Consider the following 288,358-nt stretch of genomic DNA (forward strand, 5'->3'; position numbering starts at 1 on the left):
GGCATACAGAGAGAGGAGAGAACAGAAAAACATCCAGAGAGAGGAGAGAACAGAGGGGCATCCAGAGAGAGGAGAGGACAGAAGGGCATCCAGAGAGAGGAAAGTAAGGAAGGGAATCCAGAAAGAGGAGAGGACACAAGGGTATTAGGAGAGAGTAGAGAACAGTATGGCATCCGGAGAGAGGAGAGAAGAGAAGAGCATCCAGAGAGAGAGGAGAAGACAGAAGAGCATCCTGAAAGAGGAAAAAACAGAAGGGCATCCAGAGGGAGGAGAAAACAGAAGGGCATCAAACTAGAGGAGGGAACATAGGGGCATCTAGAGAGAAGAGAAGACAGAAGGGCATCTGAGCTGAGGGGAAGACCGAAGAGCATCCAGAGAGAGGAGAGATCAGTAGAGAATCCAGGGAAAGGAGAGAACAGAAGGGCACCCAGAGAGACGAGAAGACAGATGGGCATCTGGAGAGGTGAGAGAACAAAATGGCATCCGGAGAGAGGAGAAGACTGAAAGGCATCCAGAGAGAGGAGAAGACAGATGAGCATCTGGAGAGAGGAAAGAACTGAAGGGCATCCAGAGAGAGGAAAGAACAGAAGGGCATCCAGGGAGAGGAGAGAACCGAAGCACATCCAGAGAGAGGAGAAGAGAGAAGGGCATCCAGAGAGAGGAGAGAATAAAAGGGCATAAAGATAGGGGAGATGACAGAAGGGCATACAGAGAGAGGAGAAGAGAGAAGGGCATCCAGAGAGAGGAGAGAATAAAAGGGCATAAAGATAGGGGAGAGGACAGAAGGGCATACAGAGAGAGGAGAGAACAGAAAAACATCCGGAGAGATGAGAGAACAAAAGGGCATCCAGAGATAGGAGAAGACAGAAGGGCATCCGGAGAGATGAGAGAACAAAAGGGCATCCAGAGGGATGAGAAGACAGAAGGGCATCAAGAGAAAGGATAGAACAGAAAAGCATCCAGAGAGAGGAGAGAACAGAAGGTCATCCAGAGAGAGGAGAGAACAGAAGGGCATCCAGAGAGAGGAGAGGACAGAATGTCATCCGGAGAGAGGAGAGAACAGAAGGGCACCCAGAGACAGGAGAGAACAGAAGGGCATCCAGAGAGAGAAGAAGACAGAAGGTCATACAGAGAGAGAGGAATGGACATAAGGGCATTCAGAGAGTGGAGAAGACAGATGAGCATCTGGAGAAAGGAGAGAACTGAAGGGCATCCAGAGAGAGGAGAGGACAGAAGGGCATCCAGAGAGAGGAAAGAACACAAGGGCATCCAGGGAGAGGAGAGAACCAAAGGGCATCCAGAGAGCGGAGAAGAGAGAAGGGCATCCAGAGAGAGGAGAGAACAAAAGGGCATCAAGATAGGGGAGAGGACAGAAGGGCATAGAGAGAGAAGACAGTACAGAATAGCATCTAGAGAGAGGAAAATACAGAATGGCATCCAGATAGAGGAAAGAACAAAAGGTAATTTGAAGAGGGAATAAGACTGAAGGGAAACCCTTCATTATTAAGAGAGTGGAGAGGATACAAGGGCATCCGGAATGAGGAGTGAACAGAAGAGCATCCAGAGAGAGGAGAGGACAGAAAGGCTACCAGAAGGGAATCCAGAGAGAGGAGATTATAGAAGAGCATCTAGAGAGAGGAGAGAACAGAAGGTCATCCAGATAGAGGAAAGAACAGAAGGTAATTCACAGAGGGAAGAAGACTGAAGGGCAACCAGAGAGAGGAGAGGACAGAAGGGCATTTGGAACGAGGAGAGAACAGAAGAGCATCTGGAGAGAGGAGAAGACAGAAGGGCATTCATAGAGAGGAGAGAACAGAAGAGCATCCAGGAAGAGGAGAGAAAAGAAGGGCATCCAGATAGAGGAGAAGACAGAAGGTCATACAGAGAAAGGACAATACAGAAGGTCATCCAGAGAGAGGAGAGGACAGAAGGGTATCAGGAGAGAGTAGAGAACAGTAGGGCATCCGAAGAAGGAGAGAACAGAAGGGCATCAAGAGAGAGAGGAGAGGATAGAAGGGCATCCTGAGAGAGGAGAAAACAGAAGGGCATCCGGAGAGAGAAGAAAACAGAAAGGCATCAAGATAAAGGAGAAGACAGAAGGGCATCCAGAAAGTGGAGAGGATAGAAGGGCATCCGGAGATAGGAGAGTACAGAAAGGCATCCGGAGAGAGGAGAAAACAGAAAGGCATCCAGAGAGAAGAGGAGAGAGAAGGACATACAGAAAGAGGAGGGAACAGTAGGCATTCATAGGGAAGAGAGGACAGAAAGGCATCCAGAGAGAGGAGAGTACAGAAGGGCATCCAGAGAAAAAAGAGAACAGAAGGGCATGCAGAGAGATGAGAGAACAGAAAAGTATCGAGAGAAAGGAGAGGACTGAAGAGCATCCAGTGAGAGGAGAGAACAGAAGGGCATTCAGAGAGAGTAGAAGACAGATTGGCATCCAGAGAGAGGAGAGAACTGAAGGGCATCCAGAGCAAAACAGAAAGGCATCCAGAGAGAGGAGAAGATAGAAGGAGATATGGAGAGAGGAGGGAACAGTAGGGCATTTATAGGGAAGAGAGGACAGAAGGCCATCCAGGGAGAGGAGAGAACAGAAGGGCATCCAGAGAGAGGAGAAGACCGAATAACATCAAGAGAGAGGAGAGAACAGAAGGTCATCCAAAGAAAGGAGAGGAAAGAAGGGAATCCATAGAAGGAGAGAACAGAAAAGCATCCAGAGAGACGAAAGAACAGATGAGTATCCAGAGAAAAGAGAGGACAGAAGAGCATCTAGTGAGAGGAGAGAACAGAAGAGCATCCAGTGAGAGGAGAGAACAGAAGGGCATCCAGGGAGAGGAGAGAAAAAAAGGGCATCCAAATAGAGGAGAAGACAGAAGGTAATACAGAGAAAGGACAATACAGAAGGTCATCCAGAAAGAGGAGAGGACAGAAGGGTATCCAGAGAGAGTAGAGAACAGTAGGGCATCCGGAGGAGAGAACAGAAGGGCATCAAGAGTAGAAAGAAGGACATCCAGAAATAGGAGAGAACAGAAGGGCATCCAGAGAGTGGAGAAGGCAGAAGGCATCCAGGTGGAGAAGAGGACAGAAGGGCATCCAGTGAAAGGAGAGGACAGATGGGAATACATAGAGAGAAAAGAACAGAAGGGCATCCAAACAGAGTAGTGGACAGAAGGGAATCTAGAGAGAGGAGAGAACAAAATGGCATCCAGAGAGAGAAGAAAACAGAAGGGCATCAAGAGCAAGGAGAGAATCAGTAGGGCATCATGAGAGAGAAGAAGACAGAAGGGCATCCAGAGTGAAGAGAGGACAGAAGGGCATCCAAAGAAAGGAGAGGACAGAAGGGCATCCAGAGAGACGAAAGAACAGAAGGGCATATATAGAGAGAAAAGGACAGAAGGACATCTAGAGAGAGTAGAGGACAGAAGGGCATCCAGGGATAGGAGAGAACAGAACGAAATCCAGAGAGAGGAGAGAACAGAAGGACATCCTGAGAGAGGAGAAGCCAGAAGGGCATCCAGAGAGAAGAGAGAACAGAAGGGCATCCAGAGAGAGAAGAAGACAGAAGGCATCCAGATGGACACCAGGACAGAAGGGCATCGAGAGAGAGGATAAAACAGAAACGCATTCAGATAGATTAGAGAACAGAGGGGCATCTAGAGAGAGAACAGAATGCCATTTAGAGAGAGTAGAGAACAGAAGGGCATCGAGAGAGAGGAGAGAACAAAAGGGAATCCAGAGAGAGGAGAAGCCAGAAGGGCATCCAGAGAGAAGAGAGAACAGAAGGGCATCTGGAGAGAGAAGAAGACAGAAGGCAACAAGATAGAGAAGAGGAGAGAAAAGCATTCAGAGAAAGGAGAGGACGGAAGGGCATCCAGAGATATAAGAGAACAGAACGGCATCCAGAAAAAGGAGAAGATAGAAGGGCATCCAGAGAGATGAGAGGATAGAAGGGCATCCAGATAGAGGAGAGAACAGAAGGGCATCCAGAGATGAGAGAGAACAGGACATCCAGAGAGAGGAGAGTAGAGAAGGGCATTTAGAGAGAAGAGAAACCAGAAGGGCTTCCAGAGAAAGGAGAGAACAGAAGGGCATCCAGAAAGAGTAAAGAACAGAAGGGCAATCAGCCAGAGGAGAGTACAGAAGGGCACACAGAGAGAGAAGAGGAAAAAGGGCATCTATAGAGAGGAAAGTACAGAAGTGCCTCCGGAGAGAGGAGAAGACAGAAGGGCATCCAGAGACAGGAGAGGACAGATTGGCATCCAGAGAGAGGAAAGAACAGTAGGGCATCCAGAGAGAAGAGAGAACAGAAGGGCATCCTTAGAGAGGAGAAGACAGAAGGGCATCCAGAGAAAGGAGAGCACAGAAGGCCATCCAAAGAGAGTACAGAACAGAAGGGCATCCAGAGAGAGGACAAGAAGGAAGGGCAATCAGATAGAGGAGATATCAGAAGGGTATCCATATCCAGGAGAGAACAGAAGGGAATCCAAAGAGGAGAGAGAACAAAAGGACATCCAGAGAGAGGAGAGAACAGAAGGGCATCCAGAGAGAAAAGAATACAGAAAGGAATCCAGAGAGAGGATAGAACAGAAGGGCATCCATAGAGAAGAGAATACAGAAGAGAATCCAGAGAGAGGAGAGAACTGAAGGCCACCCAGAGAGAGGAGAAGCCAGAAGGGCATCCAGAGAGAGGATAGAACATAAGGGCATCCAGAGAGAGGAGAGAACAGAAGGGCATCCGGAGAGAGGAGAGGACAGAAGGGCATCCCGAGAGAGGAGAGGACAGAAGGGCATAGGGAGAGATGAGAGAACAGAAGGGCATATATACAGACAAGAGGACACAAGGGCATCTAGGGATAGGAGAGAACAGAAGTCCATCAAGAGAGAGGAGAGGACAGAAGGACATCCAGTGAGAGGAGAGAACAGAAGGGCATCCAGAGGGAGGAGAGAACAGAAGGGCATCCAGGGAGAAGAGAAAATAGAAGGGCATAAAGAAAGAGGAAAAGACAGAAGGTTATCCAGAGTGAAGAGAGAATTGAAGGGCATCCAGAGAGAGGAGAAAACAGAAGGGCATCCAGAGAGAGGAGAGAACAGAAGGGCATCTGGAGAGAGGAGAAGACAGAAGGCATCCAGATGGAGGAGAAGACAGAAGGGCATCCAGAGGGAGGAGAGGACAGAAGGGCATCCAGAGAGAGGAGAGGACAGAAGTTCATCTAGATAGGGGAGAGAACAGAAGGGCATCCAGAGAGAGAAGACAGAAGGGAATCCAGAGAGAGCAGAGAACAGAAGGGCATCCAGTGAGATGAGAGAACAGAAGAGAATCCAGAAAGAGAAGAGAACAGAAGGGAATCCAGAGAGAGCAGAAGACTGAATGGAATCCATAGAGAGAAGAGGACAGAAGGGTTTAAAAGAGAGAAGAAGACAGAAGGGCATTCGGAGAGAGGAGAGGAGAAAAGGGCATCTAGTGAGAGGAGGAAGCATAAGGGAATCCAGAGAGAGGAGAACACAGAAGGGTATCCATAGTGGGGAGAGAATTGAAGGGAAACCAGAGAGAGGAGAAAACAAAAGGGCATCCATATAGAGGAGAGAACAGAAGGGTATCTGGAGAGAGGAGAAGACCGAAGACACCCAGATGGAGCAGAGGACAGAAGGGCATTCAGAGAGAGGAGAGAATAGAAGGGCATCCAGAGAGAGAAGAGAACAGAAGGGCATCCAGAGAGAGGAGAGGACAGAAATTCATCTAGAGAGGGGAGAGAACAGATGGGATTCCAGAGTGAGGGAAGACAGAAGTAAATATAGAGAGAGGAGAGAAAAGAAGGGCATTCGGAGAGAGCTAAGACAGAAGGATATCCAGAGAGAGGAGAGAACAGAAGAGCATACAGAGAGAGAAGACAGAAGGGAATCCGGAGGGAGGAGAGAACAGAAGGGCATCCAGAGGAAGCAGAAGACAGAAGGGCATCCAGAGAGAGGAGAGAACAAAGGGGCATCCAAAAAAAGGAGACAAGAGAAGGGCATCTAGAGATATGCGATGACAGAAGTGTATCCATAGAGAGGAAAGGACAGAAGGGAATCCAGAGAGAGGAGAGAAAAGAAGGGCATTTGAAGAGAATAGAAGACATAAGGATATCCAGAGAGAATAGACAACAGAAGAGGATACAGAGAGAGAAGACAGAAGGGCACCCGGAGGGAGGAGAGAACAGAAGGTCATGCAGAGAGAGGAAAAGACAGAGTGCATACAAAGAGAGGAGATAACAGAGGGGCATCCAGAGAGAGAAGACGACAGAAGGTCATCCGGAGAGAGGAGAAGACAGAAGGGCATCCAGAGAGAGGAGAGGACAGAAGGGCATCCAGTGAGAGGAGAGGACAGAAGGGCATCCAGTGAGAGGAAAGAACAGAAGGGCATCTAGAGAGAGGAGAAGACAGAAGGGCATCCAGAGAGAGAAGTGAACAGAAGAGCATTCAGAGAGAGGAGAAAACAGAAGGGCATCCAGAGAGAGGAGAAGACAGAAGGGTATCCAGAGTGAGGAGAGAATTGAAGGGCATCCAGAGAGAGAAGACAGAAGGGCATCCAGACAGTGTAGAGAATAGAAGGGCATAAGAAAAGAAGAGAATAGAGAAGGCATCAAGTTGGAGAAGAGGACAGAAGGGCATCCAGAGAGAGGAGAGGACAGACGGGCATCCAGAGAGAGAAGTGAACAGAAGAGCATTCAGAGAGAGGAGAGGACAGAAGGGTATCAAGAGAAAGGAGAGAATAGAAGGGCATTCAGAGAGAGGAGAAGGCAGAAGGGCATCCAGCGAGAGGAGAGGACAAAAGGAAATCCAGAATAAAGAGAACAGAAGGCAATCCAGAGAGACGAGAAGACAAAAGGGCATCTAGAGAGAGGAGAGATCTGAAGGGCATTTAGAGAGAGGAGCGAACAGAAAGGAATCCAGAGAGAGGAGAAGACAGAAGAAAATCCAGAGAGAGGAGAGAATAGAAGGGCGTTCGGAGAGAGGAGAAGACAGAAGGGTATCCAGAGAGAGGAGAGGACAGAAGGGCATCCAGTGAGAGGAGAGGACAGAAGGGCATCCAGTGAGAGGAGAGAACAGAAGGGCATCTAGAGAGAGGAGAAGACAGAAGGGCATCCAGAGAGAGAAGTGAACAGAAGAGCATTCAGAGAGAGGAGAAAACAGAAGGGCATCCAGAGAGAGGAGAAGACAGAAGGGTATCCAGAGTGAGGAGAGAATTGAAGGGCATCCAGAGAGAGAAGAAGACAGAAGGGCATCCAGACAGTGTAGAGAATAGAAGGGCATAAGAAAAGAAGAGAATAGAGAAGGCATCAAGTTGGAGAAGAGGAGAGAACTGAAGGGCATCCAGAGAGAAAAGAAGACAGAAGGGCATCAACAGAGAGGATAGAACAGAAGGGCATCCTGTAAAAGAAAAAAATAGACAGACATCCAGAGAAAATAGAGAACAGAAGGGCATCCAGAGTGCAGAGAAGATAGAAGGGCTTCCAGAAAGAGTAGAGAATAGAAGGGTATCCAGAGAGCAAAGAAGACAGAAGAACATCCAGAGAGAGGAGAGAACAGAAGGACATCCAGAGAAAATAGAGGATAGAAGGGAATGTAGAGAGAGGATTGAACATAAGGGCATCCAGAGAGAGGAGAAGATAGAAGGGCATCCAGAGAGAGGAGAGAAGAGAAGGGCATCCAGAAAGAGGAGAGAACAGAAAAGCATACAGAGAGGAGAGAACAGAGGGGCATTGGGAGAGAGGAGAGAACAGAAGGGCATCCAGAAAGTGGAGAGAACAGAAGAGCATCCAAAGAGAGGAGAAGACAGAAGGGAATCCAGAGAGAGGATAGAATAGAAGGGCTTTCGGAGAGAGGATAAGACAGAAGGGCATCCAGAGAGAGGAGAGGACACGAGGGCATCCGGAAAGAGAAGTGAACAAAAGGGCATCCAAAGAGAGGAGAGAACAGAAGGGTATCTAGAGATATGACAAACAGAAGGGCATCCAGAGAAAGGAGAAGACAGAACTGCATCCAGAGAGAAGAGAAGACAGAAGGGCATCCAGAGAGAGAAGAGAAAAGAAGGGCATCCTGAGAGATGAGAGAACAGAAGAGAATCCAGAAAGAGAAGGGAACAGATGGGCATCCAGAGAGAGCAGAACACTGAATGGCATCCAGAGAGAGAAGAGGACAGAAGGGCTTTTCGAGAGAGGAGAAGACAGAAGGGCATCCATAGAGAGGAGAGGAGAGAAGGGTATCCTGTGAGAGGAGGGAACATAAGGGCATCCAGAGAGAGGATAAGTCAGAAGTGTATCCATAGTGAGGAGAGAATTGAAGTGCATCCATAGAGAGGAGAATACAGAAGGGCATCCAGAGAAAGGAGAGGACAGAAGGGCATCTGGAGAGAGGAGAAGACCGAAGGCATCCAGATGGAGAAGAGGACAGAAGGGCATCCTGAGTGAGGAGAGGACAGAAGGGCATCCAGAGAGAGAAGAGAACAGAAGGGCATCCAGAAAGAGCAGAGGACAGAAGTTCATCTAGAGAGGGGAGAGAACAGAAGGGCTTCCAGAGCAAGGAGAATACAGAAGGGAATCTAGAGAGAGGAGAGAAAAGAAGGGTATTCGGCAAGAGGAGAAGACAGAAGGATATCCAGAGAGAGGAGAGAACAGCAGAGCATAGAGAGAGAGAAGACAGAAGGGCATCCAGAGAGAGGAGAGTACAAAGGGGCACCCAGAGACAGAAGAGGACAGAAGGGCATCCAGTGAGAGGAGAGAACAGGATGGCATCCAGAGAGAGGAGAAGACAGAAGGGTATTTAGAGTGAGGAAAGAATGGAAGGGCATCCAGAGAGAGGAGAAGACAGAAGGAAATCCAGAGTGAGGAGACAACAGAAGTGCATTCGTAGAGAGGAGAAGACAGAAGGGCATCTAGTGAGAGGAGAGATCATAAGGGCATCCAGAGAGAGGAGAGAACTGAAGGATATCCCAAGAAAGGAGAGAACAGAATGGCATCAACAGAGATGAGAGAACAGAAGAGAATCCAAAAAGAGAAGAGAACAGATGGGCATCCAGAGAGAGCACATCACTGAATGGCATCCAGAGAGAGAAGAGGACAGAAGGGCATACGGGGAGAGGAGCAGACAGAAGTGCATCCTGAGAGAGGAGAGGAGAGAAGGGCATTCAGTGAGAGGAGTGATCAGTAGGGAATCCAGAGAGAGAAGAAAACAGAAGGGTTTCCAGAGAGAGGAGAGAATTGAAGGTCATCCAGAGAGAGGAAAAAACAGAAGGGCATCCAGAGAAAGGAGATGACAGAAGGGCATCTGGAGAGAGGAGAAGACCGAAGGCATCCAGATGGAGAAGAGGACAGAAGGGCATCCTGAGTGAGGAGAGGACAGAAGGGCATCCAGAGAGAGAAGAGAACAGAAGGGCATCCAGAGAGAGCAGAGGACAGAAGTTCATCTAGAGAGGGGAGAGAACAGAAGGGCTTCCAGAGAGAGGAAAAGACAGAAGTGAATCTAGAGAGAGGAGGGAAGCGAAAGGCATTCGGAGAGAGGAGAAGACAGAAGGATATCCAGAGAGAGGAGAGAACAGCAGAGCATAGAGAGAGAGAAGACAGAAGGGCATCCAGAGAGAGGAAAAGACAGAAGTGCATCCAGAAAGAGGAGAGAGCAGAGGGGCATCCAGAGACAGAAGAGGACAGAAGGGCATCTAGAGAGAGGAGAGTACAGAAGGTCATCCAGAGAGAGGAAAAGACAGAAGTGCATCCAGAAAGAGGAGAGAGCAGAGGGGCATCCAGAGACAGAAGAGGACAGAAGGGCATCTAGAGAGAGGAGAGTACAGAAGGTCATCCAGAGAGAGGAGACAACAGATGCGCATCAAGAGAGATGCGATAACAGAAGGTTATCCAGAGAGAGGAAAGTACAGAAGTCCAGAGAGAGGAGAGAACAGAAGGGCATCCAGAGAAAGGAGAAGACAGAAGGGCATCCAGAGAGAGGAGAGGACATAAGGGCATCCCGAGAGATGAGATAACAGAAGAGAATCCAGAAAGAGGAGAGAAGAGTAGGGCATCCATAGAGAGCAGAAGACTAAAGAACATCGAGAGAGAGAAGAGGACAGAAGGGCCTCCGGAGAGAGGAAAAGACAAAAGGGTATCCAGAATGAGGAGAGAATTGAAGGACATCCAGAAAGAGGAGAATAGAGAAGGCATCAAGATGAAGAAGAGGACAGAAAGGCATCCAGAGAGAGAAGGGAAGAGAAGAGCATCCAGAGAGAGGAGAGGACAGAAGGGCATCAAGAGAAAAGATAACAGAAGGCAATCCAGAGAGAGGAGAAGACAGAAGGGCATCTAGAGAGTGGAGAGCTCAGAAGGGCATCCAGAGAGAGGAGAGAACAGAAGAACATCACGAGAGAGGAGAGGACAGAAAAGCATCCAGATAGAGAAGAGAAAAGAAGGGCATCTAGAGAGAGTAGAAGATAGATGGGCATTGGGAGAGATGAGAGAACAGAAGGGCATCAGGAGAGAGGAGAAGACAAAAGGGCATCCAAAGAGAAGAGAGGACAGAAGGGCATCCAGAAAGAGGAGAGAACAGAAAGGCATCCCAAGAAAGGAGATGACAGAAGGAAATCCAGAGAGAGGAGAGAACAGAAGGGCATTTGTAGAGAGGAGAAGACAGAAAGGTATCCAGAGAGAGGAGAGGACAGAAGGGCATCCAGAGAGACAAGAGAACAGAAGGGCATCTAGAAAGAGCAGAAGCCAGATGGGCATTGGGAAAGGGGAGAGAACAGAAGGGCGTCAGGAGAGAGGAGAGAACAGAAGTGCATCAAGAGAGAGGAGAGGACAGAAGGGCATCCAGAGAGAGGAGAGAACAGAAGGGTATCTTGAGAGAGGAGAGAACAAAATGACATCCAGAGAGATGAGAGAACAGAAGAGAATCCAAAAACAGAAGAGAACAGATGGGCATCCAGAGAGAGCAGAATACTGAATGGCATCCAGAGAGAGAAGAGGACAGAAGGGCATCCAGAGGGAGGAGCAGACAGAAGTGCATCCTGAGAGAGGAGGGGAGAGAAGGGCATCCAGAGAGAGGAGAGAACAGAAGAACATCCAGAGAGAGGAGAGGACAGAAGGGCATCCCGATAGAGGAGAGAAAAGAAGGGCATCCAGAGAGAGGAGAGAATTGAAGGACATCCAGAGAGAGGACAAAACAGAAGGGCATCCAGAGAGAGGAGAGAACAGAGGGGCATCAGGAGACAGGAGAAGATATTACGCATCCAGATGAAGAAGCAGACAGAAGGGCATCCAGAGAGAGGAGTTGACAGAAGGGCATCCAGAGAGAGAAGAGAACAGAATGGCATTCAGGGAGAGGAGAGGAAAGAAGTTCACCTAGAGAGGTTAGAGAACAGAAGGGCATCCAGAAAGAGAAGAAGACAGAAGGGAATCCAGAGAGAGGAAAGAACAGAAGGGCATTCAAAGGGGAGAAGACAGAAGGGAATCCAGAGAGAGGAGAGGACAGAAGGGTATATGAAGTGAGAAGGAAACAGAAGGGCATCCAGAGGGAAGAGAGAAAAGAAGGGCATCTGAAGAGAGGAGATAACAGAAGGGCACCCAGTGAGAAGAGTGAACAGAAGAGCATCCAGAGAGAGAAGACTGAAGGGCATCAGGAGAGAGGAGAGAACAGAAAGGCATCCAAAGTGAGGAGAAGACAGAAGGGCATCCAGAGAAAGAAGAGAACAGAAGAGCATCCAGAAAGAGGAGAGAACAGAAGGGCATCAAGAGAGAGAAGACAGAAGGGAATCCATAGAGATTAGAGAACAGAAATGCATTCGGAGAGAGGAGAAGGCAGAAGGGCATCCAGAGAGAGGAGAGGAAATAAGGGAATCCAGAGAGAGGAGAGAACAGAAGGGCATCCAGAGAGAGGAGAGAACAGAAAGACATCCAGAGAGAAGCAATAACAGAAGGGTATCCAGAAAGAGGAAAGGACAGAAGGGCATCCAGGGAGAGGAGAGAACAGAAGGGCATCTAGAGAAATGAGAGAAAAGAAGAGAATCCAGAAAGAGGAGAGAACAGTAGGGCATCCAGAGAGAGCAGAAGACAGAAGGACATTAAGAGACAGAAGAGGACAGAAAGGCATCTGGAGAAAGGAGAAGAAAGAAGGACATCCAGAGAGAGGAGAAGACAGAAGGGTATTCAGAGTGAAGAGAGAATTGAAGGGCATCCAAGAGAGGAGAAGACAGAAAGGCATCCAGAGAGAGGAGAGGATAGAAGGGCATCCAGAAAGAGAAGTAAACAGAAGGGCATCCAGAGAGATGAGAGTACAGAAGGGTATGAAGAGTGAGGAGAGGACAGAATGGCATCCAGAGAGAGTAGAGAACAGAAGGGCATCCAGAGAGATGAGAGAACAGAACGGCATCCATAGTGAGGAGAGGACAGAAGGGCATACAGAGGGAGGAGAGAACAGAAGACCATCCAGAGAGAGAAGAGAACAGAAGGGCATCCAGAGAGAGTAGGAGACAGAATGGAATCCAGAGAGAGGAGAGAAAATAAGGGCATTTGGATTGAGTAGAAGACAGAAGGATATCCAGAGGCAGGAGAGAACAGGATAGCATACAAAGAGAGAAGCAGAAGGGCATCCAGAGGGAGGAGAGAACAGAAGGGCATTCAGAAAGAGGAGAGAACAGAAGGGCATCCAGAGAGTGGAGAAGAGAGTAGGGAATCCAGAGAGAGGAGAGAATAGAGGGCATTTGGAGAGAGGAGAAGACAGAAGGGCATCCAAATAGAGGAGAGGACAGAAGGGCATCCAGAAAGAGAAGAGAACAAAAGGGCATCAAGATAGAGGAGAGACCAGAAGGGCATCCAGAGAGAGGAGAGTACAGAAGGGCATCCAGTTAGAGGAGAATACAGAAAGGCATCAAGAGAGAGGCGATAACAGAGAGAGAAAAGTACAGAAGGGAGTCCAGAGAGAGGAGAGTACAGAAGGGCATCCAGAGAAAGGAGAAGACAGAAGGGCATCCAGAGAGAGGAGAGGACAGAAGGGCATCTGAGAGATGAGATAACAGAAGAGAATCCAGAAAGAGGAGAGAATAGTAGGGCATCCAGAGACAGCAGAAGACTGAAGAACATACAGAGAGAGAAGAGGACAGAAGGGCCCCCGAAGAGAGGAGAAGACAGAAAGACATCCAGAGAGAGGAGAGGACAGAAGGGCATCCAGTGATAACAGAGAACGAAAGGGCATCTAGAAAGAGCAGAAGCCAGATGGGCATTGGGAGAGAGGAGAGAACAGAGGGGCGTCAGGAGAGAAGAGAGGACAGAAGGGCATCCAAAAAGAGGAGAGAGCAGAAGGGCATCCAGAGAGAGGAGTGTACAGAAGTGCATCCAGAAAGAGGAGAAGACAGAAGGGCATTGGGAGAGAGAAGACAGAAGGAAATCCAGAGAGAGGAGAGAACAGAAGGGCATTCATAAAGAGGAGAAGGCAGAATTGCATCCAGAGATAGGAGAGGACAGAAGGGTATCTGGAAAGAGAAGAGAACAGAAGGGCATTCAGAGAGAGGAGAGAACAGAAGGGCATCCAGAGAAAGGAGAAGACAAAAGGGTATCCAGAGTCAGGAAAGAATTGAAGGGCATCTAGAGAGAGGAGAAAACAGAAGAACATCGAGAGAGATGAGAGAAGAGAAGGGCATCCGGAAAGAGAAGAGAGAAGGCATCCAGATGGAGAAGAGGACAGAAGGGCATCCAGAAAGAGGAAAGGACAGAAGGGCATCCGGAGAGTGAAGAGAACAGAAGGGAATCCAGAAAGTGGAGAAGACAGAAGGACATCATCACAGAAGAGAGAGGAGAGGAGATAAGGGCATCCAGTGAGAGGATAGATCAGAAGGGAATCCAAAGAGAGGAGAATGGCATCAGAAGGGAGGAATGAAGAGAAGGGCATCGGGAGAGAGGAGAAGACAGAAGGGCATACAGAGAGAGGACAGGACAGAAGGGCATCCAGAGAGAGGAGAGTGCAAATGGACATCAAGAGCCTGGAGAAGACAGAAGGGCATCCAGAGAAAATACAACAGAAGGCATCCAGTTGGAGAATAGGACCGAAGGGCATCCAGGGAGAGGAGAGAAAAGAAATCCATCCAGAAATAGGAGAAGACAGAAGGGCATCTAGATAGAGTAGAGAACAGAATGGTATCCAGAGAGATGAGAGGACAGAAGGTCATCCAGAGAGAGGTGAGAAGAGAATGCTATCCAGAGAAAGGAGAAGACAGAAGGGAATCCAGAGAGAGGATAAGACAGAAGGGCATCACGAGAGAAGAGAGAACAGAAAGGCATCCAGAGAGATAAGAGAACACTAGAAAATCCAAAAAGAGAAGAGAACAGATGGGCATCCATAGAGAGCAGAAGACTGAATGGCATCCAGAGAGAGAAGAGGACAGAAGGGCATCCAGAGAGAGGAGAAGAGAGAAGGACAAACTGAGAGGAGAGAGGAGAGAAGGGCATCCAGCGAGAGGAGAGATCAGAAGGGCATCCAGAGAGAGGAGAAGGCAGAAGGGTATCCAGAGAGAGGAGAATTGAAGGGCATCCAGAGAGAGGAGAAGACAGAAGGACATCCCGAGAGAGGAGAGGAGATAGGGGCATCCAGTGAGAGGATAGATCAGAAGGGAATCCAAAGAGAGGAGAAAACAGAAGTGCATCCAGAGAGAGGAGAGAACAGAGGGGCACTCGGAAAGAAGAGAATATATTAGGCATCCATATGTAGAAGAGGACAGAGGACATCAAGAAAGAGGAGAGGACAGAAGGGCATCCAGAGAGAAGAGAACAGAAGGTCAACCAGAGATAGGAGAAGAAAGAAGGCATCCAGATGGAGAAGAGGACAGAAGGGCATCCAAAGAGAGGAGAGGACAGAAGGTCTACCAGAGAGAGAAGACAACAGAAGGGCATCCAGAGAGAGGAGAGGACAGAAGGGAATCTAGAGAGAGCCAAAAGCAGAAGGGCATCCAGAAAGGGAAGAAAGACAGAATGGCATCAGGAGCGAGGAGAGAAGAGAAAGGCATCGTGTGAGAGGAGAAGAAATTAGGGCATCCAGAGAGAAGAGAGCACAGAACGACATCCAGAGATAGGAGAGTGCACAAGGGCATCAAGAGAAAGGAAAGGACAGAAGGGCATCCAGAGAGAGAAGAGAACAGGACATCCAGAGAGAGGAGAAGACAGAAGGGCATCCAAAAAGAGGAAAGAGCAGAAGGGCATACAAAGAGAGGAGTGTACAGAAGGGCATCCAGAGAAACGAGAAGACAAAAGGGCATCTGAAGAGAGGAGAAAACAGAAAGAAATCCAGAGAGAGGAGTGAACAGAAGGGCATTCGTAGAGAGGAGAAGACAGAAGGGCATCCAGAGATAGGCAAGGATAGAAGGGCATCTGGAAACAGAAGAGAACAGAAGGGCATTCAGAGAGAGGAGAGAACAGAAGGGCATCCAGAAAAAGGAGAAGACAAAATTGAATCCAGAGAGAGAAGAGAACTGAAGGGTATCCAGAGAGAGGAGAGAACAGAAGGGCATCTAGAGAGAGCAGAGAACAGAAGGGCATCAAGAAAATGGAGAAGCCAGAATGGCATCAGAAGGGAGGAATGAAGAGAAGGGCATTGGGAGAGAGGAGAAGACAGAAGGGCATACAGAGAGAGGACAGTACAGAAGGGCATCCAGAGTGCAAAAGGGCATCAAGAGCCTGGAGAGGACAGAAGGGCATCCAGAGATTAGAGAACAGAAGGCCATCCAGAGAGAGGAGAATACAGAAGGGAATCCAGAGAGAGGAGAGAGCATAAGGGCATCCAGAGAGAGGAGAGGACAGAAGGCCATCCATAGAGAGGAGAAGAAAGAAGGGCATCCCGAGAGAGGAGAGAACAGAAAGGCATCCAAAGAGATAAGAGAACACTAGAGAATCCAAAATGTAAGAGAACAGATGGGCATCCAGAGATAGCAGAAGACTGAATGGCATCCAGAGAGAGAAGAGGACAGAAGGGCATCCAGAGAGAGGAGAAGACAGGAGGGCATCCTGAGAGAGGAGAGGAGAGAAGGCATCCAGATGGAGAAGAGGAAAGAAGGGCATCCAAAGAGAGGAGAGGACAGAGGTCATCCAGAGAGAGAAGAGAACAGAAGGGCATCCAGAGAGAGGAGAGGACAGAAGGGCATCCTGAGATAGGAGAGGAGAGAAGGGCATCCAGTGAGAAGAGAGATCAGAAGGGCCTCCAGAGGGAGGAGAAAACAGAAGAGTATCCATAGAGAAGAGGGAATTTAAGGGCATCCAGAAAGTGGAGAAAAGAGAAGGGCATCCAGAGATAGTAGAGAACAAAGGGGCATCCAGAGAAAGGAGAAGACATTAGGCATGCAGGTGGATAAGTGGACAGAAGGGCATCCAGAGAGAGGAGAGTACAGAAGGGCATCCAGAGAGTGAAGAGAACAGAAGGGCATCCAGAGAGATGAGAGGACAGAAGGGCATCCAAAAAGAGGAGAGAGCAGAAGGGCATCCAGAGAGAGGAGTGTACAGAAGGGCATCCAGAGAGAGGAGAGAACAGAAGGGCCACCGGAAAGAAGAGAAGAGAGAAGGCATCCAGATGGAGAACAGGACAGAAGGGCACCCAGTGAGAACAGAAGACTGAAGGACATACAGAGAGAGGAGAGAACAGAAGGCATCCAGAGAGAGGAGAGGACAGAAGGGGATCCAGAGTGAGGAGAGGACAGAAGGGCATCTAGAGAGAGCACAGTACAGAAAGGCATAAAGAAAAAGGAGAAGATAGAATGTCATCAGGAGAGAGGAGAGAAGAGAAGGGCATCACGAGAGAAAAGAAGACAGAAGGGCATCCAGAGAGAGGTGAGAGCAAAAGGGCATACAGAGAGGAAAGAAGGGAATCTAGAGAGAGCCAAGAATAGAAGGGAATCCAGAAAGAGGAGAAGACAGAAGGGCATCGGGAGAGAGGAGAGAACAGCAGGGAATCCAGGGAGAGGTGAGGACAGAAGGGCATCCAGAGAGAGTAGAGAACAGAAGGGCAATCAGCTAGAGGAGAGGACAGAAGAGAATCGAAAAAGGGAAGAGAACAGATGGGCATCCAGAGAGAGCAGAAGACTTAGTGGAATCCAGAGATAAAAGAGTATAGAAGGGCATCCGATAGAGAAGACAGAAGGGCATCCTGAGAGAGGAGAGGAGAGAAGTGCATCCAGTGAGAGGAGAGATCAGAAGGGCATCCAGAGAGAGGAGAAGACAGAAGGGTATCCAGAGAGAGGAGAGAATTGAAGGGCATCCAGAGAGTGGATAAAAAGGAATAGCATCCAGAGAGAGGAGAGAAATGAGGGGCATCTGGAGAGAAAAGAAGACATTAGGCATCCAGATGTAGAAGAGGACAGAAGGGCATCCAGAGAGAGGAGAGGACAGTAGGGCATTCAGAGAGAGAAGAGAACAAAAGGCATCCAGAGAGAAGAGAGGACAGAAGTGCACCTAGAGAGGGGAGAGAACAGAAGGGCATCCAGAGAGGGGAGAGAACAGAAGGGCATCCAGAGAGAGGAGAAGACAGAAGGGATTCCAGAGAGAGGAGAGAACAGAAGGGCATTTAAGAGAGGAGAGGACAGAAGGGCATCCAAAGAGAGGATAGGACCGAATGGCATCCCGAAGGAGGAGAGTACAGAAGGGCATCCAGAGAGAGGAGAGGACAGTAGGGCATTCAGAGAGAGAAGAGAACAAAAGGCATACAGAGGAAAGAGAGGACAGAAGTGCACCTAGAGAGGGGAGAGAACAGAAGGGCATCCAGAGAGAGGAGAGGACAGAAGGGAATCCAGAGAGATTAGAGGACAGAAGGCCATCCAGAGAGAGGAGAAAATAAAAGAGCATCTAGAGAGAGGAGAGAACGGAAGGACATCCAGAGAGCGGTGAGAACAGAATGGTATCCAGAGAGATGAGATGATAGCAGGGCATCCGGAGAAAGAAGAGAACAGAAGGGAATCCAGAGGGATGAGAGAACAGAAAGGCATCTGAAGAGAGGAGAGAACAGAAGGGCATCCAGTGAGAGGAGAGAAAAGAAGGGCATCCAGAGAGAGGAGAGAACAGAAGGGCATCCAGAGAAAGGAGAGACCAGAAGGACATCCAGAAAGAGGAGAGAATAGAAGGGCATCAAGAGAGTGGAGAAGACAGAAGGGAATCCATAGATATGAGAGAACAGAAAGGCATTTGTAGAGAGGAGAAGACAGAAGGTCATCCAGAGAGAGGAGAGGACAGAAGTTTATCCAGCGAGGGGAGAGGAAAAAAGTTCATCCAGAGAGAGGAGAGACCAGAAGGGCATCCAGAGTGATGAGAGAACAGAATGTTATCCAGAGAGGGGAGAGGACAGAAGGGCATCCAGAGAAAGGAGAAGACAGAAGGACATCCAGAGAGAGGAGAGGACAGAAGGACATCCCGAGGGAGGAGAGAACAGAAGGGCATTCAGAGAGATAAGAGAACAGAAGAGAATCCAGAAAGAGGAGAGAACAAAAGGGCATCCAGAAAAAGCTGAAGACTTAAGGACATCCAGAGAGAGAAGAGGACAGAAGGGTATGGGGAGAATTGAAAAGACAGAAGGGCATCCCAAGAGCAAGAGGACAGAAGGGCATCCAGTGAGAACAGAAGACTGAAGGACATACAGAGAGAGAAGAAGACAGAAGGGCATCCAGTGAGAGGAGAAAACAGAAGGGCATCCATAGAAAGGAGAAAACAGAAGGGTATCCAAAGTGAGGAGAGAATTGAAGGGAATCCAGAGAGAGAAGAATATATAAGGGAATCCAGAGAGAGGAGAAGAAAGAAGGGCATCCCGAGAGAGGAGAGAACAGAAAGGCATCCAGAGAGATGACAGAACACTAGAGAATACAGAAAGTAAGAGAACAGATGGGCATCCATACAGAGCAGAAGACTGAATGGCATCCAGAGAGAGAAGAGGACAGAAGGGCATCCAGAGAGAGGAGAAGACAGACGGGCCTTGAGAGACAGGAGAGGACAGAAGGGCATCCAGAGAGAGAATGGAACAGACAGGCATACAGAGAGAGGATAGGACAGAAGGGCATCTAGAGAGAGTAGCAAACAGAAAGGCATCCAGAGAATAAAGAAGACAGAAAAACATCCAGAGAGAGGAGATAACAGAAGGGCCTCCAGAGAGAGGAGAGGACAGAAGGGTATCAAGAGGGAGGAGAGGACAGAAGGGCATCCTGAGAGAGAAGAGAACAGAAGGGAATCCCGAGAGAGGACCGAACTGAAGGGCATCCATAGAGAGGTGAGATCACAAGGGCATCCAGAGAAAGGAGAGAACAGAAAGGCAACCAGAGAGAAGAGAGGACAGAAGGACATCTAGAAAGAGCAGAGAACATAAGGGCTTCCAGAAAGAGGAGAAGAAAGAAGGGCATTGGTAGAAAGGAGAGAACAGAAGGGCATTGGGAGAGAGTAGTAGACAGAAGGACATCCAGAGGAGAGGACAGAAGGGCATCCAGAGAGAATAGAGAACAGAAAGGCATCCAAAGAATAAAGAAGACAGAAAAACATCCAGAGAGAGGAGATAACAGAAGGGCCTCCAGAGAGAGGAGAAGACAGAAGGGCATCCGGAGAGGGAAGAGAACAAAAGGAAATCCTGAGAGAAGAGCGAACTGAATGGCATCCATAGAGAGGATAGAACAGAAGGGCATCCAGTGAGAGAAGAATACAGGGTATCAAGAGTGAGGAGAGAATTGAAGGGCATTCAGATTGAGGAGAAGACAGAATGGCATTCAGAGAGAAGAGAGAATGGAAGGCCATCCTGATAGAGGAGAAGACAGAAGGCATCCAGATGGAGAAGAGGAGAGAAGGGCATCCAGAGAGAGGAGAGAACAGAAGGGCATCCAGAGAGAGGAGAAGACAGAAGCGCATCCAGAGAAAGGAGAGAACAGAAAAGCATCGTGATAGAGGGAAGACAGAAAAGCATCCAATGCTAGGAGAAAACAGAAGGGCATTGAAAGAGAGGAGAAGACAGAAGGGCATCCAAAAAGAGGAGAGGACACTAGGGCATCCAGAGAGAGGAGAAGACAGAAGGGTTTCCAGAGAGGGTAGAGAACAGAAAGGCAACCAGAGATAGGAGAAAACAGATGAGTATCCAGACAGAGGAGAAAAGTGAAGTGCATCCAGAGAGAGGAGAAGAAAGAATGGCATTCATAGAGAGGAGAGAACAGAAGGGCATTCTGAGAGAGGAGAAGACAGAGGCATCCAGATGAAGAAGATGACAGAAGGGCATCCAGAAAGAGGAGAGGATAGAAGTGCATCCAGAGAGAGAAGAGAACAGAAGGGCATCCAGAAAGAGGAGAGGACAGAAGTACATCTAGAGAGAGGAGAGAACAGAAGGGCATCCAGAGAGAGTAGAATACAGAAGGGCATCGAGAGAGGAGAGAACAGAAGGGCATTAAGAGAAAGGAGAAGACAGAAGGGCATCTAGAAAGAGGAGAGGACAGAAGGGAATCCAGAGAGAGGAGAGTACAGAAGGGCATCCAGAGAGAGTAGAGAACAGAATGGCATCCAGAGAGAGGAGAAGACAGAAGGGCATCCAGAGAGAGGAGAGGACAGAAGGTCATCTAGAGAGAAGAGAGGACATAAGTCCTCTAGAGAGAGGAGAGGTCAGAAGGGCATCCAGAGAAAGGAAAGAATACCAGGGCATCCAGAGAGAGGAGAAGACAGAAGGGCATCCAGAGAAAGGAGAGGACCAAAGGGCATGCAGAGAGATAAGAGGACAGAAGGACATCCAGAGAGAGGAGAGGATAGAAGGGCATCCAGAGAGATGAGAGTACAAAAGGGCATCTAGAGAGTGGAGAGGACTGAAGGGCATCCAGAGAGACAATGAAACAGATGGGCATACAGAAAGAGGAGAGGACAGAAGGGCATCCAGAGAGAGAAGAGAACAGAAGGGCATCCATAGAGAGGAGAACACAGAAGTACATACAGTGAGAGAACAGAAGGGCCTCCAGAGAGAGGAGAAGACAGAAGGACATCCAGAGAGAGGAGAGAACAGAAGGTCATCTAGAGAGAAGAGAGGACAGAAGGGCATCTAGAGAAAGGAGAGGACAGAAGGCCATCTGGAGAGAGAAGAGAACAGAAGGGCATCCAAAGGAATGAGGGAACAAAAATGCATCCAGAGAGAGCAGAGAAATGAAGGGCATCCAGAGAGAGGAGAAGAAAGAATGGCATTCAGAGAGAGGGGAAAACAGAAAAGCATCCTGAGAGAGGAGAAGACACAAGGCATCCAGATGAAGAGAACTGAAGGGCATCCAGAGAGAGGAGAGGACAGAAGTACATCCAGAGAGAGAAGAGAACAGAAGGGCATCCAGAGAGAGGAGAGGATAGAAGTGCATCTAGAGAGAGAAGAGAACAGAAGAACATCCAGAAAGAGGAGAGGACAGAAGGACAGCTAGAGAGAGGAGAGAATAGAAGGGCATCCAGAGAGAGGAGAAGACAGAAGGGCATCCAGAGATAGGAGAGAACAGAAAGGCATCCAGAGAGAGGAGAGGACAGAATGGAATATAGAGAGAGGAGAGAACAGAAGGGCATCCAGAGAGAGGACTGAACAGAAGGGCCTCCAGAAAGAGGAGAAGACAGAAGGGCATCCAGATAGAGGAGAGGACAGATGGGCATCTGGAGAGAGAATAGAACAGAAGGGCATACAGAGAAAGGAGAGAACAGAAATGCATTGTGATAGAGGGAAGAGAGAAGGGAAACCAGAGAGAGGAGAGAACAGAAGGGCATTTAGAGAGAGGAGAAGACAGAAGGGCATCAAGAGACAGGAGAGTACAGGAGGGAATCCAGCGAGAGGAGAAGACAGAAGCACATCCAGAGAGAGGAGAGGATAGAAGTGCATCCAGAGAGAGGAGAACACAGAAGGGCATCCAGAGAGACAATGGAACAGACGGGCATCCAGAGAGAAGAGAGGACAGAAGGGCATCCAGAGAGACAATGGAACAGATGGGCATCCAGAGTGAAGAGAGAATTGAAGGGCATCCAGAGAGAGGAGAAAACAGAAGGGCATCGAGAGAGAGGAGAGAACAGAAGGGCATCCAGAGAGGGGAGAATACAGAAGGACATCCAGAGAGAGGACTTAACAGACGGGCATCTGGAGAGAGAATAGAACAGAAGGGCATACAGAGAAAGGAGAGAACAGAAATGCATTGTGATAGAGGGAAGACAGAAGGGCATCCAGAGAGAGGAGAGAACAGAAGGGCATCCAGAGAGAGGAGACTACAGAAGGGCATACAGAGATAAGAGAGTATAGAAGGGCATTTGTAGAGCGAAGAGAACAGATGGGCATCCAGAGAAAGGAGAGAACAGAAGGACATCCAGAGAGAGGAGAGAACAGAAGGGCATCCAGAGAGAGGAGAGGACGGAAGGGCATCCAGAGAGAGAAGAGGACAGAAGGATATCCGGGGAGAGGAGAGGACAGGAAGGCATCCACAGAGAGGAGAGGACAGAAGAGCAGCCCGAGATAGGAGAATACAGAAGGGCATCAAGAGAGAGGAGAGTTCAGAAGGGCATCCAGAGAGAGGAGAAGACAAAAGGGCATACACAGAGAGGAGAGAATAGAAGGGCATCTGGAGAGAGGATAAGACAGAAGGGCATCCAGAGAGAGGAGAAGACAAAAGGACATTCAGAGAGAATAGAGAAGAGAAGAGCATCGAGAGAGAGGAGAAGACAGAAGGGCATCCAGAGAGATAAGAGAACAGAAGGACATCCGGAAAGAGGAGACGACAGAGGGGCATCAAGAAAGAGGAGAGAATAGAAGGGCATTTAGAGAGAGGAGAAGAAAGAAGGGCATCAAGAGAGAGGAGAGTGCAGAAGGACATCCAGCGAGAGGAGAAGACAGAAGTGCATCCAGAGAGAGGAGAGGACAGATGGCCATCCAGAGAGAGGAGAGAACAGAAGGGCATCCAGAGAGACAATGGAACAGATGGGCATCCAGAGAGAGGAGAGCACAGAAGGCCATCTAGAGAGAGGAGAGAACAGAAGGGCATCCAGAGAGAGGAGAAGACAGAAGAACATCCAGAGAGAGGCAAGAACAGACAGGCCTCTTGAGAGAGGAGAAGACAGCGGGCATCCAGAGAGAGGAGAGAACAGAAGGGCATCCAGAGAGAGGAGAAGACAGAATGGATCCAGAGAGAGGATAGAACAGAAAGCCATTAAGAGAGAGGAGAAGACAGAAGGGCCTCCAGAGAGAAGACAAGACAGAAGGGCATCCAGAGAGAGGAGAAGACAGAAGGGCATCCAGAAAGAGGATAGGACAGAAGGGCATTCAGAGAGATATGAGGACAGAAGGACATCCGGAGACAGGAGAGGACACAAAGGGCATCCACAGAAGAGAGGACAGAAGGGCATCCAGATAGAGGAGAAGACAGAAGGGCATAAAGTGAGAGGAGAATACAGAAGGGCTTGCAGAGAGAAGAGAAGACAGAAGGGCATGCAGAGAGAGGAGAGAATAGAAGGGCATCCGGAGAGAGGATAAGACAGAAGGGTATCCAGAGAGAGGAGAGGACAGAAGGGCATCCAGAGAGAGGAGAGGACAGAAGGGCATCCAGAGAGAGGAGAGGACAGAATGGCATAAAGTGAGAGACAATGGAACAGACAGGCATACAGAGAGAGGAGAGGACAGAAAGGCATCTAGAGACCGGAGAGGACAGAAAGGCAAACAGAGAATAAAGAAGACAGAAAAACATCCAGAGAGAGGAGAGAACAGAAGGGCCTCCAGACAGAGGAGAAGACAGAAGGGTTTCCAGAGAGAGGGGATGACAGAAGGGCATCCAGAGAGAGAAGAAAACAGAAGGGTGTCCAGAAAGAGGAGCGAACTGCAGGGCATCCATAGAGAGGATAGAACAGATGGGCATCCAGTGAGAGGAAAGAAAAAAGGGCATCTGGAGAGAGGAGAAGACAGAAGGGCATCCAAAGAGAAGAGAGGACAGAAGGGCAACCAGAGAGAAGAGAAGACAGAAGGGCATCCAGAGAGAGTAGAGAACAGAAGGGCATCCAGAGATAGGAGAATACAGAAGGGTATACAAAGAGAGGAGAGAAGTGAAGGGCATCCAGAGAAAGGAGAAAAAAGAATGGCATTAAGAGAGAGGAGAGAACAGAAGGGCATCCAGAGAGAGGAGAAGACAGAAGGGCATCCAGAGAGAGGAGAAGACAGAAGGGCATCCAGAGATAGGAGAGAACAGAAGGGCATCCAGAGGTAGGAGAAGACAGAAGAAAATCCAGAGAGAGGAGAGAACAGAAGGGCCTCCAGAGAGAGGAGAAGACAGAGGGCATCCAGAGAGAGGAGTGGACAGAAGGGCATCTGTAGAGAGAAGAGAACAGAAGGGCATACAGATGGAGAAGAGAACAGAAGGGCATCCGGAGAGAGGAGAGAATAGAAGGCCATCCAGAGAGATAAGAAGACAAAAGGACATCCACAGAGAGGAGAGAACAGAAGGGCATCCAGAGATAAATGAATACAGAAGGTAATCGAGAGATAGGAGAAAACAGCAGGGCATCCAAAGAGAGGAGAGAATAGAAGGGCATCCAGAGAGAAAAGAAGACACAAGGGCATCCAGAGAAAGGAGAGGACAGAAGGAGATTCAGAGAAATAAAAGGACAGAAGGACATCTGGAGAGAGGAGAGGACAGAAGGGCATCCGGAGAGAGAAGAGGACACAATAGCATCCAGAGAAAGGAGAAGACAGAAGGCATCCAGATGGAGAAGAGGAGAGAAGGGCATCCAGAGAGAGGAGAAAACAGAAGGGCATCCAGAGAGAGGAGAGGACAAAAGGGCATCCAGAGAGAGGAGAGAACAGAAGGGCATCCAGAGAGAGGAGAAGACAGACGGGCCTCGAGAGACAGGAGAGGACAGAAGGGCATCCAGAGAGAGGAGAGTACAGATATGCATCTTGAGAGAGAAGACAGAAGGACATCCAGAAAGAGGAGAGAACAGAAGGGCATCCAGAGAGAGGAGAATACAGGAGGGCATCCAGAGAGAAGAGAGGACAGAAGGGCTTCCAGAGAGAGAATGGAATAGACGGGCATTTAGAGAGAGGAAAGGACAGAAGGCATCTAGAGAGAGGGGAGAACAGAAGGGCATCCAGAGAGAGGAGATGACAGAAGGACATCCAGAGAGAGGAGACAACAGAAGCTCCTCCAGAGAGAGGAGAAGACAGAAGAACATCAAGAGAGAGGAGAGGACAGAAGTGCATCCGGAGTGAGGTGAGAACAGAAGGGCATCCAGACAGAGGAGAAAACAGAAGGGCATACAGAGAGAGGAGAGAACAGAAAGGCATGCAGAAAGAGAAGAAGACAGAAGGGTATCAATAGAGAGCAGAATACAGAAGGGCAACCAGAGAGAGGAGAGTATAGAAGGGCATCCATAGAGAGGAGAAGACAGAAGAGCATCCAGAGAGAGGAGAGGACAGAAGGGCATCTGGAAAGAGAAGAGAACAGAAGCACATCCAGAGAGAGGAGAGGACAGAAGGGCATCCAGAGAGAGGAGAGGACAGGACATCCAGAGAGAGGAGAGAACAGAAGGGTATCCAGAAAGAGGAGAAGACAGAATGGCATTCAGAGAGAGGAGACAACAGAAGGGCCTCCAGAGAGAGGAGAATACAGAAAGGCAACCAGAGATAAGAGAGGACAGAAGGACATCCAGAGAGAGGAGAGGACAGAAAGGCATCCAGAGAGAGGAGAGGACAGAAAGGCATCAAGAGAGAGGAGAGTACAGAAGGGCATCCAGAGAGGGGAGAAAACAGAAGGGCATCCAGTGAGAGGAGAGGATAGAAGGGCATACAGAGAGAGGAGAGGACGTTACTTGTGCAGTATGGGTGAAGATGTGTTATTTTGATTTGGATATCAACGGGATATTAGCTGGCTATACACTGTGCTTTGTTTTGGAAACTATGTACAAATACGTAGCTGTATTGCAGCTAAAAGGCATGATACTATGTAAGGCAGTTCCCGTCTGTAAGACTACATAAGGTCAAAAGCCTGTGTACTCCCTGAGTTATAGGCAACTCTTAGATTGCTGAAAACACTAAATGTACATTACTTGTGCAGTTTTGGTAAGACGTGTTATTTTGATTTTGGTATCAACAGGGTATTAGCCGGCCATGCACTGTGCTTTGTTTTGGAAACTATGTACAAATAAGTAGCTGTATTGCACATAAAAAGCATGATAAAATATAAAGCAGTTCCCATTTGTAAGACTACCCAAGGGGAAAAGCCTGTGTACTCCCTGATTTATAGGCAATGCTTAGAGAGCTGAAAACACTATATGCATGTAACTTGTGCAGTATGGGTGAAGACGTATTATTTTGTTTTGGGTATCAACAGGGTATTAGCTGGCCATACACTGTGCTTTGTTTTGGAAACTATGGACAAATAAGTAGCTGTATTGCAGCTAAAATTTATGATACAATGTAAGGCAGTTCCCGTCTGTAAGACTCCACTAGGTGAAAAGCCTGTGTACTCCCAGAGGTAAAGGCAACTCTTTGAGAGCTGAAAACACTAAATGCACCTTCCTTGTGCAGTTTGGGTTAAGACATGTTATTTTGATTTGGGTATCAATAGGGTATTAGCCGGCCATGCACTGTGCTTTCTTTTGGAAACTATGTAAAAATAAGTAGCTGTATTGCAGATAAAATGCATGATACAATGTAAGACAGTGCCCGTCTGTAAGTCTACCCAAGGGGAAAAGCCTGTGTACTCCCTGATTTATAGGTAACAATTAGGGAGCTGAAAACACTAAATGTACGTTACTTGTGCAGTATGGGTGAAGATGTGGTATTTTGATTTGGGTATCAACAGGGTATTAGCAGGCCATGCACTGTGCCTTGTTTTGTAAACTATGTACAAATAAGTTGCTGTATTGCAGCTAAAATTTATGATACAATGTAAGGCAGTTCCCGTCTGTAAGACTACCCAAGGGGAAAAGCCTGTGTACTCTGTGATTTATAGGCTACTCTTAGAGAGCTGAAAACACTAAATGCACGTTACTTGTGCAGTTTGGGTGAAGACGTGGTATTTTGATTTGGGTATCAACAGGGTATTATTCGGCCATGCACTGTGCTTTGTTTTGGAAACTATGTACAAATAAGTAGCTGTATTGCAGCTAAAACACATGATAGTATGTAAGGCAGGTCCCGTTAATAAGACTACCCAAGGTGAAAAGCCTGTGTACTCCCTGAGTTATAGGCAACTCTTTGAGAGCTGAAAACACTAAATGCATGTTAGTTGTGTAGTTTGGGTTAAGTCGTGTTATTTTGATTTGGGTATCAAAAGGGTATTAGCGGGCCATGCACTGTGCTTTGTTTTAGAAACTATGTACAAATAAGTAGCTGTATTGCAGCTAAAATGCATGATACAATGTAAGGCAGTTCCCATCTGTAAGACTACCAAACCGGAAAAACATGTGTATTCCCTGACTTATGGAAACTCTTACAGAGCTGAAAACACTAAATGCACCTTACTTGTGCAGTTTGGGTTAAGACATGTTATTTTGATTTGGGTATAAACGGGGTATTAGCCAGCCATGCCCTGTAGTATGATTTCAAAAGAATCTTAGTGCCAGCAAATTTGTATACATCTTGAATTCCAGTCCTTGGGAGGCAGAGACAGGTAGAGGTCTGTGAATTCGAGGTCAGTCTCGTCGACATAGTAAGTTCTAGGACAGCCAGAAGTACATAGCACTGGTGTACTGACTCCTGATGAGCATGAGCAGTGGTGAAGGGAGCCTGGCAGGGCCGTTTCCCTTGTAGATAGCTGACTAACACCATCACTATAAAAACTTAATTGTATTATACTAAGTCAATTGATTCTATGTATATTTCTAATGAGAAGTTACTTAAATCCATTCTTATGTATGCTGTTATTTTATTCTGTTGTTTGTGACTACATTTACATTTTTAAATGTAGTTTAAAGAGTTAACACACATCTAATGGGAAGTTATTATTTCCATTTTGGTTTTAACTTAGTTATGCTATGAGAATTTCATAAATATTGATAAGGTATTTCATCATATCCATGCACTCTCCCCCTTGCAGAATACATCCTAACCCTCCAGCCCTTACTAATTCATTTTCTTTTCTTTTTCCTTTTATAACACGCTCATTCATCTAAGAGCTGTTCTTATGTGCATGAGTGTAGGGATATCCACTGCATTGTGGGTGACCCACAAGAGGTTTGGGGTTTTTGTTTGGGTGTGATCTTTTCTTAACATTTTAAATGTTTTTAATTGAAACGGAACTACATCACTTCCCCCCTCCTCTAACCATCCCCAACCGTTTACTCTCTATCAAACCCCTCCAATACCCATTGCTAGAGTGAAGCTTCAGTGGTGGAGAACACTGGCTGCTCTTCCAAATGATGCAGGTTCAGTTCCCAGCACTCAGTGGCTCAACCTTTCTGTAATTCCAGTCTCAGCCCGATTGCCTCTTCTAGCCTATGCAGGAACTGCACACATGTAGTGCCCAAGCATACATGCAAGCAGACATTTATACACATGAAATATAAATAAATCTTTTAAAAAGGGAAATTAACAAAAAAAATGATTTAATCCTATCCCAAAGGATAGGACATATTAATCATATTAATCACAGGACTACTTTAGTAGTAGAAGAACTACGTCAGACTTGTCTAATGCAGCCCTGTTTGTTTATTGCTACAGGTCTGATTCCTGGCAGCTTGTGCAGACCCAGTGCCTACCTTCCTCTTTCAATAGCATTGACTGCTCTCCCTTCCAGTTCCATGAAGCCACATCGTTTATAATGCTGTCAACAGCTCAAGCTGGAAGAGGATCACCATCCAGCTGCCGGACCATGTCTCCTCAAGGTAGGTTGTCTACAAAGGTAAGCCTAGTGGGACTGACAGACAGCATCCACAGCAGTGGGTCTCAGCCTCCCTAGGCTTCAATACAGTTCCTCATGTTGTGGTGACCCCAATCATAAAATTATTCTTGTTGCTACTTCATAACTGTAATTTTGCTACTGTTACAAATTGTAAATATCTATGTTTTCTGAGTCAACCCACGCGTTGAAAACCTCTGTTCTATATAGTCATGCAGAAAGATGATTAACAGAATTTTAGCTGCAGCCTGAGGACCCTTTCTTCTTCTTGCCATCCCATGTCCCAAGAAAAAGATGGAAACATACTTGTAAATTACTCACAGAGTCCAGATTTCCTTGTAACTACATATCATACCTGTGTAACATTTACTCAAACATCCTGAATGTTAAATTCTACAGAGACAGAAGTCAGGGTCCCATTCTGCCCTAGCACTTCATCCTGCCAAAGGCTGTGTTGCTTGTGTGGACATGCAGACCTCCTGGGTTACCAGGTACAGGAAGCTGAGGATAAATAAGATGCTTTGTGATTTTTACCAGGAGCAGCATTCATTTCACTGAAAGATTTAGAAAATTATATGCTTCTTTAATTTTATACATATATATGTATATATGTATATATGTGTGTGTATGCGCACCCCACACACACACACACACAACACACAGACATGGAATTACTGTAGAATGGAATAGGAAATTCTCATAAAAGTTGAATCGAAGGAATTGTACTTTGTCTTCCACACACATTGCATACAAACATACATGTACATGGGCACATAGGCAAAGGAAGAGAAAACCTTAGAGAAGATACAGCTTTCAGAAAGGCATGTGAGAACTCATACCCAATGTCTGGAAAATGAGTCAACTCCTGGCTTTTGGGGTGCTTTGAGTAGAAATTTGAGATTTTTCCTCAGATTCCCAATCCCACAGGCAGAAGCTAGACACAGGAAGGCTGTTGACTCTGTGTTTCTCCTTGGGTCTCTCAGTGCCACACAGTTCCGTTGGATCCAGAAGGGAGAAGAAACTGAGAAGCAAAGCTGGGTCATCGACCATGTATACATTGGAGAAGCTTGTCCCAAGCTCTGCAGCGGGCGTGGCTACTGCACCACGGGGGCTGTCTGCATCTGTGATGAAAGCTTCCAAGGTCTAAACCAGGGCTGTTTGTGAAGCAGGACACTGTGGGCTCCTCATATTACATACAGGACACTAGGAAATGGATGGGAAGGCCAAGCTGAGGGCAGAAGTGGCTGACACAATCTTTGACCTCTACTTGATTATCTTTGGGATGAATTCTCAGCCTTGGGTTATATTCCTGAAAGCATTTTTAACCATTTTTTAGTTGGCCTACAAAACACTGGCTATCATTATGATATTTACATATATGGTCCCTTTCACCTGTTCCCCTCCTGCTTCCTGAAACTCATTTTTAAAAGAAGACTGGAGAGTTGGGAGGATGACTCAGGCAGTAAAGCACTTGGCTTACAAGCTCAAGGACCTGAGTTCAATCCCAGAACTCACTAGACCTGATGTAACACATGTATACTGTAAGCACCGGGGACACAGAGACAGGAGGTTCCTTATAGGGCTCACTTGGCTGCTAGTCTAGACTAGTTGATGAGCCCCAATCAGTTAGAAAATAACTCAAAGGAGGTAGATGACATTCGTGAAAATGACATCTGAGGTTGTCCCCTGCCCACTGTATACACGCATATAAGTATGTGCCCATGTATACTCAAAGACACATCACATCTATGCATTTAAAAAAAGGCTAACATCAACTTAATAGATTCTGAGCATGATGATTTACATTTGTAAATAGACAGTCAGGATAAATCCACACAGGAGACCCTGTAGTGCCTATGTCCCCTGCCTTTCACATGAGCTTTCTGTCCCAGCCACACCCCACTCTCCGGTCCCTCCTCTGGGCCTTGTCTTCATCAGCATCTGACTCCACCTACCTGCATCCAGCTTTCATCCCCCCATGGTTGTAGCTGGTGACCTAAGTGCCACTGGGGGGGGGGTGCAGGGAGAACAAACTCCATCATACAACCAAGTAAATTTCTACTTCTTGGGCTTCTAAAGGCCAAATGTTTGGGGCAGAGTCTGGTCAGATCTTCACATGGTTGAAAAGCCTGGCAGACCTGCTCTGCTTTCAGCCATACTCCTCATCAGGCTCTAAACTCTACCATCTACCATTTTTGTATAAAAAATTATACAGCGTCCCCCAAGAACACAATGTTAGAATATATATGTTGGAATTCAACAGGGATTTCTTGCTTGGTGCTGTCTTTGCCTCCAGATGAAATGAATATGATTAATGTAGATGCCTACACATCTCTGTTGTTGAAATTACTTACCTGACTCCTGTTCCCCTGTTATCACTACTGCCAAGACCAGCTGAGTTGGACTCAATATTAGCTGAAGAACTTTAACTTAGGGCAAATTAATGAATCAAATGTCTCATGAGAAGGCCTGGCTGTCTGGAATTTTCCCTCTTCCCTGATCCAACAAAAGTAGGGCCTTTTTATTTTGAATTATTGAGGGCATTTAGTAAACATCTATAGTTCAAATCAAGAAGAAATGTAAGGATGCACACATTCACTAGCTTAGTGTCTGACACACCAGTCTCACCTTAGTGGCTCCTGAGAGACATTTCCAGTGTATTTATTATTCATTTATTTATCCCAGCATACTTCATGATTATTGAAAAGGTACCAAGAGTTGTGTTAGGTGCTGGAATCCATCAACGAATTAGGAGATAGACTCTGCTCTCAGGACTCATTAAGTAGAGAGTAGGGTGTAGAACAAGAACACAGCATACCTAGTTTCTGCAAAATTGTACTGGGAAAAAAAGAAATTAGATAGGCCTCCTATACCAGGAAGAAAGCTTCCTGCTGAGACCCATCACTGGTAAACACACAAGCCTGACCAGATGCTGTAGCATTTAAACAATAGATTGGCACAACAGTGAATACGTTTACATGCACGTATTTAAGCATTGACTCAAAAGTAATAGAATTTGTCTCAACATAAGCCAATTATTACCTAAACACAAGAGGAATGATTGCTTCTGGGAATAAGCCTGCCTGGTACTTCACTGTTCTTGCCTAAGACTGGCTCAAACCTGCAATTGAATATTGTTCTTATTCTTGGAGGATTGTGTTTACTCCAGCTGATTCCAATCTCTGTGATTATTCCTTTCCCTCAGGTGATGACTGCTCTGTCTTCAGTCACGAGCTTCCTAGTTACATTAAAGATAATTTTGAATCAGCAAGAGTCACTGAAGCCAACTGGGAAACAATTCAGGGTGGTGTCATCGAAAGTGGCTGTGGGCAGCTGGCATCCTATGCCCACGGAGGCTCGCTTTACTTTAATGGTCGTCAGATAAGGCAAGCTGCCACCAAGCCACTAGATCTCACTCGAGCAAGGTAAGCAAACCCTGTGCCATAGACACGGACCTGATCACAACCCCAGATCTGATCATGGACTTCATGCAACAATGTCTACTAAGCAAAGGAGCCTGAATATCAAAGAATCATTGTGTGTTTTAACAACTCAGAGCTATCATTGTGTAAAATTACCATAGATGGCTTTGTTATTTCTTCCCACACATACTAGCTACATAGATAAAACATAATGTCAACAACAGTAGTGGTGTAAATAAATATAATATGAAAAAGTTTATAAATGCAAATATCTATGTTTAGTCCCTGTAAGTTTATCAAATAGAAATAAAGGATGATGAGATCTTTATTATTAATGCAGAAGAAGATGAGCAGAAGCTATATACTATATATTATGTATATTATATAAGTGACACAGGACAAGACCTTGCAGGGTTGACTTTCTTTCCCATTCCCCATCCTCAGCCATTCTTCCAGAGCCAGTGTATGGGGAACCATGTGAAGGTTTAAAGGGAACACAAAGCCCTGGACCAAAGTACCCACTGAATGGTGGAAAGAGCTCAGAAACCACATGGGTGTCTGAGGGCTAGATGTGCAGTAACAGAATGTAGTGATTAACCTGAAGAGTCAGGCTTCCTTGACCCCCATGTACTGATGAAAATAGTCAGTGAACAGTTGCACACCATGTTATATAAATAATATATATTCCTTATTTACTCTAAATGTAACCACTCTGTTAGGCGCTAGTAAGTAACCTTATGGCGAGATGTTTCTATGTTAAAATCCATGTCTTCAGGGCTGAGGAGTTGGCTCAGTGGGTAAAGAGTCTGCCTTGTAAGCATGGCAACCTGAGTATAGATACTCAGAATGCACATAAATGTCAACTGTAGAGGTGCACCTATAATCCTTGCACTAAAGGGTAGAGACAGAAGGACACCAGCCATTGCTAGATAGCTAGTCAATCTCAGGTTCAGTGAGAGACCCTGTCTCAAAACAGTGTGGTAGAAAAGCTCTCGAAGACAGCTGACTGACCTCTGGCCTACACACACACACACACACACACACACACACACACCCTTATAAATGCATAGAAACACACATTGCACAGGCATATGCACACATGCACACACAAAGAGCTGTGTCTTCTAAGCATGCAGATGTCTGTGGAATTCAAAGAGGCATCTGTCCGAAAGATGGGCATGAGCCTGACCCGGCATGCTCCAGCTTTCCCTGATCTAATCTCCAGAGAACCTTTCCTGAAATACACATAATGATTTATCCTTATCCAGATGCTGTTCAGCTTGGAGCCATTTATAAAGAAGCATACAGTACAAATGTTGTGTTTATGTTCTGTGTTCTCAGCTGCTTGTCCTGGATTACTGTTTAGAGAACAAAGGGTATTTGGGGAAAATATTCTAAATAAATTTCCAGCATCATAAAAAGAGACACATATTTGAAAGTTAGAGCTGTTTATTCTTACTGGTTTGTATTATACAGTCAGCCCTTAGTAAACATGGCGGATTAGTTCCAGGGTCCCCATGGATGCTCAGCTCTCTCTGATGTTGGACTTGTGTTTAGCCTATGCTAATGCTTCTGTGTGACTTAGATTGTGGTTTACAGTGTCCAGTACAATGTATAGACTATACACATGGGTGATACACTAAGTTGCTTGAGGAATAGCAAAGTAGGTAAAGTCTGTACTCATTCAGTAACAGGTTTTTCTGGAATATCTTCAGTGTGTAATTGACTGAATCTTCAGATGTGGGAAGACCCAACTGTATTACGGCCCCAGGGATTATGGGCTTTAGGAAAAACAAAGATTGAAAGCTTCCTCCTCCTCAAACGTTCCCAACTTTCATCTAAAGTTCATTCCCCTGTATTTTTTTTTTAGCAAAATTATGTTTGTCTTGCAAATTGGGAGCACAGCACAGACAGCCAGTTGCAACAGTGACCTCAGCGGCCCCCACACTGTAGACAAGGCAGTGCTGCTGCAATACAGCCTGAGCAATGGCATAACCTGGCATGTCATCGCGCAGCACCAGCCGAAGGACTTTGCACAAGCTCAGCGGGTGTCTTACAATGTCCCCCTGTAACCAACATTAAGAGAAGTACATGTCCTCCTGCCTGCTCAGTAACTCACTGAGCATGACATGGAAGCTGGGTGGTTATTGGGTCAATGCCGTGAACCTAGGCAGTAGGAGAGCCAAGACATCCTAGACCACCAACACTGTGTTGCTGTTTTCTATTGGCCCAGAGGCAGATAACTAAGTAAGGCAGAAGGACAAGGGGGAATGGATGCAAAGCAAAGACACTGTACACGTCTCTCTTCCTTTAAACAGTCTTTCCGATCTGTTAGAGAACAGCAGCAGTGAGTTTCTGTTGGAGCAACTGTTTGGGAATCTGGAGACCATGCATTCATATCACCATTGCTTACTTTGTTCACCCAGCTTCTAGCACAGTGTCTGTCACAGGAAGCATTTCATGCTTGTTTATAAACACATTGTTCTTCCAGATACTCTTAGAACAAAGGGAAGGCACGAAGATAGACCACTATTGCCTGCCTTTTAAGTCACTGATTTCATACTGCTTAAAAGAGTACTAGGCACTAGGCAGATGTGGATCCTATGTGCAACATTTTCTTGTCTTGAGTTAGCCTGCTAAAGCATCTGAAATCTGGAGCTCACCTACCAGAAGAAAGGTCCTCCTTAACATAAAGGGTTTCCTAAACATTCAATCTCTGTGTCCTTCTGTCTGTAACCCACGGAAGCACGGATGAAAGGGGTTTTACTGCACTGGTGGCAACCATGCCACAAGGGAACAGTTCATGATCAATAGGCTCTGAACCATGTGGAGGTCATCATGTGAGTATCTGCTACTTAACATCCTGCATCCATTTTAGAAAGGTTTGAAGTTCCTTTTACCTGGCATGCTCCCTAATTCAGTAAGAAGTAGACTTGATGAGAAGGTCACCACAGGGCCACTGTGGCTAACACTCTTTCAGCAACTGCAAGCTATGGTTCAAGTCAACAGTCAAGTATGACAAAGTCCTGAATGTAGTTTGGTGAGCTTTAGAAAGCTTTGATAAGTAAAATGTTTATTTAAGGGTTGGCAGGATTGATCAAATTCAAGAAAACAGAAGTCTGGGGAAATGGGAAATGACATCTTAAGCTTGATCTGGGTTGCCTTACAAAATAAAATGGCCTCCTACAATAATCATCTGTGCTGGTCTATATACAGAGAGCCCATAGTGAAGACCTGTATCAGCCCTCGAGGCATTTTTCAGCTAAGGATTTGGTCATAACCAAAACAGAGACTCTGGTTTCACACCACTCCTGACCAGTCTCATCACCCAACAAGTTTAGGGTGTCCCCTTGTTTGCTTGTCCCCTATAAAAGTGAGGTCACCACTCTCCTCTGTCTGGATTGACTGTTCCCTTGCAAAGAGATGACTTGCTTTTCCTCTAACAATCTAGTTTCTGTAAAACTAGAATGCTTATGTCTCAGCAGGTTCGAACTGGTGGCTCCAAGTGGTTGTCAAGGAGAGGTGAATCTTCTCGGTAGATAGGTTCAAATGTTTATTCTGTTTACCAGATCTGAAATGAAATCAGTTTCATGGCTGATTTCAGTCATTGGGAAAGCAAATTTCAATCATTAATTGGTAGAAGAACTACCAGATTTTGTTTTCTTTCTATCATGGCCATGAGCTGAATTCTGCAGTCTTGAGCTAGCCTTTGTCACAGCTGTCACTGAGGCATCTGCTTGCATGGCATCCATACCAATCCCAATTACAAGAGCAACCCAGTTCCTACAAAAGTCCCTACTGTGTGTTCTGATACCTTTGGACCACTTGCTGGGCTCTACCTCCACAGGACAGAAATCTAAGTTTAAAGGAACAGTCAGACCCTTGAATCTAAACATGAGGCTGGTGATTTACTTAGATATTAGTTTCTTCCAACTACATTATTCTAGGAGGGTAGAGTAACTTGGGCTCTTAAAGACTGTAGACATACACATGTGTGTATGTGAAGAGTGTGGACATAGAGAATATCCGAGTAGACCAGAGTCCAGTCTTAGAGCCATTGTGCCTGTATGTCTCTCAAAGCAGAGAGACCCCATCTGACTGAAGCCCAGAATCCCTGGGGAAGCTGGCCTTCCTCTGAAGGATTAGCTTTGTCTGCACTAGGAACTGTGCGGACTTTATAGGCACCTCGTATGATTCTTGAGAATTAATCCAGAATCAGCAATCACATCTTTCAAGCCTTCTGCCAAGAAAACTTGTATAAATAGCAATACCAACTCCCCTGGAAACTTCAAAAGTTGCCCATTCTCAACAGAAAGCAGGACACTAATTCTTTTGTTAGTGAATGCAAGACTCCTCAGCATAGCATACATTTGAGTAGATACTTTCCACTCCCACCCAGACAAGCCATTGCCATCATCTAGAGTATTCTATGTTGGTATGACATAACCCCTTCACAACTTGGAAACAAAACTCAGTTCCCTATTGACCTGCTGCCTCAGGGGCTCTTAGAGTTTTATCAGGAAGCCTTCTTGCCTGCCCCCAAGAGACCCTTCTGGAATAGCTGGTGTTGGTATTAATTTTTGTAAGAAACTACCAGCATCATGATACTGTCATAAGACTCAAAACTTACTACATTCTGAAACTGTAACCTGTATTATAAGACTTCATTTTTATTCAATCTCCAGAGTTTTAAGACTTTGAAGAATTTATCACTTGCCAGGCATCTCCTGCTCTGACCCTGTATCATAGTCTCAAAACTTCAGGACACTAAGTTTTTTGAACAGAGACAGTACCAGTGCTCATGAGTAACATGAGAAACATGATAGCTTGTTTCTCTCCACATCATTTTTCACTGAATTCTTAAGATCTTAAGTACACATAATTTTAGAAACAAATTATATCCTTTTAGTGATATCTTAAAATATGTTAAAATTATAAGAGTACTTTATTTCCCTTGTTTTAGAAAAATTATATATTTCACAGAGCTCAATTCAATAAATGAATTTTAATATATATATAAAAGAATTCTATTTTAGACTTTCATATTTGGTATTTTTGTTATATTATTAAGATATAATGTTTTTATGCCACTATAACATTCCAAGTATTTCCTTTTTGTAAGAATCATAAAAGTTTTAAAACAGTCATTATTATGTACTTGGTAGCTTTGCAATACAGTTTATCCATTAGATGAATATAATAATATAATAGAAAGTTCCAGATAATTCAGGAGAAATAATAACCCAGTTGTCCTTCAACTGTGTGAGATACACAGAACCTAGCCGAGGTTCATTTTAGCTCATAAACACTACAAATTTTGCTATGGAAAATACGTATATTTAAGAAATAGAATAGAGTGCATTCATAAAGCCCCACTAATGGAAAGTATTTTCTTACTTAGCTAGACTTCCCTATCAGAGCCTTTACTGTGGGAGCTAGTGATGGTCAACCTCTCCACTATGGAGGAGTCACCTGAGACACACATCAGGGTACAAATCCAACCTGATCTAACAAGCAGACAGCACTATTAGCATGTTTTTTGCTATCATTTCAGTGACATAACTTTTGCAATGTATTTTCCTTTCCAAGTGACAGTTGCTTTGACCTAGCCTTGATTTCATAATTTTACTTTTGTATATATGTACCAAGGACACATACTAAAAACCCCTAGAAAGACAAGCTGTGATCATGCATGGTATCTCACATTGAGTAAACAATACTGCCCATAGTAAACAAGGACATATGAGTTTGGTGAGAACAAATTCAACACCTTTGGAAATGGTATAGGAGACTTCTAAATTAATAAGACATATAACATATTCTTAATGTTTTAATTCTAAAAGATTATCTATGAAAAAATTGAGCATCATAAACATAAAAAAAAATGAACATCCTCCAACTATAAAGATAGCAACATCCCTTTTAGCATTTAACAAGTGAAGTCCTTGTGCTTATTTGAGACTGTGATATTCTCTTGTTTGTCAGTGAAACCTGCACATGGAAGCCTCTGTCATGGCTACCCTCTGCTAATCTGTCTGCATTGAACTGGCAGATTAGGGTTTTTTCCAGCCTTACCAGTTCACAAAAAGCCTTTATTCCATAAAGTCCAAATGGTATAGCATAACAGTCATTACCAACCAGGAGAATCCTAATTTCTCTGAGCTCCCTTGATAGCATAGGCTGTTTTTCAATAAATGTTTGTGAAAACACTTGGGCAGAACCTTCACAAGATCCATGCTGATGGTAGGGTGCTTCTTAGGGTGCAAGAGTATCTGTTGTCTCAGCCCCTTTTGTTGGGCACTCAAAGCTTCTCACCTAAGAATCTCCCTCACCCAACCGTACATTCCATTCACACATCACATTCGTGTGCATGTCTCAGTCACAGCCTGTCATGTGGATAATAAATTGAGCCAATTTTTGCATGTGTACCTTGAAAGCAAATCACTCAGTAAAAAGTTAGCCTTTGTGAACTGATTTAGTAACAAGCACATTGTTGCCACATTTATTGAAAACTGAAAACTAATATGTTGCTAACTTTGTCTTTAAACACATTTACCAGATTTTAATATAAGTTCCATCATGACCATCCCCTCTTGCTATTCATCATCAAGATACTGTCACGCTTTTGGCACAAATGATTTATGAAAATGAGCATTTTACATTTCTCCCAAAGCATTTTTTCCTTTATTAAATTTGACTATATTATCTGATGTAGAAGGCTTCTCCATTTTTAAAGCCCATTCCTTAATCTCATCGGGTGTTAATAGTACCTAAAATGTAAATAATTGATAGCTCAGATAAAATTTACAATAGAAATTGAACAATTAATATTTATACTGTATATGTTACATTTATGCCAAATGTAGTTACATGTACCTTGACATATGGTTATGAGCAACTATTGCATGCTTCATTACATTAAAAAGTTAAGCATATCTCTACATTGGGGATAGAAGGATAAGGAATAACATGTTGAATTTTTATTTTCAAAAGAGATGAAAAATCCTATATTGCACCTAAGCCCGATCAGACTTTTATGAGTAATCACAGTGCTGCATGCGTTGAGAAGCATTTTTTAACTTGTATTATATTTCATTATTTGCTGTCATTGGTTTTCTACTAGAGAAGGTAAGTCATTGTCACTACATTGGGAAAACTTATCTGTTCAGTTTTGCAGTTTTACCAAAGCTAGCAGAGAATTTCTGTAGAGGACCTTTCTCAAGTAAAAATTTCCTAGAAAAGCAGTTATGGATGATACTGAGATACACTGACAGAATGTTCAACATCCAGTAAATTTAGCCAAATTAGCCAAAGTCTGGGATCTTGGATACAGCAGCATAGGCTGGAGGGTGTGGTAATCAGTATTCCCTTGTTGGCCAAGCATGCCTGGCTCCATATTAAACACCACTGAAGCTCTCTTTAGCTAATAAACTCTTTATGAGGAACTGTAATTCAAATGTATGCAAAAGACCTCAAGTCTGTAGCTAATGTCTTTCAAAAGATTTGTTGGGCAGGGGAAATGCAGGAAGGTACCTTCACTTACCAATTTTAATTTAATAACTGACAGAGAGGTGCTTTGCTCTTGATGTTGTTGTTTTAAGAAGTAGTCCGACCGCAGCTCAGAACAGACCACTCCAGACCACGCGGTTCTAAGTGGGAAAAGGTTTATTCAGGGGAAAGGGCAAAGGTGGGGAGAGAAGAGAAGTAGAGGCCGGCCATGACCACGTGGAGAGAGAGAAAGATGGGGGAGGGGACAGAGAGGCAAGAGGGTAAGAGAGGAAGAGAGCAAGAGAAGAAGAGAGGGAGTAAGAGAGAGAGGAGGGGGCAAGCAGCCCCTTTTATAGTGGATCAGGCTACCTGGCGGTTGCCAGGTAACTGTAGGGAGGAGCATACCTGGCTGTTGCCAGGTAACTGGGGAGGTGGAGTTTAGACGAAATACTAACACTTGACACTTATAAATTCTGGATCCAGCCTATTGATAAGATGGGCCACCTTCTATTTGTCATCTGATTCATCAGATACAAGACTTGAGAGTAAAATGGTCCAAGTAAACATGCATTTGGTGTTAAGGTTTTTCATTTAATCCTGACAGTTTTCTGAGGTGTGTGGTCAAATACCATCCTCATTTCCAGTTAGCAGAAGAGAAATCTGAAAGTCTCAGGGTCTGAGGCATTTTCAACTCCACTTACTGATGTGGACCATCCTCAAAAGTGCATGACCTTCATCTGTACTCTGGGGTCAGTTTGAATTGTGGCATCTTGTTGCCGCCTGCAGCAACAGCTGAACGGGTTCACCTAAAAGAGAAGCTGAAAATAGGGGAACGGCGGGAAGATATGAGGCCAAGACAAAGTTCTCTGATCAAGGCCCGAAATGTAATAATTTGCTTTCACATATAAAGAGTCCCTTCTCTGTTCAGCCCAGAGGCTGGGCAAGGAGATAGCAGTCTGGGAGGTGTCAAGGATAGCTTAGCAGCATGGGTGAGGGGTGTGCATCCTTAATCACAGGCCTGGAGTTGTAGGCAGCAAGCTCAGCAGGCAATCCATTCAGCTCAACTCCTGTGGCAGACTGCAGGTCTCCAGCTTCCCAGGTCCTTTGTTATCTCTAGTGGTAAACAGCACGTTCTGGCCTGTTCAACCTGGACAGGTTGGCAGCGTTGGGGAAGGGCACAGCATCTATCCTAAAGTCACCTGAATTTCTCTGAAAGATACAGCTATAGTCACTGGATTCTTATTTCTGCCTTCAGATAAATTATTGTTTGTTGTATCACATGTTGAAAAATATTGAATTTCTGACCAATAAGGTGCCCAAATTTCTATGAGCTCAAATTCTTCTAATCTTAACTTTTTCCATATCCTTTAGAATCTGTTTTTCAAAATCAGATTAAATTTACTTTCATAATAATAAATGAGCTAATACTGTAACTCCAGTGTGGGGAAAAAAATCTCGGGGGGGGGAAGGGAGTCTGGCGGTGGGGTCTCAGAGGGCTTCCCACACCACCACGGAGGGTCCCACATTCACGCAGCTGTTGGTGCGAGGGCCAGCGGCTGTATTGACAAGGTTCCAGGATTCCAAAAGCTGGGAATCTGGTGGCGAGACCAGGCAACACGTGGAGTCCGGTTTTCCAAAGCTTTATTGTTCATGGCATGTTGAGTGAGTATAGATGGTATGTGCTTCCCCCCCAAAAGCCAGGGGAGCCTGACTTTTATAGGGAGAGGAAAGGGGAAGGGAATAACTTAATTAGCTACGCCCCTGGCCTTTAGATAACTCACTAATGTTTAAATCTCTGGAGGTGGAGACCTCTACCTGTGCTACGTGATTGAAGGTTGCAGGTTAAATGGAGTTACCTCGTCCAAGGCCCAACATCACTCCAGTAAAAAGTAGTGGTTCAAAAGAAGACAGAATCACAAATTCCTTAAAGATCTCACAATCCTGATATTTTCTGTGTCAAATCAGGGATGTATCTTCTAATTCCATATGTCATCTTGTAAGGCTCGGGAAGCCCCCAAAGGGGACCCCACTCGAGCCACAGGATGGCGCTCACCCAAAGGACACACAGAAGACCAACTTGCTGCAAGAATACCAGGTAGTTTAATGGCGGAACGTTCCGGGCCGACACGTGTCTCAATGTAGGAGACAGGGGCATCGACCTCGTGGCTCCAGGGTTTAGGGTTAATATAAGCTCAGGGTGGGGAAAAGGAGAAACTTTCAAGCGGGTGCACAGGATTGGTTGTTTTCCAATTTTTTAATATCTGGCCAAACCAGTCCATGGGGGTGGGGAGCAGTTCCTGCAGGCCGATGTTTATCTCTTATCTTCATTCCTGGGATGACTCGGTAGCCCATTGTCCTGTAACTCTGCATTCTTTGTTTACGGATTAACTGGCCTCTGGTTGGCAAACCAGAGGGGCAACTTTAGCTACTCAGGCTAGGGAGAAAGAATCTATAAGGCCCTTTTATATCTGTTTTTCATGGGACCCATAAAATTTTCTTTTAATCTAAGTCTCAGAAATCCCAGCATTTATTAGAAACCGTCTTTCAATGAATTACATTTGAAGAGTTTCTTAAATTACTGTCTGTGATCATAGTGGCTTGGTATGCCCAGTGTTAGAACATGCCTCCAGATGAGCCTCGCTGCTTATACTGAACTTATACTAAAAATCACTTTCCCCAGCAGTTGCAGTGAAAAATGAATCTTAAGAACTTAGTTGCACCTACTGTGACACTTGTCTATAGCATGCCTCTGCATGCATCAAAAGCAAAAATACACTTCCCACAAAATAGACTAATACAACATTTTTAGATGTGTTCAAAACTCCTAAGATTAAAACTCCTCAAATACACAGTTTTGTAAACTGGTTGCTTTAGCAGACAGAGCAGCTGCTTACTATTTACATGAGTGAGCCTAGAGTCAAACATCATTCTGTCCTGACCTTCCCATTCGACTTGAACAGGCTGAGAAGCTATAAAATTCCACTTCATTAAACTCCCATGCAAAGGACTCAGAACCAAGTTCCTAGTTAGCTATAAGCATGCTTTGAAAGTGTGGCTGCTTCACTACAAGTATATAAACATTAGAGAGCTGAAGCAGACAAACTTCTGTGTGCATATGAAGATCCATGGGAATCCACACCTACGTAACACAGACTGAATCAAATTCAGTGGGCCCAGTGAGTCAAAACATCCCCAAAATTGTGTTTAAGTCTCTTTAAAAATCTACAGCATAAAGATGGAAATTTTAAAGCAGTGCCATAATAAAGTAACTTCAGTAGACTTTGCTTTGAGACTGTTAATAACTTCAGTTAAAGTTAAGCATGTCTATTCTCATATCTACAGGATCACCGTCACACCATTCTAAGTTGCAATGAGATAACTAAGTATCTTGCTTGTTTGGGTTTTTATGTACAATATTTAACCATTTTACATTTGAGTACTTTGAACATATGTTGACAGAATAATTTCATTGTTTTAACTCTGCAATTATTCCTTCTACTTAAAGAGTAATAATTTACAGCAGGAGTTCAATCAGTAATTCTACAAAGATTTAATATAATAGCATGCCTTGACCACCCACAGGTCAACCAGGAGGTGCAAAGCTGTGGCTGAGGGTGGAGAGAGCTGGACCACAGGCCCCTATATTATCAGAAGCTTACATGTGGGGAGCCACACTCAGCAGGAAATGAGTGCTATAGGGGTTCAAAACAGAAAAAGGAAAGTAAAGAAAAGAAATCCCTGCTGGGGGGGGGGGGTGTGCTGTGAGCACAAAAGCAAATGTGATCCTGGACCCACAAATAGAAACTGAGGGTAAAAGAAAATTTTATGGGTCCCATGAATTATAGATTCTTTTTCCCTAGCCTGAGTAGCTAAAGTTGCCCCTCTGGTTTGCCAACCAGAGGCCAGTTAATCCGTAAACAAAGAATGCAGAGTTACAGGACAATGGGCATCCCAGGAATGCATCCCAGGAATGAAGATCCTGATAAGGAACTGCTCCCCGCCCCCATGGACCGGTTTGGCCAGATGTTCAAAAATTGGAAAACAACCAATCATATGCACCCGCGCGAAAGTTTCTCCTCTTCCCCATCCCGAGCTTATATAAACCCTAAACCCTGGAGCCACGAGGTCGATGCCCCTGTCTCCCACATTGAGACACGTGTTGGCCCGGAACGTTCCGCCATTAAACTACCTCGTGTTCTTGCATCAAGTTGGTCTTCCGTGTGTCCTTTGGGTGCGCGCCATCCCGTGACTCGAGTGGGGTCCCCTTTGGGGGCTTCCCGAGCCTTTCATCTTGGTGCATGGGCCGGGAAGCTCGTCCGGGGTTTGCGTGATCACCTAGGACCTCTGAAGACCTCTTGGAGGTGGGTTTAAGTCTGTGTGTCTGTGTGTCTGTGTGTCTGTGAGTGAGGTGTATTTGAGTGCGGTGTTTGGGTGTGGATTCTGGTTTCTGGCTCTGATTTAGGTTCTGACAGCTGCCGTTGTGAGACCGTGAGGTCCAATGGCCTGAGGCTGAAAAATCTGGGAGACGTCCCAAGTGGTAGGGAGTCAGGATAGCCTGACTGCTCATTTTTTGAATGAAGGAGACGAAGCACTCCTCCTATAGGGGAAGGTAAGAGGACCTGCCCCATTGGAACTTGCATTTGGCTGACTATATAAGACTAAACGTGGGCGAGTGTGTTTGGCGGTGATAGGGGTTTGTGTTCTTATCCAGTTTTTGTGATAGGGTTTTGCGTTCTTATTTGTTTTTGTGCTAGGGTCTTGTGTTCTTATCCTGTTTTTGTGATAGGGTTTTGCGTTCTTATTTGTTTTTGTGCTAGGGTCTTGTGTTCTTATCCAGTTTTTGTGATAGGGTTTTGCGTTCTTATTTGTTTTTGTGCTAGGGTCTTGTGTTCTTATCCTGTTTTTGTGATAGGGTTTTGCGTTCTTATTTGTTTTTGTGCTAGGGTCTTGTGTTCTTATCCTGTTTTTGTGATAGGGTTTTGTGTTCTTACCCTGTTTTTGTGCTAGGGTCTTGTGTTCCTATCCGGATTTTGCGTTTTCTGGTGGACGAGATGGGACAGGCTGTGACAACCCCCTTGTCTTTGTCTATGGACCATTGGTCGGATGTTAGGGACAGAGGACGCTTATTGTCAGTAGTTGTAAAAAGGGGGCCTTGGCGGACCCTTTGCACCTCTGAGTGGCCAACTTTCAATGTGGGATGGCCACCTCGAGGGACTTTTGATTTACCCACCATTAGAGCCGTTAGGGCAGTTGTTTTTCAGGAAGGATCAGGGTCGCATCCAGACCATCAACCATACATCACCGTGTGGGAAAACTTGGCTCGCTATCCACCCCCATGGGTCGAGCCTTTCCTCCCACCTCGCCAACCAAGCTCCCGGGTCTTGGCTGTGCGAGAGGGCTCCACAGAAGGAAGACCGAAACCACGTCAGAATGAAGGCGAGCCCAGCACCCCGCCGGTGTCCATTTCAAAGATATACCCTGATATAGAAGAACCCCCTGAATGGCCCACTCCCCTGCCCCCACCTTACCCCTCAGCTCCCCAACCTGCACCCCTGCCCTCAGCCCCCGAACTGGCCCCAGCCTCCGGGGCCACAGGGGGGCCCTCAGCAGGTACTAGGAGCCGACGTAGAGCCACTCCTGTAGGACCTGACTCCACCATGGCGCTGCCCCTTAGGGCCATTGGGCCGCCCCCAACTGGCGAGAAGGAGCTGCAGCTCCTGCAGTATTGGCCTTTTTCCTCCTCTGATCTCTATAATTGGAAAGTTAACCATCCCCCTTTTTCAGAAAATCCTGCAGGACTCACAGGCCTGATAGAGTCCCTGATGTTTTCCCACCAACCCACGTGGGATGACTGTCAGCAGCTCCTACAGACACTGTTCACTACCGAAGAGAGGGAGAGGATTCTCCTTGAGGCTCGGAAAAATATCCGAGATAGTCAAGGACGCCCCGCCACTCAGGCTGCTATAGACGAGGGGTTTCCCTTGACCCGTCCTCCGTGGGATTACCACACGGCAACAGGTAGGGAACGGCTGTCCATTTACCGCCGGGCTCTCGTGGCTGGTCTCAGGGGTGCAGCGAGAAAACCCACCAATTTGGCAAAGGTAAGAGAGGTTATGCAAGGAGCGACTGAACCCCCCTCTGTGTTCCTAGAGAGGCTCATGGAGGCTTACCGTAGGTACACTCCTTTTGACCCTATGTCAGAGGGGCAGCGAGCTTCTGTAATCATGGCTTACATTGGGCAGTCCGCCCCGGACATTAGAAGGAGGTTACAGCGTATTGAGGGATTGCAAGATTATACTATCAGAGATGTGGTGAAGGAGGCTGAGAAAGTGTATCATAAGAGAGAGACAGAGGAAGAGAAACAGGAGAGAGAAAAGAAAGAAAGGGCTGAGGATGAAGATAGAAGGGAAAAGAGACAAGAAGAGAACCTAACTAGGATACTGGCCGCAGTGGTAGGAGAAGGAAGGCGTCAGGGAACTGGTAGGGCTAGACAGACAGGGAACCTGGGTGACGGCAGAAGGCAGGGGCCAAGGAGACCCAAAAGAGACCAGCTGTTACTAGAGAGAGATCAGTGTGCATACTGCAAAGAGAAGGGCCATTGGGCCCGAGAGTGTCCTAAAAAGAAAGAGACCAAAGTGCTGTCCTTAGATAATGAAGATTAGGGAAGTCGGGGTTCGGTTCCCCTCTCCGAGCCTAGGGTAACTCTGAAAATAGAGGGGACCCCTATAGATTTCTTGGTGGACACGGGAGCAGAATATTCTGTGCTTAAAAAACCTCTGGGAAAGATACAAGATAAAAAGACGCTGGTGATTGGGGCTACAGGACAAAAACCGTATCCGTGGACTACTTCTCGTACAGTGGATCTTGGAAGAAACCAGGTATCCCACTCATTTTTAGTAATACCAGAGTGCCCTACGCCCTTACTGGGCAGAGACTTGTTAACCAAATAAAGGCCCAGATAAAATTTGCCCCCTCTGGACCGGAACTGTCATGGGGAACTGAGACACCCCAAACGTTAATATTGTCCCTTCAGCTAGAAGAAGAATACTGGCTATACCAAGAGAGAAAGAAGCCCCCCGAGGAGCTTCAGGAATGGTTACTTCGATTTCCTCAGGCGTGGGCTGAGACAGGGGGCACGGGAATGGCTAGACAGGCCCCCCCTGTGGTGATTGAGCTCAAGTCTGGAGCCACCCCCATTGGGGTCCGACAGTACCCCATGAGCAAGGAAGCCAGAGAGGGCATACGCCCCCACATTAAGAGACTGTTAGAACAGGGGATTTTAGTCCCTTGCAGGTCCCCTTGGAACACCCCCTTATTGCCAGTAAAAAAAACCGGGGACAAACGACTATCGTCCGGTACAGGATCTTAGGGAAGTCAACAAGAGGGTACAAGATGTCCACCCTACAGTGCCCAACCCCTACAACTTGCTCAGTACATTGCCACCCACTCGAACCTGGTATACCGTCTTAGATTTAAAAGATGCCTTCTTCTGTCTGAGGTTACATCCAAACAGCCAGCCCCTGTTTGCTTTCGAGTGGCGGGACCCTGAGAGTGAGAGAACCGGACAACTCACGTGGACAAGGTTACCCCAAGGATTCAAAAACTCCCCAACACTGTTCGATGAAGCTCTACACCGGGACCTTGCCCCCTTCCGCGCTAATAACCCGCAGGTGACTCTTATCATTTATATTGATGACATTTTGCTGGCCACAGAGACCCGAGAAGATTGCGAACTGGGGACTCAGAAGATCCTGGCTGAGTTAGGTGAGTTGGGGTATCGGGTCTCTGCTAAGAAAGCACAGCTATGTCGAACTGAGGTGACATACTTGGGATATACCCTAAAAAATGGACAGCGGTGGCTCACAGAAGCCAGAAAACGAACAGTCACACAAATCCCAACCCCAACCACCCCTCGCCAGGTAAGGGAATTCCTGGGGACCGCGGGATTTTGTAGGCTTTGGATTCCAGGATTCGCCACTTTGGCAGCCCCATTATATCCCTTGACAAAAGAAAAAGGGAAGTTCATCTGATCAAAAGAACACCAGGTGGCTTTCGAAACTCTTAAAAAGACACTGCTACAGGCCCCTGCCCTAGCACTGCCAGATTTAAGCAAGCCTTTTACCCTATATATTGATGAGAGAAAGGGGGTTGCCAGAGGGGTCCTCACCCAAGCTCTAGGACCTTGGAAGCGTCCGGTGGCTTATCTGTCAAAAAAACTAGATCCTGTGGCTAGCGGATGGCCCTCTTGCCTTCGAGCGATAGCTGCAACAGCCACACTGATAAAAGATGCTGATAAGCTAACTCTGGGCCAGAAAGTGACAGTAGTGGCCCCCCATGCTCTCGAAAACATCATCAGACAACCGCCAGACCGCTGGATAACCAACGCTAGAATCACCCATTACCAGAGCTTGTTACTAACAGAGCGAGTGACTTTTGCTCCACCTGCCATCCTCAACCCCGCTACCCTGCTACCTGAAGCCGATGAGACCCCAGTACATCAGTGTGAGGAGATACTGGCTGAAGAAGCAGGGACCCGGTCAGATTTGACCGACCAGCCGTGGCCTGGGGCGGAGACCTGGTTCACTGACGGAAGTAGCTTCGTGAAAGAAGGTAAGCGAAGGGCTGGGGCAGCGGTAGTAGATGGAAGGACTGTTATTTGGGCTAGCAGCCTGCCGGAAGGAACTTCGGCGCAAAAAGCAGAACTTATTGCTCTGATCCAAGCCCTAAAACTGGCAGAAGGGAAGTCTGTAAACATTTATACTGATAGCCGATACGCTTTTGCAACAGCCCATGTTCATGGGGCAATTTACAGACAGCGTGGGTTGCTGACGTCTGCTGGCAGAGACATTAAAAATAAAAAGGAGATTCTTGATTTACTAGAGGCTATCCACTTGCCACGAAAGGTGGCAATCATCCACTGCCCAGGACACCAGAAGGGGACTGGCCCTATTGAAAAGGGAAACCAGATGGCAGATCAGATGGCTAAAGAGGCGGCACACGGACCAATGACTCTTATAGCCAAAGTGGGGTCCCGCCAGGATGAGAGGGCCCTGGAAAAGAGAGCCCTCACAGAAGAAGAGGGGCTAGAATACCTGACCAGTATGCACCTCCTCACCCACCTGGGGGCCAGAAAAATGATAGAACTATCCAACAAATCCCCTTACCACATTCCTAGGCTCCAAAAGACAGCCGAAGATCTGGTAAGAAACTGCAGGGCGTGTGCCCTCACTAATGCCGGATCCAGCAGGCATAGTGGGGGAAAGCGCCTACGGGGAGATCGACCTGGAACTTATTGGGAGGTCGATTTCACAGAAGTAAAACCTGCCCGATACGGCAACAAATATCTTCTAGTTTTCATAGATGTTTTCTCAGGGTGGGTCGAAGCATTTCCCACTAAGAAAGAAACAGCAAATGTAGTGGCCAAGAAGATACTGGAAGACATCCTTCCCCGATTTGGAGTACCTAAGGTAATTGGGTCAGACAATGGGCCTGCCTTCGTCTCCCAGGTAAGTCAGGGACTGGCCAGACAACTGGGGATAAATTGGAAGTTACATTGTGCTTACCGACCCCAGAGCTCAGGACAGGTAGAAAGAATGAATAGAACTATTAAAGAGACCCTTACGAAATTATCGATTGAGGCCGGCGGGATTGACTGGACAGCCCTTCTCTCCCTAGCCCTGTTCCGGGTCCGGAACACACCCGGACCTTTGGGACTAACACCCTTTGAGATACTGTTTGGTGCACCTCCGCCTCTGTTTGAAACCCTAAATAGTGTGACACGCCCTGATGACAATAATTTTATACCTTCCACCCACCTTTTAGCCTGTTTAAAGGCCCTTGAGACGATCAGGAGAGATATTTGGGAACAGCTGAAAGACACTTACACCGCCGGAGATCCTGCAGTTCCCCATCAGTTTGAGATTGGAGACGCCGTCCTGGTGCGGAGACACCGGGCGGGAAATCTCGAGCTGTGCTGGAAAGGACCCTACCTGGTACTGTTGACAACTCCAACCGCCATTAAGGTGGAAGGGATCCCCACCTGGGTTCATGCTTCACATGTCAAAAGGGCCCCTCCTGAAACTAGTCCAGATGAGTGGATTTTGGAAAAGACTAATAATCCTCTTAAGTTGCGTTTATGTCGTAAACGCAACCCTGAGTCAGGACAGCAACCCCCATGCCCCGATTCGACAAACCTGGGAGGTGATTAATGAAGAAGAAAACACTGTGTGGTCAATTTCTGCTATACATCCTCCATGGACTTGGTGGCCAGATCTTATGCCTGATATTTGTAAGTTAGCAGCCGGATTGCTTACCTGGGATCTTCCAGACCACACAGACCTAACTAAACCACCTGCTGAAAGACAGTGTGTTCCTAATGGGATAGGAGGCACACTTGGGTGCTCAGGACAATTCTACCGGGCTAATCTCCGGTCCTCAGGATTTTATGTTTGCCCTGGTCAGGGCCACAATCGGAAGCTCCGACACAAGTGTGGGGGGACCTCTGATTTTTATTGTGCTACATGGGGATGTGAAACTACCAGTGAGGCCTACTGGAATCCTACTTCCACATGGGACTTGATTACGGTAAAGAGGAATAGCAGCTATGATAAGTCCAACCAAGGAGAGAGAGATAGTTCTAAATATCCTGAGAATGGGTGTGGATTTGAAAATAGTCCCAATGGAGCCTGTAAAAACAGCTACTGCAACCCCATAGTTATAAGATTCACTGATGCAGGGAAACGAGACCATCGGAGTTGGCTTAAGGGAAACAACTGGGGATTGCGTACAGATGCTGCTGGAAAAGACCCTGGGTTAATTTTTAAAATTAAGTTGACCCTAGAAACCCCCTCTCCAACACCTATGGGACCTAACAAAGTCCTTCTTGCTCAGGGGCCCCCTCCAAAGTCCCTTACTCAAACACCAGTGCAACCTGCACCAGTGACTGCTGGTCCTTATTATTTTACCCCCTCACAAGGCCCCAAGATCTTGACCACACCACCCGATCCTTCGACAGGACAGAGACTATTTAATTTGGTCATTGGAGCCTTCCACGCTCTAAATAATACAAGCCCAGACTCTACTGAATCTTGCTGGCTATGTTTAGCAATAACACCCCCATACTATGAGGGAATCGCCATGAACGGTGCCTTTAATAACACCACTTCCCATCACTCCTGCACTTGGGGAACTGAGAGAAAACTAACTCTAACTGAAGTATCGGGGTCAGGTTCAGGACTCTGCCTAGGTACCCCACCTGCCTCCCACAGACATCTGTGTAATCAGACAGTCTCTCGTCCTAAAACATCTATCACCTATTATTTGGTACCAGGGCCCAACCGTTGGTGGGCTTGCAGTACAGGGCTCACCCCTTGTGTGTCTACAAGTGTATTCGAACCAACTACAGACTTTTGTGTGCTTGTGCAGCTGGTACCCAGAATTTATTATCATGCTGTGGGTAGTTTCGAAGATAAATTCGATATTAGGCCAAAGATATACAAGAGAGAGCCAGTTTCCCTCACTTTAGCCATCTTACTGGGTGCAGGCATTACTGCTGGCATAGGAACAGGAGCTGCCGCACTGGCCACCGGCCAGCAAGGCCTTAATGCTCTCAGTACTGCTATTGATGAAGACCTAAAAATACTAGAAAAATCTGTTTCCAACTTAGAAAAATCTTTATCATCGCTATCAGAAGTAGTACTCCAAAACAGACGAGGGCTCGATTTGTTGTTTTTAAAAGATAGTGGACTGTGTGCAGCCCTTAAAGAAGAGTGTTGCTTTTATGCTGACCATACTGGAGTAGTCAGAGACTCGATGCAGAGGCTTAGAGAAAGACTAGATAAGAGACAAAAAGATCGAGATGCCCAACAGGGCTGGTTCGAGTCCTGGTTCTCACGATCTCCCTGGATGACTACCTTATTTTCTGCCTTAGCTGGACCGGTGATGATAATTTGCTTAATTTTGATTTTCGGCCCATGTGTGATAAATAGAGTTATGACCATCGTCAAAAATAGAGTTGATGCTGTCCAATTAATGGTGTTGAGACTACAGTGCCAACCACAGGAAGATCCTGATAAGGTAGAAAATGATTTTTAGAGTCTAGGCTAGATATTTTAAGGTTAAAATTATTCAGGAGAGGGAGAGGGAAAATAAAAGAAAATTTTATGGGTCCCATGAATTATAGATTCTTTTTCCCTAGCCTGAGTAGCTAAAGTTGCCCCTCTGGTTTGCCAACCAGAGGCCAGTTAATCTGTAAACAAAGAATGCAGAGTTACAGGACAATGGGCTACCGAGGCATCCCAGGAATGCATCCCAGGAATGAAGATCCTGATAAGGAACTGCTCCCCGCCCCCATGGACCGGTTTGGCCAGATGTTCAAAAATTGGAAAACAACCAATCATATGCACCCGCGCGAAAGTTTCTTCTCTTCCCCATCCCGAGCTTATATAAACCCTAAACCCTGGAGCCACGAGGTCGATGCCCCTGTCTCCCACATTGAGACACGTGTCGGCCCGGAACGTTCCGCCATTAAACTACCTCGTGTTCTTGTGTAGAGTGAAAAATTATAAAGGCCATTTTATGAAATATGTGTAGATTTTTTGCCTTACAGAACTGAAAATAAGATTTCAGGCCTTCACATTCCAGGTGAAGGACACTTGCTGGATTACATTCCTCAAGCCTCGCCCAAGGCAGGAAGGCATTCCTGATTACAGATAAAGATGCTACCACCTAGGTGGGGCCCTAGCCCTATAGCCGGAAAAAGTAAAGATAGCAATCTGAAATGGCCGGATAGGGCACAATGGCATGGTAAAAACCACATTTTTGAGAAGAATGCAGGGCGATTTCCACATGACACTAATCATTTAGAGTGAATACCTCTGAATTGTTCCACTGTTTTCATGTTTTGTATCTTTAACAACCCCATCCCACTCCCCTGGTTTGTGGTTTTTCCCTTTAAAACCCTCCAAGGACTGGCCGAGGGGGTCGGACCTTGACTCCAGCGCGAGTACCTGGTCAGACCACTGGCTGCCAGCTCTTTCCCTAATAAACCTCTGCTGATTGCATCCAGGTATGGTTTCTTGTGATCTTTGGGTGGTCGCGATTCCGGAGGCTTGAGGAAGGGTCTCCCGAGTATGGGGGTCTTCATTTGGGGGCTCGTCCGGGATATGCGACCACCTTAATCCAAGAACCACGCTGGGAGGTAAAGGGACACCGCGGTTTTTTCTGTCTGGTTGTTGTGTGACCTTTTGTATAAATTGCCTGGTTTTTCATGTACTGATTTCTGGTTTTTCATGTGCGGGTTTGCCTAAATCGTCTGATTTCTCGTGTGCTAGGGTTGCCTAAATCGTGTGCTGTTTTGTCTAGGTTTGTTTAAGTTATTTGGTTTCTAAGTTGTTTGTGCCCGTCTGTCTGAATTATTTGGTTTCTGAAAAGTGCACTTCGGTTTAGACTGGCAGCTGTTTCTGTCTCGTGAGGGGCAGTAAACATTTGTTTCGAGAGGGGACAAATGAGTGATTAGCAGACGTGCTGGAGAGTCACTAGCTGCTGCACCCCCAGAGACGTTTGGGGGTTCATCTAGGTGCCGGGGAGGACGTGGAATCCCTCTAGGCTGGCACAGGTTTGCATCTAGGTGCCGGAGAGGATGTGGAATCCCTCTTGGCTGGCACTGGCGATTGAGACGGGTTTTTTGTTAGTCTTTTTGTGTGTTAACAATGAAAACTGGAGAGAAAAGGTCAGAAATGGCCACCGTGGTAGTTGTGCTCTCATGGCAGTGTGTCTATTTTTGGGTTGTTCATTGCTGGTATGTTAGAAATCTGTTAGACTTGGTCCAGCATAGGCTGACCAAGTTGTCTGAATCTGTTAAATCTGAATCTGTGAAGACTGACCGCGTTGTCTGGTTATTGGAGTCTTACTTGGAAGGCGAGAGGACTTCCAGAAGGTCAGGGGATCTGACTGTCAGGTTTCAAGAGACTGAGCGCTCCTACTTGGGAGAAGACGTGGAATCCTTCTCCATCTGGGGTCGTGACCAAATGTAGTTAAGTGTTATTTGTGCCACCCGTGGCAGGGGTGAGCTATCTGTGTTTTATGTACTACACGTGAGAGGGGTGAGTTATTTGTGTTGTTTTTTTATATGTGTGTGTCTTTTCTTGGCAAATCATCTGTGTGTTAGCTGTTAATCTACTGTGTTAAACATCTTGAGTTAAAAATAGGTAACATGATTGCCGGCAGAGAGAAATGAAGCCGCCGGTACAAGAATACAACTGCAGAAAGGCGGGCAGGTCCTTTAATAAGGGGCAGCTACCTCGGTTCGTGCTCGCGGTTCGTGTTCCTACAGCCCGCCTACCGCATGTAGGGTATGCTTCAGGTAACAGCACATGGAGGGTGCCCTCACCCAGCCCGCTCACCCAGCCCCCACTTGGCGGGCTACAACTCGTGGTTCCCCAGCACAGCAACAGCGTGCAACAGCTACCTAGTTTGGTATTCCTGGCTGTACTGGGTACCTTGAGGTCACTAGTGCAACAAATGGCGGTTTTCCACCTGCCGCCTATGAAGATAGATGAGAACCCAGGTGATAAAAGAAAAAAGAAAAAAACCTGGCAGTGGAGCCAGGACAGCTAGACAAACAGCCGCAGCAAGATTGTTCACCTGAGAGTTAATTATTTATTTATTTATTTATTTTTTAAAAAGAGAGACAAGAACTGGTTAAAACTGCTTACTTAATTTAGTTTAAAACTTACTTGTGAGGCAGTCTTGATTTACACAAGAAAAACTGATAATTCGCCCTGCTCTGTGGCTAGGAGAAGGACACCAGCAGAAAGCAGAAAAAAAAAGGGGGCCAGCAGTTTTTTAGCTTCTGTATGTAATAAGGAAGTTGATAATGATTTTTCCCAGTTTTATAAGTAAAGGAGTGCTTTTTTCTAAAATTACAGCTTAAAAGTTATAGGCTGCCCTGAGTCAGAAATATATATATATGAGTCAGGAATATATATATATATATATATATATATATATATATATATATATCCTTCAGTTTTGATAAATTTTTTAGCCATTACTGTTTGAGACAATTTCATTATTTGTATGAGATTTTCATTAAGATTTGGTTCAAAGATGAGAGTTCTGACAAGATAAAATTAAAGAAGTGGTGAAGACTTGTGCTCTTACGTTAGACATAAAAATGTTTACTTTATTGTTCTTGTTGTAATCAGAAATAACTCTTTAAAAGGTTTTTATAGAACTATGACCAAAGTTTCTATTTTGTTAAAAGTTAAATTCAAATAAGTGTCAAATGTAACTCAAGTTGCCTTTTAAAAATTGTTAATAACTGTATGAACCTTCAACATCTTAATAATCCTTGCTGTGAAATGCTACAGATAAGGTAAAAGCCTTGCTTTCACAAGACCTTTGCAGGTTCTGGTCTTCAGATTGGGGACCCCGTCAATTGATCAGGCCGTGGTCAGCAGCAGGTCAATTTGGAGCAGATTTGACTGAGACCTCCATGTGACAGAAGGTAAGGGACACCCAGAGGCCCACGCCAGATTCCGCTGATAGGTCTTGAGAGAGAAGATTATATGAGACCCCACTAAGTTTGATCAGGACACATGAGGTTAAGCAGAGATCAGATAAGTTACCCACAGCCTTTCTAGACTAGCTCATAGAGACATTCTGTCAGTGTAGACAAGGCTCCAGAGGCTACAGAGACTACAAGATAAGTCATTGAAAGATTTAGGAAGTATACTACATATTAAAATGATTGATGGTAATAGCAAGTGAGAGAAGATTTAAAAGAAAGGAATAGAGAAGAGGAATAGAGAAGGTTTAGTGTAAGTCTAGAAGAAAAGAGTAGAGAAGAAGAATAGAGATCAGTTGCTGTGAGTCCACAGGAATAGAGAGGAATAGAGGAGACTAGAGAGAGGTGAAGAAAGAGAAAGGTGACAGGAAAGAATTTACAGAAAGCAGAAAAAAGGGATTCCAATCAAAGAGAGATAAAACTCTTTGAAAAAGACCAATGTGCGCATTGCAAGTAAAGGAGCCACCCAACCTTTGATAGACACAGGGGCTTCCTCCAGGCCAAGGGGTCAAAAGGTATTCATGGACTACCCGAAAATGGTGGACTAAGAGATGGGCTGGGTATCCCATTCATTTATGGTCATCCTAGACTGTTCCTACCCTCTGTCGGGTTGAGACTTACTCCCCAGGATTGGGGCCCAGACAGGCTGCAACTAACTGACAAGAACTCACGGGTAGAGGAAAGGCTCCTCCTACTGACTCCAGCCGGGAGCCGAGGTAACGTGCTTTACAGACGGGAGCAGTTTTCTCCATGCTGGTCAGAGACAAGCCAGCGCTACTGTGGTGGACACATGCCATCTGGACTGACTCCCCACCCCTGAGATCATCGGTGCAGAGAACAACCTTGGAACTTGGGGCTGACAAGAAGACCAACATCTGCATGGACAACAGGTATGCTTTTGCCACAGTCCATGCCTGCAAGGCTATATGCCAAGAGAGGAAACCCTGATGAAGCCAGCAACTGTGAGTACTCGTTGCCCAGGACACCAAAAGGGAGGAGACTCAGTGGCCTGAGGCAATAACCGGACAGATCAAGTGTCTTGATACGGCAGCCTGTTCCAGTTGTGGGCCTAAGAGATGGCCTCACTTAAAGCACAGAGTAAGAAAAAGAACTCAGATTGCTAGCCATCCTGCCAGATACTACCTAGAGAAAAATAGACAATGGCGCACACAAGAAGGGAGAACTATACTCCCCAGAAAGCAAAGGATTTACCAGGTTAAATACACAGATGGACTCTTAAGATATGAGTGCAACCAAGCAGCTAAGAGACTTAAAGCGTATAAGGGACCTTAGGTTCTAAGCCAGAGAAATAATAAGACTTAGAGTAGATAAGAAATACCTAGGAGAAAACAGCCTAGAATAGGGACCTTCCCGAGGTTTCAAGTGTCCTAGGTAATTAGATCAGAGAGCAGTTTTAAGGTAAGTCAGGAATTGAAGATCCACTGTTTATATTGTCTCCGAAGCTCAGGACAGGTAGAGAGAATATACAGGACCCTAAAATTAAACTACCCTTGGGAACTGGCGCTGGCTAGAGTGTCCCTTGTTCTTGCTCCATACCCAGAATGCCCATTTTGTGTGAGAAATGATTTTTCAGGCTACTAAAAGACTGTTCCTGGTGCTGTGGACCATCCGACCTCCTTGAAGTTCACCATCACCACCTGTGACTGATGCCAACTGGAGAAGATCCAGATGCCTGAACAACCCCCTACTCTTTGGCTCCAGGTCTTCTGCTATTCTACAAGGCTAAAGAAGCAGCAGGCCTTGACTCCTGAGACCACCCCAGAGGCACAGGGAAAATGCTGCCTTGGAGGGTGGGACTTAGTGTGTGTACACCCAAGGTTAAATGACAGCTTGTGATTACAAGATTGAAGTTGAAATGTGAATCTAGAGTTATATAGATTTGTTCCTTTTGCAATTTCTCTTTATTATATATGTGATTTTATGTATATGTAGACAGCTATGTGCCACAAAATGTGGAAAAGTCAGAAGACAACTTTGAAAGTGTGCTACAAAGAAAAGGAAATGTTTTGAAACCCCTAGTCAATAGAATAGAGCCCAAGAACCCCTGCTAACAGATACCTATTGCCTAAAATTGATAAATGGTAGACTTACAGCTCCGGGTTAACACCATGTGTTTCCACTGCTATCTTTGATGAAAACAAAGATTATTGTGTACTTGTCCAGCTAGATCCCGCAGGTACTCTTGAACTGAGTTTGAGATACACCCTAGATGATTCTGCAGAGAGCCTATTTTCCTTGACTCTAGCTGTTACATTGTGACTAGGAGTGGCCATAGGTATAGAGACAGGTGTAACTACATTGATACAGACACCTCATTATTTTCATCAGCTGAGAGCTGCCACTGATGTGGATTTGAGAGCCCTAGAACAGTCAGTAACAAAGTTAAGTTGTTACTAGACTTGCTGTTTCTTAAAGGAGAAAGTCTGTGTGCTGCTCTAAGAAAAAATGTTACTATTATGTAGACCATTCAAGAGTGACCAGAGAGTAAATTCAGAAAAAAAAGTTAGACCAGAGACAAGATAGAGATGCACCGCAACTTTGATTCGAGAGTTGGTTCAATCCTCCCTTGCTGGACCCCTTGTGATTTTACTTTTGCTCTTAACCATAGGCCCCTACATTTAAAATAGATTAGTAACTTTTGTTAGAGAAAGGATAAATGCTGTTCAGCTTTTTGTGTTGCGCCACCAATATAAGACTTTGGGTCAAGAAAATGGTAATTATGATGACACTGGAGTTTAAACTTTTCTAAAGATCCTAATCGGAAAAAGTGGGGTGAGAATAGACTTATTAATAATTGAGTTTTTATGATTAAAAACATAGCCAAATCGGAAAAAGTGAGGAATGTAGAGTGAAAAATTATAAAGGCCATTTTATGAAATATGTGTAGATTTTTTGCCTTACAGAACTGAAAATAAGATTTCAGGCCTTCACATTCCAGGTGAAGGACACTTGCTGGATTACATTCCTCAAGCCTCGCCCAAGGCAGGAAGGCATTCCTGATTACAGATAAAGATGCTACCACCTAGGTGGGGCCCTAGCCCTATAGCCGGAAAAAGTAAAGATAGCAATCTGAAATGGCCGGATAGGGCACAATGGCATGGTAAAAACCACATTTTTGAGAAGAATGCAGGGCGATTTCCACATGACACTAATCATTTAGAGTGAATACCTCTGAATTGTTCCACTGTTTTCATGTTTTGTATCTTTAACAACCCCATCCCACTCCCCTGGTTTGTGGTTTTTCCCTTTAAAACCCTCCAAGGACTGGCCGAGGGGGTCGGACCTTGACTCCAGCGCGAGTACCTGGTCAGACCGCTGGCTGCCAGCTCTTTCCCTAATAAACCTCTGCTGATTGCATCCAGGTATGGTTTCTTGTGATCTTTGGGTGGTCGCGATTCCGGAGGCTTGAGGAAGGGTCTCCCGAGTATGGGGGTCTTCATTTGCATCAAGTTGGTCTTCCGTGTGTCCTTTGGGTGCGCGCCATCCCGTGACTCGAGTGGGGTCCCCTTTGGGGGCTTCCCGAGCCTTTCAAGGGCATGGTGCCAAAAGATGCCAGTGGGGCTGGTATAGACTAAGAGGCTTTGTGTAGAGCAGCCTGCATAGTGGTGGATCAGAAGAAAGGATCTGAAAAACAATAGGATTAATCAGGAGGAGGACATGAGATGCCTGTTGTCACTAGTTAGATGCTGTTATGAAATGTAAGAGTTATGGATACATTTTTAATAAGCAAAGTCAACCTCTGAAGAAAAGTTTCCTGAGAGTTGGGTATAACTATTTTGTGTATGTGTTCATGAGGCCTGGTACACATGCATACAATCTTAGCATGAGGCCCGGTATACATGTATGTAATTTTACAATTATCGTAAGTATAAATTGTATGCTTCACAGCATGTCATAGTGGAGAATAGAGACAAAGAAATTGGTTTAAGGACCATTTTGTTAGTGCCGAGGACTCAGGGAGACTTCATATGCTGGCAAAAAGACACTGAGGGCCAGTCCCAAGATGTAGCAAATAAAAACAGTAACAGTAGTTTCTCTAATACTTAACTAGCTCAGGGCACTAGGTCACTGTCCACTTACAAGACTGCTCACAGCAGCTAATGAGTGTGGGTGTGTTTCCTTCACCCTTTCACTTTGGCACTGATGCTGATTGACATAAAGTAATAAAATTATCACCATCACATGCAAGCAGAAGGTGGCTGTGAAGGCTACCAGAAATCAAAATCTTACCTTTTCCTCTCTTTTTCCATATATATATACATATATATATATGTATATATATATACATATATATATATGTATATATATATATATATATGTATATATATATACATATATATATATATGTATGTATATATATGTGTGTGTATACATATGTATATATAAGTATATATACATATATATGTATATATACATATATATGTATATATATGTATACACACACATATATATACATACATATATATATACATATATATACATACATATATATATACATATATATATATACACACACATATATGTATATATATGTATACACACACACACATTCTGTTTCTCCAAAATATCCTTTGTGGGTATTCATTTTGGCTTTGTATTTACTAATATCTTGATAATATGGAAATCTTAAGTGGAAAAACATTAGCACTTTGTTTTTTATAAAATATGTTTGTTTTGTGTATGCCTTTTTATCGGGGTCTCAAGACAGATATTGCTGCTTCAAAGCTATGTCTGTGTTTTCCTTGAGAGTCTTAGTATAAATCTATTCAAATGATTAACTGTCGCTACATAAAATCCTCTTAGTTTAAAGTTTTCTACATTTTTATAGCTAAGTAGAGTGCCTAGACTATGCTGTTTAAAAAGCATTATTTTATACGTTGTGAGAATCGGATTATTGATGAGATTATCCTTTCCCTTTATCCTAACTCATTGATCTTATGCTGCCCTTGATGGCAGAATCATATACTGGTATCACCTCTCTCTCCATCTATTTGAGACCATATATTAAAGAGACTTAATACATTTGGAAGATATTGCTAGCTTTCTATTCAAATCACATATTGATGCCACATATAAATACATTACCCATCAGATCAGTGTATGAAAGTACAGTCTTATCTCAGTGATGTTACAGATCATGAACCCTAAAAAGAGAGTGAGAGTTGAAGTGCTTTCCTCTAACCCCAACACTCTTGAAGCAGAGGAAGGGGAATCATAAGTCTGAGGCCAACCTTGGCAAAATAGCAAAACCCTGTCTGAATTTTTTTTAAATCTATTTTTCATGCTAAAATGTTAGCAGCTGTCACTAAAACTATTATTTAATTTCCTAAGGATCCTAATATCCATTTTCAGCATATTTATCAGCTTCACATACAGTACATGTAGGGGGTGTGTGTGTGTGTGTGTGTGTGTGTGTCTGTGTGTGTGTGTGTGTGTGTGTGTGTGTGTGTGTGTGTGTGTGTGTAGGGAAGTATATATATACACACATATATGGTTATATGTTCTCCTGCATTTCCTAAGTATTTTATGACCTCCTTTTTAGCATAGAGCCTCTTTCAGTAAGACATGATTATCAAATACAACCCCAGTTGCTGATTGAAACAGTGGAAGGCAACATCTAAATTGTGCACCCTGAGAGTGAACAATCTTGGAAAGTCTAGCTTGGTCTGCTAACAAAGCTTTTGTTTTTATTTTAGCCCTTTAAGCTTGAAATAAAAATGTTAACTAATGTAACCGAAACACTTTTGCTATGTTTGTATGTAAATAAGGTAATGAATATAGTATGCAAGGCCTCTGGAGTGGAGTCACTGGCGAGGTGTGTTCCGGTCCTGAAAAGAAAAGAACTTCAGGGCCAAAGGTGCCCATCTAATTATTCTGTCCCTAGGCAATGAAATCTGCATGACTTCTGAACTCTGAAAATGTTCAGATATATAGCAGGCTACCATGGGACCTTAGAATAGACAATATGTTCATTGATGGGACTGCCATGCTCTTTCTCCTTTCCCTCCCTGTCTGTACCCTTCTTGTGTTTTTTCTAACAGCACTTGCAAACAAAAATTACATGATGAATTTTTCACAACAACATGGGCTCAGGCACTTCTACAACAGAAGATGAAGGTCACTTAGGCGATGCCTGTGGGGAGCCGACAGAAGGCAGCTATCATCCTTGCAGCCATCTTGAACCATATACCCTGACAAGAGACTTGTTTTCAACAGCTTACAACAGCTGAGCACACTCTGATAACATCTTGTTTTATATACCCAGGATTTTCCCTTGGGTGTGTGTGACTTAAAGGCGTGACTTAAGAAGTGAGACTTAGAAAAGGCTAGAGGCAGACAGAAGAGGGGACTGGAAACTTGGAACTTGGAGGCACTAGGGACTAGGAACTCAAGACTTGGGACTTGGACTAAGAAGACAGACTTGAGAATAAACAGGACTGAATCACACTCTGTCTGGTCTCCATTCTTCGCATCTGTCCTCACTCTCTCTCTTGCTGAACCCTGACCCGTGGACCAGAGCAGCAATACGAGCTGGGACAATTTAGCCCCCAAAGCTTGGGGCAGTGTGGGCTCTACTCCCAAGCTTTTGACAGTGCAGGTTCCAACATTTGGCAGAGCAGTCCCCAACAGATGCCCATAAAGAATCCAAGTTTATTTTCCTTTCCAGCTTACAATGTGTCCCTTCCTGGTTTTTTTAAACACCTCTCAGTGCATCCAATATCAGGAAACAAAGATGAAGGACTTGGCTAACAGAAAGCCCTTCAAGACTGAGTGTACCCCACCTTCCCATATTGTGAGCTAATGATGTGCAGCTTCTCTGCACATAAGTAAATGTCTTCACGTCAGTGCGTCCGTGGAAATTGTGGTCTGTTGTAATATCAGTTACAGTGGCAGTATTGAGAATAAGAAAAAGCTTAACACAAAAAAACTTTAAGCACAAAAATTTTTAAAGATTTTATGTTTTAAATGGCATTTTAGCACAGTATTTAACATTCTGGGTCACTGAGCTGTTTAAGAAGACTGTATTTCATCTTTGTCTCTTGTTTTATATGATTAAGTTATCATTTGTCCTTCATGTATTCTCCTCTACAGTATAACACACTAAAACTGTATCTACTTGCTGTGTTGCAATATCTTGCTGCTGGACTTTGACCTACCTGTATTATGCAGAAAGTTAATTCAGATACCTATTCAATATAACTGTAAAGACACTGTTAACTCCTTTAATAAGCATGGATGTTGATGTGGCATCATTTTGTGGATAGGAAAAACATGTTTGACCATCAGATATTTTCTACTTAAAAAAATTGTGGATGAACACCCTATCTCCCTCCCACAATTAAGTTCCCATTACCTTGTCTAAAACAATTTTTTAAAGTGTTCTGTGGCTGGTTTACTAACAGTAACTGCCATGTCGTGTATGTGGTAACTAAGTGACTTATAAGATGGTGGATGTTTTCCTCACTGTGTTCTCTCCATGGGTTGTTTCCCTGTGGGTCATAGTCATACCTTCTAATGAAGTTGAACCAATACCAGCAAAGTCTAATGGTCCTGCAGCCTCTGACTATTACTGAAACAGAAGGCTGCACTCTAGGCTAAAGTGTGCTAAAAGCCCATGCTTAAATAAAAAGTATGTCCAAAATCTATTTGAAGCTTGTTTGCGTTTATTCCATTTTTATAGTGTGTGTGTGACTGAAAGTGTGCATGTGGAGGTCAGGGAACAACTTGGGGTGCTGGTCTTCAGCTTCCACATTGTTTGAGACAGTCTCTTGTTGCTCATTGTCACACACGCCTGTCTAGCTGGCCCATGAGCTTCTGGGGATTCTCCTGTCACACAAGGGGATCACAGGTCCCTGATACCTCCTCTGGCTTCTATGTTGGTACTCAGGGTCCAAGAGTACCTCCTCATGCCTGCATAGCAAGCTCTTAATCCATGAGCCATCCCCATTCCCCTTCACTTGTTTCTAAATAAGTCTCACACAGAACTTACCAGCCAAATCACACAAAAAGGTGTCAGATGTTGCTAAGAGGTTTTTTGTTCCATCGTTGGTAACATCAGTACGAGGCCGTGCTTTCAACTTAGCCATTTCTCTTGAGTGTGTGTCTGGTGATGACTGTGTGTGTGTGTCCATGTGTGCAAGTGAGAGGCCACATGTCACTCATCAAGTGTCTTACTCTATCTCTCTCCATCTTCTATTTTGAGATTCTCAATGAACCTAGAGCTCGCCATTTTGATTAGACTAACTGGTCAGTGAGCTGCAGAGGTCTGCCTGTCTCTGTAACCCTACCCATCATTGAAGCCACACATGGGCCCCTGAGCTGGGAAGATGAACTGTTTCTCACACTTTTGCAACAGTCAGCTTATCACAGGCTTCTTGCTTCCATTCCCCCTGGAAACCACCATCCTGTTCTGAGTTTTACTCATCCTAATTCCACATTAGCTGATTTTTTAACTCACAAATAGGAATGCTAAAATTTTATGTGTCAAGAGCTACATACTCCCAGCACTCAGGAGGCAGAAGCAGGTGGGTCTCTCTGAGTTTGAGGCCATTCTGGTCTGCAGAACTAGTTCCAGGACAGTCAGAGCTACACAGAAAAATCTTTGTCTGATTAAAAAAAAAAAGCCAACAAAAATGAAAAAAGAAGAACCCTTTACACTGAAAAAAAATTTAAAAATAGGCCCAAACTAATAAAAATAGCAGGGCCCTGTGATTCCTTTTCCCTAACCTAAATAGTTAAAAATGCCTGTCAGCAGTTTTGGGCCCAGTTAATTAGTTACAGAAAATATAAAGTTATAAGACAAGGACAAAGGCCTATAGAGCCTTCCAGAAACTGACTGACCATGAAAGATAAAAGGTATACAAGGACATCCTTAGAAGAACAGAGATATGTCCAAATGAGTAATGGATCATCTGGTGTTCCTCCAAACCCTTTCCTCCCCTTTGAGGTCTTCTCAAGGTCCAAGAAACTGCAATTTAAGTTTAACTCGATACTATGCTAACTAAGCTTCTGCCTGCAAGAACTGCCCTCTGCCCCCTCGACCGGAACAGCCTGCTGATGTAAAACAACCAATCATGTATACCCATGTAAAAATCTCCCATTTCCCCCACCCCTTGCCTATAAAAAGTCCTAATCCTGTGAGCTGGGGGTCAGTCCCTCTATCCCCTATGTGAGATATGAGATATGGACTGGCCCAGAGCTCTGATATTACACTGAATCATGTGTTTGCAGCAAGCTGATCTCTCATGAGTTTTTGGGTGGGCACTGTCCTGAGACTTGAGTGAGAATCCCCCTTTGAGTTTTTTCAGTACATCTCTGCAGGGGATTTAATCCAATACAGTCACCAAAGAAGTTTGTTTGTAGATTCCTAAAAAACAAAACAAAACAAACAAACAAACAAAAAAAGGTAAAAATGTGGGCTAGAGAAATGACAAATGACTCAATTTTTATTAATTTCCAATAACTACAAACAATTTGAGTATGCATCGACAATAAAAAGGATTTGTATAATAAAGTACAATATAACACATAGTGTGCCTATTAACAAAATAAGTGGCACAATTACAATGTAGTACAAAGTCATTCATCAGATTTTAAAAATTGCAAGTACAATATATTGCTTATGAACACTTTTATGACAAAAGTATAAAACCATATGAATAAGTGCAGATACAGGAAGCATATCAGGTGGGATAAGATTTAAAAAAAAAAAAAAAAAAGAGCTAGTTAGCAGATAGCTCAGTGTATAAGAGTGACTGCTGCTTTTTCAGAGGACCCTGCATCTACATTACACATCTCATAACTGCCTGTAATTCTAACTCCAGGGCATCCAAGGCCCTGCTCTGGCCTCTGTGGGCACCTGCATACACATGTGAACACACACACAAATGCACATATACATAAATAAAAATATTTTTCAAACATTAGAAAGGACTTACCAAAGGCATTGACTCTACCTAAAACACTTGATCTTTACATTTTCAGAAAGTTAATGAGTTATGTGCATTCAAAAGCTTCGTCTTATTATTGTTGGTATCAGGCTCCAAACCCAGTGACATCACATCTAGGCGACCCCCACATCGTTGCCAAGGCAACTGCCATACACTCCCAGAATCCACCTGGCTACCTCACCTTTACCTGAGAGATACTATGTCACCACCCATATAAAACAGGCAGGACCCCCTGACCTCACTCTCTTCTTCTTCCATCTTCTTCCCCCACCTTTGCCCTATCTCCTGAATAAACCTCTCCCCCCTTGCAACTGTGTGTTCTGAGGTCAGACATCTGAAATAACAACTAACAATTATCTTTTCTTATGTGAAGATAAAATATTATAGCCAAAATCAAAAGACAATTTGATGTACAGCTTTTATGATCTCCTGAGCTGCTTAGGATTAGGGTAGGTTTTGTGACTCTATAATCATATAGTTTGATATACTCCCTTTAAAAAAAAAGAAAGAAAGAAAATTAAGGACAGAAGTATTTGTTTTAAATAAGAAATAAAATCATAACCTATTTAATTTAATTAATTAACTAATAAATTAAAAGCAAGGAATGTCAAGCAACACAAACACAGAAAACTACCCCAGACACATAATTAAAATCTCAGAAAACTTGTCACTGAGAGCAGAGATCTTACACTATCCTTCGAACTAACAAGCGAGTCTGTCCCCTACCCTACCCTATCTATATATCCTGGGTCAGAGACAAGCAACTAAATTCCCAGCACAGAAGACAGCATAAGTTTTGTATCTAAGTTGGTCACAAGGCTCCTCTTGTGGGTGCAAAAGGCTGCCACAAAGGGAGGGGGCACAGCAAATAAACAAGTGGGTTTGCATCAGGGCTGAAGATCCTTGAGCTTAAGAAACATGTCTTTTAAAGTTAGCACACCTACCTGGTCTGTGCTCTAGAATACTACAGTATCTTTTTCATTTGCAGTGAAAAACACTCTGTTCTGAAGAGAGACACCATCTCTTTTTTCTCAAGTTCTTATATCTCAAAAGCCCCTGACAAAATAGTCCAGACACAGCTGTCATATTGTGTACAGGGATGTGTAGGGTCCATGGAGAACATGGAGAATAGCCTCCCAAAACTTCGGTGTAATCACCTTTCTATGCACAGTCCCTAGCACATCTGCAAACCTGTTCCAGCAACTGAAGAACTGTTTGTCAGCACCACACAAAACCAGGGCTGTGGCAAGATTTCATCCCTCAAGTTAGTGCTGTCCCCCTGCACTAACTTCTCAGTACACTCCCTTCTGTCTCACCCCCTGCCTATCAAAACACCGTTCCTATATCAACTAAACATTGGTCTTGTGGCTTGGATTTGACACTGTGGGCTAGAGTTCCCCTGTGATAATTTCCCCCACTTCCTGTTGTGCAGTTTGTGGGGTGATGCTTCTGCTCTGACAGGAGTTTAGGTAGCCCACAGCTTGACTGACCAACACCATGGAGCAGGGCTGAATGTTGCCAGAGAAACAGGATGCCTACTTCTTCCTGCAAACCCATTGTCTTCTGTCCGATTTCTTCATCCAGGGGAGTGAACTGAGCCAGGGTTTGTAAAACCTGGCTCTGGTAGAGAAACACTGCTTCAAGTTGTCATTAAGCCTGGTAGCCTCGCTACCTTGCCCTAACTTGCACTGGCTTGTCATCTACATCCGGTCAGTCTGCTCACTTCCAACCCATTTTCCAAAAGCTTCTCAAAACGCAAACATGGCTCTGCTGTCTCCTGCATAGACTTCTCCAGAGTTCACACCACTCTTAGACTAGAACACATCATTCTCAGCAATGATTTGCCAGGCTGACCTGACCCGGCTCTGCCAACCTCTCCTCCACCAGGGCCTTCCTCCTGTTCTTTGTCCCTCCAGCCTGCATCCTAATGCTGACTTCTCACGTAGCATCTTGATGAACTCTGGCTTTCCCTACCACCCCACATCACTGATGATTGACACCTCTTCCATGTTGGGCCTTGGATGAGGTAACTTCATTTAACCTGCCACCTTTAGTCACGTAGGACACAGGTAAAGGGCTTGATTAACAAGTCTCCACCTCCAGAGATTTAAATATTAATGAATTATCAAAAGGCCAGGGGGTAGTTAATTAAGTTATTTCCTCCCCTTTCTCCCTTCTTTCTCCCTTTCTCCTTGCAGAAGGGAGAAAGGGGAGGGAATAACTTAATTAAAAGGGGGGGGGGGGGGGGGAGCGCGTACCACCTGCATCCATTTACCATGCCGTGAACAATAAAAGCTTTGGAAAACCGGACTCCACGTGTCGCATGGTTTCTCCGCCAGATTCCCAGCTTTTGGAACCCTGGATCCTTGCCAATGCAACTGCCGGCCCGCCCACTGACAGCTGCGTGAATGTGGGACCTTCCGGACAGGGTGGGAAGCCCACCGCCGAGACCCCCGCCGCCGGAATCCCTCCCCCCGCCCGCGAGATTTCTTCCCCACACTTCCAGGCCTGGAATAGAGTTTTATTTGCATATGTTCATATAGATTAGTTTCTTTTAGTTCACTTAACCTAAGTATACAGTTGTATTTTTTACAAATGAGTTTATCTAACCAAATACTGTTTTTTGTTAGACTACAAAGGCAACTTACCATTGTAGCCTCCATGACCTCCACAGGGTATTTGAAACAGTGACAGTTGATAGAACAACAGATGAATATATTAGTATATCCAATAAAATTAACTATTCACAAACCTTATGTACTTAGAAAAATAATTTAATATTAGTCTATTTGTAATATGGGAGAAATAGCATCTACTCACAAAACGGTGAAGATCAAATCCCCCACCTCCGGACTATAGGTACCACAAGGCCCTGCCTGGCTCCTTGCATGGATGCTGGTAACCTAGACTTGTCTTCATATTTGTGCAGTACTCTTTCTCATCAAGCCATCTCTCCAGCTCCAAAGTAAATATTTCTATTTAAAACAAAACAAAACTCTTTAAATTCAAAACACAAATGATTATTTGGAAAATATTTTTGGTATACTTACCACAGAGAAAATATTAACAATCGTCACATGTTAAAATGTTTTAAAATAGGTATTGGCGGGAATGTTAGAGGAGTAACACTTTTGGATTTAAGGCCAACTCCGTTAGATGGAATTTATGCCTGACAGTTAATTAGAGGAACACCTCTGAGTACAGAGGTCACGAGCCTTAGGAGAAAACATGTTACTTATATTCTGCTAAGTGAATATAGCAATAAAATGACTGTTAATGACAAATTGCTATACCCATAGATCGGCATCTCACCCAACCCTCATGGCGAAGCTTCTCACAGTAATTAACAGAGACCCATAACTGAGCATCATGCAGAGTGAGGCTTTGAAGTGCTCAGCCCTGAATAGCATCACTCATTCCCTCAAGGGTCTATAAGAGATTCATACAGACCCCTCAGGGATCTATAGGGAACAGAGGGTGGAAAGATTTGTAAGAGTCATGAGCTGACTTCAAGAAAACTGTTCTCCCAACACAGCAGGCTGATGCAGATGTGAACTCAGAAAGTTTGACAGCAGCAGGAGACCTTCAGAAGCCTAAGCCAGGCAAAGGCTCAGTGTGGAGAAGGGGAGCAAGCTCAAAGCCTCACCTCCTGACCAGGAAGCTGTTTGCAATCCATAGCTGCAGGGAAAGAAACATCTGTTTTCTTCAAGGAAGGGACACTGGTTGTATCAACCCCACTCCAGGGCAGGCCCACACTCAGGAATAGTTGGCCAATACAAAGCAGACTGTGTGGCTTTGATTATTTGGTTTTGTCTTTCCTTTTACATTTACTTTGGGTTTTAAAAGAGAGAATCAATATGAACTTGATGGGGGAGAGAAATGGAAGGAGTTAGGAGAGGGGAAAGAGTATGATCAAAATATAGTGTGCTCACTTTTCAAAAACAAATAAAAATAAGTAATTAAAGACAGAACAATAAATGAAAAAAATGAGAAATAAACAAAAGATGTGAATGGATAATTAATGAAAACCTTTGAAGTGGCTCTTAAATATATGGAAATCTTTCCAAATTCCCTCATAATAGGAATGCAAATTAAACCTCACTGAGATATTCTTCATACCTGTCAGGATGCATATTCAAAAACAGAGCACTATGAACTTGGAGGGACTCGTATACATAAACCCCTTAATTCATGGTTGGTGAAAGAGCAAAATGACAGAAGTCTAACTTGCAGGCATGTCCAACTTTCTGACATTACCACAGGGCATCTACAAACTCACTGCTCTCTAGAACTGTTCAACTAAGCTACAAAAATAATCACACACACTGGTGCATGCACATACACACACACACACACAACTCAACATGGTTTAAGTTTATAATTTTGTGTTGGACCACTCATAGTTGTGTTTAGGCACCTGCAGCAGCATGCTGCCCACAGGCCAGGCCACAATAGACACACCTACATGGTGAAGACTATGGCAGTAGTTTTTAAAAATTGCATATGGATTTGATTTGGTAATTCAGTAAGTAAAAACACTTCCAAATACAGGAAATTCTACATGGGCAGATTACTGATTGTAGCATCACTTATAACTACAAAATACTAGCAACCATTTAAATGCCTAAACATAGGTGATTATTTAAACCCCTCATGGTACATATAAACAATAAGTCATTTGGCTATAAAAGAAAATGAGGAAGATCTCTGTGAGGTGATGCAAGGTGACTTCCCTAAGATATGGGCAAGTGAAAGATGCATAAGAGCATAGAGAATACCTCATATCCATATATTTTAGTTGTGCAAAAAGAAACACAGGGAGAACAAAGCAGAAAGTCCCAAGGAGGTTTACTCAAGCATAGGTAGAATAAATAGGAATAAAATAAATAGAATAAATAGGAAAGGGGAAACACTTCTGAAGCTGTGTGCTGTTTTTACTACGTGATCATATTAACGTTCTACAAATTCAAAGAATAAAACTAAAGGACTGGAGGATGGCTCAGAGTCCTGAGTTCAGTTCTCAGCACCCAAGTCAAGAAGTTCCCAACTACCTGTAATTCAGCTCCAGGGCATCAGCGCCCTCTTCTGACCTCTGTAGGCATTTGCACACACATGGCATGCAGACATGCAGACACACATGCAAACACTTAAATAAAAATAAAAAATAAATCTCCTATTTAAAAAAGCAAGCCCTACTAGGCAGTGGTGGCACATTCATCTCAAGACTAAGGTGGCAGAGGCAGACCCGTCTTTATTAGTACAAGGCCAGCCTTGGTCTACAGAGCAAGTTCCAGGACAGCCAACACTACACAAGAAACCCTGTCTCAAAACAAACAATAAAGAATTAAAATATAAATACATACATAAATAAATAAAGATGGGTGGGCACAGCACCTGAAACTAGAACTATAAACATCTCTGAGCCAAATAAACACCCATTTTAGGGTGAAAGAGGTTACTTGATAATGATTTTAAGGTTTTGGGTGCCCCAGCAGTAATGTCTAATCTATCTGTATGCAAGGGTGGCTCTCAAGCAGCCTGGATACTTCTGGGGTGAGGGTGGGAATGCTCAGCTGGGGGCTCCACTTCAGACCTGCTGAATACAACTCAGCATCATTAACTAGGTCCATGGGTGCTGTGGGTGCACTTATAGCTTCCGAAGCATTAAGCTACGGGGCAAATCTGTGACGAGGCAAACTTAAAATGATATGGCTGGGTTCCAAAAGACTGACAGCAAGACTTTCCCACAAGGACTTGTTCTGAGGTGGCCAAAAGCCTAAGGGAAAAAACCTGTTTTTACATCATGCCCAGATTCCAGTACTCCTCCTGTGAAACAGGAATCTGCAACCCTGCTTCATACACAGGATCCCAGACAATGTCACCCCAGGCCTTGGCTGGTCAGGCTGCTTTCTCTGTGAGCAGCAACAGCAACAGGTTATCTTTTCAGCTTTAAGAGGGCTGCCACTGTTGGTCATACGCCAGTACAGCGTGCGACTGCAGAATGCACAAATCAGAAAAGAAGCATTTCCCGATGAACCAATAGTAAGCCTTGCTAAACCATAGTAGCAGAGCTGGTTGTACGTAGAAATCGTACCACCCCTCACTTCCACCCACACTTGGCACTCTCCAGGGCTCGCAAATCCTAGCTGTTGGAAGTTAAACAGACCATTTCTTTCTCCCTCCTTTCTCTTTTATTCCTCCTTTCTCTTCACCCTCTTTCTTTGTACCAAGTAGCATGGTAATCTACTTCAAACAGCTGCTTTTTAAATTCTAACTCCAATGACTGCAAAAGAACCACCTGCTGCTAAGTGCACAAAAGTCACTATTCAAGTAAAGTACTCATCAAAGGCAGCTCATCAAAGCTTAAAGACAAACACCTTCAATTGTCATCCAGTGTTTCCTAAAATTTATAATTGCCTGATGCCCGAGTCAGCTAATGATTATTCTTTTTTTCATTTACATAATACCAAACCACGCTTTCTATTGAATGTTACTGCAGCCTCCTCAAAGAAAGCTATTCAAATTCTACACTGACGAACTCGCCAGCCTTGTCAGTCCAGTCACCCATGTCCTAGCAGATAATTTTACCCAGGTCTAAGCTGCCCAGCGCATCTTAGAAAGTTCTAGGTATTTGAGAGGAGACCTGTGGAGATCAGGGAAGCCCGAATCCCGGGCTCCGAGGCGGGGCGGTCTCCAGTTACAGCTCCACCACCCGCTGGGCCACCCGGGCCTCCTCCGAGAGCTCACACTTGGACGGTGAAGCGGAGTTCACTGCAGTGGCGGCTCCGCCCAGTGCAGCCACAGGCATCGCTGGTGGCCGGTGAGTACGCGGGCGGCCAGGGTCCTGGGTGCTCTGGAGGGGACCTCCGGCCCACCAGACCCTGGGCTCCGACTGTCACCGCCTCTCCTATCCCTCTACTGGCTCTTGCTCTTTTCTCCCAGTAATAACCTGCTGGGTACGATATCAAGAAGTGCTTTCATACAACAAACTTCCCCAGACCCTTTCCCTTCTCAGCTCCTTGGGGATGCTTTGATTGGAGAGACCTCTTGAGGTGTCTTTGGTGTTTGACTTCATCATTTCTAGAATGCCCAGTGCTGCCCTTGTCCAGGGACCCTCTTAGCTCTAGCTTGTTTGTATCCACTCACCCAGCTACCGCCAGTTTAGTCAGGTGGACTCTGCTAGCACCTGCCTATTCTGGGTTTCTGGGTTCCAGGAATAGGCCCCCTGCTAACCACTCAATAAAGCATGAGCCTCCGTTTTCCACTTTCCAATTAGTGAAGTGGATGGCTGTGAACTTTCCTGCCCTGAAATGTGGTGTTGGTCTCCTCCCCCAAAATCCTGTGTTCACCAAATTCCTTAGATGGCAGGTGCTCTAGCGTAGTGTCTTGGTGGTATTTGTAGTTGATAGAAGCCCTTAATGTTCAACCAACTTTACTGGTGCTAACTCTACCTCCTTTAGCTTGCCCATAGGCCAGTCTCTGCCCAGAACACAAGCTTGACATTCTTGGTGAACTTAGCATGCAAAGACAGAAAAACTGCCAGGATCCGCTGGCCCTGGTCCTACATGAAGAGGGATGAGGGAGATGCATTCCCACCTGTGAGGAGGCTTGTGATACCACTGGAACTAACAGTAATAACAGTAGCAACAATGTAAAGTCAACAGCAACAGAAAGTGAAAATTTGGGGGAAGATTCGGCTATCCTATCTGAAAAGGAGGATTGTATGCATTGAATACAATCTATTATCTATCAGAAGGGTCCAACGTTTGACATTATGATTTGACATTAACATCTACAAATGTGTTGGTCCTTGTTCGTTGCTATCCTGGGATGCACAAGTCCCATGGCCCTAGGTATTGTAGATTAAATGCACAGGAAGGCATGAAAATGGAGGCAAATCTGAAATATGCAATATGAAATCCAAACATTAAAAAATGTGAATTCTTGGGGGATGGGAAGGGCTGGGAACCAAAACTCAGGATCTAGCACAAGCAAGCCCCACACTGAGCTACAGCCCTGGCTAAAATATACTTCTACCAGCCCAGTCTTCTAAGTATGGGAGCAGAGAATTGCCTTGTATCAGAATACCTTAACAGGGAGAGGAAATGAGAGTCAAACCAATTTGCAACAGAAAGAAACTTAAAGAATTCCTTGGTAAGGCTGATACCTTAAGTGCACTGCTGGACAGCTTTCTGGTCTGTTAGGTAACACCGGGAGTCCCATTCTCATTCTGTCCCACAGAACTGCCTTCTTCTCTCCTTAACTACTCTGAAACTAGACAGAATTACATGGTCCTCATTAATTTATGAGTGATACCAAAAGAATCAGCTCAATCCAAGTACTTCAGTGTCTTCTGTGAATAGACGCTTTGCTAAGAGCCGAAGGATGAAGACTGGGACCTCCCTCTTAGCTGAATGGAAGATGCAAGTTTGCCCAGCCAATTTGATTGACAGTCCGAGTCAATTTTCAGCTCATTTGCAATGCCTTAGGGATATTCTAATGCATCTTGTAATAACTGTTTTGCCCTTGCACATGTCAATGGTTCAGAAGAAAACAGTTTTCTAGGACATACCCTGGTATTTGCATTGCCATCAAAATTGTTAAAATCCATAGGAGACGTGAGGAAATTATGCTCTTCCTTTGCTTTGGTTTGCTTTCTTTCTAACTAGTGAACTCTTGAAACAAAGTCAGAAGGATAGTTAATCTTCCAGGGTCTCTACACCATATTTTTGTCTAAGTCCCTATTTCATGAAATATTTTCTTTAATTTTTTTTTTTGAGACAGTTTCATGTAGCCTAGATTGGTTTTCAACTACATAGCCAAGTATCACATGCTTATATTTTTCAAATACTAGGATTATGGGGGTATGCCACCATGATCAACGTGTGCAGCTGTGGAGATCAAACCCAGAGATTCCTGTATGCTGAGCAAGCACTCTATTGAGCCATGTTCTCAACCTTCTGGATATAAAATCTTCCACTGTAGACACCAGAGTCACCCTTGAAAGCCAGTGGTGACAAACCTTTCTCAAAGCCTAGCAATGCTCAGGATTTTATCTCTAAGAATCTGTGTGTGCATTCAAAGTATAGCATACCTTCCAGAAACCTCCTGGTGTGCAAGTTATGGAACATCAAACAGAGAGCAAATAGAGGGAAATAGACGTGAAGCCAGGATACAGATAAGCAAACTGAATGGATGTGAGTACTACCAAATAGAACAATCTGGCCTCATGAAGATGTCTTTTACAAATGAGGTGTACCAACTGTGTCATCAACTGAGAGACTTAAAAGACTCATACATTTTGTAATTAAGCAAGATCACTTTTTAGGTTAAAAGCATCCCACCTTCACCAAAATCTCATGTATCTGAGGCCAGAGGCAGGTCTTGGATTCATTATCCTGCCACCTGCAGTCCCCATGCACTGCAAGTGTGCACCACCACAACCAACTCTCTCATTTTTCTATTTTTCTTGCTCTCCTTAAGTATTAAAAAAAAAATGCTCACTAAAATATTTGTTCCCATTTGAGAGACGGGAACAAGTGATGCTCTATTTGAGGGAACCATTTCTCACACACAGTTCTACCCTGATAAATATCAGAATGGCTGAGCAGCCTGCTAGTTGAAGCTGGTAATCCCAGCAACTCTGGAAGCTGAGACACAACTATCACAAGTTTTAGGCTAACCTGGACAATTTAGGAGACCATGACTTAAAATAACTAAAGGGACCTAGAAACATACTTTTCTAACAAGAATAAAGCTCTGGATTTGATACACAATAACACACACATAAGCACACACTGAACCTTGTCTCTCACACACCCTCACAGTTTCTTTTCAAGAAAAATATTCATTTTGGGTTTTTTATATATCATGTAAGTGTCATATTCCATATATGGCTACAGACCACTGTGATAACAGTAACTATGTCTTGGAAGGGAATGGGTTAACTATGAATGTCAAGGGCTGACAAGATGGTACACTGGGTAAAGGTGCTTGCCCCCAAGCCTGCTAATCAAATTTGATCCCTGGAACTCATATGGTAGAAACATAGAATCAACTTTCTGAAGTTGTCTCTGACTTCCAGGTGTGTACTATGGTATACATGCCCACACATACACAAATAAATGTTTTAAGAAAGGCATGGGGGAAAAAAGAATACAAAACATTCTGGGTATAATTTTCTTCATAGAACAAACTAGAAAATACTAGTTTAATGTTCTTTTCATCTTGTGTAGGGAAGGGCATACTGCCCCTTTTCCAGCCCTCAGAAGTTTACTGCCCTGTGCCTGGAGCTCCCGGCTAGGTGGTCATCCCCTGACCTTGTGTTATACGTTGGATCTAGGTAAATAAAAGTCCTCCTGGGAATACCTATGAGCAGGTCAGATAGGTAGCAATGGATCATGCCTGAACCAAAGAAATCCTTACATTTTCTGTAGGCCAGGACCACACGATGCCATTTGGAAGGAAGGTTTTTAACCTAGATTGGGATCAGGCTAACTAGTTTTAGAGATCGATCAGCTTTGACTTAAGACTATTCCTAATGAAGTGACTATTGATCAATGCTGGCATATCATGGGTAGAAGTCACTGGATGAGTGAATCACAGAGGCCATGGCTTTAATCCACTAAGTAGACATGTGCACTTGGTAAGTCACAGTTCTGTGTGTAACAATAAGACAGTACAGGACCAGTGACTCTCAACCACGTATGGAGAATTCCATTGTGCTTTTATTGCCTAGGAGTTTACCTTTAAATAAAAACATTATTTTTCAAAGCAAATATTTTTAGTTCATTGGTTTGGTAACTCCAGTATCTAGTTTTGAAACGTTCTGAGAAAAAGACTAATGTTCTTTCAAAACAGAAATTCACCAAGAACTGACTTGAGACCCTGTCCTTGTGGACAGAAAGTCCTCAAAACCTCCATCATACACAGCCTGCAGCAGCCCCATGCTCACCAAATGCTCACATGCACACAAATGCATCTCTCAGCAGTGGTCCAGCCCCTGCTTCAGTGTCTCCAGGCATAGGGCTGTGCCTTGCCTTCTTTCTACTCCCACAATGCTTTGCTGTGTTCTCAGCTTCTCATATCTCTTGATGGGTGAAACTCTCACCTATCTGTGTTGATCAGCTGTTCTGAAAGGCCCTGGGGGATGATAGCATCTCTTCTCTGGGTATCCATGCCAGTGTTTAATAGCCTCTTGAAACTGCCTAGAAGTGATCAGCAATTGTGTGGTGGGGAAGGAAGGTGTCAGCAAGGAATAAAGATGATCACCTCGACAGTAGCTGAAATGTGAGTTTCTGTGTCCAGGCTGAGATAAAAAGTGATCCTCACACCTTTCTCAAGTAGCCAGAGACTATTAAATTTCCGGACCAGGGCAGGAAAACAAGAGCCTGTTGCTAACCTTACTTACTGCTTGGGACCTGATCTTTTTGCCATTACATTGTCATTTCTGTCATTTTCATTCTTGAAGAATAATCATTCGATTTAGAGATAACTTATGACAATGTGACTCATTATCTTTATTCTCTATATTCTAAATTACCTAGAATACAAAAACAAAGTGTAGGTAGTAGACAGTCAGGTTAGTACAAGAACAAAAGTCTTGAGCTGAGGAGCTATAGAATAGGAAAGAGGCAGTGAGTGAGTGGCAAGGAGCCATACTTAATTTTTTCCTCCATCCGACTCCTCTTGGCTCATTCTACAGCTTCCCATCCCACCTGTGTTGGTGAATGTGGCCTATGACTCAGGATCCTTTCTGTTCCTTGTGGGCTTCCATACACAGTATATGGAGCAGCAGCTTCATGGGTAACCTGGTGGCCTAGATATACCTGATCTGACCCAGATGGCCAACCCTGGGTTTTAGTTAATTCTTAAGAATGTCTTGGGCTAGAGGATTTTTTTTTCTGGAGTGGGAATTGACTTACAGTAAAGTTCCTTAACTGAAACCTAAGACCTACAGGACCTGCTCTCCTCCACCCTTCCAGCCAGCATTAAAGACATCTCCAGGACTGGATTCATTTGATAAGCTTATTGTTAATCATAAGATGTCATACCTTTGAGCATAAGTTGTGCCACCATTTCATAATTGATTCTTTACCAACTGCTTACAGTGAATCATGGGATGAACAAAGACACTAGGGAATGATGGATTTATCACCATAACTGTATTGGAAACTCTATGATTATTAAACTCAAAGGCACAATCATATGGTTCTGTACAAGCATTTGTCCTCTCGTATACTGAATGTGTTTAAGATTATACAAAGTTTGTCTTGGTACTTAAGATTATCTTTACTTTACTTTTTAATTTTTCATTCAAGATAATGAAGTGCTATGAAACAACTAGAAATGATAAATTTTTCTCAACCAGTTCCTGTTTAATTGTCACTAATGACAAGATCTCCTTTCTTTTGAAGACTAATATTCCATTGTGTGTAGACACTGTATTTCCTTTGTCCATTCATCTGTTCATGGATGTAAGGTTGTTTCCATGTTGATTTGGGAAAGTGTGTCAGTAGAATTATTAGACTATATGATAATTCTTACCTATAGTTTTTGGAGGGCTCTATTCTGCTTCCTAAAATGGCCCAACTTACTTTCCCACCAACAATATACAAGATTTCCTTGGTCTTCACACCCTCACCAATACCTGTTTCCTTTGCCCCTGCTTTCCTCTGAAACTCATCTAACAGGTGCAAGGTGACTGACTCAGTTGGGTGGCTCACCTAGATCCCCACTGTCATTTTGCTGTATCATGAAATCTTGGCATCCTTGGTAGTCTTTGTATGTTATTCCGGAATTTAATGTCAAATACCAGAAGACTCCTGTACTTGCAGAATTCTATAAAAGGAAAACAGAAAGCATCTGTTGTTCCTGTCCTGACCCTTAACACCTGTTATTCTGTAACTAGACAGCAGTTCCTATGATGGAAAAGCTAGAAGACAAAGGTAAACAAATAGAAGAGCATAGAACCTCACCCCTGCCATTTAATAGAAACACTTTCCAATCTTCCATATATGTGCACATATTCCATGATAAAAAGTACATTTGATAAATTTTAGCATACATCTGCTCAGATTGCAAAATAGACAGTTATAAATCAAAGGCTAATTGTAAGAGAGTAAACACAGGCATTTGTCTTTCTCTCCCCCAGGACTCCTTTTAAATGGCTGTAAAATTATGCACAAAGTCTTTGAAGAGAATGACATAGAGAAATGCTTGGAAGCAAGTTAGTGACCAAACAGAACCAATAATTAGTGTCAGAGGTTGGGGAGGACTGGAGCAGTCCTCTGGACATGACTGGACCTTATAAACTCACAGCAGCTGGTCTTGGCTGGACAAGATCAGCCAGTCAACATTCCAGCATGAGTCAGGAGAGAGGTCATGATACCCTATCACTAGCTAAAGGAAGGCCTGGGCTTCTGGAGGGTCAAGCACATGCCACTTGGTGGTCCCACACATAATGTGAATAATAAGCATAAATTGGGCACAGTGGGTTATAAAAGAGATAGATGATAGATAGATAGATAGATAGATAGATAGATAGATAGATAGATAGACAAATAGATTTGCTAGAGCATACAAGAGGAAAAGAACACAATATCAGAAGGAGGGTTGGGTGTCAGGTGCTTCCAACAGGATTAAGGGGACAGGATTAAGGGGACAAAGATTAAGGGATGAATATGGTCAAAATATATTGTACGCATGTACAAAAATCTCAAAGACTAAAGATATTATATTTTTAAAAAGAATTAAAGGACAACCACAAAGAAGCCAGTGATTCTCAATTCTCAAGGAAAACAAGTATACACACGTACACACACAAATGCAAGCACTGACCCTTCAGAAATGAAAAACATGCATGAATAAGGTGTCTGGAAGCAAAGAGATGTACCAAAGTGAGTTAGTTGTAGTGTACTCCAGTTTCTCATAAGGGTGTGAAACCTACAGGGTACAGTTGGCCCTCAGTATTCATAGAGATTGCGTCTAGTACCCTCCTTAGTTGCCAAAATCCACAGATACCCAACTTGCTTGTGTAAGTATCTATGTATAATCGACAGACATCTTCCCGTGTACCTTAAGTAGTCATCTATAAATTATTTATAATATTTAATATAATGTTAATGCTATTTTAAAAGTCATTTGAGGAAGATGATAAAGAAGAGGTCAGCCTGTTCAGGACACAGTTGCTGTCCACATCTGTTCTTTCTGGGGTTGGTTGGATCTGTTGAGCATAGAATACAGGAATACAGGGAGCCAGTCACGCTTTACTTCTGTGTCTGACACTCAAAAAGAGGGTGACCCTGCCCTGAAGGCTGGCTCTTGCCTCCTTAGTCTACATGAAACTAGCTATCCACAAGGTGCAAAGACTTCTCTTCTCCATTTTTGGGAGTGAAAGCCTAATTCTAGAATATGTATAGACCAGACAGTGAAGGAAGACAGCACGAGTTAGGTAAAAAAGTTTATGACGTTCTTAACATGTAAAGAAGATGTAGAAACAAGAAGAACCTGGCGTATAATGAAGCAAGAAAATGAAACATCAAAAGAAATCATGTTACTGCCAGAGAGAAGAGAATTCAAGGGAAAGAAAATAATTTTTGAAAAAAAATCTGGGTCATTAGAATAGTTAAAAATATACTCCTTACAAACAACAAAAACAGAATACTATTAAACAGAAACTAAAAATAAAACAAAAATATTACAACAAATTTGTACATATTAATAAAATAACATTTTATTACCTCTGCTCAACATAGCAAGCTCCATCTAGCAGTGTAGGAGTAGTAGTAATATTGATGATGATGATGATGATGATGATGATGATGATGATGATGATGATAATAATAATAATAATAATAATAAATATTTCTTAGCCTTAAAAGTAGTTTTTAAAAGTTCTTACATTGCTATTTATTTTGTATGTGTATGTGTGTGCACATAACATACAGGTCATGGGTCCTGAGGAGGTTTAATCTGCAGGAGCCGACTCCCTCTTTTTACCATGTGGGCTGAGCCCTGGTCCTTGGGCTTAGCAGCAAACACCTTTACCATCTGCACCATCTCTCCAGACAAATAAAAAAAAAATCAAAATCTCTCAAGTTACTTATCAAAGAGAACATGCTGAGAATATTCAAGAATGAGGCAAAACTCAGTCAGTCTACCAGAACTTCAGAAGGAGAGAACAAATCAAGGGGAAAAGCTAAGAAATTATAGAAAAAATTCTATAGTAAAATGGACTCAGAAGATTGTATGTAGATAGACAGGTGGACATATAGGTACATACATAGACACATAGACTGATTGCCTCTTTTCCTTTATTGTAATTATCAGTTTCAGAGGGAGTAGAAACTATTTTTTTTAAGTTTTAATGTAAATAGGGGTCTATCAAATGACTGGATATCCAGAGGTAAAACGTTTCAAAGTCAGAGGCATAGACTCCTGGAACTTTCTCACAGGAAAGCCAAACTTGTCTACTGAGGATTGGCAGAAAGCTTCTCGGGAATGGATCAGATCCTTTGGGGCTGATTCTTTCAGTTCTGTTGGGGAGCGTGATTTCATATGTAGAAACTTATTGCCAGTAAAATCATCACTTATATGTAAAGGCGAAGTGAAGATACTTCAGGCATTCAAAGGCACAGAACATCCACTTCCGATGGCACTTCCTGAAACAGTTGCCCGAGGATGTGCTCTGTCAAAATGAAGGCGAAAGTGCAGAGAAAAATGTGGAGTGAAAAATGGTGGAACTAATCCCCAAATACAGTGAACGTGTCCTCTGATGACACTATTTCACAGGCTCAGGTGTTGGGCACCATGGCACCATGGCACATACCAAGAATCCCACGATTGAGGCTGAAATAAAAGGATTTAATTGAAACTCAGCTTACCCTACCTCTGAATCAAAACAATAAATACCTGGCTTAGAAAAAGTACAGCAGCCGGGCAGTGGTGGCACATGCCTTTAATCCCAAGCACTTGGGAGGCAGAGGCAGGCGGATTTCTGAGTTCGAGGCCAGCCTGGTCTACAGAGTGAGTTCCAGGACAGCCAGGGCTACACAGAGAAACCCTGTCTCAAAAAACCAAAAAAAGAAAAAGAAAAGGTACAGCAGGTAGCTTATAAACTGCAAGATGAACGACTAAGAATTAAATAAATCCCATTTACTAGATAGAACTAGTAACAGACTGTAATCGCAGTCATAGTAACTGAAAGATAGGAACATCAAAGGCTAAGCTGACTCCCTTAGCTTCCCCATTCATACAAACTCACACACACAAATGATGACATATAGCAAAGTGTTTAAATGAATAATCTTGGAATATTCTTGGAAATAATAAATAAATAAATAATAAATAAATAATAAATAAATAATAAATAATCTTGGAAACTCCGCCTGAGTGTCATGGGGAAAAAGAGAGAGAGAGAGAGAGAGAGAGAGAGAGAGAGAATATTTAAAAACAAAGTCACTCTTGGTCAAGCAAAGCCCAGGCCTGTGCTACACATAAAATTGACTTCAAAATGACACTCTTGCCATGGCTCAAAAACCTCAAGTAATTGTTAAATACCAACAGAAGTGTAAAGGCCTAGTACGAACTGTCTTAGTCTGTATCCACTCTGGTTAATACTTAAGAGGAACCATTTAAAGAAAGATGGATTCCTACTGGCTCACTGTTTCCAAGAATTGGTTCATGGTCACTTGGTACTTTTGCTTCTAACCATGGTGTGATGAGGCAGAACCTATACAGAACCTATGCAGCTCACCCACAGTGGAAAGAAAGCAGGTAAATAAATCAAACATAGAGATGTAACTTAATGAAAATATACGTTCATAAACACATTTGAAAATTCATTTTTATGGTGAGCATTCATAGATAAAGTCTAAATTTGATGAACTTTAAATATATACAATTTTACTGCAATGGTTATTAATTCTACAGTTGGTTTTCTGAAATAAAGTCTCACTGTATTGCCTGGACTAGTCTCCAATTCCCAGGCTCAAAAGATCTCCTGCTGACCCTCCCAACTAATTGGAAATATTAGTACACATCACCATATCTAGCTATAGAGATGTGGAAATTAGTCATAGTGGTTGGGTGGATACTAAGATGTAATATCAACAACGGAGAGCTTGGGAAGTGTTGTATCTCAGCTGAAGTGTGCTTGCCTAGCGGGCATGAAGCCCTGAATTTGGTTATCCACCAACACATAAGCCAGGCATCTCCTGGGGGTGGGGTGAGGCAGAGACATAAGGATACAAAATTTCAGGTCATCTTTGTTATAGAGTGAGGTTGAGGCTAACCTGGGCTATAATCTATTATGCAGAAGAAGAAAAAAGAGAAAAACATAAACATACAGCACAACCTCACCAAATCCCACCCTATATTACCAAGTACACACCTGCCAGAGACTGCTCTGGAATATGGGCTGGTGAAGTCAGTTGCTTGGGAAGCTGAGGTAGGAAGATTACCAGTTCAAGGCCTGCCTGGTCGATATAGCTAGACCTGGCCTCAAAATAAAAGGCAAAATAAAAATCATGTACAAAGCCTAAGATTCAAGCCCCAATGCCACAAATAACAATAAAAATAAACTGATCAATAATAATAATAGTAAAAATAATGGTTACTTAAGGGACCAGAACAGCAGCTGAGGAGGGTGTGGTAGCCTGCCGTTTTCATCCTTCACTCCTTCATGGGGCATCCAGCTTTATTCAGTCTATGCTATGTTGACCAAATGGTATTATTTTAGTGGAGAAATGCCTGGGCTAGCCTCTTTCCATTGTCACTTGGAGAATGTTTTCTTTTTTATTAGAGTATCTGACATTTAAATTCAGCCCCGATTTGAATCACCAGGCCCTTCTTGCAGAGATTCTAAAGGCTGTCTTGTTAAGATTAATGGTATTTCAAGTGCTCTCGTTTGGAGGATGTCTTGCTTTATGTGGCTATCACTGATCTGTGCTTAAAGGGATTTGATTTCATGGAGACAAAGCCGAGTCTGTCTCCATGGCAGAGTGGTTTTGATCAGGAGTCACCACTGGGACTGAGGAGGAGAAGGAAACATGGAGTGTGGGTAAGCAGCAAGAGCCTCTGACTTCAGAGCAGAGCCTGCATTCTGCCTCTCAGGCCCTCTAAGGTCTGACCCTTCTCACCTGGTCTCTTTGTCTGAAACCACCAGAGTGGAATTCCAACAATGTCTTCAGTGTCTCATATCCCAGTGTTTCCAGTCTCGGCATCCTGGGTCTCACCCACCCACCTCTCTGCGTTATGTTATTCTAGAGTTCCTTAGAAATCCAATCCTTTCTGAGATTTTCCTTGAGCCCAGATTCTCTTTTGGCTTTAACCACATTTCTTTATAAACAATAAATCATGACAAGTGGGAACATATACCCATAATCAATATGATGTAAAAAAAAAAAAAGCTAGATAAACATTGTCATAATCAGTCTAAGGCACACTGGGTGAGGCAACTAGGATAAGAGCATAGGAGTCTGTGAGCTGGGACAAACCTAACTCAATCCCAGCTGTGCTGATGCTATCAGAGCCTGAGGCACTTTATCTGAATGTTGGGCAATTCTGCTGAAGTGGATGTTGTGACTCTTTACCTGCAGTTTCCTAGTGGTTGTAACTGGTTTTGACTATTGTGTTTCATAAGGCCCCCAGCAACACAAACTGTCCATATTTTTTAATTCTGTCTGTTTTATGCGCTTATATAAAGTATGGCTTATAATTAGTATCAACATTGTTTAAATATTATATATATATATATATATATATATATATATATATATATATATTTCCATTTGTAATATCAAAATAGAGAAGGAAGCCCAAAGAAGTATCAATAAGGGAGTAATTAACTAAATTATTGTCAATATATTAGGAAATATCATATATCCATCAGAATCTATGTTTATAAAAACCTTAATGACTTAGCAAAATAACTTTAATACAATGCTAAGATAGTAATCAAAGCTGCCAAAGTGGTTTCTCAGCCAGTTAAGTAGACCACATTACAGGTATGTTGTGCATATGTGTCCATTTATAATATACACTTAATATGTGTAATTTATGGTTTCTAACTTTTTACAGTGGGCATAATAAAAAAGGAACACATTTTATATATCCCAAAAAAATCAGTCTTATTTCCTGAACCTTGATTTTTCCTCTTGGTCCCATTCCCAAACCTCCCACTCTTCCCCATGTGCTTTTTCGCTTCCCATGGGCCTGCCTACCTGTAAATTAGTATCTCAGCCCTTGTGAAAAGAGCAGGTCAAAAAAAAAAAAAAAGTAACGAGGCACTTAAATGTTAATATAAAGAGCTGTACAGTGGTGCAGCTATACAGGTATAATTCTATAGTAGCAGCTGTATGGCAGACAAAGACAGGAGAATTTCTTGAGTCCAAGAGATCAAGACCACCCAAGGCAACACAGAAAGCCTCCACCTAAAATACAGATTTTTTTATCTACTGAGATAACAGTTGCTGAATTATGCAGACTATATTCTAAGCCCTTCGACTTTTATATTTACCCTTGATGCAGCACTGTAAGGATAAATTAAGCACACCATGGGATGTATTGCACTGAATGCTCTGCAGCTGTTTGCAATGGTTATCAATCTCAGAAGAGCGCCAGGATCTACTGTTGTTTAACAAAGCCCCACAGACTTGCCCACCAGCCAATCTGATAGAAACAATGCTTCAGTGGAGGCTCCCTTTCCCAGGTGACTTGTTTGTGTCAAAACACTAACCAGCACAGATCCCCTAAGACTACTCTCCTCTGATACCTGTAATTCAAAGAAAACTACTCAGCTTCAAAACCTCAAGATGGTGTTCCCTGCTTGTGCATGTTCCTAACTTCACACGAAGAATCTATTCATACCTGTCTAAGTGCTAAATGATTGGCATTTTGAACAAAGGTCAGATTCTCTCCTTAGAATGTTCTCTCTGGAAACACTGATTTAAGGTAAGGGAGCAGAAAGAATGGCTAAATGGTTATTGCCAGGATGAGGGGCTACTGAGGAGGCTTTAGTCAAAGGAAGCACAGTATCATCTTTGCCGAAGAGCTGCAGCACACAGTTCCCACAGCTAGCAGGGACACATTCACAATGGTAAGAAGGATGCAGATCTAATTAAATGTTCTTGTCACAAAATAACAAAGATGGTGAGAGAAAGCTCCCAGAAGTCATGGATGTGTGTATGGCACTGATTGTGCGGAGGGTTTCTTGGGTATATACTTAACCCTAAATGCAAGCTTTTTAACTATGAACAGTTTGCATACCAAACACACCTCAACAACATGATTTAAAAGTCAACATAAAGATGGAGAACGAGACCCACAGAAGTGAGTAATCTCCATGTGGATCCGACAAGCATTTTTGAGCCTGCATACCAGTCACCAAACACAAACCACCGGAGTGGATTCTGTTTTATTTGTTGTCTGTTGTGATAAACAAACATCAGACCCAAAAGCAACTTGAGGGGTCAGGCTAACTTCAGCTTAAAGTTTAGAGTCTATCATCAAGAAAAGTCAGGCAGGAGCTGGAAGCAAGAACCAGGAGAAGGGAACTGAATCGAGAACTGAACCAGACACCCTGGAGGACTGCTGCTTGTTGGCTTGCTTCCAGTCCTACACTCAGCAACCATGTTTACACAGCCCAGGCCTACCTACATCAAGTTGTAGTCAAGAAAATGCTTGATAGACATGTTCCCTGGGTCACTTTGATGGAGGCAATTCTTCAGTTGAGGCTGCCTCTCCCTGGTTGTCAAGTGGACAAGCAAGATCATCATGACACTACAACAAGCCATCATCATAAGTTGTCCTACCATGAAGCCAACAGGTTGTGCATGGCTCTCACTCCATGAACTTGAAAAAATAACAAATTCCAAGGCTTGAGGAGGTTTATGGGTTTTTTTTTTCATTTATTTTTTTCTTACTATATCTGTAAGTGCCTATTCTACACAACAATATGGGATGTATTCTGTGGTTCCTGAGAAATCCTCAGAGCCTAGAATATCCTGAGGAAGAGATGGCTTTTACCATTTTTTAAAAAATTTTCTCCCTTAGTGACCATCCAGAAATGCTTGTCTCCTGCCATTGGTGAATAACTGCAGACCATGGATCATGCTGAAGAAAATGAAATCCCTGCAGAGACTCAGAAGTACTACGTGGAAAGGCCGATCTTCAGTCATCCTGTCCTCCAGGAGAGGCTGCACGTCAAGGACAAAGTCACAGAGTCTATCGGGGATAAGCTGAAACAGGCATTCACGTACGTTTGACTATTTCCTCCTCCGTGGTGTTTTGTTCAAGAGTTTCAAGGTCATGTGTGTAAAGGAGGGTTTTCTAGTGAACTGGGGGAAGAATGAATGGTGAGCCCTCCCATTTTACAGAGCTACCCATGGTGGTTCAGTTGATGTCAGGGTTTTGGTTGGTCACTGTGGTCCCTAGTTTCAGTTCTGTTTGCTGTAATAAAACACCCTGACAGAAAAACAACGTAAGGGAGAAAAGGGTTTCTTTAGCTTACAGTTCCATGATTGCAGGCTGTCAAGGTAGCAACCGCAAGCATCAGATTCACAACCAAGAGCAGAGGGTGGATATATATACAGGTGGGTCCTTCCGGCTTAGTGAATGATGCCACAAATGTCATGCTACAATTAACAGTCAAGGTATTTCCCCACAGACATGCCTATAGACCAATCTGATCTAGACAGTGTTTAGTTTAATTAAACTAACCAGCCTACCATGTATATTGGTTTTCTATTGTGCCTTACATCTATGTAAAGGTTTAATATCTGTTCTCAAATTCTCCACATAGCTCTAAAATGTCTACCCCCTAATTGTCACCAAGGGATGGCTCAGCCTCTCTGTCGTTGTTCCCATCTGTGGCTCCCACCCCGTTTAGTAGCGTCTTAATCACTAATTGTGGATTGTTCCATATGACTCCTGGAACTGAAGGATAGAAAACCCCTTAGCGTGAGGTCCACAGAGATGTTCCTCACTGACAACTGGATCTGTGTCTTTGTCTTCTTAGGTGTACTCCTAAAAAAATAAGAAACATCATTTACATGTTCTTGCCCATCACTAAGTGGTTGCCAGCGTATAAATTCAAGGAGTATGTGTTGGGTGACTTGGTCTCAGGCATAAGCACTGGGGTGCTTCAGCTCCCTCAAGGTTAGTATAATTCATTGCTCTTTCTTGTTTGTTTGTGTTTATGTATGTGTATCTGTCTGTCTGTCTGTCCATCTCTTACTCTGTATGTCTCTGTCTCTCTGTGTCTATCTCTCACTTTCTCGCTCTGTCTCTCTGTATGTCTCTCTCACTCTGTTTCTCTCTGTATCTGTGTTTCTGTCTCTCACTGTCTCTCTGTCTATCTCTGTCTCTCTGTGTCTCTGTGTGTGTTTGTATATATGTGTGTTATGTGTATGTGTATGTGTGAGGGGTAGGGGTGGATGTGCGTGTGTTTCATTGTTTATCTTTCTCCCATCTCCTCAAATAACCCGTTAGCCCTTGTTCATCAAAGTTTCAGATTCATGGTTTGTTCTGTTTGGGTTCGTGTGGGGCTGTTAGCTAGCACATGGGCGTGGGTCCTGTTGGGCTATGTTGTGGATCCTGCAGCTCTGGGGAGCAGAAGTGAAGGAATTTGACTGATTTCACTCCACATGGCTGAGAAGCCTCGGGGCTCTGCCCGGGTGTGGAGAGGTCTCAGCCTGAAGTCCTGTGAGGGCAGGGCTCCTGAGTGGGGGTCTCCGGGCAGATGCAGCTGACTGACAGGAAGACCAGATACCGCTGGGAGCTGTGGAATAACTGAGACTCGGCATACAGGCTGGACCGGCCCACAGCCGAGGAACGAGGGGGAGAGAAGCCCTGACAGTGCCCCGCAGGTTACAGGGACTCACTTGGCTGGCTCGACTAGCTTGATTGAGTTGGCAGGCCTCCACAGCAGGAACATAGAGAAGTCTTCTAGCAGGAGATTAGGCTGCAACTGAGACGCAGTGGCTCATTAGTCAAAGTCTATGGTTCCCCATGGCGGGGCCCCAAAGACACGAGGAAGTTCATGGTTTTAAAAGGTTTATTGTTATGGCAGAAAGTGGATGAGCTGTACACCCCACCACCACCCCTTAACCCACCCCACCCTGTTTCTCAGGGCAGACCTGAGAGGAGGGTCTGAGAGGAGGGTCTGGGAAGAAATGCTTAATTGACTATGCCCTCTGGCCCTTAGGTAGCTCATTAATATGGAGATCTCTCAAGGCCCTGAGACCTATAGTCAGGCCCTTTACCTGTGGAGGGGCTGGTAGGGGCATTGCCCTACATGACTGAAAGGCACTGATCAATGGAGGTCTTTGACCCTGTGTGTGAAGCCTAGAGTCTGGGAGTGTGGTGAAATGTATGCCGTCCCTTGCAGGGTCTCCAGCCATCTCTAGCCAGTGCTCCACCAGAAACCAAGTTATCCTTTCACAGTCCCACAAGTTTGGTTTTTGTCATATTGTTCTAGTAACTTTTACCTCTCTAAACTAATTTTTTTTTGAAACTTAATCTTTAAGGAGCCTTGGAATCACCATGGTAAAAAGTGATGATACTGATTTGAGGATCAGTCAGTTGCCCAGTCAACATTTTCTGTAGTTGTAGTAGAGTTCTTGCTTCTAAGCCTATGACATAGCTGAAAGGAATTATGGCATGCTGAATTTCCCCTACAACTCTCTGGTTTTATCTGTTAGAAAATATCAATTTGTGAGCCAGGCAAGGTGGCACATGTCCTTAATCCTAACACAGATGAATCACTGTTATTTCAAAGCCAACTTGGTCTGAATATCAAGTTCTGGGCCAGCCAATAATGCTACACAGTGAAGCCCTGTCTCAAACAAACAAACAAACAAAACACGGTATATACACATTTTTAAAGTATACACATCATAAAGGAAAACACAGGACACTAGACCACTACAGAGGAGCTTGTCTAAGTAAAGAAGCGTTGAAAAGTTGTTGCTTTAATACAAGCAACTGTAATTAAATGACTTAGTGTATTACACACACAAAAAAAGGTATCAAAATAGGAAGGGGTTGGGGTAAAGAAGAATTGAAAAGAGAAAAGGAAGGGATGAGAATGTAAGAGAGTGATAAAATGATCAAAAATTAGTATAATGAAATTGTAAAAACAAATAACAAATTTTTAAAAGCCAATGTGAGCTGACCTCAAGTAGATGAGAACAAGGGGACAAATATTTCAGAAGGGACATTGTTAGTCAGGGTATGATTGGGAAAAGAGCTAGGTGTAGTCAAAGGGCATGAGGAAGGCACTATACTAGGATTGCAGGGGCATATAGTGACAATCGGAAGTGTTCTAACAAAGATGCTGGCTAGACACTGAGTTGCCCCAGAAGAAAACCCAGCAACAAACAAAAGAATATTTTTATGAAGCTTTAAGAAAGACAGAGGGAGCTGGAAAGATGGCTCAAAGATTAAGAACACTGGGTGCTCTTCCAGAGGACCTGAGTTCAATTCCCAGCAACCACATGATGGTTCACAAACATCTATAATGAGATCTTGTGCCCTCTTCTGGCCTGTAGGCATACATGCAAGCAGAATGCTGTATATATAATAAATCAATCTTTTTCAAAGAAAGAAAGAAGGAAGGAAGGAAGGAAGGAAGGAAGGAAGGAAGGAAGGAAGGAAGGACAAAAGGAAGGAAAGAAGGAAGAAAAAAAGGAAGGGAGAGGCTAGCCTGGTCTAGTGGTATAAGCCTGTAACCCCTACTGTTCATCGGTAGAGGCAAGAAGATTATACATTAATGGCCTCCGTAGTCTACAGAGAGGAATTCTGTAAGGAATCAGACTAAACGTAAAACAATTTAAAGTCAGGTACACGTAGTAATCTATCTGAATACAAGGGATGGATGGAAGAAAACAAACCTTAGTGGCAAAGAAAAAAAGGCATATTGTTGTATAATGAGAAGCTGAAATACCAGAAAGCCAATGGTTTCTATTCAAAATTGTCAAAGTAGCAAATGAATACCACAGTGGACAACTGGAATTTGTGAACCCACCTTGCAGAACACTGGGCACTAACACATTATCTACTGAGTCCCTCAGTCCCATGTCATTTCCATCATTTGTTGCAGGGACTGCTATGTATTATAGAATGCTAGTAGCTTGCTGGCCTCTGACCCCATGCTGTCATGTTAACAATGTCTCTAGAGTGTGTCAGAGAAGCCCTGGTTTAGGAAAATGGGCAGGAAAGCAGAAAGACAGGTAGCAGTACTAGGGTGATTGCTCCTGAAGATGACACCAGGAGGGGGGCATCAGAGAGCAGGGGCTGCCCTTCCCCAGCCAGAGCCTTGGCATGCCACTGCAATCTCTAAATGGTGCACATGCTTTTCTTTGCTAGAAATGACTTTTTAAAGGGCCAGATCTAGAGTGACTGCATCATTGCATATGAAATAGGGATGCCTTCTGATTGTTTATTTGCTGTTTGGCTTCCTTCAGAGCATTAAAATGCAAAGATGCATTTTCCAGGTGTCTTAGAAAACTCTCTGAGATCTCAAGGCTGAGGACAAAGAGTGGAGGGATGCCAAAACCAATGCAGGGCTATAAGTGATGGCACCAGCCCTCCCTGCCATGCTGGGAGGAATGTGGGAGTTTGGAATGCCCATTTTCTAGAAAGAAGCGACACCTTGTGCATTTTCTTTCTATTTAAAACAATTGAAAACAAACAAAGAAAAAAAACAATTGAGCAGCTACAAGAGCTACTGTTCAGAGCACAGATCATCTCTCCTGGGTTTTATAAAAATCACCCCCTAATTCTTGCATAAAAAAAAATAGCCTAACAACTTAAAAAAAAAAAAGAAGGAAGAAAGGAAGGAAGGGAGGGAGGGAGGGAGGGAGGGAGGGAGGGAGGAAGGAAGAAAAGAGAAAAACCTCAAGTAAGTCCACACATCCACACAGCCTTTTTCATAATGGCCAAACCTTGAAAGCAAGATGTCTCTAAATAGGTTAATAGTTAAAAACCAAAACAAAACAAAACCAACAACAACAACAAAAACCACTACAGTATATCCAGAAGATGGAATACTACTCACTATTAAAAACAAATGAGCTCACCATGCATAGAGAAACATAGAAGAAAAACATAAATGCTCTAACTGAAAGACATGGATCTAAAAAGGCAGGTAGTATGTAATCCCAACCATGTAATGCTCTGAAAAATGTACTGGAGGCAGTAAAACGATCAGTGGTGACTAGGAATTTGTGAGGAGGAAGGAACACGAAGGTAGAATATAGAGGATTGGAGGCCATGGGGAACTATTCAGAATCATTCTTTAATGGTAGGTACGTACAGGACACATATCAGAGGGAGCCCAAACCTAAACTTTGGGGGATAAGGATGTCTCATTGTGGGTTCATCTTTTGTACTGTGACATGTGAGCATTGACAGTGGGGACAGCATGTGAGGGGACAGGAAGGTCACAGGAACTCTCTGTATGGTCCAGTTAATCTACTGTGAGCCTAAAAATGCTATAAAAATGTCCATTTTTAAAAAGTAGAAGTTGACAGGTAAAGGCAGGTGCAAACTGTCTGGGGCCCTAAAAGGAAGAGACGGCCCCTGCTGTTCAAGACTATCCTCTGGCCAAACTGCAGCCATCTTCAAGAGTCTAGCTGGACCTGCATACCAAAGACCATCACAGCTGGGCTTGGCCTCTGTTGCTCACAGTTGATGTTCCCTCTAAGAAGGAGGGGGCAGGGAGGGTCTTGAGACCTTCACCTGCATATCAGGCCACCTCTCCCACCCAGCTTATGCAAGTCTGCCCCACTTGCACATGCTCCAGAGTCCCTGGGAGAAGCTAGAGTATTGGTTCTCAATTTGTGGGTCTTGATCCCTTTGGGGTTTGCATATCAGATATCCTGCATGTCAGATGTTTACATTATGATTCATAGCAATAGCAAAATGACAGTTATGAAGTATTAACAAAGTAATGTTATAGATGGGGCTCACCACAACATTAGGAAGGTTGACAGAGATGGGGAAGCCATTGGCCATGCTGAGTGCTTATGGTGTGGCTGCTTCAAGGTCACCCATGTGGCACCTGTAACCCTCACCCATTGCTCTGTAAGTGAGCCTAATAAGCTCATTGCTTTTTTAAGTGTGCTTTGGTTGAATCACGTCGTTGGGAACCTAGGAGAAAGTAGATTTTATTCATGTCTCTCCCCAAGGGGAGGAATTTTAGCCACAGCCCTCTAAAGGGTGTGACCTGCACTTTTAAAGACTCTTGGAATAAAGTGTCAACATTCTGTTTGGAAAACTGCAAACCTGGAAGTGAACCAGGCTTGGCTCACTTGGAAGATCCCTGTTCAAGACTACATACAAAATGAACATATGGCAACAGAGGAGTCAGGGAGACCATAACTTCTGATGAGAGACAAGTGAAGGAGCCTAGGCCAGGAAATGTTACTGTGGTGGATGCTGATACCAAAGGGGCCTTTAGAGAATCCTCAAACATGCATTAGAGACAGCACCGTCCGGGTGCATCAGTACCAGACTGTACCTCACAAGAGACATTTTTCTACTCTTACCTTTCTTACAGAAGGCAAAAAACTCCACCCATGCAAATGGAAGTTGACAAGGCAAACCACCTGATTTAGTTACTTGCCTCAGTGTTGTGACAAATACTGGATAAAAGTACCTCGAGGGGGTTTCATTTTGGCTCACTTCCAGGGTACAGACAGTCATGGTGGGAAAAGCGCGGCAGCAACAGCAGCAGGAGCTTGAGGCAACGGTCACATTCCATCTGCAGTCAGGAAGCAGAGAGAGATGAACGCTGCTCAGCTGGCTCTCTTTTAAATCAGTCCAGGACTTAACCCTGGGGAATGGTATAACCCACCTTTAGAATGGTTTTCCCACCTCAACTAACATCATCCATACAATTAATCCCTCACAGGCTAGCCCAGAGGTTTCTCTTCAGTGAGTCTAGATCCCGCCAAGTTTATAATCAGTGTTAGCCAACATACTGCTGCAGCCTGGACTATGTAGACACCAGATTGTTCATGGGGTTGAGACAGAAGGGAAGGCAGGCCAGACCCATACACTTACAATAAGGCAGGTACCACCCGTTCATCAGAAACCAAGAGGTAGAAAGGGACGCACCCCTGTTTGCACACCGTGACGGCAACTCTGCTCTCTGATCCTGCAGGCTTAGCCTTCGCGATGCTGGCAGCTGTGCCTCCGGTGTTTGGCCTGTACTCTTCGTTTTATCCCGTTATCATGTACTGTTTCTTCGGAACCTCCAGGCACATATCTATAGGTAAAAACATATATTGGATAACCTAGCCTAAAACTCTTCTTCCAAGCTTTGCAATATGCTTGTTACCATTGCTCAATAAGCCTTTTCTGACTGTGTACCCATTAATTGTTTCAAAAATGCTTCTATACTCTGCTGAGGCTGTGTGTCGGTAGTTGAGCACTTGCCCAGACTGGGTTCATTCTCCTGCAATGAAAAAGCACATGTATGTTCCCTCTTCTTCCTCCTCTTCTTATTCCCCTTCCCACTTCTCTAAGATTTCTAAAATTAATAGCATTCTTATAATCTTGGGTTGGTTAAATGGGCAATTTTCTTGCATAAAAGAGCAATAGTTGAAATCTGTAAAATGAAATTAATGCTTTATTTTATAATACACTTGGCTTGTGTCTGCTTTTCCTTCTTATTTGTTTTAATAGTGATACTCAAGGTTTCTAATCACATTGTGTGTACCTGCATCTTCATCAGACTTTAAGCTCCAAATTCTACATGTTCTCTCTGCGGTGCATTTAGGAACAGATGCATGTGAATTTACTTATAATATCAGAGCTTTATGAGGCTACCAGCTGCAAACAAACTCATACAGTATTTCAAATATCTATTGTCCGGTAACAAGTGCCACCCAACTTTAGAAGCTTATATTGTATATCACTTTTTAAAATATAAATTTAAATTTTTTATGTAAATAGTATTCATGAAAAACAGTCACATTACTATCTCTTCTAGACCCAAGAGATCAGCATTTCAGAAGGACTTACCCTGACAACTGCTTCTCTCTCCTCACTCATCCCTTTCTTCTCCCTCTCCTCCCCTTCATCTCTTGCCCGTGTGATCCACGTGGCCTCGCTAGAGCTTTCTCACACATGGTGAGCTGGTAAGATGGCTCAGCTGGTAAAAGAGCCATGAACTTTTCCACCTTCATCCCAGGTCCTGAATAGTGAGTCAGAGGCTTATTTATGTTCAATATTTAGGCCATAAGCGTGGGCTTGTTCCCTAACTAGCCTGTAACTTATATAACATATTTAAACTATTCTATGTCTGCCACATGACTGATTACTTCTCAGTTTCATGCACCCAACTTTCTCCAAGGTGGGGAGGGGGAATCTTTCTCCTCTGACTATCTCCCAGAGTTCCTATCTTTCTACCAGAACTCCCACCTTCTACTTCCTGCCTTTTGCTAATAGGCCATCAGCTATTTATTGACAGATGATGCTTCCACACAGTGCTCAAGAGATTATTCCTACATCCGTCTCTATGACTGATGACCTGAGTTCAATCCCTGTGACCCACTAGAAGGAAAGTAGTCCTGGAATTGACGTACATGAGCTATGAGGCAAAATGCTTACTTCTTTCTCTCATATTGGTGTAATGAGTGTGTGTGTGTGTGTGTGTGTGTGTGTGTGTGTGTGTGTGTGCGCGCGCGCGCGCGCGCGCTCACACACATGTGAATGAATACACATACATGCATCCAGAGGTGACTATCAGGTGTCTCTCTGACTTATATCTTGAGGCAAAGTCCCTCACTGAACCCAGTGTATACTGCCTTCTGGAGTAGTTGACAAGTGAGCTGTAAAGATCCATTTATCTTTACCATCCCCTCCCCCAGCACTAGGGTTTAAGCAAGATTCCATGTGGCTACTATAGATCCTAACTCAGGTCCTCAAACTGGCAGTGCAGACACATTACTAACTGAGCCATTCCAAAACCCTGAAGCATCACTGTGGAGCTCCCTGCAAATGCTACAGCCAGCCTGCAGAGAAATGGTCCACATGAGGCAAGAAGGAAATTCGGTTCAGCATGACTTAGTTACCAAAGCTGGTTCAAATTTCTAGAGTCTAACACTAGGAAGTTTATTTTAGACATATTTAAGTACAGTACAATTTGGTAACAATTATTAATTAATTAACCACCCCATATGTACAATAAAGATTAAAGTATGACTACATCAAAACTCTTTTGCAAAGTACGTGCGACCTCTACCATGAAGATGGGTTCTATTAAGTGCCTAGGATCCGGTATGTTCTCAGTCATATAGATATCATAGAGGTCACCAGGCTACACAGTACATGTGACATCTCTCCTAACTATTAACTAAGAAGCAAACATTCAAGATAAAAGTCTAGGAGGGAAGACTTCTGGGTAAGTGTAATGTTTCAGGAGGATTCGGATGTGGTCCAGCCCTACAGATAGTACACATTACCAGGCTATTAACAACATCCACTCACAGCCTTCTGGGTGGAAAACAGGTATATTCATCCCTTCTGTTGAAGAGACAAGCCAGCATGCCTCTCATTCCTGTTTTCTCTGGTGCTTATCTGAGAGCATGCAGATCTCAGGAGTCACTCAGGGTCCCCTGCTGCTTCATTCTTTTGGTTAAAATTAAGTTATAGGCCCCTGAGCAGAGATCATTCCTGATGGCCACATTGGGGCTAGTGGCTTCATTCCTAGAACTTCTAAACAGGGTTCATGCCTGCGTCTTTTTTTTTTAGGTCCTTTTGCTGTTATTAGCTTGATGATTGGCGGTGTGGCTGTCCGGTTAGTACCAGATGATATTGTCATCCCAGGAGGAGTAAATGCAACCAACGGGACAGAAGCCAGAGATGCATTAAGAGTGAAAGTGGCCATGTCTGTTACCTTACTTTCAGGAATCATTCAGGTGAGACTCCATTGTGGGGAGATGAACTCTGTGTGTTCATCTATGAAATGCCCATTGAATTCTCTTGGCTGGTCTCATTATGTGTGGGCAGAGGCAGCCAGCAAAATTCCAGACCTGGGGACTCAAGATGTTTGAAATACCTGCTCACTGGATGCCTTAGCTACCACTAAGAAAGCCTAGTGAGTTTCTCTTGAGTGTTCTGAAAGCAAAACAAGTTTGAAGGAGTGGGTGGTAGTTTGAGGACAAGGCCTCCCCTTAGGGGCTTGGAGGCAAAGGCATGTATATGAAGCATGGTATGCAAGAGTGAGACCCTCCTAGCAGGGTGTAAGCATGGGCAAGGTTTTGAGGGACGCAGGCCATTACAGATTTAGCATCATGTTCTTTATAGCCAGTGGTCTGTTAGCTGCCAGTGGCACAAGTCTACAGGATCAGGAAATGACCTAGAGAGAAATGTACATGTATTCTGTTGCTTGTCATTTCCTAACTCATCATGCCATTTGTTTGTTTCTCTGTCATTTTTTAAAAACCTAGTTTTGCCTAGGTGTCTGTAGGTTTGGATTTGTGGCCATATACCTCACAGAGCCGTTGGTGCGAGGCTTTACCACTGCGGCTGCTGTACACGTCTTCACCTCCATGTTAAAATACCTGTTTGGGGTCAAAACAAAGCGGTACAGTGGGATCTTTTCAGTGGTGTATGTAAGTAAGCGATGGCACTTGCTCCCCACCCCCAACCCCTATTTGCTTCTATGTATCTTTCACCTTCCAAACTTCAAAAAAGAAGACTTAGTTATTCTAAGGCTTTCTGGGAAGACCACTGCAACTCTAGTTAAACCTGACATCATATTGTAGCTATGTGACTCTAACTGATTCAGAAGGAATTTGTTCTTAGGTTCCTATCAGTGGTTGCACCAGTCACTCTAATTAGGTGCAGAGAGCTTTTAAGAGTAAATTATGTTCTTTTGGGGGAGGTGGATACTAATAAATAACTTACAGATATAATAAGTTGGGTGTGGCGCTGTACGCCTTTAATCTCAGCACTTGGAAAGCAGAAGCAGGCAGATTTCTGTGAGTTTGAGGCCAGCCTATTCTACATAGTGACTTCCTGGTCAGTCACAGCTACATAGTGAGACTGTCTCAAAAAACAAGCAAATAAAAGACATAATTAGAAAATACATCTCCTTTAAAGGCTGCTTATTTAAGCAGGCAAAAATAAGTAAGGCTGTAAATGGTTTAAGTAACTTAAGTAATTAGTTTAATAAAACATGTATAGACTATAAACTACAGAGAAAACAAAATGATTTGCAGGTGCATAGTAAAAATATAAAGCTGATTATATGAAGTTGATAACAAATTCTTAAAATTTAACATTTTTTTCACACAATGTACTATAGCTAAAAATTATTAACAATATAGTTCTCCAACTCCTGAATGGGGAATGGAGAGATGTCTTAGCTTTTAAGAGTACTTGCTACTGTTGCAGAGTACCAGGGTTCAACACCTAGCACCCACCACATCAGGAAGCATAACTGCCTGTATCTCCAGCTCCAGGAGATCCAACACCCTCTTGTGGTTTCACTGGGCACACACATACATGAACACACACACAGACAGAGACGGGGCAGGGAGAGAAAGAGTATCTAAAAACAAAACAGCTACTACCACTACTACGAAACCTGTATATTTAGAATCCAAGAAAAAATGCGTTTCTAAATGGCCACTGACATGATTATAGCCAGTTGAATACTACAAAGGACATTTTCAGACCCTCAGCTGTAGCCTCTGCAGGCCTTTATATGCCAGGCCCTTCTCTAGGCCTGATGATGAGCTGAGCAGACACAGCCTTGACCTTGCTGGAGCTAGCAGTCCAATGGGAAAATAGTTGTTGTGACCCATGAGTTGTACACACATTCAGTTTGTTACAAGTATGTTGAGTGCTATAAGAAGAGGAACAAACAGACACCTTTAGATTGGGGTTCTGGGACAGTCATTTTGAGGTGGTGACATTTCAATTTGAATCCTCAGTTGATAATACTGGAATCAAACTGTAAAGATATCCCATAAGTTATTAATTTCTTGTGACAGGTGCAAATACACCTCAGACTCTGACACTTCTCAAAATGACTTGTCCCAGAGAATGTGCAGCCTGCACTTGCAGGAGCTCTAGGTTGTGCAGCCCAGGTGTGCTAGCCTCTCTGCTTTGTTGGGTGTCAGATGAAATGCTTATATTTGGGGTATCCAGACCATAGCTCTAAGATATAACTAAGTGCCTTTCTTCCTTCCTCTCCTGGGCTTCCTTCTAAACATCATTACCCAGCTCCAAATCCTGCCTGGCTTCACTATCATCTTCTTGTGACAGTTTCTAAGTCAAATTTCTAAAGCTTTGCTGTCTTTTTACTTCTGAAGTATTCTGCAATGTTTCCCCTATTTCTTTCGTGATGCTCACAAGTCAGCCCCAGTGCTCCTTTTTCTGAATTTTATATGAGCTCCATTCAGATATCGACATATCAAAACCACCATAAGCCTTGCATGGTGGAGCGTGCCTACCCTGCCACTCTAGATGACCGAGTTCATGGTCACTGTAGACTCCATAGTGAGCACCTGTCTCAAACAAAACAACAATAAATCTATAATGTTGTTGGATAAGAATTATGAGTATAAAATTGTATGATTAGGTAAAAATAAATACCTCCTAGCCTGTAGAAGATATAAGGAGAAATGCTTCACCCTAAAACCTTTCAGTTAGTGTGCTAAGAGTTGAATCCAGGGCCTGGAGCATGCCAAATATATAGTCTACCACTGAATTTTACTTGTTACATAGTACTTTTAAAATATTTACTGAATACTCCAGCTCACATCACTTTTAAATTGAGGCTCATTGGAATTTTTTGGATTTTTTTCCCTGTGGTAAACTGTACGTAACAAGAAGCTAGGCTGAAGAGATGCCTCAGCAGTTAAGAGCGTTTTTTTTACCCTTGCAGAAGACCTGGGTTTGATTTCTAGCACTCAAATAATGCCTTATAATTGCCTGTCACTCCAGTGCCAGGAGACCCAATGGCTACTTCTGACCTTCACGGGCTACCGAATGCACATTGTTCAAATACATACACTCAGACATACACACAGACTCATCAAAAATAAGTATTTTAGAAGCACATAACAAAACATATCTCCTGGTTCACTTGATTTTTAAATACACAGTGTGGTAGGATTAGGTGCATTCTTTTGGCCACACAGTTGTGATGACCCTCCATTCTGGAACCTTCTCACTCATAAAGTTCCCACTCCTTTCTCTCCACCCAGCTCCACTAGCTTCTCTCACCCTTGTCTCTGTGGACTTCCTGCCTGGGGACCTCACGTGTGTTGATTCCTGCAGTCCAGGAGCTTGATGTAAACCTGCAGTGTTCACTGTGTTACAGAGTACAGTTGCTGTGTTGCAGAATGTTAAAAACCTCAACGTGTGTTCCCTAGGCGTCGGCCTGATGGTTTTTGGTTTGCTGTTGGGTGGCAAGGAGTTTAATGAGCGATTTAAAGAGAAACTGCCAGCACCCATTCCTCTAGAGTTCTTTGCTGTAAGTACGTGCGAGGCAGCAGCCTGCTCAGCCGTGGGACTGCGTGCACCTGATCCCACAGGGGAGTCTCAAGAGAGTGATGGAGAGACAAAGAGATGAAGGGTCCTCATTCCTGTTCTGTAAAACAACTAAGAAAAATTGTCAGAAGAAAAATGTAGTAAAATGTAGATGTAGGTGACTTTTAAAACCTAAGGGTAGATATACATAAATGCATATTTTAACATTGGTTACCTATGAAAGGTGGGATTTGGAAGAATTTGTGTTTTTTTTCATTATCTGTTTATTTCTTTTAGATATCACACATTATTTTAATTAACCATAACAATTTCAATACTTTTACTTACTTTAATAAAGTGACTTCCACTTTGAAAAGTCAAAAATTTCCCCAATCGTCTTTGTTTTCTGGTACTTCTAAGCTGAAAGAAAATAACTAATGGCCTCACCTAAGTCAAGTCCAAATATCTTACAACATATTCATGACTGAAAAATTAGTTTCATTTTATTAAAAAACAAGTTTGTATAAATTGAAATAAACAATATCAGGTTCTTAAGTGACAGCAATGGTTTATTCATGGATGTGTGCACATGTGAGCCTTGCACAACCACAGCCGTGGAGTCAGAGTGAACACTATTCCTGTACTCCTCTTCACAGAGAGCAACCACAGAGTACCCAGGTTGTGTGAGATGTCACATTAGCAGAAGGAATGTGGTCTGAACTGATGTTCAAACTGTCAGCTGCCTCCAACTAGAAGTCTACACAGTTGTTTCTCTGCAGCCTTTAAATTCCTCAGTGGTTTGCTCAGGGGATTCCTGAGTTGAAGTTTGAAACCCACAAAATTTTTTTTTCAAAAACTAACAGGTGTCAACCTGTACATGCCTATAAACCCAGCACTTCGGGAGCTGCCTCAGGAGGATCATGATTTCAAGGCTATCCTGGGATACATAGGGAAAATTTGTTTTCTTAAAAGAAAAAAAGAGCAACAAAAGTAACATATATTTGATACAAATTTAGAAACAGAAAAGCTCTGTCTGCAAAAACAACTTTCTAATGTCGCTCACAATCAGTATCTTTTTTTTTTTCTTTTATTCTGTGCTTGGAATCTCATTGGGGCTTTCTGTGCTAGGAATGTGTCTGCCCTGAGCTACATTCTGGCCCTTTCTTCCCCATGGAGTGGTTCTCCACAACTATCATTGAAATTGCAGTCTTTCAATAATACCTTCATGGAGCATTTTAAACCTTTTTCCTAGGGGTTGAGATGGCCTGACATCTTGAGTTTTATCCCCAAGGCCTACATGCTAGGATGAGAAAAGTGACTCCCCAAAATTGTCCAAATCAAGTTCTTATCCATGCATTCCACAGGAAAATAGAAAATAAAACATTCTGGAAAGTTTGAAGACAGGGTCTTCATGGTTCTTTTTAAGCATGCCATTTATTTTTTTAATTATAAATTTGTTTTGAGGTTTGCATTCTGTGATACATCTCTTCATGTCAATAGGAAAACGATGGTTTAGTAATGAGTTACTACCAGCAAGCAAGACTCAAACCGTATTTGTTCTGTGACTTTAAATATTCTAGGCATTACTCCAGTTTTAAGATGTACAACAGATTCCATTCAAGTTGACAGCTATAACTGCCCCCACCAATACAGTGTCATTTCACTGGAGGGAGCCAAAGATACTGACTGGTTCCTCTGAGTCTGCTGTGTCTGACAGAGAGCAAGTTGACCTTACCAGGAGTTATACAGAGGCCATCCCTGGAGGAGCTGCCTATCCCTGGAGCCCTCCCTCTTTCTCTTCTGGATAGCCCATCCCAAAAGTTATAGAAGCTATAGTTACTGAGGATAAAGCAAGTAGCTATCACACCTTCTGCCATATTTGTCTGGTTGAAGGCTGTGCTTTGTAATTCACATAAATCTAGGTTCTGACCATGCAGTCTGGCCTCACGAACACCACTCTAAGTGACATACTGTGTGTGTACTATGAACCTGAAGAAAACAGCTATGTGTCACTCTGGGAGGCTTCTGGCCATGCCCTCACTGCTGTCCTAGAGGCGGGGATAGCAGCAGAAGGATTCTAAAGCAAATGTGGGTTTCATGGTGACAGGTGACATTACCAACCTCACCTCACAGATAGTATGGCCACAAACTCAAGGCCAGTACTAGTGATAGCCTCCTCCAGCTGCTGTCAACTAACCAATTGTTTCAACTGGGAACAGAGTGTAAATAAAATAAATGGATTCTGGCTTTTAGCTCTAGAGCCCATTGTGGGGCAAAGTCACCAAGAGAAGTTAAACTAGCAGCTGAAGATCCTTCTCGTAACACTGAGAAGTGAGAATAGATTTCCTGTTTGACCAATTTGTTGAGCTTTTGTGGTGTGTTAGCATTTGGCTCTAAGCTGTGCTTGGTTTTTTGTCTGTCGTAGGTGGTGATGGGGACTGGCATTTCTGCAGGGTTTAACTTGCATGAGTCCTACAGCGTGGATGTCGTTGGAACACTTCCTCTGGGGTAAGAAAACAGCTAAAGAAGAGTGAGCAAACAAGGCAAACAACTCTAATGTTGCATGAAAAATCATCTTTTCTACATATATCAGACAGCTGGAGATTTTATAGGCTTGAGTGTGTGTGTGTGTGTGTGTGTGTGTGTGTGTGTGTGTGTGTGTGCATGTGTGTGCATGTGTGTGCATGTTAGTTAAAACTTGAGGCAGCTGGAAGAAATAGCACAGATCTTTAATCCCAACACTCAGGAGGCAGAGAAAGGCAGATCTCTGTGAGTTCAAAGCCATCTAGGTCTACATAACAGGTACCAGGACAGCCAGGGCTACATTGTGAGACCCTGTCTGGTGGGGGTGGGATATGGGATAACACCAGAAAAAAATTAAATATTTATTTTTAACCATTTTAAAAAAAGATTGTGTGTGAGTGTGTGTGAGTGTGTGTGTGTGTGTGTGTGTGTGTGTGTGTGTGTGTGTGTGTGTGTGCGTGTGTGTTCATGTAGGCCAGAAGAGGGTTTTGGGTTCTCTGGAATTAGTGTTGTAAGAGATGGTGAGACATTTAAAGTGGGTGCTGGGAACCAAACTCCTAACCTTTGCAGGAACATTAAGCACTCTCAACCCTGAGCCATCTATCCAGCCCCACTGACCTCTTGTAAGTACACAGGCCAATAGCATTGACCATGCTCACACTGTAAAACAGATGTCTGTGCACGTTAATCTTGCAGATCTGAGTTATTAGACACCCTCACCTTTGTTCTCCATCTCTCAGCCCCTGGTAACTGCAAGTCAGTTTTTTTTGTTCCATAAATTAGACTGTTCTAAATATCTTTTTTATCAATGATCATACAGTATTCGTGTTTGGGGGGATTGGCTTATTTCAGTTGGCTTAGAGCCCTCAAGGTTTATCCATAACAGGACACAGGACAGCGTGTTCTTCCCTTTTCTTTTCTTTTTTTATTAATGTATTTATTCACTTTACATCCCTATCACAGCCCCCACCTCCCAGTCCCACTCTTACAAGCCCCTTCCCCAACTATCCCCTCCCCTTCTCATCTAAGAATGGGTACCAACCTGCCCTGACATCTCAAGTTGCAACAGGACTAAGCACATCCTTTCCCACTGAGGCCGGGCCAGGCAATCCAGTTACAGGAAAGGGATCCAATGGCAGGCAACAGAGTCAGAGACAGCCCCTGATCCAACTGTTAGGGGACCACATGAAGAACAGGCTACACAGCTGCTAGAAACCTGTAGAGAACCTAGGTCCAGCCTTTTATGCTCTTTGGTTGGTAGGTCAGTCTCTGTAAGCCCCCATGGACCCAGGTTAGTTGACTCTGTAAGTCTTCTTGTGTTGTCCTTGACTCCTTCAGCTCCTTCAAAATTTTCCCTGATTCTTCCACAAGACTCCTTGAGCTCTTCCTAATGTTTGGCTGTGGTCTCTGCATCTGTTTCCACCTGCTGCTGGATGAAGCCTCTCAGGAGACAGTTATGTTACACTCCTATCTGCAAGCACAGCAGAGTACCATTAATAATGTCAGGGGTTAGCTGTCTCTCTCTCTCTCTCTCTCTCTCTCTCTCTCTCTCTCTCTCTCTCTCTTTCTCTCTCTCTCTCTCGGGGTGGATCTCAAGTTGGGCCAGTCATTGGTTGGCCAATCCCTCAATCTCTGCTCCAATTTTATTCCTGCATACCTTATAGGCAGAACAAACTTTGGGTCGAAGGTTTTATTGATGGGTTGGTGTCCCTCTCCCACCACTGGAAGCCCTGCCTGGTGACAGGAGGTGGCCACTTCTGTTCTTCCCTTTTCAAAGACTTGAATGATATATTCCACTGTTTGTATCCCCTATACTGTGTTTTTCCATTCACTTGTCAATGGATAATCATTTGTATCCACTGCTTAGCTATTGTGAATAGCTCTACCAAGGGCACAGACTTGTAGATCAATCTTTCAGTAGTTCTCTTTGGATTACCAATGTGATGATTAATCTCAATTACCAACAGGATGGAATCTAGAATCACCTGGGAGATAGGCCTTTGGGCATGGAGATTTTCTGGATTAAATTGAGGTGGGAAGACCTGCCCACTATGGGAGGCACCATCCCCTTTGCTGCAATCCTAGACTGTGTACAAAGTGGAAAGTGGGCTACACACATCACTCATCATCTTTGCCTCCTGACTGCACCAGCAATGGGATTAGCTACCTCAATTTCCCACTGTCTTGAATGCCCCACCATAGTGCCCTGTATACATGAGCTACAATCAAAATAAACCCTTCCTTAAGTTGTTTTTTATTAGACTATCTTATCACAGCAACACAACAGAAAAAGTAACTGAGACATTGGATGGTATTTTGAGTTGTTTTTAAGGTCCTCCATACTGTTTTCTAGAAAAGATTTTTCAATCCTACCAACAGCAGAGAGTAAGGTTTTTCTTGTCTTTAAACGATTCTTTAAAATCTCTCCTTGAGTGACACAGGGATTTAAAGCAAAAGGACCTGAATTCTAGCCTGAGCCTTTTAGCTGTGTATCCTTGTTTAGCTGTGTATCCTTGGGCTGTCATGTTCCATCATGCTGTGTCCAACCAGGAGTCTTCAGAAAGGCAGAGAGGCAAAGCATTTCACAGACAGACCTCCTCCTGAGCCAGGACTTCAGGCAAAGCTTCTAATTATGAACATCGAAACAGAGTGGGTTTCATGAGCATGTTTTTATTTTGTTTTGTTTTGTAATGACTCAGGGTAAAAGCATAATAAGGTAATAACTTGGTTTTCAATTTAGACTGAGAACTTATAAGAATACTTTTATATAAACCATTCCATTTGAGACTTGAAGTAAGCCTATTGACAATACGTCACTGCCCCTGTTTTGTATTTTGTTTTTTGTTTTTTGGTTTTTTTTTTGTGAAAGGTCATTTATCCTCATTTATTTGGCAACTGATCACTTAATGCCTGCCATGTGCCAGGGACATGGCAATTACAAACACTCAAACAAAAAGTTTTCCTTACCTGCTGAGAGCTCCATGAACACAACAGTCAATCAGCAAAAGCAAGCAGTGAGAGAGACAGTTGAGAAGACAGGTGAGGGAGAAGGCGGGCTCTGCTTTCAGGTGGATTTCAGGGAAGCTGACATTTGAGAGTCCTAGAGATGCCTCAGTGGCTCGAAGCTGAGTCACAGTCTGGTCCAGAGCCAGCTTCTCTGATGCCTATTTTGTGTTCTTTCCATTACCTCATATGGATTCTCTAACCGTGAGTTCTGTGATAAACATTCATCTTTGATTGGATCCAGCAGATAATCCTATTCAGTTACTAGTTACAAATAATTTAATTAAACAAGAAAGCCTTACAGTTAAATTTCTCCTTTAAAGAAACAATCAAACAGACACTGATAAGTTAACATCGACTCTTCCTGATGCCTGTTCTCCCCTATGGCCCCCATACCAGGATGCACTGCAATTTCTTTCATCGGTGGGAGTTAAGCTTTAAAAAGAAGAGCAGTTTTACCTTCTAAAGCTTGGGTGCCCGATGTATTCTCCTGAAACTTATGAAGAGCCAGGGAGGTGTCCAAATGTGGTAGAGTGCACCTATACACCAGCACTTGAGAGACTGTGGTGAAAGGAAAGCAACTGTGGGGCTAGCCTAGCCTACACAGTGAGTCAGGAGCCAGCCCGAACAGCTAGCTGGCTGGCATCTTTCCTCATGGCTTCTCCAGCTGAACAGCCAAATCTCATTTACATTATTCCTCAGAGAGAAAAGCAGAGGAACCCCCTCCCCCCCAAGCCTTATAAGGCTTCAAGTGACATCACTTCCTCTATTCTGTCAATCAAGTGTGTTACCGCTACATTTTTTTTTTATCACTATACTTTTGAATCACTATGACCAAAACACCTAACAAAAAAATAGGAAAGGAAACAAAAAGAAAGCAGCACAGGACCACATTGACTCAGAGTTTAGGTCATCGATGCATGTAAAGTAGGGTGGAGGAGCAGCGGGAGCACCCATTGACTCCACAAGTGGCAACAAGCTAAGCCAGAGCACAGGAGAGAACCAAGGGGTGCAGATGACCTTTAAGGCCCTTCCCCTGCTGACCTGCTTCTTCTCTCCAGGCCTTACTTCCTAAAGACACATGGCCTTCAAAGAAATGCCAGAAGCTATGGGGTGAGGGTTCAAAACATGAGTTATAAGGGGACATTTCAAAGTCAAACCATCACAACTTCTTGCATGATCAGTTTAGAGGCCCCTGCAGGGAAACTGACCAGCCTGCACATTACTTGTCACAAGTTTTCCCATCTAGAACTTTGGTGGAAGCTGCATTTTGGGTGTCTGCAAAAACCGGCACATAACACCAAGTTGTGCTGCCTGCCTTAAGAAATACCTGGGGCTGCCTGCAGCTTGGCCACAAGTAGCCTGGGCAGTACTTGCACAGCTTTTTCTCAGTAGCCTCATTGAAATGAAGGCACCTCTTCATCTTTCTCTCTTTTGAAAGGGAATCTTCAAATTTGCATTCTAATACCCTGGAGCCTTCAGGGAGAGGGGTCTGGCTTTCCTTTTGTCCCATCCCTTGGCCCCTGGCTTCTTTCTCTTAAACTGCAAAATTCTCTTCACCATCTGTAACCAAGTCATTTGCACCTGCTTTATCTGTAGCTGCTCTAAATGCACTCTCTGTCCTTCCCTGGGCAATCTGCTTGTGGGTTTATCTAAATTCTCATTAACTGGCTAAAAGCAGTAAGCAATAGTTTTGCCTCAGCTGAAATGTTCCACTCTTTCCAAACTTCCTCCCTTATGTCAATTAGCCCATTACCTTCGCATTCAGCCTCGTTCTAGTTGCAGGACATGGACCCAAATGTCCAGATTCTTGGCCAAATGTAACCCAAAGCACCTGTAGCCCGGTTCTCTTTAGAGACCTTCTTCCCAATTGAAGCCGCATGAGCTCTTCCTTCATGCTCGAATTTCTATACAGGTTATGGACTTGCAAACTCCCAGCAGAACCAACCAGGAAGCTCTTCTAGGACTTATCAAGGCCAACTCTTCCGTATTTCTCCCCTAAGTCGGTTTTAAAAACCTAAGTAGCACAGGGTCAGGTCTGTCATGGTGACATCTGTTTCTTTCATACTTTGTTTGTTTGGTGGGTTGGTTGGTTGGTTTGGCTTTTGGGTTTTGGTGTTTTATGACAGGGTTTCTCTGTGTAACAAACCCTGGCTGTCCTGTATTCACTTTGTAGACTAGGCTGGCCTTGATCTGAAAGAGATCTCCCTGTCTCTGCTTGGCCAGGGCTAAGATCAAAGGCATGAGCCACCATGCCTGGCTCTTGCATACTTTGTAATTGGGATCACGTTACTTGGCAGATACAACATAAGGAAGGGGAGAACTGTTTTGTCCCTCTCACTTCCATTATATTGGGACAGGCATGGCAGAGAGGTTCCATCTACAGCAGCAAGAGCATGAGACAGTGACTTCTCACAATGGACCAAGAAGCAGAGAAGCCGAGGCCAGAACCAGGGGTAGAGAGGGCTTTTCAAAGGCCTAGTAGGGATACTGACCTGCTTCTGCTGGCCAGATGTGGAATAGATGCAGTCCCCATATACTCATGTGTATGAATGCTTGGCCCTTAAGGAGTGGAACTATTAGGAGGGGTAGCCTTCTTGGAGTAGGTGTGGTCTTACTGGAGGAAGTACCGTGGGGACAGGCTTTGAGGTCTCCTATGCTCTAGCTACATCCAGTGCAGATCACAGTCTCATTCTGTTGCCTATGGTTTCAGATATAGATAGAACTCCCAAGTTCCATACCATGTCTGCCTGCATGCCATGTCTCACCACGGTGATAGTGGACTAAATCTCTGAACCTGTAAGCCAGCCCCCAATTCAATGGTGTCCTGTGTAAGAGTTGCCTTGGTCATGGTGTCTCTTCACAGAAATGGAACCCTGAGACACCAGGCCTCACCTTTAAAGGCACTGGAGCTTTCAAACTGGTGCCACAAATGGCAAATGACTATTTAGAACATGGCCTGTGGGAGGCATGGCATATACAAGCCATAGCAGCAGATCTGAAGGCCAGCTGAGAGTCAGTAGAAAGCCACATCTAGATGGAGAAGTAGTTACACCACAAGCGTGAGAGGAATGGGCCTGAAGCTAATGTACTTATGTGTGCTTAGCAGCGAGGCCTATTTTCCTTCCCTTCCTTTTCTCCTTTCCTTATGCCAAGGTTTGAACTTGTACTATGACACAGTGTGAAAACATTGGTGTGAAAAAGACAAGTTAGTCATGGTTTTGTGTTCTTAATGGAAGAACTGATTGGGCTCACACAGTTGTTTAACTTTGTGCATCATGTCCTCATCCATAAAGTCTGGATGATGAGACGATGCCTCATTCACAGATCATGAGAAATAGTTAAATAAGCTAGCAGCCAGCTCAGAGGACTTCCCACACAAGAGTGTGATAATTGGCTTACCTAGCAGTTAGGTGAGTGTTAACAGTTATTTAACCCAATGCCTTGAACTAAGCACGATTCAATCCCCACTGTTACTTATAACACTGAGGGGACTCCCTACAGTGGTACTTTAGGATAGATGTTCCAAACTACAATATTGAAAAATGCTGAGCTCCCCTTTGCATGGTTTCAGAAGCCACACTTTGGGGTTGTCCTCCAGTTTCCGTGCGAGACCTGAGGGGGAGAAGGAATATCTTTTCTGTGTTAGAGCTCAGATGAAGGGACAATGAATGACACAGAGAGAGCAGAAGAAGACTCAAGTATGTTACCAGGGCCCAAATTCTCCCCTGAAGCAGCACTTGTCCAAAAAACTCCCCATCAAAAGCCTGGTTCAGGTGTATCTGAGTACTCCACCGACTCTTTCTTCCTAGCTTGGAGTCTTACCTTCACCTGTCATCAGGTATAAGGTTACTCTGCTATAAATAACTGGGCACCCAATCTATAGAGATAACTCATCCCACAGAAAGCTGCTCTGCAGCCTGGATCAGGAAGAGATTGGGCAGCAGGAGGGCCCTTCTTATTGCCACTTAAGAACCAACGGGGTCATCTCATGAGCAGATAAAACACTCTCCCTGCTCTGCTCCCCTCTGTGTGCTTGCTTACCCCCTAGTGGTCACAGTGCTTGAGTTAAAGTCACCTTGGCTTTTCAGGCTACTCCCTCCTGCCAACCCAGACACCAGCCTGTTCCACCTGGTATATGTGGATGCCATTGCCATAGCCATCGTTGGATTTTCAGTGACGATCTCCATGGCCAAAACCTTGGCAAATAAGCATGGGTACCAGGTTGATGGCAATCAGGTAAAAATGATCACTTTTCCATGGATGCTTCACTGGGGTGCGACCACCAAGCTCTGCTTCAGACAGAAAAGAGGCTAGCTTGGTAGAAAAGCCTTTACTCTGATGATGGATATATTTGAAGCATGTATTTGATACTGCAGTGTATTCCTCGCTTCCATTCTCTCTATCTCTCCTCCCCTTCCTCCCTTCCTCTGTCCCTCCTCCCCCCCCCCCCTCTCAGCCTCTCTCCTTCTCTTTCTCCTCTCTCCGTTGTTGCACACAAGGTCTCACATTATAGAGAATGACCTGATGGAGTTCATTATGAGGCCAAGTTGGCCTCAAACTTACACAGATCTTCCTACTTTAGTGTTCTGAGTAGGAATTTGTATTCTTTTTGCTGCCTTCTTTTATAACATAGCTGTAAGTGGATATTTAGCCCAGACACACAATCTATAATCTTGTTGTATTATCTATTTTAGCTCATACCTTTTTTCCATTTTTGTGGCAGATTCTTTTCATATGCAAAAGCTTAGCATAGAATGAGAATCCTTTCTTTCTAAGAAAGGTCAAACAAATATATCTCTTTGTTTGAGACAGGGTTTTACTATGTCATTATGTGGCTCTGGCTGTCCTGAAACTCACTATATAAACAAGGCTGGCCTCAAACTCACAGAGATCTGCCTGCCTCTGGCTCCCAAGTGCTGGGATTAAAGGTCTAGCAGATACTTTTTGATGTTATGAAATACTGATTTTTTTTTTTTTTTTAGAGTCAGGGTCTCACTCACAATGTAATTATATAACTCAGGTTGGTCTCAAACTTGTAGTAATCCTGCCTCAGCCTCCAGAGTGCTGGGATTAGAGGGCATGGACCCTGTGCCCATATTTGTCTAGAGGAACCAGATGTTCCACATTTATATAAAATCAACCTAGAAATCCCAAAGTAGCCCTAAAGCAGGACTTACAGGTCCTGAGAAGGCATTGGCATGCACTTCTTCATGAGCAATAGGCCGGCAGACATTTAAAAGATGCCAATCGCCATGCATCTAGAACTTTCTCTTTTGAAAAGTATTTTTCAGTTATATGCAGTTTTTTTTTAATGGTGTTTGTATAGAAAGTGGGTTTGGGAAACTGGGAGCAGGTAGGAATCACAGCATTTATCTCCCACACAATGAAAATTTAAACAGTTTTTCTCCCATTATACAACATACCCGAATTCCAATCGTTAACTCATAGTAAAGAAACGTAGCATGGCACAGTGAGGGGATAGGACAACCTGTGTTGCTGAAGGTGTATCCAGAGTACTTCTGCAGTCTTCTCTAAGAGGGACTGACCTATTGTCTGTTGTCTGCTTTGTTCCGACATGGAAAAGGAGCTCATTGCCCTGGGGATATGCAACTCCATCGGATCTCTCTTCCAAACCTTCTCAATTTCTTGCTCCTTGTCGAGAAGCCTTGTTCAGGAAGGAACTGGAGGGAAAACACAGGTGAGTATATAACAGTCCTCCAAGAACCAGTGATCTTCATGGTGATTGACAGTCCCTTGACTCTATTCTGAATCCAAACAAATAGAAAAGAACTACATTCTCCAGTTAAATTAGAAGTTATATGAGACTCTACTTGCTACAGTTAACTTTAAATAGTCAGAAATGGGCTTTTTCTGCAAACCTAAAACTGACTGTGGCCATGAGGCTAGCTCCATCCAATGGAACATTCACACAATGATAGGAGTGGTTATCTTTTGCACCATCCAACATGGCAGCCACCAGCAGTGTGCAGTTCCTAAGTGCCTGAAATGTAGCTATGCAACCAAGACCTTTAATATTAATTTCTAGAAACTGAAATCATGACCCACGATGGGTGGCCACTATATTGGGAAGCAAATACTGTTTTGAACCTCTGTTACTGGGCTCAGATTGGCACCTAGTATCTCTTTCCACTTCTGACAAGAACATTTAACCAGGATGGTTAAGCAATTCAGATCCTGTTTAAAATCTGTAAGAGGAACTCGCTGTCAAAGAGGTATAGGTTAGAGGTTATAAGCTAAAGGTGTCAGTTTATGCAATGCTTTGGAAGACATACTTGTTTGTTTGGAAAGCAGTGTTTGGGAAAGAATGTTCTTTAAACTGATATGTTCTTGATTTTCCCACAGCGAATATGGTGAAAATAAGGTCAGCTTGTGCAAGCTCTAGTCTAAAAGCCCTTCCCTGTCTTCTCTATCCAGCTTGCAGGTTGCTTGGCCTCGCTGATGATTCTGCTCGTCATATTAGCCACCGGATTTCTCTTTGAGTCGTTACCCCAGGCGAGTACTGTGGGCTTGATGGAAGGATGTCATGCTACTCTCTCTGTTTATGTTTTTGTGGCTATCTTGAAGGATTAGTTTTTTTCTATCTACTGTATCATTAGCAGGGTACCATGGAAAAATGGCCGTGGCTAGGACTAAATCCTGCTTCATAACCTATTGACAACTGCATGTCCTTGAAATTTCCTTATCAGCAAATTAATATTTGGGTTGGCTGACTCCAGGATATTCTATCTTTGACATTCATGACCCTCAAGATACTTCTCTCTTTGACCTCCGTGACCTTCCATTTTTGTTAAAACTCTGATGACCTACAAGACATTTATTTGCTGGTTGTATTTAATCTAAGAGAAATCAGAAAAAGAAATAAAGGCATCGGGAGAAGAACCATAGCTGGAAAAATAATGCCTGTAGTCACAAATTTGATTCTGGACTTCTTAGCTGCCATGCAGATTTCCTGTTAGGACATACACCTGGTGGTCCAAGGCCAATTTTAAATAACCAAATGCTGGGAGTCCCGGTGTCCAGGTCTTCAAAGGTTCCCTGAGAGCCCCATGAGGATCAGGTGGGGCAAAGGGTTGGGAAAGGCACAAAGAAGACAATGAGAAGTCAGCAAAGGGGGCCCGTGAACATGACTTAAAGGCATGGATGGATGCACTGTGTTGCAGGCTGTGCTTTCTGCCATTGTGATTGTCAACCTGAAAGGAATGTTCATGCAGTTCTCAGACCTTCCCTTCTTCTGGAGAACCAGCAAAATAGAGCTGGTAAGTAAAGGCGGCTGTTGGTTACAGGTTACTGCAGCAGCTAAAAGCAGTATGAATGAAATTGTGATCAGTTGTGTTAATCAGGCAAGGTGTGTGTGTGTGTGTGTGGGTGTGTTTGCATGCATATGGGTATGTTATTCAAGCAAAGTGTGTATGTGCATTTGTGTACCTGTGTCTGTGTGTGCGTGTGGGTGCATGTATTTCTTATGGAATTATTAACATGTTCTCTAGAATTTTTTTTTACTTTTCTTTAGACCATCTGGCTCACCACCTTTGTATCCTCCCTGTTCCTGGGCTTGGACTATGGACTGATTACTGCCGTGATCATTGCTCTGCTCACTGTGATTTATAGAACACAGAGGTGAGTGCCCTGCTGAAATCGTTGCAGCTGAAGTTACAATGTGACCTTAAGCATAGACTCAGTGGGAATGGAGCCAAATAATGTTCTATCAGGGCTGGAAGAAGAGTCTCATGGTAGGACTCGTGCCTGCCATTTTCAAAGCCCTGAATTCAGGTCCCAACATCTGAAAAATGGCGATTGATTGTTGCATTCTTCTTCCTCCAAAGCAGAAAAGCTCCTTTCCTTCTCTGTGGCTGCTTTTTTCCTCCTGGGACCCAGAAGTGCCACCTGTACCTTCCACCCAGCAATTGCTCCCTCCCCCACCGCCTTCTTTACTGACAAATCAAGAACCAATTGGGGAACAGGACATTTGCATCAGAACTGAATGCTTGAAATTGAACCTGGGTCCTCTGGAAGAGAAGCAAGTGCTCTTAACCACTGAGCCATCTCTCTGCAGCTCCCTGTCATCCATTTTCCTCCTAAGGAAACTTTCCCCATTGTTGCCTGTAATATAGGCTCTTATTAGAATCTAAAGGAGTTCTCTGTCTCGGAGCTCTGGTAAACAAGATACCTGGGGAGGTGAGGTGTAGCATAAGGTTACCGAGGCAACTCAACTGTGCACTCTAAAACAAACCAGCAAACATCCATGTTCTTTGACAAACTACAGGATAGAATTTCAGATGTAAGCTGATTGTTTTCTGTTTTCTTAGCAAGGTTTTAGATTTCTTAGCACTGGGTGGGCAAGTATTGTTCTTTGGGTTTTATTTTGTTTGTAATGATATACTTCTCTATCTCCCATAAATAATTAAACTTGAGTTTTAGGTCCTGTTTTTTGTGATTTCCCTGGGATTTTGGAGGTCGGCATTTGGGAAGCCATTGCTCAGAATGCCTGTTTATTCTCAGTTGCTTCTTATTCTATAATTAGGGCACACTTGCAGGAGTCTGATACTTGCACATTGGCTTCTACATTGTCTTAGCTAGGGTCTCTATTACTGAAATTAAACACCATGATCCAAAAGCAAGTTGGAAAGGAAAGGGCTTATTTGACTCACTTGTGCATTGTAGTCTATCACTGAAAAAAGCCTGAACAGGAGCTCACACAGGGTGGAACCTGGGAGCAGGACTTGACGCAGAGGCCGTGGAGGGTGCTGCTTACTGGCTTAGTCAGCCTGCCTTCCTGCAGAACCCAGGACCACCAGCTCAGGGATTGTACCACCCACAATGGGCTGGGCCTTCCCTCATCAATCAATAATTAAGACAATGCCTTATGGCTGAATCTTATGGAAGCATCTTCTCAGTTGGTGTTCCCTCCTTTCAGATGACTCTACTTTGTGTCAAGTCAACATAAAGCTGTCCAGCAGAGGCATGTTTCAAACACTCAGGTTCCCTCAGAACACAAAGCTCTGAAGAGAAATCACTGCATTCAACAACCATTCCTAAGCCTCTTCTCCATGAACAGTGGGTGTAATTGATGTGTTGGAGTCTTCTCTTCACCCACAAGCTCATAGTTTACTCAGCTTTATAAAGCACAATAAAGTAATTATAAATCTTCCTTGAGTTGATATTTGTGGAGGTTCTGCTATGCTTCCACAGAAAGATTCTCAACCTATTGTAATCAGAAGACATTGTCTTTCCCTTCAACCAGTTGGTCTTCCCCTGAGGATGACAGACAGATAATAATGATACCATTGATGTAGACACGATAATGAAGTAAGAGTGGGAATAAGTGACTATGACCACTAATGTGCCTAGCTCATAAAGACCAATGCTTTATGCTATTCCATTCCCACAACCCAATGGGTTGCACCTCCATTTCCACAACTGTCAAAACACAGTCCAAGGGTGTTTGGGGAACTTACCCCAGTCATAGCATGTGGTGAGAGAATGATTTAAATATAGCATTTCATGGACCTAGAGTTTTTCATAGAAATAGTATCTCATAGAAATAGGGTTTTTCAGTCACCAGACTGATTTGGTTTTGTTTTTTGTTTGTTTGATTTGGGTTTTGGATTTCTGTGAGACAATATTGCTCTGTAGATCCCTGGCTATTCTAGGACTCACACTGTAGACCAGGCTGGCCTTGAACTCAGAGATCTACCTGCCTCTGCCTCCTAATTAAAGGCATGTACTACTACCACCTGGCTTTAGAAACTGATTTTTTAAACCTATTTATATCATCTTCATAAGATAGAACATATAGCTAGCTACACATGCCACATTAGGGGTAGGTATGACAGACTATAATAATAAGCAATAAAACCCCATGGATATTTTTGGAAAGAGGCCTCTTTGCTCTAGGCATCCACTGGACAGTAAACAGGGCCAACCTCTCTGGGATCAGTAGGACCTAGATCTGCACAGATACGGTGCCTGGGCACTCCAAGGGGTCAGGATACCCATTTCCTTGTTTGCCTATTGAACAGATCCTTCCTTCTTTCTACAGTCCGAGCTACAAAGTCCTGGGACAGCTCCCCGACACTGATGTGTACATTGACATAGATGCATATGAGGAGGTAGGACCTTTGTCTAATGTCTTAAATGATTGTAAGCATGTGAGAAATGTATCTACCCATGGCAAAAGAGGAAAGAAGAGAGAACTAAGGTTTATGAAAAGATGCAATCTCAGTCACTGTCTAGACTCAGATTTGTGCTCTCTACTGTCTATTAACTACCTTACTTCCTAATGCTCATCTTAATGAGAACGGGTACATAAAGTACACATTTAAAACACTGAAGCTGAGAAGATGGTTTGTATAGATATGGTTTTCTTTTGATGAGTTTAAGCAAATAGAGAAACACCAGTCTCAACCATGTTAGAATTGAAGTGGTGGGACCACGGCATTGTCTAGCTTCCTCTTTAGTTCCTTGATTCTGAATGCTCTTGTCTTATATATATTTACAAAAACTTCATAGAGTCTCAGAAAACTAATTTGCCTGTTTTCTCCTTGGGGGAAATAAAATCTCAGATTCACTATAACTTTATAGTTATATATATTGGGAAATAGCCTGATGTCAGAATAGGTAATTTTTTTCTAATAAATTACTAAACTCTGGCATTTTTGGGTTCCACAAGGATTCTCAAGACAATATTCACTTTGCTTTGTTAGAGTTGAATTATGGATCAAAACCAAGTAAATCTGCTTTTACATTCACCTCATCGGTGTGTTGTCCTTGGCTGGAGTTCACCTCATGGGTCTGTGGTCCTGGCTAGCATTCACCTCACTGGTTTTCAGTCCCCGACTGGCAGCAGCCTCACTTCTTGTCACATTTTTTCCTCCTTTGAGAGTTTTATCCCAGCATTTTCTTGTGTTTACTATTAAAAAAAAAATGAAGCAAAGCTTATCTTGTAAAATAAATAGGAAGATGTATGTTTTCTAAGCTTTGAAGTGAGGTGCGGCGGTCTGTCCTGAGGTCTCGGCTCCTGGTGAGGTAGAGGTGGGAGGGTTGCTCAGCCCAGGAGTTGAGTTGGCCTGGGCAACCATCTCATGAGAATAAACCCACTGGGCAGTGGTAATGCACACCTTTAATCCCAGCACTTGGGAGGCAGAGGCAGGCAGGCGGATTTCTGAGTTTGAGGCCAGCCTGGTCTACAGGGTGAGTTCCAGGACAGCCAGGGCTATACAGAAAAACCCTGGAGAGAGAGAGAGAGAGAGAGAGAGAGAGAGAGAGAGAGAGAGAGAGAGAGAGAGAGAGAGAGAGACCCATTTTTGTACCATTCTTCCTCCCAGAGTTTGAATAAAGTGACATAATTTTGTGTAAACATGGGAAGAGGGCTCTTCACATCATCTATCTGTGTTCATCTTCTTGTTAGAGGAGGAAGCAGATTGCAACTTTGATTAGAAATATACCAGGTGTTAAAATCGTCATGTTTTGCTTCTCAGGTGAAAGAAATTCCTGGAATAAAAATATTCCAAATAAATGCCCCAATTTACTATGCAAATAGTGACTTGTATAGCAGCGCATTAAAAAGAAAGGTGAGCCACCTTTTGTTTATTCATTAAGAGTAATAAATAAAAATAAGGACAAAATTTAAATTTTTTGTTAGAAATTAAAAGTTGATTCTCTCAAGGGAGAAGGGATAGAATGATCACTTTTTCACCTCACTATTCCTACTAAAGTAAATATATGTAAAGCTTACTATTTTAAACATTTTTAAATGTACCACCCAGTGTCTGGCATTAAGTACATTCCTGTGTTTGAGCAATCATCACTACTGTTCATTTCTTTGTCATATGCACACATTACCTTTAAAAAGAAGTGAAAAATCAGTCTTACTCTAGGGACTGTGGGTCATGACTAAAAACCAACGTCCTCTAACCCACAAAGACAAGTTTAAGAATCTAAGCCTACTAAGTTTAGTAAGTACCACTGTACAGTTGTTGTTGTCGTTGTTGTTTTTAGTTCTTTATTGCCTGCTAGTCTTGATTAAAGACACAGACTAAGAAAAATAACTAATGGTCTCTCAGGAAGTAACTCAGTTCAAGGGATCTGAGGGAAAGGCAGAGCAAGGTGGGGGCACAGAAAGCAGCTGACCAGGAATTGAAGAATTAGTGGCATTCGGGTAGCACTGCAATGCAATGACCTTACATGCCTTGTTTTTGTAAAGACTGGCGTGAACCCAGCACTCATTATGGGAGCGAGAAGAAAGGCCATGAGGAAGTATGCAAAGGAAGTTGGAAATGCCAACATGGCCAACACCACTGTTGTCAAAGTGGTAAGCAATCTGCATGTCCTCCATCTTTAACCAGGCTAAAGTCTGAACTCAGCCTGAAGTTGCGAACTTGGGAAGGATCTAGGTTTCCTCTGTGTGGTATAGATGTGTGTCAAAGCTAGGTGTGCTAGGACATGTCAGGAGGCAGAGGCAAGAGTTCAAGGCTAGCTTCAGTTATATGGAGAGTTTGAGGCCAGCCTGGGATACATGAGATACTGTCTCTAAATAAATAAACAAATGAACAAATAAATAACAAGACAGTGATAAAGTCAGTTATGAGCCTGTTTATGAAATAAGTAGTAAAAGGATTGTTTTTTAAAACTTAAAATTACGAAGCACCTTAAAATTTGGCCACTATACTTTGTAATTCAGCTGATAATTAAAAACTCATAGGCTAGTTTTTGCTGTTTAGACTTGTGGTACCTTGTGGCCTATCGTGCTGAGGTTAATAGGATGTTTCTACATTGGGGGAAAAGTGGGGACAAGAGTAGAAAGTAGGAAGTATCCTGGGCTATGTGGGCTGTGTGCCTGAAGAAATTTAGCAAAATCTAAATAAATGTACATGCTGGTTTTTGAGAACACATGGTCTTATTTTCCATTATAAATCTTTCTCACAGGAAAACAAAATGAGTTGTTTAGAAAATTCATGCCTTATGGGGCTGGAGAGGGGGCTCAGCAGTTAAGAGTATTGGTTGCTCTTCCAGAGAACGCAGAACCCACATGGTGGCTCACAACTGTCTGCAACTCCAGTCCTGGGGATCTGATGCCCTCTTCTGTCCTCTTCTGGCTGCCATGGACAAGATGTACTCACACAGACAAATCACTCATACCCATAAAATAAAGTTAATTTAAAAAACAGAAAGGAGAAAATTTATGGTCTCATTTTGGTCATAGGATGCAGAAGTAGATGGAGAAAGTGCTGCAAAGCCTGAGGAAGAGGATGATGAAGTCAAATATCCTCCAATAGTCATCAAAACAACATTTCCTGAAGAGCTGCAGAGATTTTTGCCCCAGGGGGAAAATGTCCACACTGTCATTCTAGACTTTACACAGGTCAATTTTGTGGATTCTGTTGGAGTGAAAACTCTGGCCGGGGTAAGTCCCACCTGGAAGGAATCCTTCAGTGTCTGCATACCCAGCATCCCCATCAGCCACCTCAGGGACAGGGACCACAGGCCCTTATCGATTCTTACTTTGTGGTTGCTCTGAGTTCTCGTTGTTGGTATGGATCCCAAATAAGTACAAAAATAGCTCTTAGCTTATTAGCTCAATGGTGCATAATTGCTAAAGCTGAGAAGCATGAGTAATGAATGTAAGTGTCTCATATTAAATTTTGTTTCACTATTATTACAGATTGTGAAAGAATATGGAGATGTTGGAATTTATGTATATTTAGCAGGATGCAGCCGTGAGTATACCTTAGGATGGGAAAGGTTATTCTCATTTTTGTTTTAGATTTATTTATTTTATGTGTAGTAGTGTTTTGCCTGCAGGTATGTACACATGCATGCCTGGTGCCTGCAGAAATCAGAGAAAGGCATCAGAACTTCTGGAACTAGAATTATGAATCATGGTTCAAACCTGGGTCCTCTGCAAAAGCAACAAGTGCTCCTAACTTATGAGCCATCTCTCCAGCCCCTGGATGGGGACAGTTTAATAACCTAGCTTTTTTTCATATAGAATGAATTGCACTTATAATTTTTTGTATAAAAATATATTCCTCTTTTTAAAAAAATCCCTGTACAGCCCGTTTTAAAATGTGCTAGATGCAGGCACTGAGATGGTCTTCTGAGCTGTAGTCGGAGAGCAGGAGCTGGTCACCGTTTGTTTTAGTAGCTGCTACATGCAAGTCATACTTCTGTAAACCACTGTTTGTTAGAATTTCCATCCAATAGGAATAGCAAGAAGAACTTCCCTGCTATTTTTGAGTTTTTATTATATTTTGGTTAAAATACTGCTTAAAAACAAAATCCACATAAAGACATCATCTGTTAAGTTGGTGAAACTAAAAAAATGCATGTTTTAAAGGCATGTGGTAGAGAGCAGGTTCTCACAGATAAAGTGGTGATTATGGAAAATGAAGCAGCTCCTGTGAAGGGCAAACCAACAATAGCTTTTAAAGTTACAACCTTTTCATTCAGCAAATCCACAGCCTACTACAGACACACAAAGTCATCTGTCCATTGTGTCATTGTCTATAAAAACAAAAGGCTAGAAAAGTCTTCAGTGTCAAAAGAAAAGGAACCCACCTGATGGGGATGAGCATAGTGGTGCATGCCTTTTTTTTCTGACTTTTCTTTTCTTTATTTATTTTTTCCCACTCTGCTTTTATACCATTTTAACTACATGCATGTATTAAGGTCAGTTCTAGGTTGAGGAACTAGCAATACAATAGATGCAAATAGTCAAGGAACAAGCAAGACAATAAAGAAAGTCCTGTGATCACTGTTTCTAAATGTTTCTCAGGGTGACCAAAATATCTGAGCCTACTTCCCTGTCCTAACCCAAAGTCATTTTTATCTCTGAAGCCTACTTCTTTGTTCTAGCCTAAGATTTAGATTTCTGCCTGAAGCCCACTTCCTTGTCCTTGGTCCATGTCAGATTCTTGCCAAGCAGCCGCAGAAGCTCTCTGCCTCTCCCCCTTTTTATTTCATAAACAAGACTGAGCCTGTCTTAGGTCGTTCTGACAAGAATGCCCTCCTTACCCATCATGGAATAGGTGCATGCCTTTAATCCCAGCATTCAGCAGGCAGAAGCAAGTGGATCCCTGTGAGTTAGAGGCCAGTCTAGTCTACAGAGTGAATTCCAAGCCAGTCAGGGGTATATAAAGAGCCCATCTCAAAAAGGGGGAGGGGCGAACCCCAATGAATAAATGAAAGTATAGCTGTATAATAGACTATCATGAAATGGTGAATGAATGAATGAATGAATGAATAAATAAATAGCTCTGGGGATATAGCTCAGTTGATAGTGTTTGCTGGCATACATAAGGACTGGAATTGAACCACAGCTGAAGTGAAAATTAAACACATTCAGAATTATAGACAGTCTGTGTTATATTTTGGGCAAAAAAAAAAAAAAAAAGAAAGAAAGAAAAGAAAAGAAAAATAAGAAGTTGTCTTTTTAAGCAGGCTTGTTCCTCAAACTTGTAATCCTGTTTGCTTCAGCCTTTCAAGAGACAAGATTATAGACATGTACTACTGTGCCTGGCCAGAACAGATATTTGTGTTTGTTTGTTATAATTAATTAAGTGTTTCTCTGTGTAGTCCTGGCTATCCTGGAACTCACTCTGTAGACCAGGCTGGCCTTGAACTCACAGAGATCCACCTGCCTCTGCCTCTGCCTCTGCCTCTGCCTCCTTAGTGCTGGGATTAAAGATGACCCCCATGAGTCACCACAACAGCTTATGTTTATATTTTCATTGAGAAATCATGGAGAAATATACTAGAAAGAAATAAAAGTCATTTCCTGTGACAAGATTGAGACAGAGACTAGAGTAAGACTTACATTGTATTTAATATTTAAAACTTTGTTATGTGCAGGGTGCAGTGGCCCACACCTTTGATTCCAGCACTTGGGAAGCAGAGGCAGGCAGATTTCCATTCTCTCTCTCTCTCTCTCTCTCTCTCTCTCTCTCTCTCTCTCTCTCTCTCTCTCTGTGTGTGTGTGTGTGTGTGTGTATGTGTATGTGTAAAATATGATACCAGGCATAAACCCCAGCATGTCAGAAAGGTGGTGGCAGGTGAAAGAGCTCAAGGCCAGCCTGGGTTATATAAAAACCTGTCTCTAAATTAACAAATTAATTTTTCAAGACATGAGTGAATTGCTTTTTTTCCCTGTTTAAGACCAAAGCTTGGAATGTGATTTGATTTTCTTTTCTTTGTATAGCACAAGTTGTGAATGACCTCACCCGCAACTATTTTTTTGAAAATCCTGCCTTAAAAGAGCTTCTGTTCCACAGTATTCATGACGCAGTCCTGGGCAGCCAAGTTCGAGAGGCAATGGCTGAGCAAGAAGCCACAGTTCCACCTACCCAGGAGGATATGGAGCCCAATGCCACACCCACCACACCAGAAGCATAAAGGACCTGCATGGGGCTGTGCACCTCTCATGAATTCTGAACTTATACACATTAAATACATTAAATACCAGGTCATAGGTTTGCTGTAAGGGAAACGCTATGAGTTACGGCTTGATTTGGAGGGTGAATGCAAGATGTATCTCGCACTTGTGTTGTTTAAATTGAGTATTTCAAAGATTAACTGGCCTCTTGCACTTCTGTAGTGGCATTTCCATCATACCTTAATATTATCTCTGTTTTGTGGGGGTTTTTTTCCCACTCCTGATTTCTTTATTATCTGAAACCTTTGGAATCACATAAAACTACGAAATTACCAAATGTCTTAAAATCTGTATGAAAAACATAAATTACCTCTAATTGCAAACCCTCATTTATTAATGTATTACTCAAGCCCCAAAAAAAGAGAAAGAGAAAAAAGAAAAGCTAATCGTACACCATTTTTTTTTTTTTAACGAAAAGAATCTGTTCCTTCTACCTGTGTTCACCCACACCTTGATCTCAAAACAGTTCTAATTGTCTTAGTTGAGTCTATTCCCAAGATGAGGCTTTCTGTGTTGCTCCCATTGTTTCTGGTTACTGAGAAGCCATGTTTTCCTTTATTCATGGGTTTTGGTCAGCCAATGTTGGCTTCCCTCTTGATAGTCTCCAGTCTCATCTTTGCTTCTGGAGACACTTCTGGTTCACTATCTTGTCTTCATTGAAAGCTGCTGCTACTGAGAGAGTTTTGAAGCAGGAGCTGGAACAGCGTCCTTATGATTACTTGCGTCTAGTGGAGATGGCAGATGCGTTCCTTGCCATCTGACTACCTGTGGCCGATGCAGGCTTGGAGATCTTTGTTGGGAGGTCTGCAGCTTCTTCAGCAGATCGTTTTGCAGCTCTGTGACTGGAAGAAACAGTCTTAGTTTTCCCAGGTTTTCTGCTGCTTCTTCAGGTTGTCCAGAGGCTCCAGCTCACCGCATCTTCTCAGGCTGCTCTCCCACGTTCCTGTCTGCAATCTTCCCCTCTGCCACCTTCCCTGCTGTGGCCTCCCCCACTTAGTGTTTGTCTTTGTAGGACGAGTGCTGAAACTCTTAGAACTTTAAGTAGTTAACTTAGAACATGCTTTTGCCAGTTGGCTAGTGACTTGTAATTCTTGCACTTGTTTGAGAACAGACTGTAATGAATTTTCTAACAGAAGAGAAAATCTACAATGCACTAGACATGCTGGTCTTAAAATGATTTTTTTATTATTATTACAGAATTGATGTAGATGCATTATGGGTGTTGAGAAATAAATAGACAAAGGAGAATAAGAAAGCAAGACATATCCTCCCCAGTCAGAGATGACCACCACGGGCATCTTAATGAGAATCCCTCCAGGTCTTTTCCTGTGTATATATATATATTTTTTCTAACAAAAATAATCACAGGTCTGCATAGTGTTTTATAGTCAATCTTTTTAGTTGACAACCTCCACGTTCTTACTCCAGAGTATGTCCCCATACAGCATCCAGATTTCCCAGTGTCCTCAAATTTGCAGTTGGTTTGTCTAAACTTGTATTAATTCTATGACTTTATACCGTAGTTGGTCATGTGCCTTAAGACTATTTTAATCTATACAGTTCTTTTTGTCTCTTAACAAATACATAGATGACTAAGACAGTTGTGTTGAAGAATCTCATCTTGTGAATGTTTCTAGTTCCTTCTCCAGTGTTACTGGGCTTGTTTGGCTATTCCTCATGTTACCTGCCATTCTGAAGTCATTATTCAAGACACATGGATATGAGTTAAGTATTTTATGCTAGTCTGGACCCTAGATAAAACATATGCTTCATATTGTACTACTCAGAAAAACACAGGCCATCTAGCCTGCCTACCTTTTAGAGTGTGCAGATAAACTCTGGACCAGCAATGCAGTCTAATCCTTCAGCTGGTTTTTATAGTATATATTATTATCCACATGATGTTCCTTTGGCCTTAAATGAATGTCATTTCTCATTAGCCATTGATCCAGAAATTATAACACTGGGTGACAGTCCTTGCTAAAGTGAACTGTTTTATTAAAAAGTTTGTCCATTTCTTTCCAGCTCTCTCGTTTCTGTTGTACTTATTAGCAGGTCAGTCTATGTAAACTATAGCTTTCCCTCCTCCACTTCAAATATTTGGTCATCCTTAAACATAGATCTTACTGGCAAAGCAGGCTGAATATTCTGTGTCCATTTAATTATCATCTTCAAAGTAGACTTGGAGAATTGCTATGGTTTTAATGTGCTTTATAACAATGTGTTCTTTTGACACTCAAAGTGTCACAACTGTGGCCACTGAGCTTCACTCCCTGTTTTGCTGTTTCTGTTGATGGTGAAGTAGTCTTAAAAGTCAGTCTTTAAGAAAGCTAGCCTCCTAGATATAGTTGGCTATCTTTCTCAGAAGCCTGCGGTTCATCAAACGGCCTGTCAGTACAAAACTTCTCTCATATTCTTTATAGTTAATATGTTTAAAGCTTAAAGGGGGCCTTTAAGCCAATTTTGTTTTGGCTTTTTGGTGAGACAGTTTTTCTGTATAGCCCTGGCTGGCCTGGAACTCACAGAGATCTGTCCACTGGTGCTTCTCAAGTGCTGGGAGTAAAGGCATGCACCACCACTGTCCAACCCTTACACTTCTTTCCAACATCAATTTATTTACAATAAATCAAAGCATAGGTCAACCTGTCTGAGGCTCTTTCTGCTTAGGAGTTGTTGGGGTTTTGTTTGGGGTGTGTGTGTGTGTGTGTGTGTGTGTGTGTGTGTGTGTGTTGTTTTTGAGGGGTCTCTAGAACTCACTGTGTAGCTGAGGATAACCTTAAACTCCTATATCCTGCTTAATTAGTGCTAGCGTTAGAGGCCTGGGCCGCCATGCCCAGCTAAGAGTTGCTGTTAAGAATTTATCATTGTGACTTTGTTGCTGTTTGTCATGCCTTCTGTCACTTTAGATCAGTTTCCAGGAAGATACTGCCAGATCCCAGTAGAATTATATTAGTGTGCTATACTCAGTTTCTTAATAACTTCACTAATGATTCAAAGTAGTCCACGTCTTACCCTGGCCTGCATGAAACAGATTCACATCCAGGAATTTCTTTGCAGGCATCATACACAAAACCAGATACATCTGCATTCTGATAGACTGTCTTCTGAAAGAACACATAGGTACAGACTTAAACTCATAGAAGCCTTGGTATAAGGGCCTACATCATTTTGGGCATTTAAGTAGAATTTAAAGCTTTAAACACTGAACTGTGTATTCCTTAGCACCAGTTTCAAGTCCTATTGGCCAATAAACATGTTCACCAAAGGACATTTTATCTGCTTATATTTTGTTCAAATTTTTCCATTTCAAACTTTTTTAGTAGAATCCTATCATGTACATAAAAAAAAAAAAAAACCACTTGTTTCACAGGGTTGAAAAATATAGCTTTGTTTTATTATGCATCTGAAAATGTTAAATGTTTAATACTGCATCTATATGTAAATACATCCAAATACTCAGAATTATTTCATGTGGAAATTTTCTTGACTATTTTTAAAATCTTAACTCTTCCCTCTCTTACAAATACGCCTGCCTCTCTGTGGACCTTAAAAACCACTATTGCATAACTTTCTATGCTTTTCCACCCTTTCTCAAATCATATTTTAAGGCTGGCAAGTTGTTTCCCTGAGTAGGTCTAAGCCAAACCTGATGACTGAAGTCCAATCCCCAGGACCAACATTGTGAAAGTACCAACTTCCCTCAGGGGTCCTTGAGCCTCCACATGTGTTTAGTGTGTGCGCGCACACACACACTCACACAGAATGACAAGTAAAACTGAAAAGTAAATGGGCATTATGGACAACAGATAAAAGACTTAGGCCAGCCTTGTCTCATGGCAGTACAGGAAAGTTGTTCTCAGGAAGGTCTCATAAAGAAATCCTTGCTCTCATATCCCATATAGTACACTTCACGAATCTATGTATTCCAATTAGCAGTTGATGGTGGGATCCCAATGGCCAATGTCCTCTGGAGTGGAACCTAGGAAATAGTTAACAGTGTAGACCCTGTTCAAGGCCTGGGAGCTGCTCATTTTGTAGTTTTTGGTGTCTAAACTGTCTATTCCACACAATTTCATCCTGTGTAGAGAAAGGAGGCACCTGCCAGCAAGTGAGAATTTTGAGGAAATGAGCCTGGCTTCTTATGTGCACAAAGGGTAGCAGCCAGAGAATCTTTCCTAGAACGACAGAAGTCGATAGTGGTGGTGGTAGGGTGCCCTTATGCGGGGACCAAAGAAGGAAGGGTCTGTGATAGGTAGGAAAGTTCTTAACTATTGCCTATCTCATTAAGAGAGTAAATCAATTTAAGTTCTAAAGTCAAACAACTTTCTTGAGCCGGTATGCTTCCATGAGTGCAAAACTGATGCTTTTTTTTTAAAGTATTTCAGGAATACTTTTATAGAATTCAGTATATTGAGATTGATATCTTGACAATGTTTTGAGATAAAAGTTTGAGAACTGACAATGTATTATCTAATTCTCTAAATATATAGGCAACTAAAAGAAACCCCTTGAACCCACCAGCAAACTGTGGGAAATTAGCACTGCACCACAGCTGTATACTAACTTGGACGGAATCAAGATTGAACACCTTAATGACACTCTTCTCCAGCCACTGACCAGAATTTACTTTCCTCAGTGTAACTTCATAATGGTTTGTTCTATTTCAGACCTCAAGAAAGACTAGAGCAGGGCTAGAAAAAAATACTTTTTTTAATAAAAAAAAAAAATCACTGTGTTTTACAAATAAAAGGCTCTTTCTACTCGAAAACTCTAAGCTTAACTTTTCAGTGTAACACACAACTTTTCTCTGGTCTCCTTTTTCTTCTGACTTAAAAATGTACACAGTCCCTTGGTATTTAGCAATTTATTTGTGAATATTATACTTCAATAAAAATACTGTTTATTGTGCTTTTGCGACAATATTGAGGAAGATTTGAGGGCTTCAGAGACAGATCATCCCATAAAGAATTTGCTGTGTAAACATGATGACCCCAGTCTGGCCCATAAGATCCCATGGGTATGGAGGTATTGGGCAGATTTGGGGAATCCATGGACCTTACTGGAGAGAACTACATCTTATTAAAGTCGAAAGACAGAGAGTATATATAGCTCGAGGTTCACCTCCCCTCCTCACACACCCACACACAAATGGTTCAGTGGTAGTTGTATGAAAAATAATTTTAAAGAGACCTGTTGAAGATTCAAATACACCTTTGTTTTAAAAATAACTCAAACGTGTGGGGGGAGGGGGGGACTTCCGGCTCCCAGGAGGAAGAGACAAGACACAGGGAGAGAGATGGCCTTTTGGCCAAGCTTTGGAACAAGCAGGCAACAACCATGTGAGGTCTTTGAATAACTGGAACCAGCTGCCTCTGCACAATGGGATGGCTGATAGGCTAGCTGGTAAGGTGAGGACAGGAGAGTCTGTGCCCACCCAGCAACTGTGTTATCTGGCAAGTTCTAAGATAATAAAGCTGTCCATGTCTTTCTTCTCAGGAACATAGGTGGGCAGAGAGCTTGGGCAATAGCTGGCAGCTTGGCAAAGCTAGCCTTGAGGAACACAAGAAAAGCCAAGTGGGAGTCAACTGGGAGCACGATCACAGCCAGCCCAGAAAAGGTGGTCGCTGGTCTTTGGTGGAGCTAGCCAGGAGGAACAGAAAAGGAAGCCAGGAGTGGCCAGAGCACAGGCAGCAGTTCTAGGGTCAAAGCTCCAGGGCAACCTGGGAAGCTGGGAGGAATCAGAACTCAGGACAAAGTCCTGGACAAAGGTGTAAACGTATTTTCAAGAGTGCCGGCCATGGTCCCAGGCAAAGGCGGAAGGGAGATTTGTTTTAAATTACATGCAACACAAGTGTCTGGCCTGCAGGCATTGCCTTTATCTCAGCACTTGGGAGGCAGAAACAAAGGGAGGCAGATTGAGTTCAAGACCAGCCTAATCTATATAGTGAGCTCCAAGTCAGCCAGGGTTCCTAGAGACCCTGCCTCAAAATAAATCTAACTAGACTAATTAATTAAAAGTAACACTGCAGGTGAGTTTAATCAGTTTTACCATCTTTCAACCTCTAAGAAAGTAATTTTTCTCTAAGTTGACCTTGTTCTGAATTTCCTAAATCCTCACACTTAACCTTCCTTACTGCTGCCATTTCACCTTTCATTAAAATCACCAATTCTTGACTGTTTTGGAATTGGTCAAATGGGAGCGAGCAATGTATTAAATACTTACTTCAACTTGAAAAACCATTCATTCCGCACTGGGTGCATACACTCAGTGGTAGGATGTTTGCCTAGCATTAAAAAACTCAATGCACAGTACCACAAACAAAACAACCCAGTTTGGCCAAAACCTTACTTCAAAACCCCTAACTATGGGCAAACCCCATTGTGATGCCCATGTCACACCCATATCAAGTGTTGTGATGGTAGCAGGTAATGGGGCCTAAAACATGCAGACTTCCTGCACCTCCTGAGGATCTACAATGAAATGAATGCACAGTACCAGCCAGCAGCAGGGCAATGGTTACTGTGGGCTAAGAGTGCTTATGCATCAATCCTCCAGGTGGCAGTGCCCTGACTGGCAAACTAACACTGCACTGCAGGGAACAATGATCTGGAAGCACTGACACAGTTTTTTAAATCTTTTATTTTTGTGAGGTGGCAACAAGTTACAGTAAGTAAGTTCTTTCACTCAAAGCCTCTGGGGCTCAATTGTATGTCATATAGCGGGGAGTAGCGCTGAATTTGGCGTAAGACTTGATGACCTTATTTACGGCTTCTAAGAAGTCCTTCTCTGTAGCAATTTTTCTCCTTGCTCGGATTGCAAACATACCAGCTTCTGTGCAAACGCTTCTAATCTCTGCTCCTGTCCAACAGAGAGAAAACAAGACTTTAATTACCACAGCCCCAAAGACTGACGGGAAGCAACAGGACTGCCTGTCGTGCTACTCACCAGTACTGTTTGGACACAGGCGGGCTAACAGCTCAAATCGAATGTCTCTTTCCACACTCATTGAGCGAGCATGAATCTTAAAGATGTGTGTTCGACCCTAAAAATTAAGGAATTCACATATATTAAAATGAAACTATATATATAAAAAAAGAAAAGTTCAAGAATTTTTGTTTTTTTCTAAAATAAAGTTTTTTGTTTTTGTTTTTTTTTTACCTCTAAGTCAGGTAAGCTGAACTCAATCTTTCTGTCCAATCTCCCTGGCCTCATCAGTGCTGGATCCAGAGTATCAGGTCGGTTAGTGGCCATGAGCACTTTGATGTTGCCTCGAGGATCAAAACCATCTAGCTGATTGATGAGTTCCAACATGGTTCTCTGTACTTCATTGTCACCCCCAGCACCATCATCAAACCGTGCCCCTGAGAAGTCAACAGAGAAGCAGCTCATGTCCACTGGGAGCAACCTCTACTCAGGACCTGAACACGCCACACCTTGGTTCATAGCCTTCCCTTACAGCAAAGTACACATCTTACTTTGAAGTTATAAAACTAATTAGAAAGCAAAATATTTCAAAGCAAAACAAAACGAAATGAAAAACACACAAAATATATTTTTGTCTTGTGCTGGCCACCTCCTCCTGGGCTGAGGCCTGCCCTGGAGTGTGGGTGATAGAGACAGTGACCCTCCATTGGAGAATAGTGACTTCCTCTTTTCCCAGCAGCCATCAACTGTAAACAGCTTCTTGAGTAGGGATGAGACTTTGTGTCCACTGCCCCTTCTCAGGGCTGGAATTATGTCTGGTTTGAACCTCAACAAAATTTTGCTTTAAAAAGAATGAACCATAAGACAGGCAGTAGTGTTGCACGCCTTTAATCCCAGCACTTGGGAGGCAGAGGCAAGTAGAACTCTGAGTTTGAGGCCAGCCTGGTCTACAGAGTGAGTTCCAGGACAGCCAAGGCTACACAGAGAAACCCTGTCTTGTAAAACCAAAAAAACGGGAAGAAGAAAAAAGAATTTACCATAAGTTTACTTTAACATTTTTTAAAAGTATTGTTAAAGTTACCCCTTAAGGAAATTTGTTTTGCAAATTAATCAAGAACACTTCTACTGGGAGAGTTTTAAATGGCAGCTATTACCTCAATTAGAGTCTCCAGATAATAATAATCTGGGGAAAGCTAGAAAACAGCTATCCAGAGAATATTAGAATAGAGATGGCTCAGCAGTGAAGAGAGCTTGCTGTTTTTGCAGAGCACTCCAATTCCATTCCCAAACCTTACAGAGGGCTCCTGCTGTCTGCAATTTCAGTTCCGAGGCATCTGAAACTCTCCTGGATTGGAGAGATGGCTCCAGGGTTAAGAGCATACACTGCTCTTGTAGAAGACAGCCCTGACCTCAGACAGTTTCCTACAATCTACGAGATGGTCACAAGTGCTGTAACTCCAGCTCCAGGGGGTATGATGCTCTCTTCAGGCCTCTGAAGACACATGCACTTACATATGCACATATTTGCCTATGCACATAATTAAAATTAAAAAAATAAAGACTATCAGACATTCTAAACAGCTAGAAAAAAGGCCATACCCAGGGCAGCAACAGCATTAGCAGAAGGCAAGGAGAAAAACTGTTCCTTGGCACTGGGAGTTCAGACAAAGCAACTGACAAAGCAAGACACCATTTGAAAAGACTTACGCTATGTTGGTAGCATGGCAGCCCAAGAGCCCCTATGAACCACATTTTGGGAAATTCAGCAAATGTTACAAGCACTGACTATATGCTGAATGAATGCCAAAAGAATACTGCTAAGCTTGTGAAAACTAAGCTTTGAATCAGATCTGTGGGGCATTCAGGAAGCTGAAAATCTGGTCTACAGGCGAATGGGGGAATGTTGACATAGACTCTAAGCAGCGCCTGGGGCACTAGGAACAAGGGGGGCTAACCCCGAGAAATGCAGTTGGCAGCATTGGGGCATCTAGACTACATCTGTGGAAGCACTGCCTATAGACTGGAACTGCATCTGTAACCTAACCTCTGGAAAGAGAAGACTAGAACAGCCAACACCGAGGAGCTCCCAAGACTAAAGCGGGCACACTGCGACTCTGAATCCAGTTCTTCCTATATTTCATCTACATCACATTCAGATCTTTAACATTCCTCCTCACATTAAGAGTACTCTGAAAGAGACACTAGATTTGAACTGTGAGCTTGACTGTGCTTTTATTCTCTACCTCCCCCATCTCCTTAACATGCACTCCTCCTTAGGCAAGCCCAATGTCAATCAAGCTAGCCAGCTTGGCTGTTCTTGCTCTTATCATCTCTTGCCCCAGTTACTCTTTTCTTTGCCATATTTCATTTTTTTTGTCCCAAAGAATACAGCCTCACCTCTCTAACAGTATTGAAAGTCAGAGTCTACTACTGATGATGGTGAAGAGTGATGAACTAAACAGAAGGCTTTCCATGATAAAAGTGACTTTAAAGAATTTATGACTAACTCAGCTCCTCAGAGCACACTGAAAGGAAGTTTTTGGACTAAAAAGAACAAGCACATCTAAGAGGCTACAGAAAAGCAAACAATGCCAGGATAGTATCGAAGCCAATGAGTGCTGAGAAACATCAAACACTACCAAAGCAGCAGAGACAGCAGAATCAACACACATTGATCAATACAATCTCTGTTGTTCAAGGCCAGTCCTACCATTCATGGATTAGATGGCTCAGGGGCAAAGTGCCTGCCATCAAGCCTGACAACCTGAATTTGATTCCTGGTACCCACATGAAAGAACTGACCCCCATAGGTTGTCCTTTAACCACTAAAAAGGAACTAAATCAATAAAATATCATTCATACCTCCAATGGCATCAATTTCATCAAAGAAAATAAGGCAGGCTTTTTTTGTCCTGGCCATTTCAAAAAGCTCACGAACCATTCGAGCTCCCTAATAAGAAAATTTGATTGTTACAGAGTTGATTTCAAAATCTTTTAAAGTATAATAAATAAACTATATATTTCACACTTGCAAACACTTTTTCTAACACCATTCTCAACCATTATCACTTAAAGCTTTTTTTAAAATACTGAAGTTTGAGCCAGGCAGTGTGGCCCATGCCTTTAATTCCAGCATTCAAGAGGCAGAGGCAGGTAGATCTTTGAGTTCATGGCTGGCTTGGTCTACAGAGAGTTCCAGGACATGCAGGGATACACAGAGCTACCCTGCCTCAAACAAAAACAAAACAAAACAAAACCCTGGTTTGCTACCTCTATTACCAAATTAATATTGCTAGCTTCAACACAATATTATATAACTTTCATGACTCTATCTACTAAATAGCACTAAGGTTCAGACAAAAAGGTGTCAAATTAACATTAAGTGAAGTAAGAGTAGCAAAACTTGAGGAAACAGAAGTATTTGATCTGTCACTTGGCATTACTGAACACTGAACTTCATTAAGCTTCAATGAAAATATTAAATTAAAATACATACTAAGTCATGTAGTCCTTCTGGTAATCCATAAGCATATTAAACAGTATGTTTTAGATATAATACATACACCCCTAGACTTTAACCTAAATATATATATATATTTAGCTAGACAGTGTGTATAAAGATACCCATGCTCACACATAAACAATTCATGTTTTCTTTTTCATTAAACCACAGAATACTGTCCCTGAGATAAAATTTTGTTTACCCAGCATTTCTGATTTTTTTTTTTTAACCTCACACACCAAAACTAAACTAAATTCCATCCTTCTGGGGAGGAAATATGTTGCTCAAAAATTTAAAAAGTAGCCTACTTAATTATTATTTCTTTTACTTATTCACTTTATATCTGTTCACTGACCCCCCTCCTGGGAATTACTGTTTAATTTTATGCAAATATCACAAATCTCTCACAGAACAATAAACACTTTAGTTTTGACAAATTCACTTTACCTCACCAACGTATTTCTGTACAAGTTCAGACCCAATAACTCGAATGAAGCAAGCGTCAGTCCGATTGGCAACTGCCCTAGCACAGAGTGTCTTGCCCGTGCCTGGTGGCCCAAACAGCAGCACACCCTTTGGAGGCTCGATTCCAAGGTTAACAAACCTCTCTGGCTGTAACAGAGATGCAAATTTCACCACTTACCATTTTTGTAAAGATATAAAATAATATAAAAATAGAAAATAATACAAAAATAAGACATACAGAAACAATCTAGACGTATAATTTGTATGCTTGATGTAAAATGCTTCCATTTATTCTAAGGCATAATACCTAAATCAAAATCATATCAATGTATCTAAATGACTTTTAAAGATGCTTAATTATCCAGCCTTAACAACATATTTTCATTTTAAATAATTACAGTGCCTAAGAAATCAATTTTCTGGTACTGTGTGTTCCCATTCTCTACGGCTTAACTTTTTCTCTTCATGTCACTGCAACAACTATTTTCTTCCGTAACAAGAGTAACATACATACACAGTATACGGCCACTCCTAGTTTCCTTTATCAATCTAAGTAGCAGATCTGTCTGATAATACTCCGGGCTACCCAATTCTTCCTGTTTGCTCTCTTCTGAAATTTAACCATCTTTTCCCACCTCCACCGTATCACAAGTTTTCATTAAGAAAAACAAAACATTCAAAAGCTGTGGAAAACACAAGCAGTGCTGGTGCTCACTGCACGGACGCTGTTACGTCTTTACACAAAGGAGCTTCAATGAGCCCCTCAGCTACTTACATGGAGTAGAGGGGTTTCAACTACTTCTCGCAGTTTCTCAATCTGTTCCTTACAGCCACCAACATCACTGTATGTGACATCAGGTTTTTCCTCCACCTAAGAGAGAAAGATTATACAACATACTCATAGGCTTTTGAGTAGCAGACCAGTTCCTCCACAGGAGACTTACTACCATAAAAACCAGTCTGTAACAAGAATGTTTTATGAAAAGGGAGTAAGAATTACTTATTATGTTAGGAGATTAATGCCAGTGTCCTAGAACTATTTGTTGTGCTATACATATTATGACATTTATAAGCTGATAAAGACTTCCCAAATATCTTTTAATTTGGTAACTTTTGGGGGCATAATCTCCATTAACTGCTGAAAAGCTTCAAACTTTTTTGGAACAGATACAATTGTTCTTTTGTTTGGGGATTTCCTTTGTTTTTATGAAATAGGCTTTCATTTTGTAGCCCAGGCTACCTTTAATTTGTGGCAATCCTTCTGCCTAAGCCTCCCCAATGGCATTACAGATGAGCCACTATGCTTGGCTTGCAATTACATTAAAGTCATGCCAATCCCTTTCCCCAAGTTTCATACCTGCATCATGGTAACTGTTGGGTCAATCTTAGGAGGTAGTGGAATGTGAATTTGGTATTTATTTCTGTCCACACTATGGAAGTAAAAAGTTAAAAACAAAACAGATGCTCTTTAGTTGGTATTTATCTTTAAAACCAAATTATAAGTAAGCAAAGAGATATAATTCCAAAAGTTAGGAAGAGAAAACGTTATGCAGAGTGACTTATTAGGTGTTCTGTAGACATTCGGTCACTCCTCATGAACTATTCTTAAGCAGTACGGCCTCCACCTTAGCTGGGCATCTTTAACTGGGACATATCAACCCACGTACAAGATGGAATGGTGGAAGTGGAAAAGCTATGCTGGTGTGAGGCCAGGGAGCTCACAGAGAAGGAAAGACTGTAGGTTGCACTGGCCCTTCATACTCCACCACGGCATTTTGTTTTCTCATTCAAAATGAAGGCACAGTGCCAACTTACCCAACTCTCATCCCTTCTTCAATGTCAGTAGGTGCCACCTGATCACTGAGATCCACCACAAACTTGGCAAACTGCTTCACATTGATGATGTATTTTGGGTCCTCCGAATCAGCATTGATTATTTTCGTACATCTACCGCAGCAAAAGGGTTCATGAGAGTAAGGAACGCAAACTACTAGCAGTAAGTTCGTGCGAGTGGACTTCTTCCAGGGCGGCAGCACAATATGGAATAAGTGCAGACCAAACCACAGGGACCAGGCCACTGCTCAGGATCCTTCTGCCCAGCCCCCAGGGGCCACTCAGTCTTAGTTAGGCCATAAACATTTCAGATGATACCCTTCTCCAGAAAAACTCAACCCAGAAATGTCATTAGTGGTTCTCAAGTTGGACTTTCCTCTTCATGTCCCTTCCTTATCAGATACCTTTTTGTCTTAGGTGGCTTTCCTTTTCATTTTCCCTGTAAGAATACAGCCATCTGTCTTATATCAAATTCAGTAATTATATGTTTTAATTATTTCTCCTCTGGGCTTACATTTTAAATCCATTTTTGTTATTTTTAATCTGAAAATATTCACTCTTGAGAGATCTGGTAAAGGTTAATATATGTGTGCTCAAGTATCTACTAAAGTAAATAGAAAACTGAATATATAATTCATATTGGGCAGCTCTTACATAAGCCATAGCAACAAATACAGAGAAATATATAACAGCCTCCAGAGTGGCCATGTTGATAGGACTGGTGGAGAAGTATTGTGTTTATAGCATACATGATAAGGAAGAATTCAGTGTATATGACTTTAGCTGACTGGCCTGCCGCTCAAAAGGCACAGAGGTAGGTTTTTGGTACTTTTAATAATGTGGAAGGCAGTGGGGGTTGGGGTGTTCATTTGTCTTTTGGTTTAAGACATGGTTTTAATTATAGCTGAGGTCAGCAGCAAACACATGGTGAGCCACCCAAGGGCTACGATTACAGGTGGGGACAGACCACCATGTACATCAGTCTGGCTAATCTACAGTTTAAAAAGTAGGCAGGGCATGTTTTCCCATGCCTATAATCCCAGCACTTGGGAGGCAGAGGCAGGAAAACCACTACAAGTTTGAGACCAGCCAAGGCTACAGAGTGAGATCCCATCTTTAAAAACACTGACTTAGAAAATGGCTGAATTACAGAGAAACCCTGTCTCAAAAAACCAGAAACTAAAAAAAAAAAATAAAAAATAAAAAAAAATAAAAAAAATAAAGAAAGAAAGGAAGGAAAGAAAATGGCTGGCTAAGGGCCTTCAACAGCATATTCTTACTCACAAGCAGTAAGAATGCTAGCAACCCTGAAAATCACTAAAGGACTATAACAATATCAAGATTTTCCCCCACTTTAAAAAAAAAAACAACTGGTGGCTCAGCAGGAAAAGGTGCTTGTTGCCAGACCCAATGATTTGACTTTGATTTCTAAGACCCATGTGGTAAAAAGAAAGAAGTAATTCCTACAAATTTTTCTCTGACCTCTACCCACATGCTGTGGCATCCCATTAGAGTTAATATCTAACTTTTAAAAACATTAAAAATAAAATGGTAAATTAGAAACTGAATTGCAGTATAAACAATGAAGCTCAGTGCAGTTAACTTGACTCAGCCTCCTCCTCCTCCTCTCTGCACTGTGTAGAAAATCTGAGCCCACCAGCCTCACAACAGTGAATCCAGAAAAAGCAGAAGCCTGACAGCTAGAGGGGGCAGGATGTGTTAAGCACTCCTCAGAGTCCAAACTCAAAAAACGGTTAAGTGTCTGCCTGGCCTGCTGCTACCTCAGAGCCTGTCTTAATCAGAGCTGCCTCCAAGCTTAGTTGGAAAACATCAGCAGGGAATCTAAGAAAAGTAGTCAGCCACAGTTACTTATCATCAGTTGAGCAAACAAGAGGCTGACAAAAACAAACTAACAAAACCTTAAAAAGTAACAGCGAGAACCACCAACAGCCAACACTGGAAAGGGGCCCTCACCTCCGGAGCTGATGACTACAATGACAGTTACTGTTTTTACACCCAGGGCCAAAAGCCATTACTGAACCACACCCCAGTCAGATTAAAACTTAGAACACATCAAAGAAGCAAGAAATCATGGCCCTGGGACAGAAAAAAATAACTCATCCATAGAAACTGTCCCTCGGGTAGCTAAGGTGCTGGTCTCATTAAACAGCAACTTTAAGTATCACGAATTATCATCAAAGACCTAAGGAAGCCATGTCTAAAGATCTGTGACAAGTGTGAGAACAACCTCACACTCAGTGTCAATAAGAAAGCACACCAGAACAGAACATATCGGAAAGAGATGGTACTAGGCCTGGACAGAGGCATGGCACAGCAGATGTGTAATCCCAGCATTCAGGACACAGCTAAAGGACAGCCTGGTCTACATACACAGCTCTAGGCCAAACCTATATTTGCAAGGCAGACTCAAAAACAAAACACATCAGCCATTTGTGGTGGTGCACGCCTTTAATCCCAGAACTCAGGAGGCAGAGGCAGGAGGATCTCTGAGTTCAAGGTCAGCCTGGTCTACAGAGTGAGTTCTAAGACAGCCAGTGCTTCAGGGAAACCCTGTCTCAAAAAAAACCCAAAATTCAAACAAAGAAACAAATAAAAATACCTCAACGGGCTGGTAAGATGGCTGAGCTGGTTACAGGGGCTTGCCACCAAACTTGGTGTTCTGAATTTACTCCCTAGAATCTACATGGTAAAGGAGAGGACACCCAAAAGTTATCTTCTGACCCCAACATCCACACTGTACACATGGAAATGCTCACATAATAAATAAATAAATGTAATAAAAAAAATGGAAGGACTCAAGATTACTTCTCTGCACACAGTCACACATATAGAGATGCATGTAAGGACTAGAAGAATCAATGCATTGTGAGAATTGAAGTTTTTCTGTACTTTCTGTGCATCTCAACTTGTATATGATCATAACTTCACATATTTTAGTAACTACTTAAGATACAGAATTCTAGTTCAAGATGCTTTATTTATGAAATGTGAAACAAACAAACAAACAAAAATTCTTTTAAGTACTGCATTGGTCCCAAACTCTAAAATGTGCTTAGAAATAAAAATAAATCCCCAAAGAGCATTGTGCATACCTTGCAACCTGTAATGGCTGTTCACTCTGGAGTGTTTGTTTGTCTGCAGCCAAATCCCAGAGGGCTGGAGGTGCCAGCCCAGTGTCAGACTCTTTAATACCTACAATGAGAACAATGACACAATTTAGCAAATGTAGCGCACTACCCTAAGACTGTCTCAACCCTAGCACTGCTGGCATTTTGTACTGAATAGCTCCTTTCCCAGGGATTGTCCTGTACATTCTGTAGGATGCTTGGCAGCATCCCTGGCTTCTAGCCACTACACATAGACCATGAGTGCTACCTCTCTGCACATCACAGGGATCATGCTGCTTCCTGGCACTGCCTAATGTCTTCAAACAGAGTCATTATCCTATAGCCCTACCCAAAACCACTACCCAAAAGCAATCAGAATAAAAAAGGTAATGCCTACATGACTTCTGCTTTGTTTTGTTTTCTTGTACTATAAGACTTCACTATTTAAATTCCCAAGAAAGTGTCAAGAACCAGACAACATACATACTGGATTAATAAAAAAATCGTATTTTAAATCAATATAAACTTTTGATGTATTAGAGTTTACCGAGCTAGGCTTTAACCAGTAGAAATATTGCTTGTGTAAAGGATGACGTTACTGAATTGCATGAGGATCAAACACAGTTGTAAAAGAGTGTATATGGTAAAAGAGTGTAAATGTGGTCAAATTTCTTAGAACTTTTTAAAAATCTGTATGTCATAATTTAACTTCAAATTTATATTTAAAATTTTATTTTAGCACAAACAACAATTCATGTAAAGAAAAGAAGTTGGGATAAATACATACCAGTGAGCTCATTAATTTTTTTGAGAAGTTGTTGAATGTCATCTTCAACCTGCTTGATCTGCCTCGAATAAGTACTCTGGCCCTGTGATAAAGATCAGTGTAATTAGAACATCTACATATCAGCAGCTTGCTAATGTCACATACAACTTTTGACAGTAACAATATGACAGGCATTACTGTTTCAGAACCTGGGGAGTGAGATCAGAGGAGGGAGAACATTTCAGACATGTTCCTGAAGCAGTGACTTCTGCATATTCTGCCGTGCTCGCTCTGTAGTTAGTTGATCTGCACCTTGCTAAGTAGTCCTGGCTGGCCTCACCCTCATAGCCATCTCAAGTGCTGGGTGAGAGGCAAGAACTACCATGCCTAGTTGGAAAGAAGCTTATTTCTATGCATATACATTTTCCATTTCAAATCTAATTTTGTCACAATCATTTTAATTACAGTGAACACAAGTCATTTAATTATTGTTCAATATTCTAGCCCTCATTATTAGAGGTTGTATAAAAATCAGGAGTAAGGTTAGACATGCTGCATACACACTCTGTTGTCATCTAGACAGAAACTTTGGGCAGATGACTTCTCTTAGTGTGAGCTTTTTGACAGTCCTTTCTAAATCAGTTTATAAAGACAAAACAAAAACAAGTTTTGTTTAAACACAAAACATCTCCATGTTATAGCCATCTGAAAGACTTACATAAGTTTTCAACAAGGCAATATCCCCTTCATCCAGAGCTAAAACAAAACAGAAACAAAAATTAATATGAAGCTCAACAAGAGAGGTAAGCTGGTCACCTTTTCTGCTCAAATCAAAATATTGTAATGGAGTTCCAAAACCTGAGTAAGGGAGAATGAATAACACACAAGATTACTACTTTATATACTGCACAAATAAAACATACCCACTATGGATCTTGGTTTAAAAAAATCATGTTATATTCATACAATGAAATACAAAGCAGCAGCTGGGTGGTGATGGCAAATGCCTTTAATCCCAGCACTTGGGAGGCAGAGGCAAGAGAATCTGAGTTCAAGGCCAGCCTGGTCTACAGAACAAGTTCCAACACAGCGAGGGCTATACAGGGAAATCCAAATAAAAAACAAAGAAGAAAACACAAGACAGAAATACAAAGCAGCCATTAAAATGACAAGTTTGTAGGGCGTGGTTCTGATGCTTTGATCAGGAATCTGCATGTGAAAGCTGAAGGTCCTGTTCCTCAATTGGTTCTTGATTGATCAATAAAGATGCTCGAGCCAATGGCTGGGCAGAAGAGGTGAGACTGCCCACTTCCAGGTTCCCACAGGCAGGCTAAGAGATGCACTAGGAGAAAAGAGGATTCACCATTCTTTGGAGGGAAAGAAAGCCACCAGCCATGTGAGATCTAGGGTGAAGTGGCCACTGGCCGCTTCCCCGACTGGGCCTGGGGATTAGATGGGCGATCAGAAATACAACTAAACTGAGGGCAGATTTAGGTGCTGAGCTAGGAGTAAAGGTAACTGAGCAAGTTAAGCTGAGGGAAGATTTAGAGGTGTTGAGCTGGCAGTGAAGGTAAGGGCATACTAGCCAGAAGGCTTAGAAGAGCCTGCCACTGAGCTAAAAGCATATCAAAAATAAGCTAATGTGTGTTTGTGTGTGTGTTTCATATGCAGATACAAATGAACAAGGGAACTTGAGAGGGGACTGATACTGCTGTGGGTGTACACACACATTCACACCCGAACTCATGCACTCACGCATGCTCTGGTAGCATAGTTCACCCAGAGCTTAAAGTGGGATAGTAGAAACTACATGTTACAATAGTTTTTACAGAAAGCTACTCAAGTATTAAGTCAAATAAGGTTAAAAATGTTGACCATGCATATCATTTGTCTTTACAAAGAAACTGTTTTAAAAATATTAGGGAGTCCTTGATGGTAATTACCTAAATGTTATCAGTACTTATCTGGTATTAGAAATTTTTAAAGTCTATCTCTAAATGACACATATTTTATACCTCTCTAATGGTAAACTATGCATTGTGAATTTACCTCGTCACTGAAATTTAACTATGATCCCAACTCAATAGTCATGTGCTTCCGTGGGCATTAAAGAGCATGAACAGAGAGTCTCAAGGCCCTCACACAGAGGTGATATGACAGGGAGGAGTGAATGCAGTGTCTAGTCTAAAGCTCAGTTAAGTCTGATAGAAACTAATCCCAAATCTGGCCTCTGTTAGTGGGACAGCCTCAGGCAAGTAACATCACTTCTGTAAACAATCAACACCTACCAGGATTAGTTGTTTCTAGAATTGTGGCATTAGAGTCTATATACTGTGTGTGTGTAAAGTAAGAGAATTTTTCTACAAGCAGTGGTTCAGTATTTGTTAATCCATCATTTACAAGACTTTATAGAATATATTTATTATGAACATCAAAATTCAGCTGTAGGGGATGACAAGATGTCTTAGGGGTTAAAAGCACTGGCTGCTCTTCTGGAGTACTGAGGCTGGATTCCGAGTACCAACCTGAGTCTCTCATAACCACCTGCAACTCTAGTTCTAGGACATGCAACACTGCCTTCTGGCCTCTGCAGGTACCAGGCACACATGTATTATACATACATACATACATGCAAGCAAAACACCAATAAATAAATATTTTAAAAATCAACTGTACATATTTTAAAGAAATGTTTTTCAATCAGAGATGATGATTTTTATAGAGAAAGATGGGCTCTTTTTGAAGTGTGAGTAGAGGAAAAGCACACTTATTTAACAGCAACCAGAGTAGTCTGGGTGAAGCAGCACTTGTTAAGGAGTAGAGGTAGGTAGAAAGTTAGGGTACTGGTAATGCCAGCCTTGAGGGCCAGGACCACTGTACATCTTAACATTCAAAAACTGTATCTCAGCTGGGCATTGTGGCACATGCTTTTAACTCCAGCACTTGGGAGGCAGAGGTAAGCAGTATCTTTGTGAGCTTGAGTTCAGCCTGGTCTACAGAGCAAGTTCCAGGACAGCCAAGGCTACATGGAAAGACTCAGTCTCAAAAAACCCCACAAAACTGCACCTTAGGAAAAACTGTCTAAGCAACAATATGGAGTACTATGATGCTAATCCAAGGTCACAAGATTCTCACAATAGTGTAAATTATAAGACAAAGTTAGGCTTAGCATGTGAGAAGCTGGAAGTGCCAGGCGGTAGTGGTTCATGACTTTATTCTTAGCACTCAGGAGGCAGAGGCAGGTGGATCTGTGAGTTTGAGGCTAGCCTGGTCTATAGACCAGGCCTGCTAAGACTATACAGAAAAACCCTGTCTGGAAAAAAAAAAAAAAGAAAAGAAGCTAGAGGTTTAATCCTTAGCACTGCAAAAAACCAAAGGGGGTGGAGGGAGAAGGAAGGAAAAAGAAAAAGCCAGAATTAGAAAAGCCTGGAGAGTAAGTATCTGCAGTACACACATCAGCAGAGTAAATTGAGAGCCAAGGAAGAAAAAAAAAAATCAAACAATTCTTAGGCTTTGTGCCTGGGAACCTTGGTGTACAAAAATAATAACTAGAGAAAACTGGTTGGCAGAGAGAGACACCTTGATCCATTTACCTACAAAGAAGAGTCAGCTGGCCTGCTACCCTTTGGAAGCCAGCTTGCTGTCAGAAAACTTGGATCTGGGGAGTTTTGATCATCCCAAAACTAAGAGTCACTCACTGTGCCAAAACTATATGCACAAATAACAGCTTATGCAAAATACCAACTTTCTTTCTGAGAGTCTGGAATTTCAGTATGGGCTAGGCAAAACCTGCCTAAATATCCAACCCCCAATTTAAAAAACAAACAAACAGCTGGGCTCTGGCACTGAGTCAGTCTCCAACACTCTTCCCAAACTGATAATTAAATTATTACACCATCTTGGAGAGTAGGAGCCATGGGCTCTACAAAGATCACAAGGTGTCAATGCCTCACTAACCACACCAAATTCTTTGAAGACATGCTCCAGGAGGTGTGTGGCTTTATGAAATGTTTCCCAAGGTCTCCAAGAACAAATGGAGCTGAAGTTCAAGAAGGTGGGGTGCACCAAGAGGAAGCAGTGGGGAGCTGAGCAGCCTACTAGGTGCCTCAAGGAAAGCAGCTGCTAAGGAGGACTGATCCTACCCTACACCTTCCACAATAACTCTTTATAAGCTGGGGGTGGGGGGAGAGGTTAACCGAGAATCATATAAGAAGAGACAGTTCCAGATGTGAATGGTGGAAATCTCCAGAAAGGAAATTCTAGAGAAACTATTACAGGATGCAATGAAGGAAAGAGAAGCAGCAAAGAAGACAAGCAGTAAAGTTCGGTCAGAGATGCTTAGTAAGGTTACCTAGTAAAGCAGCAGACAGTCAGGACAACAGAAGTCGTCATCTGTTCACAAGTCACTGTGTAATTAGAGACAAATGGATGTAATACTTCATCCCACATACACGACTGCTTCCAAACTACACTGGAGAAAAGATACAAGTGACTTCTTTGTTATTCCATGGTCAATTGGTAAGAACCAACACCAAGATTTACATCTAGGTCCTCCTAATATTGAGTTCGTCCTTCCAGCTGTTTAGGCAAGGAAAAAAAAAAAGGAAAGGAAGGGAGAGAGGAAGAAGGAAGGAAGAGAGGGAGGGGAAGAGGGAGAAAGAAGAGAAAGACAGAGGGATGAAGGGAAAGAGAAAGGAAAGAAGGCAGGAGGGGAGAAGAGACAATGAAGAAGATGGGTTGTAGGTTGAAGAGAGAGAATAGATTTTCTCACACGTATGCTTCTAAGACAAAGTAGATATTGGTATATTTAGAGAAACAAAAGGAGAAAATTCTATAGACACACAAACTGGAGCAGTGGCTAAGTCCCAGGGGAGAAAAGAAGAGGTAAGACCAGGAACAGAGATGATGTTGGATTTGACAGAAACTGGCACTGCCTCTGAGGCACCACTGAGTGAAAGGTTAACACAGAAGAGTACTCTTGGGGGAAAGGAGAAAAGTCATCCATCAGCCAGGAGCACAGGATAAACTGAGGGCTTGAAGAAGTGGTAATGGCTCGAATGAGACTACTCTGGCCAAATGGGGTCAATCAGCAGGAGGAGCCAGGTGAACTAAAAGCTTGAGTTGAAGTAAATTGATCAACAAGTTTGAACTGGTTTGGACAATGTGGATAGCCTATAAGCAGAATGAGACAAGAAAAAAATGAAGTTCCCAGAGTTAAAAAGGGAGAGCATAAAGCGTAATAGGAAGTTTGCCACTTTAGAAGTGAAAATGGAGTCTAAGAGTCACCAGAAGTCAGGTGATCCCAGGGTATCAAACTCCCAAGGCCATTCAAAAGGATGCCACAGAACCAAGACAAGGGCCAAAAAATCATAGGGCTGGAAAGTCCAGCAACCTCAGGGATAGGCTTAAATAAGTCATGTATCTGCCAGGTTACCTTAGGAAAACCATTTAATTTCTCCAGCTTTAAATTCATCATCTAACACAGAGAACTTTACCTCCACAGTGTTTCTGTAAAGACCATATAAGATGCACATAAAATTCAACACAATTTAGTCATACTTGAACTCCAAAACAATCTGAATACTTTCATAAAATATCACATCCAGAGAAACACATAGGTTAGTATACACAGATGACATACAAATTTTCTGGCTAAGCTTTTCAATAGGCCCTGAGTACGTGAAACTCTCAATGGTGTAAAACACTTTTAAAGCCTGTGGCAGAGTCAGTGAAGATAATGCTTTCTCTGGGGAAGAGGCATCAATGGTGAAGGACGGTGACAGAAGAGGCTGAAATTGTTAAGAAAGGAAAGAGTGAGACTGCAACACTGAGAAATAATTTTTAAGGTAAAGAAAAAAATTTAAAACAAAGCATGAAGATGTAACTAAAAAAGGTGTTGGGCGGAGATTATATCCAAATGTTGACCACATCTCACACCCTGAGTAAAAAGTGTCAACAAGTCTAGTCTCTGTGGGGAATAATTTGGCAAAATGGCATCCCTGCTTCTAGAATTTAGCCTGTAACTTCCATGTGGTAGGTTATATAACACGGTCATTTGTGGACTGGAACATTTAAAATCTCCACTAATAATTAAATGTTATATTGTACAGCCACAACATAGGACAATAAGCACATAGAGAGACCAGCACTTGCTATCATGAATCTCTAAATTCAAGATGCTGTTATACGAGAGTCACACGCTAGTCTTGTGTCTAATACACACACACACACACACACACACACACACACACATATATATATACACCTAGAAAAAACGTAAAATGGCAATTCATTTCTTGGCTAGAATCAAGGATGAGTTTATGTCATATATATGTGTGTGTGTCTATCTATCTATCTATCTATATACATATATAGATACACACACACCTAGAAAAAACGTAAAATGGCAATTCATTTCTTGGCTAGAATCAAGGATGAGAGTTTATCTCTTTTGAATTGAGTTTTGAACCATCGTGTTTCAGGATTGTCCTTTCACAGTAATAGCACCAAGCTGCTACAACTGGGAAGGAGGGGATAGGGTTTGGCTGGCCACTTTTTGAAGACCTGCAAGGCCACACTAGACACAGAACTTCACCGCCTGGCAAAATATTCGGTTAAAAAAAAAATGTCAACCAGCAGGAGAAGATTCCAGAGCTTGAAGTGAGTAAGGAACTGAGAAGAGACAGACAGAGCTGAGGCCCAGACCGGCCACAGCTCGAGTCCAAGGCCGACAGGGCACCGAGGCGGCGGGAATCCTGCGTCTCTGCGGTACCAGCGCCGGTCACTCCCGGGTGGGAGGGCGAGCTCGTGTCCTCTCACCTCGGATGGGCTTGTCGTCCTTCTCATCCTCTTTGGTTTTCCGCTGGTCCGCACCTAGGTAATCCGGCATTTTAGAAGCCGCAAACGCCTCGGCGTCTCAGTGATTACACAGCACGTTTCCCGCTTCCGCTGGTGTCTTCCCTTTCTCTTCCCCACCGGAAGTAGCTCAGCGCTCGGGCGCCCGTTCTCACTGCACGCGCACTGGCGGGCTGGAGGATTGCCTGTTAGAAGACATTTGTTCAGCCCTCACAAGTCTGGTCTTTTTAGGTACCCCCAACAGCAACTTCTAAGATTAACCGTGGCTCAGTTGATGAGCTTAGATCTTGATTTAATCATTAGCACACACCGACGGGTAATTTATTACACCTCTAAATATTAATTTCCTCTTTGCCTCACACGATTGGAAAGGCACTAAGTATTATTCAGCCTTAAAAAATAAATTCTTTGACCATTATACTAGTGAATACACCATTCACATAGAGACAATGTTATATAATCAATTACAATTAATACAATAATAAATAATTAATATCGTATTAATTATAATTAATACAATAATGTATAGTTATATGATTGCACTTATATGAGGTACCTAGAGATCGGTGGTAGTTTATGACTGAAACCTCAGCTCTTGGGAGACAGAGACAGGATTTTCACGAGTTAGAGGCCAACCTGGGTGACATAGTGAGTTAAGTTCTCTTTCAAAATTATTTTTTCCGTCTTGGCCTCGTGTGGAAAAAAAATTAAAAAACAAAACAAAACAAAACAAAAAAAACCCCAATCCTTTTCCACGCAGGAACTGATGAGTCTAGGAACTATTCCTTCGGGCTCCTTGGTCTCAGGCCGGCTTAGAGTCATAGAGGAAGTAGGCGGCCGCGCGCATTGGCGCGAGTCCGTGGGGGTGGGATTGGCGGCCGCTCAGCGAAAGCCCCATCCCGGAAGTGCTTACTGGTCGTCTCCATGCGCCGGTTCCTGGGCGTAAAGCCTAGGCGCGAGGCTCAGACTAGCAGGTAGTGCGGACACAGAGGGCCCTGCCTGCTGGACGTGAGCCGCGGCGTCCGTGGGTCCAGCCCCAGACAGCATGCTGCTCCTACCCAGAGCCGCGGAGGGCCAGGGCACCGCCATCAACCACGCTCTGACCTCCGGTACGTGCCCACCAACCCAGTTTCCGTCCTGCCTCGGGCGCCCCAACCTCAGCTCTCTTCCTAGCAGCCCTTGTGTCGGTAGCCTTGGCCCCGGCGATCTGCTCCGGGGCTTGTGGGACCGTGACGAGCCCCAGTTGCTCGGTGCTGTAATTGGAAGTGTCCCGGGTTTCTCAGAAAGGAGGGTGGGGGCGTCTTCCTTGTGCACGTGTGATTCCTCTTTTCTCTTGGGACTGCCGACTCAAGGAGCGGGCTGAGCAGTTGAGGACCAAGCCCTCCTGTACCCCGAAAGACGCCCCCCTCCAAAGCAACTCCCGCCCACGGCGGAGCGATCCCGCTGCACGAACCCACGTGCCGGGAGAGGTACAAAGCCTTGTTAAGGCTGTTAAGCCCTTCACCTCTACCTTTGCTCCTGGCTGTGTATTTTAAGTTGTTGGAACTCAGAACTTCCTCATTCCATTGGAAGCCCCCTGTGGATGCTCCTGGACTGCTTGGCTTGCACTAAGGATTAAAAGTGCAACTTCGCCTCTTGCTGTAGGTGTTTTGGTTTATAGCCCAGCACGCCATAAAGTATTTCAAGCATCGGGTCTCCCATTTTATTGATCTACATTAATTCCCGTAGCCGCTTACCGTGGGCACTTGTTGAATGTGCTTTTTAAATGTTTCCCACGGCACTTGTTGTGTTTGTGTGTCTCAGTAATCCTTGTACTGGAGGGAAAGGCTTCAAAGGCAGTTTTGAAAGCCACGCCCCCGCTACACAGCTGGTTCATTTTAACGGTTGACTCCTCTCCTGTGTTAGATGGAGGAAATCTTAATATCATAAGCCAATTAAAGCCTGATAAAGAAAGGTTCTTTAAAAATTGTGCACCAGAAATTGCCCTTTGATTTCTTATGAAATTAAAATTATGATCTCACTTTTTCCTGTTCCAGACCATTTTTGAATTTCTGTTGTACAGATGTAAAGTGATTTATTCCATATTATCTTCTCTACAACAGTTTATAGTTTTAAAACTGCATTCAAATATTCTAGGAACTGGATGAGATAGGTATTGTTTCCATCCTGAAATGATTCGATCTGTTTCAAGAAATTTACAGTTCTAGATGAAAGCCCTGGAATTCTGGGTTTACATCCAGCCTGTGTCACCAGGACATAAAAGCAGTCCTCAGCATTGGCTTGGAAAATTGTCCATTTCAACAGATTGTTGCTGGAGAATCCTTAGAATTATTAACCATTTTAATAGCTAAACTATTAATAATTAAGATCACATGAGTGTGCAGTATTTGTTTTTTTGGTGGCTTTTTATCGTTTATTGTTTTATTACTGGTTCCTCACCCTCCTTTCTCACATCTTCAGGAAAATATTGATTAGCTGCTGAAATTCTTTTCTTTTGCTTAAAAACAATAAATGACCAGGTGCTTTTGGGTGCCACACAGCCTGTGTGCAGAGGTCAAAGTAAAAGTTCATGGAGTCAGGTCTCTCTCCCCCTTTACATGGGTTCTGGGCATTGAAATCAGCTCATCAGCCTTAGTGGTGCATTAAATGGAAGAGACTGCTGGAATAAGAAGATGTTACCAATGATAATTTGCTACCCATGATGCATCTGGTATTTTTATAGTTGGTGGTTTTAAAATCATATTCTGACATCATTGTTCTGCTCTTCCTAAGAAGTCGTGTTGCCTTGAAATAGATGTGTTCCATGCAATAGATTGAAGTCTTACTTTTTTCCATCACAGCCTCTGCAGTCTGTCAAGTCGAACCTGTGGGAAGATGGTTTGAAGCTTTTGTTAAGAGGAGAAACAGAAATGCTTCTACATCTTTTCAGGAACTGGAAGATAAGAAAGAGTTGTCAGAGGAATCAGAAGATGAAGAATTACAGTTAGAAGAGTTCCCCATGCTGAAAACACTTGATCCCAAAGATTGGAAGGTATTTACTATGCAGAGCTTTCGCTCATTCAAAGCATCTACACATAAGCCACGTTCCTAGTTTTCCCATTAGTATACTGTATTTTAAGGCAATTCAACACGGTAGGCATAGGTAAGCTCTTTATTGCTAAGCTCAGAGTTGACATAGCACTGACCATAGTATATTGCCTTAGCCATAGCCGTCAAGCAAGGCTTCAGAGTGAAAGTAATGTCTCTGTGGAGTGGTGATGTGCACCTATAATTCGAGGACTTGGGAAATGGAGCCAGGAAGGTTAGAAGTTCAAAGTTCTTCTTGACTACACAGCAGTTAGAGACCAGCCTGGGCTACATAATACCCTATCTTTTAAAAAGCAGACAACAAACTCCAGATCTTCAAAACAGGAATGGTGGTCAATGATGTGGAAAAGGGAGAAAAGGCATTCTGAGTATAAGACAGGGTACCGGAGACTCGGGAGTAAGGAAGGCCTGCCACACGTGGGAGATGGCTCTGCAAGACTAGGCCCAGAAAAAAAATCTAATCTAGATGGAACTTTGTTTATGCTATTTTCTAATGGTATATTTGAAAATGAATTAATATCTCTGAAGACATTGAGTCATCAAAGTTTCCCAGGCTAGCACCCCCGAGGAGATAAGTCACTGTAGTACTTGTAAGCCAATGTAAGTTCAGCCCCCAGAACCCACTTTCCAAAAAAAAGTCTGGGGATTTGGTAGGAGAGCAAAGGGGACAGGAAGGTTTGGAGACATGAAGGTTCTGAGCAATACATGTTATGTAATCCCAGCACTGCGGTGGAGAAGAAAGGTGCTTACTGGCCAACCAGTCTAGATACAAGGTGGACTCTAGGCCCGTGAGGAACCCTGACTGGAGGAGGGGAGAAGAGGCTGATTGTGCATGAGGAGTGACATTTGAGGGTGTCTTCTGGCCTCTACATGCATGCACACACACAAACACACATGCAAACATGTGTCTCTAATACAAGTTTGAAAAGAACAATTCTGTTAGCAGTATGGAAAATGAATAACATTCTGCTACTGGGTTCTGCACAGGCAAAGCGTGTTGCTGGAGATGTTTAGCTAGGTTTTGAGGAAGAGCAAGCACACTGACAGCAGGAGGGTTTCTGAGAGAGTAGACTATAGTAGCCAGGGTTGGAATGCAGACTGAGGAACTTTGCAGGTAGTTTTGTGTTGAAATATTAGTAAAACTGTCTTATAGTTGGTTGGACATTGGTTTGTGGCTCAGTACAATTCTTTTGGAGTTGTTGGCCTAGCAGTTGAGGCTATACATATAAATAAATGAGTATTATATGTGTATACTGCGGAACTTAAGTGCCTGAGCTAAAATCTGCCTCTGCCATATGGTTCCCCGGGGACCTTGAGAAGGTTGTTGGGCGTCTCAGTACTTCATCTCCCTTTTTGGTGTAGTGTTGATGAACATAATGAAGAGTGATGAAGTGATGTATGAAACAGGTAACTCCTTAGTGTAGTGCTTGGTAACAACAACAGTGAACAGTAATGGGCTGCGTGGGGGGCTGCGCACCTGTAATCTTGTATTCTTCAAAAGAAGAGGACTGAACGTTGAGGAAGACGGCTTTTTAAGACGTAGGAAGAATAAAGGGTACTAAGGATGTAAGAAAGGAGGAAGGAGAGAGACTGGAGATGTGGCTCAGTTGGTAGAGTACTTGCCTAGCGTGCACAAAGCCCTGGGTTCAGTTTCTAGCACTCAAGCCAGATGTGGTGATAAACCTGTAATTTCAGCTCTCAGGAGACTGACCATGAGGATAAGACCAGCCCAGGATATAAGAGATACTATTTTATAAAGTGAAGGAAAAATCTTACTAGTTCAGCAAAGGTTAACTGAATGCTATGATCTAGAAACTAAGGGTGGGAGAATTCTCAAGGGGTCAAGTCCAGTGTCACTGATTCAAAGGTGTGTCAGCCTTAACCTGAAAAATGACAAAAAGCTAGCAGATTTGGCAAGCAGGATTAAGTATCCTCATTGCTAATAAAAGAGATGAAAATGTGTTTACAGGTTTGTACAGTGATTAGGAGGTGATGAAATGAGACATTGTAAGTATGAAATTCTGTTTTCAACTTTTAAAAAACTAGAGAAGGCAGTAACTTGAGAGCAACACAGGCTTAGCAGGAGGTTGAGTTGAATGTTAAGATTTTTAGGAGAGAAAGAAGGAAGAGTGGGGAAGTCTTGGAGAATAGAGGAAAGTCCTTGGGTCAGCTTTACACATTCCATTGATTTCACTTAGGAGGTATAAATCAAGCACCTGCCACATGCCAAGAATGTCCTCCTGGGTAGGACAACATCACTGGACCACAGCTTACATTCCAGAGAGCTGACAGTCAGTAAACCAGAGCTCATGGCTGGTACATTATGAACAAGCAAATGGAAGGGGGTGATGTGGAAGATTACCTAAGGGGCTACTTATGGAGTAGATGGGGAAGGCCTGTGAACTAAGATTAAGGTAAAGTCTTTTAAGTAAGGTGATGACTTGTAAACAGTGACCCGAAGGCTCAAAAGGTGGCTGCCAGTGAAGGGGAGATTATTATGCTCACTGGGTGGAAAGTATAGAGAATCTTCAGTGGAAAAGAGGGCAGTGCCGTCAGTGAACAGAAACAACAGCAAAGAGTGGTGGCATGGGAGGTTAGACAGAGATGCTCTGGTTCTTTGCGACTCAGGAAATTTTCACTAGAGTTGGTTGGGGGATTGTTAGCATGGACAGAGGACTCGCCTGTATCCCCTGATTTGGGTGAGATCCCTGAAGAGTAAGTATGCAGTGAGATACAGAGAAACCCTTTGAAGACCATTAAGAAGCAGGTAACGGTGGCTGAGTATGGCTGTAGGAAGGAGGGAACTGAAGAAGGAGAGAGACCCCTCAAGGATGGAGTCTGCTAGGTTGCCACTAGAAGATGGAATCAAGAAGGGTGGAAGTTGATACTTAAGGAAGTAGTCTCAGTATTCGGAGTGGGAATGGACAGAACAGAGCCATTTTGGAAAGAGCATGGTATGGAGAGTTCCTCATGAAATTGACTAGCAACAGAGTTATGAAGTAGTGACTGGAAACATGGTCATAGGACCACTCTTCAAAGATGAAGACAATAGCTGTCTCAGTTTCCTATTGCTGTTATATGGCCTAAAGCAATATGGGGAGAAAAGGGGTTATTTCCTCTTACACTTCCAGGTAACAGCCCATCGCAGAAGTCAGGACAGGAACTCAAATATAGGGATCTGGAGGCAGGAAGTGATGCTGAAACTGTGAAAGAAGGCTGCTTACTGGCTTGTTTCTTCTGGCTTGCTCTGCCTGATTTCTTATACCATCTAAGACCATAGATAGGGTCATGGGTAGCGTCACCTGCTATGAGCCACTTGATCGTTCTTCCATGCTACATGCCTTCACCACCTCCTCATGTAACAGCTGGCTCCTTCTCCAGGACACAGTGGACAGCTTGGGTTAATGCAGCCTTATTACCACTGTTGCTTCCTCAATGTATAAATTCACTAGGCTGTTGACCCGAGTAGAAATGAAAGCAAGAACTATGTCTCCAAAGAAGCTTCATGTTTCAAAATTTCCACCAACTTACTCCTAATGTTTCCTGGGTCTACTCTCAGTGTCCACTGTCCCAGCCTGCTGGGTCTGTTATCATTCTCAATGGGCTTCTGAGATATTCTGGATGAACCTGATTTAAGGAGGGAAGGTATAAAATATAGGTTTTAATAAAGAAAGGCAGTCTTTAGTCAGGTATGTTCAGAAGATGCTAGGTGTTACAAGGTTCTTCTGCTTGCTTGTTCCTATTTTTTTACTCTCAGAAAATATCAGAGTCTTCTATAGGTTTATGTGCATAAAACAGGAAGGTTGTATTGCCATCCACAGTACTTAACTTACATGACTGAAGAGCCCATTCTTGTTTTGTTGGTGGTTGGTTGGTTTTGTTTGGGGTTTTGTTTTGTTTTGTTTTGTTTTTTGACATAGGGGTTTCTTTGTGTAGCCCTGGCTGTCCTGGAACTTGGATCTGTAGACCAGGCTGGCCTTGAACTTACAGAAATACTCTGCGGGCCTCTGCCTCCCAAATGCTGGGACTTAAGGTATGCTCCACCACCACTTGCCTGCTTGGCTCTACAGAGCCATTCTATACAGAGCCTCCCTAGATTCTGCTACAGATGCTATTCTTTGTTTGTGTGCTTGTGCAGCTAGAGATTGAAAACAGGGGCTCATTTCATGCCAAGCAGGTGCTCTATGGCTCCAGCCCACAGCCTTCCTTTGGAAAATAGTCTTTCCTGATAGCAAAGCACAGAAGATTGGGTGTACTCTGTTCAGATTTAACTCCCTTTTGTGTGTTTATCAGAATCAAGATCATTATGCAGTTCTTGGACTTGGCCATGTCAGATACAAAGCTACACAAAGACAGATCAAAGCAGCTCGTAAGTACTTGGAAGTAGTTGAATATTTAATATGGGAAATGTAACCCCAAACTCAGGAGTGGAGCAGCCTCAAGTACATGAGACCCTGTCTTAGAAAGGGAAGGTGATGGGGGAACCTGAAGTGTTCTCAGACTTCAAGTGGAAAGAAAAAAAAAAAAAAAATGTTCCTGCAGGTAGAGATCAGAAACCCTGTAAGAATAATTGCCCATCAAGGAAGCTGGTTTTGTTTGTTTTGGGTTTGGGTGGTGCTGGAGATCACCCCTGAGACCCCTGAGGCCTTGAGTCCTGGCAGCTCTGCCACTGAGCTTCATGTCTAGCCCTTTTTTGCTCTGAGGGTTTCTTTCAGGTGAGAAAGGAACAGGGTCTTGTCTCAGACCTTAGATCCACATCTGCCTTCCAAGTGCTGGGACTGCAGAGGGTTAGGTATAATCACCACGTTCTGGACTGGTTTAAAAATTATGTCTCTTTTAGTTTTGTTTCCAAAAAAAAGATTTTAATTTTGAAAAATTAGACATGTGTATCTGTGTGTGGGTGTGTGGGTATGAGTGTAGGCATCCTCAGAGGACAGAAGAGGGTTATCCAATCCCCTGCAGATGAAGCTACAGGAAGTTCTAAGCTGTCAAGCGAGGGTGCAAAAACTCAAGTCTTTTGCAAGGGTAGTTGTGCTTTCAGCTGCAGAACCATCTTCCAACCCTGCTTTTGCTTATTAATACAATGTCCCATTATGTAGGCCACAATGGCCTCAAATTTGTGGTCCCCTGCTTTACTTAGCTTTCCAGGTACTGTGATTACAGGTGTATGCCCGCCCACACACACCTGGTAGGATTTATGTCTCAAGATTGGTCAGTGTAGCATATGACTTAGATTTTATTAGTAAGCACATATTTCAGAGAACAACACACATTAAGCTATGCTACACAGAGTCTCCCTGCTGGCCAGGATAGAGGAGAATGGGAGAGAGAAAGCCAAAGCTTTCACTGGCTGAATGGCAGTGGTTGTGAGACCAAGTGATCCATTGTCCAAAATGGTACTCAGTCAAGTACTGTTGAATTGTCCACTGTAATTTGATTCTTCACATTCCAAGATAGTTCGGTTCATAGGTTATAGGTTTTTAGAGCATTTCTGTGACCTGCCTAATAATATTTAATACTTTTCTACTTGCACTAGCTCTGAAGTACTTGAACTAGTGAGATGCCTCTTCATAGGTGAAGAAGTGGCTACTATATCCAAGCTGAAAGAAAGAAAGTCTTGGCCATCAGAAAACGAATGTCTCTCACAGTGCTGAGCCTTTGTAGAATATATAGAACTAGCCACATTTGATGTACCCATAAAAAGATTTTTAGAAAAATATTCATAAGTGTTTTCAAATTGTCCACACATGGGAAACGACTAAAATGTTCACTAACAGGAAAATAAACACACAAGCTAGTGTCATTTGGTACAGCTGAATACCGCTCAGCAGTACAGAACAAGAATAGATTACCAGGAGCCTGCCTGAGGATGTAAGTGAATCTCAAACCACAGACCTGCTAGCTAACTGACTAACTAACATACATACATACATACATACATACATACATACATATTTTCAGAACACACAAAAGCAGCCTGTGGGGACATAATTAGGATGATGTTGCCCAGTTTAGTAGGGGACAGGAGTTGCCTAAGAAAGACATCCCAGGAAGGAAGTAACCAACTGGCCCCTCTCTCTCTTCTGGATATTGCTATAGCTACATTATATAACCTGTCTAGACATTGAACTGTACACATAAAACCTGAGTATTAGAATTCACTGCTAAGAATTTTATCTTAGTTGAATGAAGTAGATAAGATTTAAGAAATCTAAAGAAAACAGTTACATTGGAAAGTACATATGATCTTTTGGGCCTGGACAGAGATAAAAGTTGTAGTAACCGATTTTTTGAAAGTAGAATCATTACTATAAAGTTTAAAAGGTTGAAAACTAGAGTTGTATTTTAAGCAAGTTCATTTCCTTAATGTAGTGTATGGTTTTAAAAAATAATGGTTAAATACAGGTGCTTAATTTTATTGTTTTAGTGAGGTGCCACTAAGTGAAGTACAAGGAGGAAATGGGACAGTGGGATTGTGAGTAGGAAAACAGGGAAGAATAAACTATAGGCTGCTCTAGAATATGTCAATAAAAGTGACTTAAAACTGGATTAAAACAATTTCAAGTTACTAAAATATTACCAAACCAGTAACATGTGATTGATCCTGCAGATAAAGCAATGGTCTTGAAACATCACCCAGACAAACGGAAAGCTGCTGGGGAACCCATCAAAGAAGGAGACAATGACTACTTCACTTGCATAACTAAAGGTAAGAAGATAGCTCACACTCAGGGTTTCAAAGAGCAGTGCCTATCATTTGCAAGGCTTGTGTTCCTGTGCATGCTGCACTTCATTTAACTACCTTATAACATTCTAAAACCTTTCTGCTTCATCATGTTGTTTCTAGTAGTTTCTGCACAACTTCAGTACAGTAAGGTAGCCTTGACTTTTAACATCCACACATAACTCTCTGTTAGGAATGCAGAATCTCAGCCGGGCGGTGGTGGCGCACGCCTTTAATCCCAGCACTTGGGAGGCAGAGGCAGGCGGATTTCTGAGTTCGAGGCCAGCCTGGTCTACAGAGTGAGTTCCATGTCAGCCAAGGCTATACAGAGAAACCCTGTCTCGAAAAAAACAAAACAAAATAAAAAAAGGAATGCAGAATCTCAGGCCTCTCCCAGATTTACTGGTTACAGTCTGCATTTTATTAGCATTCCCAGGAGATAGGTTTGGTTTTGTTTTAAGATAAGACCAACTCCCAGGTGATTCTTAACCACGATTACTTGTAGCTGATCATATAAATATGTTTATATATACTTATGCATGTATAAACAAATATTGGTGTGTTTTTAGTACATCCCAGCTCTCCTTCCCAGACCCCCTCTTTCATACACACACTCACTTTTTGGAGAAGGCAGGATCCCACCAAATTGCCCAGCTATACTTAAAGTTACTGCATTCCAGGCAGACCTTGTGTTTCCAATCTCACTTCTTCCTGGCAGCTGGGACTTAAGGCCGGCACTGTCAGGCCTGGTATGAATGTTGTATATGGTGGTACAGATTCTAAGCTCTTTTGTCATTTTAGATCACTGTGGATCCACTTAGAGGTTTTACTAGCTTAAATGGATTGGGATGGAGGTGACGCTTAGTGACAGGGCACTTGCCTGGTACATGTAAGTGTACAGCCCCCAACATTGCAAAAAATAATTTAAGTTGGTTATATAATAGTAAATCACACACTTATTTATAGCTGTTTACTTGGCCATGACCCCATTTGTAAATCAGTCCAGGTAACTACTATTTCTGTCTGTGCAGCCCAGACTGACCTCAAACTTGAGCTCTTCCTGTCTCTGCCTCAGTGCTGGGACTGTATGGACATAGTGTGATTGTAGGACATGGGGATGTAGGACATGGTGTGATGCTGGTTTTTAAACAATGACACACATGTGCACCCTTCGGATTTGTTCTCCATGGCCCACCCTTTACACAGTGGTCAAGAAGACTTTAGAACCTTAAAGCCTAGCAGTTACGTGGTATTGGTTTGAAGGCAGGGTCTCACTCTAGCTTGGCTTAATTCTAGGTCCTTAATTCCTGTCCAGCTGAGAGTTAATATTTTCAATTGTTTTATAATGGACTGAAGGAGTGACTTGGGCATTTGTTCAAGCTCCCAAGGGGAGAGGAGGACAGTGTTTTGACACTTTCCCATCCAAAATTCAAAAAGTTGAAATATGAAAGGAGCTTTTTAAGCAGAAAGGGATTTTTATTTCCTTACCCCCATCTTGTTTTGCTGTGATGTTGGTGGTCAGACCCAGGCTCCTCTCCACAGAGCTGCATCCCTAGACCAGTATTTGTTTTCTGATGTAAAAATAAATAACTGGTAACCTCGTGGTGGTGTCATGTTGTTTTTTTCTCAGCTTATGAAATGTTGTCTGATCCTGTGAAAAGGCGGGCATTTAACAGTGTAGATCCTACTTTTGACAACTCAGTTCCTTCTAAAAGTGAAGCAAAGGACAATTTTTTTCAAGTGTTTTCTCCAGTGTTTGAAAGGAATTCCAGGTGAGTTAAAGCAAGCCCAGCCCGTCCCTTTGACCACAGTGCTCAATGGCTTGCCTGTTGTCGTCCTCCATTAGTAGCTTTCTTATACATTATGTCCACAGACTCTCTTCCTTTCTTCTGCCATACTGAGCCCTAATCAGAAGCACTCTGTCTGCCTTGACAATTAGCACGTGGTGCTGATGTTTAGGTAACAGCACAGCCCTCTCCTTTGTTTCCCCTTTACCTATAACTGCACGGGTGCCAGTATTCACAGTTGAAGAAAGTTTTTGATGTTGTGGGTGAAACCCTGGGCAGTATTGCATGCTGCACACGTGCTCCACACTAGGCTGCATCTGCAGCCCTGGTTTCTTTGTTGGGCATCTTATTTTTATAAGGCTTCTTATTACATCTTGAGGATTAATACATACTTTATTGCACTAAAGTGAGTTTGAAAATAGTATGCAGTAGTAGTGGTTTTTTGTGTTATTGGTTCCATCTGCATTGGCACTGAGTCACCTGGGGAGCATGAGCAATGCCTGAGGTACTCGATCTCCCAGTTGCCTCCTTTACTGCAATATCCTGATGCTCCCAGTGACTGCTCTGATTAGTGATTCGGTGTGACCGGCCACTCTCACTGAAGGTGGTGTAGACAATGTGGGAGTCTGTGTGCTACTTAGTAGAATAGAGCAGTGTAGCCACCTCATCTCCTAATCCTTTTCAGAAGAGTGGCCAGGCAATGGTGGCACACGCCTTTAATCCCAGCACTTGGGAGGCAGAGGCAGGCAGATTTCTGAGTTTGAGGGTAGCCTGATCTACAGAGTTAGCTCTAGGACAGCCAAGGCTATGCAGAGAAACCCTGTCTCAAAAAACAAAACAAAACAAAAAAAGAAGAAGTAAAGAGTGACAGGGGTGCAAATCCCTCTGCATTGCTGGACTGTGCCAGCCTACAGGTTATTTTTGTGCTGTGTTTTTAAGTGGCAGCAGTGAGTTTGGGAAGACTAGTTGCCCTTTTTCCTAGTTAGCATTCCTGGCAAGCAGCTGCTCCACCTCTGTACTACATGGAGTGGAGACAGTCAGTTTGTATTTCACTGTCTCCCAGCCTGCCCTCCCCTGCATTGCTTAACACACCACTTCCGAGAGTTGCAAAGGGTGGAGGGTGGAAGGGATTAATTAGTAAAAGCTGTTGTTTTTAAAGAACAAGTTGAGCTCCTGTTCAAAATCTTTCATTTGAGTCAAATTTTTGTTTTAATATTTCAGATGGTCAAATAAAAAAAATGTTCCCAAACTTGGTGATATGAACTCATCATTTGAAGATGTAGATGCGTTTTATTCTTTCTGGTAAGTGAATACGCTACTTACATTCTGACGTCATTTTTAAGGATGTCCACTAAATACTTAGTAGCTCATCCGTTCACATTTGGATAGCAGAGCTTTTAGTAAGCATATGAAATGAATAAAGATTTTCATGCAATGCTCTGTATCTTTTATATTTGCCTTTTATGACTTTTCAGTCTGCTTTCTATTAATGTATTAATGAGGTCTAGCTAACAAGTACTTGATTATAATGATAAGTAAAAACTGGGAATTAACTCATTCATTAAGCCATCTTTGTTTTTTGTTTTTGTTTGTTTGTTTGTTTTTCTCTCTCTTTTTTTTTTTTTCAAGGCAGGATTTCTCTGTATATTAGCTCTGGCTCTCCTGGACTCACTTTGTAGACCAGGCTGGCCTTGGAATCAAAGGTGTGCGCAACATCCAGCTTTTTTGTTAAGTCAGGGTAATGTAATCTTGGCTGGCTTCAAACTCATAGAGATCTCCCTGCCTCTGTACTTCAATTAAAGGCATGTACTGACATCCCTACCTTATTGAGTTCTTGGACCAGGCCTGATGATTTATGGCTTTAGTCTCTGAAAAACAGAGGCAGGCCAATCTCTACAAATCTGAGGCCAGACAGGACTACATAGTGAGATTCTGCCTCAATGGAGGGAAAAGCTGAGTTCTTGAAGTAGATAGTACTGTTTACTGATGATCCACTGATTTTCAGTAAACATTAAAAATGTGCCTGCATGTATGTCTGTGCACATGGTGCCTGTGGAGGCCAGAAGAGGGCATTCAATGGTTGTGTGCCACCATGTGGGTGCTAGGAATTGAACTGGTGTCCTTTAGGAGAGCAGCCAGTGCTCTTAACCACTGAACCATCTCTCCAGCGTTATTGTTTGTCTTTTCATTAATTGCTAATAATTACAGAAACAGTCATTCTAGATAAAACTAATTAGTTTTGTCTATTGGAATAGCTTTTACATTCATATGACAACGCAGAAATAAAGTAAGCATTAACTAAGACTTGATAGAAGCTAACATGAAGACAGGGAAAAAATCTCAGAACACATTGTTGGGAAGCAAGAACCTGAGACAAGAGGCAGTGTTTGACCTAAGAATGATGAGGACTTTCACAAGTCATGGCAGGCAAGTGCTGTGCTGGCTTTACAGTTTTGACTGAGCACTTGAGCATAATGTTAGTCTAACAGCAAAAGGGAAGGAAGGGCCTGTTTAGACATCTAATCTGCTTGCCACTGCTTTTTAAAAGTAATGTGTATCAAATGTAATCTTACAAGGATTTATTTTTCCAATTCTGTCTTGATTTCCTTTCTGTCCATATTAGGTATAATTTTGATTCTTGGAGAGAATTTTCTTATTTAGATGAAGAAGAAAAAGAAAAAGCAGAATGGTATGTATGTCAGTTGTTAATAAAGAAACATGCGCGCGTACACACACGGACACACACACATAGTGGAGCAGAAGAGACCAAATCCAAACCCTCATTTATGTTACGCAAATGCTACCACTGAGCCATACATCCAGCTTTTCTCTAAAAACAAATAAACAAAAAGTTGTGTATATGTATGCTAGAGATTAGTCTTAAGACCCTGTATAAGGTAGGCAAGTAAGCTGCATCCAAGCCACTTTATACTTTGTTATTTATTAATTGTGGGGGACACAGTCTTGTCCTGGGTATGGAGACCAGAGGACAACTTTGTGGAACCCTGCTCCCAGGGCTCAGATTTATACCCTCGGGCTTGAAGGCAAGCACTGGCACCATGTTGCCACTCTCCAGCCTTTTAAAAATTATCTATTCTCTGACCAGTCATATACGTGTGGGATGTTTTGATCATGTTCATCCTCTTGTCTCCTCCCAATCCTCTGCAAGCCTTCCTGCCACACGTGCTCCTCTGTCTTCCTTCTTTCATGTCCTTTTGTTGTTGTTTAGCAAGCATGTGCTTGTGTGTAGTTATTTGCTGGATCGTGATTACCTTACCTGTGGTTGTACCACCGAGGAAAAATTACTCCACTTCCCCCAGCAACTTGTAACTGCCAATAGCTCCTCAGTTATAGTGGCCCCTCCCCTTTCTTCCACCATCCATGAAGGCTGTTGACAGGCTTAATCTTGTACAGGAGCCTCAGCTTCTGTGCATTCATCACTGCAGGTCCCCAGCATGTTCAGAAGACATTCCACAGCGCCCCTGCACATCCTGCAGCTGCCAGTCTGTCTTCTTCCATCCTGTGATGTTCCTGAACCCTTAGGTGTCAGAGTGAGGGCCATGCTCTAATGCTCTAGTCGGTTACTCTTAGTGCATTGACAAGTGAGGAGTCTGCATTAACCACTTCCTACTGTAAACAGAAGCTTTCTGACTAAGAAAGCTGCACTGACCTATGGGTATAAATATAAATACTTAGGCAACTTGACCACATTTTTATTTAGCAAAGCACTAATAGTTGATTCCCCAGTATGGCCTTTCCATCCATGATGTTCTGACCACGTTTACATTATCAGGCATGAGTTCTGTCCTTCAGAGTGGACCTCAAATCCAAATCATAAAGTGGGTGGTTACCCCATAACTGAATCATGGCCACTATCATACCAATAAGCACATTTTGGTAACAGGGAAGTTGTTTGTTTGATGTATATTTGTGAGTACCTTCATGTATGTATGCACACCACATACCACCTCAAGAGGCCAGAAGAGAATATTGCATTCCCTTGAAACTTGAGTTGCATACAGCTCTAAGCTGCCAATGTGAGTGCTGGCCACCTAGGTTGGGTCCTCTGGAAGAAATGCTTCAGCCTCTGAGCCTTTTCTCTGAGTCCTAATATATAAGCCTAGGTGGGGTCAAATACACGTATGAAATTGTCAAGGGAACATAGGGTCAAAATAGTTCAGGTCCATGCATTCTTCTCTTGGTTGCTGAAGCTAGTTTTAGTTTTTTATTAATGTGTAGGGAAATTCTTTTTACATGAATATCAGGAAAAACAATCAAAATTAGTACTAAATAAAACCACCCTTTAAATAATAGGAATGAGATATAGTGGCTTCGTCTCTTAAGCCATTTACATTGAAGTTATAAAGTGTCATGTTTTCCAGTCATCTTTAGTACTCATTTGATATTAATGTTTTGTGTCTTACAGTCGTGATGAAAGGAAATGGATTGAAAAGCAGAACAGAGCCACGAGGGCACAAAGGAAAAAGGAAGAGATGAACAGAATAAGAACATTAGTTGGTAAAAATAGTTAATGAGTTTTTTTTTTTTAAAAAATTGTTACATTCTTTGAATGTTAGACATTGACAAATTAACTTATTTTTTGGGTAGATAATGCTTACAGTTGTGACCCAAGGATAAAAAAGTTTAAGGAAGAGGAAAAGGCCAAGAAAGAAGCAGAAAAGAAAGCAAAAGCAGAAGCCAGGCGAAAGGAACAGGAAGCCAAAGAAAAGGTAAGGTAGCATCAGGGCAGCGGTGCAGTGGGCTTCAGACAGGCATGGGATGCCAAAGGCTTCAGGTCCTGAAGGTGGAATAATTAGAAACAATTGAGGACCACTCTGAGTAATGACTTTAAGGTTTTGTTATTCTTTGTTTGTTTTGAGATAGGGTCTCACTATGTAACTGTAGCCTGCAACTCACTATAGACCAGGCTGGCCTTGATCCCACTGAGATTGGCCTGCCTCTGCCATCACACCCAACCTGTTTCTGACATTGTGAGACAGAGTCTCACTTTTTTTTTATTGAATATTTTATTTATTTACAGTACAAATGTCATCCCCTTTCCCCATTTCCCCTCCCTAGAACCACCTATCTTATACCCCCTCTTCCTTTATGCTTTTATACCATTTTGATTACATGCATGTAATAACGTCAGTTCTAGGTTGAGGGTCTAGCAATACAATAGATGCAAATAGTCAAGGAATAAGCAACACAATAAACATACAATAGTCAAAATAAAAGCAAGGCATTAAACCCACCCAGTTACGTGAACGCTCCCACGATTATTGTTTCTAAAGGATTATCAGGATGACCAAAGTATCTGAGCCTACTTCCCTATCCTAGCCCAAGGTCATTTTCATGTCTGAAGCCTACTTCCTTGTTCTAGTCTAAAATTTAGAATCCTGGCTGAAATTACTTCTTTGTTCTGGCCTAATATTTAGATTCCTGCCTGAGATAACTTCTTTATTGTAGCCTACAATTTAGACTTCTACCTGAAATTACTTCTTTAAGTCTAATGTCAGATTCCTGCTTGAAGCCTATTTCCTTGTCCTTGACCAATGTCATATTCCTGTCAAGCAGCCCCTTTCCTTGTCCTTGGCCCATGTCAGCTTCCTGCCAAGCAGCCCCAAAGGCTCTCCACCTCTCCCCCTTTTTTACTTCGTTAACAAGACTGAGCCTGTCTTAGGTCATTCTGACAAGAATGCCTTCCTTACGTGTCATGGAATATGCATTATCAAAGGCAATGCACGTATGTCTTAGGTTGGTAAAGCTCTGCAGAATCGTACCTGTCCTTGGCTTGCCACCTTGTTAATTTAATAACTCTGGGGGTCCGTTTTCAGGTTTAAGCCATGTACTTTGGCTGCCAACATGTTGATGTTATTAAAGATAAGCTTTAACATGATGGGCAGGATTAAAAGTATTCCCAGGACAAGAAGGGCTAGCCTGATCAATATGCCATTCCTGAGGTTTGTTCAAAATGGAAATACTGAGCTCAGGCCAGGGATAATTTTATCGGGATTGTCTGCAGCATCAAAGGTCAACAGAACAGCAGTCTTTCAATTCATAATCTCATTGTGCAAAGTTAACACACCCAGAGAGGTATTAGGATTATGCCAATTATTCTACAGGTGTCTTTAAACTTTTTTCTAATTATAATGATAATCATTGTGAATTTCAAAAGTAACACTACTCCAATAATATTTGTCATGACACTTGGGATGGCTCCTAACTCTTGAACCCTGAACCTCCTTCAGATAATTTGAATGGGTTATAGAGCATCATTCGTTGTTCCAGATACCTATATAAATCCTTTTGTATACTCAATACATTAGTAACATTTTTTGCTAGATGGTTAACAAAAATAGTTGTCTTAACTCCTTGTGCCAGTGCTATTGCAGAAGCAGTGGTGCTTGCAATTAATGGAATTAAAGCTGTTATACCAGCAATAATCAAGCCTGCTACCCTCTTGCTTCTGCTTAATGCCTAACTCACTTCTTCCAGCACTTTCAAGCTTTTTTCAGAGAATCAAGGTTTTCTAATACTCAGGGCAGTAAGACGAAAGCTGGTTGATAGACCCCCGTAACAGACATGCCAGGTTTCAACACACTAACATAATTGGAAATTATACAGTCAATGCAACTTACAATAAATGCTGTAGAAGAGACAAAACCAATTTTAGCTTGACAATTAAAAGAGCCTTAAAACATGTACTAACCCTTGTTTGAAATCCAGATCCTGTCCCAACATTTTCTCTTGCTATCCTAACATCATAGCGAGCCACAGCTAACTTCCAAATATGTCTCTGACAAAGTCCAGATCCAGTCTTCCAAAAGTAGACTGTTATTTCCCATATTGGATTGATTTCTAGACTGGTACATGATTGAGTCTTAATAGTTGGGTACCTTTAAGAAGAAAACAAGAGACACAGTTTCTCTTTTTGATTCTCTATTCTACAAGGTCTTAAAACTTGAGGCAAGGCAGCTTCTCCCATCTGGGATATAGTCAAGCAAAGGTGGGTTAGGTGTCCAGTACAGCTCCCCAGTCACCCTTGTCAGGGCACTCAGTAAGCTCACAGGTCAGCATCATTCTTTGTCTCCACAACAGTATGTCTCACCAATCTTTTTAAAGTTCCATGGGCCTCTTCCACAATACCTTGTCCTTGAGGATTTTAAGAAATCTCTGCAATAAATTGTTGACAAGAACCAACCTCTAAAAAATCATGAATCCAGATAAGATTGTGTTTAATTGAACTACTGCGCCAATGCAATGTTGCAACACCGGAGCTAAACATGAAACACGTGATCAAGGTCACCAGTCCAACGCCTTCCTCAACAGATCCTGACAATATCGGTGGAGGAGATCATGGGGGGCCTGTCAGGGTCCTAGAACCTATTAGACCCGACAATGGAGACTGGAAGGGAGGAGTTGTTGACTAGAGAGTTGGTTGAGCGCTTGACAAAGCCTGACTCTGAGTCCATCCTGTAGCTACAAATTGATGTGACCAAGATGGACTCTACTGTATCACGGCTTGCTTCATCAGTTGATTTAATGGTCCTCTCATTATCTAACTCTATCCAGACATTGTTGGTATTATCAGCCAAGATTAATGGACTCTCTGGAGAATCTTGAAGTGGCTTTGAAAAACATAGGAGGAAAGACTAGACTTTGTACATGCTCGCTCTGCACTTGGAACCTCACTAGTTGAAAGGTCTGGCCCAACTTACCCGTCAGCTTCAACCCTGTAACCCTTGGAGGATCCGTCAAATGTTACCTCATCTAAAGGGTTAATCATAGATTTAAAAGAAAAACGAATTGTTGACAAAAATTCTTACTGCTCAACTACAATTGCCAGACCATTATCTGTTTTTTTTTTTTAAAATTGGATATTTATTTACCTTTCAATGTTATCTCCTCTCCCATTCTTCACCCCCCAGCCCTTACCCCATCCCCCCTCCTCCTATTACTATGAGGGTGTGCTCCCACCATCCTCCCATCCCAGCCTCCCTGCTCTCAAATTCCCCAACACTAGGGAATCCAAACTTTTAGGCACCAAGGCCATCCACTTACACTGATGCCTGGCAAGGCTACCCTCAACTACCTATACAGGTGGAGTCATGAGTCCCTCCCTTTGTGTTCTCAGGCTGGAGATTTTAGAGTGTCTACTCCAGCTTGTTTCTTAGGACCATTTGCTTTGAAAATTGTTTTCCAGCATTTTACTCTAAGGTAGAGCCTGTCTTTGTCACTGAGGTGGGTTTCCTGTATGCAGCAAAATGCTGGGTCCTGTTTATGTATCCAGTCCTGTTAGCCTATGTCTTTTAATTTGGGAACTGAGTCCATTGATGTTAAGAGATACTAAGGAACAGTGATTGGTGTCTCCTGTTATTTTTGTTATTAGAGGTGGAATTATCTTTGTGTGGCTATCTTCTTTTGGATTTTTGGAAGAGAATTACTTTCTTGCTCTTTCTAGGGTATAATTTCTCTCCTTGTATTGGAGCTTTCCTGCTATTATCCTTTGTAATGCTGAGTTTGTGGAAAGATTGTGTAAATTTGGTTTTGTCGTGGAATATCTTGGTTTCTCCATCTATGGTAATTGAAGAGTTTTACTGGTATAGTAGCCTGGGCTGCCATTTGTGTTCTCTTGGGGTCTGTATTACATCTGTCCAGCATCTTCTAGCTTTTATAGTATCTGGTGAGGAATATTATTATGTGAAGGGAGGTATTTCTTTTCTGGCCTAGTCTATTTGGCATTCTATAGGCTTCTTGTATGTTTATGGGCATATTGTTCTTTAGGTTAAGGAAGTTTTCTTCTATAATTTTGTTGAAGATATTTACTGGCCCTTTAAGTTGAGAATCTTCACTCTCATCTATACCTATTATCCTTAGGTTTGGTCTTCTCATTGTGTCCTGGATTTCCTGGGTGTTTTCTGTTAAGAACTTTTTGCATTTTGTGTTTTCTTTGAAAGTTGTGTCAATATTTTCTATGGTATTTTCTGCACCTGAGATTCTCTCTTCTATCTCTTGTATTCTGTTGGTGATGCTTGTGTCTATGACTCCTGATTTCTTTCCTAGGTTTTCTGTCTCCAGGGTAGTCTCCCTTTGTGATTTCTTGATTGTTTCTACTTCCATGTTTATGTCCTGGATGGTTTTGTTAAATTCTTTCACCTGTTTGGTTGTGTTCTCTTGTAATTCTTTAAGGGAATTTTGTCTTTTCTCTTTAAGGGCTTCTAGCTGTTTATCTGTGTTCTCAAATTCTTTGAGGGTGTTATTTATGTCCTTACAGTCCTCTATCATCATCATTAAAAGTGATTCAAAATCTGAATCTTGATTTCCTAGTGATATGGGGAAATCAGGGCTTTCTAGTGTGGGAGAACTAGGTTTCAGTGATGCCAAGTACCCTGGGTTGCTGATGCTTATGTTCTTGCACTTGCCTTTCACCATCTGGATCTCCTTAGTGCTACCTGCCCTGTCTCTGACTGGAGCCTGTCTTTCCTATTATCTTGGTTGTGTCAGAACTGTGTGGAGATGGGTGTTACTACTGGGATTACAGCTCGGGCCCAAGATCTGCTCAGTGCTCACGAGCAAACAGGAAAGAACCAGTGCTCCGGGCCAGGAATGAATTCCTGGGTCCTAGTGGGTCCCAGTTACTCCCTGTTTGGGGTGGGTGTTGCTGTCTCCTTAGCTAAGATACTGCCCGGGTTAGAGCTCCTGGGAGGCCCGCTTCCTCTGGGTTGTGTGAGGTTGGGGGCAGAGCTGCCACCCGGGATCTGTTCTTTGTTCTGGATCTGCTCTGTTCCCCGGGCTCAGACCTGAAGGGCAGAGTCTCACTTTGAATCCCAGGCATGAGCCACTTATGCCCAGCTTGTGAGTGAATCTTAACAAGTTGGCTAGGTGTCTTACAACAGATCCTTACTACATGAACAAAATATATCATTTTTTAAAATCCTTCAACTTTCTTTTATTTCTTAAGTTATTTTATCTGATGCAGGGCCTCAACTATATAGCCTTGGCTGCCCTGGAACTTGAAGATCTACCTTCCTCTGACTCCACCTCCAGAGTGCTTGGATTAAAGTTGTGCCCACTACACCCAGACTTACCTTACTTTTAGCCAGATTTATTTTTATTTAACTTCACTGTTGTGTGAGTGTCTGTTCTATTCATTATATGCTACATGTGTACCTGTGCCTGATGAAGGAGAAGAGAACATTAGATGCCCTGAAGATGGAATTAAGGCTTGGGTACTGGGAATGAAACTTGGGTTCTCAAGTGTGCTCTTAACTGCTGAGCCATCTCTCCAGCCCTTGCTTTAGTTTTTAGCTGTTTTATATTTTCTAATAAGTAAAATTTTATAATTTGTAGAATTTTGTCAGCTCTCCTTAACTTTAGTTCATCACTAAGTTGATATCTTGTTCTGATTCATCAAAAGAATGAACATTTAATAAGGTGATAAAACATTTAGAAGCACTAGTTTATTAAATAATGATTTTGCTCATCTTTTTAAAGCAAAGACAAGCTGAATTAGAAGCTGTTCGGTTGGCTAAGGAGAAAGAAGAGGAAGAAGTTAGACAGCAAGCATTGTTGGCCAAGAAGGAAAAAGATATCCAGAAAAAAGCCATTAAAAAGGAAAGGCAGAAACTTCGGAATTCGTGCAAGGTATGCCAGACTGCTGGGGCAGCTGCCCGCAGGAGCACTCTTGAACCATGAAGGTGCTTCCTCTTTACCACGACAAACACACATGCACACTTTATCTTGAAATGCATATTCGGAGGTTTGCTCGGCTTTTATTTGGTTTTCCTCTCTCTCTCTCTCTCTCTCTCTCTCTCTCTCTCTCTCTCTCTCTCTCTCTCTGTGTGTGTGTGTGTTTGTGTGTGTGTGTGTGTGTGTGTATGTGGGCACACACAAGCGATGGTCCATATGTAGGGATCAGCTGACAACTTGTGAGAGTCCGTTTCTCGTTAAAATGCTCGGAGCAAGTATGTAACTATTGAGCTCCTCCAGCAGACTGACTGAGCATCTCATGGAGCCAAGCCTTCAACTTTGTACCTGTAGCTGAGGCAACAACCTAATCTCGAAAATAAGACAATCAGTGAGACAATTTGCAAGCAGTACTTGGCACACACAGCAAGCGTTTGCTCAGATTCCTTGGGGATGGGTGAGCCCTTCTGCCCCTCCTCCTAAGGCCCCCAACAATAACCTGAGGTTCGATTCCTTCAAGGTTCACTCCGAGGAGCCAATGGGCTTTTTGGCCTTCCTTACAGATCATAGGTGAGGAGTTAAAGGAGTGTGGGCACTTCTCTCCTAACAGGCTGCACCTGGAAACCCACCAGGTTTGAGGGCTTTGCTACAACCACATAGATGGACCCCTTCCCTCAAAGTCTTCCCTCTAGCCCCTCCCTGAGGCTCCAGGAAATTACATATGGCAAGTGTTAGGGAGTGGGTGGATACTCACATGAGACTCCTGTGACCCTCCCAACCCTCCATGTAAAAGAACCATCGACAAGCCCACCAGGGATAATCCTTTTATAATAGGGCACAGCTGAACTCCTTGGCTTGGACTGAGGTCAGTGTACATCAGCCTGCGATGCGAATTTGATTTTAAAAAGGGGGGTGGGGAGGTACTCAGGAACTAAGAAGGTTGAGTAGTACTTACTTATAGAGTATCATAAATTAGAGTAGAAGCTCTGGTCTTGGTACCTGTTGTATTGCTGTTTCCCAGCACGAGTTGATTTGTTCATTCATCACTTGACCAGACAAGAATGTTTTGTAGCCCAGGTAGTTTTAATTAACAGTCCTTGCCCTCAAGGGACACTAATAGTAATGACATGTAAACAGGCACCCACACTTCAAGATGAAAATCAAGAATATGAAGAGACCAAAAATGTAGTAAGCAACGAAGACTTTCTGTCTCTAGTGGGATTTACCCCTGCCACTAGAGGTAAGGGGGTGGGGGAAGGGAAGGAAGGCAGAGAATGTTCAGAGAATGCAGACAAGTCAGGCTTGGAGAGCAGGGGCTGCTGAAGAGGAGGAGGAGCCAGGCTTGAGGGTCATCATGTGTCTCACCAAAGGGTTGAAATCTGCCAAAGGCTCAAGTCTGATCCTGATTCAGTTTTGCTCAGGGGCTCAGAATACAAGAGCCAGAAAGGGTAGTTAGGACCCCTTTGTCACAATCCAGGTTAGAGTATTGTGGCCTGGACTAGGGTCTAGACATGATGGAGATGGAAGATGGATGAAATGGATGGAGCAGTATTTCTAAAGCAGGATAGGCTACTGCCTGTCTGCTCAGGTTGTATGATGCCTTTAGCAGAGTGAACTTTTTGTGTGCCTTAGTTTTTTTCTAGGAGAAATGATTTGCTGATATGGAAGACAGGGGAAGCAGAGATGAGGGAAAGTGATGGGTCTAGTATGTGTCATGTTGAGCCTATTGGGACACTGCAATGGACTTGCATGTGCAAGTGTAGAATTCTTACAAGCAGGATCACTATAGACTCATCAACATCTTGATAGCACTAGAAACCATGCAAGTAGATGAGATCGTCCTGGAAAAGCCTGGAATTTGGAGATTGTGGGGGGTGAGGGGGAATGCCCTAGAAAACTACAGTGAGGCACTAGACTGCTCAAAGAGATACCTGGAGCAACCTGACAGATAGGAGAAGATAGTACAGTGGAAGCCTGGGTGTCCACCATAAAAGCGGCCTTGGGACTTTAATAAGAACCATGTTCCACGGGTTAAAAGAAGCAAGAAAGAAATGGAAGACATGATTATTGGAAGACATGTATTATTGCAATTTACTGTCTAGGAGAAGGTTTTTTTATTTTTTAAGATTTATGTATGTGTTGTTGTTGGTTTTTTTTTTTTTTTTAATGAGTACACTGTAGCTGTCTTCAGACACCCCAGAAGAGGGCTTCGGATCTCATTACAGAGTCACCATGTGGTTGCTGGGAATTGAACTCAGGACCTCTGGAAGAGCAGTCAGTGCTCTTAACTGCTGAGCCGTCTCTCCAGCCCCTGGGAAGGCTTTTCTAGCTAGTTCTTTGTACATTCACTTACATTAATCTGTATATGTATAATCTTCAATTAATCAGATTTTTCCTAATAGCTTCTGTTATTTAGCATATTATAACCCCTTTTAAATTTCTCATATTTAAGTTTTCCAGTAGATTCCCCATTTAGCACATTTAGATAGCTAAGCAGCAGATAGCTGGGGGTGGAGAGGGCTGTCAGTTTCTTGGTCCTCAAGTATCTGAGTAATTACTGTTAGTTTACAGCACCCGTAGGTATTCTGCACTGTCTCTTCTGATTTGCTCCCACACTGACACTTGGTATAACACCTTTTCTCCCCTGAGAATAAGCTGGTGTGCACAAGGGCTTAATGTGTACATTCCCATCCCGAAGCGCTGGGGAAGAACACGCTTTGTGCTTGTGTTGATGATGTGCTTGGCTGTCTGTAGTGATAGAAGATGGAATCATTTCATTGTACTTCTAGAGCTGGAATCACTTCTCCGACAATGAGGCAGATCGTGTTAAAATGATGGAAGAGGTGGAGAAACTCTGTGATCGGCTTGAACTAGCAAGGTATTCTGTGGAACTGCTCCTGACAGACATTTCTTCAATACTTTGCCCCCATCTCCACATTTTTTTCTTTTTGGGGTGCGTGCGTGTGTGTGTGTGTGTGTGTGTGTGTGTGTGTGTGTGTGTGCATGTGTGTAACTTGAAAATGGAGCCCAGTGTTTTATGCAAGCTAGGTAAAGGCTGTGCCGTAGTGCTACACTCCCAGCTCTCTCTCTTCTGTAGCTTACAGTGCTTGAATGAAATACTGGCATCATCCACGAGAGAAGTAGGAAAAGCTGCACTTGAAAAACAGGTAACAGGACAAACCACCTCCGCTTATATTTGCCACCTGTTTCTTTACCTGCTACATGGGCTACAAAAGGCAAAGATTATCGGGTTTTGTGTCTGTGTATTTCCCACTATATTTTGTTTATATTAAGTATTTTGCTGATTTAAATTAAATTTAATATGCTGGGGGGGTTGTTTGGGTGTTTTTTTGTTTGTTTGCTTGCTTTAAGACAGGGATTCTCTGTGTAGTCCTGACTATCCTAGAACTCAATCTGTAGACCAGGGTGGCCTTGAATTCAGAGATCCACCTGCCTCCCAAGTGCTTACTGCTTAGCTGGTGCTTCTTTGTATTTCATTGTATGAATATAGCATAATTGTTTAGCCAAGATCCATAATGGGTATGTTTTATGTACATAGTATATAAGCCATATAAAATAGTAGCCTGTGTGTAACTCATTCAGACTTGGAGATCCGCCTGCCTCTGCCTCTTGAGTTGTAGGATTAATAGTGTGTGTCACTACTGCCTGGCTAATATACATTTTTTAATCATGTAGTGTTTAATTTGGAGTCTTCTGCACATTAGTCATAGGTTTGTATTTTTTTAAGTATTGAGTAAAATTTGTTTTGCTCATCCCCAGAGTATTTTATAACACTTATAAGCAAAAAAAGGTCTTTGTTCTGTCTAATCGGTAACTTTTATTTTAAGCAATTAGGCAGGCCTAGAAACTAAATTTAGTTCAACAAGTTTTGGTATTTACTATACTAAATAAAATCTGATAGTCCTGTGCATGCGTAGTAGTCTATCGAGGTGCTTTTTGGGACTATTTAACGTGATCATTGTCAGAAAAGAATTCATAGGACAGTTATGTTGAATGAAAGATCCTGAGGCTCAAAGGATGCAGGGCATACAGTAAACACTAAGTGCTGAAGTGAGTCTACATCTGGATAGTAAGGGAGGGCTCGGTGGAGGGTTTGAACCAGCTTTGGAGAGGGACACCGTTAAAATGAAGGTTAAGAAACGACAGGAACTGTGAACAGGTAGGAGAAAATTATGTGGAAAGGGAGACAGGAAAATAAGTTGATTCAGACAAGTAAAGCAAAATTGAGTTTTAAAGACTTACATGACCAGTTTCCATGTCCACAAGATCTTTCCATTGACAGGAGGTTCAGTGCTGTACTAACTATCTGGTATTGGTAAACAATGCATAAGACAGATAAAAAGTAACTAATTTTTCTATAAGAAAGACAAGAATCAGGAAAATGTTTCAGAGTTAGAATTATAGGGACTTGATGGTTCTGAGGGACTGAAGGAGGAATAAGTTACAGGTAATTCTGAGGCAACAGCCTAGAGGAACCCCAAGTCGCATAAAGGTTTTGTTTGTGCAGATTTGAAGGTGAGTAGAGCATTGTAAAGGGTAGAACTCCAAGATAAGACAGACCACTTTCCAGCATGCTTACATCTCCATAGAGAAAGAGCTTGAGAGGTTTGAGGTAACTCGTATGTGAATAACACAAGCCCTTGCCAGTGAATCATCTTGCCAGTGAGTCCAAGGGCAATTCAGGCTGCAGTTGCTTTTCATCCCTTAACCTAAGCAGTGGGGGATGGCTGGGTTTTCACCCAGCTGATGCTTGGCTTGAGTTTTGCCTATGGACTGTAGGGTAAAAATGAGTTTGCATAAAGTTGAGGACCACTGTACAGCAGTCAGAAAGGTGGTGAGGTCACTAAATGCTTTCTAAGACTGACCTACCTATACTTGTGTAGATTGAAGAAGTAAATGAGCAGATGAGGAAAGAGAAGGAGGAAGCTGATGCTCGGGTGCGGCAAGCATCTAAGAATGCAGAGAAGTCAACTGGCGGAAGTGGGAGTGGCAGTAAAAATTGGTCAGAAGATGATCTGCAATTATTAATTAAAGCTGTCAATCTCTTCCCTGCTGGGACAAACTCAAGGTACTTGCTTTCATGAAAATTTCCAGTGTGCAGTGGGGCCTGGAGATGACTAAGTATTAGCCTAACAGAAACAGGTAGAGATGAGCTTGAGTGTAGAAATTCTGCCTTTCACTAAGTTCCATCACAGTGGGAAATGGGAGAACTAGGTACATTCTGAACTTCTGCACCCACCCATGTAGCATCTCTCCTTATATACAGCAAGGTCCATCACACTTGTCAGAAAAGTGAACACTATGCAGCTTGGGCGTGAGCTGCTACTGTCGGCCTCTTGTGCTGTGCCTTGTAGTAGGGGCTGGAGTGTATGGTGTAGTTTCTCCTTTGCAGTCTTCCTTTTTCTTGATTTTTACCTCAATCCAGAGCTTATCTCAAAGGCTAGGATTCATACTTCAGCTATAGAGATCCAGACTCTCTCATTCTGTATGAGCAAATTGAGACTTGTTTCTAGAATGATCTTTCCTTTTCAAGGGTATGCTAAACCAGCAGTGCAAATACATAATTTTTAATCTTAATGTGGGCACAGTATCGCTCTTTTCAGACACATCAGAAGAGGAAATTGGATTCCATTATGGATGCTTGTGAGCCATCACGTGGTTGCTGGGAATTTAACTCAGGGCCTCTGGAAGAGCAGTCAGTGCTATCTCTACAGCCCCCAAATATGTTATTTCTACTGGGCTGAATTTAAATAAGATTTACAGGTGGTTGACCTGAACCTGTTAAGACAATGTAAACTGGTAACTACAGCATCACTAACTTAGAGCTCCTTCTTTAGTCTTAGAACCATAGATTGTAGCACTAACCTCTACAGTAAATGTGTGATAGTTTTTGTTTTACTTTGTTTTTCCTTATTAAACTTACATACTGGTTTCTCTAGATGGGAAGTCATTGCAAACTATATGAATATACATTCTTCTTCTGGCATCAAAAGAACTGCCAAAGATGTTATTGGTAAGGCTAAAAGCCTCCAAAAACTTGGTAAGTTAGTTTTGAGAAATCAGTTTGTTAGCTTGAATACATTTTTAAAATTAATTTTTAAAAAGTAATTTAAAGTAGTAAAGACTAGGTTAATATTTTAATATTTTGGTTTTTTGTTTGTTTTTAATTTCTCAGACCCTCATCAAAAAGATGACATTAACAAGAAGGCTTTTGATAAGTTTAAAAAAGAACATGGAGTAGCCTCTCAGGCTGACAGTGCGGCACCATCGGAACGATTCGAAGGTAAGTAAGTGTGTTACTACACACAGAGCTGATCAGGATTCCAGGCTACCCAAAGATGTAAAGCCTGGGGTCTGCCTGATTGGAAAGTGACATGTTAGCAATATCAAAGGGACAAAGCAAATACTTCTAACCTGATAACAGGTTTACTTAACTCCCCATTAGTTGGGAATAGCAGCTCTTCAAAGATTCCAATAGAGGAAGAACTGACTTTTCAGTGGATACTGCTAGCAGGTAATTTGAGGGCATATGAGCAAATAGCACTTCAATACAGCAAAGCTCATTTCCTGATTAAGAAGATGTACAGTACAACTGTCATGATGGCTCAGTGGGTAAAGGCATCAGATGGCACAGGGTTGTGTTCGTTTCTAAGGACAGCCCACTGCTAGTTCTCTGACCTCTACATGTATGTTTTTAAAGAAAAACATAACTGAATTATTTGAATACAGAAGTTATTATCTTGTATCTAAAATTTAGTCTCAAATGGTTCAGAATAATAGATGTCTCTATGTATAGAAAAGGAATAAGCAAATACTATAAAATGCTCATATTTGGGAAATCCAGAATATATAAGGGTTCTTTCCTGAAAATATTTTAAAATAAAAAGTTTAAAGCTGTTACGTAGCTATCATCTATGTTCTAGTTAATTGGATCAATCTGAACTGTTTCCACCAGCCTGCTAGGCAGTTTTTGTTTTTTTGTTTTGTTTTGTTTTGTTTTTTTAATTGTCAGTGTTAGGAAAAGTTTTCTCTGTAAAAAGTTAAGTTTCACTTAATGTATTTGTGAGCCTCCAATCCTTCGACTAGTTTTTCCAGAGCATAGTCCCCAAATGGTCTTGGAGTAACTGTGTTCTTACTCTGGCTTATTATCCACAGATTAAAGTGTTTGTGGGATGTTTTGCAGTGCTGGAGATGAGATGCGGGCATTGCGTATGTGAGGCAGGCACCGCATCGGTGACTTACAGTCCCAGCAACAGTCATTCTCAACAAACATGTCTTACAACATTGTTTTGCTTTATTTTTGCATTGTTTTGCTTTATTTTTGTCTTGTGACAAAAGTTTTTTTTTTTTTTTTTTTTTTTTGGTTTTTCGAGACAGGGTTTCTCTGTATAGCCTTGGCTGTCCTGGAACTGTGACAAAAGAATTAGAAAACAGAAAATAATGCATGTCATTTCCATCTTTGTCCCAAAGAAATGAATTAAAGCTGTGTTGCTAAGTAAAACCTTTGATGAGTAAGACGACATTGAACCTTCTAAGCTCTTCCCAGAACTTAAAAACCACCTTTAGAGTGGCTTGCTTTATTGTGCTTAAAATAAAGATACTTGTTCTCTGCCTTGTTTGGAGCAAGTATCCTTTTTTATTTCTTAGTTAAGAACCAGCAGTCACAAGCAGTGGTCAGACTCCTAGCAGTGTCTAGGTTAGGTGCTCCTCTCTTTTTCCTCTGTGGTCAGAGTAACCAGCCTGACTTTCAGTATTCAACACTCTCATCTCCCTTACACAAGTGCACTAATACTTAGTTTTGTTTTGTTTCCTGTTTAGTCAAATGCAAAGGGTTTATCTGAAAAATTAACTTAGTGGTTATTAAAGATAATGAATACTATCTCCATTTAAGAGCTTAGCAATTGCCATAGGACCCAACACTAACCTGACCTGAGTTTGTGTCACAAAAGCTTGACTTAGTTTCCCTAAACAATTCCTTCCAGAGTATAATAGATTGTTTCCCAGGGTCTTGAGCAAAAGGGTTTGTGCTTGTGACGTAGTTCTTTTCCTGATCCTAAGTAAGGACAATCAGAAATCTAGAGTGACCTTTTCTTCCCAGAGACAAAGACAGTGTGTCGCTGAGGTTCACCAGGGAACTTGTAGGCTCGAGTGATCCTCCTGCCTCAGTGTCCCGATTAGCTGGCATGATTATGTATGTGCCATCACCTTTGATTTTTAAATGACTTTTGTTTTTGAGTGTCCGACTTTGTAAATTTATATCTAATTAAAAAGTAAATCTAGAGAGAGGAGCACTGTGAGGCAGACCTCCTCTTAAACTGTGCTTTAGTTGAAATGTGAGAGGTGTACACACTAATGCTTGCATTCTTTTTCTTTCAAAAATAGAAATTCATCTATAAAAATATGTTTCTCACATTTAGAAATGAGTTGTGTTAACACATCCTGTATCACTTGATAGGGGAGATAGATGGGAACCACAAGATTCATTGAAGAAGATGCTTCAGGATCATTTTCTACCATTCAAACACATTTCTGTCTTAAACAGGTCCCTGCATAGATTCCACCCCTTGGACAACAGAAGAACAGAAACTTTTAGAACAGGCTTTGAAAACATACCCAGTAAATACTCCTGAAAGATGGGAAAAGATAGCCGAAGCCGTTCCTGGCAGGACGAAGAAGGACTGCATGAGACGATATAAGGTTGTGGGGTTAACAGACTCTCATTGGATCATGGTTTAGTTGGTGCTCTTGTGTCAACTGATTGGGTTGTAACAGTGCTGACTTTAATATCAGAATAGTTGTAGGCCAAGATTATTATAGGAAGTAAAACTAATCTTATCTCTGGCAGTTGTTGAGCTCAACTTTTTGTTGGTCTGCTGGACAAGATCTCATTATGTAGCCCAGGATGGCCTCAGCCTCACTCTCTCTCCTGAGCACTGATTAGAGGCATGCACCCCCCCATCACTCAGCTACGGTAGTGTTATGTGTGTCTGGTGACTGGATTCTGATTTCAACAGCCTTGTTTCCTCCTAGGAACTCGTGGAGATGGTGAAAGCAAAGAAAGCTGCTCAGGAGCAAGTGCTGAATGCAAGCAGAGCCAGGAAATGATGCAGGCAACCTTGGCTGTGTGTGCACTTTTATAATAAAACTGAAAATACTGTACAAATTCTCCCTTGGAATTCTAGTCATCATTTAAAAGTGTGCTGTTCCCAACACAAAGTTCAGTCATTACACCAGACAATCAGGGCTGTAGACTTGACCTCTGAAAGTACATATAACAGACTAACACAAAAAGTTCCAAATATATTTTTATTTTTTTATTTGAACACTGGCAGTTTTGAAAACTTCTGGATCTCTTAGTTTTATAAATATATATGTGCAGAATATTTGGCCACAAAAATTAGTCACGAATCCAGCGCATGTTACTACAAATCTGGTTAAAATCTGGTAAGCGCTCAATAGGACCTAAGGATTCAAAAGAAGACAGTGAAAACAGTTAGGACAGAATTCCAAGTCCTTAGCCAACTCTATGTGCGTGAGAAGAGCCAGGCTTACCAAGAGCAGCGATAGCTGGGCTTTTGTCATAAATGTACTTGGTGCACACTTCTCGAACCATTTCTGCATCCACAGCCTTCAATAGGGATGATACTATAGTCAGGACTTTTTGTAGTGAAAACCGATTCCACATATGTGACTTTTCTAAACTAAGTCAGGACTTGGGGAACCTCAGCCTTCATAAGTGACTACTTACATCAATTCTTGCTTCAAGCTCAGGGATGGGAATTCTCCTGTTATAGCATAGCATCTGCCTCCCGATGTCTTCACAGATTGGAGTTGAACCTGTTCAGAGAAGGACATCTAGTATCCAGACAGACGGGGCAGCTTCCTTCCCAGCAGGCCTGTCCTCCAAGCACCCACAGCCCTTCCTTGGCTCTCACCGTCCAGCTGCAGCAGCATGTTTGTTTTCAGAAGGTTTTTTGCACGTGCAACCTCACTCTCAGTGACATCTGTACACAGACGCATCCTAAAACATTGGAAAATGCTGATTAAATCCAACTTGCTGACCTAAAGAGCAAGATGGCATGTACTATACCACGACATACAAACAATTGTATTTCAATTCAGTGAAAAGCTCAAATTACTAATCTTTAAAGTACTAATTGTTTTTCCAAGTACCATTAACATCTCAAAAATTCTAACTGTTAGTTAGCAGGCACAGTAATTCAATGTAAAAACAGAATGACCACATTATGAAAGTAGTCTTGAAGCTTCAAATATTTGTCTGTGCCATCGGTAATGTATACTAAGAGAGAGGTGGGTCAGTAGGTCTCACCCCTTGGTTTCTCAAGACAAGTCAGCTGAATGTAACAGCCCTATATTTAGCTTAATGGTCAAATACAACCCAGTTAGATAAGAGACGTAAGGCCCTTGATAACAAAGGAAACAAATTTCTAGAAACCACTGCATGTTTTCTGCCTTGGCCTACTAACTAATCCTTTTGCTCAGTGGTTCTCAACCTGTGAGTTACATATCAGATATTTACAGTTCATAACAGTAAAATTACAGATATGAAGCAGTAACAAAGTAATTTTATGCTTGGGGTCACTATAACATGAGAAACTGTATCAAAGGGCCCCAGTGTTAAGAAGGCTGAGAGCCACTGCTTTTGGTTGTAAGTTTATATTCACTTCTCTAACCTGCCTTTCCAGGCCAAATTAATTTTTTTCTTTGTGAAGTACTGAGGATTCAAACCAGGGTTCTGGGCATGCTGAGCAAGTGGTCTACCACTGAACTATGTGCCTACTCCTCATGCTTTTACAAGCATTTTCCAAACTACTAGTTGGCTTATTTATGTTTTAGCATATAATCAGCTTCACATGAAATTTAGAAGAAATATTTGTTATTAAGTACTGTGCATCCAGCTGGGCAGTGGTGGCACACGCCTTTAATCCCAGCACTTGGGAGGCAGAGGGAGGTGGATTTGTGAGTTCAAGGCCAGCCTGGTCTACAGAGTGAGTTCCAGGACAGCCAGGGCTACACAGAGAAACCCTGTCTCGAAAAACCAAAAAAAAAAAAAAAAAAAAAAAAGAACTGTGCATCTTTAAAAGCTAAAGTTACCACCATTAGGAAACTGGCCTAAAATAATACATTCTAGGTAAGATTTTTTAACTACTTAAGAGCTTTTTCTCACCATTCTTTTTGTACAACGTGCAGCATGTCAGCAACTGTGGCTTGTTCACAAACCATATAGAGTCCCCACAATCCTGTGTCTGTGTACGAAGTGTTGAAGGACTGGAAGCTGTGGCAGAGATTGCCATGACAAGTGAGCTGGGCCAGCTTGCTAGATAAATTCTGAAAAGGAAAACAATCCAACTGGGTTTGTGAACTGGGCACATGGATCCAAATCCTCACAAAGAAGTGAGCTCTATAGCTTACTAGTGAGTGCTAACCCTGGGTTAACAGCTTCTGGGTTTGTTTTTAGAGACAGACTGTTCCACCTGGGTATCCAACCCATATGCAATCACCAAAGGTAGAAGCTGATGTGGATGTCAGGAAGTGCATGCTGACAGGAGCCTGATAAAGCTGTCTCCTTAGAGGTCTGCCAGAGTCTGACATATCCAGAGGCAGATGCTCACAACTAACTATTGAACTGATCAAGGGGTTCCCAGTGGACGGGTTAGAGAGAAGACTGAGGAGCTGAACGGGCTTGTGGCCCCATGGGGAGAGCAACAATACTAACCAACCAGAGCTCCCCAGGGTCTAAACTAGCAGCCTGGGAGCCCATAGGGAGGGACCCATGGCTCCAGCTGTATATGTAGGGGAGGATGGCCATGTTGGGCCTAGGTGGGAGAGGAGATCCTTGGTCCCATGAAGGCTGGATGCCCCAGGTGGGAGTGGGCGGGTGGGTGGGGGAACATCCTTATAAAAGCAGGAGGAGGGGGGATGGGATAGGAGGTTCCTGGGTGAGGGGCAAATGAGGAAAGGGGATCACATTTGAAATGTAAATAAAATATCCAATAAAAAAAAAATTTACATTTAGACAATTTTCATTATTTACCATGAAAAGTTACTTCAAAAGCCACTTACCATTCCTCCTCCAAAAGAGCGATCCCAGTTGCCTATCAGTGTGTTTGCAACCATGAGACAGATCGTGTCTGGGTGTGCCCAACCGACTGCTTCAATAGCTATTGCAAGGTGCGCCAACGGCATCTTGTCATCCCTCACCCGAATCTGTAAGAATAAGCAAAACAGCTAGTTACGTAAGAATGGTCCTACAGAATACTTGGATAATCGAGAAAGAAAAATGTGTAAGTCTTATTAATTGCAATGTTAAAATGGTCACTGTGACTCTTAACTATCAGGCAGTACTACACTGTGTGGTTCAGACGATTTTTATGAGTTACAGAATAAGTTTCTTTCATTGGACCATCTTGTTTAAAATTCTACCTGGTCAAAAAGAGTTCCCTTATTTTACTAATATCTTATATGGTTTTATTAATTCAAATTTAAATCTGTACTTGGTGAAATAAATATGTGTAGCTGCCAACATCAGACCTCATCCCACAAATTACTATAAACATCATAATATGGCAAACTAGGCCTAATATATAAAACTAGCTAAGAAGTAGATTCGCTGCAAGCTTTGGCTCTAATAGCAATCCCCACAACTATACCTGTAGAGCAGCAGTGAAGCCGAGAACATACCCAATTCAAAAGCAAAAACCCAGCCTTCTTAGTTATAAGGTAGCCCTTATACCCACCACATTATAAATTTGCATTGTACAAAAGAGGATGTCAGACTCAATGCAATGGAGTCACAGGTGGCTGCAAGCTGCCCAATAGGGATGGCAGGAACCCAACTCTGGTCCTCTGTGAGTGCAGCAATCTCTCAGACTGTTGAGCCATGTCTTCAGCCCCTTTATACTCAGTGTTAAGTATAACCTAAGACTTACAAAGGCCAATTTCTGATTTCTAACTTAGAGCTTATCCTACCTCACTTCCAGTGAATTTGCAGGGAGGCAGAGCTGGTATATCTCCTTTGTGTGCACACAAAGAGTCACCAAAATGAAACTTTGCTAACTCCAACAGTTCATTATGGCAAACACCTAAAGTGAGAGAAAACATTTTCTTACATATCTAACAGCAACACAATCAACTCAAGTCAACCAACTGCAGTAGCATGCACTACAGTAAATCTGACAAGGAGTACTGTGATGCTCTTCACGCACGCACACAGCAAGACCTTCCCTTCTCTAAGCCATTGAAAGCAGCTGGGCTGCACAGCCTCCCTCTGAGCAGCTGATGCTCACCCATATACGAATGTATTCGGAAATAAAGACAGAGCTTGACACCTCCACTTTCTTTTTTGAAATCTGCGGGAAATGTTTTTATTGTCTTAGTAACTTTTCTAGGCTTGTAGGACAAATATCAGGCCAAAAAGTTCCAAGCCAGTTCAAAATTGTGTTTGATCACATTTTTAAAAAATTCTGAGTCTCACTCAGAAGACCCTGTTTCTATAGAAAATCATGTTAAGTGATAAAAGTTCAGTGTGAATCCTGGAAAAAGTCATTTCATAAGTTACCTGTTAAGTGGGAAAGAATGAAAACATGGCTCCGTTTTTAAAAGTCATAAACAGATATGCTTCGTTCTTGAGTTTTGCCATCAAAACTCTAGAACCAAAACAACTCTATACATTGTGAAAACATTTCTATTTTCCCATGTGCTCATGACTTGACATTCAAACCTCAGAAGAATCACTAAGATCCTGCATTCCTTATCCAAAACATGGGACCCAAACACATCCCATCAGTGAAAAGTCTACACAAGCTTAACATTTATCATTCATCTAGAACATCAACTTAAAAGTCTAGTCATTTGTATTTATGTATTTGAGGCAGGTCTAGCTACATAGCCAAGGCTATCCTTGATCTTATAATCCTATTGCCTTAGCTTCCAGAGTTCTGGAATTTTAAGTATGTGCCTAGCCTGGCTTATGCAAATGTTTAAAAATATTACCATTAAGATTTATTTAAATGGGGACTGGACAGCTGAGTCAGAGGTTAAGGGCACTGGCTGCTCTTCCTGAGGACCCAAGGTCTGTTCCCAGCACCCACATGGCATCTCACAACCATCTATAACTCCAGACCCAGGTGATCCCACTGCCCAATCTAAAATGCAGTGACCTATAATTTTTTAAAAGAAGCGAAGATGAAAACACATATTTGCAGCTATACTCCCTGATGGTTAAGGACTAAATGGGACCTGAGACAAGAAATCAGAAAGGGTCAAGAGAGACTTAAACTGGCCTACTGATGTAAACACCAATCTTTATAAGCTACAACCTCTATAAATCATCAGGTATGGTGGCTTCAGTTGTACTAGCACTCAGAAGACTGAGGTAGGAGGATGGCTACAAGTTCAAGGTCAGCCTGGGTTATATAACAAAACTATTTCAAAACAACAAAAAATGTATAAGCCAATAAGACAAATGCTAATAATAATATAGGACACACCATTAACTTCAGCAATGTCCAAATGAACCTATGGACCAAATAAAATACGCTGTTAAAAATGGCAGTGAGGCCCAACTACAGGGCAGTCCCTAGTGTCTAAGACAGGTACCTAGTCTCGAGTTAATTTTCTTACAGTCACAGACTTCACATGCCCCTACGTAAATCTATGCCACTTACATGTTTAGATTTGCATCACACATTTTCACAGCTCCCTCTGTACTTCCCTGTGTGGTACTAATTGTTCCTGAATGCATGGCTGAGCACATGAATGGATGGATATACCCTCTCCAGGCTTGACCATGGATGAAGCTGTTTTTCAACTAAAGAGCTCAAGACTCTATACAACACTGTCCCCCAAGTTAACTGTCTCCAGCTTGGTCGTTAGCATTAGTCCTCTAAGTAAATCCCCTGTGTGGACATTTACATCCTGAATGGACCATTAAGTTTTTCTGTAAATGAAACCTACAAGGTAGTCTAGTTCCATTGTTCCATATTTTTCTAATACACAACTTCAAATACTTTCAGGATGTGTGCTGAAACATAACTGACCTCCAGCAGCAGCCAGCACGATTCTCGGTCCCTTATAGTGTGTGGTTATGTAATCCACTAAGTCCTTACGATTTATAGATCTGTAAACAGAATAAGGAATAAGATTTACTTATTTCATTTGATTTTACAGACAGGGTCTCATTCCGTAGCCCAGGCTGACCTAGAACTCACAGCAATCTTCCTGCCTCACAGGCCACCACACCTACAAGTAAAGCAAATATGAAGCACAGATGTTCACACTGTATGTGAAATATAGAGAGCTTACCTTAAAGGTATTCTAGTGCTGAAAGCAGTCACAAATAGAGGTTACAAGTAGCAAAAGTTCTGCCCTTTATATCATGAAAGACATATGCACCAACATTTCTTGTTTCATTCCCAAGTTTCTAAGCACAGCTAACCACAATTTGAAATTATCAGGGTGAGAGTTATCAGTGAAAATGTGTGTTCTGAAACATATACTTTTTTGGTTTGTATATGTCATAAGTTTTGTGCAAAATCTTCCTATGGGAAATATACCTACTTGATATTTTCAGTTGGTCCCAGAATGGTCCGTCCAAGTGCAGTGTTTTGATAGGCCGTGGCATGAAGATAATCAAAAACAACTTCCTGCAAGTTGGTTTCAACTTCCTGCATCTCTCTAAGGATGACTCCACGCTCACGTTCAATCTCTGCTTCTCCCAATGTGCTGTTCTGAATTATGTCAGCAAGAATTTCTACAGCTGATTGAAAAAAAAAAAAGAAAGAAAACAAGCATTAAAATCTTTTAAACCCACATCAAAACCATGACACTAACCATCATTCAATACTGAACATATTTAACTTAATTAGCACACTAAAATAAATATAAAATTGAAACCCTGTTGTACAAAAGAACTTGAAGAAAAACCTAAACACGATCACTTTATAATTGGGCTGTTAATACAGATGGTTCTAAATAAAAAGTATGAAATAGTCAGGTGGTGATGGTATACTTTTAACCCCAGCACTCAGGAAGTAGAGCAGGCAAATCTCCAACTTTAAGGCCAGCCTAGTCTTCAGAGGGAATTCCAGGACAGCCAGATACATACATAGGTATAAACACTTCTACCCATTTTCACATAGCAATGAAGCTCAACGTAACACAGAAAAGAATCACTATACCCAAATTATGCCTTCAGGAGATGTGTCTGCTCCATCCCTAACGAGGTAAAAAGCCAAAGGTGAAGTATATTTTATGGGAAAAATCTCCAAGAAAGATAAGGCTAATTGACCTCATTCCAATAGCAACATAAATGTATTAGAGGTAAGATAAACACAGAAGCCTTGGTCTCCTTGCTCTGAGCTAATATAATTTCTCTCCCTTGTTTCAGTTCCCTTCACAGGGCCTTGTCTGAGCCAACTCACTTCAAATACCAAGAACAGGATAAAACAGGCTGTTGGAGAAAGCTCATAGTGAAATGACTGTGAAACAGGAAAATTACCAATTTCATTTTTTTTTTATCACCATCAATAAAACCCAGACGGGAAAATCATAACCCAAGAGAGGAAGTGAAGAAGAGCTGTGGATGTCTGGGGCCAGGATCCCTTTGCAAGACTTTGGTTTATGTGGGACTAGTAGTCTTGGCTGAAAATTCCTAAAGTGCCATTTGTTTAAAACAAATGTTTTTTCTGAATGTTTATTCCATTCTCTATGTTGGTAGAACAGTTAATATATGCCACTGAGGCTGTCCAATATTCTTAGGTCAAGAAGGGATGAGCATAAAAATCTGGCCGTAATCTAGAGCCAGGAGCACCTATAATCTCATGCTAGCCAGGGACATGACACTTGCTGGCCAGTATACAGATAAATCTGGATGAGCCAGGTTCTGTGAGACATATGGCTCAAAAACTAATGCGGAGAGCAACTGGTGTCAATCACTGCCTACATATGACACAAGGAGTCTTTGTGTGGATTACCTACCACTCATGAGATGAAATTGACAAAACCCTACAGTAACTAAAATTTTAGAGCAATACAATTGATTACAACTCTGCAGCCATAAAGTTAATAATTTCACTAACTTTGCAATACTATTTCATTTTTAATTCTTCCACTGGAAAAATGTTTTCTGTAATATACTGAAGATACTATGCAAATTGCTCTGCTATCTTGTCAACACAATTATTTTATTTTTATAAAACAAAATTTTCTATTTTGCAAATATAATCATTAATAAGTAAATAATATAAGTAAACATTTGTTAATTTTTCTCAGGACTAAAAGTTTTGCATCAAGGAATAAAAGTGATTAAGACTGTGGAAGAACTATGTTTAAATCAGGTATAAGAATCCTTTTAGTACAAGTCTTTGATCTGTATTTGGAGGAACACTAAGAACAGGCATCTCTCTGGTTTTTTGTTATGGCTGCTGTTGTTTTGCTTTTTACATTTCTATCAGTTTTACAATAGATATACAAAACCCATAGTGCTAAATTATGTATGAACCTTTATGAAAATAATTTTTTCCACAGTACAGATAGCAATACCTCTTGGCAAATCTTTTGAGAACGCTTTGGCATAGTAGACAGTCTGTTCTCTGGAGGTATAGGCATTAAGATGAGCACCCATGTTCTCAATCTCAAGTTCAAGGTCTAACTGGGACCTCTTTTTGGTGCCCTTGAAATAAAGGAGGAAGCACAGTTAGGGTACTTTCCTTTTACCCTTCATCTCTTCTAAAGACACCAGATAATAAATACACTGCACAGAAGCCAGTGTTGGTCATACAAGGACAAGTTTGTAAAGTACATTAGGTTTCACAAAATACCCATTAAAAATGGCTTTTGAGCCGGGCAGTGGTGGCGCACACCTTTAATCCCAGCGCTCAGGAAGCAGAGGCAGGCGGATTTCTGATTTCCAGGCCAGCCTGGTCTACCGAGTGAGTTCCAGGACAGCCAGGGCTACACAGAGGATCCCTGTCTCAAAAAAACCAAAAAACAAAACAAACAAACAAAAAAAAACCAACCCCCCCCCAAAAAAAAAGGCTTTTGTATTCCTATATCCCAAGAGAGAACCCTTCCTTCAATGTCAGAAAGTAATTACCATGAATTACTTCAAATGCAATACTGGAGGCATAAAAACAGCGTGCGGCATGTTACTGAAAAAGCTCCTGTCTATAAAATCCAGTATTTATGCTGCTGAGGTCCCGTAACAGAGGACGCGTGGGAGCCAAGTCCCACAACTTGCCTTGAAAGCCATGTGCTCCAGAAAGTGAGCGGTGCCGTTGTTCTTCTCATTCTCATACCGACTTCCAGCATCTATCCACAGCCCAACCTGAAGGAAATCCAAACAAACCAGGCAAACTCCTGCATCTGGAGAAATGGCTCAGCAGTTAACAGCATTAACTGTTCTTACAAAGGACCCGAGTTGGGCAAGCACCATGTTACGCAGCTCACAACCACCTATAACTGAAGCTCCGCACTATTTGAGACGGTCTTCCGCCCTAATAAAGTTTCAGAGAAACTTGCCAAGGCCAAGTAATCAACAAACCACCGGCCAACTAAAGAACCGCAGTTGTGTCTGCTCCTCCCAAACACGGCGCCAACTGCAGGCTGCAGCGCTCACTTACTGTGCATGTTGAGAGCCCAGAGTTTTCAGAAGCTACTCTGAGTCCATTTTCCAAACATGTTACTTGTGTCTCTGGAACATTCAGAACAACTTGTGGAGCAGCCTGTGTACTTCTTAGTCGGTACCCTCCAAAATACAATGGCTGATGGGCAGAGGAGGAGGAAAAGAGATGTCAACCCAAAACAAAAACCTCAAATAGACTCATTCCAAAAAACACTTTCCTAGACTGGGGCAGGGGGAAGGGGGTCGTAATTTTTGTGTGTGTGTGTGCGTGCTCGTGCGTGTGCATGTGTGTTTGGCAGAAAGCATGGAGAATGAGGCCCCAGTTCTGGACAAAACTCTTTCCTCAACTTTGGTTCCACTGGGCTCTAGCACTAGCCTAGTGTGATGGTTTGTACATGCTTGGTCCAGGGAGTGGCACTACTAGAAAGAAGGTGTGGCCTTGTTGGAGTAGGTGTGTCACTGTGGGTGTGGGCTTTAAGAACCTCATCCTAGCTGCCTGGAAGCCAGTCTTCCACTAGCAGCCTTCAGATGAAGATGTAGAACTCTCAGCTCCTCCTGCACCATGCCTGCCTGGAGACTGCCATGTTCCTGCCTTGATGATACTGGACTGAACCTCTGAACCTGTGAGCCAGCCCCTATTAAATGTTGTCCTTATCAGAGTTGCCTTGGTCATGTTGTCTGTTCACAGCAGTAAACCCTAGCTAAGACCCCTAGGGAATGTTCTTCAGGCATCTGGTCTCTCACACAAGCAACACTACTGAGAACATGCCTTTCTCCCCAGGAACAGGAGCAGTCACCACCATTACCCTGCAACAAACACACCGGATTCAAGGACCTCTTTCATATTCCCTAAGGAAAAAAGTCAAGAAACTGAAATAAAAGTATAAAAGTAACTATGCAGCAGTGAGACAGGATGCTACTGTTAACAAAGGACAAGTGTGGGCAGAGACAGACAGAAACAAAACAGATGCTCCAAGTCCACTCTGGCCCACTGGTCTGGCTGCAGACGCTTCACCTTTTAGCAGCTTTTTCTTTTTCATGTTGAAATGAGAAAAACATATTTGCTAATCCCTGACCCCAAAACCTGAGATTGACCTAGCCACCAGGTATGTCTGGTACTGTGGTGGTGTGAATAGGAATGGCCCCACAGGCCCATAGATTTGAACACTTGGTCATCAGGGAGAGGCACTACTAGAAGGTTGGAGGGAGTATGTCACTGGATAAGTTATGGGGTTAAAAATGCTCAAGCCAGGCTCACTGTCAGTCTGGCTGGCTGGCTGGCACTATCTCTAGCCAACCCAGATGTAGAACTCTTGGCTCCTTCTCCACCAAGCCCGGCTAAGTGCTTCCTGCATGATGATGACGGACTAGACCTCTGAACTGGAAGCCAACCCCAGTGAATGTGTTTTCCTTTATAAGAGTTGCCATGGTCATGGTGTTTCATCAGAACCATACAAACGAAACTTCTACTAACCTGCACTGTCCTGCTTCTCTACCCAAAGGCTTTCTGCTCCCGGATCAAACACTGTACCATGACACTGACCTCCAATTTACAAGCACTACGTTTTGGGGGATCCACGGGTCCTTTTCCTAACTCCGGCAGGTCACGTGGGAGGGGGAGCAGCCGCCCCTCCCCCTCTGCGGCCCGGCCGCCGGCGCACAGGGGTAGGAGGCCCGGCCCAGAGCGCACCGGGAGCCGCTGGGCAGGGCAGAGTGAGGCTCACCTGAGCAGCGGCGCCGCGAAGGGGAAGCCTTCGTGTAAATCCCCACAGACGCCGCCCGGCCACTGGCAACAGGGTCCGGGATACAGCCGCCGCCGTCGCCATCTCTACTGTAGATAAGGTAGACGGGTACTTCCGGGTCGTGACTCCAGGCCTCAGAACAGGAGGTTGGCTTCACCTGGTGGCGGCAATCGGAATTGCAGCCTTTGAAATTCCTTTGCGTCTGAGTCTGGGTTTCCTACCCTAGTCCCTTCACCCCTTGACTCCCTCCCCAATTCACTTCAAATAATCAGGTCTGTAGAAACTATGTGCACGGCACACAATGGACAAAGTGAAAGGAACCTGTATCCCCAGACGGTTGGAATTAATCGGAAAGAGCCAGTACGGGAGGGACAGACATATCTGTTCATTGTTGTTCTAATGTTTGTAGCTTTGCTTACTCCATTCCATAGGCGAGATTCTTTGGCGAGATTGCTACTGAAAGACAGACGCTTTACAAACCTAATCTTACATTCCGTTACCACGATTTAATGTTGTTTGCCTTAGGGCTCTGCCTAAATAAACTGCTTTTTCACGTTCCTGGGTGCCTCTTTATCCACGAACACTTTAATGAAACTAAACCTTGTTAAACAGACACCTCCATCATTTGTCCCAGGGTTTGAGTCTTAACAGAAATAGCAAGCACTTTTTTTAAATTAAAATTTTTAATTTAATGTATTATTATGGGGAGGGGATGGGACGTGCCACTGAAAGCTTTAGAGGTCAGAAGACATCTTTATGCTATCAGTTGCCTCTTCTGCCTTTACATGAGTTCTGGGGATGGAACTCAGGTGGGCAGGCTTGCCCTGCAAGTGACTACCTGCTGAGCTTTCTTGAAGGCCCCTATTCTAATTTTACAGTGGGGCCTGAGGCATTGGCTGCCTGTTTCACACTAAAGAGTATACTCTGTAACTCTAGAAGTTGGACTTCGGTCTAACTTGTCCCTTTGTGTCCTTTTCCACCCGACAACCTGTCTTACCCACCCAGGCTCTTCTCTTAACTATTCACCACTAGAAGTGAAAATCCCTTGGGCACCTCAATGTTACTTTGTACAAAATAGAATTCCTGCCTTGCCCCTACATCTCTCCCCATAGCTGTGGTCACATGTAATCACACGTCCCTCCATCCCAAAAACTCCATGTCATATTCAGAGGCCTCTGTGATCTCTTGCTATTTTACTGTTAGCCATTCTGAATCGAGTGTTGATGTTTAAACAACTGCCCTCCATCTGGCGCTTGTTCGTGAAGGCATCAGGTTCCTGTAGGGAGTCAGACAGTGTTCTTTCTCATTCTATATTTTATTGACTGGTTTAAGGCACACTAATGTTACCTCTCCTTTAAGAAGCTGGTCGAATTCAGCAGGAAATCTATGTAGGGATGAGCTTTCTTTGCTAAAGGGCTGTTACTGCTATGACCTTGGTGCTTGTGTGGATCTGTGCATCTGCTTAAATTGTTTAGATTCCTGCCCCTCTTTTAATTTTGCAGGTCACAAAATTTTTAGTTTTCCAAACTTTTAAAATGTAAGTTTTCAAGCTATGAATTTCATTGGGATTTGCTGTAACGTCCCCATCACCTCCAGCTGTATTGCTTTATGGTTAGTCTCAAGTGTTTCTCTGGCTTCTGTGGTTTCTCTTGCTGTGTCTGTCCCCTGCCATCCCCTTGTAGTCTGGTGAGCTTCAGTGGGTTCTTTGGATTTTATTAGTTTGGATATCCTTTGGGAATGTGCTCTGTTTTTTAATTACGTTTGTTTACTGGTTTGGGGGAAGGGCAGGAATGTGCCACATTTGCCACAGCCCACATGAGGAGGTCAGAGGCCAAGTTACAGGAGTTGCTTGTCTCCATCATGTAAATTGTAACTTTTATTTGTCTGAGGTAATTGTCATCTGTGAGGTTTACTGCCTCAGTCTGCTAACCAAGGCCTAGTCCTGGACACTTCTAGCCTCCATACAATCTAATATAGGCCTAGAATGTTTTGTGCCTTTGAGACTTACTGCTGAGTAAGCTCATCTCTTTCTGGTTCACTCTGAGCTCTGGCTGGCTGGTTTAACTCAGCTGTTCTGGCTCAAAACTCCTCTCCAAGCCGATTCAATCTGTTTTCTCTCAGCTTCTCAATGAATTTCTCTGTTTAGTCTCATACTAACTTTGTCAATCTGTTCTAATCTTCTGGCTCCTTCTCATTCTCTGGCTCCTTCTGTCTTTACCTGTGTCTAGCTTGTTCTCTTTTCAGTCTGACTCTGTACAATGGTCCTGGTAAAACTGCCTCCTCTGTCTGTTCTCTTAAGTAGCTTCCCTTTCCTCTCCCTTCTCATGAGAGTTGAGTATATCCTATTTTGTCAAATCTTTCTCTGATTCACCACTTTGTCTGCCACTCAATTAGACATCACTTTCAAACCTGAATGCTTCCTTCTACAAATTAACTTTACACTCATTGATTGGGATTAAAGGTGTATGCTAAGGACATGTCTGTATTCCAGCCAGAGTAGCTATGTTGCTAGATTAAAACTGTTCAACACAATTGGCCATTAGAAAAATGAAAGCCAAAGAAACGTGCTGTCTCTACACATGTAGGAGAACAGCCTGATGGAAACAGCAGCAATTCTACATGCTGGCAGGATGCATAGAAAAGAGCTCACTCATGCAGTGAGAAAGTGAAATTCCAGACTGGTGTAGATACTTACACTGCAACCCTGCCAATGTAGTTTTAGGCATTGTTTCAGGGAGGTGAAGCTTATGATATCAGAAAAATATCCACTGCAACATTCATAGCAATTTGATTCCTGAAAGCCCAAACTGGAAACAACTCAAACGTCTCTCAATAGTTAAACAGCATCAACCGCATGCATATAATAAACTAATCAATACATATTCAGCACCAAAAATGAATGTAACACTGATAAATGTCTTGAGTATATCAGGGGAATTGCACCAATCTTAGCAGGGTCTACATGATGTGATTCTACTTACATAACTTTTTGAGATAACACACTTATGAACAGGTTGGTAGTTTCCAGTGGTTGAAATGGGAAGAAAAGTATACTTTCAAGGAGAAGTCCTTGAGGCAGTGGAGCCTTTCTCCATCTTAACTGAAGTGGCAGTAACATGATTCTACACAGCTGTGAGATAGCTCAGGGGGTAAGATGCTTGCTGCACAAGCAGAGTGCTCTATGTTTATCCCTGATGATGGAAAAGCTTTATGTGGCAGCACAAATTTGTGACCCCAGCATTGGGGTACAGAGACAGGTGGGGCCCAGGGGCACTAGCCAGGAGGAAGAGCTCCAGACTGTGTCTCAAAACACAAGGTTAAGAGCAATAGAAGAGGATACCTAGGCCTCTGACCTCCACAGGCACATAAATACACATATGCACACTCAAACACACACATGTACACACACACCATCCTGGAGAGAAAAAAAAACCTGTGTATCACTAAATACATTCAAACAAATCCATAGAAAACTAGGGAAACATGAAAATAACAGCATATTATAGTATTGTCAATTTCATGATTATGATTCTGTATTCTAGCTGTATGTGATGTTACCATAGGGGCAGCCTAGATTCTTAAAATGCATAAAATTGGTTACAACTGCAGGTGAGCCTGTAATTATAGCCACACAAAAGTTTAGCTAGTTATGACTAATTAAAAGAAAAAAAGAGGTTACATTTCTCCTACATTTTTCCTTTCCAGAAAAAGTGAGAGAATATTGCTTTCTCCCTGCTGGTCATTATGCATTATAGTCACTGTTTCAAATATACAAGTGTGTGTGTGTGTGTGTGTGTGTGTGTGTGTGAGAGAGAGAGAGAGAGAGAGAGAGAGAGAGAGAGAGAGAGAGAGGAGCGACATTGGTCACAGGACTTCTTGGGCAAATTGAAATAGGAAGAGAAATTGAGAGTTGTTCATCCGGCCATAACTAATAAGGTAACAAAGGGAATGGCAAATGAATTGGAGCAAAAAAAAATCTCTGCACATCTCATAAAGCCTTCCTGATTGAGCCGTTTCTTGGTGGCCCCCGGTGACAGGGGACAGCTGGTGTGCTATGGAATGTGTGATGTGGCAGTTGAGCAGCTCCCTGCGTCTGGCTGCAGTGCTGGCCACCTCAGTGCAGTCCGGACTCGTTCAGATGTTCCAGTTTTATTCCTTTTTTCTCTTGCCTCTTAATGGAGGTTGTACTGTGTAGGTAGCAGACCATGAGTTGAATGTGTAATCTCCGTGGGGACTAGAGCTATAATTAATCCCTAAGACCGTGTCCCAAGGCCTCCACATGCCTATTGTCTAAATACCTCTCGAGTATTTTTCTGTGTTCTGAGCAGTTACATTTGAGAGAATGTTTATGCATTCCCTGCTCTGTATGTGCTGATTTGTCCTTGAGAAAAGAAAAAAAAAAACCCACCATGTAACAGTTTATACAGACAGCATCACGTTCTCCATGCTCCTGCGCTGTCCCTGATATCCAGGAATCAACTGTAATCAACTGCAATAGAAGAAAAGAACAAAACAAATCAAACAAAACCAGTATCTGAAAACCTCCAATCTATCTCAAGCAAGCCACCAAACATCCTCCCCAGGAACCTTAGCTCAGTATCCACAATGCTAGTAAAATCCGATTCTCTGTCTTTATCTTTATTTCCCTCCAGTTTAAATGACCCCAAATTATAAGGCTCTCTCTGTGTCCAGTGTTCTTTCTAGGGTGCATGAATTGTCTCCCATTTTGTTGTCTAGTTGGTATTTCATGATTTTCACTGCACTGTCATGTGACTTCTGTCTCTGGCTTTGAGTCACTTCACACACCTTCCGAGAGACTGTCTGAAGGAGAGATAACTAGCCTTCTGCAAATGTGCAGCTCTAGGTGTCTCCTGGAAAAGCATCAGCAAGGAACTTGATAAAATGCAGGGCAGAGGCTGGTGCTGAGGTCTGAATGTGGGTAGGAAACCATGCAGTATGTTAAGCACTTGGTCCCCAGTCTGGTACTATTGTTCTTGTTGTGGACATTCAGGGTTTCTCTGTGTAGCCCTGGCTGTCCTGGAACTAACTCTGTAGACCAGTCTGGCCTCGAACTCAGAAATCCGAACTCAGAAATCTGCCTGTTTCTGCCTCCCAAGTGCTGGGATTAAAGGCGTGTGCCACCACCGACCAGCAGGAATTTTGTTATGGTAATTTTACAAGAAGTTTCAGCACCACTCTATTCTGCCTAGCTCCTGAGTAAAAGACACAGAAACCTGGTGTTTTATTTACAAGGTGCTGGCATTGTGCTGAGTGGGTTCTGAGCTAGCCTACTCTACATCAGAGCATTAGGCCATATGCTACTTGCAGTCTGTGTCGCTGGGCTGCCCTGCTCCATATGTGTCCTCAGGGTGAGCTTCTCTTGGCCATGTGTTCATGGTCCATCCCGCCTCATGGCCACCTTCTTTTTCCCTCTCTGTCCTCCTCACAGTCCCTATCTAAAACCTCCTACTCCATCTCAAGTCCCACCTTCCTCTCCTGCCCAGTCACAGGCTCTAGCCTTTTATCATCCAATCAGAGATTATTGGGGAACATTCTCTACAGCACATTGGTCAATACAATGCTTATAACCAGACTGCAACCTGATCTTGGGGTACAGAACTCAGCATCTGAATACACAGCATACAGAACCGTCATGAAGACTCCTGGTTCTACCACATGATCCTGCAATAATAACACCACCATTAGCACACACTCATCACATTGGGACAAACAATTTTGAACTTCAGTCTATAAAATTGTGAGTCAAAATAAACGTCTCTTTGTTTCATAAATAGTTTTGTCAGGTTTTTTTATTATAGTGATGCAAAGCTGACTTTGCACACAGAGTTAAGATTTTTAACTTACTATGAAAATGCTGAAATAACACAGTATAAAGTTTTCAAGAATACTGTGTCACTTGGTTCCAAAGAAGCTACTCTTATGTTGTTTGTAAGATGGCTCGGCAGTTAAAAGCATACACTACTCTTGTAGAGGACCAGCGTTCAGCTTCTAGCACCCATGTTGGGAAGCTCACAACTGCTTAAACTCCAGCTCCAGGGGATCCAACGACTTCTGGGCTCCACAGGCACCTGCACTCACAGGCACACACCACACACAGACACATATTTTTAAAAGATTCTTCTAGAAAAGTGAGACAAGGCAGCACAGACTTTTAATCCCAGCACCCGAGAGACAGAGGCAGGTGGATCTGTGCAACTTTCAGGCCAGCCAGATCTATAAAAGTGAAGGAGGAGAAGGAGGAAGAGAAGGAGAAGGAGGAGAAGGAAGAGAGAAGGAGGAAGTGGAGGAGGAAAGGGAGAGGATGGGAGGAAGAAGAAGGATTTCTAGAATCATCTTCTAGAAAGAGCTATCACTCAGTTGGTAGAATTCTTGCTGTGCTTGTCTAACATGGAAGAAGCCCTGGATTGGATGAACTGAGTATGGTAGAACACTCTGGAAATGGAGGTAGGAAGATCAGAAGTTCAAGCTCTGCTATTCTCTTCCCAGCCAGAGATATATCAGGCCTTGTCTGAAACACACTTAAATAAATAAAAATGAAAGATGCTTACAGAAGAATGTATTGAATTCTGTCTAGCCTGGTATACATAAAACCTTGCCTCAAAAAGAGAATAGGGGTTGAGAAGATAGTTAAGTGGGTAAGGTAATTACTATGCAGGCATGAGTTCAGATCCCTTGTACCTATGTAAAAATTGGATACGGTGGCACTCAGGTACAACTGGCTTTGGCTTGCTCTGCTAGTCTTTTTTTCCTTCCTTCCTTCCTTCCTTCCTTCCTCCCTTCCTTCCTTCTTTCCTTCCTTTTTCTCTTCTTTTCTTATTTTTTTAAAGATTTATTTATTTTATGTATGTGAGCACACTGTAGCTGTCTTCAGACACACCAGAAGAGGGCATCAGATCTCATTACAGATGGTTGTGAGCCACCATGTGGTTGCTGGGAATTGAACTCAGGACCTCTTGAAGTGCTCTTAACGGCTGCGCCATCTCTCCAGCCCCTTACTTTTCTTTTTCTTTTTTTTTTTTTTCAGCCAAGCACTGCAGACTGCTACCTGCTAATATGTGCTCCAAAGCACTGACATTGGCTAATGGGCACTGCCTTGCTGAAAGATTCCTGAAACCTACTCTCAGAGGATGACCTGGACCAACTGATGGGGAAATGGTTTTAGCTTTCTTTCTTCGGAGAGGGACCAATGGGCAATCCAAGCTTCAGAGGAAGTTGTGGTGGGATCAGGCAAAGGCCAGGATGCTCCTGAAAACACATGTTTCCCAGGACTACCTCTGCTCGATCTTGTCACTGTTCCTTACTCTCCTAGGAACGTGGATCCCTCCCTGATGCAGACTGTTCTGGAGAACCCACATAAAGACATCCCAGTATAAACGATGGCTCCCAGCACCGACTCTCACATACCTTCTTTTTCTTCATTCCACTTCTAAAAAACACAGGTTTCAGATTTGTTTATGGATTCGCGTGTTTTCTCTCTGTCCCCTTTAGCCACGAGGTGGTATGCCTGAGCTCTGTGAAGGCGGAGGCGTCCCTCTTCCATCTACCTGTGTTCCCAGAACAAGTGCTAGCCCTGGCTTGTGCAGGAGCTCACAGACTGTTGTGTGGATGAATGAATGTGTCAACTTGATGTCTTTTGTCAGGATGAAAATGTCTGGTAGTGATCTTTCCTGTCTGATTTATTTCAGTTAGTATCAGTTTATATCAGTTAATGTCCTCAAGTTTTGCTAGTGTTGTTACAAAAGGACTTCCTTTTTATTTTATTTTTAACTTCTCATTGATTAATTGTGATTTTCATATCATGGACCCCAACCTCACTCATCTCCCATCCCTTCATATCCACCTTCAACCCTGGCAACCTCCCTCCAAAGACTTTTTTTTTTAATCTTATCATGGAAGCTGCGATGTATCACAGTGTACCCTTTTGTCCACATATCTTTACTTGCAAATGTTCATTACAGTGAGTCATTGGCCTGGTTCGAGGCCTCTGGCTTCAGGTACACTATCAATACTAGATCCTCTCCGGGATGCCTCTCAGATATCCTGTTGTTGCCCGTGTCGTGGAGGTGTAGAGTACCAGCCCCTTCACATGCTTGAGCAGCTTGCAGATGAGGTGGATGTTGGGAGGGCCTGGGTGGTAACTGAGCTGGTCAGTCCACCAGCTGCCCTGCACCCATGCCACTAGGGCGAACTCTCCAACACTAGCCCAGCTAGCTCACCCAATGCCAAATGCCTTCCTCCTGTTCTCATGCCCTGGGAGACCAGCTCATCTGTGCCCACACCAGCAGGGCCAGCTCTATTGCCCAGGCAAGGTGCAGGACCAGCTCTCCTGTGTACTGAAGCCTGTGAGGGGCGTGGACAGCTCTCCTGCTCTCATGATGCCGGGTCAGGTCTCGCACCTGCACCAGATGGCTCAGGGCAATCCAGGAGGGTTGTTTTTGGTTTGGGGGTACTTTGGAGGGGGTTGGTTTTTTTTTTTTTTAAGACAGGGTTTCACTGTATAGCCCTGGCTATCTTGAAATTCACTCTGTACACCAAACCAGGCTGGCCTCAAATTAAAGAGATCCACAAGTCTCCCCAAGTGCTGGGATTAAGGGTGTGTGTCCACATTGACAGGATCTTTCTTGCTCTTATAATACGATACATACATCATTCCCATTTCTTCCTGAAGTACTTCTGTATATAACTGTATATATAAGTGAGACTGTATATAAAAGTGAGTATATATAACTGTATATATAAGTGAGACAGTAAGCACTTGCTCATAATTATATAATTGGTACAAGACAAGAATATGAAACAATGATCTAAATTCAGCAATGTTTAAACTGCCTCCTTTCTCAGAGGAGGAACAATGATGTGGTAGGTGGGGGTTGTCTTGAGGGTCCCTTCTCTAGCAGTCACAAATGGTCATGTGGTTTGGACAGGATCTGTGGTCCTTACCCTACACTGCTCCACAAGAGCAGCTAGGTAATCAAGTACTTTGTCCTGAAATTAATAGAAGCATCTTTAACCCAGTAACTAAACACATTGATAAAGTCTTCCTTTTTTTATGTTTTTGATTTTGAGACAGGGTCTTGCTATGTGGATCAGGCTGGCTCAAACTTAATAGACATGACAGTCTTCCATTGCCTTCCTTCTGTCCTCTAGGGTTACTGGTGTATGGCAGCATGCCCCAAGAGGATGCGTTTCTTGAGAAACTCTCTTCTAAGAAGAGTCAAAATGAATGGCTCAATAGTAAGTGAATCCTAGTGACTTAAAAAGTTAAATGTATCAAGAAATGTCTATATCAAACAACTAGATTTCCTGCTGGCTGTTCTTCCCGGCTGAGAACACACTTTGTCGGCGGCCAGCACTTCATCTGCAGAGCCCTTTCTGAATCATTTTAAACCTTGGTACAGAGTTTCCCAAATGCACTTTAGGATACAGCAAAAGCTAGCTGCACAGGCAGTCAAGCCCTAAGTGATCCCGAAGTCTTTAGCTTTGTAAACTACAAACTGCCTAAACATCACTCTTGCTCTTCTCTGACTATCGTACCGGCACCAGTGTCTGGGCTTTAGCCTGGAATGTTTAATTTAAAAAAAAAAAAAAAAATGCACTGCAGGGCTTAAGAGTGCTTCAGCAGCTCTGCCTAGAGGTTCTTTTCAGCCAGCGAAGCAGCAGATAGGAACCAAAAGGACAAGAGCACACAAGTAAGCCAGGAAAGGGGTCTGTGTGAATCGAGCAGCATTGCTTTCCACATTCATTACAATGTATATAAAATGTTTCCAGTGTGTGCTTCTCTAGCAGAGCTGTTCATTAGTGGGCTGTGAATCACATTTTCATCTTTCCATAGGTTGCCTTCCAGCCAATTATATTGAAAATAGTTGTGTGTGGGTTTTTCTCATGCTCCAAACTTAGTCCTCAGGGCATTGAGATTGATTTTTTTTTTTGTTTTGTTTTTTGTAATTTTGAATTGTAAGAAAAATCTGGTTTAAAGTGAGACCTGGTGGTTACAGATTTCTGCATTGCTCCTTGGCAGAGCCTGTGCTTTTGAAACTGGTGCTTAGGATTTTTCTTCAGGGAGGAGCATGCAGCAAGGTCCACACAGTTTCTGCTTTCAGACATCAGCAACCAAGACTATTAGAAGACACAAAAAAATAGGACTGTCACTTTGTTTCAAATCATTCAGCTTCTAAGATAAGCAGACCTTTCTTGGGCATAAAAAGAAGGCTTGAATGATTAATGAAATCCTTTCTAAACATTAAAAATAAAGGGATAGAGGAAATGTTGAGCAAAATGGCATTTATTTGTAGCACATAAATAGAACTTCCTTTGGGGAAACACACACACAGACACACACACACACACAGACAGAGACAGAGACAGAGACAGAGACAGAGACAGAGACGGAGACAGAGAGAAAGACAGAATGCACGTGCTTTCTTTAAAATCAGCTTTTATGGCAGGTGTGGTGATGCATGTGTATAATACCAGCACTTGAGGAAAAGGCTGGAGGATCACCAGCCTTTGAATCAAGACCATCCTCATCTACATAGTGAGTTGAGGCCAGCTGGAGGCACATACCAAGACCCTGTCTCAAAACTTGCAAACCAACCAGCCAATGAGCAAAAAATACTTATGTTGCATTAAATTTAATAACACATCATTTGTTTTTAGACAGATTGTCTGAGTCTTATGTATCTATTTTTCTTTAAAAATATTTCATTTGGGGGCTGGGGAGATGGTTCAGTGGTTAAGAGTACTGGTTTTTGTTCTAGGGGATCCACGTTTGATTCCTAGCACCCACACATTGACTTACAAACATCTGTAATTCCAGTTCCAGGAGATCCAACATCTTCTTCTGGATACCAACAGTATCAGGCACACACATGGTGAACACATATTGTGCACAGACATGTATGAAGGCAAAACATCAATACCCATAAAATAAAAAGTGAAATATTTCATTTGTGATTGAGTTGATATAACATCTATCTTATTATTCTATATGTAACTGAAAATGTGTCTAAGTACCCACTACTATGCAACATTACCATAAACTAAATAGTTTAAATAATGAGCATTTCTTTCTCCTTTAACTTTCTATTGATTCTTGTGAGCTTCATGTCATGCACCTCAACCGTCTCTTCTCATCCCCTCTTATCTACTCTCTGCCCTTGCAACCTCCTCCACCAAAATAAAAAAAATATAAAACACAAACTAGCAAAATAAACAGAACAAAGCATAGTATGTCCCACAGGATATCCCTCAGTCTTCACAACTTTATCACTTGCAAATGTTTATTGCAATGAGTCATTGGTCTGGTTCGAGGTCCCTGGATTCTTCTAAATCATAAATACTGGACCCTTATGGAGACTCCCCTCAGATACCCTGCTGTTGCTCTGAGTCACTGAGATCCTGCAGTTGAACTAGCAGGACAAGCCATTTCACACGCCCCAACAGTCCAAAGACGTTGAAGATTTTGGGGTAGGCCAACTCAGAGCCATGGATCTAGGCTTGAGTGACAGGCAAGCTGGTCAGCGGTGGTTCTCTTATTGGAAATTGGTTCTAATGCTTTGATTCAATCAGGTATAGCATGTCCAGATGCTTTAGGTCCTTGTCTCCAATTGGTTTTTGATCAATCAATAAATATGCCAATGGCCAATGGCAGGGCATGGGGACGGACACTCAGAGTTGTGTGGGCAAGGACACAGAGGAATGACAGAGAATCGCCATGACTTGGGGAAGAAGGATGGGACACAGGAGTGGCAGAAAGTGAAAACCAACTAGTCATGTGAAACTTCGGGTAAGTGGCCACTGGCCACTTCCCGATTGGGCCTGGGGTAGCAGGGGAAAGTTTAGGAGTGCCCAGTCTTTGAGGTAGCCAAGGCATTTAAAAATAAACTAGTGTGTGTGTGTGTGTGTGTGTGTGTGTGTGTGTGTGTGTGTGTTTCATTTGAGGATCCAAAAATAGCTCTTGGGTAGGTGCATGTGTCTGATCTGCCAGGAACACAAACTCACCACAACATCAGCACCACCAGGAAAAGCTTTCCAACACTGTTCCTGCTAGGCCACCCAGTGCCACCATCGGGAGGAGGCAGGAGTGTGGGCTCTCCTGTTCCCACGCTCCCCACACACCCATGCCTCCAGAGCCAGCTCTGCTGTGCTGACCAGTTGAAGCACGTGGCCCACTCTCCCAAGTTCTGGGCCAGATCTCCAGCTCTTGCTCTTACAATCTCCTGGCTGGGGCCAATTCCATCAGGGCCAGCTCTACTGTACTGCCCAAGCATGTTTGCAGGGCCCACTGTCCTCCTCTCACGACTCCAGGGCCAGGCCACTCCACATCGGAGTCAGCTTTCTCACATTTACACCCTCCCCTTGGGCAGGCTCACCTACACCCTGCCCACCGAGGGCTAGGGCCAGGCCTAGTTCTGTACTGCCCCGGACTTCCACACGGTCCCTGGTGGCTGCCCAGACCAGGAACATCCCCATGATCTCTAGTGGTAATATATGGACATCAACACAGACCCCTACTGTTGCATGGCCACAGACCCAGACATGACCCTCCTTGGCAGCATGGGTTGGGATTTTACTGTGGCCTCAGGTGGCAGGGCTGGCTGCTTACCACAGGCTCCTCCTCTCCACCCTTGTGTCTCCAGTTCTATCTCTTCTTAATGCTCAAACTGTTCACCTCTTTTTATCTCCCATTTGTCCACTACATACTTGCAGATTGTAGTAGGCCACATGGATAGTGGGGCTCTGGATAACGTCCTCTGCCTATGCTGGGAGGTGGCGGCTAGTGAGCTTCTAGGTATTTACAACCAGCCTGTGTTACCCTCACACAGGCTGGGCTGTGAATTTTGTCTCCCTCCCAAATGGCCTCTATGTGATTGTAGGCGGGGCTCTGTGTGTCTATAGCCTGCAAGAAATGGAGGGCTAGTATGTGGGCAACTTTCTCTGCCCATACCATGTGGCATGGTGCTCAGCAGGTCTCTGTCTGTCTTCCTCCTCTTGTACTTTGCTGAATGCAAGCCCCCCTCCCTCTCTCTTCCTTGTCTCTCCCTCCCCTTCCCCTCCCCCTCTCTTTACCCTTCATCCCCCTCCCCCCCATTTTTTGAGATAGGTTCTCTCTACTACATCTCACTGCTGTCCTGCAACTCATTACATAAACCAGGCTGGCCCCAAACTCACAGAGAATCACCTGCCTCTCCTTCCCAAGTGCAGGGCTTTAAGGCATGTGTCATTCCACCTGGCTCCATTTTCTTTTTTAAAATACGTTCTTAATTGAAAAAGAATTACATCACATTCCCCCATCTCCCTTTTCTCCCTCCAGCACCTCCTAGTTACCCCCCTTGACCTTCTCATGACCCCTCATTCTCAAGTTCGTAGCCACTATCTTTATTATTATGTATGTACTTGTTAAATACATACACATGCATGTATGTATGTGCATGCACAAATAAACATATAAATACAACCCGCTGAGTCTGTTTTTCTTGTTTACCGTGTATATGGCTTCAAGGTTGACTGTAGGACTGTGATAGGATGGCTGGTTTTGGTTGAAGCACTGGCTGGAAAGCCGGGAGACCTAACAGGTGTCCATTGCCTGTGAGGGACGGGCATCTATTCTGCCATGCTCCCAGAATCCAGGCTCCTAATGCGTGGCATGGAACTCCATTGACCTGCACTGTTCAGTCACATAGGGCATTACAGCCCCTCCCAAAGAGCACAGGTCTTTGGCCCTAGAGAGATTTACATACTAATGAGATGCCTGAAGGCCAGAGGGCAGAGCCAATTAAGCATTCTTCCCCAGCCCCAGCCCCTCCCCCTTTCTTTCTCCCTATTTAACTCAGGTCTGCCCTGAGTTTCAGGGGGCGGTGCACCTGGACCATCTCTCACACACCATGGCAATAAAACTCTGGAAACCCACAGACTTTCTTCTGTCATTGGGGCCTTGCAGTGAGGAACCATGGAGAAAGCCTTTAATGAGACTGCTGTAGCCATAGCCGTCACAACGCCCAACTTCCCACCTGGAGGAACTTTCTGCGTTTCCAGCCACCCTACCCACAGTTGACCACTCTTCATAGATCATAGATCATAGGGCCAATAAAGTGGCTCACCCCTGGGTGAGGCTAATATTTCTTCTCCCAGCAGTTACTAGGGAAAGGTCCAAAAACCTTAAAAGCAGAAAAATTTCGATTTCCCAGGAAGCAAACTGAGCTTCTCAGAGAAAGCCATGGACAATGGATATTTAGTCAGTGATGATCCTGAACTAGGGAGGATAAGCTTAGAGCTGAGTCAGTTACTGAAACTCTGTAAGGCCTCACCAAAAATGATAGAACATAGCAACCAGTCAAAATTGTACTAATGTCACTGCTTTGCCCCTACCAATCATATTAGAGGTTACCTAACCCTTCTAGAAAATTTCCTCAGCCTTGCATAAAAGAGGGCATGGGAGCCTCTAGTAGTCTCCATTTTGATGAATGGTTGATCCCTGCATACTGGTAATTTCTGCAGAATAAATGCTCTTTGCTTTTGCATGCTATTTGGGTCTGGGGGTCTTCATTCAGTGATTTTTGGACCCTAACAACTAGCTGTCGGTACCTCTTTGTCTAGGGGTGGGACCTCACAAATTTTCTCTCTTTCCCTGTTGACATGTCTATTGATACTGCCATTAGATTGTGAGAGCCAGAATCCCAGGAAGTCTGCTGTGAAACAGTCGCTCCTAGAAATAGCTGTATAAGCATTTCTTATAGGGCTGGAGGTTGAGCATCCAAGATCAAGAGGTCAGCCTGTTAAGTCCAAAAGCACCACACAGAGACTACCACTCACACATGCAATTGGTAAGAGTGATTTTATTTGGCAAAAAACAAGAAGCCTGCATGCAAAGCTGGGACCACTTACAAAGATGGCAACAATGACCCCAGACAAAGGTGCACAGGCCTTTTTATAGGGAACTAGGGGAGTTTTAGCTAGGGTTAGGTAATCTAAAATTTCATTGGTGGTTGCCGGGACTGTTACATAGGTCAGTTTCTGATTGGCTATGTCCAGGTGGTCAGTGGACTGTATTCTTGTGTCATAAACATTTAACTACAGGATGAGATACCTAAAGGCTGTGCAGACTCCTCCCCTTCTGACTCCTCCCCTAAGTCTTTTTCTCCACCTTCCCTTCTACTGCCCAATCACTGGCTCTAGCCTTTATTTTACAAATTCAACTGGACAGAAGGTTCATAAGAGTACTGATTCACTCCTCATCTGCAGCCCCTCCCAGGAAAGTGGAACTACTATCAAAACACAAGGCTGGGCTATCTACAACAAGGGCTCACATTCTGGATTATAGATAGCTATTTTCTTGTATCCACACAGAACACAGGGGAAACTAGCTCTCTTCTGTCTCTTCTCTTTAAAAGGGGGGTGAGGTTCACATTTATTTATTTACTTATTAATTATGTGTGTATATATATGACACAGCTCATTGGGGAAGTCAGTTCTCTTTTTCCACCATCTGGGTCCTGGGCATTAAACCCATGTTGTGATACTTGCCACTGTCCTTTAAGGGACAGTAGTCCTTGTATAAATATCCCATTCTCACGACCTCATCTAAATATAAAGACCTCGTTTCTGATTACCATTGAAGGGGGACTATATACTTTACGGTTCTCCCCTCTGGACCCTGGATCAGTCACAGACCACACCTAAACACCAATTTCCAAGCACAAAACAAATGTAAATAGATCCTTTATTAAGCAAAGAAACTAGGTGACTGAATTTGAATCTGGCAGGAACAGCATTAAATAGCTTTGCAAGCATAATTTTAAGAGGGAAAATGATGAGGTCTGTGTTAATGAGCTAGGATGTATTAGCAAGTTCTAATTGGGTATTTGAATTAGGGTAGCCAAAATAATGAATTTTGATCGCTGGACCTTGATGTTTTGATATTTGGACCTTGGTGAGCAGTCTCAGGAATGAGTCAGTGACCTTGGTGTTGAGCTTTAGGAATGTAATCTAATAGTTTATCAAGGGGGAAAGAGTCAAAGGCAAAACCTGTTGGTGCATGCCATGTTTGCCTTATTCAGGCCTGTTTGCCTGCATTCAGCCATCTCAATGGGAACGAGAACTTCAACTCATGGATTTTAGTGGGGACACAGACACCTAGTCCATAGAGTAATTACACAACTGTAGATTACACATTTATAGTTTTCCATTATACTTTTTTTCTTTCCGATCTTACAATATAGTCATCTAATAATGAAGCTAATAAAGGCTGAACATCGTTAATCCCCACTAAGTCTCAAATGCCCTAAAATCTGAAAGTTTTTAATTATCAGCATATGATGAAGACCCCCTCTTTGGGGAGATCCTCACTCAAGTCTTGGGAAGTAACGGCCACCCAAAAACTCGCAAGACACCAAATCTGGATGCAAACAGCAGAGGCTTTATTCAGGAGAGTTAGCCAGCTAACGGTCAATTCGTTTGCCCATGCAGGAGCTGAATTGACAAAGACTGGCTGGCTGAGGGGCTTTTTAAAGGGGAAAACCACAAACCAGAGGAGTGAGGAGAGGGTGAGGGGTTGCTAAGGAAATATAGCATAAAAATAGTGGAGAATTCCAGAGGAACCCAACCTAAGTGAGTCAGGGTCATGTGGAAAACACTCTGTATACTCATTCTTCTCAAAAATGTGGTCTTGCCCTGTCATTGTGGCCTTGCCCTGTCACTTGCTCAACTATCTCTCAGTTGCTCCAGACACGGCCCTGCCCTGTCATGGTTACTAGTATTGTAGAGTGAAAAATTATATATACAGGCTTTTCCTTTATCCTATACCTGAACAAGAATGTAAGTTCCAGAAAGAGGAACTGAATGTAAGATTTTCACTACCCCAGGACACTTGCTGGATAAATTACATTCCTCAAGCCTCAAGCAGTAGGTCCACCTATGGGTGGGAGAGGCCCAAGGCAGGAAGACACATTCCTGACCACAGATAAAAGATGCAAGCCACCTAGGTGGGGCTATAGCAGGAAGAAGTAAAGATACTTAATCTGAAATAGTTGGTAAATGGCAGGATAGGACACAATAACATGGTAAAAACCACATTTTTGAGAAGAATGAGCGTGCAGAGTGATTTTCACATGACTCTAGATCATTTGGGCTAGATTCTCTGAAATGTTCCACTGTTCTTGGTTACCCATCCCTTGGTCTTCCCAGTGCTATGTTCAAAATTTGTAAAACAACCAATCATGTGTAACTGTGCGAAAATGCAACCATTCGTGTATAAGCACACAAAAATGCCTTCCTTTCCCCACCCCATGCTATAAAAGACCCTTTAACCCACCACTCTGGGCCAAAACCATGCTCTTGGAGCTAAAGAGCTTGTAGTTTTGACCGCTGGCTAACTTCCCTAATAAAGCCTCTGCTGATTGCATTCAGGTATGGTTTCTTGTGATCTTTGGGTGGTCGTGATTTCCTGAGACTTGAGGAAGGGTCTCCCGAGTATGGGGGTCTTCAGTATCTCAGCACCACCTAGATGACTTGCATTCCTTTCTTCCCTTTGTGGTTTAGCCGGTTCCTGAAACCAGCCAGTCTACATTTTTAGCTTGCTTCAGAGAAAATTTTCCATGTCCTTTAAAGTGAGGCCTAAAGAAAAGCCTATATACATTTTATAAAATGATTTTTATAATTTTTCACTCTACAATGACACAATGAAAATTTCACATCTGACATCAGGTGACAGACACGTCATAGTCAAACCCCAGACAGGCTGACTAAAACATCATTGGGATGGTTAGTTAATCTTACCAACTCCATTGGATGGAGAATTACTTAGGGGGATTAGTGAAGCATATGTACATCCACCAGGGTGATTCTACAGCTCTTTAGGTCCTAATGGCTCTAATCTAATCAATGGATTAAATCTATTGATTGATTCATAATGGGACAGGATTCTTGGAGGTGGTAGAAGTTGGGGTGGGACATTGTTGGAGGAAGGAGGTCACTGGGGATGTGTCCTTGAGAGTGTAACTTGCCTAACTAGCCTTTTCCTCTCCTCTTTCTGCTTCCTGTCTGTCAGGATGTTACTTTCAAATGTCTTTGTCCCTGGTTGAGTTATTTCCACCCAGCAAGAGTCAGAATTACAAAAACAATACCTGTCTACTGATAACATTGGTTTCAGTGTGGCCAAAATTCCTGAAAGGAACTGTCAGGGTAGTTTAAGGGGTTTCACTCTTGACAGTGGTGGTGTGGGCGGGCAGTGTGGATGGGGCAGAATATGCCACCCCATCACATGGCCAGGAAGCACTGAGGAAGAGGAGCTCAGGGGGAGGTGCTGTTGCCAAGAACATGTTCCAGGGGTGTCGGCTCCTTGCAGCCTGGCATGTCCAGGAGAGAGGAGAGAGAGGTCCCAGTCTGGCTGGGTCTCTCTGGGGCTGAGCAGGAGGTGAGTGTCAGCGCCCAAAGAAACACACCCAGCCATCTTGTCATGCAGGAACTCAACTTTAATGTAACAACCTCTTGTTTATATAAACTCGGAGCATAGGGAGGAGGGGTTTTGGTGGAGTGAGATGATGTAGGGGGTGGGCAAGAGTGACGGAGGGTATGGGGTGACTGACAGGGCCAATGGCAAAGCTCTACATCAGCAACAGCTGAGCAGAGGCAGGGTTAAACAAGTCCTGTTGAGTCATTCCAGATAGAAGTGACTAAGACAGGTCTCAAAACTTGATCCAGGCTCGTGTTTGTCCACAAGGCCCAAGCCAGGGCCAAAATGGGGCCCAACAAGGAGTCTCATGGGACAAGGAGAGACTAACCATAAAAGCAGAGGCTTCAGACAACAGTCTTCCTACACTGGGTGCCCAGATTGTCGCCCAGCACTCAAATAACCACCCTGGCCTAGCAACCACGCCTGAGCTACAGGAGGGCAGTTGCACACCCAGCGCACCTCACCAACATCCCTTGCCGTCCCGGGCCACTCCACACAGGTCAAGGCACACCCTAGTGACTGTCCAGGGCTCTAGGCCACTTGTCCTTCACTGGCCCCTTTGCCACTCATCCCTGGAATCCAGTCCCGTGTCTCCTCCCCGTCCTCCAGTGGCAGCACCTTGGCATCCTCGTGGGAGAGGGAGAGGATCCCGGGCAGGCAAAGTGCGTGCAGCTCAGCTCTGGCCTGGCGGCTGTGCCCCTGCCATCCATGCACCACGGGCATGGATGGGGAGGAGAGACGAGGGGTCCAACACAGGGGTCTATTTGTTCTGTTAAACTACTAAAGTTCTTACAGCTTCCCAAAAGAGTGCCACCAGCAGGGGACTTTTTGAAAATCTAGGTAGTAGAATGGGGTGAGGGGGGTTGGCTATGAGCTAGTGATCGGCTTGCATGAGTGTCCTGAGGAAGACTGTTGTCCTTGATCTTTGTTTCCTGTGGAAGTTGAGAGATTTGACAAGAGGATCACAAGGAGAAAGACCTGATGCTGTACACGGCACAAAGACACAGGTCCATGGGAGAAGGGCACAGGTCTCATTCTCAAAGGAGATTCCAGTGGGCAGGAAATCCAGCTGTTTGGGTGGGTTTGTTACTTGGAATTTGGGGTTCCCTTTCATAGGTTCCTAATCTTGTTAATAAAGAAGTTTAAGGTGGACTAAAAAGTAATTTGAGGACTGCTTTGTTAGAGTTTAGAGAGGAAAAACCACAGAGCATCTAACCTGGAAGTCTCAGCAGCTGTCAGGAGGGTGAAGAGGAAGAAAGTCATGTCTTTTGTGAGGGGCCAAGAGCACAGGTGAGTTCAGCAATGGGGGTCAGCAAATGCATGGTGGAATGTGGGAGGTTTCAGAACAAGAGAGAAAATGTCCAAAGGGTTGTGGAAAGAGACAATTTATTAAGAAAGAGAAAACACACCCAAGAACAGGATTGGACTAGTGAGCTGAGGAGAAAAATATCCCCAAATGTACAACAAATGACCCTTCAGCAGACCCTTATGTTTACAGAGTACTTACTGTTGGGCAATGACGCTCTTCCTTGGGAGACATCAGCTCACCACTGAAGTGGAAACTTCTGGGTTCTTTGGAAAGTCAGTTGTGTTGGATGGTGTTTTGCTAGGACAAACATGGGATGGAACATTTCACTGAAGCAGACACAGGAGAAAGGATGTTTTGCTAAACAAACACATGAAAGAACACATGATGAAGCATTCTTCACTAATGACTCGAATGTATTAGTCTGTCTTACATTGCACAGTTGAGCTTCATTTGTTGGGACTCCATAGAGAGAAATACACCAGAAAACTGGTGGTGTCCTGGCAGCTTCTTTCTCCTTCCTCAGACTCGGGTTGATTGGCAGAGTAATGTCATCTGAGACAGACTCATGTGCTGAGAGCCAAGACCCGTGGAGGACACATGGTATTTGGAGGGAGTGTAAATAGGGCTCAGTGAATTATGAAGACTATGAGAGGAGCTTGCTCTTAGAGCTAGCTCTGCATCACTTCTTGGTCTTGCATCTTCGCTAATGATCTTCAGTTCATTTCGACAGGCATGGCAGAGAACTCCTGGTATCCCTCCCTGTTGGTCCCAATCTCTTTTGCTGACTTGTGTAAATTTGGCTGAGGACTGGCTGTTCCTGCTAGGTCATGTCACCGCTGCTGATATTCCAACACTACTGAACTGGACATGGATACATCCATGAAATGTTTGCGAGTGGATCGAGCTGCTGCTGCTGCTGACCTGTGTGTTCCAAAGAACCATTTCTAAACAGGTCCACTTCATTTTCTAATAACCTTTCTTCACTACCTCTGGGAGGGAGGCTAGAAGAGAAGTTAAAGGGTTTAAGAACCAGCATTAAAAGAAGGCATTGAAAAAATTAAAATTAAAGCTTTTTTTTTTTTTTTTTTTTTTTTTTTTGGTTTTTCGAGACAGGGTTTCTCTGTATAGCCTTGGTTGTCCTGGAACTCACTCGGTAGACCAGGCTGGCCTTGAACTCAGAAATCCGCCTGCCTCTGCCTCCCAAGTGCGCCACCACCGCCCGGCTGAAAAAAATTAAAGCTTACACACCCCAGATAATGAACCAATGACCGGCTAAAGTAGTATATCACTAAGGCCCACCTTAGATACCAGTGAGCTAATTGGAGTTACTTACAGAAGCATGTGTGTGCGTTACTTATACGTAACTCAAAAGCAGCTGAATCACTGAAAGCCCACCTCAGTATGGGTAATGAGACATAAAAGCGGGAGCCCTGGGGTTCTCTGGACAACTTGCAGGCAGATCAATGGGTGGGAGAATTTTCCTCCTCGAAGTTTTTACTACTTAAATAACCGTGAGGAGAGACAGGCCTTGTGAATCAGAAACTTTCTGAAACCTGTGAGTTGTTTACTGCCTGGGCCTTTAAAAAAAAAAAAAGACAGGGTCATACTGTGTATCCCTGGCTAGCCTGAAACTCACTATATTAACCCCTTGAACTGGAAGTGATTCATCTACCTCTGGGTGCTGGAATTAAAGACATGCCACAAGAATAGTCACTTGTCCTCAGGAGCTCCAGTGGTGGTTAGGAGTCCCTGAAATATACCATCATTTACAAGAGGAAGTTTCCTTGCATGGCAGACTGTAGCTGATGACAGCTGTGTTCTAATGGTCTTATGCACATATGCTCAGAAGGCAATCTGACAGATACATGTATTTAACAAAGTAACTGTAGCTGTTTTCTTGTTGGACCCCACTAACCACAGGCTTTTGTCTTGGCCTACAGTACCAGATATGAATTCCCTCTTGTGCAGCAGGACTTAAATCCAACCCCAATGTTGTTGGCTGTGCCCCAGTCTGTGCCCCCACCGTACATTCTGTCACATGTTCCTGGCATTTGATAGGATAGCATGTGGGGTCTGCAGTTGAGTAAGAGTTTTAGTAACAATTCTTCCCCAGCAGCAGGGACAGAGTCTTCCAGAATTACAAAAGCCAGTGGGCAGAGAGGAAGCTTCCAGTTCAATCCCAGCCTGATTTCTACACCCAGCTCCCCAGTTGTATACTGGGGCCTTTCTCATATGTGTTCTGTTTACTAGCGGACTACTGTGAGAGGAAGGGTTTCCAGTCCCTATTGTCAGCCTGTGTACCAGGCACTATCTGCAGAGATCTGTGGAGCTCTGGCCTAGCCAGAGCTGCCAAAGAGTTGTGCTTTTTGAAGGAGAGAGGGAGTCGGATCTGAGTGAGCTGCCAGGTCTCTTCCTCAGCTACCACCACTGTTCCCCAGTCAGTGAGGAGTAGTCAGATGCCAGGTGAAGCCAGGCAGTGCCCCTGAGCCGGAAGTGACTGGAAGTGACCACCATAGTCTTGAACAGCTTCTAGCTGTGAAAGTGTTACAGCTCTTATATGACAATGCTCTCAGATGGTCTTTGATGAGATAACTCAATAACTTGTGTGCTTTATTCCTTGTGGATAGGGTATTATATACATTTTGGGATGGGTTGAGGGTCTAAAAGCAGATGCTTTCTATTGGCTTGGTCTGAGATGTGGGTGATCCTTCATCTGCATGTGGAGGGGCTCCGGGAGCTGACCCTATGTGACTAATTGTCTTGGTCCTCTCCATGGGGTGCCATGGTCACATGACAGGAACCTGGTTGGGAGGAGGTGAAACACCTAATAACAGCCTCAAGTGTGAGGGTATGGGGCTTCTGAACCCACTCGATTTTATGAGGTTTCCTGGCACAGTCCACTACCTCACACCCTACTCTCTAAGCATAAGTTGATACCAGGATTAGGACTGGCTTAAACAGTTGCCCAAAGCTGAGTCATTTGGTAAGGTCTGGATGCCTGAGAGGTAGCATCAGACTTGTGTATGAAAAAGGAATTAAGTAGTTGTAGACCAGATACAGCATAGTAGTAATAAAACAGTATGTGCTGAGCACTTACTGTGTACCAGTAAGCACTGATACTGCCGTAAGATTCTGTGTACTCTTTTTTTTAATTAAAAAATGCTTACTTATTTTTTTGTATATGGCTACCTGTATGTATGTCTGTGCACCATGTGCGTTCAATACCAAAAGAGAGATCCAATCAATGCCTAGGAACTGGAGTTACCCACAATTATTAGTTGTGTGGGTGCTGGGAATCACACCCAAGTCCTCTGCAAGAGTAGCAAGTGGTCTTAACTTCTGAGACATCTCTTCGGCCCTGACTTTTCATACTCTTTAATTTATATCTGGAATGTCTCCCAAAGCCTCCTATGTTCAGAGGACAGATCTGTGAGAAGTGGTGGGATCCTAAGGACTCCAGCCTCCCCAGCAGGTTAACTTGCTGAAGGGTGCATCTCATGAACTACTGAGAAGTGAGAGAAACTTAGGAAGAGGATCCTAGTTGGAGGGTCCTTGGGAACGTGTCCCTGAGGGTTACATTCTGTTGCCAATGCCTTCCTGTCTTTCTCTCTTGTGTTTCTGACTGCCAAGAGGTGAACAGCTTTGTTGTTCCAGGTCCATGTCACCATGATAGTCTGTGTTGCAGATCCAGCAGTGGGGACAGGCAACCATGAACTGACCCTCAGGCCTGTCAACCTACAATCTCTCCTTCTTTATTTTCTCAGGTATTTTGAAAAGCTGACTAACTACTTTGACCAATGCAACATAGGTGTTATTATTCTATTTTATAAATGAAGAAATAGGGAGGAGGAGGAAGAGGGGCCCAGAGAGGATAATAGCCCATAGCCATGGAATTAGAGCATGGTGGTTCACCTAAACTCAAGGTTGTTTTGCTGTTCTGTGAGTGCATTTACTCCTTACTACAGTGAGCATAACAGATTCCCATCCACTTTTCCCTTGGGGTAACACCATGCAAGCCACTTCTAACTAGTATTTTAAAAACAATGTTCTGGTTTCTTTTTTGTTGCTGTGATAAACACCACGACTGAAAACAGCTTGGGGAGGAAAGGTTTATTTTTAGATTACATGTTCAGGCCGCAATCCATTATTGAAGGAATTCAGGACAGGAACTCAAGCAAAAACTAAAGCAGAAACCATGGAGAAATTCTGCTTCCTGGCTCACTCTCTGCCTCTTGCTCTGCTAGCCTTATCATATAGCCAATGCCTACCTGCCTAAGGATGGTGCCTCCAGCCGTGAGCCAGGCATGCTCACATCAATAGTCCAGCAAGACAATCTCTCACAGATATTGAGACAAACCAATCTGATGAGACAATGTTCACACTTTAGGAGTGGTCCCCTCTCCTTGTCTTTGACAAGGATTAAGTTACTCCCTTTTTGTCTAATATTCTGAAACTAAAGAGAAACACAACCGAGATAGGATATTAACTGCTAAATTCTCCTTCTTTAGATTATAAAACCCAAAACATCTGACTTTCAGATTACCTTAGAACCTGGAATATCCTCCTTAATGTTTGGTTCTGTGTGTGAACTAACAGAAAGTTTGTAAATCACATGTAAGCCGATGTGATATTTAAGTTTCAGGAAAGCAGTATGTCTGTGTAAAATGAAACATGGGCACTAACTACAGGAGCATGACGTCCATCATGATGGTCACAGAGGGAAAAGGAGACTGTGTTCTGCATGATGAAGACCACACTCAGAAAGCTACCTTTCTACCCCATCTACTCTTCATTTCCTTCCTTCTTAACAGCCATGTATACCTTCAGGTTCCACATGATGGAGGTTTGAGAACAAAGGACCACCCATCTTCCTGAGATGTCAACCTGATTTCTTCCTACAAACTTTCAAATCCCAACTATTGGCTTTTGAGTAGTGAACATCCTGGTTGGTCCGCAGTCTGGTATAATGGCCATACTTCAGGGACACAAGGGAACGAAGCAAGAAGAGAGTCTGAGCCTGGTGACATAAGGGCACCAGGTACACATCTGTAGGCCAACAAAATCAGCTCTATAGAAGTCAAGCGGTGAGGGAGGGTATGCCACACACAAAGGGGGAGGCATCGCTGTTATGGTTTGGATGCCCTCAGAAGGAACTTGAGGGTGATGCCTGAGAAACAAGGATCTTATTTCTATAGTGGTTGTTCTTTCTGCAGTGAGCTTAAAGGGGCTGGAGATAAACCAGAGGTTAGATGCTGCCAAATATTATACAAGAATAAGGATTCTCTTATAAGAGGTAGGAATCTTAAAATAGGTCAGGAGTATACTTGAAAGACCCCAGTAGTTGCTTAAAGAGAAAGCACTGTCTAGAGGCTGCAAGGCTCCAGGAGAGACCCTGGTGCTCCCTGTGAACTTAGCAGTTGCCGTGGCCTCTCTTTATCCTCTTCCTCCTGGTTGTTGAACAACAGGGCTGATTTTTAAATTTAATTAACTAATTTTTTTGCCTTTGTATTAAGCTGATTTTTCATCTCTTAGTTCTGAAAACAGGAGTAAGGTCAGCTAATAAGGAATGTTGAGAGGATCTCTTTGTTCCTCAGCTAACTGACCCTTACATTGTGACAACTGAAACCTGGTTTTCACTCTTCCGGTCGTTGTGATCTCTAGACCTGCCCCCTGAGACCATGTTTGTATCATAAACCAAACAAGAACATTGAAACCGTGTTTAATGAAGTCATAAATGACAAAAAAAGCAGAGGGACGGGACTTTCTGGATGACTGGATAATGTATAAAACCTGAGTCTGTCTCAGGTTCAGCTGCTCTGAATAAAGACGCTCCAATCAGAGCCTTCGATCTTAAGACCAGGCAATGCCCCTTATACCCAATGCACCTTCCATGTTGTGACAGTTCAACTTCATTTTCAACTTGCCTGGATTTCAGTCACCTAAAAAACACACTTCTGGTGTATCTTGGATGGCCATTACAGACAGGTTTAACCAAGGAGGGAAGGTTTACCTGGAACGAGGTCAGTACCATGCCAAGGGCTGAAGTTAGAAAAGGAGTTAAATACTCACCATACTTCCTGACTACAGCTGCAGGAGGGCCAGCTGCCTCACTCCTGCCCCCAGAGCCAACATTATGTGTTAAGGTTTATTTATTTATTTATTTATTTATTTATTTATTTATTTATTTAGTTAGTTAGTTTTATCAGGGCAGAGTTTTTCTGTGTACCTCTGGCTGTCTGGAACTTGATTTGTAGATCAGGCTGGCCTCAAAGTCAGAGCGCTGCCATCCTCAGCCTCCTAAGCTCTGGGATTACAGACATGCACCATCACAACGGCCTTTAAGCTTTAATCGCTGTGCTTAAGAGATCCATAAAACAGTCTCTAACCTGTAGGCCCCTTGCATAAGAACAGACACTTCCTGAAATGCTGGAGGCTATTTTATTTAGTAAGATAACAAGCCACATGTTTTCATTCCCCTAAACAAGTGTTTGACCCAGTTACACCAGATGTGCTTGATTACATGTAGGCAGGAAATGTGGCAGGAAATGCTTGTCTCGATTGGATCAGGTAGGAATTGTGTGGCCTTATAAGTTTGTCTTTATAAGTCTTGGCAAAATGTAACTCATTGCCATTTTCTGGGAATTCAGGAACAGACCCGTCCAGAATCCACCATTTTGACCAGTATTTGATTAAAGCTTGATTCAAATTTGGCTCAAAGTTGTAACAGTGGTCTTATTCTTGCCCAGTGGGATTGACACCACCACCACCACAGGCTTTTAAAGTCTGAGATCTACAAACATCTGTGCCAAGTTATTCCAACAATCAGGATTTAGGGATAGGGAATTTCTTTAGGAACATGTCATTGCTGTACATTTATCCTGCTCTCATTGGTTGGGGTATTCAACTATGGCAGATGACTTGCCTTGTCTAACATTCATGTCTTAACTTGCCAACCAGGATGTCAGTTACCCTTATACATGTCTCTTCCTGACAAGTAGGATGTCAGTTCCCAGGGAGGTCTTGGGAATTTAAACTTTATTCAACCCCTACTCAAAATGGAAGTCTTATTCCAAATAGCTTCTTATATTGGTGCAGGTGTCTCTTTTATGTTAGGGTCCATCCCAGGGACAGCTTATAAAAGCAAATGTTGCAGAAGCGCATATACAGGTGTAGGAAGTGCTGCTGGGTGGTTAGTTCAAGTTCGAGCTTACGGTGGCTAACTATACAAAGCAGTTCTAACTGACTTCTGTTGTGATTGGTTTCTGAGAACAGCAAAGCACCGAACATCCTAGTAACAGTATATGAGACTATTTCCTTATAGCATTAGTAACAGCACAAAGTGTTGTGTTACCTAGGCCTTAACGGGATAACTGCTCCCGCTGTGCTGGCATCCACCGCCAGGATTGACTACATCCTGCATCCTCAAACCAAACTAACTCTTTTGTCCATAAATTGGTTGTTTTCTTGTTTTTTTGTTTTGTTCTGCTTTTTGTCCCAGACATGAGAAAAGTAACTAATATACATATTTAAAACTGTACAGTATCTTTTCAGTGCTCTTGAAACTAGGCTTCTAAAGCTGTGGTACCTGCAGGCTTCTTTGAGTTCATCTTCTGCCACCCTAGCTCTCTGTAGCCAGCACAGTGCCTTCTTCCACTCTGCAGTACCAGCCTGGCTCCTGTACACAGACACTTCCTATGGATGCCTCTCTTGCTCTCAAGTCTCTTCACAGAAATAAAATAAGAGTCCTTGAATACCTTTTCCTACCCTGTTCTCTCAGCCACCCTTGAGTTCAGTCTGTCTCTGACTCTCAGTATTGAGATTACAAACCTACACCTTCACAGCACATTACTTTTTAAAAGAAATTTACTGCTGGGTTAACTTTTTGTTTACTTGTGTTTGTCTTTCCCTCCCATGGGAATAATTGCTCCCTGAGGGCAGGGTCATGGGATGTTCTCAATGCAATAGGTGGTCAATTAACATCTGGTCAGTGAGTGGGTAGCTGAAGACATTTTTGTCAAGGGACCCAGTGTTTTACACACCTAAGGGAACTAAGATTTACTACTTCAGTCTAAAATATTTATTAGTATAGTCATGACAGATCAGTGGACGACAAGTGGTGTGCATGAGAAAAATCTGCCCGACAAAGCAAATTTTTTCTCTGTGAGTCTGAGGCCAGCCTGGTCTATATAGTAAGGCCCTGTCTCAAAAATAAAATTAAAACACACCTATCTGAGTGTAGCTATGAAATCCCATCAAATTAATATAAATGACATCTGAATTTAAAACATGGAAAGGAAGAGACAGAAACACAAAGCAGCAGGGGTGGAAACAGAAGAAAGGTTAACAGAAAAGCAGGTAGAGGGGGAAGATTGGGACATCAGAACTTTGGATGCCACTAGCAGCTGGACTACCTTTGGATGGTTGCAACTGTCTAGAACTGTAGTTGTGTCCTAAAACACAAACATCTGTCTAGTTTTCTGAGGCCTTTCCCTCCAAATCTTTCAGTTTTCATTAAAAACGGTTGTGTTTTGTTTGTTTTTTTGTTTGCTTGTTTGCACATGAAGGAGTGACCACATCTTAAAGTGCTAACATGCTTTCAAACAACAAAGGAGTTAGATCTCATCAAGACTTCACAGGTTCAAGCCCAGAAGCTCCCAAAAATGCCTAAAGAACCAGCTGTAGAAGTAGTGGAAGATGGGTTTTGACAGCAGCCGAAAGGCAACTGCAAGTTCAGTGCATATCTATCAATCAGCAAAGAGATGTGCGTCCATGGCGAGCAACTTCAAGCTGCAGCCGACCTGCTGGTCAAGGCGCTCTCTACCCTGTACATCTAGGCCGGCCAGGTACAGTGCTCAGCCCCGAGCACAGTAAATGCCACTAGTTCACCCTCGAGGCCTGTGCTTGGCTGGTCTTTGGGCAGATGAGCTTCTCAGGAGATAACCCAACCAGAAACAAGTCAAGTAGCTTCCCTTGGCCTGATTATAAAGCCCTAATTGTTGAGAGAGGGAAGGAGCTGGCACACATTGTGCTTGACACTTTATCTCCTGATTCACAACTCCATTGTCTCTTCCCACTAGGCATGGCTTTGTGTTGGAGCTTTGTTTCTTTGGTGCTGGGGACTGAATCGTGACCTTGTGCAGTAATCTCAAAAGTCTTAATTCATTTCAGTGTCAATGCGCAAATCTGAAGTTTAGAACCTCATCAAACTTAGTCTCAGGTGAGACTCAAAACATGATGCCTCCTGAGGCAAATCTGTCCAGCTGTTAACTTGTGGAATTAAAGTAAGTTATAACTACTTACAAAATGCTGTAGTGGGAAAATGTGGGATATATATTTCCATCTCAAAGGCAGACATAAGCAAAAGAAAGACATGTACTAAATAGACTCAGCAGGAAAACTCTTAAAATCATAGGGGAGAGAGATTCTGCTCATCACAGCCCAGAGGCTGAGGCAGGTGGATTTCTAGCCTTGTCTACAAAGTACAGCCAGGGCTCTGTTACAAAGAGAAACTCTGTGTGTGTGTGTGTGTGTGTGTGTGTGTGTGTGTGTGTGTGTGTGCGTGCGAATGTATTGGTATGTTCTCCAGACCTCACACAACATATGCTCATACACATCTGGGGGACCAGGTATGCCATGGTTGCCAGGGTTGTAAAGCAAGTGTCTTTTCTGGGGTTTGGAGAGTTTTAAAAATGTGTCTGAAACAGTGTAGCCAGCAGGTAGCTGTATTGAGGATAATGACACAAATCCAGGGACATGCTGGTAAATGTTCAGCTACCAGCAGGCTTGAGAGAAAAAGAAGCACTGGATTCTCATGTTTGCTGATTTCTGTGGTGTAAATACTTTGCTGAGGCTGGTTTCAGACTCACAGGGTGATACCTTAAACAAAATGCTGAGAGGAAATGCACACAAACAGCTTGTCCAAGCCGGTATGAGCCAATTCCAATATACCATGTCATTTACTCCCAAGTCCACACTTTTTACATTTTAATTTATTTTTCTCTCATGATAAAATTGATTCTTATAGAGCAAAAAATCAATAGTGAATATCTAAGATTAACAAAATAATAGGCTGCCCTAAGGGGCCCAACTCTAGTTCAACCCAACAGGTAAGGCTGTAAAGGAAGGTTCATCCCCACATTAGATGGTGGGGTTCAGAGTTTCTATACATGAGAATCACCTAGAAGCTTTGTTATAATACAGTTAGGAAACTTAGCAGAGATGTTTAAAAGCATAGTCTCTCGAGCAAGATAGCTTCGGTTCAAATCCATTTTTCTTTTGTCCCATTTTGTGACTTGAAGGAAGTTCCATACCTAGTCTTTGCCCGTTTCCTCCTGAGAGATGCCAATGGTGATGATATATTTGCCTTGCAAGAGATTTTCTGGCAGATTAAAGGAGCAAATGTTTGTAAAGTTCTTACAGCGGTGTTAACACAATGTACGCACCCTGTAAGCATTAGCTGTTGTTAGTGTTGGGATTTGTGAGGTGAAACCTCTTTGGATTCTGAGTAAACTCCCGTGTATGTGTGTGTGTGTGTGTGTGAGAGAGAGAGAGAGAGAGAGAGAGAGAGAGAGAGAGAGAGAGAGAGAGAGAGGGAGAGGGAGAGAGAAAGAGAGGGAGAGGGAGAGGGAGAGGGAGAGGGAGAGGGAGAGGGAGAGGGAGAGAGAGAGAGAGAGAGAGAGAGAGAGAGAGAGAGAGAGAGAGAGAGAGAGAGCGCATGTGTGTGTGTTTCATTTTCAGTTTTTGAGTCAGGGTTTTCCTGTGTAGCTCAGGTTGTCCTGGAAATCTCTTTGTAGACCAGGCTTGCCTCAAACTCACAGAAGTCTGCCTGCCCCTGCCTACCTAATGATGGGATTAAAGGTGTGTAGGTGGCCACGTTTACTCATGCACATTGAAGGAACCATTGAACTCTATGACTCTTATATTTTTCGTGAGATGAGTAGCTTCTTACAGGAACCAAAACCAATTTAAGCAACAGTCTCAGATCTGTCCTCAAGAATTCTAGACATTCCCTCAAGCCCTAAATATACTATGGTTGTTTCAGAAAACCTCTCATAAGTCTTTTCCACAGAAAACCTAGGCTGCAGGATACCATGTGCTTCTTGTAAAACAAAATAAGAAATAAGTAAAACGTAATTCACAAAGTTTCATCTCCATGAGTGAGAGCACAAAATTGGCTACAAGTCATGCAGTCATCTTAATTACTACAAGCATTATAAATTTTCCTAATTTTCTAATTGATGCATATTAACAAGTACATTATAAGTCATGATATCTTATCACAGTAATATAAAAGTAACTAAGACAGGGCTCTAGACGTGTTCTAACTCTAAGAATTGAAAAAGTGTGATCTAGTCCCGGAGGGCTAATCACCAGATCTGAAGGCTGAAGCAACTCTGAAGCAGAGGTAGTACACAGCTCTACCTATCAAGATGATAAATCCAGTGTGTTACGTGATAGCAATGTCTTTTCTTACTAGTAGGCTCAAGTTGATCATAACAAAATGCCATATTTGTGTGACTTAACCACAGAAATCAATTCTCTCACAGTTCTGGAGATCAGGGTATTGCTGTAGTTGGTTTTGGGTGACAACCCTATTGTTGACTCACATCTGCTGCCCTCTGTGTCATCCCACAGGCCAGTATGGGAAGTGGTGGATGGGCAGATTATGCTCTTTTTATTAGACGGAAGTCCTATAGGATTATGTCCCTATGGTTATTTTCTCTCATTTTCCTTTAGTTATCTCCCGAAGACCTTATATCCAAATAATGCCACATTGGGAATTAGGGCTTGTGTAGTAGCTCCTTTTCAATTGCCATGAAATTGAAATACAATCACAGCCAAGGCACTTTATAGAAGAAAGACTTTCTAGAGTACTTACAGTTCCAGGGGGTTAGAGCCCATGACCATCATGGTGAGGGCACAGCAGCAGGCATGGGAATGGAACAGGCTTTTGAAACTGAAACACCTACTCCCAGAGTAACAAACCTCCTCCAACAAGGCTATATCTGCTAATCCTTCCTAAACATTTTTTTTTTTACCAACTTGAGGCCAATTATTCAAACATATGAGCCCATGGGGGCCATTCTCATTCAAACCACCATAAAGGCTTAATACATGAATTTGGGTATGGGGGACATAATTGGGTCCATATCATTTTTTCAATAAAAATTGTAAAAGGTTTGGCTTTAAATATGGTTTATTTCATTTTCTCCTCAGAAGCTATTGTTACTTTCTGTAATGATATTTCTCAAATGATATGGTATGACATGAGAATTGTGAAAACCAAAGTAGTCTAGTTATAAGATGTCTCCACTCCACATTTGTGATGGCTATTATCAGTTTCCAACTTGACTACATCTGGAATGAACTACAATCCAAAAATGGAGGGCACACCTGATTCAGATCTTGAGGCTGGAAGACACAAGCTTCTGATCATGGGTTTTTGTTTTGTTTTGTTTTGTTTTGTTTTTTTTTTTTTAAGATTTATTTTAAGTATGTGAGTATACTGTTGCTGTCTTCAGATACCCAGAAGGCCTTAATACATGAATTTGGGTTTGGGGGACATAATTTGGTCCATATCACTTTTCTTGGTGTATCTAATCCCATTACAGATGGTTTGTGAGGCACCATGTGGTTTCTGGGAATTGAACTCAGGATCTCTGGAAGAGCAGTCAGTGCTCTTACCCACTGAGCCATTTCTCCAGCCCCTGCTCTGGATGTTGAGGTGGGATGACACATGCCTTTAATTCAGATCTTAAGGCATAGTAGCCATGCTTATAAAGATCTATAATGAAAAGAAATCAAAGAAAAGCTTGGTGGTGGTTTTGTCTGATGCTGCTTGTATTCTAACGCTAAATACTGGCTCTCAAGATGGGGTTGCCTCTGACAAGCAGATCCTCCCAAATACCAAGTGATGTTATATAAACCTTGTTCCCCCATTTTAACTGGTCAATAAAAGGCTAGAGCCTGTGATTGGGCAGTAGAGGGAGAAAGGTGGGACTTGAGGATTCTGTGAGGGGGTTTCAAGTAGAGAGAGAAGAAGAAGAAGATGGAGGTGGAAGAGGCCACCATGAGAGAAGATGGACCATGAACATATGACCAGGAAAAACAGCAGGTAACATGGGACATTATGGCTGGGAAATACTTTATAATAGTTCCAAACCTTCCCAGTCTAGGCTTATGGCTTGTAAATAAAATATCTGGATCGTGTGTCTTTTATATGAGCTAGCTAGATTGCATAATTTATTTTATAAAGCTTGCGTCTAGGTTTGGTGGTACAAGCCTTTAATCTCAGCATTTAGGAGACAGAGACATGCTGATCTCTGAGTTCACGGTCAGCCTAGTCTACAAAGCAGGTTCCAGAATAGCCAAGCTTAGGCAGTGAAGGAAACCATTAAAAACAGAAAGCTGGTGAAGATGTAATTGAATAAGGGGATCGTGTTCCAGTCCAGCAAGCAGAAGAACTTGGCAGCTTTGGCCATGTGGTTCTGGATTTAGAATCATGGATAGCTGAGAAAGCTGCTAAGGCCACCCCTGAATGTGTCAGGGGTGTTCCTGCATAGAGGTTCAGAAAGGCCATTGTGTGAGGCAGCCAGAGTTGTACCTTGTGCTGGCAGCCAGATTTGGTAATGTGTAAGAGTAGTACAGGTGGTACTGGTTTTGAAGGCATGAGGAGTCATGGAGAACAGCTGAGGCTTGGCACTGTGAGATGCCAGGTGAGGCCATTGGTGAAGGCTCAGCCTCAGTGTCAGTAGAAGGTCTAAGACTGAAGGGGTCATGCAGAGAAGTTGGTTTGGCACCATGAAAAGAGCCTATGAGAGGCTATTGGTGAAAGTGCAGCTCATTGCAGCAGAAGACCCCATTTGTTTTGGAGATTCCAGTACCACCAAGATGACTACCAAGAACAACAGGAGCAGAAACTGTGTTCCAGAATCTGTGAAGGTAAAGCCTGGATTGCCTTGGAAACTCAAAGAAGTTACAGATACCAGAGCCATGGGATACCTGCCAAGGAGAGCTGCTGACAGGGAATGGAACCAGCCCAAGAGAAAGAAGTGTGTTGCAGTCAACAATGAGGAAAGGAGTAGGAGATCTGAAGAGCTCTTTGACACCAAATATGGAGATGCAGAGTTCAGAGTTTGCCCAGCTGGTTTTCAGTCTTGTTTTGGTCCAGTATTCACTCGCTATGCTCCCTCCCTACATTTTTGAACGGTGCTTTGGTGTGTTGAAAGTATATGATCTACTTTTTGATTTTGATTTTATAGGGGATTATAATTAAGAGATTGCATGAATTGCAGAAGAGACTTTGAACTTCTGGGCCTTTAAACGTTGTTGAGATTGATAGGCTCTGAGGACTTTTGAAGTTGGACTAAATGTATTTTGCATTGTGTTCCAGCTACAAGCCCATGGGCCCAGAGAGTGGGATGTAGTTTGAATAGGTTTGGCCTTCATAGACTCCTGTGTTTGAATGCTTGGCCCATGGGGAGTGGCACTATTAGGAGAGGTGTGGCCTTATTGGAGAAGATGTGGCCTTATTGGAGGAAGTTTGTCATTGAGCAGCATTTGGAGTCTTAAATGCTCAAGCTATGTCCTGTGTGAAACACATCTAATCTCCTGGCTGCCTTAGAATCAAGATGTAGAACTCCCAGCTCCTCTTCCAGCACCAAGTCTGCCTGGACACTGCCATGCTTCCCACCATGATGATAGTGGACTGAACCTCTGAAACTGTAAGCCAGCCTCAATTAAATGTTTTCTTTTACAGGAGTTGCCTTGGTTATGGTGTCTCTTCACAGCACTAAAATCCCATGACAACATCTTATAGCCTACTGTCCTTAAGAAAGTCAATCTTTCTAAACCTGTTGGGGGCTGACTTTTAGCAGAAAGCGGCTATCAGCTTTGCAGCCATCTTGAGCCATATACCCTGACATGAGACTTGGATTACAATAGCCTACAACAGCTGAGCACACTCGGATAATCTTGGTTTAGATACCTTGGGAGTGTGAGATTAAAGGTGTGTAACTTAAGAGTGTGACTTAGAAGTGTAGAGATCAGATTTAGAGACAAGACCTAAGGGCATGATTAAAGGTGTGACCAAAAGGCATGGCTTACAAGTGAGACATATAAAAGGCAGAGGCAGACAGAGAGAATCAGACACTTTAGAGAGAACAACTTGGAGAACAATTTGGAGTAACAGAGATTCAGACACTAGGAGTAGGAGTAGACATTAGACACTCGGAATAGAACAAAAGGAGTACAACTAGGAACTAGAAACTCAAGACTTGGGACTTGGACTAGGAAGAGATACTGAAGAATAAACGGGATTAAATCATGCTCTGTCTGGTCTCCATTCTTTGAGTCCATCCTCACTCTCACTCTTGCTGAACCCCGACACTTGGACCGGAGCGGCAACTTGGGCCGGGATACAGTGGCCGCCCAAACTCGGGGCAGCCCGGGCCTCAACATTTTGCTCGGGCCTTGACATAAACCCACCTTTCTCCTCTATGAAAAGTATTCAATAAAGCTTGGTGCCTAAATTTCTGGAGGATTAAATGATAATTACACAGAAGTTAACACACTATCAAAAATATCCAATAAGTAATACTATGAAATAAACTAGATTGATGAACTATCTTTAAATAAGAACTAATGTAGTCACAGAAGCAACACCAAATAGTCAGGACTATGGTAGAAATTTATCAAAAAATGATGTCAATCATTTCATTTGGATTCAAAATTTGGATATGACAAAAATCTCTCATTCAGGAAAAAGAGGCTGGTAAGTAAGCCAATCACTGGGGTGTGTTTTACTTCATTCAAAATTCGGTCATATCACCAACTCTGTTATTCATGATTGTCTGATTGAGAAGGTGCCTGCTTTGCAGTAACATGCTGAGGGAAAGGCAGGCATATACAGTTTTAAAAAAAAAGTATAATTTGTAGAACTTGGAGTTTTGAATTTAGCTGTGTATCTGGAAAATAACTAGTGAGTGATAGTACAAAATAATCTTATCTATAAAGAAATAAAATTGTTTTTACTAAAAAGAGGGCTAGATCTAAATGTAAAATTCTAAACCAGGACAGGGAGATGGTATAAAGTACCGACAGTACAAAGCAAATTAGACCTGAAGCAGTGAGTAGCCAAGGGCATTGTAATTAATATCAGCTTATATGTTGTGAAAAGTGTGATTTCAAAGTGGTCATGATGGTCCATGACTTTAATACCAGCACTTGGGAGGCAGAGGCAGAAGCAGGTGGATGTCTATGAGTTAGAGGTCAGCCTGGCCTATGTGGCACATTTCAGACCAGACAAGACCCTGTCTCAAACAAAATGGCAAATGTAAAAAGTATAATTTCAAAGTTTTTCAAGGTGTTTATAACCTTGCTTTTACTAGATAAGAGTTTTTCAGCATAGAGCTCTCCTATGTCCCTTGTCTCAAGCAAAACGAAAATATAACTCAGTTTCTTAAGGGGTTTGGAGGGCATTTTTAATGCCTAAGAGGAAAACTGAGTGCATACAGTTTTATAAATTCTACCCAGAAAGATCTACAAGGACAGAATTGCTATCTAGCTACTATAAAATTCTAAAGTTTTAAGGCTCTGCTTGGAACTGTGCAGAGTGCAGAGTTGGCAAATCATGTTTGGCTGTTTGCCATCCATCCCAGTTAAGAGCTTCTAACCAGCAGATTGCTCTGAGAGGTAGCTCATACTGTTAACTCCACTTAGAAACTGACTTTGAAGCAAGGTCAAAAGAGATGCTAAATTGCATATGCAATACTCATATCTGAGGATAGCTTTGAATTAAATCATCACACAAATCAACTTCCTCTTTTCCAGGACTCTGGATATCACGGTGAGCCATATATTTCCTGGCCCTGTGACTTCTACCTCCATTCCTCTGTGCTTTTCCCTCTCCCCATCCAAAAGTAGGCTCTTCTGAATTCAGAGAATAATTATTCATCTATTTATTCAGTCCACAATCATAACTGTCTGAGCCAAGTAGGTGCTAGAGAAATAAATATGGACCAGAATATTTGCATGAGCATCTGACATTGTAGTCAGAGAAATAGAAGTGGAAACAGTCACTCTGTCATCTAATAGCTCTCTTCAAAGATCAACGAACAAGCCAAGATTTCAAATAGAAGTGATGTTTGCCCAAGGAGAGTTGTGTATGCGGTCAGCAATACAGCACGGGGATGTACTGGCAATAAAGTGTGGACATAAAATCCCACATAAAACATTTTTATAAAGACTTGTATTTTAGAACTCTATGGAATTTTAGGAGTTATGTAAACTAATCTAATCCTTTTACAAGAGAAAGAAACTGAGACTTAGGGCAGTTAACTTGTTCTGAACAGGAGCAAAGGTAATGGCCAATTCTACTCTAGCATCCATTCATAAAATTAGTCCCCAAAGCCTAGAACCTGGCCTCCTTGAGCTCAATACACAAGTCACTGCATATAGTTTAGAGCTCGGTGTCTACTCTTTATGGTAATGGTGTATGTATTATAGATTTATGTATGCGCTGTATTAGAGTGTGCTGCAGTGGTATGGGCCTCACACATGCTAGGCAAGTACAGTACCACGAAGCTACACTTCCAGCCTCACATTTGCTTTTCAATAATTTACATTAGACTTAAAAACTGTTTAAGGGAGAATATACTGGGGTTTGACTGGTGCTCAAACAAATTACCATGAACTTGGTGACATATAACAACGCAACTCTTCTGGAGGCCAAACCCTGAAGACTGGTTTCTCAGAGCTCCCAGCAAGTTTTCAGGAGGATAAGTTCTTTCGAGAAGTTGCTAGAAGCTTCACTGGCTGTGGCAGTATCACTCCAATCTCTGTGCTGTTATATTTTCCCCTTGCCCCACTTATCTTCTTACTTCTCTCTTATAATGATCCTTGTGATTACCTTTACAGCCCGCCTGGGCATTTCAGGCTAATTTATCTAACATTAGATCTTTAATCACTGCATTAAAACTTTTTTCTATATAAGGTAACATCCACAAATCCCAGGAGTCAGAAGTAAGTGTCTTGGGTTATTGGTGGTGATGGGGGTGATTCAGCTTACTACACAGAATCCTAGTCTCTGAATTGGAAGCATGGGATGTTATGTACTAATGCTTGTCTGAGGACATGGAAATACAAGGTAGATAAGAAGAGTCAAGACAAGAAATGTTCCTTAATGGCTGTTTATGGAGAAATAGATACACCTGAAAAGTTTGGTCTAGTCTGATCTTGGCAGGGAAGCAAGCTATAGTCTAGTCTCTATGTGCTCACAATAAATTCCATTCAACAATACTTTAAAAATAATTATTATTGGGTGTGTTCATGATATGTGTATGGGCATGTGTGCCACAGTGTATTTGTGGAGAACTGTGCCATTGGTTCTTGCCTTTCAGGTATTGAATTATGTTGGCAGGCTTGCATGGCAAACACCTTTGCCTGGTGAGTCCTCTTGTTATCTCTCAACACTATTGAACTGTGCATTTCAGGTGATTAGGATAGTGAATTTTCATGTGCCTTTTCCCCCCCACAATAAAAACAAGAAGCATTTCTATGAGTATTTAAACTGTTCTTTAAAAAAGCTGGAAACAAATGGAAACTATGGGCTTTTGCCAGTAGCTGCTGACTAATAGTCCAAACCAGCACAGCTACCCACTGTTATCAGCACCTGGCCTTCCTTTATCAATCCCTCCATTGTTTTAGATTAGCGTTACAAATACAGTGACAGATTAGAACTAAGAGTACTTGGGACGTAGAAGGGAGATTTTCTCATGTCAAAGATAGTTAATTTTAAAAAGTGATTAGACACAAAAGAACACGCATGGTATTTACTCACTGATAAGTGGATATTAGCCCAAAAGCTTGAAATAGCCAAGATTCAACTCACAAACCACATGAAGCTCATGAAGAAGGAAGACCAAGTGTGGATGCCCTGGTCCTACTTAGAATGAGTAACAAAATACTCAAGGGAGCAAATATGGAGACAAAGTGTGGGACAGAAACTGAAGGAGGGGCCATCTGGAGACCTGGGTACCCATCCCATGTGCAGTCACCAAAGGTAGAAGCTGCTGTGGATGTCAGGAAGTACATGCTGACAAGAGCCTGATATAGCTGTCTCCTTAGAGGTCTGCCAGAGTCTGACATAGTCAGAGGCAGATGCTCACAGCTAACCATTGATCTGATCAAGGGGTTCCCAATGGAGAAGTTAGAGAGAAGACTGAAGGAGCTGAAAGGGTTTGTGAAAGGAGAGCAACAATACCAACCAACCAACCAGAGCTCCCCAGGATCTAAACCATCAGCCTGGGAGCACATAGGGAGGGACCCATGACTCCATCTGTATATACAGGGGAGGATGGCCTTGTTGGGCATAGGTGGGAGAGGAGGAGATCCTTGGTTCCATGAAGGCTGAACACGGATTGGGTGGGAATTCAAGGGTGGGGAGGTGAGAGTGTGGGGGTAAGTGGGGGCACACCGTCATAGAAGCAGGAGGAGGGGGGATGGGATAGGAGGTTCCTGGGTGGTGGGGGAATGGGGTAAGGGGATAAAATCTGAAATGTAAATATAATATCCAATTAAAATAGTAAAAAGTGATTAGAATTTAGTTATCTAAGTGCCTTCCTGTCATCTCTTGGTGGTATACATGTGTTTTACATATTTTAAACAATGTTTTTATTAATTCTTTGATAATTTTATACAATGCATTTTAATATATTCATTTTCCCCATTCTGAAATTCCACTCAACTCTGAGATTTCCTTTTTCTCCTTGCCTATATCTTTTAATAGTTAAAAAATCTTTAATTCGTTGGTAGCTCCATAAATACAGTCCTGATATTAAAGTCTTCTAGAAATAGTTCTTAAGAAAAAAAATTACATTGGTCATTAGCTACTTTTAGGGACTTGTGTAACTTTACTCCTTATCTTTATGACATTAACATTTAAAAATCAGCAACTCAGAAAACAAAGAGTTAAGCCTTATGTTCTGAGTGCTCCACTTTCTAAGAGTGACATAAATAGGAAAGGTAAATAAAGCTCACTTAGTTCAGCGAGTCAGAGTCTAAAATTAAACCATGAGTAGGGTGCAATGTTCATTTTGTTCTGAGCAAACTAGAGAGGTTTTCCTTTGCATTGTGCCGCGCTGACCACCCTGACCAGCAGGGAAGAAAGACTAGCACACCAGTTCCTTCCAGCGACAGTTTTACTCAGGAATGACTTTCAGTTACAGCATCAAGGGTGTGCCCCCTTGCCTCCCTCGAGTGTAGCTTAAGTAGCCTCTAGTGGACTGCCCATCAGCCCATACTACGTTCTGCTCCACCATAGGCTGACACCCATGACCAGAGATCAGGCTACTGGCAAGCCCAGCCTCCTCACCAAACAAGGACTTGTTTACCCCAAGAGGGCTAAGGCAGTAGGCGCCACCTTTAGGGTGCAGCAGAAGCTTTCCACATCTCACCCCTTTTTATACAGAAGCAAGCATTGCTTGATCAAGCGGGCTCCCTTCTGTAGGAGCTCACGATCGAAAGCAAGCGGCTAAGACTAGAACACTCACTCTACTGGGTGCAATGTGTCAAACCCACCAGGTGCAAGAGCTGAGGTCTACACAAACAGGTAGGATACCCATCCCATGTGCAGTGAGATCACAAGTCTCCAGGGGTACAAGGATGATCCAATCCTGAATATAAGGGGTTATAGAGAGTTACTGCCTCAAAGCCGTCAGCCAAGCTTGAGGTGAGATACCAGCCTCAATGGCTGTAGGGAGCCGAGGAGAGCGGTGACAACATTTACCATTACAAGATGGTGCTGGCATTCGGTGCTCCCACAAGTAAACAACTAAACTGCGCAGGTGCAAGAGGCGAAAGCACACCAAGTCACTGCCCATCCCGGGGCATAATATGGGGTGATGAGTGAACAGCCAATCAGAAGTGAACACGCCACTCTAGGATGCATATAAGCAGTGCCTTTTCCGGGCTTGGGGTCTTCCGCTTCAGCTGATACAAGAATAAAGCCTCGCTGTAGTAACTACCCGAACACTGCCTCCCGTGTCTCTCTTGCAGGCAAGGGGACTCCGAAGGGGCGCAGAACATCTGGTGCTGAAACCTGGGAACTTCAAGGCGCCGCGGAGACCCCCCCCCCTGAGATTCGGGGCGGGTTAAAAGAATACAGGATCGAGGTACGTCTCTGAGAGGTATGTTTGGGGTAGAAGCCTTGGTTGCGAGCAGATTTTCACCCATTGCCGCCACTGCACTAGTTGGCCTCTTGCTTGTGTTGCTTTCGCTTTTAGCTTATTTGTGTTGTGAAGATCCAGCTTGCAGCACAGCTATTAATGCAAGTCAAGAGGTTTTAGAAGAGGTCCACTCCAGTGTATCAGAAACAGAGTGTGTTAGCCGGCATCAGGCCAAGGAGCCTAGGGAAAAAGATAAGGCCAAGGAGCCTGGGAAAGGGAAGCAGGCAAGATACCAATGGTCCAAACAAATAACCATGAACTTGGTGACATATAACAATGCAACTCTTCTGGAGGCCAAACCCTGAAGACTGGACAAAAGAAGCAGACCCAGGAGTCTGGTAAAAAGGGGGAGTACTCAAAAGAAACAGAGGCCACTGCAGGGCCTGTTAAGAATAAGGACCCTTCACCGACTGGTGAAGAGAGAGTGGAGGTCAAAAGGACCCACGTTTACCCCATTAAGGAGCTTGCCGCCATAGACCTTAGCAGCTCTGAAGAAGATCTAACGCAAGGAGAGGAAGAAAGCCTAGAGGAAGAGGCAGCTGCCTATGAACAAAACAGATATGGACCAAAAAATAACCATCCTGAGATAAGACTAAGAAAGACCTTGAGTCCCTCGGCCCCGCCCTTGCCTCCGGCCTATGCTCCGGGCAGCGTCTCTAATTCATTTCTCACCCCAGGAGATCGGAGACAGCTACAGCTGGCATTTCCGGTCTTTGAAGGGGCAGAGGGAGCCCGTGTTCATGCCCCAGTAGGGTATAGGCAGGTCAAAGAATTAGCTGAGGCAATATGTGCATATGGAATTGGAGCTAATTTTACCATATCCCAAGTGGAGAGATTAAGTGCAGCTGCTATGACGCCAGGAGACTGGCAGGACACAGTGAAGGTGGTACTTAACAACATGGGCCAATATTTGGAATGGAAAGCGCTCTGGCATGAGCAGTTACAAGCACAAGCCAGAGCTAATGCAAGCATTGAGGGTCAACAATTATGGACTTTTGACATGCTGGCTGGAGTTGGCGTACACTCGAACGACCAGACCACTCATCCCTGGCAGGTCTACGCACAGATAGCATCAGCTGCAATAAAGGCATGGAAGTCTCTCCCTAGGAAGGAAGGCAGTAACTGTCATTTGTCCAAGATAATTCAGACATCTAATGAGAATTTTCGGATTTTGTGGCCCAAATGACTGAGGCAGCGGGTAGGATTTTTGGTGACCTGGAACAGGTGATGCCATTGATAGAACAAATGGTCTTTGAAAATGCTACAGTGGAATGCTGCACAGTCATTGCCCCTCGTAGGAACAGAGGGTTACAAGGCTGGTTGAGAGCCTGTCACGGCTTGGGAGGTCCCCTTACTAATGCCGGACTTGCAGCAGCAAACTTAGAAATGGCTGCAGTCCTCCTTAAAGGTCAGAATCGTGGAAAATTCCCTTCAAAACAAATGGCCCTCGAGCCAATTAGGAAACAATTTCCCTCTCTGCTGCTGGCCCATTACACAGTTGACATTATTATGTGTCATAAGGATTTAATTACTTTACACACCTCATACCCCTTATTATTAAACACCTTGGAACAGTGGGGTCTTCATGTTGCTACTGAGAAAGTTCAAATTTCAGAAATTGGCTCCTTTTTAGGGACAGTTATCTATCCAGAAAAGATAATTCCTCAGAAATTGGAGATTCGTAGAGACCATTTACATACTTTGAATGATTTTCAGAAATTATTAGGTGATATAAATTGGTTAAGACCATTTTTAAAACTTCCCTCGGCCGAGCTGAAACCTTTTGTTTGATATTTTGGAAGGGGATGCTCATATTTCCTCACCAAGGGCCTTAACACCAGCTGCAAGCCGTGCTCTACAAATAGTAGAAAATGCTTTACAAGATGCCCAGTTGAAACGCATAGATGAAACCAAAACCTTTGATTTATGTGTTTTCAAAACTAGATGCTTACCCACCGCTGTATTATGGCAAGAAGGGCCTTTGTTATGGATTCATCCCAATGCTTCTCCCACAAAGATTATTGAATGGTATCCAGATTCAGTTGCTCAGCTTGCCCTTCGTGGACTAAAAGCAGCCATTACCCATTTTGGAAGGGAGCCTAAGGTTTTGATAGTGCCTTATACTGCCCATCAAGTTCAAATATTAATGGCAACCTCTGATGTTTGGGCAGTGCTGATTACTTCCTTCAATGGTCAAATAGATAATCATTATCCTAAGCATCCCATCTTACAATTTGCCTTAACTCAAGCTATCATATTTCCACATATTGTGTCTCAGGAGCCACTCCCAGATGGAATGGTAGTTTATACGAATGGGTCAAAAACAGGAGTGGGTGCCTATGTGGTTAATGATAAGGTTACATCCAAACAATACCACGAAACCTCACCTCAAATTGTGGAATGCCTAGTGGTGTCAGAGGTTCTGGAAATCTTTCCAGGTCCCTTAAATATTGTTTCTGATTCCTTCTATGTGGTTAATGCAGTGAAAGCATTAGAAGTTGCTGGGTTAATTAAGACATCTAGCAGACTTGTAGAAGTTTTTCAAAAGAGTCAGCTTACCCTGGCTAAGCGAAGATTCCCTGTCTTTATAACTCATATTAGGGCTCACTCAGGCTAACCAGGACCTATGTCCCGTGGAAATGACCTGGCAGATCGAGCCACAAAGTTGATTGCAATTGCCCTTTCGCCAAAATTGGATTTGGCTAAAGCCTTTCATAAAAGGTTTCATGTGACAGCTGAGACGCTACAATGTTGATTTAACATCACTAGAAAGGAGGCTAGAGATATCGTGACTCAATGCCAAAACTGCTGTCAATTCCTACCTGTTCCTCATACCGGAATTAACCCTCGGGGAATTAGGCCATTACAGATCTGGCAAATGGATGTTACCCACATCCCATCCTTTGGCAAATTACAATATTTGCATGTCTCCATTGATACCTGTTCTGGAGTTATGTTCGCCTCTCCATTGACCAGAGAAAAGGCGGCCCATGTTATTCAACATTGTCTCGAGGCTTGGAGTGCCTGGGGAAAGCCTAAAATCCTTAAAACTGACAATGGACCAGCCTACACTTCTCAAAAGTTGTGACAATTTTGTTGCCAAATGGAGGTGACACACCTGACGGGTCTTCCTTACAACCCTCAGGGACAGGGCATCATTGAGCGTGCTCATCCTACCCTTAAAACTTATTTGATAAAACAAAAAGGAGAAGTTGAGAAAGCTCTGCCCACAGTGCCACGGGTTATTGTCTCTCTGGCACTTTTTACTCTTAATTTTTTGAATTTGGACAGTCAGGGCAACACGGCGGCTCATCGCCATTGCCTGGAACCAACTAGGCCAAAAGAAATGATAAAATGGAAAGATGTTTTGACTGGTCAATAGAAAGGCCCAGATCCTATTTTAATAAGATCCAGGGGAGCGGTTTGTGTTTTTCCACAGGAAGAAGACAACCCGTTTTGGTTGCCGGAACACCTGACGCGACGCCTCACAGTTGTGGACGATGATTCCTCAGCAGGTTCCCCTACGAATGCTTTTGATCGCTACATGGATTCTCCAAGCTTGGGTTCCTAGTATATATAGTGAATTTAGATGGGCTATCCTATCTGCTTTTCCAAAACCTATGCCCTTGCCTTCTTAAAAGGCGCCGCTTCTGCTAAACAGAATTTCTTCTATACCTTTAACTATACCAAGCGAATTAATGCCTCACTCCAGTTTGTGTGTATCCTCCATTTCTTTTCATCTTATCCAACCACTCCTTTAATACTTGTACCAATGTAACTTGCTTTATGTCCCAGTGCTGGTCTGCTCTTGTCTATAAGCAGGCCCTAATAGCCAGAATACCACAATGGATCCCTATCCCTGTTCAGACGTCTGGGACCTTGACTTTATTTCGACAGAAGAGAGATTTTGATATAATGGCAGCCATTGTCACAGCTATTATGCTCGGAGCAGACGGTGCTACCATTGGAGCTATTGTCATGTTTCACCAAGTACAAACCACTGAATTTGTCAATATTTGGCAGAAAGAGTTAGCCAGGCAATGGCTACCCACTCTTCCTCCACAGCAGAATTGAAAGGAGGTATTATGATACTCAATCAGTGATTAGATTTAGTTGAGGAAAGACTGGATATCTTATTTCAGTTGACATAAATTGGCTGTGAAAGGAAATTTGGAGCTTTGTGTATTACCAACATTCAATAGGAAAACTTTACAAAAGCAGCCAATCTCTCACGTAAATTGTCCTTATATCTTTCAGGAAATTGGTCTGAAAATTTTGGTAATCTTCTTGAACAACTTCGCAGAGAAATTATTCTTGTCAACTCCACCCGCCTGGATCCCTCCATCGTTAAAGGACTTTCTTCTTGAATTTCTTCTGCCTTTTCTTTCTTTAAGGAAAGGGTGGGGATAGGCCTGTTTGGTGCAGCCCTATGTTGTGGATTAGTGTTCATGTTATGGTTGGTCTGCAAGCTCAGAGCCCAGCAAAAACGTGACAAGGTCGCTATCGCCCAAGCACTAGTAGCCTTGGAACAAGGATCTTCCCCTGAAATTTGGCTATCTATGCTAAGAAAGTAACTGATGACTGAGACCCTCAGTTGATGCACCCCAAGGGTTCAGCCCATTGCACTGGGTTGATGAGAGGTCTAAGTCTAGCCAGCCCTTGCCTGAATAACGGTGGTACCTGAATATTTAGAGGTGTTTGCGAGTGGGTACTCAACAGGGAATGTTCCACGAGTGTGGATAGATTTCCCGAAAGTATGCCTGATTGCACAAAGGTTTGATGCCAGGAAACCTCCTTTCCTGGTGGCACCCCAGGGTGGAGGCTCCCTTTCCCCGACAAAAGGCATCAAGATGGGTATGGGAAGTATTACTCATTGCACTACGACAAGATAAGAAACCCATTACAATATCTCATTTTGCACAGGGGATCAGGCCTCTGCTTTCCCTCACTGAGTTGGTGCTACACTTGATAGGCAAAAGGCCGTTCCATCTTAATAAAATAGAAAGGGGGACATGTAGGGAGCCACGGCGAGTGGTGACAACATTTGCCATTACAAGATGGCGCTGGCATCTGGTGCTCCCACAAGTAAACTACTAAACTGCGCAGGTACAAGAGGTGAAAGCACACCAAGTCACTGCCCATCCCGGGGCGTAATATGGGGTGATGAGTGAACAGCCAATCAGAAGTGAACACGCCACTCTAGGGTGCATATAAGCAGTGCCTTTTCTGGGCTTGGGGTCTTCCGCTTCAGCTGATACAAGAATAAAGCCTCGCTGTAGTAACTACCCGAACACTGCCTCCCGTGTCTCTGGCGGGTGACGGGACTCCGAAGGGGCGCGGAACAAATGGCTTGAAAGGCACGCACCACCAGGGCTCTCTCTTTGAGATCTAGCCATATGACAGAGACAAAACAAGCAGAGCAGACAGACACTCACTAGGGCAACTGCTAACACTCCTATTCCCACCCACTCCTTCAGATGATGAACTGCTTGCAGGATCCATGACGTCAAGCCATCTGCCAATGATAATGTGGCAGCTGTTTGATTACACATTAATATACAATCACTCTTATCACTAATATTCTTAATTACCTGAAAACACAAGGTTTTTCCTGACTTAATTCCTTTGCAAAAGGGAGACCACTTTGGTTGTGAGGGAATGGTACTATTGCCCTTAGAGTCCTTATCCAGCCAAACAGCTGTTTGATTATACAATAGAATGCAATACCTCTATTCACTTATACCACTAACTGCTAAAAAACAAAGGCTACCTAACAAATCTACACTTTTATTCTCACTTACTCCTAACTCACTATAAGGTAACTCCAAACTAGCATTACTGGCAAAAAAGTGGGGAAAAACTTGGGCATCATGTTGTATTGGCATTGGTCTCGGAAACACTGACAGGATCCCCCATCTTGTCTCCATCATCGTGGGTCTCACCATCAAGAGAAGGAGAAGGAAAACCAGCCACAGAGCATCTTCCTGCCATCCTCTCCGGCACCCAGATAGGGTCATGTTGGTCTTGCAGGAACAAACAAACAGAACCCCTCGCCCACACCAACACTGAGTCTGGACCATGACATTTTCCTGTTAGAATATCAAGCCCTTTTCTACTGGCTCAGGGTGAGTATGTCGATCAGCTGCAGATCATCCTAGGAGTGCTTCTGTGCTAGTATAGATGAGGAATGCCGAGACCACACCTAGTAAGACACCCACACCCAACGAACCCAGGCTGTCATACAATGGATTGCCTGTTATGGAGGTAAGGCCCATGCAGGTAGCCGCGATTATCACTCCTAAAACAGCTGTAGCGTCCCCCAACAGAATAACATTTGTACTCTGATCACGTCTTTCCATGACATACTTATAAAATGACGTGTCCTTGGTCTGAGTGCTCCTGCGAAGTTCACTTATGGCAACAAGAAGTGTTGCTCCTTCAGACACCCAAGATCTTGCTAAAATACAACATGCCCATAGGAGGGATTCCATTGGTTGAGGATGAAGCAATCCCATGACTCCATGATACCAAGAGAGTCCTGCACCCATCATGAAAATACCAACACCACTAAACAATGAAGAAATATAGTGCATATTTGAAAAGCCATATGGGTGAGAAGAATCTGGTGTTTGAATAGACTTGCTGATGTCCAGTGCTAGCAAACCCTGGTTACAAGTATCAGATAGTGAGTGTATAGCTTCTGAGAACATACTTGCTGAACCCGTATAAATCCAGGCAAGAAACTTAAAGAAGCAGTTTAAGCCATTAATGCAAATAGCAATCATAAACCATTGTGCTCTTAACTCCCTCCAGGCCTCAGGACAAAAACTCCTTCCCGAACCTCCAGTAGGATCGTTCCGAGGCGGCCAGGGCGACCCTGGTGCAGTTGATTCTATTTACAGTTTCGTTTCTATTTCTAGTTTCTCTAATTCGCCCTCAGAGACTTCCTCCTCTTTTAGCTGTTCTAGTGCTTCAGTTGTTTTCTCTAGCGCTTGGTAGACTCCTCCCTTTTCTCTCTCTTTTGACTGTTTTGAGCTAGTAGATCGAGTCTCTGGCCACATTTCTTTCACTTGCTCTAATTCTTCCGTTGTCACTTGAATGGCAGGAACACACTCCTCACTAGTCAAGCAGGTGCGAATAACCTTCCAGTTCCCTCGCACCCCCTTCTTTCCCTTTTTGTCCTCTCATGCTCTGTCCAGATCCCTTCCTAATTTATCCCAGCAGGCTAATGACAGGTTTCCTGACACTGCAAACCACGGAGCCACCGCTTCCACCTCGCTAAGAAATTGTGCCAAAGCTTGATCTTTAAATTTCAAGCCTTTACTATCAAGAAGCTCATGAAGAGCTACCTTCACTGGGCAGGATGGTGAGGTCCCCATTTTAGTGGCAACGCTCTCGGCATATCAAAACCACAGCTAAGAAAAAGATCCCTCTTGGCACGAGCGCAATTTTTCAGCCGTTATACTTTCACTTTTATTCGCCTCCTTCTGAGGGCCTTAACATATGCTGCCTCCTTCCGAGGACCTTGTCGGTTGATGGGCCCCATTTACCGGCCACTTTCCGATCGATCGCCCTGTCTGCCCCTGGTTCTGGAACTCTGGGAACTCACGCAGAGAAGATTCCTGTACGGGCCACCAATTGTGCCAAGCCGACCACCCTGACCAGCAGGGAAGAAAGACTAGCACACCAGTTCCTTCCAGCGACACTTTTACTCAGGAATGACTTTCAGTTACAGCATCAAGGGTGTGCCCCCTTGCCTCCCTTGAGTGTAGCTTAAGTAGCCTCCAGTGGACTGCCCATCAGCCCATACTACGTTCTGCTCCACCATAGGCTGACACCCATGACCAGAGATCAGGCTACTGGCAAGCCCAGCCTCCTCACCAAACAAGGACTTGTTTACCCCAAGAGGGCTAAGGCAGTAGGCACCACATTTAGGGTGCAGCAGAAGCTTTCCACATTGCATGATAGAATTTGTTGTACTGGTGTGCTTCTTTGGATTTGTCTAGGGAAAACAACTAATTCTTACATAACTCTATAACTTCTGTAGTGTTCAATGGGTTCGGAAAACAAACCTTACTGAATATTGTGTTCTTCCTGACATACAAACTGAACTTGCTTATCTAAAACACCAGCTCCTAAGGAGACACCCTCTGAGTACTCCTCTCTCCACTATGCTAAGGTCACTCCATTTTCATTTTCTGACTTATAGATGAAGACCCCCATACTCGGGAGACCCTTCCTCAAGTCTCAAGAAATCACGACCACCCAAAGATCACAAGAAACCATACCTGGATGCAATCAGCAGAGGCTTTATTAGGGAAGTTGGCCGGCGGTCAAACCACAAGTTCTCTCTCAAGAGCAAGGTTTGGCCCCGAGTGACGGGTTAAGGGGTCTTTTAAAGAGGAAAACCACAAACCAGGGGAGTGGGGAGGGGGGGACGGGTTTTCAAGGATATATAACATAAGAATAGTGAAACATTCCAGAGAAGCCCACCCTGAATGGTTTACCATGTCACTGTGTCCCACCCTGTCATTTACCAACTATTTCAGATTAACTATCTTCACTTCTTCCGACTATAGCCCCACCTAGGTGGTAGCATCTTTATCTGTGGTCAGGAATGTGTCTTCCTGCCTTGGGCCTCTCCCACCTACTACAGTAGGTGGGCCTACTGCCTGAGGCTTGAGGAATGTAATTCATCCAGCAAGTGTCCTGGGGTAGTGAAGGCCTGAAATCTTATTTTCAGTTCCGAGTTCTGGCACCTGTATTTTTCTGCCCAGGTCTAAGGGCAAAGAAATCTACACATATTTCATAAAATGGCCTTTATAATTTTTCACTCTACATAGACTTGTATCTTGTGCTGAGGTAACCACTCTGTGAACTTGGTAACATGTCAAGAGAAATGTTTTGCTTTTGTTTATTTTTATTGTTTGAGAAAAACATGCTAGAATTGTATAAACTAAATCCTTTTTTGGAACACTGGTACAGTCTATGCTAGTCTGTGCTAGACTAACAAGCCATAGATACAAATTGTCCCTCTAAACATAATTCTTGACAAACCCCTGTAATTCATGTAAACGCTCCTTGTTTAACCCTTAAGAGGACCTTCAGACACTTTCTAAATGGGACACATTTACTGCCACTGGTGCTTTTGAGGTATAATTCTAAGATGCTCAAATAAACAACTTTTTTTTAAAAAAATAAAAGCTTTGGATAGAAATATATATCAAAAATATTAGGTGAATATTCTAGTTGGTTCTTACTTAAACAAGCAATATAGTTTGTGAGGCTGGATAGTATATTAGTAAACTCAGAAAATAAACAGCAAATGCATAAACAACCGCCTCCCCGACTCCAGACAGCTACAAGACTTTCTGGTTTGATCATGAAACTTGGAGTATGGTCTAACAGTAGGGAATTGTTGTTTTCTTAGGTATAGAATGGTCTGTGGCCAGCTCAAGTGTGGCAAGCATGGTTCTGGCAGGCCTTTCCCTTTTCTCCTACTCTCCCCTCCACCCCCACCCCACCCCCACTTGCTAAAACAAATAAACAGACAAAAACAAAACACAAAACCAAAAACCAAAAACCAAAACCAAAAAAACCCAAACCGGTTAGATTATATTCCTAAAGCTAGCCACCAAGGTCTATTTCCTTATTTGGCCACTTCCTCCTCCTGAGGCTGACCACCAAGGTCCAGGTATCAAACCCCATTTGGCTCACTTAACATCCTCAGTTAAAATTAAGCCCTCAGTTAAAATTCATCCCAACACTGGGTTTCCATTTTATCCTTATAACCTCCTCCATTGCTTATGGGCCACCATGTCGAGGCAGGCCCTTGTTCCTCTCTCCTTCTCCCTTGTCCTATATCTCCTGTCTTTGTCTCTCATTCTTGCCCTTTGTCCCTCTGGGCTGAAAGCTTGGTCTTAGAAGGCTTGAGACAATCTTGTTGTCCTCTTACAGGTATGAAAGTGCTATTGTGGTTGTGAAACCCAGAATATTTCTTCTTAGAAGAGTCAGCTAAATGATTTAAGTATTATTGTGTCTGAAATTTATTCAAATGGCATAAAAATGCAGACCCATTTTTTGTGTATATAAAATGTGTTCACAGTGACTGATGGAATAAGGGCAAGAAATGACATGTTTAAAGTTTCTTACCAAGGGTGCTAAGAAGCACATTGAAGCAGTAATTGCAGTCTGTCCTTTGAGGTTGAGTTTGTAGTGTTGACCCCCACCCCCTTTTTAAATTTGCTGATGCATGCCAAGAATTATTTAGCCCCACCAGACACAAATGAGCTGTTAAACACTCTAAATTTAAAATCAGCAAAAGAAAAAAAAAACCAATTAGTTACAACCACAAGCTACCCAGAGGAAATAAAGCCACACAATGTTCTGCAATATTATATATAGTTGTAGTCACTTTCTAAATGTATTATACTTTGGTTTGCATATTCCTATCATATCTGTATTAATGCCTATTTTTTTCTTTTTGCCAACATAATCTCAGACAGTCTATTTAGTTCTGGTCTATGAATACATCCCACAAAGACCTTCAGGATATATATATTTTTAATTGTCAACCCATCTGTTTACCACTGCATTCTCTATGACTTTGCAAGTTATTTCTTGAAATAATTTCAACCAGGTAAGAATTTCAGAATTGCAATTTTATGTTTTGATCTTGAGATTTCAAAAAGCCAGACATTTAGAACATTATATACTAAAGGCTGACATAATTCTAAATGTAACTGAGTACACGAGGTAGTAGAGCCACATATACTCAGTACTCACTATAGAAATCTATAATTAGTGTCTTTGTAACTGGGCTCTTTAGTCAAAGACCGTCAGTGCTGTTTTACATAGTGGGCCGCGGCGGGCACATTGGTCAACCAGATTCTTCTGGGGTTAGCAACTGTCTCTGGTGTCCAGGGATGAGCTCACGTGACTTGGAATGCTCGGAGCCAATCTGGTCGGAGGGCTGTACAATCTCAGTTCGACCGGCTACGCGGACTTTACCAAGATGGCCTCCAGGCCTCTGCGCCTCAGTCCGCGGGGGCAGCCATCTTGGTAAAGGCCAGGCAGCGGGTGGCGCGGCGTGTGACCGCGCTGCAGCCGGGGACCGCATGGTCAGACACGACCGCCACCAAAGATGGGAAGGCGGCGCGCGTTGAGGCGCTGCGTGCAGCTGTTAGTGTCCTCAGCGGAGCTGGGGTGGCGGGGCCGAGAGAGGAGGGACGCGGGCGTACAGCGTGGCGACACCCGCCGGGGCTCCGGTGCAGGTGGGCCCGCGGCGCCGAGGCCCTCAGGGAAGGGGACGCGTCGCAGCGCGCGTCCGCCGGCCATCACCGCAAGGTGAGCCCGCCTCTCGCTCAGCCTTCCCGAGCTGGCTCCGCCCCTCGAGCTTCCGCTCCATTCAACATCCTCGCTCCATTCCGCCCTCTAACTAACTCCGCCCCCGCCTCCCAGCCCCGCCTCCCGACATGGCCCCGCCCACACGCAGCGCACAGCCTCCGGGGAACCTGAACGCCTGCGGGGGAGCCTCCTGGCTGTTATCCTAGATCCTCGCGGGAGGCGGTTCGGCGACTACGGTTCTCCTTCGTAGGTTTGCTCCTTCGTTCCGGTATCGGCGCGGAGCAGCCTTTCTGGGGCTGTTCGGACACTTTGGTAAAGTGCAGCAGGTTTCGAGTAGGTTTCCAGCACCGAGCCCTGTCTCTTGGAGGTGCAGTTGGAGGCAGGCTTCTTTTGAATTATCGCACCTTTGGAGTTGCGGAGCTTGTATCGCTGTATCCGCTTACGCGAAGACCTACCGTGTTTTTAGGCGCTTAGGGGGAATTAGCTGAATTTGGGATTTAAGATTCTAGCATTCTTGCAGATTCCCAGGTTACAGCTCTATGATAGGAATACAAGTGGATGTATCTTTATTTGGTTGTTTGTAAATGAATAGAGTCCACAACTTAGAGCAACTTATTTCGGCTTCATGTACAGTATTTATGTTTTGAAAAATCCATCCCCAAAGCATTATTTCTGTTTTCTTAAACTGAAGTAACTTATTTAACCACAGCAAAAGCAGGAGGCAGGATTAGAGAAGGATGGCAAGTGGCAAGAGACTTTTTTTTTCTTTTCTTTTTTTCCTTTTCTTCCCCCCCCCCCCCCCTTACTGTGCTTGCTCATTAGATTGGCTAGTCAACAACCTCAAAAAAAGTCTGAGATTCTTGCTTTGCCTTTACTGTAGGCTGCTTTATATGTTGCTATGCTGTGTCTTGCATGGGTGGTTTTGGCTTAGCATGAAGTCAGAAAGTCACTCTTGCAACATACTTCTCTGTAAATTAAGAAATAATGTTCGTTATTAACAGATGGAAGTGTAACCCTTCTGTTTTGTCACATTGGGTAGAAGTTAGTGGTAACGACATGATTTAGAAAGAAGTTATATAATCTTTAACGGGATGATTGCCTGTATCTTACAACAGTCTGTAATTTAAAAAAAAAAATAGTTTGATTTTTGTTGTAAGGAAATGTTAGCTCTGTTAGAGATTTTGGGCAAAAATGTGTGTTTAAAATCAGAATCTAAGAGGAATTGAGGGTTTGAAATGGGTGTAAGTCAATTGGAAATAGAGCCATAATTTCAAAGATTTTATTTTAACATTTTTGCAGACTTACTGGCTTCATGAATTATATAGCAAGTGTCCAAGAGACAAAAGTCCTTAGTGTGTTTGTCATGCTTCTATTTCCACCCACAATTCCAAATTGGTTTGGACAGATTCTACACTCTGAAATTGATTTTCAAAGTTTGTTCAGTGTGACTGTTTGAAGACATTTTAACATAAGCATTCCATCATAAGGTCTGGGTTGTTTAATTTGATAAGGTATTGGTTATACATTAGTTGGTGAGTCATTCCTACCTATTTGTTTGCAAAAGTCCTATATTCCTTTAGGTATTTATTTAGAAAGCCAAGGTCATTTTTGTGGAAATTTAGTTTATATTTTGACTTTAATTTTGTTTTCTGTGTACGTAAGTGTACATGTGTGTACCTGTGTGTGTGTCTCAGTGGTGTATAGCTGTAGCTATAGTGGGTTTTTCTATTCTTTTTCATTCCATGTGAGTAAGAATGTGACTACATGGAGTGTCCTGTCTATAGATTGAAATAAACACAAGTACAAGTGTTTCAATTGAAGCACTATTACGGAGTTGAACTGTGCATATTTCTTAAAGAACGTTCATTTCCATCCTGTGAAGGCATGTATAAAATTGACAAGAAAATCAGCTTCAGTGATTTCCACTGTAAGGGTCAAGCAGTCATCTTTTAGCTCCTACACTCCTGAAGAATTCTACAGGTCTATCTATAACTCAATGCTTTACTTGACCTGTCTTTTGAACTTAGTGACTGTCTACGGCCATGCCACTCTGAACTGGCCCGATCTCGTCTGAACTTAGTAACCATTTATTCTGTATTTATTTTATTAATCAACTTTTACAACAGATTATGTATGTTCTTGGGGAGCCCCAGGAGCAGTCCATATGTAGTTATACTCAATACTCAGTCTATTATCAACTAACCTTAAATGATGCATTAAAACTTAAGCACTTTTCAAGATGTTTTTGTATGTTTATTTTTAGTTGCTCTTGTAAATGTAAAATACATGACTTTATTAATGCTATTCCATGGATTAAAAATGTGGATTTGTGAGCCTGGGAGATTTTAGCCATTGGGCTAAGTAAGGTACTTTAGGCCAATAACTCTGATTCATGTTAAACAGATGAAGCAGGCAAGCCAAGATTGCATAGTATGGGTTGTGATTGCAATACAGACTGTACCTTTAAACTGGATAAAAAGTTGGGGTTGGTCATTATTGTTGGCTGTGGAGGCACAGGACTGGATTTGGATGGATCAGCATAAATCAAAAGCCTGACTGAAAAACAATTCTTAATACTGAGTATGGGAGTGCATGCTCATAATCCCAATATGTAGGTGAAAGAGACAGGAGAGATGGTGAGTGGGAGGCTGCTCTGTGCTACATAGAAAGTTCCAGGCCAATTTGGGATAACTAGCAAAACTGTCTGAGACAAAGAAAAGGGAGAAAGAAAGAATGGGTTCTGCCTGGCACGTTGAACAACGTCGTTACTCCTTAGCAGAGCAGGTCTGTGTGTGTATGTAGGTGGGACCTTCCCATATTAAGGGACACTAACATAATGACCAGATAGAAAATGTCTGATGAATTTATGTGATTTTGTAATTCTCTTCAGTTAGAAGAATGAAGTTGACATCAGCAATCCTTTAAACTGCTCACTTGTTTGTTTTGCTTTATCAGACCCTTGGCTTTCAGCTATTAGATGATTTGTTTCAGAAGTTATTTTCTGTGTTTGAGGCCTCTTAATCTACAAAGATACTTGTTCCCGTTTTAAGTGTGTGATTTTTAGCTTGCTTAGGAGAGCAAGTCTGTCTAAGTGCAGTCTTTGTTGTTCACTGGAAAGCCAAGCTTTTCGTCTTCTACTGCAGTTAAAGGAACTGATAGATGATTCAGGAGTTTCTGGACTTAATTTTTTTTTTTTTTTTTTTAATTTAAACTAAACGAAGTCCTGAACTTGAGATAGAGCATGTCCTTCCTCTTCCCTGTGCAGACCGTGTTCTCTGTGTGTTCTGCTAAGGATTTTTAGGTGAGATGTGATCTTAATTATCCCAGGATAATTAAGGGGAGCGCAGTGGCTAATAGACAGTGTAGACTCCTGCGGCCCATCCAGATCCTGGGAACATCATATAACTCTGGCCTGACTCAATCTGCCTGTAAGGAGGTCACACATGTGTTGACTTTTGTCATGGGATAGGTATTCAAATGAGAAGAGACGCTGGGGGGTATGGATTCGGTTCAACCTCTGTAGCTTCCACTTCTGCTTCTCTCAGGAAAGCTTAGCTTATCATGATCTCTCAAAACCGATTTAGCATTGCAGAGGTGGTACCCTTTTGATACTGTTGAGGGGCTGTTGATTTCTTAACATTGGCTTGTAGTTCATGTAAACTCTTGTTTACATGGGATTAATGCTGGTACACATACATTGTGTATCTTTCCAGTGAAGAATTTTGACCTAATAAACTTTTGATGTTCTCAGCAGCATGCTCTTGGCTAAGCATAAGCCTGGTTATGCACAGCTTTGTAATTTCTTTATGCGGGGCCATTCAGATATGTTCAAATCATATTTTAAGTCGGTGTTTTACCTTTGGTATCACTGCCACACTTGGGTAAATTTTGTTGGCTTGTGTTCTTTGTCAGTAACACAAGAATGCATTTTCTGTTACTGACAAGTAGGCCTTGGCAGATAAAGGAGCAGGGCTTCCCAGGATGTAGGACTGGAAATGTGAATATTGGGAAGGTCCCCAAAACTATATATATTAGTCCTCTACCTGGAGATGTCTCTTTCTAGAAGGATAAAATGCAGGCTGAATTTACAACACCGTTTCAAAGCAAGGAAAGTATATTCAAAGCACCATGTATGTATTTTCATTTCATATAACTGAAATGTAGAATCTTATTATTAGTTTATTAATTAATCTTATTGATTATTTGTTAATGGGTCTTTTGTATGATTTCAAGTTAGAACAATTAAGTAATTAAAGTAGTACAATTTGAAAACCATGCAAGATTAAAGGAGTAATTTTTTTCAAGGAACTAGTGCTTATTGAATTCCTACTAATAGCTTCTTACTTAGAAAAGGGAAAAAAAAAACCCACATTGTTGAAAGCAAAGTAAGATGGGGCAGTGACACTTGGGAGGCAGAGGCAGGTGGTTCTCTGTGAGTTTGTAGCCAGCCTGGTGTACAGGCAAGTTCCAGGACAGCCAGGGCTACACAGAGAAACCCTGTCTCAAACAAACAAACAAACAAACAAACAAATAAATAAATAGAAAAGAAAAGAGAAAGGCAAACTAAGGCTAACCTTGTGTCTGTCAGTGCTAGTAATTTTAATTTTTGAACTGTGGATTGTACTTAGCTGTTAAAGATAACTCATTGGATTTTTGCTTGTAGGCTGGGCTTGCTTAGTGGAAAGCATGGGCTTTGTGTTTTGAGCAGCATGGGTTGGACTCTGAGACTCAACTGTTACTAACTTTTGACTTATACAAGCCCTGCCTTTAGTTGTTATTTTAGATGCTCCCATAAACTTTCCAGTTAATGGTAGCTGTATTGGATGAGACTGTTATTGGGACAGTTTAGAACATTGCTTAAGTATGTTTCTCCAACATGTGGAAAAAGTACAGAACTGGACTGTTTTGACTTAGTGTGGGTGTGCACCATTCCTAGGGTGTGGTCTCCAGATGGCTTCCTGTAGCAAGATGCTGGAGGAGTCTGGACAGTGATATCCTTTCTCTTAGGGAAACTACCGGTAGCACCATATGTGACTTATGGTTCTGTCAGATTGACAAGAGTCTCACCAGCCTGGCCATCCCTTGCTGGAAGGGATGTAGCTGCTCAGCTAGTGACATACCCTAAGCTGGACAAGGGAGGCTGGATTTTATGGTAGCTCTCTTTTGTCTTTACCCCATACAACTGTAGACTCCTCCCTCCCAGCCATTCTTCATACTGTCTCCAGTTAGTGGGGCTGCCCTTTGTTGACTTTAAGTCTCTTTGCCCATTACTTTTGCTTCTCCTTTTATTTGATTGGCAGCAGGTGTTCTAATTAAGCCTTGTTCTTTATTTGTTCATTCCACAAGTATTTGTTGAACACTTAGCACTTGCTAAGTGTTGACTGCTAGGTATTGTTATATTACTGATTGTAGTCTTTTTCCCCTTGGTTTGGCTCCCTGGGAGCAGAACCAAAGTAGAGACTCAAGTGAATAGAATAAAAATCTGTGACTTATCAACTTTATACATGGCAAGGTAGTCTCCTTCTCCAGTACTGCAAATAATCTATCTCAGGATTATGGCACTGACTGGTAGAAGAGAAGATTCATGCTAACCTAGCCTAAATTTTAGAATACCAGAGAGAATCTTGGGACCTTCCTAAATGCTTGAACCCTTTGTGCTGATAATTAATGACTTAAAGTACAGAAGTGGTTCTTAGCCTTGACCCCTGACTATACATCAGAACCAACCAACCATGGGTACCTCCTTCAGAGGTTTAGCTCAGGAGCCTCAGGCACAGTGTAAAATCTCCACAGCTAATTCTGATGTGCCCTCAGCACTGGGAATCAGGCATGAGGCTTTGTTTCTAGCTGGACAAGAACTGTTCTAAGAAGGCTTATCAGTCACATGTTAGAGATCAGATCCTTTCTTGGCAACTTGGTTTGACCATTGAGAGGAGGTGGGAGGTACTGAGATAAATAATCTTTGACTGAAGAGGCCAGATACTGAGATTCTGTTGGGGTGCAATTTATCTGGAGCTGACCTTGCTTGCCTTTCGTGTTGTCCCGTGTGGACATTTTAGCTGGGGCTCCAAACCCTGTTGGAAGTGCTGGGACCATGGTAGTATTGGAAGTTTTCAGTCTTTGCTCTTGGGGACAGTGAAGGGACATAAAGGAATAGAGTAGAGAAGATTATTATTATTTTCAAAGCCAAGAGACTCTCAAAGCTTCTGAGAGCTTCTATGTGAATCCAGAAGGAGCTCTGGAGTTGGTAAGAGTCTTGGGTACGGTGGTCTTATTTTTAAAACTTGTATGAATTCTAAGAACTCTAAGACCTCTGTTATTCAGAAATAAAAGTGAAGACTCATTCCTGAGCTGATTCCATTTCACTTTATTTATTCCATTATCTTTAGTTCACATATACCAGTGTTTTAGAGTGCAATAAAATGGCAATTTATAGTTATTTAAGGTTTACTATGTGCCAGATACTGGACTAAGAGTCATAAAACTAAAGCATAGGAAGGAATATCAGTGGCAAAGTTTGGAAGTATTTATGTTTAAATATTTGTGAAATGTTTGTGATTTTTTTTCCTGACAGTGAACTTTGGTATATTTTCATTATGTTGTGTTTTTAAAAATGCTTTTATAATTTACTACATGCTTCATGTTCATTAAGAGAGTATACTGAGTTGAAATTAAGCATCTCAAACCTCCTCTGAACCTCGTGGCTTGATTAGTTGACCTGAAACTGCCTCCATATTTCCCTCTGATTCTTGTCTGTGTTGAAGAGGCCAGGGTCTGACCTCAGTAGTGCCTGGGCCTGGTTTCCCTGTAAAAGTCTTTACTGTTGGTTGTAGTTTCTTCCTGTACCCCTTTCTTTTAAAGGACATGTCACCATGGCGTCTTGACTGGGATAACAAGCCTGCCGTTGTGCAGTCTCATTCTTAAGTTTAGAGCTCCAGCAACTGTTAGTGACTATTATGCTTTATACCCTACCTCCCACGTCCGACGCATGTCAAGTACCTTGTTGGCCATACATTCAGGAGGTTGTGAGTCTTTCCTGTGGCAGTGACCCTGTGTGTCATGTGACCACCAGCGTGAGCTACTTGCCTTGTGAGGATTCCTCACGGTTCTGTGAGCTTGGGTCACTGGTTTCAGAAATGCTTTATTCTAAAGACTATCATTTTCATCCTTCAAAGCTGAGCTTCTATAGACATGATCTGGAGCAAGCTAACATTAGTATGGCTGCTTAGGGTTGTAGCCCCCACCCTCACCCCACTTTCCCTTCCCCCTGTACCTGGAAAACAAGACTACAACAGTGGTCATTCAAACAGTGTTTACTAAACAGGACTTGACAGGTATTGTAGCAATCACTCTCTACTTAGATCTTAGTGTCTATGTCCCATTTGTCATATAGTCTCTATACAGTCTCTTTCAAGATACTGTGTCATGCTCTGAAAGACCACTAGCCTATGTTAAACATGTAACACCACACTTCCAATAACTCTTCTCAGATACAAATACTCCATGAGGCTCTTTCCAGTCAGCTCAGGGAAAGTGGCTGGACAGAGACCTTCTTTCCAGGCTTTGGAATGGGAGGATCTGGCTAGGACAAGCCCCAATTAGAGGAGACAGGTGCTGGTGGCCTGAGCTGAGTCCTGGCAGGGCTAAAGATGTTACAGTTCCAGAGGCAAAAGGGACTTTAGCACAATGGCCCAGTCCTCTCATTTTTTTAGCTGAATAGTGAGTCTCAGCAAAGTTCTAAAGGCTGAAGAATTCAATGCAACCAAAGTGAGAGCACTCACCAAAGTGGGAACATTTACCAGAGTTGGAACACTCACCAAATTGGGAACTGAGCTGTTCACTGCTCTCTTTTTTTCCCACCAGGAGTTAAAAAGACATTGGGTCTCCGTGGGATCGTGAAAAGATAGCTTGGTTTCTGGTGGAGCACTGGCTAGAGATGGCCGGAGACCATGCAAGGGACGGCATACATTTTGCCACACTCCCAGACTCTAGGCTCCTGACATGCGGCCAAAGACCTCCATTGATCCACGCCTTTCAGTCACGTAGGGCAACACCCCTACCAGAGGACGTGACTGCAGGCCTCAGGGCCTTGAGAGATCTTCATATTAATGAGACACCTAAGGCCAGAGGGCCTAGCCAGTTAAGCATTTCTTCCCAGACTGTCCTTCCTCCTCCCTTCCTATTTAACTCAGGTCTGCCCTGAGAAATGGCGCGGGGAGATGGGGGATGTGGGGGTACAGCTCATCCACTTTCCGCTGTGACAATAAAACTTTTAAAACCATGGACTTGGTGTCTTTGGGGCCATGTAATTCTGTATAGCATTTAGATATTATTAATATCAGTAACAAATCTACATGTTGTGGCTAGTTTTATTTAAAGCATTAAAGAAGGGATAATTATGTCATTTCAAGAAACATTTTTTTTTGCCTATTTTCTAAATTCATCATAACATGGTTATTCTGAATTTCCTAGTTGTGTTCAGTTAAATGGTGTTTTCCACACGGTTTTTAAGCATACGAGTATTTTGCCTGCATGTACTTATGTGCACTGTGTGCATGCCTCATGCTTCACGGGGTCAGAAGAGGGTTTAAGACCCCCGGAACTGGAGTTAAGGATGGTTGTGAGCCACTGTCTGGGTGCTGGGTGCCACACCTGGGTCCTCTGTGAGAGCAGCAAGTGCTCTTAACTCCTCAGAGGCTTTGTTCTAATTGTTGTCAAATCTTTACTTTCTTACGTACATGAAAGGAAACACTTGTAGAGGAGTCGTTTAGAGTGTTCATATAGTTTAGTGGCTTTTAATAGCTCATAAGGTGACTTTTAATTCAATATACTGGATTAGTCTTATAGTAAGAATATTTAAAGCCTTTGGTAATGTGCAGTCAGGACACCCATTGTCAGGGCACCTGCTATCCTTGACTCTTTTTGCAAAGAAAACATGTTCTCAAATTTGTATTCTAAAGAGTTGAATTATATTTCACATTTATGCCTCTTAGAATTTACTGTTAAATCTAACATACTTTTGTTTAACATTCTTTTTGTTTTGTTTTGTTTTTCGAGACAGGGTTTCTCTGTATAGCCTTGGCTGTCCTGGAACTCACTCTGTAGACCAGGCTGGCCTCGAACTCAGAAATCCGCCTGCCTCTGCCTCCCAAGTGCTGGGATTAAAGGTGTGAGCCACCACTGCCCGGCTTGTTTAACATTCTTTTGTCAAGCAATTTGTGTTCAAGTAATTTTTTTGTCAATAATTAGATTAGAACTTCATGAGACAAACTTGAGTTTTTACAAATGCAAGCAAATACTATGATATTAATAAGGTGTAAGGAAACAAATATTGTCATAGTTTTTTCTTACATAAAATTATCGAGGAAGAAATAGAATTTCAGCAATGTAGGTTTTTAAATTCGTCTTATATTTTGAGATTATCTTTCATCTATGAAGCATCTTGATTGGATAAAATGTCTTAAATTTTTTTCACTCTTTTACTGACTATATACAGTAAAACAGATAATTGTGGGTTCGTCTTCCACCCTGCCATTGGGCAAAACCTGCTGGGGAGGCGAAACATGGGAAGTTTGACTGTGCCTATCCCAATGCTACTGCTCAGGTGGTGGGAACGCAGTCTGAGATGTGGGAAGCTGAAGCTGATATTCCCTGACTTCTGGGCATCTGTTGCTGTTAGAAAACCTCACAGAGAACTCTGGGACAAAGAGTCAGGATCCACAGGCCCATGATGAGACCAGGACCATTGGGGGCATGCAGGCTGAGGACAGTGTCTAGCCTGGCCAGGGTGGGGGCTCCTGTTTAGCTCATCTGTGACTGTTCTTAGCTTGTGGGTGCTAAGAAGTGCAGAGAGGCCTTCTCTGGGAAACTTAACTGTACGGCTCCATAGTCAAAGGCTTTCTTCATGCTCTCCATGGCAGTTCTCGACGAAAGAAAGTCCTCAGTTCCAAACTGCTTATTGGTTTTTCATTGTGGAAAATAGATGCATACCAACTTCTCAGGGTGGACCAGAGATTAAATACCTTTTGCAGGGAGGAATGTCCTGAAAGGGGAGCTTATTGGCTTAACCCTTAGGGATTCTAGGTGCCTCATTAGCATGGAGAACTCTTTTCTGGGCCTACATGGCCACTGGTCATGTTTCCTTATGTGGGAAGTATGTCACATGTTCCAGGCCAGGAATCTGGAAGGGAGCTGCCTGTTCTCAGGTGTGTACCTGAGTTTCTGGGGACTCAGACCTGATCTACCTTACTAAGTTTCCTGGCAAGGTCCACTGTCCCACAGACAATAATTTGTGTTTGGCACTTAAGAGTACTAACTCATGGTTCATTTTAATACTGCAAAGAGGACTTGATGTTTAAAGCAAGGAGCCTGGGTTCTGATCTCTTGTTAAGATACTGCATGGCAGATGTATAGATGGATGATATAATATACATATATATATATATGCATATATATGTACTTATATTCAAATATCTAATATGTTGTATATTAATCTTGTTGCTTCTAATATATATTAAATAATAATATATGTATATGCAATAAAATATATTATTAAATTAATTAATTAATGATCTTTACACAGAATATTCTTTTATTATATAACATAGTTTTCAGGCTCTAACATATTTGCCCTCACAGTACCTTTTTCTGTGTCTGTAAGTTACTTTCATGGAGTCTTATAGAATTTCAGGGATGGGTAGAATTCCTTTGACTCTCTCGGTGTCCTTTATAGACATTTCAGAGAACTGTGATTTTTTTTTTAACCTATGCTATATAGCATTGTAGTAAAAGGATCCTTCTCTTCCAATAAAGATAAGGTGAACAAATATAAAACTGTAAGTGTGGCTTTACTCAGTCTTATATCTGAAAATATAATCCTGGGTATTTTCCAGAAGTAGTATCAGTGCTATTATACCAGTCACCCTATATTTATAAAATGTCTGTCGTAGGAATTCTAATCTGCTGCTTCCTAATTTATGTGAATGTTGATGCCCCAAACATACGTTGTACTGTTGTGATTTTTTTCTCTCACTTCTCAAATGATAAAGCAATACATTGAGTGTTAGGGAGCTGGCACATCTTAAATGTCAAATGTATGAAACAATTCTGAAATAGAGGATTCTTGTTTTCAGAAAGCATTTTACCCATGCATGCAGTTACTGAAGTAAAATATTTGTTGGCTGGCTTGTTTTCCCCCAGTGTCATGGTTCAGACCTTCCTTTGGTTGGAGGGGCTGAGTCCTTCTGCTATTAAAGAAGCAACTAATATTCAGTGTACTTGGTGGTTACAGTATGGAACTGTCATCTCTTTTTGTAACAGATTTGTGTTTCAAAAGCTCTGAGGCAGAGCTTTTTAGTACATAGAGCTTGTTTCTAGTTTTCCTGACATTTCCTCTAGTGTTGCCCTTTGTGAGATTGTTGCTATAGACACTAACAGTGACCAGAAGGCAGCAGTTAGTGAGTGAGAGGCCCTCTCATGTGACTCAGCTGTCAGGCAGGCTCTTGTGTTTCCATGGCATTAGGCTCAGGTTGTCATTTTTCACATCCACTGAATGGCCTTTCAGGACTTTGCCTCCAAAACCTTCTTTCCAGGTTGTCTGGGTTCAGTTCTCCTCCGGCTTCTCCTCCTCTTGTTCTCGCCACTCATGCAAGATTGCATGCATGTGGTGTCATCTTTAGCGTTGCATGACATTATGGAAGTACTAGATAACCCTGTGACTGCTAGGTTTCATGCACACCCTCCTGCCCCAAATCCTACAGATGCTAAGAAACCATCTGTGGAGGCATCTGGTGGCCTCAAGGTAGGAACTAACACATCTGAGAACGGGGTGAGGGTTGCTGTTTGGAGGCAGGTGGGTGAGCAGGGCCAGAAGCTTAACCCTTTCTCAACCACCGTGCTGACTTTTGGAAAAGAAACCCTTGGGACCTCTCTCTTTTGTTTTGTTTGCATGAGATTTGCTTGTAGTAGACCATCTCTGGAGACTGTGTGTGTGTGTGTGTGTGTGTGTGTGTGTGTGTGTAGAGGAGTCACAGGAGGTGTGAAGGTAGGATGGTCATTTGGTGTGTAGACCTATTTGATAGGTGGCTCAGGGGGAAGTGAGGCAGGGGTGGGAAAAGGAGCAGGCACCTAAGAAAACACACTGTTTGGGGACAGACGTCACTGTCCCCTCTCTGTCACTCTGAGCATCCTCATAGCAGATTAAGTCCCATGATCATCCATTTCTCTTGGCTGCATTGAGGTTTGTACTTGGAGTCCTGCTTCCCGAGATGTCAGACTGTCCAGCAGATCAGGAGTCTGCCTTGCCTGGGGTGCCGCCTGGTCCGAGTGCTTCCACTTGACCACCTCACCACTAAAGTTTTCAACCGTCCAGATGCTCTCTCACCTCTTCATCCAGATGCTCTCTCACTTCTCCATCCAGATGCTCTCTCACCTCTCCATCCAGATGCTCTCTCACCTCTCCATCCAGATGCTGTCTCACCTCTCCATCCAGATGCTCTCACCTCTCCATCCAGATGCTCTCTCACCTCTCCATCCAGATGCTCCTCTCCATCCAGATGCTCTCTCATCTCTCCAATTCCAGTGTCTTCATTGACTCTGGGATTTACTATAATGATTGTTTTTCTCATTGCTGTTGTCTCACTCTCTATTGATTGGACTCTCTGCTTGTGAGGACTTCAATTAAAAACTGGAGATTATGATACCTAACTTCAGGGCTTCCCAAGAGCCTTAATTGAAATGAAATGGAGGAACGTCGTCGGGTGCTTTCTGTTCCGCAGTGCAACAGGTTTCTCTTTTCTATTCAGTAATCCATCTCCTTAGCTCTAGGGTTGGTTTTTGTTTGTTTCTGTTTGAGACAGAGTCTCTCCCTTAGGTAGCTCTGGCTATTCAGGAATTCATTATGTATGCTAGGCAGGCTTCAAACTCACAGAGATCTACTTGTTTCTGCCTCCTGAATGCTGGGATCAAAGTTGGCAATACCACACTCAGCCCCCTGGTTTGGGTTTCTAGACCTTCCTTTTACTTTTTTTTTTTAACCTTGTTTTCAGAGTTGTCTTTTCTGCAGAATGTCCTTTAAGCGTCTTCAGTGTTCTATAGTTGCCCACAGTGTAGCAAACCTTCCTGATGTGGCAGTCCAGGTGCAAAGGGTGGCCTCCGATTCTGAAACAAGCCTTGTAGAGTGAAAAATTATAAAGGCCATCATATGAAATATGTGTAGATTTTTCGCCTTACAGAACGCGGAACTGAAAATAAGATTTCAGGCCTTCACATTCCAGGTGAAGGACACTTGCTGGATTACATTCCCCAAGCCTCGCCCAAGGCAGGAAGGCATTCCTGACTACAGATAAAGATGCTGCCACCTAGGTGGGGCTATAGCCGGAAGATAGTAATCTGAAATGGCAGGATAGGACACAATAGCATGGTAAAAACCACATTTTTGAGAAGAATGAGTGTGCAGAACGATTTCCACATGACTCTAGATCATTTGGGCTAGATTCTCTGAAATGTTCCACTGTTCTTGGTTACCCCTCCCTTGGTCTTCCCAGTGCTATGTTCAAAATTTGTAATGCAACCATTCATGTGTAAGCACGAGAAAATGCCTTCCTTCCCCCACCCCATGCTATAAAAGACCCTTTAACCCACCACTCGGGGCCAAAACCCTGCTCTTGGAGCTAAAAAGCTTGTCGTTTTGACCGCCGGCTCTTCCCCTAATAAACCTCTGCTGATTGCATCCAGGTATGGTTTCTTGTAATTTTTGGGTGGCCGCAATGTCCTAAGACTTGAGGAAGGGTCTCCAGAGTTTGGAGCTCTTCAGCCTTTCTAGTCTTCATGAGACTGCTAAGTATAGTTTCCCAAACCTAACTTTGATGTAGCTCTTCCTATGAGATGTGTTATCTGTTTATATAGTAATGTAAGCTATCTAAACTCATGAGTCTGGTCTGATAGCGTGAACTGAGTTGTAATGCATAGTCCCTGTCTTTGCCTTTGTAAAGGCCTCAGTCTAGACTTAAATTTTAAGACATAAAAAGTGGGTCTGTGAGAATGGAGGCACCTCACTCAGAACACTTTAAGCTTTAGAACACACAGTGTTGGGAGCCGACTCCTAGCAGAAAGCGGCTATCATCTTTGCAGCCATCTCGAACCATATACCTTGACTAGAGACTTGTTTTTCAACAGCCTACAACAGCTGAGCACACTCTGACAAACATCTTGCTTATCTCGCATAGCTTGTTTTGCTGTTTAGTGACCCCAGCTGCATGGTGCACGTGGTAAAGAGTCTTCAGCTGTGTTCCCCAGCTTGTGCTTATAAATAAATACCCAGGATTTTTCTTGCAAGAGAGTCAAGGGGAGCCAGTAAACGAGACTTGGCCATGCACCCTGTTTTGTCTCCATTCTTTGCATCTCTTTCCCTTCTTCCCCCCACTTTCTCTCTTGCTAGACCTTGACCTGAGGACCGGAGCAGCAGAGCAGTCAGGGACATTTTGGCCCCCAATTGTGGGGCAGCTAGGGCCAGGACAAAACAGGGTTTAGATGTTTGGTCAGCTAGCCTGGTTAAGAGAGAAAAGGATTAGCATATGGGTGTGTACACTTAATGTCCATTGTATCATCTAATCCTTTGAAACCCCCACAGGGTAGGTGGGTATTTACAGGTGAGAAGGAGGAGGATTAGAAAGGCTGTTTGCCTAAAATGTGATGCCTGTGAGCCCCTCTCAGCTGCCCTGCACTCCCCTAGAGGGTGGTGTCTGGGCAACAGTGTGTGTTTGGGCTTTTCTTAGTTCTGGTTTCTTTTCTCCAGTGGTTATTCTCCAGATGGCTGAGTATTTACCCTCATATTACAGAAAGAAAATCAGGGGCATGTACATGTTGCTCTCCTGGGGTTTGCATTCTTTCTCTTTCTTGGACATCTTTGTATTTCATCACCCCTTAGTCAGGAGAATACCATTTGCCCTTTTTTAATACGGTTATATGGTGTGTAATTATATATGTGTTGATTCTAAACCAATTAGAAAGAAAATGTTTGTTTTTCTAATATAATCAATAAGAAGGAAATGAAGTTCTACGTAGTGTGTAACTTCGTACTCTTAATGTTTTATTTTCTAGTTCTGAGTGTCTTTGGTCCTGCATGATTCACAATCAAGGATTTCAGTGTCTTGAGTGTGGGTAATGGTAGGTGTAGTAACAGTCAGTGGTAGCAGCTGAAGCTGAGCTGGTGTGTGCCTGAGTCTCCAGTGATTTTATTGGCTTAGACCATTCAGTCTTCTCAGTAATCTTGGGAGGCAATGATGTCCTAATCTTTATTTTATAGATGGGAAAATTAAGGTGAAGAAAAGATGGGACATTTATTCAGATCGAGGAAACTTTAGTGTCTTGCTAGTTTTAAGTCTGAATCAACTTAGAATTTATGTTGTTGCTAGGTTAGTTGGTGTGCTGTCTCCTTCCTTGGCAGTTGAAGTCATCCGTAGTCTCTAGGGGAATAGGTTACAGATTGTTGTTAGTATAAAATGACCGCCTTTAATCCCAGCACTTGGGAGGCAGAGGCAGGTGGATTTCTGAGTTCGAGGCCAGCCTGGTCTACAGAGTGAGTTCCAGGACAGCCAGGGCTACACAGAGAAACCCTGTCTTAAAAAACAAAAAACAAACAAACAAAAAAGATCAAACCTAGCAGGGGTACATGTGAGTCACTTGAGTCACTGGGTCATCTTGAGAAAACTAAGCCAGTCTTACTTTATTGTTAAGACTATTGGTAGTGGGGTCCTTGTTACTGAAGGGCATGTTGGAACAGAGGCGGCAGCTAGGGAGAGAGGTCAGAGCATGTGCTCTTTTTCCTGTATACAGCCCTTCTTAGTCCCAGCAGGCCCCAGCTTTCATAGTGCCCAATGGTCAGCTCCCAATGGTCAATTGAGATCTTGGATCCATCCATGGATCACTTTATTAATGAAGGCAGAACCCCCATGATCCAGTCACTTCACACAAGTTCCACCCCTGAAAACAGCTCTGTTGGGAACCAGGCCTTTAATACATGGGCCTTTTGGGGGGGGCTGGGGGTGCTTTCTCTCCAGATCATAATAGTACTTCTGTTTACTTTGTAGAATGTCACTGAAACAGACAATTTTATGTCTGAATGCTGGCTAGGGAAATGATGTTTTAGGTTGCAGCAGTGGAGGGACTTTTGAAAGGCTTGGCTGACATGTTGATATGGAAGGCAAACATCTTTTTTTTTTCCTAGCAAGGAGTAATACTGGATCTTAAAATCCTGTTTTGCAGCAAGAAATTCTGAATCAATACAGACATAATATTCTTCTATGGGGAAATACTGTTGGCTGAGAATGATACTGTCTAATATGCTTTGATGATTTTGTTAAACTTGGTAATCTCTCCTTTCCTTTTTTTTTTTTTTTTTCAAAGCTTCTCACCTAAGGATATGGATGAAAACGAGAACAGCCAGTCTCCAGCGCCAAGCTATCAGTATCCAAAAGAAACACTGAGGAAGCGTCAGAACTCAGTGCAGAATTCAGGAGGAAGTGTGTCTTCTCGGTTCTCCAGGAAAAGCTTCAAGCTGGATTACAGACTAGAGGAGGATGTAACTAAATCGAAGAGAGGAAAAGACGGGAGATTTGTTAACCCATGGCCAACATGGAAAAGCATCTCTGTCCCAAATGTGCTCAGATGGCTGATAATGGAGAAGGATCACAGCGGTGTTCCAGGTTCCAAAGAGGTGGGCAGCATTTGGCTGGTTTGGAATGTTTTGGGTATGCCTTATGTACATATATATGACTTAGTTTTTCTGGGAGGTATGGCCCTCTATTTAGTGATTTGTGATGTTTCTGTATAATAAGACATAACGATAAGTTGAAGAGACAAATGAATCTATAACTACATCCTCTAAACAAATGACCTTTCCCATCTGCAGCCAGAGGCTGGGTAAAGTGCTTTAGAAACAGGGGTGGAGTGGTCAGGTCTGACTGGCAGGCTTGGAGCCGGCTTCAGGAGTATGAGTGGCGGTCCTAGAAAACTATTTTGTAGAGGTTTTCCAGGTAAGATTATTGCATGAACTATGTTTTGAAGATGAGAAAATGCATGGTGTAGTCCAGAAAGTAGCAGTTTGGAATATGTATCCTGCAAAGTAAGCCATGACCTGGAGTGTGCCTGTAATCTTTGTACTTGGCCGTCACTGCTATAAAAGAAGTCTTTTGATGTCCTTTGCAAGGCTGTGGAGGTTGACTGTGTTTATTACTTCCAACTACAGTAGCTTTGCTAAGGATGTGATTTACTCCTAGCACAGGTATGTTCTGGCAGGGTTGGGCGAATGGGTGACAGTTCCCATTACAGGGGCATCTTCTTCCTCATTCAAGTCTTCCTTAGTTTCCCCTTGTACTTCCTGCCATCTTTCTTTAACTCTGATCCTACCTAGCCTTTGGGGAACTAGGAGCATTCCTGAAGCCTTTGGTCTACAGTGGGAAGAGGTAAGGGGATTGTGCAGGTGGAGTTGGATTCTGGCGTTAGATCTACTTGATGAATGTTGCCTATCTTTTTAAAAAGGATATAGGATTGAAAATCTTATATCATGCCAGGAGTGGTGGTGCACACCATTAATCTCAGCATTTAGGAGGCAGAGGCAGGTGGATCTATGAATTCAAGGCCAGCCTGGTCTACATAGTAAGTTCCAGGATAGCCAGGTCTATACAGAAAGACTCAAAGGGGGGCCAGAAGTGGGGAAGATGGGGAAAAATAAATTTTCTATCACTTTTGTGCTAGAAATATTCATAGTCGTCTACATATAGTAGTATGTCTACATATGTCTATAGAGATATGCTTGTATACACACATATATATATGCATATATTTGCTGTGTTGTAGATTAAACCTAGGGCTCAATAAATTGTCTTTGATGATTGAGACAGGTTTTTGATTTGTAGCCCAGGCTAGCCTCAAATTTGTAAAACTCTGAAGTGCTACTAGGTGTGTACCACCATGCCTGGGTATGTGTGTGTGGATATATATAACACACACACACTATATGTAGTGTCTTAGAAATAGGCTAGAGATTCATAAACATTTATATTGAGAGCTTTTTAGGATGAGGCAAAGGGACAAGAAAACTGTCTTGTTTGTTTTTGAGACTCGGCGACTCGGCTCCCTATGTAATTTACTGGAGCTTACGGATAGCCTACACTAGCCTTGACCCTGATTGCTGGGATTACAGGTGTGCTCCATCTCACCTGGCCTCCTCCCTTGATGAAGTCCATCTGAGAAGAAACAGTCAAACTGGGAAGAGAGGGCTTAAGGTCTGAGGACAGGATGGTGAGTTGTATGGTTTTTGTTGGTGTATTCTCTTCCTTGTTTTTGAGCCACAGCTACAAAAATAGAGGTTATCACTGAGAAGTTCAGTGTTGTTCCATTTCAAAGAATCAGTGGCTACATGAATGTACAGTTGTATCTCTTCAGGTTTAAGAGATTCTAGAAATTGGATTGCCTCTGAGGACTTGCCAAGCCAGTGGGTTTTAAGGGAGTATTTGTCCCTCCTGAAAAGCAGGAAAAACTGTAGAGGAGCACACACATGCAAGGAGGTGCACTGCCATTGGCTGTACCATTGTGGATGTTAGGGACACCCAAGTGTGTCCATTTACTCGGTTAGTTAATCAGTATTTACTGGGTACATGCTGTGTGCTGGGCACACTCTGTTATGTGCTAAAGCATGAATAGACTAAGTCAGTCAGCTGTGTGTGTATTAAAACACCATTGCAATGGTGAGTCAGGCAGAGACGTGAGAGGGAGGGCTACTACATACAGCTGGATTCTTCAGGGGACTCATATCTTTGAATATGCCACTTAAAAATGAATTTGGTGTAATCTGAAAAACAAAAAAAAACAAAAAAAAAAACAAAGCACCTTTCACCTACTCCAGCATGTATCTCATTGATGACATCGTCCCTGTCTTGTTTCCTCCTTGTCTTCCATGAAAGCCTAGAATTAGATCAGATGCACGCTGACTTCCTTATTTCAGTGAAAACTTTAACTTTGTTTAAACACATTTTAAAAACATGCTGAAAGGACAAGAGCATTTCTCTGGTGCGGTTACAGTCCCCAAATCCCCAAACATCAAACAGAAACAAACTCAGGGCAAGTGGGTGAGGACTCAAGGTCAACTCAAATTTAATCAGATTTCTGGAGGTCGTTTTATGAGTAGATCACGTCCTTACGTCACTCTGAAAAGAAAACAATATTTAAATAGAATAATTATGCATTATGTTATTTATAGCGTGTTATAGTGTACTATACATCTGAAAGTGCTATAGAAGAAATGTATGAGTAATGTGCATGTTAATTGATAGTTTTAAAGAAAGTGGGTCAGAAGCAGGATCCACAGTTTAGTTGCCTGGTGAGAAACAGTTTCTTCCCAAGGCTGTTCCACGTGTTTGTCTCTTCTGGAACATTAGGGTAATGTGTCGACTCACAAGCCACACATTGTTCAGAGGCTGTTGTCGGCTCTGTGACCTTATCTGATTGTTACTATGATCGTGGTCAACGGAGGGGAAGAAAAAAATAGCACCTGGGCAGGCAGCATTTTAAGGAGGGAGGGAGTCAGACACTTGAGAGTGTCAATACTTGGAGGCCTGTCAAACTGGAGAACAGACTGCCCTCCCAATTATATGCTCTTCCCTGACTGTGTGGCCTTCTTTCTCTCCCAGTCCCAAGAGATATTCTGCTGTGGTTTAAATCTTACTTGACCAGCACAGCTCATGTGTTAAAGGCTTATTCCTTAGCCTGATGCTATTGTGAATTAGTAGAAATACTCACAGGTAGGGGCAGTAGGAGTCTTCTGGTATGCCCTTAAAGGTGACAGTGGGACTCTCATTCCTTAGATACCCTGCCATGGCATGCTGCCCCCTCACAAGCACAGACAATAGAGCCACTTTATCATGACTTGAAACCTCCAACACTGAACAAACCCAGCCATCTTGCTGGTACCTATTTTCTAAAATTTCACCTAGACATTTTGATTTTTTTTAAATTCATCCCTGTAGTCAGTACCTAGCAGGTGTTTTCAGTGTGAAAATATACTTTCTATACTTTCTTCAGCTGTAGGAAATTCCCTTATCCACCCATTGGAAAATTCCATCCTTTGTTTTGTTCCAAAATGACTAGGTAGTCTTTGAGCCTCTGGGGGATGTTCTCATCCAAACACCACAGCAAAGAAAAATGTTCAGATCTCATTACTACTTTATCTTTTTATAAGAAGCTTTCTTAAGCAATAATCTCCATACTATACAACTGACCCATAAAACATATAATTTAGTAGTTTTTAGTATATTCATGGATATGTGCAAATACACAGAATCATTTCTGTTATTTCCAAATGTAACACTCTTGTCATTTAGTCATCACCTTCCAACCCTGACTCTTTTGCCTCCTCTGTCCCCTGGAAAGCATCCACAGTGATGTCGTAACCTTGGCAATGAAATTGAGGCATCTAGTGATGCTCAGTGTGGGCTTTATGGCCCAATAGCCATTCCCATAATGCTAAACGCCAAGCTTCAGGTGGCCTTTAAACTAGAGCAAACCCACAGTGCATTCATTTTCAGGGGTCATTATTTTTCAGATATTTCAACACACTGTTTAATGTGGTTCTGCTTAAACACTTTAAAATAGTTTTGTTAACATAATACAAGTTCCACACATTTAAAATCTATAATTGGATGAATTTTAACATTGACACATGCAGAACAAATTGCCACAATAAAGATAAAGAACGTACCCACCATCTCCAATGTTTCCTTGTGGTTTTATGATCTTATTGCCCCTATTCTGCACACTTGTTCCCTGAGCTCTTACTTTCAATAAGGTAAGGTAGCTTAGTAGGTGACCACATGCTTAGCATGGATGGGGTCTTGAGTTCAATCTTCATTGACAGACAGACAGACAGACAGACACACACACAGAGTTAATTAGAAGGTAAGCATGTAAGCATAGGGACTAGCTGGCTGACTTTTGTAAGGATAACTGTGTAACTTTACTTTCTCATTTATAAGACGAAGGTAGCTTTTATCTCTGGTGTTTTGATCTATATTAAATCTAAGCTTTTTTTGAATCAATGCAGCGTCTAAACAGTAAAATCTATATGAAGGGTGGCTATTGCTAATGTTGTTTTATGCTGTACTTCAGTAAAGTACTTGCTATGATAGCATTTTGTCATCATCACTGTTGTGTGGCTAGTATCACGCCTAACACATTTTTTCCTTTCTCTAAACAAATTCCTTGTTTAGTTTATGTGAATGTCTGTGCCTGAGTATGTGGACCACAAGCTTGCAAATGCCTAAAGAGTCTAGAATTGGGAATCAGGTGCCTGGAACTGGAGTTGGGGTGGCTGCGAGCAGCCTAATGTGGGTGCTGGGAACAGAACCCAAGTCCTGAAAGACCAGCAGGTGCCCGTGACTGCTGAGCCAGCTCTCCAGCATTCCTTTTCTTCCTTTTGCTCCCCATTTTATTTTTAAACATTTTACTTCTTAATTCTTTGCAAATATACAACGTGACATTTTTGCTAGCCCTAATTGTAAATTTTGAGAATTGAAAAATACTAACATTTGTTCATTAATTTATCCAAAAATTTTTATTGATCACATCCCGTGTCACAGTCACTAAACTAGGCACTTCAAATGATTTCTGAGCCGAATAAGACAAGAGATAAGAGTCTACCTTCAAACCAGAATACCTAGAGGAGGCCTGTGTTCATAGAAACATGCATTCCATCTGCAGACTTACCGATGGTCCCTTGGAGGATGTAAAATTTAACTACAGTCTCAAAGGATTGAGGGTGAAAGTCTGAGAAATGGGGCCATTCAGGGGGTCTGAAACTCAGTCCAGGAGTAGGGAGTGTTTCCAAGTGTGTGGGCTCAAGAGTGTGTGTAGAGCAGAGAGCATGTGGCACAGCTGAGCAGAGCCAGCCATCCTGCAGGCAGCTGCTTGTTGGGCAGCGGGATGAGATGGCTTTGTCAGGCAGTAGAAAGCAATGAAAACTTTTCAACAAGCCTTACTTATATTAACCAAGACTCGCCTTGAACTCCTGATCCTTCTTCCTCAGCTTCCCAGGTGCTGGGGTTATAAATGTTACCTCCCATGTCTGGCTTGGTAATGTTGAAGACTGTTTCAGCTCTTGTGAGTGGATGGAGTGGGCAGGAAGACAGCCCCACAGTCATGAGTACTTTCCTGTGTCTCCCTGCTACTTAGGAGCTCAGTGGAGGTTGCTGGTTATGTAGAGATAAAAGAGATTGGCCTGACTGCTGTGTGCTTCTCACCGGGGTTGAGAGTTACTGTCTTCTTTTGGAATACTTACAGAGTGTGTATTGTGAGCCAGCCGTTCCTCATACAGTTCTCATGACAATGGAGCAGTTACACCCAGCTTCCACATGGTGAAGTTGAGCTTGAGGGGCTTTAGAGACATCACTGCTATCCCCTACCTTTTTTTCCTGGTTGGGCCTTCTCACTCAGACCATCTGGGTGGCATCTTGGTTTCTTTTCTCCCTTGTCTCTTGCCCTTTCTTGTGTCAGCTGGCCTTGTAAGGGTGAGGAGTGAGAAGACCCATTTATGAAGGTGATCCTCTCCCCCCGCCCTCGGGAAGCATCACACTGTTTTGCTTTGAATTTTATACACTCAGAAGGAAAGGTATGTTAAATTCAAGGGTTAAACATCAGCTGTCTTCATCGTTTGCTTTCTAAGTTCCAGGGACTGAGCTGCTTCTCAGGCTGGTTTTCAACAGTAAACACATCCTCAGCTCAGTGAGGCAACAGTAGCAAGTGACTTCCAGTCTCCTGCCTGCATTCCGGAAGAGAGCCTTCAAAAAATAAGCCTAGCAGTACTGAGTTTTAAATTTAATTTCCTTTTGCTTTTACATTCAAGGTTATAGATCCCCAAACTGTTGCTACTAATAAGCACATCTAGAAAGAAGCGAGGTACATGTTGTCTAAAAGCAGAGCGGAAGTAGCAGGTGTGTTGGATGACTTCAGTTATCCCCAAATAGCTCTTCCCGCTGAAATTTAGGTCAGAATACTTTCTGTGATGATGTAATATCTTTCTACCTTTAAATACTGCTGTTTTCTTTTTTATATATACAGGAACTTGACAAAGAACTCCCAGTACTTAAGCCATATTTTATCAGTGACCCCGAAGATGCTGGAGTGAGAGAGGCTGGCTTACGAGTCACGTGGTTGGGACACGCAACACTGATGGTGGAAATGGATGAGCTCATCTTCCTCACGGATCCCATGTTCAGCTCTCGCGCCTCTCCCTCGCAGTACGTGGGTCCGAAGCGGTTTCGCCGTCCCCCGTGTACAATAAGAGAACTCCCCCCAATAGATGCTGTCCTCATCAGTCACAACCACTATGACCATCTGGACTACGGCTCAGTCCTCGCGTTGAATGAGCGGTTCGGCAGCGATCTGAGATGGTTTGTGCCGCTGGGCCTTCTTGACTGGATGCAGAAATGTGGCTGTGAGAACGTGATTGAGCTGGACTGGTGGGAGGAGAATTGTGTTCCTGGCCATGATAAGGTCACCTTCGTCTTCACGCCTTCCCAACACTGGTGTAAAAGGACCCTCTTGGACGACAACAAGGTTCTATGGGGCAGCTGGTCTGTGCTAGGGCCTTGGAATCGGTTTTTCTTTGCTGGCGATACTGGCTACTGCCCTGCTTTTGAAGAGATTGGGAAAAGGTTTGGTCCTTTTGACCTTGCAGCTGTTCCCATCGGAGCTTATGAACCAAGGTTCGTAAGAGTGCGATTTACAGGCTGTGACTTCCTGAGACTCTGTAGTCTGTGATTTTAGTGTTGAGCTTGGTTATTATTGATGGAGGTTGAAGTCGGATTCACATTCGATTTTCTGTACACCCTGCCAGAGCCTACATACCCTCTGGCTTACTAGTGAATAGCCAGAATTAACTTCTGCTCTTCCTTTTTCATATGGATGAGCCTCTCTAGAGATGACTATCTTTTACCCTGTGATTGGAATTTTCCAATCCCTGCCCCGCAGCTCTTCTGTGTTTAACAGAGCGAGAAAGCAAGGAGTTGGCTTACAGCTTTAGTCCTTGCAATGGTCTTAATGTCAATGAGCAGGCAGAGAATCTGGTTCTCAGTGCTCTCTCCGGCCACTGTGGACTCAGCACTCATTTTCAGAGCAGATATAAGCCACACTGCCATTAATGACCCAGAAGACCCTGTTACTGGCTGCTTTTCTTAATACTATCTGTCTTAATCTCCTTAAGGAAGAGTTCTGGTTTCCGTGGTTGCAGTTATGCAGGTGCACCAAAACAGATTGTAACAAAGTGTCCTAGGAGGTTGGCTTACTGGGTAATAAAATGAATGCTTACCCAAGCAGGGGGACACAAGCTTGCATCCTCAGAACCCAGTGTAAAAAGCCCTGTCTGACAGCACATTCCTATGATTCCAGTGCGGGGGATTCGGTGGGAGGGTCCTGGGTGTTCGCTGGCCAGCCAGTCTAACCAGTCGGTGAGATCCATTCTGGGGAAATGGTAAAGAGAAGCAGTTTGGCAAAGCCCTGAGGCTCGGATTGATTCCCAGAACCCACCAGCAGCTTAGAAGAACAGCTTAGGAGAACAGCTCCTGTGAGTTCTCTTCCAACTTGTACTTACATTTGCCCACGATGTGTCACATGGAAAGGATGAATACATGTGGTAACGTTTTTTTCTTAAGGTGGAGAGTGATAGATAGATAGTGGTCTGGCCTGCACATGTCGGCATACACATGCCCACAGATGCACACACACCAAGTTTTGCTTTATTTTTCTCTGCATGCTAGGCAAACACTCTTATCACTGAACTATATCCCCGTCTCTGTCAAATTTATTTGTTAACCTTTAAGCTCATCAAACAACTTTTCTGATTAATATCTATTTTATTCTATTACATCTAGTTAGTTAGTTGGTCTTACTTATTTCTTCATTGTCAGTAGGTTTAGATACTTTCACCTGTTTTGGATTGTTGGTAATTATTAAAACCATTGCAACTTGCCAGATGAGGTGGCACAGGCCACTAACCCCAAAATTTAGAGGTTGAGCAGGAGGATCTGTTCTAAAAAAATCACTACCACTACATACCACAACAAAAGCTACTGTAAGTCAGTATTAGTATTTGAATTTTGCTTTTTCCATTCAAATTATTTTAATTCTCATGAAATGTCTGAAAATATCAACATGGCTTTAAAAAGACTGTTACAGATTATTTTTAAATGGTGTTGGATTTGCTCACTACATTAGAATATCTCTTTATAATTATGAAAACAGGCCTTCACAGGCAGCATATGTGCTTGATGTATGTGTCCATGGCAACACAGCACACTGCACACTTACGACCTTGCCCCTTCTCTGCTGTGCTGCTGGCTCTCTAGGCTGTGAGAGGCGGGGCAGGGGGCATGGCTGGCTTTAAGAGCATTAAATGTGGACGCTCACAGGTATTGTAGGATCTGTGTGTGTTTGTGTGTGTTTTGTTTCTGTCAATACCAGCTGTTTTAGAAATAAAATAAAACTTAGGAATTCTGTGCACATGTAAGAACAAAATAAAAACCAAAACCCAGAAAACATTGGCTTTTAGTTTTGTGCTGGGCATATTTCATCCCTTCTTCTGGGGTCTCTCATCCCCAGACATTGTAGCTAAGTCAGCTGGAATTTAGCATTTCCTGCTTTTCTCACGTGCAGTGCTGGGGACCGAATCCAGAGTCTGGAACAAACTAGGTCAAGTGATCCATCGCTGGCCTGTCTCCTTAGCACTAATGTTTTAATTTTAATTGCTAGAGTAAAAAAAAATTATTTCAGGTGAACATGAAGTTAGAAAAGAAGTGTGACTCGTGATCGGATTGTTTAATAAATGAGTGGACTCACCAAGACTGTTTCCACTTTGCCTCTATTCCTGAGTGTCAGGACATAAGACAGAACATTGCTAGCTCTGTAGCCTGTCGAGAACACAGGCGTTCTTTGTTTTTGCGTTCCCGGAACACCCAACAACTGTGTACAATAAACATCACCCTTGTACTGTTGCAGATGGACGGGCTCTTCCGTGATAAGTTCCAGGAAGGGCAAAGCGCCTGGGAGAGCCCGCACCCCTTGGTCTCTCTAGTGTTTGTTGCAAAATTAGGATGAAAAGAACATGAAGAAAATGTTTTTCCTCAGCTAAACCAATGGCTTAAAAAGCAAAAGGTGCATGTCCTTTGTATATAAATTAACTCATTTTTTTTCATGATAATGTTTTTGTTATTTCCTGGGAGAAGTCTATTGAGTAGGTGCTGCATTCAATGCTTTCACAAGCTCTCTAGGTAACTCAACTGTCACAGTCCTTTATCGGGTGGATCAGAGTTTATGCTTCACAGACATGGAAGTGGAAGCTCAGGGAATTTGAGAGAACTTTCCAAAGGCATTCCAGCTGTGGCAGGAGCTGGGACCATGAGGCTCTGTGCTTCAGGAGCCTGGGCTGGTTCCAAGGCCTCAGTTGGTTTTTCAGGACTTTGTATGTGTAGTCATTTGCCTGTCTTTTTACCGCACTTCACCTCACTATTCAGCTTTATGATTTTCTTTTTAGATTTATATTTTTTATTTGCATTGATGGTTTGCCTTCACATATGTCTATATGTGGGTGCCAGCTCCTCTGGAATTAGAGTTACAGACAATTCTGAGTTGCCATGTGGGTGCGGGAAATTGAACCCAGGTTCTTTTGAAGAACAACCATTGCTCTTAACTGCTGAGCCATCTCTCCAGCCCAGTTTTATGATGTTTTAAGAAAAATTTCTTGACTAGGAGTAGGACAGTCCCTTATCTTTCTGCCTCTTATCTTTAAAGTTTGTACACTTTACACTGCACACTATTTTTGGGAAAAAGTCTTGGAAATGTGGTCTAGCTTTGAACTTAGGATCCTCGTGTGGACTGGCAAGGTTACAGATTTGTGTGCCACAGTTCCTGGATTGATGCATTAACTCTTGGCTTGCTTTTTATTTGGTTAGTTTATATCTGTATGATATTTTTATCCTGCAGTAACTCGAGTTTGGCTTCCAATTCTTTATCCATTATTACATTTCTTTGATTCATTCCCTAAAATTGCAGAGTATTTGCTTTTTAAAGTATTAAGTCATGTTTTTAAAATACAGCATCAGTAAAAATCAAAATATGAAACAAGGCTTGAGACTCACTTGTTTAGCAATTTATTGGTTTTACTGACTGTAAATGGGCTTTGCTTCAGTTTAGAATATATGATTCTAAACCAAATATATATGTGATTATGTGTATATATGTATATATATGCATTTATAATTTATTTTTTGAGGTAGGGTTTCTCTGTGTATCCCTGGCTGTACTGGACCTAGCTCTGTAGATCAGACTGGTCCTGAACTCAGAAATCTGCCTGCCTGTGCCTCTTACCACCATACCCAGCATAAGATTTTGTTTTTAATATTTATGTATATTCTTGTGTCTCTGTGTGTAAGTATCTTGTGTTTGGGTGCCCACAGAGGTCAGAATAGGGTCCAGTTCCTTACAGCTGGAGTTCCAGGCCATTGTCAGCTACCGGATGTGAGTGTTGGGAGCTGAACTCAGGTCCTCTGCAGAAGCAGCAGACAGTCTTGACTACAGAGCTGTCTCTCCAGCCCTGCTAGCTTTCTCATAGTAAAGTCTTGATATGCCTTCAGACGTGCTCTCGCACTCCTCCCCGCTGCTCTGTGCCTTCCCTGGAATTCTCAACTGTGGCTACAAAAGCACCACACCAGTGTCCCATCCCAGAGTAGTTACATCAGAGTCATGGAGTAGTGTCATGTTTTCCAGATGAGTGTGGTGTGAATTTGATGGCTGAGAAGTGGATGGAGGTGGCTCCCTCCTGTCTGTTGCTGCATCTGCTAGTGATTTGGTCTTAGTCACACTGACATAGTGTCAACCCAAGGAACAGGGGAGGCTGTACAAATAACGGCTGTATACATGTATAAAATTCTCAAATAAGAAAAAAACGTGAAAACTGTGATTACCAAAAGCTGCTATGTTTTCAAACGTTCATAGCCCTGTAAAGAGTCTTTTTGATTTTATTTTTAACTGAATATGTGTGTATGTCTGAGTATGTGTCTGTGTGTGTGTCTGTATGTGCAAGTGTCCAACGACATTGCCTTTGGATCTCCTGGAGCTGGGTTATAGGCACTTGTGAGCTGCCTGATGTGGGAAGTGAACTCAGGTCTTCTGTCACAGTAGTATGTGCTCTTAACTGCTCGACTCTCTCTCCAGATAGGCAGAGTATTAAATGTTGATTAGATGAAACAGTCATTTGGATGAAGGCTGTTTTCAAAGGCTGTATTAATTAATTGCTGTGTTTCATCAGATGGTTTATGAAATACCAGCATGCTGACCCAGAAGATGCTGTAAGGATTCACATTGACGTTCAAACAAAGAGATCTGTGGCAATTCACTGGGGGACTTTTGCCTTGGCTAATGAGGTAAGTTTGATTTAAACAAACAAACAAACAACCTGGCTTTGATTGTGTGTTTGGCTGTTGGTAGGACTTAGGTATTGCTGTCCTGGCTTTGAGAGACAACACTATACAGTTATCCTTTGTGTTTGTTTCTGTGTTAGAAGGGTAAGGACTAGCTGGCACACTCTGGAGTTGCCTAGAAGATAGTCCCCATAGAAGGGAGAGACACTCTCCACTGCTGATTAGAAACTTGTCACTTCTCTATCCGACCAGCAGACAGGAACGACGCAACTCGGAGTTCTTCTCAACACAGTTTATTCTGGAACCCTTGACAATCTTCTCTCTGGAACCCCCCCCCCCCCCAATCCATGCCTGTCCCATTCAGAACCTGCCACGTGGGCGTGCGTCATTGGTGCTCGACAAATGGCCCGATTCTGCGTGGCAGCGAGTCTGCGCAGTAGTTCTTCGGACAGTGCCTCTGTCAGGGAAAGGAGGGCGGTGCGCAAACCACCAGGCACCATTTTAGCTGGCTGCACCTGCTCCTCACAGAAACTTCAACTTGTTTTCTAACTTCCAAATGCCACAACCTTTCTAATTAGGAAAAAAGGAAACTTCAAATGAACAACAACAACGAAAAAGCAACTATTATACAGCATAGAGATTTAGGTCAGAAGGGAAATAACTTTTAAAAAGGGGGATGAAGTTGGAATGGGGGCTGGGGAGGGGATGGGTCTGGGAGGAGGTGAGGGAGGGGATAAGGAGTGGATATTATTGAAATAGATTGTTCGCTTTATGAAATTCTCTGAGAATTAGTACAAATATTCATTAGTATGCTTTTACCTCTGGCAGTGTTCTTATACATTTCTTCTTAATTTGTTGTCTTTACCACATCACAATGATTCTCTAGTTTTCTGTGTTTTTTTTTTAAATTTGTTTTTATGTGTATTAGTGTTTTGCCTGCTTATATGTCTGTGTACCACATGTGCCTCCTGCCCAAGAGAGCCAGAAAACGGCATGTGATTGATGGGACTGGACTTATAAATACTCGTAAGCCACTATGGGTGCTAGGAATTGAGCCTGGGTCCAGAGCAGCCAGTGCTCTAACCACTGAGCCATCTCTCTCACCCCTTCCAAATATTGTATTTTTAAAACTAATGGAATTGTTTACCTTCATACTTTAAATTTCTTTATAATAACAATTTTATTCTACATTCAAGTGGTCTGCACTTTTTAAAAAAATTTTTTATTGGATATTTTATTTACATTTCAGATGTAATCCCCTTTCCCCATTTTCCCCCCACCCAGGAACCCCCTATCCCATCCCCATCCTCCTGCTTCTCTGAGGATGTGCCCCCACCCACCCTTCAACTCCCACCTCCCTACCACGATTTCCCCCACACTGTGGCATCCAGCCTTCACTGGACCAAGGACTTCCTCACCCACCTATGCCCGACAAGGCCATCCTCCCCTACATATACAGCCCCAGTATACAGCTGGGGCCATGGGTTCCTCCCTATGTGCTCCCAGGCTGGTGATTTAGACCCTGGGAATTCTGGTTGGTTGGTATTGTCGCTCTCCCCGTGGGGCTGCAGACCCTTTCAGCTCCTTCAGTCTTCTCTTTCCATCCTCCATTAGGAACCCCATGATCAGTTCAATGGTTAGCTGTGAGCATCCGCCTCTATATATTTCAGGCTCTGGCAGACCTCTAAGGACACAGCTATATCGGGCTTCTGTCAGCATGCACTTCCTGGCATCCACATCAGTGTTTACCTTTGGTGACTGCACAAGGGATGGATACCCAGGTGGAGCAGTCTCTGGACGGTCCCTCCTTCAGTTTCTGCCCCATGCTTTGTCTCCATATTTGCTCCCATGAGTATTTTGTAACCCCTTCTAAGAAGGGTCAAAGCACCCACACTTTAGTCTTCCTTGTTCTTGAGCTTCATGTGGTCTGTGAGTTGTATCTTGGATATTTCGAGCTTTTGGGCTAATATCCAATTATCAGTGAGTACATACCATGTGTGTTCTTTTGTGATTGGGTTACCTCACTCAGGATGATGTTTTCTAGTTCCATCCATTTACCTAACAATCTCTCTAATTCATTATTTTTAATAGCTGAGTAATACTCCATTGTGTAAATGTACCACATTTTCTGTATCCATTGCTCTGTTGAAGGACATCTGAGTTCTTTCCAGCTTCTGGCTATTATAAATAAGGCTGCTAAGAACATAGTGGAGCATGTGTCCTTGTGTTATATGTTGGAGCATCTTCTGGGTATATGCCCAGGAGTGGTATAGCTGAGTCCTCAGGTAATACTATGATCAATTTTCTGAGTAACCACCAGACTGATTTCCAGAGTGGTTGTACCAGCTTGCAATCCCACCAACAATGGAGGAGTGTTCCTCTTTCTCCACATCCTGGCCAGCATCTGCTATCATCTGAGCTTTTGATCGTGGCCATTTTGACTGGCATGAGGTGGAATCTCAGGGTTGTTTTGATTTGCATTTCCCTGATGACTTAGGATGCTGAACATTTCTTTAGGTGCTTCTCAACCATTTGGGTTTCCCCAGTGGAGAATTCTTTGTTTAGTTCTGTACCCCATTTTTAAATAGGGTTATTTGATTGTCTAGAGTCTAATTTCTTCAGTTCTTTGTATACCTTGGATATTAGCCCTCTATCAGATGTAAGATTGGTAAAGATCTTTTCCCAATTTGCTGGTTGCCATTTTGTCCTATTGACAGTGTCCTTTGCTTTACAGAACCTTTGCAGTTTTATGAGGTCCCATTTGTCAATTCTTGATCTTAGAGCATAAGCCATTGGTGTTCTGTTCAGGAACTTTTCCCCTATGCCCATGTGTTCGAGGCTTTTCCCAATTTTCTCTTCTATTAGTTTCAGTGTAGCTGGTTTTATGTGCAGGTCCTTGATCCACTTTGACTTGAGCTTTGTACAAGGAGATAAGAATGGATCAATTTGCATTCTTCTACATGCTGACCTCCAGTTGAACCAGCACCATTTGGTGAAAATGCTGTCCTTTTTCCACTGGATGGTTTTAGCTCCTTTGTCAAAGATCAAGTGATCATAGGTGTGTGGGTTCATTTCTGGATCTTCAATTCTATTCCATTGATCTTCCTGCCTGTCTCTGTACCAATACCATGCAGTTTTTATCACTACTGCTCTGTAGTACAGCTCTGTAGTCAGGTACAGCTCTGTAGTCAGTACAGCTCTGTAGTACAGCTCTGTAGTACTGCTCTGTAGTCAGGGATGGTGATTCCCCCAGAAGTTCTTTTACTGTTAAGAATAGTTTTCACTATCCTGGGTTTTTTTTGTTTTTTTTTTTTGTTTGTTTGTTTTTTTTTTTTTTTTTTTTTTTTTTGATTCCAAATGAATTTGCAAATTGCTTTCTATCTCTATGAAGAATTGGTTTGTAATTTTGATGGGGATTGCATTGAATCTGTAGATTGCTTTTGGCAAGATGGCCATTTTTACTAAGTTAATCCTGCCAATCCATGAGAATGGGAGATCTTTCCATCTTCTGAGATCTTCTTTGATTTCTTTCTTCAGAGACTTGAAGTTCTTGTCATACAGATCTTTCACTTTCTTGGTTAGATTCACACCAAGGTATTTTATATTATTTGTGACTATTGTGAAGGGTGTCATTTCCCTAGTTTCTTTCTCAGCATGTTTATCCTTTGAGTAGAGAAAGGCTACTGATTTGTTTGAGTTGATTTTAGAACCAGCCACTTTGCTGAAGTTGTTTTTCAGGTTTAGGATTTCTCTGGTGGATGTTTTGGGGTCACTTAAGTATACTATCGTCTGCAAATAGTGAAATTTTGACTTCTTCCTTTCCTATCTGTATCCCTTTGACTTCCTTTTGTTGTCTAATCGCTCTGGCTAGGATTTCCAGTACTATATTGAATAGGTAGGGTGAGAGTGGGCAGCCTTGTCTAGTCCCTGATCTTAGTGGGATTGCTTCAAGTTTCTCTGCATTTAGTTTGATGTTGGCTACTGGTTTGCTGTATATTGCTTTTATTATGTTTAGGTATGGGCCTTGAATTCTTGATCTTTCCAAGACTTTTACCATGAAGAGATGATGAATTTTGTCAAATACTTTCTCAGCATCTAGTGAGATGATCATGTGGTTTTTTTTCTTTGAGTTTGTTTAAACAGTGGATTACATTGATGAATTTCCAAATATTGAACCATCCCCAAATTCCTGGGATAAAGCCTACTTGATCATGATGGATGATTGTTTTGATGTGTTTGTGAGAATTTTATTGGATATTTTTGCATCGATATTCATAAGGGAGATTGGTCTGAAGTTCTCTTTCTTTGTTGGGTCTTTGTGAGGTTTAGGAATGACCATGATTGTGGCTTCATACAACAAATTGGGTAGTGTTCCTTCTGTTTCTATTTTGTGGAATAGTTTGAAGAGAATTGGTATTAGGTCTTCCTTGAAGATATGATAGAATTCTTCACTAAAACCATCTGGTCCTGGGCTTTTTTTTGGTTTGGAGACTTTTAATGACTGTTGCTATTTTTTTTAGGGGTTATGATACTGTTTAGATAATTTATCTGCTCCTGATTTAACTTTGGTACCTAGTTTCTCTCTAGAAAATTGTCCATTTCATCCGGATTTTCCAGTTTCCATCAGTATAAGCTTTTGTAGTAGGATCTGATGATTTTTGAATTTCCTCAGTTTCTGTTGTTATGTCTCCCTTTTCAGTTCTAATTTAATTAATTTGGATACTGTCTCTGAGACCTGTGGTTAGTCTGGCTAAGGGCTTATCTATGTTTTTGATTTTCTCAAAGAACCAGCTCCTGGTTTTGTTGATACTTTGTATAGTTCTTTTTGTTTCTACTTGGTTGATTTCAGCCCTGAGTTTGATTATTTCTGCCATCTACTCCTCTGGGGCGCATTTGCTTCTTTTTGTTCTAAAGCTTTCAGGTGTGTTATCAAGTTGCTAATGTATGCTCTCTCCAGTTTCATTTTGTAGACACTTACAGCCATGAGTTTTCCCCTTAGTGCAGTTTTCATTGTATCCCATAAGTTTTGGTATGAAGACCCTTCATTTTCATTAAATTCTAAAGTCTTTAATTTCTTTTTTTATTTCTTCCTTGATGATGTCATCATTGAGTAGAGCATTGTTCAGTTTCCATGCATATGTGGGCTTTCCATTGTTTTTGTTACAATTGAAGACCAGCCTTAGTCCATGGTGATCTGATAGGATGCAAGGGATTATTTCAATCTTTTTGTATCTGTTGATGCCTGTTTTGTGACCAATTATATGGTCTATTTTGGAGAAGGTACCATGAAGTGCTGAGAAAAAGGTGTATTCTTTTGTTTTAGGATGAAATGTTCTATAGATATCAGTTAAATCCATTTGGTTCATAACTTCTGTTAATTTCATTGTGTCTCTGTTTAGTTTCTGCTCCCATGATCTGTCTATGCTGAGAGTGGGGTTTTGAACTTCCCCATTATTGTGTGAGGTGCAATGTGTGCTTTGAGCTTTAGTAATTTCTTTTATATGTGGGTGCCCTTGCATTTGGATCATAGATGTTCAGAATTGAGAGTCCATCTTGGTAGATTTTTTCCTTTGAATATGAAGTGTCCTTATCTTTTTTGATTACTTTTGGTTGAAGGTCGATTTTATTTAATATTAGAATGGCTACTCCAGCTTGTTTCTTGGGACCATTTGCTTGGAAAATTGTTTTCCATCCTTTTATTCTGTGGTAGTTTCTGTCTTTGTCACGGAGGTGCGTTTCCTGTATGTGCAAAATTCTGGGTCCTGTTTATGTATCCAGTCTGATAGGCTACATCTTTTTATTGGGGAATCAAGTCCATTGATGTTAAGAGATATTAAGGAAAAATGACTGTTCCTTCCTGTTTGTTATTAGAGGTGGAATTATGTTTGTGTAAGCTATCTTCTTTGGGGGTTGTTGGAAGATAACTTCCTTGCTTTTTCTAGGTTGTAGTTTCCCTCCTTGTGTTGGAGTTTTCCATCAATTATCCTTTGAAGTGCTGGATTTGTGGGAAGATATTGTGTACATTTGGTTTTGTCATGGGATATCTTGGTTTCTCCATCTATGGTAATTGAGAGTTTTGCTGGGTATAGTAGTCTGGGCTGGCATTTGTGTTCTCTTAGGGTCTGTATGATATCTGTCCAGGATCTTCTGGCTTCTATAGTCACTGTTGAGAAGTCTGGTGTAATTCTTATAGGTCTGCCTTTATATGTTACTTTACCTTTTTCCCTTACTGCTTTTAGTATTTTTTCTTTGTTTTGTGCATTTGATGTTTTGCTTATTATGTGATGGGAGGTATTTCTTTTCTGGTCTTGTCTATTTGGCATTTTGTAGGCTTCTTGTATGTTCATGGACATCTCTTTCTTTAGGTTAGGGAAGTTTTCCTCTATAATTTTGTTGAAGACATTTATTGGCCCTTTAAGTTGGGAATCTTCACTCTCATCTATACCTATTATTCTTAGGTTTGGTCTTTTCATTGTGTCCTGGATTTCCTGGATGTTTTGGGTTAGGAGCTTTTTGCATTTTGTATTTTCTTTGACAGTTGTGTCAATGTTTTCCATGGTATTTTCTGTACATGAGATTCTCTCTTCTATCTCTTGTATTCTGTTGGTGATGCTTGCGTCTCTGACTCCTGTTTTCTTTCCTAGGTTTTCTTTCTCTAGGTTAGTCTCCCTTTGAGATTTTAAATTGTTTCTACTTCCATTTTTAGATCCTGGGTAGCTTTCTTTCCTTCACCTGTTTGGTTGTTTTTCTTGTAGTTCTTTAAGGATTTTTGTGTTTCCCCTTTAAGGGCTTCTACCTGTTTACCTGTGTTCTCCTGTACTTCTTTAAGGGAGTTATTTATGTCCTTCTTAAAGTCCTCCATCATCATCATGAGAAGTGATTTTAATTCTGCATCCTACATTTCTGGTGTGATGGGTGTCCAGGGCTTGCTATGGTGAGAACTTGGTTCTGATGATGCCTAGTAACTTTGGTTTCTGTTGCTTATGTTCTTGCACTTTCCTTACGCCATCTGGTTAACTCTAGTTCTACCTGCACTCACTGTCTCTGACTGGAGCCTGTCTGTACTGTTATCTTGCTTGTGTCAGAACTCCTCAAAGTATGGATGTGTCTGTGAACCTGTGATCCTGTGATCCTGTGATCCTGTGATCCTGAGCTCCTGGGTGGAAGAACTGCTGGGACTCAGGCCACCTCTGGGATCCTGAAATCCTGTTGCTCTGAGTGCAGTGGTTCCTCTAGGATGGCTCAAGATATGGTGTCTTCACAGGAGCAGACCAGCTAGGTGTCTACCCCAGCCAAAAGGACCAAGCGAGCTGGTCTGCACTTTCAAAATAATTTACATTGTGTATTTGTACAGAGCATATGTGCCAGGAATGCAGAGGTCAGAGAGGATCAGTTTTCACCGTATACCATGTGGGTCTGGGAATCTAACTCAGAACCCCAGGCTTCACATCTAGTATCTTTGCCTGCCAGGACATTTTGCCAAGATACAACTTTTTAAGAAAATATTCAAGTGTGCAAAAAACATTCTGAAGCATGCTTTGTGCCATTTTTTATGGTGCTAAGATCACTGAGGAAATGCAGGGGTGGGGGGGGGGGGTGCTGTACTGCAGTGTCTGTTCCTGGGTGCCACCTTCATCTTCTGGCATGGTTTATGTGTACTACCCTTCTCTATCGGGAAATATTTGCTTGTCCGCACAAACACAGATGTACAGCGTCCCACATGCTTAAACGTTAACATCCAATCCTCTAGTATCATTTCTTGGTATTGATTCCAGTTACACTGTAATTGTATCATGAGATCAGGATCAGACTTTGTGTAATCTAATGTCACTGATGCAAGGTGGCACATGTACACACACACACACACACACACACACACACACACACACACACACACATTTGGATGGACTTATTTTTATCCAGCACTGGACAGTTTAATGGCTTCAACTGGGTAAGAAGCTGTGTTTGTCTGATTTGCTAATGGTTCACTTAAAAGAAAGGGAATTGTTTTTATGTAGGCAACTTTTGGTGTTTGGAATTTGTTTTTAGTTTGAGTGCTTGTTTGGAATGGCCATCAAGTATGTGGATTCTAAGTTTTCCTTTTCTTCCCGTCACCACCAGCATTACTTAGAGCCACCACTGAGACTGAATGAAGCTCTAGAAAGATATGGACTTTCTTGTGAGGATTTCTTCGTCCTGAAGCACGGAGAGTCGCGGTACTTGAATACTGATGACAAGGCTTTTGAATAAACATGAAAATAGGAATTTCCATGACAACAAATGAAAAGACTAAGAAATTCACAAATATTATGACAATTTTCACAAGGAAACAATTTCTGCAAGTGTGTATTTTGTTTTGTATTATAACTTGCCAATTAATAAGACTCACTTACATAAACTGTGGAAGTTTCGGGATGGGTTATTTAAGAAACTGCCAATATAGATTTTTAAAAAACTCATACCAATGATACAAACATTGCAAAATATTATTTTTTATCAAAACACTATGTTTTAGTGGCACTAAAATTTCTGAGGTTGTGAAAAACTGATGTTAAAGTTCCATTTTTCTATTCAGGGCTTTCTACAAAGGAGAGTCAAGCTTACCTACCTAGATCACACACACACACACACACACACACACACACACACACACACAGACACACCTTTCTTATAGTCATATGATGATAAGCTTGACCTCCACACGGTGATTAACTGCTGGCCATGGAGATGTATGCCTGCAGTCCAGCATTCCAAAGGATAAGGCAGACAGGTGACAAGTTCAAGGCCAACTAGAGCTACAAGTGAGAGAAGACATTAGCTTACATGCCAAATGTTAAGTGATTTTATTTTGTTAAGCATAAGAACATAGGTGTTTGGGCTAAATTTATTGTTTTTTAAAGTAGATTTTTTTTTATTGTGCTCAAATATACATTGCATAAAATTATCATTTTTACTATGAAAAGAAGCTCTTTGACATCAAGTGTTCACATTTGTGTGCCGCCGTGAGCATCGTGTACTTACATTTCTAAGAGGGCATCATCTACCCAGCTGCACTTCCCAGATTCAAAGTGGATGGGCAGAGAAGGGAAGAGTGGGTTTTGAGACTTGGGGCAAGTCTTTAATTTCAAAGGCAGACTTTCTGCCAAGGACAACTGTAACTAAAGTATCTCCCAAAGGAGAGAATGGAGCGCCTAGATGTGAACACACCATGCACTGGAATTGTTCTTTTTCTGCTTTCTCTATCCTGGTGTCAGCTCTAACCCCATATATGTCGGTAAGATTTAGGAGCATGTTTTACATGACTTGGATGTGGTATTTTTACATTAAATGACATATAAGCACAATTGTGCCTTTTAGTAAGCCATTGTGAAATGTCAGTAGCTATTTTCCTTTTAAGATTGTGGGTATCTGCTGGCCAGAGTCTTTGTCCCAGTACACCTCTGTATTCACAGGTTTGTTATGAACCTTAAGGAAGTGAGCTGCCGGGGTATTAGTGAAGGTACATTCTGCTTCTGCTTTCTAGAACCATGGTACAAAACATAGCAAATTTTATATATATATCAAATATTATATAGGGAGTACTCAGTAATTTGATGCATTTGCAAGGGTGATGCATGTCACCTTGGCCTCTCATCAGAATTTCCTCCATTCAATCATGGACTTAATTACCCCCAAACAAGTAGCTTATATTCAGACCCAATATCACCATGTACAAGAGGACAATGTTAACCTACCTCCAGGCAGAGAATCATTGTTTTTAAAGCACTTTAGAAACCTAAGGGAGAAAACTTAAGATATCACTCTGATGCAGACAGGCACAGCTGAAGAGCAATACTTCCCATGATGCATTGTTTCTGCCCAGACACCAAACTGGAGGCTGACACCTCACCCACTTGTGACTTTAGAGGGGAATAGCCAATATGAGTGATCATCAGAATATAGGTTTTTTTATATAAAATGTTCCCATCAGTCAAGGGGAAATGTGTGCTATAACACTGTGTATCATGAACATGGCTTAGAGGCACTAAAGCACAAGATTCCATTTAAAGTTAGCTTCAGGAAAACCAGGCAAGTGTCCGCTCCCCACTGCAGGCAGACATGAATCCAGACGGTAGGGCTATGGGTGCCAGCCTTGGGGGACACCACTCCACTGGGTACCACTGCAGCGGATATGTTACTGTAAGCCATACTAAGAATTCTCTTAAGCAACTGATGTAACTTAAGTATTTCTCCGTGATGAGTGGCCTTGGCAGTGCTTTTGTGCCCACACGTACTGTTTGAGGCCTTTTGTGTGATTTGCATTCTGGTCCCCGGAATGAATTGGGCCTGCCTAGTTTTTTTTAGGCCTCCTCATGGTTTTTGTTTGTTTCTGTTTACTGAAGTTCCATTCGGTGTGAAATACATCACATCTCTCTAACACAACCACACTATTGAATGGCTTTCACTTTATTTTTCTAATCTACATTTCAAAGGATGTATGTATAAAGTGAAAATAAATTTTGAAAAACTCTACTCTTGTTAGTAGTCTAATGTACATTGTAAAAACTGCCTAATCTATCTTCTAAATAAAATAAATATTATAAAAGTACTTAAAAAAAAAAAGCTGAAATGTTTATAGGGGCTTAGAGAACTGGCTCGGTGGTGAGAAGCACTAGCACTTGGGTTCAGTTCCCAGCACCCACATGGCGGCTCACAACCATCTCCTACTCCAGTTGCAATGCCTTCTGACCTTACATACATGCGTTCAGGCAAAACACACAGACAAAACAAATTGGAAAACATTTAAAAAAATTTTATGTATTCTAATTTTAGTCAAGTAAAATGTGAGGAAATTTAGTAAAATAATGTTAGTAGGGGGAAGAAATTATGTACACCTTGCATTTTTTCCCTTTTATTAAAAAAGTTATACAGTTTATACTCAGTAGAAATCCGAACAGTAGAAACAGGTACACAAAGAAATCCATGTACCCAGGTCCCAGTCCCATCTGGGACCCACGTATCATTCTAGAAATGTTCTGTCCATGTATAAATGTATTTATCATCATTAAGAGAAAAAAAAAAAAAAAGACCCTAATACTTTGTTTCACAACATGCTTTTAAAACAACCAATTCATGGGTGTATTTCTCTATCCGGTCAGACTCATCAGGCCACTCGTTTTTAAAGGGCCGCTGCTTAGTCTGCCTGGCTGCCTATGGGTGGAAACTTGGATTGCTCTCCAGTATCTTACACAAGGGGGTAAGCAGTAAGAAAACCTTTCCCCTGTAAATGGAAGTACAGTCTTACTGATCTGTGCTGCAGGCAGAGTCTCATGATGAACTCAGACTTGCAAGCAGTACGGTGGGGTTGGGGTGGACTGGAGCTTGCAGTATTCGCTGCTTTGAGGAACAAGGCCCTTGCTGTGGCAGTTCCAGTCTTCAACTCAGCACTGAATGCTGTCTCATGAGCAACTCCAAGTCACTCCCAGAAGTGAGGATTGCACAAAGAAAGGCCACTCTGTTCACGTCAGGAAACCAATACATACTTCAGTGTCTTCAGTGCAACCCCTCATAGTCATTTAATAGTAGTAGAATCCTTCAAAATAATCCTGAAGAGCATGGCAACCCGTCCACGGTCGTAACTAGACGTTTGCCCCAGAAGTGATTCACACTCTCTGAAGGTTCCAGACTGTACTCAGGCCCCAAACCCCAAATCTGAACCTCTGAAATGTAACATTTTGAGCATCATGTTGGATTAGAGTTACTCACACTGACGTTTACTGTTTAACTCCATCAGCTGAAAGATCCCTTTAAGGGAAGGTGTAAGTTCCGGTTCTGACGTAAGACTGCATTACTCTTTGATTCTCTGGTAAAACAGAAGCAACAGTCAGAACGCTGGCTTTATTGCTAAAGCCTTCTCTTTCACATCCACGTCATGATGATGAGCCAATGCTTTCACTTTCCGTGCACATTCTTCTCCAAACAACAGGAAAAACAACGACCCTTCAGCAAAAGGAAGCTGATTGGCTAACCGGCCTTCCACTTTGAGGCAATTGTTTATATTCTGAAACATCGTAAGAGCCCGAAGAAGAATCTCATTTGCCATTTGGCCGTCATACAGGGAAAGGAATGAAGAATCCACCTGAAAGACAAACCAGTGTCATTGTCGTAGTTTAAAACAGCATCCACTAGTTAACACTGTAAGTCTGACCCCAGGCAAGCAACCTTAACCCCTAACTTACACACCTGTAATTTTTATTTTATGTTAGAAGTGAAAATGAGGTTTTGTTAGCAGAAAACTAAGATTTCTTTGGAACCTCAAAGTGTAGCCATTTGGGAAACCAACCATTTTAGGATCCAGCCAGTTTTGTAAGAACTCATCAGTAATCAGTATTACTGCTTATGCACAGTTCCGGGAATGGGGGTGGGGGGGAAGGGGACGATGGGGACGACGGGGACAGGTGGCTCTATTTCTGCAGGCAGAAAATTTCGAGTCACCCCCACAGGGCTTGGACTTCTTCAGAGCACAGGGACTGTTTCAACGATTTGTTACATGTTTCTAACAATCTTGCTAGTTTGTTAATAACATGGTTGCTTCTCCTAAGTTCCATGGAAACACTGAACTTGCTAGTGCTGGCATTCAGCTCAGCATGGAGCATACACAGGGGATTCAACACTGTTGTTTCAGCAAATGCTGAGGTACATGTGCATAAAACAAACCAAATTTTAAAATGCATTGACAGAAATATACTGCAAATTAGGCAAAGATGGTAAGTTCTCTGGTGCCAGAGAAAAGTTTGAAAAAAAAAAATATGCTTAATACATCAGAAATAATTCCTGTGAATGTTTTTTGGCAAACTTTTCCAGATCTATTTGTCGAAATCTATGTATATGTGCATTAATAAATCAGGTAGGTAATCTATGTATGTGTGCATTTACAAACCGGGTGGGTAATCTATGTATGTGTGCTTTTATGAACCAAGTAGGTAATCTACTTACTTGGGCACTCAGTAGTCCTTCTGTCATGGCTGGATTCTCAGACAAATTCAAAAGCAGCTTCAAAACCTGAACCTGCCAACAGAATACTGGGTTTACTGGATCAGCATGCATAACCCTTCTAAGATGCCATACTCTCAGCCCACTGCCCAGGAAACTCCTATCTACACCTCAAGGCCTAGCTCTGTCTTCTCCCTGAAGTCTCTGCTCATCTCCTCTAGTGTTCAGCACCTCTGTCAGAGAGGCCCTCATCAGTGCTATCTAAACCTCACTTTCTGGGTCAACTGCTGGGGAGACAAGAACTTAGCAAAAGTCTTCTCTCTACTGTAAGTCTGTTGTGTGTTAAATCTTCCTCTTTATCCCTGTTTATACATGTGTGGATACATGCTCACATGTATGTGCATGGGGAGGCCAGAGTCTCCTTGAAACTACTCCTCCTCCCTGAAACAGGGTCCTCACTTGAACCCGGAATTCACCAATTTAGCTAGTCTGGCCGCCTTGTTTTAGGGACCGTATCTCGCACCCCCTGTGCTGGGGTTACAGGCAGGCCACCCACACAGCATCTCCAAGGTACTGGGACCAGAACTCCTGATCTCATGTCTGCATAACAAACACTTCACACATAGAACCATCTCTCCAGCTCTTAAATCTCTGTTATGAGTGCTGAGAAGGAGAATCTGTCTCTGAAGCAACAGAAATCTCTCAAAGCGTAGTTCAGTTCTCATGAGAGTTGTTACAATTCTGGAATAGTTTAGTCATCGTGACTAAACACAGGATCCTTTTATTCTACTGGTTTATTATGAATCTCTGAGGTTCAAATGAAATGTGAAAAGTGTTTTTTGATCATTTAAATGGGAAGTGATATTAAAATGGTTTAATACCTAATTAAACTTCTAGCATTCTTATCTCTGAAAAATTAGTAATAATTAGAATGTCTTTAAATGTTTAGACTTATTTTATGTATAGGAATCTTTTTGACATATATATATACATGTGTGTGTGTGTGTGTGTGTGTGTGTGTGCGTGCACCATGTGCATGCAATGCCTACAGAGGTCAGAAGAGGGCACTGGAGCCTCTGGAACTGGAGTTACCAATAGTTATGTGGGTGTCTGGAACCAAGACTGGGTCCTTTGCCAGAGCCACACATGCTATTAAGTGCTGAGCCCCAGTCCCAGGATGTCTCTTTGTAAAACACTAACCTACATTTTTTACAAGACAGCAGAAACTAAAGGGAGGAGAAGGAGGGTACTAAAGCCACGAAGAAATAATGTCACTTCTCTCTAGACCCGGGAAGGCTTCAGAATGCACATTTTTGTAACTTATTAAACAGGCAATAGATACTGACCATAGAACTTTGGGGGAGAGGGTGATGAGGATCAAACCTATAGTCCCCTGGACTAGGCAAACACCATCCTAGCAAGGTCTACCTTGGACCTAGAACATAATACTGTATGCCGACAACTCCTTTGGTCACATATGAACTTAATTATTAAAGTAAAGACAGTAAAGCTTTGCTTAATCTCATTTTTACCATCTTCTAAGTTTAGTAAAATGAACACATGGTCATGGTAAAATGTTGAGCAATGCAGAAGAGAGCGAGGTTAAAACAAAAGCCTGACGTTAGAGGCCCATTTAGACCCAAAGTGGGCATCCTGCCAACCTGTTTATGCAGGATTGTGTTTTTTCAGGCAGGTGCTTTGAGGTAAATTATGAACTCTTAGGACAGCCAGAGTGATTTCTGACCTTTCAGTGCCCTCCTGAGAGCGACTGGGGCATCTCAGCTAGCATGATGCTGTCAGCAACACTAATCCCAGTCTGAGACATAAAGTGCCTGCCTGTCAAGTTGATGGACTAGGAGATGGACCTGGGTGAACTTGGAAGGTCCACTCATAACCAACCAGAAGGAAGGAAGGGCAACAGCTGGCTAGTGTCTGAAATGTGACCTTGCTGTCCTTTATAGGTTAAACACATTTATGGACTACAGTTCGGTTTGAAACAGAAGTTCTGGTTTTCCCTCCTTTCTTGACACGGGCGCCACCTTGTGGTGATGCAGGACATTTACGCTGTGGGCTCTCACTGCAGACACCTCCCAGGATTTAGTATTTGTTGAGTCAGTGGTGCGGGCCCAGATGATTAGAGTGCAGCGAGTTTACCACTGCAAGTGAAATAAGACCTTTAAAAGTCACTCCAGGGCATCCTGAGGAGCATCCATGATGGGTGACTATGAGACAAATGGCTATGAGAAAATGCATTTGCAAGTTAGAACTTTACCCTCAGCTTTTATGGAGAAAGAACGGCATAATGGGTGGCCAAGTTCCCCCAAAAGTTTAATTTTCTATCATAGAAAAATTCTAGGCAACGCAACGGAAGAATACAACTAAACGACATGAGTCATCTTTTCAGATGTCGTAGACTTCATCAGCCAGACTGAGACACAGATATACAGATCCAAACCCACCTGCTCACCTCTGAACTGAGCTGGAGCTCCTTCTGGGTTCTGGGTAAAGCAGTGCAGAGACAGTCAAGGAAGAAGTTTTTGCATACAGGAGTAACATTATAGCACAGAGGGAAGGCATTTTCCTGGGTCCTAAAATACTGAAGTCGTCTTCCATTGGGGAGAGAGAGGCTGGAAATAGCCTGGAGCTAGAGCAGTACACCTGGAGCTGGGCTAACCCTTATATTTAATTTTGAATGCCTGGGCATGTCCTGGACCAGACCCAAATAAGCTGGGCTACAGGAGATGTAGAAAACCCACATACAATCACCTCAGAAGCATTGGACCACAGTGAGGCACTTCCTTACAGAAGTTATATCCTGCTAACTCCAGAAGTACTTAGATGATGCCAGACACTTGGGGTACATCTTCATAATGGTCCTTCCTAAATACTAATGCACCCAACAATGGCACTTAAACTACAAATCTCAGCACCGAGAGTTCAAGACCAGCCCAGGACACACAGTGTAGTCTCAAAAAAAGAAAGAAAGAAACAACAAACAGACAGACAGACAAACAAACAAAGGAAGAAAGAAAATCCAACTTGGGGCCAGCTAGATGGCTCAGAAGGAAAAGCCCTTGTAGTAAAGCCTGGCAAACATACACAGTGCAAAGTCCTGAGCTGGAGAGATGGCTCAGTGGTTAAGAGCACTGGATGCTTTTCCAGAGGTCCTGAGTTTACTTCCCAGCAACCACATGGTGGTTCACCATGTAATGGGAGCTGATGTCCTCTTGTACTATGCAGATGTACATGTCAACAAAACACACCCATATACATAAACAAAAAAAAAAAAGTTGTCCCCTGATTTCCATGTGGCACACACCCTTTTCCCATCATATATGCAGATAATAAATAAAATTTAAAAATAAAATCACATCTGGTACAATCGAATACCCATGCATTTGCTTTCAACTGTCTGAGAACACAAGTTTACCATTACAACTAGCCAATCTACATACTACTGTGTGCTTTAAAAACACAGCAATAAGGATGGACTTTAACACAAGGGATTCACTCAGACTCTCTGAGGTGTCTCCTGAGGTCTTAGTCGCCAGCTTTGCCTCTGCTGCCTCCTACATTTGTACAACGGGACAAATGAAGCCTTCGTGTATCTGATCCCCTTCACCTAATACTGCATGGCTGGGATGTAAGGAGATTTCAACAGATAATGGCTGAGCCAAACCATTTTGTGAAGAGGGTAATGGAGGGCTGGGGACACAGCACAGCTGTGGAGTTCATGCCTGGGTTCCATCTTCAGGACAGTATAAAACCAGGCAAGGCAGTGTATGCCTGCGACCCCAGCACTCAGAAGTATCGGGAGGATAAGAAGCCCAAAGTCAGCCTCTGCTACACAATGAGACTGAGGCCAGCCCAGGAGTTTAGTCCTCTAAAAATCCATGTACAGGCTGAAAGAGAAGACTGATTCCACAAAGCTGCCTTCTAACTTCCACATATGCTTCATGCCACACATCCACCACACACATACACATCTACCATAAACAAACACACACCCCTACCATACACACACACACACCCTACTATAAACACACACACCTACCATAAACATACACATATATCTACCATAAACACACACACATCCACCATAAACACACACACACACACACATCCACCATAAATACACATCTACCATAAACACACACACCATAAACACATACACACACATATCCACCATAAACACACACACACCCCTACCATAAACACATACACCTACCATAAACACACAACACACACACACATCCACCATAAACACACACACCTACCATAAACACACACACCAACCATAAACACACCTACCACATACACACTATAAACACACACACCTACCATAAAACACCTACCACACACACACACACACACACACACACACCATAAACACACATCTACCATAAACACACACACACACTATAAACACATACACATCCACCATAAACAGACACCTACCGTAAACACACACACAATCTACCATAAACATAGACACACATCTACCATACACACACCCACAAACTCGTATACACACACACATCCACTATAAACACATACACCTACCATAAAGACACACATGCACACACATCCACCATCAACACATACACATACACACATCCACCACACACCTACCATAAACACTTATACACCAATAAAATAAAAAAATAAAACCTTTTTTAAAAACAACTAAAACAGGGCTGGTTTAAAATGGCCACCCACCTGAAGCTCAGTGGGCAAAGGGACTGCCACCAAGCCTGAGAGCCCTGAGAGTTCAATCAGCACTGGGACCACATGTTGGAGAGAACTGACTCCTGCGAGTTGTCACCTGACCTTGACATGTGCCTCCATTCCTAAACATCAATGTAATAATAACAATGACGACGTTGATAATGCATAGACTGCATGTGACATGAAAAGGGAGACGAACACTGGGGAGGAGAAGGCTGGAGAGGGGGAGTTAAGAAAACAAACTATATATAAAACAAATACAAACCACATACAAAAAAGAAATCAATGGAACCCATTACCTCGTATGCTAATCTTAGAAACTGGTCTATCATAAGTTACAGCTTCCTGTCACTGTTTCTCAGAATTCTTTTACTTCCTATTTCTGGGTAATGCCAGGGGTCCCAGAAGAACATGATTTTACTGATTCTCAGAAAATGGCCACCCACCTGAGGCAAAAATCACAGCACGAGATCTCCACAAATGGATTCTGCAATTCAGTATTAGGGATAAAAGTAATACACTTTCTTGGGCTCCTATAAGTATTTTTATAAACTTTAAGTGGACTACTTTTTCTTTTTGATACAGGGCTTTTCTATGCAGTCCTGACTGTTGGGATATGCTATACGGACCAGGCTGACTGTGAACTCTCACAGATCTACCTGCTCTGCTGGGATTAAAGGTACAGGCCGGCATTCCAGGACTGGAATTTCCATCTCAGTAAGTTTGATGCAACAGCTCTTCAGGACTGATTGCCACACTTCCTATTCCTACCTTGGTGCTTCCATTTCCGAGAAGCAGCAGGTGGAACAGGCCAGTGATGTAGCTGTTGAGCAGGTGCTGGCAGTCATTGGTGACTGTCATGTTTGTCAGCAGCCTCAGTCCAGCCAGCTGCACGGCAGAGTTTAGGGAATCAGCAAGGACGTCCTCACAGACTTGATGGACGTATATCTGAAGGCGAGAGACAGGCACTGAGCAACTCCAGCTATTCAGAGCCTTAAACTGAGCAGCTACTTTTCTGTACAACAGAGTAGGTTTGACTGCTCAGGATGAAGAAGTTCTTCAGGAAAGATGGCATTTGTGTCTGGCCCTCCAACTTTGGTGATCATTTTATTTAAAGCTGTCTTTGTTAATAACCTGGCATTGTGTGGAGACCAAAGGCCTAAATTTAGCTCAAACTGCTCTTAAGTAGTGAGGCGACTGCATGTGCTTATGCCTGTATGTGAATGCCAAACTACTACTGACCTCCACTGAGGACATGCACTGAAGCATTTGGTTGTACTTCTATCTCATGCATGAGTTCCCAGGTTGGAAAAATTATTACTAAATCTGAATTCCATCAAAAACTATAAAATGCAAGAAAATGTTCCTAATTTCAGGTGATCGACTAACTGTCCAATATACATCACTAATGTTTATGAGAAACTTCAAATGCACCCATACCCATAGATGTGGCCATGTGGCAGTAAGGATGCAGAGATCAAATGTTTAAGTTCTAAATTACACTTAGGAGCCACCTGTTTCTCTTTGGTCACAGTTTTACTGTGACTCCTGGTGGGTGGGGAGGGTGGGACCTACGAAGGTAGACTGGATGTTTGAGTGTAGCAATCGACTCCCATCAATTGCTTGTCTCCATCTTTTACCCACTCTCCTGCGGATTTGTTTTCTCCTCCTGACCTTAAGGGCTTACTCCTCCTCGGCTTACTTAGATCAAAAATAACACCCTGTCTGTGTCTCTATTCTGTACCACAAAACCAAGTTTAAAACACTGATTTGTGTTTGCTTGGTTTCTTGTTTCCCGAGTCCTTCTGCTGGTGTGTGCTCTGCATACCTGGCTTCACTGTTTTTAGTACTCCTGAGTTAAATGGAAATCCACCTAGGAGACTGTGCTTTTCTAGTTTCCATGGACATTGTCTAGACCCGCCAG

The 288,358-nt window shown here is 42.9% G+C and overlaps 6 protein-coding genes and 1 pseudogene across 11 annotated transcripts in view; 3 read left to right on the plus strand and 4 right to left on the minus strand.

The window, feature by feature from the left end:
• The first annotated feature begins 72,009 nt into the window (after nucleotides 1-72,009).
• Nucleotides 72,010-126,621, plus strand: Slc26a5 (solute carrier family 26 member 5). The gene is made up of 19 exons (XM_076932121.1): nucleotides 72,010-72,103; nucleotides 86,338-86,539; nucleotides 87,302-87,441; nucleotides 93,452-93,562; nucleotides 96,046-96,212; nucleotides 96,744-96,908; nucleotides 99,629-99,781; nucleotides 102,203-102,285; nucleotides 109,395-109,542; nucleotides 110,891-111,004; nucleotides 111,742-111,819; nucleotides 112,488-112,583; nucleotides 112,838-112,944; nucleotides 115,367-115,436; nucleotides 116,805-116,897; nucleotides 117,530-117,637; nucleotides 118,529-118,729; nucleotides 118,988-119,042; nucleotides 121,523-126,621. Exons 2-19 carry the CDS (start codon nucleotides 86,388-86,390, stop codon nucleotides 121,714-121,716), a joined length of 2,235 nt encoding a protein of 744 aa, XP_076788236.1. The 5' UTR covers nucleotides 72,010-72,103; nucleotides 86,338-86,387; the 3' UTR covers nucleotides 121,717-126,621.
• Nucleotides 122,234-124,817, minus strand: LOC117706775 (PEST proteolytic signal-containing nuclear protein pseudogene; annotated as a pseudogene).
• Nucleotides 126,622-128,378: 1,757 nt separating the features above from the next.
• On the minus strand, nucleotides 128,379-145,359 carry Psmc2 (proteasome 26S subunit, ATPase 2). Its single transcript, XM_034499928.2, has 12 exons — nucleotides 145,195-145,359; nucleotides 139,094-139,131; nucleotides 138,397-138,478; nucleotides 137,595-137,694; nucleotides 134,464-134,595; nucleotides 134,006-134,078; nucleotides 133,424-133,519; nucleotides 132,631-132,795; nucleotides 131,544-131,631; nucleotides 128,916-129,118; nucleotides 128,703-128,799; nucleotides 128,379-128,615 (listed from the first exon to the last, which is right to left on the minus strand). Exons 1-12 carry the CDS (start codon nucleotides 145,262-145,264, stop codon nucleotides 128,458-128,460), a joined length of 1,302 nt encoding a protein of 433 aa, XP_034355819.1. The 5' UTR covers nucleotides 145,265-145,359; the 3' UTR covers nucleotides 128,379-128,457.
• A 710-nt stretch (nucleotides 145,360-146,069) lies between these two features.
• Nucleotides 146,070-176,704, plus strand: Dnajc2 (DnaJ heat shock protein family (Hsp40) member C2). The gene is made up of 17 exons (XM_034499929.2): nucleotides 146,070-146,339; nucleotides 148,071-148,261; nucleotides 152,611-152,686; nucleotides 154,928-155,026; nucleotides 156,672-156,813; nucleotides 158,050-158,130; nucleotides 159,452-159,517; nucleotides 161,255-161,346; nucleotides 161,437-161,558; nucleotides 167,326-167,475; nucleotides 170,307-170,395; nucleotides 170,615-170,684; nucleotides 172,422-172,606; nucleotides 173,478-173,578; nucleotides 173,714-173,821; nucleotides 176,081-176,235; nucleotides 176,569-176,704. Exons 1-17 carry the CDS (start codon nucleotides 146,276-146,278, stop codon nucleotides 176,641-176,643), a joined length of 1,866 nt encoding a protein of 621 aa, XP_034355820.1. The 5' UTR covers nucleotides 146,070-146,275; the 3' UTR covers nucleotides 176,644-176,704.
• A 126-nt stretch (nucleotides 176,705-176,830) lies between these two features.
• On the minus strand, nucleotides 176,831-188,064 carry Pmpcb (peptidase, mitochondrial processing subunit beta). Its single transcript, XM_034501211.2, has 13 exons — nucleotides 187,906-188,064; nucleotides 186,180-186,320; nucleotides 185,798-185,884; nucleotides 185,101-185,230; nucleotides 183,118-183,316; nucleotides 182,598-182,677; nucleotides 180,529-180,641; nucleotides 179,623-179,766; nucleotides 178,727-178,887; nucleotides 177,474-177,559; nucleotides 177,287-177,375; nucleotides 177,091-177,166; nucleotides 176,831-177,000 (listed from the first exon to the last, which is right to left on the minus strand). Exons 1-13 carry the CDS (start codon nucleotides 188,005-188,007, stop codon nucleotides 176,936-176,938), a joined length of 1,473 nt encoding a protein of 490 aa, XP_034357102.1. The 5' UTR covers nucleotides 188,008-188,064; the 3' UTR covers nucleotides 176,831-176,935.
• A 51,798-nt stretch (nucleotides 188,065-239,862) lies between these two features.
• Nucleotides 239,863-279,246, plus strand: Napepld (N-acyl phosphatidylethanolamine phospholipase D). Of its 5 annotated transcripts, none has more exons than XM_034500176.2 (5): nucleotides 239,863-240,271; nucleotides 256,676-256,985; nucleotides 263,381-264,027; nucleotides 268,623-268,737; nucleotides 276,856-279,246. In XM_034500176.2, the coding sequence occupies exons 1-5, from the start codon at nucleotides 240,069-240,071 to the stop codon at nucleotides 276,982-276,984; spliced, it is 1,404 nt and encodes a 467-aa protein (XP_034356067.1). In that variant the 5' UTR covers nucleotides 239,863-240,068; the 3' UTR covers nucleotides 276,985-279,246. The 5 variants fall into 5 exon arrangements, with proteins under 5 accessions (XP_034356067.1, XP_076788238.1, XP_034356068.1 ...); XM_076932123.1 differs by lacking the exon at nucleotides 239,863-240,271 and adding an exon at nucleotides 240,387-240,517; XM_034500177.2 differs by lacking the exon at nucleotides 239,863-240,271 and adding an exon at nucleotides 240,408-240,604.
• Nucleotides 279,247-279,609: 363 nt separating this feature from the next.
• The window catches only part of Armc10 (armadillo repeat containing 10), a 17,827-nt gene continuing 9,078 nt past the window's right edge, over nucleotides 279,610-288,358 (minus strand). For both annotated transcript variants that reach the window (XM_076932127.1, XM_034500179.2), the window contains exons 4-6: nucleotides 287,206-287,382; nucleotides 281,710-281,781; nucleotides 279,610-280,852 (exon numbers count right to left, since the gene is read on the minus strand). In XM_076932127.1, the coding sequence (XP_076788242.1) occupies nucleotides 280,598-280,852; nucleotides 281,710-281,781; nucleotides 287,206-287,382 (504 nt within the window). In that variant the 3' untranslated portion in view covers nucleotides 279,610-280,597. The remainder of the gene's footprint in view (nucleotides 280,853-281,709; nucleotides 281,782-287,205; nucleotides 287,383-288,358) is intronic.

This window comes from Arvicanthis niloticus, chromosome 4 (assembly GCF_011762505.2).
Source record: "Arvicanthis niloticus isolate mArvNil1 chromosome 4, mArvNil1.pat.X, whole genome shotgun sequence".
NCBI classification, from domain to species: domain Eukaryota; kingdom Metazoa; phylum Chordata; class Mammalia; order Rodentia; family Muridae; genus Arvicanthis; species Arvicanthis niloticus.

Bases quoted from the DNA above. Each gene is read 5' to 3' on its own strand.
- Slc26a5 (XM_076932121.1), top strand. From the start codon at position 86,388: ATGGATCATGCTGAAGAAAATGAAATCCCTGCAGAGACTCAGAAGTAC. The intron at 99,782-102,202 runs GTAAGTACGTGC...TGTCTGTCGTAG, and splicing joins TTCCTCTAGAGTTCTTTGCT to GTGGTGATGGGGACTGGCAT. The intron at 117,638-118,528 runs GTAAGCAATCTG...TTTTGGTCATAG, and splicing joins ACACCACTGTTGTCAAAGTG to GATGCAGAAGTAGATGGAGA.
- Psmc2 (XM_034499928.2), bottom strand. From the start codon at position 145,264: ATGCCGGATTACCTAGGTGCGGACCAGCGGAAAACCAAAGAGGATGAG. The intron at 139,132-145,194 runs GTGAGAGGACAC...GTTTTGTTTTAG, and splicing joins GGACGACAAGCCCATCCGAG to CTCTGGATGAAGGGGATATT. The intron at 128,616-128,702 runs GTGAGTAGCACG...TCTGTTGGACAG, and splicing joins CCTGTGTCCAAACAGTACTG to GAGCAGAGATTAGAAGCGTT.
- Dnajc2 (XM_034499929.2), top strand. From the start codon at position 146,276: ATGCTGCTCCTACCCAGAGCCGCGGAGGGCCAGGGCACCGCCATCAAC. The intron at 146,340-148,070 runs GTACGTGCCCAC...TTTCCATCACAG, and splicing joins CAACCACGCTCTGACCTCCG to CCTCTGCAGTCTGTCAAGTC. The intron at 156,814-158,049 runs GTGAGTTAAAGC...TTAATATTTCAG, and splicing joins GTGTTTGAAAGGAATTCCAG to ATGGTCAAATAAAAAAAATG.
- Pmpcb (XM_034501211.2), bottom strand. From the start codon at position 188,007: ATGGCGACGGCGGCGGCTGTATCCCGGACCCTGTTGCCAGTGGCCGGG. The intron at 177,560-178,726 runs GTGAGAAAAAGC...CCAATGTTTTAG, and splicing joins CACGTTGTACAAAAAGAATG to GATGCGTCTGTGTACAGATG. The intron at 177,001-177,090 runs GTAAGCCTGGCT...TTGAATCCTTAG, and splicing joins CCCAGCTATCGCTGCTCTTG to GTCCTATTGAGCGCTTACCA.
- Napepld (XM_034500176.2), top strand. From the start codon at position 240,069: ATGGGAAGGCGGCGCGCGTTGAGGCGCTGCGTGCAGCTGTTAGTGTCC. The intron at 264,028-268,622 runs GTTCGTAAGAGT...GTGTTTCATCAG, and splicing joins ATCGGAGCTTATGAACCAAG to ATGGTTTATGAAATACCAGC. The intron at 268,738-276,855 runs GTAAGTTTGATT...CGTCACCACCAG, and splicing joins CTTTTGCCTTGGCTAATGAG to CATTACTTAGAGCCACCACT.